Source organism: Crotalus tigris, unplaced genomic scaffold (assembly GCF_016545835.1).
Source record: "Crotalus tigris isolate CLP2741 ecotype Arizona unplaced genomic scaffold, ASM1654583v1 scf7180000017783.2778290, whole genome shotgun sequence".
Taxonomy (NCBI): Eukaryota; Metazoa; Chordata; class Lepidosauria; order Squamata; family Viperidae; genus Crotalus; species Crotalus tigris.
This window is the reverse complement of record NW_024096633.1, coordinates 1330146-1618503: the sequence shown is the minus strand read 5'-3', so window position 1 is coordinate 1618503 and position 288358 is coordinate 1330146. Positions and strand designations below refer to the sequence as shown.

Here is a 288358-nt window from a genome sequence, read left to right as displayed (position 1 = left end):
AAGCAATTGTTTTTTTTTCCCCAAGGTCACTTTTTTTTTTTTAGCAAACTTGAGTTGCCAGAAAATCAATCTACCTCCACTATCATTGTACCTTATACTATACCTCTTTCTTGAAAGTTGAGATAACCTTTGGTGAGGTTCCATAATACATACAGTTCTTATGATAGAGTCTTTCAACTGGAAAATCAGTGATATAAATCACAAAGTAGTCTTTTACTCCACTATAAAATTCTTCTTTACTTTAAACTTTTCAAATCTGCTTCATTCCTGACACTAAAAGCAGAACTCCTCAGGTTACATATGACCATATGACCATTAGTTACTAGAAATATATGCCTGCATATACTTGTACAATTTCACCTCTGCTTTGGGAATGGCATCTATGAACATAATGCCATAAATATCCATTTCATATGTTGACAAGAAAATAACTATTTAGAAATTGTAGAGAATATTCATAGCTCGGGTTAGGCAAAGGTTTGTCCTCCAAGCTTGCTGCTTGGCTCCCGGACAGAAATAACTATATCATGAGCTGATAATTGACTAGGGTACCTTTAATGAAATATTCTAGATAATCATCACTTCAGTCCATCCAAATTTGTATTTAAGTTGAGAAAATAGCAAATATTGTATATGCTTTCGTTAAAAATTATAAGCATGTTCTTCTGAAAAGATGCTGCCTGATTCATCCTCATCTCAAAATAGTGCTGGTTCCTCTGGTTATGTTAGGTCAAAGGGCAGGAAATGCTGTCTCTTCACTTCTTTCTTTGCTATTATTTTGTTTAATGGTGAGCTCAGATATTGCCACTAAGAAACAACTAACCCAATAAAATAAGAGCATGATCTAAAAAAAAAACCACTTCAGAGTTATGGATGAATTTTATCCAAATTCTAAGCTGAATTGCATAGTTGAGGAAAGAAATGGTTGAACCAGAATGGAATCTGAAATTCCTGCAATATTGTGAGCACTCTGGAGATTTGATAAACTACAGGAAAACGCTTTCATTTTCCCATTTATGAAAAAAAATAGATTAAAAAAAAGGAATGAGAAAGCCTAGTTGAGCAATTTCCAGGCAGCTAGTACACTGTTTACTACGGGTCTTTCAAATATGCTTTGGAAAGGAAAAGGGAGAAACAAAAATTGCTCAAGTATGCATATAGTGTCTGTTGATTCAGCCGCCTCTACATAGGTGTATTGGAAGAGCCTTAATAGAGTCTGTACTGGTTAGAGCCATTTTGTAATAGTGGTAAACCAAGTGCCATGAAGGAGGAGGGATTAGGCAGAGATAAAACTATTATGGCATTAACAATGCCTAACTAAAAACTTCCAGTTTTGAAGGCAGGAACTTCAGATGCCACTGGACAATAGCTCTTTATGTGCTGTCTATGGATTTAAACATAACTCTGAAGTTGCTGCTAGTGGCTCCCTGGAGGAAGAGAAGGGGGAAATAATCTTGTCTGAAGTAAGTATTTATGAGGAATTTTCTGATGTGATGCATTTCTGGACCCATCTTCAACTCTGCACAAAATAAACTGTTGCAAGATCCAAAAATTTATCCAATTTATTCATTCATAAAATTAACTGTGTCCATAATGTTCAAATCCTTTACTAAATTCATAATGGTTTTATTTTATAATCTACTGAGTGGTTTGTAGGTTGCATTTCATTGACTGCTTTTGTTTAGCAATGTGCTTTGGCATTTTCTTCATACTATGGAGCTGCTCTACAAAATAGGTGTTTTTACAAATCTGTCCACTGAACAATAGGGGTAAAGATTTTTTGTAGGAACTGTGGATTATTTTATTCTCAGACAAAGGCAATTATGCCTATAAATCAAATTCTGTCAGAACTTTTTTCTGTGTCAGCAGTGGCTAAAGCCAAAATTAGAAAGATGAGCTTTTAGACTGTAGCAGGCTGGTTATCCATGTCATTTTTTTAAAGGTACTGTATGTCTAAAAGATTCTTGAGAAGGATTTGGGGTGGAAATAAATATATATTTTTAAATGTATTCACTCTTAATACATTGTTTTAACATGCCATTCAGATGCATTTTATATCAGACATTAGGCTTTCACTTTGATTTTAGTCACACTGAAATACACTTAGCTTCTTCCCTTCTCTATTCTTTATACTTCTTGGAGATAAATTAAATCTAGTGCTCAAAGTATTGCTCAAGGTCACTTAAAGCAAATGAGTTTAGTATACCAGTGTATGAGTCTAAAGGGTTCATAGCTGGATATGATAAATTTCAAAACAAAGAATAGCTAAAGTTCTCCTCCTGTTTTATTTCCTATCGATTTCCTATTATTTAGGATGAGATATAAAATGTATATCATGTGACCTTGGCTATCATGCTCATTATTCTTTGCTCTCAATTGTATTAGATTGTACATGCACACCTATAATTTCAGGTTGAGGGGAAACCATGGGAAAGAATAGTTAGATTAGCTTCATTAATTGCTCATCCCTCAAACTACATGGATATAATCATTTCATATAAAATCAATATTTTAAATTATATTGTATATACAATAGACCAAAAAAACAAAAACCTCTCCCATGGATGGCTAAAGTTATGGATCTTATGTGTATTTGTCTCTACTTCTGCTGAAAATGGAATTTATTTCTTACAAGAAGAATTTAACATTCAACATTTTCTGCACTGCATATGTCAAAGTCAATTATGTAATATCTCTTTGCATGGAATAAGAATGTGAGACTGTAGTCGTTTTCCTGTAATGGATTATACAGTAGCTATTATTTGCTTCTCAGCAAAAATTGTTCAGATGGGTGGTTTTGTTCAGGAATTCTGTTTAAGGGAAACATAGCTTTATGTTTTTAAAAGGAAAGAATTCAATCCCATACACTGACCTAGACCCCAAAGAATTCAACAGCTCTTGAGGCCAGCTGGATACATTTATGCAGCATCCAGCAGCAAACCAACTTAATTCTCCTGGTTTCATTCTGTTTTGCTTTTGTTATATTTGAAAGCCTAACCCCTTTTCATATATTGTACCTTTGGGGAATTAATTTGCATATTTGAAATTTTGCTGCTTGAAATCTATCCAAGGCATTATTCAAATGAGTCATGTTGCTTTCCTTCCACTCTCACTTGATTAGTCATTTTGTCTATGATGATTTATATTTATGATTTTATTTATTTATGATTTGTCCCAAAGGTGCTTTTTAAAGAGGCTTCTTTCTTTCTTTCTTTCTTTCTTTCTTTCTTTCTTTCTTTCTTTCTTTCTTTCTTTCTTTCTTTCTTTCTTTCTTTTTTGAAGACGCTTCACGTCTCACCCAAGAAGCTTCTTCAGCTCTGACTGGATGGTGGGGAATGGAAGGATTTATATTCCTTACAGAAAACTGATCATTTGCAATATAAATCCTTCCATTCCCCACCATCCAGTCAAAGCTGAAGAAGCTTCTTGGATGAGAAGCGAAACATCTTCAAAGAAAAACAAGAAAGTCCAGTTGTCTCTTGAAAAAACAGCTTTGGGACAACCATGACCTGGGTAACTAAGAATCTTCATAAATATTTATGATTTGCTTATTCATTCATTCATTAAATGTATATGTCACCCATCTCACTGTTGAAGCAAGTATGTGCATGTCCTATAATAGCACAGGGACATTCTGCTGTCTTGTGCATGTCCTATAGTAGCATGGGGAATAAGATGAAGAAAAGAAAATGGTGGAACTGCCTAAACTTGGTGATAGCAATGCCAAACAGAAAGAAGTTGCCCTCAGAAACCTGACAGGGAGTTTCATTGTATCTCTCTAACATTAAATAAAGACCACTCCAAATTTTCCCCCAATAAATAGAAATATATTTAAAATGGCTTTTTGCTTGTTTAATTATTTATTTAATATATTGTCCAATTCAAATTTGGGTGATGTACAAAATTAGAAAAAATAGTCCCATAAAAACAGCTAATTACATTGAATCAACAGACAGATAGACTAGAATGATCTAATAATTTGATTGATAAATAAATAAATAAATAACAAAAAGAGGTATTAAACAATAACAAACATCAACTCCAGGCCTGGGACCAAAGCCAGGTTTTCAAAGCTTTCTGGAATCTTAGGAGAGAAGATGCCATCTTTATATCTTGGGGGGGGGGGAGGATGCTGTTATTGAGTAACAGACCCAAAACACACATCATCTGGGAATCACAGACAGCCTTCTCTCTAAATGCATAACCTCTCTCTCTCTCTCTCTCTCCCTCCCCCCTCTCTCTCATCTATCTTGTGTGTGTGTGTGTCTGCATGTGTCAAACAAAAAAAATGGTTGTGATAGCAGCAAATCAATCCCTTCCTACTTTTCTATGTGCATTGACATCATGTATCAAACCAAGCAAGACAGTTGTGAGATCACACAGAAGTGGAAAGAGGAAAGGCTTTCTTTGTGCTGCTGTGACTGCCATCTTATTTATTTTGATCCCCTGCGGATGTTGCTTTCTCTCTAGGCTATTTTTTTCTCAGCAGAAATTAAGTATAGCTCAAAGTTCTAATAGAAAAACACCACAGAAATGCAGGTAGAAAAATAAAAAATCTCAACTTGGCAAATGCTTTTTTAAAAGGACTGTAACAGTACTGAATTGGTGTGACAGTTTAGGATGGTTTCCCATCTTTAATTCATTTTCACCTGACTCCATCCTTGTTCCTTTAAGATTTATCAGAGATCCACTATTAACTCTGAGGTCCAATACTACTAAATCTACCAAGACACCTGAGGGATATTTTTAGAATTTTCAAGATTACTTTGGTTTTAGAATTTTTATTCAATACTTTTCAAAGTCACTTTTAGTTGAAAAACAAGGCTTTGCTTGGCTAGAAAGATTGTTGTGCTAAGTATTAGTCAGGAAATCTCCAGTGGGTTCTATCCTTTTCTCTAGAGTTAATTCAAAGAAAATAAAAATTCTGGAGCTCAGGAAACTTATCCTTCATATCAGTCAAGATATACATTTTTTAAATATACTGTAAGTACCTGAAGCCTTCTTTTATTGAGCCTGGCTTCAGAAGATATTTAGAAAGCTTACAAGACCTGAATTTTGTTTTTTGTAAAAAGGCTAGTGATCATTCTTTAAATATCCAAGACTAATCAGCACATCAGGAAGGAGAAAAAGAAGATGCTTTTATCTGGCATTGTGCAATAATTTTTAAATTCCATTTTTTTTAAAAAAAATCATAAGTCAGTTAAGTGCTTCATTTCATGCAATCTTTGAAAATTGCAGTAAATGGCATTATACAAGTACTTAGGCTGATGGATCACTTATAAACATGAGAGAAATATCCTTTCATATAGCCAATTCTTTATTTGCATCTGAAAATATGTTTATTTAAAGTTAATCTTTTTTTTTAATTTCAATCCTCAAACAAATTGGATTGATCAGTAACAATAAGGCAACTCTCTTGTTAAGATTATCCCTGTTTGAAAAAAGAATATGTTGGAGAAAATAATAACTTGATAAATTCTGGAATAATTAAAACCATAAAAGTTACTTACAGTATATGCTTCAAATACTATCCTTAAAACTGATGTTATTCTTTTTATAGCTGATACCATTTTTCCCAAAGGATAACCAATAATCATAAATTATTTTACAAAATATTAGAATTAATCAATTAGTAGGATAATCCCTAAATAAAAATTGCCAAAATGTGTTTACAAGTAGTTTCAGGGTGTTGTTATTTTTACTTTTTTGCACTTGTGTCAGAAGCATTGAGGCCCTTCTGGGTTGAAAGGATTAGCTAGGGGTTCCTTTCATATCCCCATCAGGAGTTGGAGTGAAGGACAAGAGCGTAACCCCAACCCACGGCAGTTCTTGGCTCTTGAATGCTGGCTTGCTAACCTCCTGCCAGGGTTCCAATCATTTGAGCCACCGTGCTCCTATTTTTTATTTTAAAAAGGAAGTAATTATTATTAAAACTTCACAGATCTTTGAAGAAATCCTTTGCTTGGATTAAGGCTCAGATGAAACATCATGTTGCTGCATTCCTTTTGACTATTTGGAAGCTTCCTCAACATTTTTAATACCCCAGAATCTTCTCCTGCAGGAAACCTTCCAACTATTGGAAAAGTCAGGTCCTTCAAGACAAATTGTGTCACTCCTTTCCCTCAATGAGAACTGGATATTACAAAGCATTGCATCAAAGCAAATCGAAGAAGTAGCCAGGTTGTTAGAGCAGTGTTGGCTGCATCCATCCCTTTGGGCCATGGGGTCTATAATCTCATATAGAAAAGAAGTAGAGTTTGTACTACAGTACTGCGATGCTACTTGCATCACTCTGATATCCCTTTTCCTCTCCAGACACTGTACCAAGGATGAAACTTTGTCAGCTACGTGCCTCTGCATTTCAACTTATCTTTAGATTAAAGGGGGGAGGTATTATTTTTAAGTGGGTAGATCAGTGGTTCTCAACCTGTGGGTCAGGATCCCATTTGGGGTTGAATGACCATTTCACAGGGGTCGCCAAACAATGCAATCCGCCATTTTTTCCCCTTTTCCTTAGCTGTGCTACTCCCTTTTATTCTATTGGTTTTTGAAAGCCAATAGAATAGACTCTCTTGAATAGAGTCTAATTCTATTGGCTTTCAAAAGCCAATAGGAATTGTCCAGGCTGTCTCTGCCCTGCTGAGACAGCCAAAAGTCCCATTCTGCAAATGGTGCTGCACCAGTTGAGTAGTCCTCGACTTACGATAGGTTGAGGGTCACGGCATTAAAAAGGTTGACAACCACTGGGGTAGATGGAGAAACAAAACTTTTTTGATTAAGCTGCAGACTGTGGGAGCCTGAAGCCTTTTCAAGGACACCAGAACAGGTATGGATTTGAAGCAGGTGATTTCCCCAAACAAAGTGGACTTGTTGATACAGATTAAGTAAGACATTGAGGGTTTACATCTATGAATGAGCCCAGTCCAAATCAGGATCTCTCTGAGAGTTTAAAAAAAAAAGTAATTTTGAGATTTTTAAAAGGCAGACATTGCCTGATTGCCTTATCACCAAAACAGGCCAGAAATCAAGTTTATAGGCAAGAATGGAAGAAGTTACTCTGAATTATCCAATGTAAATGCAATTCTGGAGGCATTTTCCTGCTGAACTTTCAAAGTATTCTCCTCCTTCTTATGTTATCTCACCTTATCTTATCAGTTTTGACTGGTGGGTTTTATTTTCTTAGATGCTAATGCTTTTAGTTCATTGGCTATTTTAGTTCCCCTCAATTACCATGGCTCATATGATTTTATTGAACTCCTTGTACCAGGTAACAGTGCATTGTGATATATGACTAATTCTGTCCAAAATCAAGTTACAACTTTAGACTTTTTCTCATGATGTTTCTAATATTTATGTACTTGCCACAATTATGCGACTTTTGTCAGTTTACAAATTAAATCATCAAAATGATAAAAATCATATATAACTTTTAAAAAATGCCAACGGTGACTAAAATGAAGGCTAGCCAGAAATTGGGGGATGGAGCTCATTCCAGAGAACAAGGCAGAAATATAGAAGCAATAGTCCTGGATCCTGGATCTTTCTAGAAAAGGGATGTCAAACTGCCGGCCCATGGACCAGATGCGTCATGCCAAAACTGCACCCACCCCATTGCCGGCAATGGAAAAAGTCACAATACATCGTGACACATTATGTGACCTTGAGAGTTTGAGACCCCTGCTCTAGAACATAAGGGAGAGGGTTACCAGAACAGGTGCTCTCAGATGTATGTTGAGACCTCTCCAAAAGTGGTTTCACAAGTTAAACCAGGGTCCTGAATTGTATTCAGAAACCCACTGAAAGGCAGTAATAGTGCACTTATTAGCATGGAGAGTGCACTTCAAGGTTCTTTAATTTCTTTGGTGGTAAAGAGAAATCATATTCAATATATTCTATAAAGTGTTTCTTTTTATTATGTATGTACAATATGTATATATGTATGTATTTGCAAGCAGATTGCAGGAGCTGTGTTTTTGCAGCTCGCTTGCAATATGCTGTGAGTCACAGGATTCCATCATGCTTATAGTCACTAATGCCATTTACATGGGCTCTGCATTTGATTGGGCTCATTTTTTAATCATTTCAGACTCACCCCTACTCTCTGGTTTTCTTTAAAGATTGAGAACCTTGACTAATAAGCTGCTTCTTCTTCTTCTTCTTCTTCTTCTTCTTCTTCTTCTTCTTCTTCTTCTTCTTCTTCTTCTTCTTCTTCTTCTTCTTCTTCTTCTTCTTCTTCTTCTTCTTCTTCTTCTTCTTATTCTTCTTCTTCTTCTTCTTCTTCTTATTCTTCTTCTTCTTCTTCTTCTTCTTCTTCTTCTTCTTCTTCTTCTTCTTCTTCTTCTTCTTCTTCTTCTTATTCTTCTTCTTCTTCTTCTTCTTCTTCTTCTTCTTCTTCTTCTTCTTCTTCTTCTTCTTCTTCTTCTTCTTCTTCTTCTTCTTCTTCTTCTTCTTCTCCTCCTCCTCCTCCTTTTGGAATATACAGCAGAAAGATGATTATTTGACTGAGGAAGTTTTGAATGGATTAAGGCCTCAGGTGGACTTGATTTAAGGCTTTGAAGTTTATTGAAAATATCCTCTCTCATGGGAAAATATTCTGTTTATATCCTGAATCTGATAACAAGACTTTGAAGATTAGACACCAGAGGTTATCAGATGGATAGTTTAAAAGAAAATTTTGATTTATGGTGACAGGGTTTTCTCCCCAAATAAGGAGGAAGGAATAAGTTCCATTAAATAAAACTGAAACTAACTAACTGAATTTAACATTTCAGCTTATAACAAGGTGAATAATGTAATGAACTTACAAGTGAAAGATGATGACTTAAAATTGAAAAAAGGAACATAGCAAATGACATAATTGATATGGATTATTTATTTATACTGGATTTACAAGAGGGATTTGCTGGAGTTGCTATGGTGGGAATACAAAGTGGGCTTGAGAAAGCTGAAAACAAGAACTTGAAAAGAAGAGAAGAGAATATGAGAAGGCAGATGTTAGAGTTTTTTTGAGGATTTTAAAAGCTGTTCACAGAAAAAAGAAAGAATCTAAAATTGTTTATTTAGTCAAGGTTAAAATAATGGGTTGTTATTTTGGGGGATGCTTACAGTAACTGTTTTTTTTTTTCAAACCAGGAGTGGATAATAATATTTATGGTAATGTTTAATTGTCTTTTTTAATGGGGCTGAATTTTGATTATTAAAAAATGAGAAGATTTGTTTAAGGGAGAATGATAGATTCAGACTGAGTAACAGATATACAGTACTTGCAATATTTATATTGTTATTTCTGATAACTCTTAATAGATATTTGCTGTCTAATAGGGAGAAATGAGGATTTAGAGATAGGCTTACAGAAACTGGGGTGATATATAGAATGAAAAGATGTTTGCTTATATTTAAGAGATAGCGAAAAGTTGTTAATGTTGATTTTACTTGCTAGAAAATGAAGGGCAGGTTTCTGCTTTTTTCTTTTCTTCCTTTTTTCTTTTTTCTTCTTTCTTTTGTTCTTACTCTATTTTTTAAATGTGTCTATTATGTGTCTTTCTTTTTTAAAATGTATATGTGTACATTTTTTAAAAAAATATTTCTTTGTTTAAGTTTCATTTGTATAATACATTTAATGAAATTATTGGGTAAAGACATGTAAGCTGCTTAGTTTTGAAGAAATTGCAGTTCTTAAGTAATCTTCATGGGTAGCCCAACATAATGCATTGTAGTAATCAAATCTGGAGACAATGGTGTCAGCTGCTGAACTGAAAGCAATTCTTTCCCCTGTATAATGCTTTTAGAGTTCTCTCTAGCAAGCTGCACTAAGATAAAAGGCAGAGGAGTACAAAAATCAGCAAGTAAGCTTTCCATTTGGAATCAATTATCCTATCAGCCTTATGAGGTAGCCCAGAAGAGAAGCCACCTGGAATACCAGCTCTATTTTTATTGTATGGTACATGAATCTTGCAAGTCTAAAAGTACATTCCTCCTCACCTTTACACTTCAAAGCACTAGGGAGAGTTCCTTCTGAGACATTTATCACACATCCCTTCCTTCTTCAGATACAGCTGCCTCTTATCTGACTGTTGCCTAGACTGCAGTTCTTCCTTCTGTCACCCAAGGTCATTCACACAGATTAATACAATATCTCTGTGTACATTATACACTGGGGGCTTCCAAAGTCTCTTTCAGTCATATGATGCCTCAGAATAGAAGTGGCTTTTTTCACTGAGAACAAGGGGATGGGTAGGGAAAATATTGCCCCTAAATGTAGAATTGGGGGAAACAAATTCTATATAGAGATAGAGGTTACTCCTTTCCTGTGTACAACCATTATTTTAAAGGATTGACAATGTTTTCACTCTGTTTTTCCAAATCTGATGAATCATTAAATATTTCAGTCTGACTAACTGGGGAGAACTATGATTTGTATGGATTTTTTCATCAAGATTTTAATTGCATTAATGCTTTTGTATTTTTAATGTTTAAGAAGCCATCTTGATTATAGACGACTACAAAGACATCAGTTAGTCTGTCAATCAGTCGATCAATCACTCAAATAACCTTTTACTATTTGGCCAATTCAAGTGACACCAAAAAGTACATCTGTATCTCACAATTGAAAAATATGCTAGTCATAACTGTGGCCCAGCAATGCTTAAATTATTTAAAACTAAAGTTAGGGTATAATGCTACATGATGCTCAATTGTGTATCTAAAAGAAACTGAAGCTTAGAAGTCATCCAATTGCAATTCTTAAAAAAATTATAACATACTTAGCATATTCTGGCCTTCCTCACCAGCACTTAGCGTGGATAAAATTCTGGCTGAATTACTCCTAGATAATATGCAAATTAATTAATTAAATAATAACAAATATAATTTTTTTTATAATTTAAGTTGTCTTAAATAGTTGGCAAAATAAAAACATATTTATTTTCAGACAAAACAATTTTGGTTAGGTGATGAGTTCCAATCCCTATTTTCCTGATAACATTTTAAATTAGGCTTATTATAGCTTTCAATATTTTATGCAGAGTTGTTGAAATAACTTTGTAAATATTCTGCAATATATCCTACTGGCCCACAGTGCAACAAAATAGCAAGTAATATGATGATATTTATGATCAAATGTAAGTTCCTATTTACTAAGATGTATTATGTATGTGAAACACCTAGACCCATTCTAAAATAATTATAATTACTGAGTTAACTTGTGTTGAAATTGTTCTATTCTTTCCTGAAGCATGCACAAATTAGTTCCTGCCACTATCGTTTATGCCTTACTCATGGGAAAAATATCCTTTTGAAAAACTCTCTTAATGAAATTTTTGACATTATAAACTCTCCTTTTAAACATTATATTATAAACATGTAGGCCCATATTGAAACTTTTCAATAGTAATAACTGTGTTGTGACCTATCCCGTAATCCTTAACAATCCATCTGTGAAAGGTATTTCTTCAGTTAACATTCCCCTGAGAAAACTTGGTTGTTTTAATACAAAGGAAAATATTGCTTTCCTACAGGCCCATTATATATAGCAATAGGCAATTAACACCTTATCTTTGATAACCAAATCTGGCACTAGGTTCTGCCTCGGTTTACCTTCCCAGTAAGCAACCAAGTCAGAAGATTATTTAAAAAGCAGTTTATTAGAGTATCCTGATGAAATGGGATCTCTCTATGAAAAAGGAGAGAGAAAGAAAACCTCAAGCCCCATGTTTCATTCCTTTTTATAGTTAACACAACAACAACAACAAATAGAATAGAATAGAGCTAGAAGGGACCTTGGAGTCTTCTAGTCCAGCCCCCTGCTCAAGCAGGAGAACCTATACCAGTGATGGTGAACCTTTTAGAGACCGAGTGTCCAAACTGCAACCCAAAACCCACTTATGTATCGTCGGGTGCCGGGTGGGCATGGCCCATTGGGTGGGCATGGCTGTGGTGGTAATGGCAGACTGGGTGGGACTAAAAAGTTCAATCAATCAATTCCAACTTTGTGAGATTTTTTTCCCCGCGAGAAGTTGAAATTGATTGATTGATTGAACTTTTTTTTTTTTTTGCACATGGTGGCAGGGGCCTAAAGCAAAAAGGTTTTATAAAACTCAGCTGAAGGCCTAGGACTGGGGCAACAGCATGTGTGCCCATAGAGAGGGCTCTACGTACCACCTGTGGCACGCATGCCATAGGTTTGCCACCATCTCAGACAGGTGAATGTCTCTTCTTAAAAATCTTCAGTGATAGAGTGCCCACAACATCTGAAGGCAAAAGCTGTTCCACTGGTTGATTGTCATCACTGTCAGGAAGTTTCTCCTTAATTCCAGGTTGCTTCTCTCTTTGATCAGTTGCCAACCAGTTTCAAGTGTGAGAGGAAAGTTGATTGGACAGGATAAAAGTAACCTCCCCTTTACATAGGAAATCAGTTACATGTAGTCAAACATGTTACATATTTGCATCCCATAATATCACACATGTTCATTAAAATGAGGTCTGATGTCAGAAGGGATGCAAATTGTAAGAAAAAAGATTGTTTGGAGTTCACAAAAGAGATAAACTAGACCCCAATTTGTACTAAAAATGTTTTCTTATCTGGAGCTAGCTAGCCTCCACCCTGTTTATCAGTTGAGGAATGTTAAAAGCTGATAAACCTGAACATCATTTTAAAAGAGAGAAAATAAATCAAATTAAAATACAAACTGATTATGTTAGTTAGAAATTTACAAAATCCATGTCATGTGCCCTTCATCTTTAAGTTTTTAAAAACCAGAGTCCTGCAACTATCAGTCAAGGGGGCCTTCTTTAGAATCATGTCAAAAATAGGCATGCCAGAAAAGTAACTAAAAAAAATAAAAGTTTAGTTTTAAATAGGTTTTTTTGAGTACACTTGAAATTAGCCAAAAGACTGAGAACCTGTTCTGGGACCATGAGAAAGATTTGATTTCATTTGATGTTTATTGTTTTCAATAGAACATTTTTCCATTTGTTCAGTATTTGGCTCCCTAGACTCTTTGTTGCTAGGACCCATTTTGGTGTAGTAAGTAAGGTGCCAAGCTAGAAGCAGGGAGATAATGAGTTCTAGTCCTGTGTGGGACCAGTCATTCTTTCTCAGTCCTTGGAAACAGACAGTGGCAAACCACTTCTAAAAAAACCTTACAAGAAAGAATTTGAGTTTGCCCGTAAGTGCTCCAGACAACTGTTCTGCATGAGGAGACTGCAAGAAAGCAGTTTCTGGTGGGTTTAGACTTCTTGGAGATAACCATTTTGTTCAAACTGTGGTGGCACTTTTGAAAGGACACTAATTTTTCATACTTCCTTTTCTAATTACTTTTAGAAATTGCTTGTTAATTGCCTTTGGGCTATTAGGAACCTTGAGATTGACACTGGCACTGTGTGAGGTGTAAAAGAAGTTTTAAGTAATAGTTTAATTTTTTTTAAAAAAATTGGAATAAACAGCAAAAAGGTAATTAAAACGTTGACTTTAGAAAGTTACAAATGGATTAAGAATCCACATAAATTTGAAATAAGATTTTAAAATAATTAGTAATAAAGAATCCTTCCTGTGAAAAATACTTTTATTTGGATGTTTTTGTTTTTTTAAAAAAAGCCTAAAACTGTAAGGTAAGATTTTTTAAAATGGGCACTAGAGGGAACTAAAGTTTATTATTAAAGGAAAAGAACATTCAAAGTCAACTCACAATTAGGGAATGAAGCAAAATATTTTAACACTGGACATATTAAACAATATTTTTGAACAATAAACCCAGAAGTTAATTTTAATAGTGTCTGTCTCTATATAAAGCCTGTGCTAAAAAAATGTTGTAGAAAAGGAACAAGTTTTACCTGAAAGACTGAGACTTATTTGAAACTGGATTTAAAAATGATAGTCTACAAGAAGGACATGGAAAAAGATGTTACACTAGACAAGCAAAAGAAACTGGCTAATGTCTGAAAAATTAAAAGGGATCTACAAATAACAAGCCAAGAAAGTGACCTGGATAATTTTCCTATATTGGATTTACAAAAGCAGTTTTGTAAACCTTTGAAAAAATTTGTACAAAGAAAGTACAAAGAAAAAACAAAACAAAACAAGTTCTAGGACATTACTTGAATGGAATAAACATCAAGTTTATTAGATGTCAAAGCAAGGAATATAAAGTTGGTTTATTTGATTAAGGTTAAAATAGATGTTACCTCTGATAACCCTTAATGGATTTAATGGTAATCAGAACTGAAGTTATACTGTTATAGATTTGTTTATAAAGGAATGGGATATGGGAAGAAAAAATCATTTGTTATATTTTAAGAGTAGGTGATAAGTTACTAAAATTTTTATACTTGGGATGAAGTGAAAAGTCATATTTTTATATCTTTTCTTTTTATTTATTATATTCTTATTCTTTTTTTCTTTTTTATATTCTCTATTTTTTCCATTTTTTCCTGAACCTTCTCTATTTTTTTGCATTTTTTCTTTTTCTTTTTTACTTTTTATGAGTTCTTACTGTTGTAATTCTGACCTTAAATAAAATTATTATAAAAAAGAGAGAAATCATTGGAGATATATGGCCATTTTTAATGTGCTCTAAAATAATAAAATAAAACAAAACAGTAGAACAATTGCAAAAATGTTGATACTTCCCCATTTATTGGTGAATGTATATTTTTGTTAAATAAAATTTTGAATAGATTTAAACTGAGTCAGGTGCATTCAAAACTTGAATGGCAAACTCAAATTGAATCATGTCTGTTTCAAAGCATATAATCTACAGTTTGACATGAATCCAGGCCAATTTGCACAGGTCTAAAGAATGGTTCATATCAACACGGTTAAAATAGCATCAGTTCAATAACTAGCAGAAAATCCATAATCCCTGCATTTTATTTTATAAAATCTCAGCAGCATGAAAGATTCCATTGATCAATTTCACTTTTCCCAGGTTAAAAAGCTCCAAACACTAAGTTGACATTTCCGCTTTTTTTTGTGAAGTCCAGTCTGCTGTTTCTCTTTCACTGCTAAAACAAAATGCCCATCAGCTTTAATGACAGATGGAGCACCAACACATCCATCTCACTCCTAAGATGAAGTGAAGTGAAACAATCACTTTAATGTGTTCTGAAGCCTCATTTAGAGAGTGTAATAACTGGAAGAGGTTTCTGATACCCTCTATACATGTGCATATAGTTTTTCCACCTGTCTATAAAACTACAAGAAAAAGGCTATTGGCCATGTGCTGCAAATGTGCAGATACCTTTTCCTGATGCTGCTAGATGAGACTTTGAAGGAAGACAGTGCATTTTGTTAAGGAAAATCAGTCACCCATTCACCTCAGTAAAGGAAATCACATCTTCATAATACACAGTGCTTCACTGAGATAAAGCACAAGCTTATTCCATATCCATTTCAACTGACTACAAAAATGTTTAGTCCAACAATGGTAAGTAGTGTTTTTAAATTATTGAGACAAATCTAAGTCTTGCTGAAAAGGTGACTTTTCAGGGCCAAATGACAAGCCTTGGTATTAAAAGATATCTGCAAAGGAAAATGACCTAGAATATTTCAGTGGCAACAATCTATATGTCACTTTAGCCAAAGCACAATCCTAAAGTGACTCATTTTAGAAAGTAGGTCTTTCGAGATGGGGTGTCTTTCCATAAATCTTCTGATAAGCTTTCATACAAGGAACATAAATAAATTGAGGCTCATTCCCAAAATATCCTGGTATTGTCAAGAACAAGGCAAACAAGACTTTTCCTCAGTAGTTGGTAAGACAACCACTGGGAAAAAAAAACACATAATTTTTCCCAGGAAGTGATGGCTATCTTATCCTTGTATGTCAAACATGAGGTATCACTAAAATGTTCATGGTCCATTTGAAAGATTTAAGGCTATTCCAAAAACTGACATAAGCCTCACTTCCTATTTCAATTAGAGCTGTGAATAGAGAATAGATGCCACTTGCTTTCTTGCCCTTCCAACATAGTCCTCTTACGCATAAACATGAATTCCTAGATTTAACTGAAAAAGAAATTCAGACCTCAGAAGACAAAATGTCCTGATGAATTTAACTGAGATATATTCAATTAAAGATAAGCTGTAGTATTCCGATACATAAGGCAAATTCAATATTCATCAAGTCACAAGTGTTATGTCCCGAGCCTTGCAAACGGCTCGGGCGTTTGCAGGCAGTCCCGGGCAGGTGCAAAGCTGCCCGGGACCAGACAGGCTGTCGCCAGTGCTGTGCGCATGCGCGGGTGCTGGCGTGGGAAAAGTATCGCATTTACCCGGGAAATGTCTATATAAGAAGTTGGGAGGTTTTGGGAGCTGCTGAAGCCATCTACTTGTAAGCTGAACGCAGAATAAAGAAAACTGAGAACTTCAACTGCTTCTCGTGTCTGCTTCCCGCCACGGACTAAACACTGGTGACGAAGGTGGGATTGCCTTACACCGCCTGGAAAGGAAGAAGTGTAAGCTTACCCAAGTGAGTCCTGAGCGGCGGAACGGCGTCGACTCGGCAGCTACCCGCCAATCCAGTGCGCATTCGGGGGTAGGCTGGCTGATAGACCCGTCTCCTGAAGATGGCAAAAATCGGAAGGCTTTCGGAATTCGATGTCTCACATCCAGAGCGGTGGGAGTCATACGTAGCCAGGGTGGAGAACTACTTCAAGGCAAACCAAGTGAGGGAAGAGAGCTTGAAGGCTGCCACCCTGCTTTGTGTTTGCGGCCAAGACGCCTTCGACATCGCAGAAAACCTTGCAGCACCTGTTCCAGTAGAGTCTGTAAGCTACGCAGATCTGAAGAAGCTACTGAAGGAGCACTTCCACCCCAAGATGTCCGTCATCGCATGGCGCCACACCTTCGAGCAGAGGGATCAACGGCCCGGTGAGTCGGCCAAAGAATTCATCGCCGCATTACGGAAGGCCGCCAAACACTGCGAGTTCAAAGACCTCGAAGAACGACTGAGGGACCGATTCGTGTGCGGGTTAAGGCATCGAGATCTACAACAGAGACTTTTCGCTAAAGAAGAATTGTCCTACCAAGATGCCTTAAGGGAAGTCACCGCAGAAGAAGCAGCAGGCGGCGCTGTCAAGAACATGCGGCCGATCAGAAACAGTCCAGAGGTTGCATCCGTGCACCAGGAAGACGTCCAAAGAAACTCCGAGGAGGATCCGGACGAGGAAGTCGACCGTCTCCACCCCACGAAGGAAGAAAAACAGAAGGGAAGCTCTTCAGCTCCGCTCAAGTGCATCGGCTGTGGAGGTCGCCACAGGAGAACCGACTGCAAGTTCCGCTCCGCTACCTGCCGGGCATGCGGCAAACAAGGACACATTGCAGCTGTGTGTCTGGGCCGACGAAAGGTACAACCTCAGGAAGAACCGCGCCTGAAAGGTACCAGATTCCCCAGCCAGAATAGGGTAGGGTTTTGCGCTTCGTGAAGAAGCATCCTTAGGACAGGCACACACAAGCCCATTAAGAAAAAGCTGTCACTCAAGGTGAAGCTACAAGGGGTTCCATTATCTATGGAACTAGACACAGGGTCTGCCTTTTCAATTATCTCCTTGCATACATTTAGGAAGATTTGTTCCGGTAGTGGAACTCAGGCCAAGTTAAGGCCTTCTGACATTGTGTTAACAGATTTTCAAAATTCAAGAGTGTGTGTTAAGGGGGAGGCCACCCTTAACGTGCAATACAAGAGTTTTGAAGGTCCACTAGACTTATTAGTAGTAGGGGGTGAACGAACGAGTCTCATAGGACTCGATTGGTTTGAGGCCCTGGGGATACACGTCACAGGACTCAACAGCTTACAAACACTCGACCTACAGGAAGTCTGCAAAGAATTTGCAGATGTTTTCAGCCCCCAGCTGGGCACATTCAAAGGACCCCCTGTGTCCTTAAAGCTAGACCCCACTGTCACTCCCATTAGAATTAAAGCAAGAAGGGTCCCTTTTGCTTTAAAGAGTAAAATTGACACTGAGTTAGACAAACTGATCCAACAGGGAATCCTAGAACCTGTTGATTCCAGTCCTTGGGAGACCCCCATTGTCACGCCTCTAAAGGCAAATGGGGACATTCGCATTTGTGCTGACTACAAATGCACTCTGAATAAGGCATTGCAGCAACATGCCTATCCTGTTCCTGTGGTCAGTCATATTCTGGCCCCTCAAGGGGGGGCGTGTTTTTGCAAAGCTTGACCTAGCTCAAGCATATCAACAGCTGCCTGTTGATGATGATGCTGCTATAGCTCAGACTATTGTGACCCACAGGGGAGCCTTTAAGGTAAAAAGGCTACAGTTTGGAGTGAATGTCGCTCCTGGGATTTTCCAAAGCGTAATGGAAAACACACTACGGGGCATACCGGGGGTTTGCCCCTACTTTGATGATGTCTTAATTGCAGGAGACTCCACACACATTCTAGCTGAAAGGCTAAGGCTGTTCTGTTAAGATTCAGGAAATCAGGCCTCAAGCTCAAAAAAGACAAATGCATGATTGGGGTGCCTTCTACTGAATTTCTGGGGTTCAAAATTGATGCTGCTGGGATTCACCCTGCTGAATCCAAACTGACTGCTATTTTAGAAGCACCTAGGCCAAAGTCCAAGGCCGAACTTCAGGCCTTCCTGGGCCTCCTGAATTTCTACAATTCTTTTCTTCCACAAAAAGCTAGTGTACCTGAGCCTCTTCACAGGCTACTAGACAAGCAAGCAGTGTGGCAGTGGTCACAAACGCATGAGGGTTGTTTTAACAAAGTCAAGGCTTTGCTCACTTCTAACAGTATATTTGCACATTTCAACAAGTCTCTTCCTGTGTGCATCGCTTGTGATGCGTCCCCTTACGGGGTTGGAGCTGTCCTGAGCCACCTCAGGTCTGATGGAACTCAGGTTCCTGTTGCATATTACTCCAGAACATTGTCTTCTGCTGAGCGCAACTACGCTCAGATAGACAGGGAGGCTCTGGCTATTGTTGCTGGAATTAAAAAATTCCATGACTTTCTATATGGCAGGCACTTCACGGTCTTCACTGACCATAAGCCTCTGCTGGGACTTTTTACCACACGTAAGCACACTCCCCAAATCATTTCCCCTAGAATGCTTAGGTGGTCTATCTTTTTGTCTGCATATGATTTTTCCTTACTCCACAAGCCTGGAAAAGAAATGGGCCATGCTGATGGCCTCAGTAGATTGCCTCTGCCAGTAGTAGAAGCTGACCCTGCGCCAGCTGTCAACATTCTATCAATCCAAGCCTTGCCGGAGCTCCCTCTTAGTACCAGGGATGTTGCCGCTGAATCAGGTACAGATCACACACTTTCACGTGTCCGTTCCTGGGTTTTGTCTGGTTGGCCTGAGCACTGCCCTAGTCCTGAGTTTCAGAGTTTCTGGTCCAAAAGGAACGAGCTGTCCCTTTCTCAGGGTTGTCTGCTTTGGGGAAACAGAGTTGTCATTCCCACCTCAATGAGGACTAGGGTCTTAGAATCCCTCCACGAGGGTCATCCTGGCATTTTTCGTATGAAGGCTCTTGCGCGCAGCCACTTGTGGTGGCCTGGTTTAGATAAAGATATTGAGGCTAAGGTGCATGCATGCCACCTGTGCCAACGATCTCGCCCAGAGATGCCCCAAGCTCCCGTGCATAGATGGGAGGAACCACAGTCCCCATGGTCTAGGGTGCACATTGACTACGCTGGACCCTTTCAGGGCCAGTTCTTCTTGGTCCTTGTTGACAGCCATTCGAAATGGCTTGAGGTTGTACCTGTCTCATCCACCACCACTGCAAAGACTATTCAGGTACTGAGGGGGATTTTTGCTGCACACGGGCTGCAAGATGTCATTGTGTCCGACAACAGCCCTCAATTCACTTCCTCTGAATTCCAAGCTTTCTTACAGGCAAACATGATTCGTCATGCCACGTCTGCACCCTTCCACCCGTCCACCAACGGTATGGCTGAACGTATGGTGCGCATCACAAAGGACGCATTGAAAAGACTCACCTACGGGGACTGGCATCACATGTTGGCTGACTTTCTCCTTTTTTATCGCACTACACCATCCACTTCTACAGGGAGAAGCCCAGCTGAACTTCGTTGGGGGCGTCAACTTACTACTAAACTTGACCGGTTGCATCCGGACAGATTGCCTTCATCTACCTCACATCCTAGGGCACCTAGACAACTACTTGTGGGTGCCCCGGTTTGGGCTCGCAATTACGGGCCTGGTCATACCTGGGTCCCCGCTTCTATTTCCAGGGTCACAGGTCCTCTCTCCTACGAGGTTGCCCTGGACACCGGTCGTGTCCTGCGTCGGCACATCGACCAACTCCGCCCTAGGCGGGACTTTTCAGATGAGACTCCTGGGTCTTTTCCAGGGGGGGAGGGGGACCCTTTGGAGCAAAGGGAAGGGCACGAGCTGCTGCCCATCTCCACTGATGGAGCTACAAACGGCCCATCCCAGGGTTCTGCGAGAGCTCCGAACAAGAATTCTATGAGCCTACCTAATTACCAGGCATCCACGCCTACTCCAGCCAGGGAGTCACCCCGGGGGCATACTCACTTTCCACACACATCACCCAGCACTCCAGTCACGGAGGATACCCGGGGGCATCCCAACAAATCATTCCCCGCAAGAGAGCTGGCACACAATTCCCAAGGTTGGCCTGACCTTACCCCAAATCCTACAGGGGGTCAAACATACAGGGAGGTGGTCGAGGAACCAAGTCCCGACTACAACACCTCTAGCCCAAATCAGGGAGTAACTGAGTTTTGGGAAAGTACAGAAACCCACACAAGCCCGGACACAGAACGGGGTTCAGGGAATGGACAGCCTCCTGACAGGTCTTGGATGGACCTAGGAGGTTCAACAGAGACGCCCAGCAGTGGCTATCACTTCAAGGGGCCCGAGGGTCTACAGCTAGGCAGGTCAACCAGGTCACAAAGTGACAGAAGCCCTGGCCTGACGAGCCCGGTGGGCGAGCAAGCAGGCCAGGCAGCGGGGCACAGTCCTTGGAAGGCACCAAGGCAAAATAAGGAGAACAGGCTCACATCTCCCTCCAGTCAGGGAACTCATGCTAGTAACCCAGAGCTGAGAAGGTCACAGAGAGCAAAGAAGTCTCCTAAATACTTAGAGGATTACATAACATTGCTGGCTAAACAAAAGCCAGGTAACGATAGGAGCACTGAGAAGCAGAACACTGCATAAAATAAATGATTATATGTTGGTAGTAGTTTTAGCCCGGGGGAAAGGGGTGTTATGTCCCGAGCCTTGCAAACGGCTCGGGCGTTTGCAGGCAGTCCCGGGCAGGTGCAAAGCTGCCCGGGACCAGACAGGCTGTCGCCAGCGCTGTGCGCATGCGCGGGTGCTGGCGCGGGAAAAGTATCGCATTTACCCGGGAAATGTCTATATAAGAAGTTGGGAGGTTTTGGGAGCTGCTGAAGCCATCTACTTGTAAGCTGAACGCAGAATAAAGAAAACTGAGAACTTCAACTGCTTCTCGTGTCTGCTTCCCGCCATGGACTCAACAACAAGCATGAGGTCACAAATAAACAATGCATCTGTTATGTGACTCAGCATGTCAGACAAGTGGATTATTTGATTGCTTGGCTATTAACAGTAAGAAATCCTACTAATTTATTTAGTACAGGTAAATAATTTTTGGTAAAAAAAAATGAAATGTAAATTAATAAAATAATGTAACAATCCATTGAAGACATTTCCTAATACAGTATCAAATAACCAATATAAAACACTTCCTAATACTAATATAACTACATCATAAACCTATAACAAAATATGATAAAGAAGTTTCTTCTGGCTTCATAAAGATGATATTTGACCAAATTTTAATGTATGTATTTGATCGTACATTACTTTTTCTCATATTCCATGTCCCAATTCTTGTGATGTTCTTGGTTAAGAAGATATTTTTTTTTTTACTTCTGTCATAGATACTGTTGCTGGTTTGCTCTGGTATCTCCACATAAGCCATACAGCTCCAAACAGAACTCTCATCCGATTGATTAAATTTTCTTGAGATGCTTCCTGCTGTTTCTGTAGTGGTGATAATTTTTACAGGGACAAGTTGCTAGTCCAGAGCCCAAGCCTCTCCCTTTCTCATCTGGGCTTGGGACCAGCAATGGACTCCCCCAATGCCAAATGACCATGAAGATGCCCTTGAAATACATGACAAAGAAAGGAAGACTTAAAGATTTTGTAAGCATTACATGGGAACACTCTGAAATACTGGCCCAAAACCAAAAACCCTGGAGATGCCTTGCAGCTTCATATGCTACGTAGGATCTAATGCTTTAAAAAAAAAAAAAAAAAAAGCTATCTTTTCTAGTCAGGCAAGAATTCAAGGCAAGAACTATAAAATTGTTTTCCCTGCAGTTTTCTTTTCTTTTTTGTTACCTAATAACACCTTTATATATGTAGATTTGGCATTTGGCTTTCTTGGGTTTGGAGGATAATTTCTTATTAAAAACTTCCTCTTTCATTTCAGGGTTGACAAATGTCAGTCAGGTTCTGTATTTGTGGGCAGGAAGATCTTGCTTTTTATTTTCCTAGAATTCATCTGAAAGGAGAAGTACTAAGAAGTACTTCATTCCAAAGGTACGTTTTAAAAAGGCAACTGGACTTTCTTGTTCTTTCCTTGAAGATGTTTCACTTCTCAACCAAGAAGATGCTTCAGATGCAAAACATCTTCAAGGAAAAATCAAGAAAGTCCAGTAGCCTTTTGAAAAAGCACCTTTGGGACAACCATGACCTGGATGACTGGGAATCTCTGTAAACATTTACTGAGACTTAGATATTTGAGCAGACATAACCTAACTAGTTGCAGCCTACAACAATTGTCTTTTAGTGGAAAATTCTTGGACAGAGTTAGGGAAATCGTAAATTTCCTCTCTTGTTTTCTAAATAACCATAGGTCTTTGCTGAGGACCTTATTGTGTCAGTATATGTCCATCTCCATGGAAACTGTCATAAAGCTTTTTGTCAAATTTTGTAGACAGTATCCCTTTCATAACCAGGTGGTTATTCCCCAAGACTTTGAGAAGAAAATGTTTAATTCTCTTTTTACAGAAAATAAGACAAGCTCATGAAAACAGAATCAGCGCAGATGCCCTCTTCAATCCATAATGTCAATATGTTTTAAATTCAAACAGGATTGAAAAATTGATTGTCTGAATTGATCCTTAACCAATCTTTATGGAACTTAATCAATCGTGCAAATATTTAATCCTTTAAACACCAATTAATAAATTACAATCATACCTTGGTTGGTTTTGTTTAGGCAACTGGGCTGATATTTTTTTAATCTAAATAGTACCAACAACACACACACACACACACACACACACACACACACACACAAACACACACACATGAATGTATATGTATATGTAAATATACTAAAAGAATGTATAAAACAAAAGCAATATACAACATGATATATACCTATGTTGATTGTTAACTAGATCTATTGACTGAGTCCATTAGATTTGCTTTGCCTCCAGTGTAACAAATAAGTTGCCTAATCTTTTAATTGCCGAAATAGACTTGTAAAATCAAAAATATGTTGAGCCCACTCACCTTAGAAGCAAAGGTCATTATGTTTTCACTACGTTGTGAACTATGTAGATAAATCACCATGACATGGAGCCCAATAAAAATACTCCAGGTTCAAAAGGTCAAGCCAAAAATGTTAAAGCAGTTGACACAAGAAGAATGAATTCCAAGACAGAGTCCCTCTCTCTAGTAATATAATACTTTCCTTCTTAGCCAGGGTAATAAGAGATTTTTTTCTTTGTTTAAAAATAGACAACTGAAATATCAGTTACTGGATATCAGCATGTTGCAATTTTTTTTTTAAAAAAATGTTCAGATGTGACATCTTAACATTTTTAACATGTTCTGCAAGAATTCTCAATCTTTTTCAAGAATAAAATAATTCAACATTTGTTATTTCTGCCAATGTAGGGGGGGAATCTGTATTTAATTTTAAAGTTAAATACTTTAGAATTAAGTAAAATATATTTTCCATACTTTTATTTAATCAATTAACACTCATATCCAAGCAAAAAAAGAACATAATTTCTAAAAAATTAATCCACTATAACACTGAACAGTCTGGGGTGATTCTTATGAACTTTGCTGAGCATTTCAAATGAGCAGCTGCTTCTTTATAACTACTCAAATGAGCCAGGACTATATATTTAAATAAATCTGCCACAAATATCCACAATTTTCTTTTTTTAATAGTGGGATCTTTATCCCAAAATTCCATAGCAGCATGGAAGACAATACAATAGATGCTAATACATAAACGGCCACAGATGGAATTTGATTTATGGCACTAATGAAGATTAAATCAAATCCATTTAATAGTAAGTAGTCATTTGTGTACCTATTTCATCTTTTGTATTTCCTTGCAATGCTATCCTTAATCTTATTGAAAAATGCGGTTTAATTATTCATTTAATGTATTTAACAAATTTGTAGCTTGTCCATCTCATATAAATGATGGCTAACAGAGTAAAAAACACTAAGTATGTATACTACTTCTGAGCCAATTTACAGTGACTAAAGAACTATAAGAACTAAATAAAAAGGAAATAATTTCTCAGCTTAGAAGCAACATAACATAGATAATTTTAAGAAAGAGTTTCATTTATTTATTTAGCTTGTTTTATTTTCTTCAAGAAGGTTAAAACTTAATTTTATGCATTTCATACTGCAGCTTTAAATTATTGTTGTGTGAATTGATTTACAATGATAGTAATAGAAAATAATCTCTTATTTTCAAGAGACAATGGTTTATTTTTTGTTTGGAAAGAATAGTTTAACATGTCAATATGGGCACAAATAGTTTAATTGCTTTGGAAGTTTTTTATCATCTTCAGTAAAAAATAATAGCATGGTTAGAAAATCTGTATTATATCATTTTGTTAAAGTGAATTTTAAATAAGAAGGTCTCCTTGTATTTCTCTGAATAAATATGTGTTTTTACTAATAAATACCTGTTTTTACTAAAAAAAAGCATTTTGTCTATAAAGAAAATGAGAAATACAAAATTCAATAATTTGTGCTGAAAAATATAGCTGAAATATTAAGGCTGCTAATCTCAAGTAGGATAAAATTGTTCTTCAGTTGCTTCTATTTAGCACTAGAAATGACTTCAGAAAGTTTAAAAAAATACCTATATTTGAACTTGAGGGTTTATATTTTATATCCATTAAGTTTTCCAAATTGTTTATGTATGTGTGTGAGAGAGACAAAAGAAACCAAGAGTAAAGAAATGTATTTCCGTTTTTTCAACATCAATGTTTCATCTAGGATCCTTAGAAGGAAGGGCCAATTCTGTCCTCCAGATCAATCAAATTCTCTTAGCAGACCTAAAACTACCTGCTCTGTATTGATTTATTAAAGCTATGCAACATATTCCCCCCATCTTCTTAGTCATAATAATAATAATAGACCATGCATATCATTTTAGATTTAATACATAACATTTCTATTCGCCATTCCATTAGCTAGCTGGAGAAAGCATCCTCTTTTGATCTGACACTTACATTTTTGGATGATAATGGATAGGAGAAGTTTCATTCAGATGTCAGTTGGCAGCTTCACACTTGATGAGAATAATATCCTGCATGCATGGGTGTCTTCTTGGTTAATTTTGCTGGACAGATAACCCAGGAAATAATAAAACCTATATAGAGAATGATTCATCTAGACAGGGGTGTCAAACTGTCAGCCTGCGGGCCAGTTGCATCATGTGGAGGCTGCTCCCACCCCATCTCCGGCAATGCAAAAAAAAAAAAAAAGTCACGGCGAGTTTGACACCCGTGCTCTAGAACATTGAACTAAATTCTCTCAATTATTTTGCTTCCAGATTGGGTGGATTTCTAAAAGTGGATAAATTATTTGCAGGCAACTATAGACAAGTCTCCAAACCAAATGTGTTACCCTATATTGATTAGTTAATTGTTGATGAAATTCAGCAAAAATCTGAGCTGAAACCATATTGCCAGCTATGGCAGAAGTAGGTCTGAATTATATCTGGGACCTGTTTCCTTTCAACAATTTCTGATTGTGTTCTAAACATATGTAAAGTTTGAGTGGAGTACAGCTTGAATGTTTCCTGACCAGCCCATACTTATGTCGTATGTTTTTTCCCCCCAATCTGTCAGTGGAGTTATAACACCTCTGTACAATATCATAGTGACATTAGAAAACAAATGCATGGGAATGCTAAACATTAATAGATTAAGAAGTAGGGTATATATGGATGAGTTCCTGTTACTTGCCTCAGCTTCTGACCACCTAGTAATTTGAAAGCATGCAAATGCATGTAGATAGTTACCACTTCGGTAAGGTAACAGCGTTCTGTGTGCCTTGGCATATATTCAAGCTGGCCAGATGATCAGGGAACCATCTTTGGACAATTCTAGCTAACTCAATTAAGAAATAGAGATGAGCTTCATCCCTAGAGTCAAATTTGACTGGACAGGGAAAACCTTTAGCTTTATATATCAATGCCATAATGAATTTTACCAGGTGTGTAATGTGAAATGGATTTTTTTTTAAAAAATCAGTTATTCAAAAACATCTAGATAAAAATAATGTTGTTGATGCCTCTCCATAATTAGTCAAAATCTATCTTGTTGATCTGTGCGTCTATCTATCACAAAGCTATCACATAGGTTGTAATATGTGATTTGCATACCTTCACATAATGATGTGGCAGTAATAAGCAAACCACTCTAGTGAACAAAAGATTATTAAATATCTTGAAAGATTAGAGAAGTGGGTGGAAGTTAATATGATGAAATTTCAGTGAGATAAATAAGAAGAAACAAATACGACTTGGTTACAGGTTGAAATGAAGTAGAATTAGTTAAAATTCTTCTGTGTTAGAAATAACAGGAGGTCATTGAAATTAGATGTAATTCCTATTCAGACCAGAATGCTAAGAGTGTTGGTGTAGAATGAAGAGAAATCTCTTCATTTAGCTGCAGTTTTATAAAGTTCTTTTTGTATAAGAGTCCCACATGCCAACTGGTAATGGATATGTGCACATGCACACATGGGCATGCATACACAATACCAAATAAAATATACATTAGACAGAACAAAATGAAATAGTCTAAGCTGATGGCAACATCATCTCCACATAGCTATTCCTTAATACTTACTTATGCTACTTAGCTCCAAAGAATCTTGTTCAAAGTAAAGAATCCAAAATATCTTGTTTATTTGAAAAAAAAATCTTTTCTTTGAAATTATACAGACACACACACACACACACACACACACACACACACATTTTAATCAAGCATGGTGTGGTGGCCCAAATCCTAATCCTAATAGCTAGGTGCTGTGTTATGATAAATAAGCCTGTGTTTGTAATAGCATCTTCTTGGAGGTGATAGGGGCTAGTATGTCCTAATTGTCAACATTAAGATGAGTTAGGTTTATCCATTTGAAATGAACCTGAGCAGCAAATAGTGATGTAATTACAAATTTTACTTAAATATGAAATTCACGTTTTTCATAACAAAGTTCTGACATATGCATCAGCATAAAAAAATAAATGTCACTTATTTCCATGGGAACAAAATAAATATGTTTTTTTAAAGTCCCCATAATAATCTTGCTCAGGGACAAAGATCAATTCAGTTAGAATAGTTAGAAACAACCATTCAGATAGTTGTTTATTTATTTATTAGTTTTAACTGTTCAGTTTAACTGTGTCCAACTCTTGGCGACTTTATAGGCAAGTGCTCTGCATGCTATCCTATCAAACACAGCTTCTTTCAGTTGATGGATGCTCATCTTTGTATCAACCTTTGATGGAATCAAGTGATCAAGTTCATTGCTTGCCCCCTTCTTTTTGATCCACTAATCATTCTAGCATCACTTCATTCTCCAATGACTTTGCATGCATAACATGGCCAAAGTAAATCCAATGAAGTCTAGTGATGTTTCTGGTTTTACACAATTTGTATTTATTGATTTATTAAATTTATGTTAATAAATATAAGTATGTTTACACCTGTTAATAGAGACCATGAATACCATATCAAATATATAAATTGTTGCACAAAGTAATAAGGAATGATGATGTTCCTTAATGCAGCATGCCTGATTATCAATGCATCTATTAGGCTGAAAAGAAGACCATGCAACAAAACCATACTCATCTAATTGCAAGGGTTGCAAGTTTTTAAGGGTACTTGTTAATCACTAGACCCAATAATGTTTATTATCTTAATAATGGTGTGCAAACATTTTTTGGTGCAGTTACTATGGTGATAATGTTCACAAAGCATCAAAGTTCCAAGAAACTGATTGGAACTGAAGGCTCAGAATCAGAGCAGAGTGGATTCAGAGCCATCTGCTTGATTCCAGGCAAATGATAATCTATTCCAAATTATGCCATTGTTGCTCAGGAGCCGAGGTTTGATCAATTAGAAAAATAATTATAGTTAACACCTTAGAAAGAAGTCCAATATACATCCATAACTAGTAGAAATAAGGAAGAGGAACTGTTGCTATCTCTGTAGATCCAAAATATTTTTCATCTTAGAAAGGTAGTCACTGATTTATTCATTTATTTATTTTTTTCTCAGAAGAAGCCTGTATTTGCAGATTCAAAACACAAGTTAAACTAGACTGAAATTAATGGCAATTCACAAGTCTGGCAAACAACACTAGATGTGGTCAAATAAACAAGCAGAAGGCAGCTTTGATACATGTCAAAGAGAGTTTGCTAGGAAGAAGTAATAGAAGGATTAGAATAATTGGATATTTTTCCAGGAACCTCTTTTTTTTGTAAAAATATATATTTTATTAATTTTTTACAATAACAATCTTTAATGCTTCGTGAACAGTGTGTTCTCTGGGTTCATATACTCAAAACTATTAATAACAATTAATTTCTCCAATTAATCAGTATGTTAGTAGGTAATATATTTCTTGATCTTCCTTCTTCCAATAATAATCTCCTTTTGTCTACATTAAACAAATATAATTCTTAATATTTTCAATACATACCAAGTTGAATTTAAATGTTTTTTGTATTTATGCATATGATAACATCAACATATAACATATTTTCTAATCAGTTTCTGTTTCAATTTTATTTATAAAAGTCATCTTAGTAAGTTATTATATGTCCTATTTTCAATTTTTTTATTAAAGCTTATTTTCCCCTCAGTATTCAGACCATTCTTATCAGTCATATTTTTTCAAAATTCATTATCTTTAAGTATCCAAACTTTTCGTTTAAATACAATATCTCAATGTTTTAACATTTCATATATTCTAGAAATATTATACTACTTATATATCTTATTTCTCTTGCTATAGGGCCAGGTATTCTGCATTTGCTTTGGATTTCCTAAGTGAAAATCTTTGTACTTGCCTGCATTCTGTAACCTTCAGCAAATATTTCTATAAACTATTACCAAACTTCATGTAACTAGGCAAGACCAAGGAAGAAAGAATGATACAGATTTCAGAAAAGTATCTTCAATGCAAATTTGACACATATACAGAATCCTGAAAAAGGTAAATTTCCAGCCTTGGTTAAAATGAATTAACCAAGATAAAGTCTTTCTTTCCACTTCTCTTTTACTGGACAAAGTGGCCTCTTCTCAAACGAACAATCAAATGGCTTGTTTCCTACTTTATTACAATCTTTTACCCCCTATGAAATTCATTTTGAATGTCATTTCTGTTTTTCTGTGTAATTTAAAAAAGGTTCTCTCAGGGCAGTTTCTAGGAGTTACAGTAGGACTATATAATTTAGGAGAAAGAATAATCAGGATTTGATATGGATACATGAACATATGCAGAGCTTGAATAAAATTGGTAGAGAAAACTTATTCAGGGGCCATCTAATGAGGTTGAATGGTGGAAGATTTTGGACAGAGAAATGTTTTTCACATAGCACACAGCTGAATTGTGGAACTTAACTGAAAAGAATTGGTGGCATATGCCAGTTTTAGTGATTAAAGAGGAATTAAAGAACTAAGCAGTTTCATACTCTCTGTGATATGAGCCTGATAAATTTCACATGCTGAAGAACTGCAGGCAAGAGCTTCCTACAGCTTCTCATGGATTTGTATTTGGGGATGAAAGGATAAACAACCATGTGCTTCTTCTGGCCTTATATTTTAATAGAGACTAGAGAAAATTGTATGGTTCTTTGAAAAAGATCACAAGTTTAACATAGACCAGCAGGGTGATACAATGAAAGGCTAGGAAAGTTGATTGTGGAGAAGAAAAGTGGCCAGCCATCTGCCCAGATAGTACAACATTCTGACAGATGAAGCACCATGGAAGACTGTGAGGGGATAGTGGTATATAAAACTCTGTTTATATAAGATTTTTTTAAAAAAAAAATAAAGGATTACTTAGTCCACAGTAGGATATGTGTATAATTTAACAAGCTTTGAATTGTAAATTCTTCCACACTCATACTTCAGTTACTTAGCAAGCTTTGCAGATTGCATCATTGTGCTATAAAGCCCTCTCTCTTTTGAGCCTTTTATCTGTATTCCTACTTGTAACAATTAAGATAAAGAGGACAGCATGAACTTCCTAATCTAAAGACTTTCTGCAAACCAGAAATAATATTTCCAATAGAATATACTTAGCAAATGGTGAACTGTTCTGAGTTCCCATGTTATAGACAATTCTTCATTTAAAGTATCATTGGCAGAGGGCCAATTGTATGGGTTGCTAAACTTTTGAAAAGGTATATTACGAGGCTATTCCCAAGCATCATCTGTCTTTCTTAAAAATATCCCTGGCCAGTGGCCTCATATGCTAATAAGTCATCTACAGCAGAGGTCCCCAACTCCCGGTCAGTGGACCGGCACTGGGCCACAACATGCCAGAAACTGGGCCAAGCAAGCAAGCGAAGTCTCATCCATGGGATGCAGGCAGCACACAAAACCACAATCCATGGAAAAACCTCTCCCATCAGTCCCTGGTGTCTAAAGGTTTGGGGGCCTCTGATCTACAGGTATTATTGGTCTGCAGTCCTTGTGTTTTAAAAAAATTAAAATAGGTGGCAGAAAACTTTAGGTATTTTGAATTTCATAAAGACCTATTCTTTGGAGGAAAATAGACAACTGCTGGGTGCAGTAGTGTATCTACTGCTATTAGCTCTAGAAGGTAGACTGAACAGGAACATGAGCAGGAGAGCTAATTCTGCTTTATTGTAAGATTACAATCAAGATAATCTTGCAAATCTGCAAGTACAAATCTTTCCCCCACTCCCATCCTTTTTAAAGTTCTACAACTAGAGAAAGTCTTTTTTGAGTCCCTTGCCGCACCCACATTCCTGCTGCAGGAAAAGCTGTTTTTTATCTGATTGTTGTGTTTCCTTGCCTTTCTCCCAAAGTCATTCCCACATACCATTACATCTGTCATTTTTAGATTTTCTAGCAAGTTAAAAAGAGTATTGGTATACTTTTCTTTTTATATAATCCTCTTAATATTTATTCAATATATAGTTTTATTGAATCCTAAAGAACCAATTGGGTCCTGTCTGGCCAGGGGGATAGACACAACCCTTGTAAGCATGATATATATTAGTATATAAAATAAGAGCAAACCCCACTCCCCATATCACTGATCATGTTACCTAGTTTGGTAATGAAATGTCTATAAGGAAACAACTAAGCTCAGAGAGCACCAAGGATACTGCAGTTCAGTCCAGAGTTACTAGTATTCTCTTCTGTCAGATACACACCTTGATACAAAAGCATATAGATACAAATCTGACAGAAGTTACTTTGATGACCTTGTTTGGAAACGATAGTTAGCTTGCTATTGTTAACCAGTTATGCTACATTCATAACTCAGAATTAGGATTTCTTTTCACATAATTTTTGGTTCAAAAATTGAGTAGTTCTAAATTCTGCGTGTTTACATGCCAAGTATTCATGTTAGATTTTTAACTGTTCACAAAAGTGCATTTCTATACAAATAGTCAAAGTCAATAACTTCCCTATTATTTTGTTCATGTATTTTAACTGATCAGAATCTACTGAGAAATCTTATTTTGGGTTTTAGTCTTTACAAAATCAGATCTTGTAGAAAGCAGGAAAATTGATCACAGCCTTTCTATCCCCATGTCTCTATTAATAACAGCTCTCAAAGGTCCAAAATTAAAAAGATTGGCCAGGATTTCCCAAATTCTTAAGAGACTGTGTGTGTGCTCTTATATGCAAAATAAACAAACCTTTTTTTTTTGTTGTTGAACTGTTGTTCTAGATACTCAGCATCACTGAAAACCTGCACCAATATTTCAATGTTTCAAATGTATAGCTGAATTTAGTTTGCCATAGTGGCAGTAAAATTGCAGTGTTGCTTTCCCACATAAATTAGCCACACATTTACCATGTGAATTCATTAAGCTGAATTCATTAAATTACTGGTAGAATATATCACATAATTATTGAATTAACATTGGGAGTAATTTTGTTAATTGGCAGGCGTCATTTCATACAGAATGAAATGTCTCCTTACCCAAAGCAAAAAGAAAACACAAATAATTCCTTGTCCTGATGTATTAAGCAAGATTTGGGCTGGGGAGAACTTTACTTAAAAGTGTTTTACTCAGCTGATGTCAATTATCTCCAGTAACTTTTAATCTCACAAACTTGGATTCAACCGTTGTGTTATAAATTAACAGCATAGTGGTATCCTCTGGGACAAGGCAACCAGCTTTCTCTATGAGATTAGTGTAGTAACTAAGTTCTGTCACTAAGAGAGATAGAGCAAATTGGCATGTGATTGACATACACATTTGTGGCCTCAGAAACTCTGTAAAACTATCTCAGGGGAAATTAATCTACTTGCTGAATCATTGACTCAACTCTGATTAATGACTTTAGTATCCGTTTGCCAAATATTTATTTTTTCTTTACTGGTATAAACAAATAGGAGACAATTAACAAATCACAGCTATTTTAGCTTGGACATCTTGATCACATATATTGCCTGTGACTTGGTAACAATAAAAACATTTGGTAAAACTGTCTGCTCCAGAATGCATGTTTATGGAGAACCAATTTTCTTCAGTGACTCCAACTTGGGTAAGATTTATATACCATTCAAAAGAGATAATAAGAAAATTAAGAAGGGAAAAGAGCACATAGCAGCAAATGCCCAGATAAGCGAGGATTAATACTAGACAAACAATCAAGCAGAAAATAATAACCTAATCAAGGACCTACCCAGGAGAAAATCACACCCCCACCAAAACTGACAGGGCAAACTACTGTGTATAAACAGGGAAGAAATTTCATGCTCACTAACTCTGATAATGTTACCTAAGTAATGAAACATTTACAAATAAACAACCAATCCCAAAGAACACCAAGTTTAGCTTTATGTTACATAATTTCTTTTCTATTGCGATAAGATTGGATAAGGAAGATCAAGTATCATGCAAAAACAGTTGCTGTAACTCATGTGATATGTTTTAAGTTTTAGCTTCATTGTTTTGCATATTTACTTCCAAGGATGACTTTTTTAAAAGCTAGGAACATCAGTGTTGGAAAGCTCCCAATGGGAATGAGCATTGGTCAACCATAGCTACTCAACCAGATCCTAGGTGTTCCTGTACTTTATTACAGTGCTTCTCAAACTTTTCTTCACCATAGGCCCCCTTTAAATATCTTTTGTGTCCATGGACCAGGGCCACAGACCCCCAAAACTTAACTCAAGATTTAAATCATTACATTTCTTCAAGCCTTCATGGACTTCCTGTGATGACATCATAGTCCCCAGGGATCCACAGTCCACAGGTTGAGAACCATTGCTCTACTATATGCCAATAGCCTTTGACATTTTCACAGTATGTGCCTAATGGGAGAACTGTGTGTAATGTATAACTTGCCAATTTTCAATCAAAGTCTGATAGACAAATTGGATTGTTCTATTATGTAATTCTAAGGAAGCAGCTTCAAATGGTATTGAATTGACAAATCAGCTTTAAGGGTGAAAAAACTGGGAACACATCCAAACAAAATGGAAGTGTTATATGTAAAAAGAAGTACTGACAGTTCTAGTTTTATTTTTATTTTTCTAAAAAGGACTGTTGTTTGACAGTGTGTCATAATCCTTCACTATCTCTGAATTCTCCTGTGGAAACCTTGGTAAGAACTGCATTTGTACCACTTGCTTTAATGTGCTATTTTTTGTTAGCCAGTCTGATTTAGCAATGGGTGGTTCATAGCTTGGTGAACCATAATGGTTGAGTTAATTATGATTTATTTCATTATTTATAAAGTTGTTTATAACTACGTATATCACCATGATATACTAAATTATGTTGAATAAGAAGATCTCAATAATTATGCATACAATAACAAAGAAAACAGGTTTTTTAATATATATATTTACTCTGCTGGTCATTGCCAACTATAGGGAGAGGCATTTCAAGGCCATTGAGCCAGTACTGTCCAAAGACATTTCTGTGGGTCATGTAGCCAGCATTAGGTCATAGAGCACTGTTGCCTTCCCACTGTAGTGATACCTATTTATCTACTTGCATTTGCATGCTTTCAAACTGCTAGGTTGGCAGGAGCTGGGGTGAGGACAGGAGCTCACCCAGTGATGTGATGCACAGGTCTCAAACCTGGGCTGCCAGCTTTCCAGCTGACAAGCCCAGCATCTTAACCAAGTCTTGGTTATTTGGTTATAACCAAATATAATAAATAGAAGGAAGACATTCCTCATTTGGAATGCTTGGAAGCTTCAGTTGGTACAAAATGCAGAAACTATGCTACTAACAAAAGTATTGCATCAATTATACCAAAAGGTCTGTATTAACTGTCATTTGTTTTCTAGATTTAATTAAAAGAGATAGTTTTAATACCTAAAGTCAAAACTTGTCCAGACTTTTTAAGGAACAATTTATGTCATTATTACCTGTCAGATTATTGTGACATACAGAAGGGAAACTTTTGAGAATATAATGACTCACAATAGTCATCTTGTGGGCATTTAAGGTTTTATTTTATTTTTTCCTCTTAAATACTCTTAAATTATGGTATGTATTGCCTCCAGAAATGTAATTGGCACTTACTATTTTTGCTTCAGAAAAGTTAGGACCTTTTTTATCACAGCTTTATAAAGATAGTAATTGTTCTATTGTTTAAAGTTTTGAATTGTTTTTTAATTGTTTCAGTATTTTATTCAAGATATGTTATGTACTACCTTGATGACTTTGATCAAAAAGTTGACATAAAAGTTTAGTAATAAATATATCCTAGAACTGATATATAAATATGATGCTTTCTGCTGGAACATTTCTCTGTTTGGCTATCGGGTTATCTAAGATTTAGTGTGTTTTCTTCAAATAAAGAGGATCCTTTCTGAATTCCTTCTCCATATTATATAGCACATTTTTTGTCCATAGGGCATCTGAGATGTTCAAAAGAGAAAACAAGAAAAATGTGATGTAGAATGTCACTGACTGTTTATGGGTCAAATATGTATTAAAATAGAAGTCAGATTGGATCATGGGCCTTCAGATATTATCCAGGTTTATAGCTAAATATCTGTGAGAGCTAGTGGTTAAAGCACCAGGCTAGGAACTGGGTGACTGTGGGCTCTAGTCCCACTTTAGGCATGAAAGCTGGTTGGATGACTTTGGGCCAGCCACTCTTGTTTCGCCCATGACATTAGGCTCAGGAGACAAGCCGGTCAGTCAATTCCTGTTGCAACCAGTGGATCAACACTTGGTTGATCTAAAAATTATTATTGTCACATTGTACATCATGAGTGTTCCCATTGGTTTGTTTGTATTCTGTCTCTTAAAAAAAAGAAAGAAAGAAAAAAGACTTTGCAGCTATTTTTAATGGGATCACAAGATGATATATTTTATTTTAAGGAAAAGGATAAGAAAATGCATTATGGTAAATTTATCGCAGAGGACATCTGTCCTCAAAAGACATTCTAGTTCAGTTGCTATTAAATAGATGATGGATGGACAAACAGATAGAATAAAATATATTAATAAATATATTTATTGGTCACATATAACAGTAAAGACAGTTAATATGTCTTAGATTTTGTAATGAAATAAAAAGCTTAAATCCCACTTCAAATCTATCAATTTCACACATTCTTTATATCTTACTGATAAATTGGTCATCTGAACATGGGGTCCAGGATAATGTCTGGGTATCCTGGGTATATCTGCCTGCTGATGAACTGACTACTTTTCAGCTAGTTTAGGAACTTTTTAAAATACACTAACCCCAGAAAACTGTTTGATGCCATTCAACAAATGCATACATCTATTTTTTAAAATCACAGTAATTTGATTTTAATTCATCTCTCAGCTCCTACAAATACTATTTAGAAATATGTACAGCTGATCAACATTGCTTTCTCTCTACAATTGTCAGCATTATCAAGTGGACTGGTCAGATAACCTAATTTTACTTGCTTTACAGTACACAAGTACATTTAACAGGATTTTGCAAGTCCACAAGTAAAAGTCCCCCACGATCACCTTTACAACCTGAGCTTCTTTCTCAGCCCACTGTGCAATTGTAGGCTATGTTGTCTCTTATCTGACCATTTCCAAAACAGCATCTCTTGTCCCATCTTTCAAGACTTTTCCCACATATTATCATAATGGTAAATAGAGAGCTTCCTGTCTATTAGCTATATAATTACTAGAAAGAAGTCTTGTCATGCCTTAGTCACAGATTTATTTGTATTATCAGAGTAGCTGAGGAAAAGAGAAAACAAAAGGGATAAAATATCAGACAGAATAGGGCTTCATCAACAAGTCCCTTTTCTTCATTTCTTTTATACTACCAGAATGAATAATGTGTTAGCCCTGACCTTTTATATGTCTCCAAATCTAAATGTTATTATAATTTTACAGCCTTTTCAGAAGGGATAGGTTGGGACAAATTGGCTTTTTCTCTGTCTGGAATGCTACTTCTGGTAACAATTTTTCCATAAGATCATCCTCCATAAGAATAAGCATTTGGCTTTTAATCACATGTTATCCTAACCAGTTTATGCACACCTTTGACGCAATGTCACTGGGCTGCAACAGAATGTTTTCCTGTTCATTCTAACATGACATATTTCATCAAGCCGATCATTAGTCAAGTCTGCAAATGAAGAGATCATTCTGGCATGACTTTTCCATTAAGCTGATTATTACTGTTGTAGCAAACGATCATTTAATGTGTTCAGAATGACTGCTTTCTGCTTAGACACAGACATTTTGTATCTGATCAAGCTCTATATTTTTCCTATATTTTGTTTCATGATTGTTGAGACATCAGCTTATTTTGGCCCCATCCCACTCTCCACAGCTCTCCAAGCACCAATTCAGAACTTTCATCAAATTTCCTTCTCAATCTAAGGTAAGAGTATATTGCTGGATATCCTCAGGTTATTGATGACACCACATCCTAAACTCATGGGAGGTCTTCTCTAGTAGTTTCATCTGGATGGTTAAATAGCATAGGAAAAACCTTGAATAATCAACTTCTGTTTCTTGTTTATCTTCTCCTAATTCCAGCATCTCTCTTCCTACCCACTCCTTAGCTTGTTTCAACTTTCTCTCTCCTTCTCAGCAACAGTAACTTCAGATATGTCTCCAATTGATCTTACTACTTCTAGGGAAGAACTTTGTGTCAAACCAAGTATGCTATACACAGTCATGGCCCATCCTTTATGGCTTTGATGCTTCAGCTGATGCAAGTCTCAATCATTCAAGGATAATCAATAACTTCATATAGTGGGATGGTATTCCTACTCTCTCTCTCTCTCTCTCTCTCTGTCTCTGTCTCAACAGTAGCATACATTTCATGGGTGACGTGTTGGAGTGCTGAGAATTGGACAGACAAAATGACGTACAATTCCACTCTAACCCCAACCTTTGTATGCATCAGGAGCTTCTGTTTCTTTAAGGTTGTCACTTACATATAACTGAATAGAAACGGTTTTAAATATGCCAATTTACATTCCAATAGTTGGTGTTCTCATGCAATCATCTAATTTAGAATTACATTTTTGGAGCAATCTAGAAAGCAGTACCACACTCCATTTAGAAAATAACAGAACATGCAAACATAAATCAACCGGGGTATTTAAATATATTTACCCATAGGTAATAATTATTTTGTTAATTACATTGGTAGTTAAGTAGAGACTTCAAAAATTATGTTCACCAACATTTTGAAACTAACTGTTCATTCTATGGTCCAATTGTAATTGAACCCTATTATGTTAGGAAAAGAGTTATGGAGGATCTTGTCATCTTCACTGGCTTATACTAAATTTGGACAGAAGGAAGAATTTTTGGTGTTGCAGTGCTATTTATCTCATATTTTAGGTAAACATTACAAGTGATTCTTTTTTTTCTGGCAAAATGAAACTTGGCATCATTGCTTGTTAATCCTATAATTAAAATTGTACAGTTGTTAATATTTGCACCAACAATTTATTGGTTTAATTTTCAGTATATAGACCATAAATAGATACCTCATTTATGTCATCTGAACAATATGTTTACCACAAAGTTACAAGTGATGTTCTATTTCAATTTTAACAATTGGCATGAGAGTCTATACGGTGTGTATATATTATGCTCACAATTTATAATTTTTCTCCTTTTTGTTTTCTTCTAAGCACTGCTGCTCCAAGCAATGGAACTATCTATTTCCTATTTTGACAGTCTCAGCTAGAGTTTTCTTTCAAGGTCTATAATTATGCATTTAAAATAGATGTTTAGTTAAAGCCTGCTTGCAACTAGATTCTTGTATCAAATACCAAAATCATGTATGGGTGCTAACTTATCTATTCTTGAAGAAAAAATTGTGACACAATCACATTGTATTGCTGGAGATTAAACACAATGCCTTATTTTGTTTGAACTTTAAAGTGTGACATTTAACTTTCTTTATTAAAACACCAGCCAGCTGTCAGTCATCCAGGAGCAGTTCATATATCATTTTCTTTAAACTGGCATTTTAAAATTGTCATAGTTATCTTAAACCTTCATTAAAATTAGCCTTCTTTATGTCTGAGTTCCAAAAATGAGTTCCTCAAAGGGATGAACAAAAACCTCTGGGAGTGAATGGCAAGAGTTTACACTCTCAACAAGGTTACCCAAGACCTGAAGGTTATCATAGATGCCCAGATAAACCAAGGACATTCTCATATTGGGTAACAGTGATATAGGAAGATCCTGGAAGTTGATCCCTTACTGACATGGTTAAAGTTATCAATGATACTCCACAAAAGAAGACAATAGTAAACCAATGTTGCTGGACTAATAACTTCAAAGGAAAAGCATAATTCATATTGTGTCTATCAGGTTGCCACTCTTGAGAAATTGATGCACATAAAGGTGTTTTCCTATAGCTACATTTTCAGCAGAAGGTGAGAGTAATCATTATATGAGATGAACTTCCTTCATAGCCTTAAGTCAAAAGCCACCTTCAGATCACAGAAGACAGCATAGAGTGATCCCTGATAGAAGTTAGAGGGTTTTTTCCTTTGTCAAGTAGCTGGGCATGAGACACCAGTCAACAGTTGAATAACATGGTTGAAGCCAGCTTATACTATGCCTAAGTCCTTCTCTTGGAGCAGCTATTACCAAGTTTATGATATACATGTTCAGAGTGTAGCTTGCTCATGATGTTTATATCACACTGATAGGAAGGTAATTGGCCAAACTCATACACCTGTGACCTATTGATAGATTGGAATTACTATGGAACAGCACTACTCTTTGGACACACAAGTAGATAGAGATATCAGCATGATAGAACATCATCCAGGTTTTACTTTTAGTAATATTGGGGGGTACTCTGTGGTTACTATTTTCTCTAATTGGGCACTAGCTTTCCCTGAAGTGTTCCTGAGGGACCTGCATTACTCATGGAAGAAGTAAAAAAAAAAATCTCTAGCATGAGAGCTCAGTTAAAGAAGATGAAAAAATCTTTTGTTATCCTAACAAATATGTTCCTTCCTCTTCTGCCAAACAACAAACAAACAAAAGCCAATATGGAATAATGTCTCATGCAGTCATATTTCATTGATGTCATATGCATATGGGGAGCCAGCAGCCATTTCTGGAATTGCAGCTCAAATGGAAAAAAAATACAGAGAAAAAACAGAAATGACAGACGCTTTTTTCTATATACAAACTAGTTACCTCCACATGCCTGCCTATCAAAATAGGAAAGCCTTGCTGGTGCAAAATGGTTTCCACAACAATAAGCAAGCAATGAGAAACCTAATGATTTTTGTTTTGTTTTGAGTGTGTAAAAATAGAAGCACGATGATTTGTTTGACTGATATCTTTGTGACTCAATTCTGCTCACTTTAATTTGAGCAGAGGTGGCCACGTTTGTAATCTTCATTTCTTTGAACTCAATTTATTCAAGCAACCACAATTCTAAACAAAATACAAGCGGGAACAGAATTCTGCTACTTGTGCTTAATTCAATCAATCATAGAATCATTTTTTTTCCAGTAACCAAATAGATTAAAAAAAAAAAAGTAAATTGAGGTCATTGCTGTTGATTTAGAGGGTTTTTTTACGTTTAGAAATCTCATTGTTCTGTTATACATGAAAAGAAGATCTAAATTTGCTGCAATCTTCTCCTGTCCATTTTAAGAAAAGCTTTGTCTCACAGATGGCCTAGTATAAATATCTACAAGTTAGTGACAAATAAAAGCCTACTTCAAAAAATAAATGAAAGCAGCACCCATTTGTAACTATGTACACTCTAATTCACACCTGTCAGTCCACAAAATATATCTAGGCACTATCGATATGCTCTGAAGAGTTGGATAAATTTGTGTAGACGTAAAGGCCACATTCCATTTATTTCTCTTTTCCTTTATGCTATCAAACAAGAAACAATGGCCTGACTGCCAGGTCAATTCTTTGATAGAAAAGAAATTATTTAAATAGAGCCAGATAGATTTCTCAGGATAATCGTGAAAGAATTGAGATGGCCCTTCACTTTATACAGGACGAGTGACTTCAGCATGAAAAACAATTGTAATGAAACTTTTGTTTTAAGCTTTACTTGACAAACTCCAATATCATGTAACAGGATCACATTTCTTTGAAAGGCTTAACACACAAAAAGTATGCAGTTGGGTCTGGGAAATGTGATTCCCTCAGCCTTTAAATGTCATATCAATTAAATTCAATATAGCTAGGAACTTTTAATTTAATATAATTATTTATTTCTTTACCACAATATCGTATCTTGCCTTTTTCACCTCAGAACAGTTTAGAATCCCTGCCAGTTTCTGTACTGGATTGTAGGAAGCTCTCAGTGATAGTTTAAAAATAGGATCACATGACCACACGATGGCTAGGATAGGACTGGTCTTCTTGCTCTCTGGCAGCTGAAGGAGGAGCTGGTTTATACTCAGTTTTAGAGTAGGAAGCAGTTGAAAAATGAAACAGGATGGGCAAGAACTAAGGTATAGTAGCTACTGTATTTGACTGATTCTTCAGAGATCCAGTTTCTCCTTCATCTGCAGCCCACTTGGTGACTTTCAGTCCAACCTACCTTGCAGGTTTGTTATGAAGACATTGTGGGAAGAATCCAGAGAAAGAAATATTTTGGGAAATATTAAAAAGACAGAATATATTTCCCCAAATGATTTTAAAGGCAGAAACCAACACCCCTCCCCAAGTCTCTCTGCCCCAAACAGAAACCAGATCTGCAGAAATGCAGATGTGATAATCTTGTCAGAAAGATTGGAGTCAGGAAATTAAGATTAGGAAAAAAAAGATCCCTAGAATCAACAATTCCCCACACCCAAAAAACCCATCACTTATCAGCCACAACCCCAGGGAAGCAGGATATGAACTTTGGGACATAATAGGATTAATCCACCACCATCAGAATACCAGAAAGGCACACTCAGACTCAGGTCAAAGTTCATGCCACAGTAACAACTTCAAACAAGAGCTCAAGAGGTATAAAACCCACTCCCTAGTACTTGTGCTCTCTCTTTTCTTCCAGAGCCATCTTTCTGTCTGGCTCTCCTCTTCAATAAACTACAACCTTCTTTCTAAAGCAGTTGCCATGTTGTTTATTCTCAGCCTGGACTGGACCCTGATGAAGACTTTTCCTTCAACAACATATAGGAGGATGGAACATCATGCATGTGCCTTGAGCTCCTGAACAAAGAGATTTCATGGGCCAGAGAAAGGGCATGCAAAGCAATAAAAGTATTCAGGCATACCTTCATCCACCTTAAAGTTTGTTCCCACTTTAAAAAACACATGGTGATACAATTCCTTGCTGCTGGATAGGTGAGGGAGCAAGGATTGTGAGACTGGCTGGGAAACTGTCAGATGCTATTCAAAAGCACCATGTGACTGCAGCAGCAGTTCAACCCCAGCAGCAGCCTGAAACACCACAACTTTCCCAAATTTCATTCCCTTGGGCATCATGGATCCTGGATTTTGGACACATTCTGTATATTAGTCCATTTGAAGTACCTTAGTTCTTAATTCAAAAATTGTTGCCCTCTGACACTCTGTTTTGCCCAGTTAATGGTAATGACAACAAGAGCTTTAGCAGTACATAATATTATATTTTTCTGAATGATTTGATCCCTAGAAACATCAACATGTACCCTGTTTTCTTTCTTTGTTATTATATTGTTCTTGGGCACTTTGGCCATAATAAATTGTTAATTCAATTCATTATATAGTTTAAAAAGAGTGTGTTTAGAACATACATGTGCACACAAGCTAAAAATGGCATTGCCTCCTCAAGTTGCACAAGCCTCTTTAAACATTCATTTGAGGTCTAAAGGAATCTGGTAAAAGGCTAGAATCTTCAAATCACAACCTTCCTGGCAATTTAAAATCAATTTGTCCAGTTACTATGATGATTGATTTTTCACTTTGAGATGCAATTTCTTCACATTTTTTAAAAAATGTTAAAAGTTTCCCTGGCTGGTTAGAATTTCCTAAAATGACTAAGTCACTTCTTTATCAGGTAACTTGAAGAAAGAGTCAGCATAACAGTATCACCCTTCCTGAAAGTCAAAATATTACTGTAATGTCTGCTCAAGATTTTTATTCTGCTAAGACCTTTGCTAATACTATTTGCAAGTCTTTTCTTTGTAGATTCAGCTCATTTGATTACTTCCTGAGTCAATGCAGCTGGAAAATAGCTTCCCATATTAATTGACCACGTTTTCTTTTTCAAATCTGTGTGTATATGTGTATAAGTATAATTTCCTGATTTTATATTATTTTTATTTAGGGCAGTAGATGGAGTATTCCTTTAATTCCAGTCTGCAAAGATTGGGAAGCAATGATTCCTTCCATTTTAGATTTGCTTCTCCATGATGACATTCCTTGTCCTCTGGCCATAATGCTACTCACATTCTAATTTCCTCTTTAAGAGATAGTTGGAAATAATGATCATTATTTGTTTTGTGATTGCATCTGGCTGAATCTTGACAAGTTTGTCCTCATAGTAGTCAATTATGACACCAAAGGTAATTATAGTAAGGAAGGAAAACATCTAAAAGGCAGGGAGAATTGGAATAATAATAATAATAATAATAATAATAATAATAATAATAATAATAACAACAACTACAAATACAAATACAAATACTTGGGTATCCTTCAAGCTGACAACATCAAGCACACTGAAGTCAAGAAAAAGATGAGAGGTGAATACATCAAGAGAGTGAAGAAGATCTTAAAGTCCAAACTCAATGGAGGAAATACCATAAAGGCAATCAACACCTGGGCAATCCCAGTCCTTAGGTACACAGCTGGAATAGTGGACTGGACTCAAGCAGAACTAAAAGCAATGGATAGGCAGACCAGAAAAATAATGACAATGAATCATGCCCTTCATCCACGAAGTGACATTGATAGTCTTTATCTACCAAGGCAAATAGGTGGGCGTGGAATGCTACAAGTACATCAGATGGTTGAAGAAGAAAAAATGGCTTTGGAAGAATATCTGAAGAACAATGATGAAGATGCACTGAAATTAGTATATCAGGAAGGCTTACTGACTACTGAGAGACCAAACTGGCCTACAAGAAAGACCAAATGAAGAACAGAATAGAGGCATGGGAAGACAAAGCACTACATGGCCAATACATTAAAAAAATAGCTGGGAAAGCAGATAATAATAAGACCTGGCAATGGCTAAGAGCAGGAAAATTGAAGAAAGAGACTGAGGGACTAATTCTGGCTGCACAAGACCAAGCCTTAAGGACAAATGCATATAAAGTCAAAATTGAGAAGACAGCAACAGACAGTAAGTGCCGCCTATGCAAAGAAGCTGAAGAAACAGTGGACCACCTGATAAGCTGTTGCAAGAAGATTGCACAGACTGACTACAAACAGCGGCATGACAAAGTAGCCACAATGGTGAATTGGAAGATCTGCAAAAAATATCATTTGCCTGTAAGCAAAAACTGGTGGGATCATAAAATAGAGAAAGTCATAGAAAATGATAAAATTAAACTGCTCTGGGACTTCAGAATTCAAACAGATAAACACCTGCAACATAACACCCCAGACTTAACAATTGTCGATAAGAAAGACAAAAAATCTGGATAGTGGACGTGGCAGTGCCTGGAGAAAGCAGAATAGATGAGAAAGAAATGGAGAAGATAACAAAATACAAAGACCTACAAATAGAAATAGAAAGACTGTGGCAAAAGCAAGCAAGGGTAGTACCACTAGTAATAGGCTCCTTGGGTGCAATCCCAAAACAACTGGAACACCACTTGAACACAATTGGCATTGACAAATTCACTATTAGTCAATTGCAAAAGGCAGCCTTACTAGGAACTGCTTCCATCCTGTGATGATATCTGTAATACCATCAAACATCCACATCTGCCTATCCCAGGTCCTGGGTAAGGACTCGATAGATAGACAAAATGCCAAATCCAGTCTGAACATCTGGCTGACTGTGTGATGATCCATAATAATAATAATAAAGTTGGAAGGGACTTTGCAGGTCATCTAGTCCAACCCCCTGCTCAGGCAGGAAACCCTATACCATTTCAGACAAGTGGCTGTCCAGTCTTTTCTTAAAAACTTCCAGTGTTGGAGCATTCAACACTTCTGGAGGCAGGTTGTTCCACTGGTTAATTGTTCTGTCAGAAAATTTCTCCTGTTGCTTCTTGTCCTGCCTTCAGGTGCTTTGGTGAATAGCTTGACTCCCTCTTCTTTGTAGCAGCCCCTGAGATATTGGAACACTGCTATCATGTCCCCCCTCATCCTTCTCTTCATTAAACTAGACATACCCAATTCCAGCAACCGTTCCTTATATGTTTTAGCCTCCAGACCTCTAATCATCTTTGTTGCTCTTCTCTGTACTCTTTCTAGAGTCTCAACATCTTTTTTACATCATGATGACCAAAACTGGATGCAGTATTCCAAGTGTGGCCTTACCAAGACATTGTAAAGTGGTATTAATACTTCACGTGATCTTGGTTTTATCCCTTTGTTAATGCAGCCGAACACTGTGTTAGGCTCATATTTAAGTGATTGTCCACTAGGACTCCAAGATTCCTCTCACAGTTACTACTATTAAACAAGGTACCACCTATTATACCTGTACATTTATTTTTTGTTGCCTAAATGTAGAGCCTTACTTTTTTCACCACTGAATTTCATTTTGTTAGATAGGGCCCAGTGTTCAAGTCTGTCCAGATCCTCCTGTATCTTCTGGAGTGTTGGCTATTCCTGCCAGCTTGGTGTTGTCTGCAAATTTGATGAGTTCCCCATCTATCCCCTCGTCCAAATTGTTGATGAAGATATTGAAGAGCACTGGGCCCAGAACAGAGTCCTGGGGCATCCCACTACACACTTCCTTTCAATTCTCAACCAGAATGTCTTTTAAAAAGGATTGGCATTGTTTAAGTTATACATTAAGAATTCTCTATTGTCCATTGTTTGTTATTCTTGTTTTTTCCAGGTCCAGGTTGCAGTTAATTCAGCTTTTAGCTAAGCTGAATCATCCAATCTTTATCCAATCTCTAGTTTTTACAATTAATATTTTGTTCTTTTTATCTTTCCAATGTCTGCTTCCTCAGAAGACAGAACCTGAATAACTTTTGTCTGTATAATTATCTGGTCTGTTGAATGTAAATGCATATTTTGGAAGAATATCCATGATGTACAATCTCTATGAAGGAATGAATGGATGCCCAATTGCTATAGTGGCCAAAATCCTTATTGTGACCAAAAGTTTCTTCTCCTTCTCTTTCTCTTTCTCCTTTTCCTTCTCCTTCTTCTCTTTACATTCATTTTTTTGTCATCTTTAGATTTGCTGCATATCAATAAGACAAAAGCAAAACTGAAAACATTCCTATTTTTTTCCATTAGCTGGAAACTTGATTATGTACATTTTAGGGTATCACCGAAACAGGATTATTTTCTATACCCATCTGCAAAGATATCCCTAAAACAACCTCATTTATCAGCATCCAAGCTCTTCCTTTTACCAGTTAAAATCTTCTCTCTCCTCTTCTTATTTGGAGTACTTTTTTATGGACCTACATGTTACATTTTCTGTAAAAACTGGATAAAACTTGACAGGTTATTGGGAACAAGAATGTCTTTCTTCCAATCCTGGCAATATTTCAAATGCTACTGAAGCATTACATTTTATCATTCATTTCCTGTTGTGATCCATGATTGTCAGGCTACTCAAACTATAAAGTATTAAAGCCAATTATGAATAGCCTCTTGGATATTTGTTAGTAACTAAGAAGCCTAGTATTGCTGTAGTTATGTAGATCTTTTCATTTTTTTGAGTTATTTTAATTCTGAATAAAAACACAGTTTAAAAAAATTGTTTCCTGTTTGGTATATGCCTGGAGAGTTCTGGGGGATTGAAATCCACAAATCTTAACATTGCTGAAGTTGAGAAACACTCCTTTGTACTCTACTGCTGCTTCTGGTCCCTAGGGTTTAAGGCAGTGTTTCCCAAACTTGACCATTTTAAGGCATGTGGACTTCAATTCCCAGAATTCCACAGCCAGCGTTGCTGGCTGTGGAATTCTGGGAGTTGAAGTCCTCATGCCTTAAAATGGTCAAGTTTGGGAAACACTGGTTAAGGTCATGAAGAGTCTGCATCTCTGAAGACACATTTCCAACAAATTATCCTTCAGGTATTTCAACCTTTCCTGAACACCAATCCATATATGAATTGATTAATTTTTCTTTAAAACTCACCCTTCCCCAAGCCCTACTGATCTAGGGGTTGAATAAATAGATTCTTTGTCACAAAATTGTATGATTTATGTTGGTCAGTATTACTTAATTAAATCTGAACTTCCAAAACTTTGTTATATATCTTAAAATCTAGATTTACACATGTTTTTAGGGCAAGTCATATGTTAAATTTGTTTTGATGGTATTTTAAAAGTAATAATGCAAAATTGGAACTATAACTTATATTTGTATTCTGAAAGTATAAATTACCTTGCTAAGTGAATTTTGATCAAAAGGAAAAAACACACACACACCTTAGGGCAAAGAAATGAAAACCATTGAAAATATATATGAAGATTTAAATTAAAAATGGTTCTGAAATATTTTTTGAATCCATGAAATGAGCTTTAAAATCACGTTCTTCTTATATGTTATGAATCATTCTCTGAAGAAATTTCTTCCGTCTTGGAAATAGACAATCTTTCAAGCAATGTAACAGAGCATCATTTAATTAAGATCTATTATTTTTGCATTGATTTTTAATGATAGAGATGAAAATATTACATGCAGCGATGAGCAAGGCTTTTGCCACACTATCTTCAGTGAATCTAAGCCAGAGGTGTCCAGCCTTCACAAGTTAAGACTTGTGGACTTAAACTCCCAGAATTCCCCAGCCAGCCACAAGTCCATGAGTCTTAAAGTTGAAAAGGTTGGACACTACTGATTTATGCCATATCCACACTGACTTTTAACAATATGCATGTCATGTGAAGCAAATGTTCAGCATTATCAAATTTTTCATGGAGAGAGGCTTGAGTCACCTTGAAAGTGAACCTGGCATAATAATTATTGATTACTGACTGAAAGGACTGAGATTGCATGGTCTCAGGAGAGGATATACCTGCCTGTATGGATTTGTTTTCCTTCTGCAATTTTGCCAATAGAATAGAGGTTTTAAATTCTAACAGAGTCTCTGTTTAAAGACCAGTGTCTGGAAGGTGCATCTAATACTTGTCCTCTGATAGTATCAATCTTCTCACCCCACTCTCCTATCTTTTGTTTTTCATTCCAACAATATTCATTTAGTGGCAATGTCTATCCACTCCAGTTCTAATTGATCCTCATTATTAATACAAGGAATCAGTAGGGGACCATTGTTGGTTTGCTAATCATCCCCAATTTCCTGTCTGAAATAAATGCTTGCAGAGAGAGATAGTATATTTGTGTGTTCTATAGGGAAGATCCTTGGTTTGCTAGATACTTGGTAGTAAAACTTAAATCATTTATCCCTTCATTTAGGACTAAGCCTCAGTGCAGTAGACATGAATGGTATTGTAAGGTGCAAGGTAGCAAATCTATGTGGACTTGTTTTAGTGTTTAACTTGGAATTCAACATGTAGATTCATGCATTTTAAGAGTCCATGTACTTTTTTTGTGTGTGTCGCTACGACTACTTCCTTTTTTGTATGTGCAGTTACATTTCAGGTTATCATTGCAGTTTGAACCTGAACTAATCTGCAGGTAGATTTCTCCCACCTTGTAAACTGAATCAATTTGCAAAATTCCTGGGATATCTTTCCATTCAATTCCCCTGGGCTCTCATAAGTAAAGTAATTAAATCCTAGACCCATTCCTATTCCTGTTTTCTTTCTATTTTCTCTTCTCTTTCTATTTTAAATTAAGTGTACTCATAATATTTTGAATTCAGTGATGATAAAATTACAGAGTTATATGTAGCTACTAAAACTGTTGCATTCAACTATGCACTCAGTACAAAATTAAATTTAAACCAACTGAGACTATGTAACTTCTACCATTTATTTATATATTTATTTATCTATCCATCTATCCATCCATCTATCCATCCATCCATCCCAAAACCATGATTCTGGATGGCATATAGATGATGAAAAACAATGAACCATAATATAGAAGGAATCTAAAGACATCATCCTCTTCATCATCCTAGTAGTACCATAAATAAAACATACATTCCCATCTAAAATATTATGTTTTAATCCATACAGAACATACCAAGTAATCCATCAATCTCGTGGCTCAAGTGTTGATGGAACATCAAAGTCTTCAGTGACTTCCAAAAGGCCAGGAGGATTTAGTTTGCAGTATTTTAATTGTCTTACTTGTTCTTTTGTGAATTATTTCCTGTTTATTTTAATCTTTCTTGAGGTATCATGATGACAATTGGATAAGTAATAGAGGCAGAATTATTTTCTCCCATTTGAAAACTACAGCTCTCTTGATGCAATTTCTAAATTGCCCTTGTCTTTATTTCTCACTATTGCCTCAGATATCACTTATGATCGAACTCCCAACAGGCATTTGATTTCTTTTCCCTACATGAAATTTTTTTTTTGCTCATCTCTAAATTCAGTTCTTTTTTCTTTCCAGTTTTTTTTTTGACAAGTGAGATTATTTTACATTTTATTTTAACTGCTTTGATATTAAATGGCTATCTCATCTGATTTTGTGTCAAATGCAATTCTGATAAATATTTTCTTCCATTATCTCCTCCTCTAAAAATAAAAATATGGAAAAATGCAAGTCCCCCACCTATCAGCATATGAAAATATATACATTGCCAGTAAGTCATTATTTTAATAAGCCTTATACATTTAATACATATTATTCACTGAAAAATGTACCCTTCTTAGTTGTTTCATTTTATACATTTCCTATTTAGAAATGCAAACAGTAAAATTAGTGTTTTCTTTTAAAAAATCTGCTGTTATAATATTTTAAAAAATGATCTTTCTTTTCTTCTTTTCCTTTTTTTTATAAAAATAAGGTGAAAAATATTTTTTCCACATGGAAAAGTCTGGCAGGATGTATACAATGCAGATCTTGTAATTTAGCCATCAGATCTATGAAGATGATGGTCCTATGAATGCTGAGAGAGAGAGAGACAGAGAGAGACAGAGAGAGAGAGCCACTGAATTATTCATTCTTGGCTATAGTCCCTTTGTCCCTTTTATAGGCCAACTTGGAAAAACAATTATGTTAATTTTAAAAATTGATGAAGATCTTTCTTTTAAAAGTAGGAGTAACAACAACAGAATAATGATAGAAAATTCATTCAAAATAATAATTCAAAGTGCAGATTATACAAAGTAAAAAAATAGGTCATATACTCAGATCTTGATCTTCTCAAGAAGCTTACACAAACTTATAAACATGGACATAACATAGTCACAGTGAACAATGATTAGCTGGAATATCTGTAAAAAATAGCAGGTGTCAGTAATGAAAAATTGATGGGGATGTAGAGTTGGAAAACTAATTAAGACTGACCAAGTTAAAATATTGTGATATTTCTGAATACAAACTGGTAAAATCTTGGTGCAAAACACACCAGATTTAACCATGGCTGAAAAGAAGAAAATGTGGATAATTGATATCACAATTCCAGGGCATATTAGAATAATAAAGAATGGAAGATCATAAAGTATCAAGACCTGAAAATTGAAGCTGAAAGATAGACAGTCCCAGGGGTTAATGGCACACTGACTAGGACTTAGAAAATCTGTCTGTGCAGTTACAGCATGTCCATCTGTCTCTTAAGGCACAGTACTTATATATATATATGTATATATATTAAGTCAATACATTATAGCATAGTTATTGGAGAAAAGTTAATGTGAATAAAAACAAATGAGAGATAGAGTACTGGCAAGTGTGATTTCACATTGTTGTGTTGTAATAATGATAATGATAATGATAATAATAATAGTACTTAAGTAACAGTGTCTACATTTCTTTGTTCAGTATGTGGCAGAACATTCCGTGCTAACATCGGTCTTATTAGCCACCTACGGACACATCGTTGATGGCCCATAACCCACAAGATGTCAAGGTCTTCATCGAAATCGATGGACAAACACATAATAATAATAATAATAATAATAATAATAATAATAATAGTAGTAGTAGTAGTAGTAGTAATAGTAGTAGTAGTAGTTAACCAATTCCATATCCTCTGATCAAGAGGCAAATCACTAGTGATAGAAAATTGGCAATAAAGTTCAGTATTTAGAACAATTGACTTTAATTTTAAGCAGAGGTCTTCTCTATATCTAGCCTATTTCTACATGCTATTTGTTGAATGTAAAGAGGTTTCCTTACAAAGCCATGTTGTTGCAAACATAAGGTATTCCAGTGATCAACTGGAAATGTCAAGATATTTGTCTGAAAGCTCTATCCAGAAATTCATAAGTTCTAGATGAGGAAATGTTTGCAATATGAAATCAAATAAATTCAATTTCAGTTGGTCAAAATTTGTACCGTAACAAGAAGCAATCCAGTAGTGCTTGGTTTGACTTTTTTTCATCTTTTTCTGTACATTCTTCAAATTTGTAGCCAGTGATCCATTGTAGAAAAATGTTCACATTACATAAATATTTATGAAGCCTAATAAAAATAAATAAAAAATATGCATACACAGAATGATATGTTTCTGGAAAAGGATGTTGATGGCTGGATTTTTTCCCATTATGAATGCCTGAGTGAAGCCACTTAACATCCATCTTCCTCCTGCTTATTCTTGCAAATGTAATTGTTATAAATGCTTATTCCAAAGAAAGTTCCATTTCAAGGGATTGGAGACACAAGAGCTGCACTAGAGCTGAGCATTGCATTCTAAGTCTCTTTATCAATTCCCACACAGGTCATTGGGGCTCACTCCTAAATAGGTATGAATAGGAAGCCATCATGATGATTGGGTAGACTTCTTGGGGATATGCAGATGCAGATGAACAAATAATATCTGCAATGTGGAACATGAAATGGAGGGGAGAGCTGACAGTGATTTATCTTGCCTAATTGTAATGTTTATTGGAGTTTGGGGACAGGCAAGGAATTTGGTTTTGTGTCTCTGAGTGTTTGCATGCATACATGTCACATGGGGACATATATATAGTTGTCTCCTTGATGGAATACTTCCAGTGCTGGTTATGTAACTATTAAAGTCCCAGTGTGAACAATCCCATTTTGAAGGCTCATTTTGGAGGCAGTTTGATTGAATTTATGAACTGAATCAATATTCTGAATTGAAACAATTATTATGAAGGTCCTTGCTCATGTGCAAAAGCCTTTTCCTCCAAATTTAGAAAACTGAATTGAATCAGCCCAAACCATAGCTGAAACTACAGCTTCAAACTGAATGAGCTTTCCAAATAGTGATGTTTGAATTAGTTGCATTAGTCAAATAAACAATCAATTACTTGAATCTGTTTGGAGCCAATCCAATGTTACAAAATAGGAACAGAATGTCTGAAAGCTTTCAAATCATCTAGAAGTCTTTAGGGAGCAGTGGCTTTAAAAAGCAAAGATGAGGAAAAAGCAAGGAAGTTCAGGTGTTTTAGCCATGGGGGGCCAGCAGTTCAAAGTCACTCTCTGGAGGGAAGTTTTAGACAGAATGGAGTTATAGACAGATTTTCCCCATGCAGATTTGGAAACACAAATGCTCTTAGGCCTTAGTTCCAGAGGAAAATAGCTGCAAATCTGAAATAATTGTGATTCAACAATGAGTCCTGGAGTACTGTGATACAGAGAAAAAGAAAAGCACCAGGAAAAACAAATCTTATAATTGGATACAAAGAAGTCTTCTAGGCTATTTTCTTTTTTGTTTTGTTCTCAAATACTACAGAGGAAGTTCAGCTGATAGCTCTTCAAGTATATCTCTTCTGATATTTCCTTTTAAAGGCATCACAAGAGTACTTGGCTAATGGATCAATTTAATCCTGGAAGAGTCAGCCACACCAAATATTTAAAACTATAAAGAAGAAGGGACAAGTGTTAGAACCTTTTTGTTCACTTGAATTGGAAATCTATTAAATCCCACTGCATTTACAAGTCGAAACCTGGAGAGAACTGGCTATAACATACAAATGCTTGCCTAGAATAAAATACCTTGATAATTTCTCTGCAACTCAGTAAATCCTGGGCATAGACCAATTCATTAATGTCACTCTGAATAATGATTTATGACTGTGTCTTTAGCAGGAAGAGCCTTCTGAAACTGCAAGCTGCTTCTGTGGCGATTGAGCTCTTTCCACCCACCCCCTTTCCCCATTAGTTTGCTGACATGCAGGGTGCTTTCTTCAAGATGGTGCACCATCTGGTTTCCCTAACATGCAAAACAACCATGAAGAAAAAGAAAATTGGCAATGACAAATAGAAGCGAAGCCTCTAATAACAGCAGTAGAGACAGCTGGTGAAACAGGTCACTTCCAAAAAAACCACCAGGAGATGTATTAGAGCAATTGACCTATTAAAAACATATGTAATATGGCAAACAGAACACCACCAATAGCCTAACATATGGAGGGTCAAACACACGTTTATGTATAATTCAATATATTCAAGTAGCCTTAATCTGAAACTATCTAGCATTTTGTTATAGCTGTCTGTATTATGATTGGCTGCATAGTTAGCCAGATGTTTAGGCCAGCTTTGACATTTTTGTCCAGTCCTTCCCAAGGACCTGGGAAAATCAGATGTTTGGTGGTGGTGTTGCAGGATGTAAGCTGTTCAAAATAAAACTGCTTTTTGCAATTGAGTGATGGGGATTTTGTCAATGCCGATGATGTTCAAGTGGAACTCCAAATGTTTTAGAATTGCATTCAAGATGCTGATCTACATTGGAAATATATTTATTTATTTATCTGCCAGAGGCATGCTTACTTGTATTTGCAGGTCTTTGCATTTTATCTAAATATATTGTTGCCTCTAAATTATCAAAGGTTTATGGAGAATTTGACAAATATAATAGTTGCAGACTTGAACACTCTTAACACAGTGCATCCACCCTCTTGATTTGACCCTAATTAAGGAAAGTTGCCATGAATGGGAAGCTGTTTGTATGGACTCTCTTCTCTCCATACTCTCCCTCCCTTGGATATGGAAGATGCTGAGAGTGCCCTTTTCATTCCACTGTGGGAAGGCAATTGCCCAGTCCTATTCATCAGATAGGTAGGTATAATTTCTACTTCTTTGCTTTGATATCAAGTATATGATACAAGACACTATTAATGGTGCCTTTAAGTTATGGCTTCAGATTCTTTTTGAAAATGGGTGAGAATTACTTTAGACCTTCCAATACATTAGTCATGATGTGTTGCCCTTAAAAGCCAAACTCATATAGCAAGATGTCAGATGTAGTAGAAAATGTCTGTGTGCCGAACTGTTTCACCGGCAGGATTATTACAGAAGCATTGCTTTTTTATTGTACTTTCAAAAATGATGTGATGGAGGTTTATAAAAACCTCTTGTGTGCATTCTTTTGAAGACCCTTTCCTTTTAGTTGAGGCAAAGGTCATTTTTGTAAAATTCAGCTATGGCTTTCCTGGCTATTAGCAGTCATTTTCATTCCTTGTTAACTTTTTTTTTTTTTCAACTGCTAGGAAGTATGATTACTTGTCTGATATTTTTCACCAGATTTTTTTTTCTTCAAGTTTTTGACAGTTGTTCTGACCTGGCATAAGAGTTCACAGTTTGCTCCTAGATTACTTTTCTGGATCATCATCCAGGCCAATAATTCACAAGCTTCAGGTTGTTTTTTCCCCCTTTTGTTCCAAATTACCAAATGCCTTTCTAACTCATCCACTCCATCTGAAACTTCTGTAATTTTCTAATTTATTCCAAATGTCACTGATTTCTTATATTGCCTGCATCTAACACTACCAGCAGAAATCTTATCATACATCAATCCTGGCACAATTTTCATATATCCTTATAGCCACATATCACAGTTTTGTTCCATACAGTATTAACCTTGTGAACTCTTAACCTTCCTCTTTCTGCTATGTATTCGAGATGGACAGTGATTAATATTTATATGTATTTATATGTAAGAGTGTAGGTATATACATATGTTGTATATAGCATGATTATATGTGTGTTATGTATGTGTACATGTTTGAGAGCAGGCAACAGAATGTCATTTTTAATGTGTGACAATAAAGGTTGTCTTATCTTATCTCACTCATTTTTGGTCTTCATTATTGTCTCCTTTCAAATCAGTGATTCATATTGGCATGGCCAGCTTGGACTCGGACAAAGAAACCAATATCAAGAAGACAGGTCCAGAGTTGCCAGGTGAACTGCTCTCTGTTGATCTTCAGACAGAGGAGGCTGTGTTGCCAATAACCAGGATCACAGCTGCTACTGGTCTTGGAGGATACAATGCATCTGAGCTGCCACCCCTTCCCAGTGCAAGGGCTGGGAGAGGAGAGCAGAGCAAAGGTGCACTGAGCAAGGTTCTTCACAAGAAAGGAACCTCATCCTTCCAAATGAGCAACATCAGGATTGCCTCTATTTAAGAAGATCAGTGAGCTGAAGACTCTCCATTAATTTACCCAGACTCTATATGCCTTGACTCTAGTGGTGGGATTCAGCCGGTTCACACCACTTTGGCAGACCCGGCAGCTAATTTTTTGTTGCCCAGGCCCAGAATGGACTTCTGAAAGTGGCATCCACACAGAGAATCGGTTGTTCACATATTTGAATCCCACCACTGTTTGACTCCTAACTTGAAATGTTGCAAATGTGACTCTGGACCTGGACCAGCTGATGACCCTGCTATAATATTTGAATCTTTGGATTTTGCTTGACTACTGTTGTGTCTGCTCTTTTAGGGTTAGCTTGATGCACTTTGGGCACTTGATTTTTTTAGTGTGTGTGCATATGTGTTTGCACTTGTATTTCCTTGCCACTTGTTCATTTGCTTCACAAACTTCCAAGTTTAGTTTATAACCATCTCTCTCTTTGTGGATGCCTGGCCTAGGACAGGACACATACCTTTTATAACTGTACTCTCTTTTTGTTCTCATTAAATAATTCCTTTGACAATATTTTACAGCTGCTTCAAATTTCAGCTGGATTTTATTTATTAAGTATCTATGCTAACTATCTCACTGATATAGGGAGGATAGGAAACTACATGTCATCACAATCCAATCTGAATTTCTAATTTCATGAAAAATTGTAGTATGGTTCTGTGATCTGAGTCATTTCCATTATAATTGTTATTCAATCAATGCAATTTGTTTTGAAGATTCAGTTTAGCTTGATAGAAATTAATACGCACATGCAAAAAGGCATTGAATTTACACATCTATTTGAAGGTACCTGATATAGTTCTATGAACTGAGTTAGATTTTGTTCAAAAATTTATTTTGAAGGAAGGTTTAGTGGAATCTCCTTTGAACAAAAGCAGTGGTGGCGAACCTATGGCACGTGTGCCAGAGGTGGCACTCGGAGCCCTCTCTGTGGGCACACGTACCGTTGCACCAGCTCCGCCTCCTCATAGCCCCCTCTTCCCCAGCAGCCTGCCCAGAGAGGCCCCCCGGGCACAGCCCACATGGAGCAGCGCAGCCAAGCACATGGCAGCCAGGCAGCAGGGGCAAGACTCAGCCCTCATGCTCCATCACATGCAGATGATGCTGCGGGGTGTGGGTGGAGGGCGTGGCTGCCACGGTGCTGCAAGGCTGCCTGGGTGATCTGTGGTGAGTGGCCCTGTGGCTGGGCAGAAAAGGGGGCGGGCCAGGGGGGCAGGTTTTTGGGCACTCGGTCTCTAAAAGGTTCGCCATCACTGAACTAAAGCTTTTAACCAAAACTTTATATTTCTCTCTCTGTTGTGTAGAACTCTTTATCAGTTTTACAAAATACAACTGAAGCTGGTATTTCACATATCATGGACCCTGACATATAATGAACTTCACACAAAAAAGATTCTTTCCCTTTTGAAAAGTATAGTATTATAGTTGTTTCATTTAATTCTGATTTTTTTTATTTAATCAGAGTTTCAATTATTTTAGTATTGATGCTTTAATTTGTGTTTCTGTGTTTATGTTTTTATATTTTTATGTTGTTTTAAGAGCAAGTTATCTGGTTTCTTTTGAAGAAAAGACAGCATAAAGATCAAATAAGCAAAACAAATGTTGAGCCAAGTTTTGAATAAATATTTACATTTATGCATATTAACATACCAGACCATTTCTACAATATAATGGTTGATAATATAGCAACTCTTCCAATTATGAATACCATATGTGATAATGAGGTGGGAATAGATTAAGAAAAAACATATTTGGGATTTTAAACAGTATTCTGAAATTAATTTGTTTTGACAATAAAGTAACTGTCTTGTGAATAATTACTTGGTTGAAATTAACTAAAACATCTTTCTTTTCATGAGATCCTGCAATATTTTGTACAACTATGTGAATACTTTATTTGAAGTTTTGATCAAATAAATCCATTAAATTATCAAATTGATTTAAATTGTCTGTCTGAAATAAAGTTTTTTGATTCGGTTTAATAACTGATACAAATTTCCACATGATTTTTAACCAGTTCAATATCTGATATATGTTTCCATATAGCAAACTCACCTTTTTGCTGATACAGACTGAGTTGACAATTTAATCACATGACTTGAATCAATCTGTCTTGCTTTACTAAATCCAACTAGTGATTCAGATTGGTTCAGTTTGCTTCATCATGTAAAATTTGCACCAGATTTTTGAGTCATTTGTTCATTTATAGCATTTTCACATGGAATCTCATGAGGAAATTGATAACCCAAGGGGTTTTCATCAGTCCAGTGAGATGCTAGCTAATACTGGGTCACTGAGCAAGATCTTACATTAGTGCCCAAGAACTAATCTAAAGAAACATGTTCACCTACGATTCTTATTGACATTTTTGGCTTAATTATTTTCTTCCTTAATCAGCATAGCAGAAGCTCCAGTTACAAGCACTGATCTACAGTGCTGAAAAGTCCATTGTAATAATTATCTGAATTCCTATGTGGGCTATTTAAAGCAATATAATAGACAACAAAGTCATCTCACAAAAGGCCATTCCAATTAAAATTGAATCCACAGTCAGTACATTTAATCTGCTTTCATTAGTGGAGTTTTTGTAATTTGTATGTATGAGTGCAAATCTTGATATTAAAATATATTTCCATGCCGCATAATATCAAGGCATGAGTACAATATGATAAAATAAGAAGTCAATGAGTATTCTCTCCAGCCAGATCAAGACAACTACAATGAATATTCTAGAAAAAAAAAATAATTCTAAGGCCTGAGTCATTATTCTGGCTGGATTTGGCATAGATTTACTGGAGAGCCTCATAAATCTTGGTATTGGCTACATGAGTATGCATCTGTTGAACTTGTGTCAGGAATCCAGAAATAAAAGCACAATCTCACTGTATTTCCAGGCCTATTTGACGGGTATCTGAAATGGCAGAAACACAATCCTGCTATATAGTGTGAAAAGGAGGAGACTCCAACAATATTAAAAATAGCTTTAATTCAAAATGATAGTCACATTTTAACTTTCTTAGTTTAAACTTGTAATCTATGTAAATTGAAATAAGAGTTTCTTCAGAAATTCAGTTTTGACACCTTTTTTAAAAAAAGGTGAAGTAGTCTTTGAGGATTTAACTCCACTCGTTGCCAATGACAAGTAAGGGGTGGTGCTCCTCTCCATTTCAAGGCCATTGAGCCATTACTGTCTGAAGACACTTCCATGGTCATGTGGCCAGCATGATGTTGCGGAGCACTGTTACTTGTAAATACTTGTGAAGATTCTCCAAATCTTACTTTTTTAAAAACTAAAGTTCATGCCAGTCCATATTATTGAAGACTACTGTGAAAATTATTAGTGCAAAAACAAGTGTCGTAGGGTAACAATTATTTTGGAAAACTTATTCTTTCTTTTCTCAGGTTTATGAAACATCCACATGGCACTTTCAGAAAATTTGTTGAACCATATTTCATTTCTAACATCTTTTTTAGAGGTGGGACAAGGAGTGCTACAGAGCACTGTTTGAATTATCTGCAATTTCTATTTAATTCATTTCTTCTATGTTTCCTCCCAAAGCCTAAACAAGGTGCCAGGATGTAAAGTGAAGGATAACAATTTGATAATGGAAAAAAGTATTTTTCCTCATTAAATTAAAATGTATAGCAAGTGGGCTAAGTTAATTAAAGAAAATAAATAGTATTAAAAATAGTTATAATATTTGGAAAGCTCAGGCTAGTAGCCTCAGGTTGTAGACTAGATTGGGAAGTAGAAAAAAAAACTCAAAAGAAAGCAAACTATTCCCATAAAGTTGCCAAGATAATTTGTAATTGAAAATATTATGTATTGTATTGCATCCATGAAGGTACTAAAAGTTGAGCTTGATTCAAAGAACTATAGTCAAGATACAAACTTCAAATATTTTGACCATCTATTCACACAGCATGCTTGTAAACAAAACAACACATATAAAACCCAGAAGATGATTGCAATTACAGCTGCCAAAAGTGGCTAGAGTTACCTGAATTGCTGTGACATTTTAGTTAGCACTGGAGAAAAGAGCCATCAGAAGTATCACATATGTGTTCTGAGGGAATGCACATTATGAAAAACTCCAGAACTAAGGCTAAGGGATTTCTTAGTCAATCTGAGAAAGAACATTATTCTCTTTTCATAGCATTTGTTTGCATTTAGTTGTTTGTAGCTAGTTCCCTTGGTATAAAGGTAATATATAATTGCTAAATAGACCTTTGGAGCTGAGGCAAAAATAACTTGTCAAACTCAGGAGAAACTAAATCTCAAAGCTGTTCAGAGAGAGAGAGAAAGATTAAGAGAGGGGAAAAAGGCTTCCCGGAAGCAGAGAAAAGACACTTGGTCATTTGGAGACAGCATAGCATTATTATTATTTTTTATAATTTATTTATTTACAAGACTTAAGTATCTATCTTGCACAATGACTCTAAGCAACTCACAACAATCCATCAAACCATGACTTAAAAAATGTCCCCTTCCGGCAGGTACCATACCAAAGATCCTCCCAGCTCAAACTCCATCTCAGTCCAATGCTGTCATGGGAGGATGGCCAATGTGAGGTCTCAGCTGCAAGTTTATTACCAGCTCATTGTGCAAGATACACCCTAATTTCAGAAGCCAATAATTTTTTTGAAAGCATCTTTTGTCTGAAAACTCATTGAACCTAAGTTTTGTTTGAAAAAGAAGGTTCTACGGTGTAAAGAAAGGACTGCAGAAGCCTTGAACTTGTTTCTCAGACAGTAGAACAGCTGAGACACAGAGGCTATTTCTTGTTACAAAAGATACATCCATAATATACATTACCAGATGAAAATATTTATAAAAACTGACCTTCCTTGCCTTCTTTTTAAGGAGCATAGTTTGTAACCTTCCTAAGAGTAACAGTTTATCAGTCCTTTCTGACAGAGTCAGCATCATTTTCCCATGTCACCAAAGCAGGGCCTTCAGATAAAGCAACAACAGGCGAACTCATCTCAGAGACAGGTTGCTACTGTACTCTATTTCTAAAATGCAGAAAACGTACAGCTTTCTTTCAAATCATGTCATTAGGCTTCTGAATTATTAAGGTGGCTCTTGGTAACTCAGCATCTCCAGTAGGTTCCTGTCCTTCTGTTTCAACTAACTCTTCTGGCCGTTAATAGAGCGCCTTCTACTGATTCCGTAAGTGGCATCCTCCTGACATACCATTATATTTGTGCAATGTTGTCAACCAAGTTATGCTTTGAACCAGTCACAGTTCTATTTTAGAAAACGGCAGCAGTTTCAGAAATTTTCTTTCATCTCTGCTCCACAAAGCATTTGTGGGTTTTGTGCTCTCCTATCGCAGTTGCAGCTTCCCCTCTCCAGGCAATTGCCAGTTTGTTTGTATTTTCCTTTTGCTCGCAGGTATCTTATTTCATCTCTGTCTAAAACTTGCTATTCCTTGGGCAAAAGACAAAAGTGTTTGCTGTTTCCAAATAAATCTGTTTCCTTGACTAGCTCCCCAGAAAGGAGGGCTTTGTTTATTTTATTGCTTAAAACATATCTTTCTTGACTGCATTGCTTTTCTCTCATGTGCACGTTTTTTTCTTTCTATTTAGTGTGGATTTTAACTGCCAGGAACTGTTGCAGGTTCTAATAACTATGGCTTCTCAATGATTTTACTTCATTTGGAAAGATAATTCCTCTTAATAGATAAAAATAATAGGCCCAATCCCATCTTTTCTTTAAATGCACAACCTAAGAGCATTTCTGTGTTTCACAGGAAGGCTTGAAAAAAAGCCCCCATGAGGGTAGGCAACTTGTTGATTGAAGGCTTCTTTCACGTAGTGTGCAGAGCCCCCACTGAGCATTGTGTGGCTGAAAATCAGCATCTGAGTCTCTAAGCCCTTTTAACCAGGAAACATAGGAAAACAGCAGGATGAGTCTGTAAATGGGCTTAAAATAGAATATGACAGTGTTTCTCAACCTGGGCAACTTGAAGATGTGTGGACTTCAATTCCCAGAATTCCCTAGCCAGCCATGCTGGCTGAGGAATTCTGGGATTTGAAGTCCAGAGATCTTCATGGTACACTGGTATATGAAACTAAGCTTCCCCCCCCCCTCTAAAGTCCATGAGAAAAAAATGAATGAACCAATTCTGACTGCTTCCTCCAATGTCAGCCTACCACTTTTACATTAGTGCCCATGGCAAAAAAAAGCTATCTATGTCCCTGAGCATCAACTAGTCTATCCCTCCTCTACACAGGAAAATGCAGATGCAGACTTGTTATCTTTAGAAAGACTTATTCTGGTTTCCCCTTTAATAACTATGTATATCTGCAAAGAAACATTGATTCCAATATCTTGCACCACTCCCTAGAAGCCCAAATAGGTAATGTTCCCCATATTTCAACCCTTCCTTCCTACTTGATTCTCTTTGCATGCTGTTTGATGTTGACCCAGTTTGTCCAAGAACATCAGCCGCATGTCACTCTATGCATTCTCAAACTTTTTCTATTTAACAGACTGATTTACAAGTTAGGGATGCCCAGCAATTTCAGAAAAGACACAAGAAGGTTGTAGCAGAATCCTCAATTCACTGATTTTTTTCTTACATGGAAATAACCCTGGTTGTTTTTTGTTTGTTCACTTTAACTTTGTTTTAAACTAACGTAAAATGATTGCTTCAGCTACTTTAACTTAAGTTGTTGTTGTTTTTTGAGTAAAAGAGAAGTTACATGACATTTTAAGGGGTAAAAGCAGGGCTATGGCAGATCCATCAGCTGCCTTGTATGTTTGATAAAGTAAATGCGACTCAATTTATTTCAAGAATCTTTCTACACTGTATGAAAGAAGCAGGGAATGAATTATTTTGTGAACAGAAAAGAGGGTTCAGGATGGCACTAGTACACAAATCAGTTTCCATCTACTTCTCTATAGCCTTTTGCTGTGAATCTGCTTTAGCTGATGTGCAATCATGAAGGGCTAAACTGCTAATCATATCTAGGCAGCATGATCAAATTAAACTCTCTCTCTCTCTCTCTCTCTCTCTCTCTCTCTCTCTCTCTGTGTGTGTGTGTGTATGTGCTTGTGTGCTTTGCTTTAATGAATTTTAATTATATTTGATTGACTATTTTCATCAAAAAAAATTCTTTGCTGCTGCACTGCAATTTTATTCTGGGGATTTTTATCATGCAATCCAGATGGCATAGATGGGATGGGGGAATTATAATCAGAAAGGAATTACTTGTTCTTTTTTAAAAAAAAAAAATATTTTGGTCATAGAAATTAAAACAAACACCAATGCCTCCCATTCTTTAAAAAAACAAAACAAAAGAAAAAAGAGCCATCAGGAGATACATGCATGAAAAACAGCCTTTCAATATAAATCAAGAACCATTGCCAAATTCCCTTCTCATGGATGCCTGAAGAGCATTCCTCACAAAGTCCTTCTTTTGAAGTTATCTCAATTCTATAAGCAGTTATTTCTCAAGTAAAGGTACTAATAGACCACTTCTGCCATCTGTAAGGACAGTTACTGTGGCATATGTAAGCATAACTAATATTCCATTGCGTGAGATCCTGGGTAATAGCTGATTCTGAAAGTACTTATTTCTTTTTGCCTTTCCCAAGTGGAGAGTTTTAAGGCATGTATTATGAAAGAGAAGTAATCTAAACCCTTATCTTGAGATACATTATAGATTGCACAGATTAAATCAATACTTTTTATATTCTGCAGCATTGCACGTTTCTACAATGTAATAGTGAACCTATTTTTTTAAAGAAATTTGATTGATTTGTGCATATTATTTTCTTTCTTTTTATTACTTGCCAGATGTTTTGTGAGTCTTTGGGGGGGGTTTAGAAAACAATATAAATACTTCTTTAATTATTGTTTTTTTTATAAACCACCCTAATTTCTTGTGTTCCATTGTTGCATTGGAGAATGCCAAAAGGCTTCTCAAAGCAGTCCCATTTTGCTTTAGTTGTGATGTGTCTACATTATTGCAATGAACATAATTGGAGCAAGAACTATAGGGAGCCTGAGATAGCAGGGAGATCCAAAAATTATGTACGTGGGTTGTGGGTCCAGTATACTACTTTTGTCTAGAAGCTAGGTATGTCTACTACTCAAAAGGGCATTAATCATATTTGCACTCTGAGGTCAGTAGCTGGCTGCTGTTTTCTGAACTTATTTGTGAACCCAAACATAGTTACACTGTATACTGCATGTTATTTGCACATTGATGCAGCCAACAACTAAAATTAAGTACATACAAAAATATATACATTAAATAACTAGAAATAGAACCCCAAAAAGACATTCCATGTTTCCAGTTATAGGTAGTCCTATGTAAGTGTCTTCTACCAAGAATCCATATATTTTTCTTTATATGATTTATGAAGAAGTACACATAGTTTCATGTATAATCGTTCCTAACACATGTACATTATATGTTATATCCTTGTTCTTTTATCTGGAATATATGTCTCAAATATTTCTCTGTCTGTCTGTCTGTCTGTCTCAATCATTTCTTTCTCTCTCTCTCTCTCTCTCTCTCTCTCTCTCTCTCTCTCTCTCAGCATCTCTATCTCTGTCTCTATCATCTCTGTCTCTATCATCTCTATCTTATCATCTCTATAGAAATAGATAGATAGATAGAAAGATAAATAGATAGATAGATAGATAGATAGATAGATAGATAGATAGATAGATAGATGGATGACAGCCCCTTTACCTGGCAAAATTGTAAGACAAAGTATGCAATGTTTTACAGCACAGGGCCAATCCCTGCCTCTCACAAAATACCATCAAAGCAGACTGTGTCTACTTTACATATCCCTAACAGTTAAATAATTTTCCCAGATATCACAAGGCAGATATAGTTACATATGTAAATATGTGCACCTTTTCATGAAGCCTATGGAGAAAAAATATATGCAGATGCTTGATGGAATCAGAGTGCATATCAAATAGCATATAAAGAAATACTTATATACACTAAAAATGGAATCTTAAAATAAATGCTTTCTGCTGCAAAAACAGAGTGGAGTAAACCTAAGGCTGGAAAAATGAAAAACTCATATAAATGAAATTTGACAGATTCCTTTGTGCCAATATTCAAGACAGTTTCTTCCATTATAGTCACGATATCAGAGATCACTTCAAAAGCATAGCACAAGGAAGACAATGGAGAGAGCTTGAAGACATTTCAGTTATAGATGTTTATGTTACCTACAAAAAACAAGCACAGTTTCTGAAATTGAAGGAAGGCTCTATTTTTTTCAGCAGGCTTCTTTTAGCTCTTACAAAGAAAACACAACTCATAAATAATTCCTGGCATTTTTTTTTAAATGTAATCTTTGTCAAAACTGGGACAAAATATGAAGGTAAAGATTGAATCATAGAGGTTAAGAATACCTGCCATTTTTGAAGACCTTCCTGTCGCTCACAAACATTTTTGAAAAGTGCTGGGAACAATATTTACATAATGTGCTTCTGAGTTCTGAACAGGCTCTCCTGACCTACCAAGGTTCAAATCACCCAACTGATGCTTACACACCTGTCAAAGTTCCTAAAGTTTCCCCAGAGCTTCTAAAATAGCGATAAGATTTGTGAATCCATGCTATCAGGCTTTATATTGTTCCATGATTTACACGAAGAAAGGTAAAGGTAAAGGTTTTCCCTGTCAGTCATGTCTGACTCTAGGGCACAGTGCTCCACTCAGTTTCTTGGCTGAAGAAGCCACTGTTGTCCGAAGACAATTTCTGTGGTCATGTGTCCAGCATGGCTATATACCAAAGGCACACAGAATGGTGTTACTTTCCCACAAAAATGGTACCTATTAATCTATTTGCATGCTTTCGAACTGCTAGGTGGGCAAGAGTGAGTAACTGGAGCTCACCCTGTTGTGTGGAGCTCAGATCTCAAACTGGATCTCAAAACTCTCCAGCTGACAAGCTCAGTGTCTTTAATCACTGAGCTATCATGCCCCATGATTTACATGAGGATGAGCTTAAATATGCATTTTATATATAAGAAAGGAATCCATTTCACTATAGATACTGCTAGGACCATATAAGAGAGTTTTCCATAGCAGGTCTATGGAAGATGGCAATAGCACTTTACAACCTTCTGTAAGTGGTTTACAGAGTCAACATATTGCCCTCAACAATCTGGGTCCTCATTTTATTGACCTCAGAAGGATGGAAGGCTGAGTCAACCTTTTAGCCAGTGAGACTCAAACTGCCAAACTGCTGGCAGCTGGCAGTCAGCAGAAGTAGCCTGCAGTACTGCATTCTAACCACTGCATTCTAACCACCATGGATGCAAGCATGATCTCTGGTAAATCTAGAGCAAGATGTACATAGCCTGGAAAGATTGTTTTTCCTAGAAGGAGAAAAAAAAGGCTTTCTTTTTAAAAACTGTGAGGTTTTTGTTTCTTTGAACATTAGATTTTTTTGAAGAGTACAACCTCTCCCAGCATGTCTAGGAATTGCTTATGTCTTAAGTCATCATGTTGTATGAACAAATAATTGTAGGAAGTAACAAGTAAAAGCCTTTTCTCTTTAAAGAGTTGCACTGGGTCTTTCTCTTTCCCTCTCCCCCCCCAAAATAAGATAGAAAAAAAATCTCTTGGCCTCTTCCTAATGTTTAAGAAGAAAATGTACCTTTTGTCATGATCTGCTCAGCAAATAATCTGTTTGATATTTTTTAAGATAAAATGCCAGGAAAAAAAATGCCAGACTTTGCCACAATTCAACAGAAACAGTTAAATGGAGCATAGCTGCCCTAATCAATTAATTATATAGATGCATCTATGCGCATAAAAGGTATCATGTGAACAATTATGTGAGTAAATTATAACAACTGCTTAATTGCAATGGCCTTTACTTCTTCCAAGGTGTTTGTGATGGAAAAAAATGAAGCCTTGAAGGGAAAATATCCTAAGAAACTGAGAAAATTATCATGCTGTGGGGCTTTGCAATGCCAGGTGTTCAATTATGCATTTATAAACAGTAGCCAATTCCAAGTGTCTGCTACAGAATATATTATTTTCTTACAAATACAGCTGATCTTGTACAGCAGCTAACTGTAAAGCCGACTTACTTTGTCTAATATAATGAGAACTCAATAAAAGTGACTGTCTTCGTCCTTGGATATACCTGTCCAGCTGGGGATGGACAAATATGCTGTTATCTCACTTCTCTGGGAAAATGTGTCTTATTATCCATCAGAAAACTCTTACTGTATGTCCTATATTCAAGAAATGATACACAAATAATTGGGAGGAAATTGAACTCAAATGCTATGACAATCTTTTCTCACTACAACCTGGGATACTTCTTCAGATGGAGTCCTGAGTACCATCAGTGATAGATGATGGACATAGGCAATAAACTAGTATATTGGTTGGAATATTAGCTCTTACAGTTGTATTTTGAAAAGAGCAATTGGTCAACAGTGGCATGGGGAATAAAGGGGGAAAACATACAATAATTAAAAAGAGATTGACACACCTGTAGTATTTTCCGGCATTGCTTCTATTGAGTGTTATACATCCAAGAAAGCTGGTATTGCAACTAAACATACAATGTTCCTATCAGTCTTCTTTTCATCTACTGAAATAGAATTTGCTATATAAATTATTTTAGTAATAATAGTTTATTGATTGCCATATGGCCACATCAGAATACAAAGTACAGAACAATAATAAGGTGTGTAACAAAATAGCATAGAAGGCAGAAGTAAAAGGGAATACAAATCATATTTTCATATCATCCCTATATAAAGCTCAATTAGATTTACATATACAGTTCTCGGTTGTACAGTTTTTTTTTTTCAGATAAGGAGCTGTGCTATATCAGTTAGGTTCTGACCACACATGAAATATACTCTTTAAATGTATGGATCCCAACAGGCCATTCAGCCAAGTGTCATCCAAGATATTGATCGCTCTCTTTCTTATACAGTTGGCTTACAAATAATATATGAGCTGTGTCCTGTATTTCTTTAGAGATTCTTTTAAATGAGAGAAGTTTTGGAGAAATTCATGTGGGTGATATTTTTGCTCTTATTTAATTACCAGGTTCCCATGTTTTGTTTTGTTTTTTGTAAATTATCATCTAGAGAGAATCTGCAGATTCCCTGATGTCCCCCACTTGAATTCCATTGAAAGGAAAACATGGGGGTATTATTATCACAGCTAGGGAGAGTTCACCTGATTTCTCAATTTAATGAAAATGTCAAAAGGTCCCTTGTGCTAAGCCTGCCAGTTTTGCACTTGATGACACAATATGTCTCAACGTAGTTATTTGCTCTACTTCTAGAAAGCACAAAAATGAGAAAGATCATCTAGGCCTGAACAAAAGCCTAGATGGCTTTGTATGTAATGGTAAGTGAGAATGACTTTGGGAGATGGAGGGAAGAGTTGCAGCCAGGTCAATGTTTGCATAAAAGGCAGCTTACTGGACAGAAGGAATGAGGGCACAGCAAAAAGGACCCTCCCTAATTTCTTGGCCTGAAAAGGCGACAGGAGAGAAATGTACTTTCAAACTTGCAATACTATGTTATTAACCTTACAGCAAAGTAGAATTAGGTCATCCAGATGTGCTTCCTGTCTGGACCAGAGTTAACATTATGCAGAATGCGAACCAAACTGCTATAGCTACCCCTCCATTAAGGTTGTGCAATATTTCATAGAGATACTTCAGTGGAATATTTCCTTGCATCTTCACCAAAGCAAAGCAAATGATCTCTTGATGATCTGCTGAGCTCCCAGTTCTCTCCAGTTCTCCTAAACAGACTGAAGCTCTAACTATGCACTCCTTTATAGATGTGCACATTGTCAATGCATACAGATAAGAAGATCACTACTCATATCTGCCTCCCCTATTGCCTTGGAAATGATCCCCAACCAGCCTGGTTTAGGCACAGGCAAAAAAAGGTCCAATATGGAAATACTTACAATCAGGGTAGGCAGTAAAAACTTATCTCAAAGCTGATTAAACATGTATCATTAGAGATAAGAAAAAAAAATACAAAATGCAGGAATGGCAAGGATAATGAGGAGGGGAAATCCAGATCTTTGCTAATCAGGAATAAGAAATGTTAGCTATAAACGCTGGGTATTTCTTCTCCAGACTTTGGTTTTGCTCTCTCTATGTGAGTATGTGACACAAGAATGGACTATATGCTTTAAAGCAGAGTCAATATGGTTAAACAGCATTAATGGGCTATGGAATACAGGCAGCAGAAAAAAATGCTTAATTAATTCTTATAAAATGTAGGGTAAATCTGTGAGTTTATGGAAATGTAAGGTAACAAGTTAATACACCAAACTGAAGTACCTTCAGTATGTGAAACACCCCTGGCTTACCTCAATAAGGAGGCATTAATAAAGAATTAAAACTGCCATTATTATTTTTTTTAGAAAACTGTAGACTGGGATCTAAGAGGCCTTTCATTTGCTAGAACCAGTTGTTAGTTCCTATAAAAATAATAGTTTCTCAAAAGAGTATTTCATGACAGGAAAGGAAAGATCAAATGTTCTGTTCCACAACACTTCAAAACATTATATGGAAACCATGCAGAGTAGATCCTAGTCATAACATGTTGTCCTAGCTAGATTAATTGTACTAATTCTTTAAATATTATTCTTTCTGTCCTTATTTAGAATTACACATTAGTTACTGTTAGAGATTTATTGCTATTCTCCCTAGATAAAGACTATCTATGCAAATTCTGGTAAATTTGTGCGTCTTTATTTGTCCCTGTTTAAAAACAGCTTAAAACCTATTAACCAGGGACCTGTCAATTAAACTGCATATATAACTGTGGATTGATTTTTTTCACTTTCTGTTTTGGAAATATCTGATTCTCCCATAGGTGTCAGCATTGCATAAATTATTCTTATGAAAACATGTTTATAAAGAGAAAGCTCTTCATCCAGTCTTTCTATTTGCTGCTTGAGAACCTTACCACACATCTCAGACATTCACACACATCTGCCAACCAACCTACTTATGGATTGGGGCTGCAAGATGATATTCACCTATCAGAGATCAAATTTTATCGGTCTCTTTAGAACCGAGAAGGATTCACACACCCTGCTTCCCCAATACAGAAATCGAAGAAGCTTACTATGCTTTTCAGCTTCAATTCAGAACTATTTTCTGACATAAGCCATCTTAAGAAAAGAAGTGGCTTGGGTCATCTCAGAAAATATATCTTGCTGAGCTTTGTTCCATTCTAATAGCAACCCCAGCACCAAAAGACTGCAGTGCCTGGCATAACCTTTCCCTTCCTGTGGCTGCTTGCTGCCTTAGGCAACAACATTGTTCTGGACTTCTGGACTGCTAGACTGCTTTGTTCTTTTCAGGCTAGCAGTTTCTGGTTGAACCTATTATGGCTATTAAATTAATGGATTACCCTTAACTCCAGAAGTTCAGGCACCATTCAACCTTTCCATTTCCCAGTGGACACTCTTTTAATTTTTGTCTATGCTGGAAGAAAGATGTTGCCCTTGCTTTCCACTTTCTGCCCAGAGTTGCAAAACCTCTTGTTCCATCTCCTCTCTTTTCTTTTCTTTTTTTAAAATCATCTTTAAATTTGATTATATAAATGTTACTACTTTGTTTTTATGAAGCTGGACTATCTGTTCTTCCTTACTGCAAAATTTCTATGGACGTACTGAAAAATTTAGGAATAACAGCATAATAACCAATAGCTTTAATTAGTAGAGCAACAAAGCAAGGGAGGAACCATACAGGGGAAAAAAAGTCTCTGTGTCAACGTCAAAGGAAACATCGTGGAAGAGGAAACGGAAGCATCCATGTTGCCAAACATTTGTGAAAACAAAGGCAAGGCAAGGCACAGGAAGTAATGAGGGAAAAGGAAAAGTAGTTATCAATTGACAGCTCACACCAGAGCCAGCTAGTAAGATTTGCCTTCCCTGCATGACTGGAAAGAGCAAGAAGCAGAGGAAGACCATGTCTTGGTGGTCCTAATGTGGACTAAGCACCAGTCCAGCCCTATTATCAACCCACGGAAACTCTAAAGAGGGCTTAAAAGGGGCCTGGGAGCAGCATTCAAGATGTGCAGCTCTGATTTCTGAGTAAATATTGTAAGAATTATATGTTGAAATTCTTTGGTACTTCAGTTAAGCATCCTATTAAGACCCAAAGGTGCTGGACTTTCTTTTTTTTTCTTTGAAGACATTTCGCTTCTCATCCAAGAAGCTTTTTCAGCTCTTGGATGAGAAGCAAAATGTCTTCAAAGAAGAAAAAAGAAAGTCCAGTTGCCTCATGAAAAAGCACCTTGGGACAATCATGATCTGGATGATTGAGAATCTCCATAGACATCCTATTAAGAACTAACTTGGAAGCTCATTTATGAGAGACAGGGAAACTTTCCAAAATAAAGTATATATTTCTCATACATTTCTCACCATTGCATCAGATATGCTAACTGAATCCCAGTGCAAGACATAGTCTACAAAACATCCGAAGTAAGAATGTAGACCTTTTTAGGTTTGGCCCTTTTAAATATTTTTGAATGTCTGGCACTGCCTTGCATAATAACACCTGCTAGGTTAACTTGATTAGATAATTTTTCCAAAACATTTAGATGTCAAATAATAATAAAATTTGACTTTGAAATGACTCAATTTCCTAACTTCTGCTGCTGAGGGAACTTCTCTGTTGTGGCAACATTTCTGTACCCTGATTTGGGAGATGAACTACTCATAGGGCAGATGGCTGTTGAAGTATGCTGCATGGTTCCATAAGTCATTTGGTTGCATTCAACTGGATTTTTCTGCTAACAGATTGGCATATCAATTTCATACAGAATCCAGTTTACCCATTCTCCCCATCAGACTTGAAAATAGTTTCAAATGGGAGGAAGTAAAAAAAGAAAAAAGAAACCTTGTTGCAGCAATAGAAACAGATTGTATGATTATACGATTGGATGTGAGACAGAATAGACTAGCAACTCAAATGCATATCAACTCAACTTGCCATATAAAATATTTACTGTGTGATCTTCCCCTGAAGGAAAAAATTGCCAATATAATTAATTTCCCTATCCCATTATTTTCCCTTCCAGCTCCAACTTGTGGTAAATTTGTTATATTTTTCTTACATAGGAAATTTCCTTACACATTCTTGTCTAGTTTGCAGTTCTGTCAAAATGTCCATAAACATTGTCACATTTCAGAGCACGTACTTTTTTGTCATGCAAATTGTTCAAGACCAGCTAAATATTGATTCTTGAAATCTGGTAGAAATAAGAGCTGAAAGCCAAGAAACTTCCATTTGTAACTGGATTCTAAAATGGTTTGCCTCTTGAATATATTGTCTGTCATGTTTTTCTTTGCAATACATGTTAAGCAGATATCACTAAAATAATAAAAATGGAAATTTCTATAATTTAAATATGTATCACTAAACCTTCCAAACATATCTTAAGTGGGTTCAGTGCAATGAGATAAGATTTAGATGGGAAAAATAGACTTAGATGAGTCTTCTCTTCTACATTTATCATGAGAAGAACCTGAAATAAACTTTAGTATCCAATCATTAAATAGTGATAATTTTGGATATAGCAGCTATATTTATGCTTCATGATTTTCTTTTTGTGAAAATAGAGAAACAAATCTCTACAAATTAACACTAAATCTGTGCTAGTATATAAAATATAAACAAAATGTAAAGTATATATTGTACGTTATGGTTCAAAAACTATATTTGTTTATGGTTCGTGAAATGTATTCTAGCTATATGATTATGGCAATTTAGAAACTTAATTGAAGTATTGGAACATAGATTTTGCTTGAATTACTTTTTAGAAAGAGACTTATTTTAAAATTGCAGGAGTAGACCATGGAAATTCAGCATGGCATTATGGACAATGAATTCATATAGCAGCTATATTAGAAATTAATTAATAGTTTAAATTATGGATTATTATATGAAAGAAACCCTGGATGTGCTCAGATGTTTTCCTTAGCTTATTGTGAAATGAATTTTATATATGGATAATAACTGTACCTTTCTCATTTTCCTCTTTAAAAGAATCACATTATTCCATCACAGCAAACAACAATCAGACTAGGAAGCATGTTTGTTGCATTAAAGATGGGCATTTCAATTTTGCATAATAGAATTGTCTAATGGATTTTTTAAGGGAACTCATGGTATAAGCTGAAATTACTTTTTTAAAATAAGTGTATTGAAGTTTTAGTTGTAATAGTAAAATCAAGTACAAGCTAAACTTGAAGAAAAAGTGACAGAAAGAAAGAATAAAAGGTAAAAGGAAGGAAAAATTGAACAACAAAAAATGAAAAAGAGATATTTAAAAAAGTAACTTTGATCCTCACCACAGCAAGTATAAACAAATTTAATAACTCTTCACACCTTATAAGGTTAAAAATAATTATTTCTCTTTCTTCCATAACCCATCTCTTATACACATGGAAATCCATAAATCGTCAACTTTTCAATTCCGGTGTTAGCAAAAAGTCCATAAAGGATTACCAGAGCCTTACAGAAACATGTCTTATTTTAACCTTGGTCAAAGAAGCCAGTTGTATATATTTTTTTCTCCCAGATATTATTCCTGACATCATAGTTTCTGACTTATGATCCATTCTTCAAAAAGCTACTGAAATATTTCCAATGTCATAATATTTTTTGTTATTTTATAAATTATCATACTAAGCAAAACCAAAAAGCAAGATTTCACTTTTTTCCCCTTTTCCTTTACTACCTAAACTCTACCTTCTACTGTTCAAATTCTAAAATCATAAAGACTCAAATTTCTGTTATGATTTATGGTAGACAAAATAATTTCATATATATGAAAAGCCATGCATGTGTGTGTCTTTGGGTCTCTGTCTGCGTGTATTTCAAAATTTTATAATAAAACTCCTAATATTCCAAACCTATCTGGTCTCTTAATTCCTTTGTAACTTTCTTATTGAGCTTTTTGCCATTTATTTTCAATTATTTAAATTATTAAGCTTACATATTTTTCTTCCTTTAATTCAAGAATGAAGGTAAACTTTATTAAGGTGGCTTTTCAAACATGTCATTTTGAAGATCTCTATTAGCCTTAAGATAGTTTAATAGATAATTTCTGAAAATGTTCATAAAGAGAGGTTAGTAAACTCAGTGGCCTTTAAAAGGCTCCATTACAGTTGAGAACATGATGGCTTTCCTTTTTCTCTTGGTATTCAAACAGGAAAAAAACCACTGTCTTGCAATCTCCTCACAAGGAACAACCATCTGGAACAGTGTTTCTCAACCTTGACAATTTTAATGCATGTGGACTTCAACTCCCAGAATTCCACAGCCAGAACTGCTGGCTGTGGAATTTTGGGAGTTGAAGTCCACATGCCTTAAAATTGTCAAGGTTGAGAAACACTGATCTGGAATATATATGGGTGAAGATAGGACTGATCTATTTGCCAATTTTTTGGTCTTTACTGTAGTCATAATATCCAATCATTTGGATATTTGGAAATGTGCCATTTGCCATTCCTGCCTTGGACGTTTTGACATAAGCTGCTCACAAAGAGCAGCCATCCAGAGCATACATGGGTGATCTCCCATCTTCTCCTTATCCAGAGAAGTTCCACAGGACTGATTTACTCACTGATTTCTCAGGTTTACTGCAATCATAATCTCTGCTCATTTGGAAATATACTAGTTTTCCATTCCTCTCTTGGAAGTCTTGGCATAAGATGCAATTTCCATCATGTTCATAAATAGCTTCAGTCCAGAATAAGCCACTGAGGGTTCTCCTCCTTCTCCTTCTCCTTCTCTTCCTCCTCCTCCTCCAAAATGCAACAACAATAGTCAGCAAACCTGCACAGAAGAAAAGGCATTTATTTTCCCAGAGTCCTTAGCTATTTTAGCTACTGACAAATAATAGATGGCAAATAATAGATAAAATATATCTTTATTAAAATGATAATAAATAATGTCTTCCTTGAAAACCAGGATGTCCTGATACTGTTTTGAAGGAAGGAAATAACCTCAGATTATCAATCTCTTAGGAAAGAGCAGGCAAATGATGGTCCTAGAGGAAACAGAGGGGGCATTGTGTCTACATCTTGCTGTTCTGTTACTTTTTGTAGGTATTGATATGTGAGGAACCAGTACAACTGGATTTGGACCTCCAAAAGCAATTAGACAAAAAATAAGTCCTATAAAAGAGTAGATGCAAAAAAGTAATCCCAGAAGAGGTGATAAACTTTAAATTTCTGAATCCATCTGCATTCATTGTATGAATCTTCCCCACACACTTAGCAATCTGAAATCTCCCACCACCAAACTCACAGACCTTTGCACTATACCAATATTGAACTGAAAGGGGGGAGGCAGGGACAGAATGGGACAACTCCCTGAAGCCAACTCGCCACGGTCAACTCACCATGGCCAACTCGCCGCAAGATAACTCACCATAAGCAGCACAATTCAAGAATTCAAATTAATTATTTAAAATAGTTAAAAAGTTTAATTTTTGTGATTCACATTTTATTTTATCCCTCTTTGGCACCCTTTCTTTACTGATTCTATCCCACTATTTCTTCAATATTAGTGTAACTCAGTGGTGGGATTCAGCGAGTTTGCACCGGTTTGGTAGAACCGGTAGCTAATTTTTGTTGACTTTGATGAACTGGCTGAAGCCCTAGCCCTATTTTGGTGAACTGGCTAAAGCCCTAGCCCTATTTTGCAAGGCCCAGAATGACCTACGGAAGTGTGTGGACACCACTTTTGGAAGTCTGAGCTGGGAAGCCTCCCAGGCCCAGAACGGCCCACTGGAAGTGCATGGATACTATTTCCAGAAGTCTGTTCTGGGCTTCAGAGGCCGAGGCCCAGAACAGATTTCCAGAAGAGCATCTATGCAGAGAACTGGTTGTTCAGGTATTTGAATCTCACCACTAGTATAACTCTTGTCCTGCAGTAAATTGTCCCATGGTGAGTTGGCCATGATGAGTAGTCAAGAAAGTATAGGTTGCTCTTGTCTCCAAGTTAACATGCTGCCTTCCCAATAAAGAACATATTTCTTTCCTCATGTCAGTGAAAGTATTCTCCCAAATGTAATGTGAGGAACACTTATAGAAACTTAAATGTCCAGGGACACATCCCTAATCTTTTCACTGATGTGAGGAGTGAAATATGTACTTTATTGGGAAGGTAACATGAGACAAGAGTAACCTAGACTTTCTTGACAATTAGATAAGGACAATACAACATTGGTTTATGTGCCCAATATCCAACATTTTCTCCCCTTAAGGTCATCAAGCACTTCCTCTTCTCATTAACAATAGCCAGAACTGAAACTTCCACAATCTGGCATTATCTGATCTTTGAAATCGATATATCACAATTGAAATTCTTACCCATGTTTGATCACTGTTTTGATTTTACAACCAGTTTTTTAAAGATAGGAATGAAAAGGAAGTGACACAATATATTATAATGATATCTGAATTTTCTGAACATGGGCTATGTGTCTAAGAATATGTTCAACTATTGTTTTCCAGTTCCTTATAGACCAGTGGTGGCAAACCTATGGCACAGGTGCCAGAGGCAACACTCAGAGCTCCTCTCTGTGGTCACGTGCACTGTCATCCCAGTCCTAGGCCTTCAGCTGGATTTTATAAAACCTTTTTGCTTTAGGGCTTCACCACCATGTGCAAAAAAGAAAAAAAGATTCAATCAATCAGTCAATTTCAACTTCTCGCGCGAAAAAAAATCTTGTAAAGTTGGAATTGATTGATTGAACTTTTTAGTCCCACCCAGTCTGGTGATACCACTGCAGCCATGCCCACCCAAAGGGCCACACCCACCTAATGGGCCACCCACACCCAATGGATCACACCCACCTGGCACCCGACAATGCATAAGTGGGTTTTGGGTTGCAGTTTGGGCACTCAGTATCTAAAAGGTTCGCTATCACTGTTATAGACATTCAACAAAATAATGTTATTTGTCATCTTTCCTATGCAGCCAGTTCATTAGCATAATACTTCATCTCTTCATCAAGCTGAAATTTCTATTAATGTAGAATAAACTAAATGTCAGTAGCTACCAATGATAACAAATGAGAGAAATCAAAGTTTGAAAATAATTTTTAAAATGCTTGTCTTTGCTGCTTCACTGAAAGTATAATACAGCTGTGTATCAATGCCAGCCATCATTCCAGGATAGCAAAGTTGTGAATTATTTGATTCTTCCCAAGCCCACAAGCAATCATAAAAAGTCATTTTAAGATAAGGTTCAAAGGATGCTATAAAAGCTTGTCCTTCTCAGCACCAGGCAAAGTTCTCTTTTCCCTTCCCCAACCTAAAAGTCTAAGCCAGAAAGAGGAGAAGTCCCTTTCAGTTTCTAATTCCTCTGGGAAATAAGAAAGAGCTTCTCTCTTTTCTATCTCTTATTTTGCTACATTCGTCCCAATCATATTGCCTATAAATTGCTGCCTAGGACACATTTACAGCCCACACAACTGAGTATAACTTCAGAAAACTTTACACACATACATTTTCTTTTTTATATTATTGGAATGGACATGCTTGTTTTCACCATGTCAATACTTTTATCCAGTGCTTTTTTTCTAAAAAAAAAAAAAAAAAAAAAAAAAGGTGCCGGAACCCACACACATTATACAACCTGCCTTCCCTACCCTACAAGGTTCCATTAAAAAAAGTTACCGGAACTCCGTTCTGGGAGTTCTATGACAAAAAAAGTCCTGCCTTTACCCATTTGATTCAGAAGAAATTCATCCACTTTTTTGGGGGGAAATTACTGATGAGTTTCTGAATAGTCCACTGAAATATATATTGGCAGACCGGCTCCTGGATGCTCACACATGCGGCAAGACAGAAAAGCAAGGGAATTACGCCAAACGTGCATTCCACTGACAGCCCCACTGGGGAGGAACAGACTTGGCTTGGGATAAAGGTGAGGGGGGAGAGTGAGCGAAAGCACCTGGCACAATTTGACAGCTGGATGCACACACGAGAAAAGGGATTGGGGGGAGAAAAAGGGAAAAGAGAACAGGAACCTTGGAAACTATTAGCATAGCAGCAAACATGTGCCCTTTAAAAGTGAAACAACTAGAGATGATGAATGGACCAATGACCAGATCAAAAAGCCGAATGCAGAGTCGACCGGTGATATAAGAGAACTCCCAGTAACCTTATTTTTATGCTCTGACGATGTCGACAGTGTTGGCCGATGAAAGCTTAGCACTTGTATTAGTTGTTGGTTTAATGATGTTTGAACGTATTTACTTGTGTGTGTGTGTATATACATATATACACTACATGCAAGAACACATGAAGTGATGCCCCTTAAGCAACATATCATACTCAGTTTGGGCTGTTGTTGCTGCTGAATGATTATGTTTTGACAGCATGTAGAAAACTATCAAACTATCAAAATTTGCACAGAAAAAAATGTGTGGGCTAAGGAGAAATAAGGCACTGAAATATTTTTTAAATATTTAAATATTCAAATAAATAAATAAATAAAAGAACTTTCATTTATTGTGAAGAAAGTGCTCCATTTATCTATATAACCATGTTATCTGTAAAAGGTAAATAAGAATGAATGGGACCTAGTCCAAAGAAATAATAGAAGAGAGGAGAGACAGAGACAGAGAGAGACAGAGAGAGATAGAGAGAAAGAAGAGATGGGATGAATGACAAATTAATCAGAACTAGAGAACATGTTCCATCTTCACTTTTCAATCAAGCTTTTTTGTTTGTTTGTTTTGTTTTTTTACAATTTGCTGGTCATTGACCAAATAAGTATTATTGATTGCTTGTATCTTCACTTTTACAACATCCCCATTGAATAAAACCTTACCAAATAAAACACAGATGCATCAGGAATTTCCTTCCTGTTTACCTCAGCATCCAGAAACAGACTGATTTCCAAAATTCCTCAATCCAGTGCCTAATAAAACGAAGGTAGGAAGACATTAGAGTGGAATTAACAAGATTCTGGCTACCATCAAATAAAAAAAAAACTCTTTGAACCCAGTTAAGCTTTTATGAAGATATTGGTGTCCATATACTAATTATCATTAAAGCAATACAAATTAGTAATTAAATTCAGTGAAGCCACCCACAATAAGACAATCAAGTCAGTTCAACTCATTATGAACATATAGATAATTTTTTTCCCACGAGGATCTGTTCCTAATTTAGTCCTTCAGATCTAAAGGTGCAGCCAATGATATACACTGTGTTACCTAGTGGGGGGAAAAAGCTAGCAGTATTGAAGGCTGTATGTGTTGAAACTCACAGAAGAACCCGTACCTAAAATCAAGGAGGCTCTGTGTTTTGCCACTGATTGACCACACATGTTGATTGCCTCCCCTCATCAGAATCTGAATTCAAAATCCTATTGCTGAATCAAAAGTCAAAGTCTATTCAGGGGACTTTCATAGAATTAAGAAGAACCAGGATGTCATCTGAGGGGAGAAAATACTGTATAGTCTGCTTTGAACTGCTGGAGGAAAAGTAGCATATCAATGTCACAAATTATTTAGATGATTGCAGATTGCATTGTTGAACCTCCAACAATACAATGTAAAATGCAAGGTTTTTTTTGAATATAGGGCATAAGATGCATTGTGACTCTTATATACTTTGTTATATTACAATTGATGCCAGGTAAACCAATCAATTCACCCAGCAGAGTACAATAGTCAGTCCAGGAAACTCAAAAGATTAGCATTATGTCTGATGGGCATTATCAGGATACATACGGTGGTCTCACCAAGTACAATGGGGGAAGATGCTGAACTTGTTCCTCAGTAGAAAAAAAATGTTGGGAGGGGGAACCAACAAATACTTCATTCTGTATCTATTAAATTAAGTGCTATCTCCATCACTTTCTCCAAGATGCCTTAAATAATCAGTGCAGTGGAAAAGAGAGACTTATCCTCATATAAATCTCTACCAGTTATAGTTTATTGCTGATTTCATTCTATGTTTGTTGAAATGGGTACAGAAGAAGAATATAATTCTATTTGTAGATTGATGTCCCAAGATTCTGAGCATCTAATGATAGCTAAATTTGAAATTGCTTTTATGAATACTGTCACTGCCTGATGATAGTGTGAATAGCCTGATCATTTAGATAGCTGTTGTGTGAACATTTTTGTACAAAGTTAAAGTGAAAAAGACCTGACAGAAGGAGAGTCCACCTAAATTAAACTACTTCTATCCTTCTGCTAACTACAGGGGCTTTTTTTCCTTCATCTGTTAACCTTTTCAACGTAAATTATGGAGATGCCCCATGTTTCCATCAGGAAAATATGTTCCCAATTCTGTTTCTATTCATTGAGAGACAAATGCCTGCCTTCTTTTTTAAAAAAACAATTTTATTAGTTTTCCATTTTATACCAACAAGGCTTAAGAAACAATGTGGAGATAGGGTTATCAATTAAAAGCAATAACATTATAAATATACAGCTCACACAATATCCCTTGAAATTCCCCTCTCTCTCTATTTAGATAGTATAATCAAATTAATACATTTCTAAAAACAAATTCATACATATAAATTCCGTTAATGAATAAAAAATTTTCAACAACTCATTATGTATCCCATAGAATCCTATTTTACGTTTTATTAGTTTTTCAAATGTTTAAACTTAAACTAACACTCTCTCTTTAAAATATTATATTCCAATTAATGCATTTCTAAAACAAATTCATTCATTAATATATCACTACATATAAATTCCATTAATCAATAAAAAATTTCAACAGCTCATTATCTATCCCATAAGATCCTGTTTTATGCTTTATTAATTTTTCAAACATTTAAACTTAAACGAACACATTTATGTACTATTCAGGTATCCCAAGTTTCTCTTATTTAAACATATTATTTCCATAACTAAATTCTTACATCTCTCAACTATATTCTATTCTTATTCAATAATTATCCAATTATTAATTTCATCTGTTCCATTATTTCAATCTTTTTCTCATTATACTAAAAAAGAAAAAGAAAAAATAACACGAAGGAAAAGAAATATAGATAAACCAAGGAGACAAAACAAAGGAAGAAAAAATAAAGGAACAGAAAAAAAGGAGGGAGAGAGAAATAATCTATCATTCCAAGAAACATATTCTTACTATATTTCAATATTAAATTCTAAATCTTTTCGTAATGACCTCCCTTTTGACAAAATCCACATCCAAATCAGTCCAAGTTGCTATAAATCCTTTACTACCCATCACTGTAATCTTAAATTCAATATTTATATCTTATTCTGGGTTTCTTTCTATTCCAAATGGCTTTCCATAATAGAGTCTCTAGTTCCTCAAATAGATCTCGTTTTATCTCTTGCCATAACATGTACACCAAAAGTGAGTCTCCCTTTATCCATTTTATTAAGCTGATATTAGGAATTGTAGCTGTTCTCAATAACTCTTAGCTGAATGTCATTTCCCATCTTTTTTAAAGTTGCATAAAGTTTCATTGGCATCATTTTCTTGGTAGGTTGTAAATAAGATAATGTGTAATCCTCTTTGATCAAGTATTGCTCTTCTTCTGTTAGTTTTTTCTCTGTCAAAAAATCAGATGATGTCTGCAAGTCAGCTTGTCCTTCTGGGTAAAATCCTCCATTTCCTTATTGTAAATCATTTGCTCATTAGCATCAAGAATCTTTTCCAATATAGGTTGATAATCCGAATGGAAATTTGATTCTTCCATCTCAGTGGGCTGAAGGCAAGGTTGAAAAGGAACCTCTTGGATATAAGCCCCCTCTGTTGTTTCTTGGCTTTCAAAATGCTTACTTACACCTTGTGCTTAAATTTGTCATTGAAGTGAAATCTCTTTTGTGTAAGCAACTATCATCTCAGTGTTTTCCAGGATTTTGTCCAATATATACTTATAAGTGAGATTTAGACAAGTTTCTTCCATTTCTATCATATTTAAAGTCATTGTCCTTTTGTGGGAGACTATATTCAGCAGAAATCAGTCAGTATCTGCCCCACCCAGCTATATGGCTTCTTTATCTTTTTTCTTTATAATAATTTGAAAGCCAAAGTCAGACTTCAAAAGAAAAAAAATAACAATTAGAATGCGTAGTTTCACCAGAAGATGTCCCCCGATGAATAATCAAAGTTATTCAAATATTCAGTTTTTCCAGACACCATAAAAATAAAAAACAGTATTCTCCAAACAATTGATATGTTATATCTCTGTAACAAAATTTCTTGGGGCTCCCAAATGTCCAAAAATAAAATCAACCATTAAAAAAGAAATAAATTTAGTTTCTTTTTTATAAACTTCTCTTCCCCCACCAAAAACGCCACTTTAACAAAATAGGGAAATGATTAAAAAAAAAAAAAAAAAAAACCAACAACTTTTTACAGGAAAAAAAGGGAAAGTAGAAGTAAAAAAATTCTCCCCGAATCTTCCATGGTGGGTCTATTTGCTTAGATGATCTTATGGCTTACGATTGGCGCAGCTAAATGATCGGCCATTTTACTGACCGATTTTTACTCCGTAGGCCCAAAGGAGATACTTGGACTACAGAAGATGCCACCGCCCTTCTGCAGTCAATGGTAGTCGTTCCTCCAGAGCGACTTTTCGACCCACTCAGGGGTCTACCGGCAGAGGAAACCCGGCCTGCGAAGAGACGACTCTTTTTGGATGACCGCACCGCCGCGACCCAGAACCAGAAGCCTCTAGAAACAAATGCCTCCCTTCTAAGGAAATGACATTGTGAGCCAATTGCTTCTGAATGTTTAGGTGTAACTGCATTGTTTCCATTTGGAAAAGAGTCTCCCAATGCTATTTCCATGGAAAAGCAGGTCTGGAAGAACTCTCCCATCTGAATGATTGAGTTACAATACAGTCTATCTTCTCATGGAGAGATGAGGCAGCTCACAACATAGCAATTAAAAATCATAATAAACTAAACAAACATTAGTGAATTTTGCAAGCAGATGTTAACAGCATACTAAACATTAAAATCAACCTAATATTTAAAGATGCTTAGGACTTTTGCCACCTGCTGTCACAATCCCTTGGAGTTTTTTTTTTCCCCTTTGGTTTTTCATTTCTCTCCCTTAGGATGGCAGATTTAGTCAGTCATTATACCCCTTAAAAGTTTATACTGAACACTTCTCAATGGATTTGGAACATTCAACAATAGTGCAGGAAAGGCATAATTGATTTTCAGAACACATTGATTGCTTACCTACCTTTATTGGTTTGGCAAAGGCTTCTGAACAGAGTGAATAGGTTTTAGCAGTCTAATGTTTCCAAACCAAATAAACATTAGGGAGTTGCTTGCCTGAACAAAGGAAAACTGTTGTGTTCATATACACTGAGCAAGACAAAAGCGATTAGTACAATGTTCCCAGAGAATAAGAAAAACAGTATAGATAAGAGAAGTGCTTTTTACTTTCAAAATGACAGACTAATAAAATGTATTTGCTTTTCTTTTATGACTCTCTGGTAGTTCAAAGAAATATATTAAAATCAAGGTCTATATTATCCCTATCAGTTAAATCAAGATTTGCTGAAAAGGGGGCTACTGTAATATTAAAAAGCCCTTTGATGCTTGTGCAACCTTACATGGTTTATATCTGATGTGAACTATCAAAATTACATGCCCCCGCTTTTCATGTCCCAAAAGACGGTCACTGGAGGCAGTAACAGGCAACCTTTTTCTATTGCCTGAAGGGGAACAATCCTGCCAACAACTCAGATACACAAAAAGATGTCTGTGAAAACACACCTGTTCTTCCTCTTCTGTGCAATGCCAGTTTTTCTGACCCACTTGTTTTGTTGTTGTTGTTATTGTTGTTTGAAGGATCATTTATAAAAATAAGTGTCTTGTCTAAGTTACCTTGGAATATTGTCAGTTCAAATCTGTGTAACGAATATTGGAACGACAGCACACTATTTCAATGTCTATATTTTGGACCTTGGGATCCCCTACATAAGGTCTTGGATAAGGGTCCTGCCCACCCTGCCCACCTCAGAAAAATAAACATTTTCTTATTTCAATCTATGAGCCATACCTCTTGTGATAACCATGTTTTAAATATAAAAGTCTCTTTCTCCCTCTTTCATGATAACAGCAATAGCAGTAATACTTAGATGTATATACTGCTTCATAGTGTTTTAGAACCCTCTCTAAGCAATTTACAGAGTCAGCATATTGCCCTCAACAATCTGGGTTCTCATTTTACCGACCTTGGAAGGATGGAAAGCTGAGTCAACCTTGAGCTGGTCAGAATCAAAGTCCTGGCAGTGAGCTGAATTAGCCTGCAATACTGCATTCTAACCAGTGCACCACCACAGTTCCTATAATCATTGGTATGCCCAGGAGGTGCTTTGAAGGACCCAGAAGTCCCACTCACCCAAAACACTGACAACCTAATGGAATCCTCCTCAATTCTGATGAGTGTTGATAGAAAATTTACAGCTGTGAATGTTCTTCTGGATTAGAGATGTTCCCCATTGGTGAATCCCTCAGTAGCATTAGGCCAATATCTCCATCAATTTTCTAGCCTTATCATCTATCAAATGTAGGATTTAGGATTTCTCAAACCACTAAATGGATTGTTGACATATCATACATATAAAGACATTTTTAAATACTAGATACAACATACAAAAGAGCTTTGGGGAGTTCAGGTATTTCATGCTTCATTAAAATTGGTTGCATAACCTGGTGATGAAGAATATATTTCTCAAAATGAGTGAGCTTTTCTAACCATATTACATATAAACTTCTAAGTGCCCAATACTTTTTGATAAAAATCACTAAATAACCTCATGATTCAGCTTGCTCTGCACTGCAATTTCATAATGCTCACTGGGTACCAGCTTCAGCAATAGCATTTTCTATCATTGTTATTTGCAGAAAAACTGTTATGTTCCCTGATAACTAAACTGATAACCCAGTTTAGTTTCATATGCTGTACACTTAAGCATTTTCCTTGATTGCTGTGATAAAAACAAAGGATAAAAATCTTTCATTTGGGGTGATACAAAATACCATCAAGATCTTAGAAAAAACATAGTTTATATCCTTTGTTTAAAATTTGTTATCCTTAGAGAAAGACAAAAAAATCTCTGCCCTGAGATAAATCTGTACTCCTATTAAGCTTTGCTGTTGCTCGGTGCCTACAGGACTCTTCACATGGCAAAAACAGATTCCACATAGCCTTTATTCATAAACCGACTTTTAAGCTTTCTACCTTCAAAGTTAAGAAAATTCAAAGTAATAATTATTTTACTCCCTACTGTATTTAAGAACATACCAAAATGGAATCCATTCCATTTTACTGACCATCATAGTAAGGCAAACCTCTGGCCTGTAATGTTTTTGCTTTGTTTTTAAACATTACCATTCACAAGTTTAGTCAACATGGGAAACTTCAGGGAGTGAAGGGGAGTGATGTGATTATACACAGAGGGGCACGGTGAATAGAGAAGGAAGAGGAGGAGGCCAATGACCCAAGGAAGGTAAGGGAAAATGGAGAGGCTAAGTCTGCAATGGTGAATGATGAAGCTATGTGTTTATGTGATTTGTTTGTTTATTTATTATGTATTTGTTAATGAAATTTCTCAAGGAGAATGGACAAGAATTTCATAACCTCAGGAGGCTACTGCAAAGATAAAAATAGGCTAATGATAAATCAGGAAGATACTTACAGCTGTGAATGATCATAACACCACAGAGCAGGTTTCAGCCTTTCATCTAAGTCATAAGAAAACAAGTAACAGTAGCTGTTCATAGAGACAATGAAAGCACAAACAAGCAGTCTGAATAAAGTCCAATTTCCAGGGGAACTTGATCACAGTCGTTGGATCCAGCCAACAACAGGATCCAACAAATTACATGCTACGTAGCTCTTACAACATATTGTATAAGATACTGCTTTAGGCTTGAGTTGTTGTTGTTGTTAATAATAATAATAAAAATAACAACAACAACAACAACTTTATTGTCATTTTGAATGTACACCAATCGGCGTACATCAAAATGAAATTTTGTTGCATACAGCTCTCAAAGGGCTACCACCTCCAATATATACTCCTTGTTCATGGCCAGCTCAAGTTTCAGAATGTCAACTTTAGTCTCTAGGGAGCAATGATGGCAAACAGGACAGATGGAAACGGAACTCCATGTGGATTAAACCTCAAATTAGCTTGTATTCCTGCATGACAACCTCACCTTCTTTTCTTTTTCTCATCCTGTCTCTTCCACCTTTTCCTTAAAGGGGCTTCGCTCTTTTTCACCCCTGGAGCACGCTGCCACCACCTCCAACTCCTCCAAAAGCCTTTCTCCCTTCTGCCGGGCCTGCCGACAGCCTCATCCAGTTCCTTCGCTCCATAAACCCTGGGACCTCTCCTCCTCTGCCTCTTTTGGAAACAGCCCTGATTTGCAATAGAATCCATCGCTCTGTCAGCAGTCAGATCTTGCTGCCAGCAGAACAATTTCAAACAGTGCAAACAACTTTTAACGGTCTCACCAACAGTTCCGAAATAGCTAAAAACTCACCATACCAGCAAAGATTGTCGATCGTATGTTACCTTAGTCCCACCACGTTGCTCAAACACATTAAAACCTTCCTGACCATGTGGCCTATATCCCTTATATCCCTCCAATGAGAGCCAATGCAGCCGCAGCCAATCCAGGTGCCGCCATCTTAGAACTGTTGTTTTAATGTTGTTTTAATGGCTTCCAAGGGCTGTGCAAAAAGGCCTCTGATCCTTTTGGGGAAACAAGAGGGTTCCCCTCCTTAGAAGATAAGATGCAGAAATTCATCCTAAAGCAGTCGTACCTCTACTGAAGGGAGAGAAGGGAAATTCATGATAGTGCATTTTCACATGCTACCTGCTCCCTCTCAGCTTTCTTTCTCAGAGTTTGTGCTACAGGACAAGGCTGAGAGGAATGTTGAGGGATCTCTCAGATTAGGACTGTGGCACGTCAAGAGAAACCAGACAAGAGATCTCTTGGAGGAGCCTCGAGATCTCATGCCCAGCTGACAGTTCTGACTATAATGCTGGCCAAAGTACTTTCAGGCTGGGTGATACTGAAGGCACTTAACATAAGATCCCTGACCATACCCTGAATCTTGAAAACTAATACTCAACATATCATAAATTTAGAAACTATGTTACTTTTAAAATTATTGCAGTTGAATCAAACAACACTGAGATTTGATGGAGTTACTTCTCTGAGCTGGTATAGATAGGAATGGCACAACAGAGTGATAGAATGATGGAGAGGGGAAAAATTGTTACCTTGATACATCTCAGCTGGGTTCCTTTCTGGACAGCTCATATAGGTAGTCCTCAATTTACAACAGTTTGTTTAATGACCGTTGAAAGTTACAATAGCATTGAAAAACCTGCAACAACTGTTGCAGCATCCCCATGGTCACGTGATCAAAATTCAGACATGTGTCATCTGATATATACATATGATGGTTGCAGTGTCCCCGGGGTCACGTGATCACCTTTTGTGACTTTCTGACAAGCAAAGTCAATGGGGAAGCGAGATTCACTTAACAATCATGTTACTATTTTAACAACTGTGGCTATTTATTTAACAACTGTGGCAAGGAAGGTTGTAAAATGGGGCAAAAGTCACTGTCTTGCTTAGCAACAGAAATTTTGGGCTCAATTGTAACCATCAATCAAGGCCTATCTATATTCTCCAAAGAACCTTGATTCTTGTTTCAGGACATTTGAGATTACTGTACTTCTAGATCCCATTATAGATCCTTCTGTATAGGAATATATAGGAATAGCTTCTGAAGATTTGTCTTTCTCCATGTCTCCCTGTTTAGACATGTTTCCCGCAGCCAAGACCATTCACATAAGTAGAGGCACCACTGCTCTAGGATGAATTTCTGCAATTTACCTTCTAATGCAGGGATCTTAAAACTTGGCCCTTTTATGAGTTGGCTGAGGAATTCTGAGAGTTGAAGTCCACAAGTCATAAAAGGGCAAGTTTGAAGACCCCTCTTCTAATGCTTGGCAAATTCCAAAGTCAAATTTCGGTAAGCAGTTCCCGAAGCAGATTCCTATTTCTGAAAAATGAATGAATAAGTACACTTTTAAGACATGCTTTTGATATCACAGTCTTCCTTAAAATGGCATGTATTTTATTACTGTGTTTTAAAACATAGTTTAAATTGCCAGGAAACACCACCCCTTCTCTGAATATTGAGTAGTTGAGGATGCTCATATTTTTTCATGTTCTGAGAAATTTACACAAATTATCATTTCATAATTCTTGAAATTAAAACATCATTTGTCTAATTGTTCTGTTTAATTAAACACTGTGTACTCCAGCAGATTGTGATGCAATTGTGAATTAACCAGGAATCTGTAATGAAATTTGATTTGCTTATTATGCAGTTGCCAGAGGCTTAATTATTTCTGAAAGATTTTCTTTTTTTAATTTTCACATAGTATAGGATTTCCTTAAAAGTAGTGATTTTCCCTATCTTTTTAAAACTCCCTTAAATTGATAGCTAATTTTGGGCATCTAGTTCTTAATTCTAAAGTGGCATATCTTGAGTAAAAAGTATCCATATCATTAATGCTTTAGGGATGTTAGAATTCAGTTTTCTTCTTGGCAAGTTTCTTGTCAGAGAACTCATAACAGCTCCGTTCTGTTTTGTGCAATGAAGCACAATGTTCTCTGCCTCCTGGAATACTGCATACAATTAAGAAAAGTTTGGCTATTCAAAGAAGAATGACCATTCAGAAAAGAATTGGCCTTGGGATGAGATTTATACATGACAGATAAAAGGTTTCATTCCCTGCACCCTTTAGGTGTTTTGTTTACAGCTGAAGCATCATTTTGACTAACTTCCATCTTCCCTTGCTTCTAATTTTCTACTTTATCTTCTCAGGCTTTAGGAATCTTGGTCTTGGATGTATTTGGATGTACACACATGCACACACACATGTCTCTCTGAGTGTATACATATAGGCATGTTAACATGTCATTGGGGGAAGTGAATTAAATATGATTAAAATAACCATGGGAAAATATGTTGTGGTATATGGTGAAAGTGTGTGTGTGTGTGTGTGTGTGTGTGTGTGTGTGTGTGTGTGTGTAAAAACACATACCAGAATATAGAAGTATTTAAGAACTTGATTCAGTGGCTCATATTATCCTCCAAATATGTTGATGAGGTCCCATTATTCTCAGCCTGACATGTGACCTATTAACTAAGAGCTGTAGCTCAAAATAAAGTGTTTTCCCTTCTTAGAACATAGAATAGAATGTAGAATAATAGAATTGGAAGGGACTTGAGTCCTATCCCCTGCTCCAGCAGGAGACCCTATACCATTTCAGACAAATAATTGTCCAGTCTCTTTTTAAAAGCCTCCAGTGATGGAGCGCCCGCAATTTCTGAAGGCAAGCTATTCCACTGGTTGATTGCCTTCACCGTTAGGAAATTTCTCCTTAGTTCTAGGTTGCTTCTCTCCTTCTTGCATTTAATCATGATAAAAACAAACTCTGGAAGCATTTTTTTTTGTCTTCCATGCTCACATTATCTCATTTCCAGCCCATGAGATGAGAAAGAAAAAGAGATGAGGAAAAGAAGGAGAGGCTGACTGAATTAAGTTACCCTTGGCTATAATCAGGGCTTTTTTTTCTCACAGAATGCCCAGAACGGAGTTCCGGCACCTTTTTTGGATGGAATCTTGTAGGATAGGCAAGGCGGGTTGTATGATGTATGTGAGGGCCGGTACCTTTTTTTTTTTTAAAAAAAAGCACTGGCTATAATGGTTTGAAAGTAGCACTTTACAAATACGATTCAAGGGTAAGTAAATTGGAATATAGGCAGTTAAAGTAGCACTGGGCAAAGAAAAAAAATCATGACCAAGTGACTAGCACTTTAACTTATTCATAGAAAACACCTAAAATCCACTGGCTTCTGTTTATCTCCTCCTTCACTCAAACACACTAATAGACACCCCAAAATGTGTGACTTTCATATAGAGAAATTGGCATATTATATCACCACCAGGTGCCAAATGACTTATCAATTCTAAATGTTAACAAGTAAAACCAACGTATTTATGCAAACCTTATTTTTTAATATATTCATTTTATTTCTGTGCTTCCCAATAAAATATTTGGGTGGATTGCAAAATAAAATTTAGAGCCATAAATTATAAAAAAAAATTGAAAAAAAAACCACTAAAAGAAAAGTAAAGATTAAAAAAACAGTTTTAAAACTGAAAGGATTATTAAAAGCTGAAGAACTGAAATGGCTGAGGAAAATACAATGGCTTTTGCTTAGTGCTGAAAAGACCCCAGTGTAGTCTCAGTGACTGAGATACTTCAGCCAAATGTGATCATATCAAATGTCCTCTCCTTTGCTATAAATATGTCATGTGTTAGTGATTTTATTATTCAGCAAGATTGTGCAATGAAACCTTTACGTTTCTTGACCTGGATGATCTGTACAATTATAATCCAATCTAAAATGTTCCATTTCGGGAAAAAGTAATCAAGAAGGTGTGGCTTTGCAGCTCCAGGCACATTTGGAGTAAACTGATTTTCATCTTCATTCAAATTAGCCATTCAGCAAGTGTATTTTCCTGAAAAATGTGATGCTATTGGAAAAGAACTGATACTGGAAAGTGCATAGGGAGATGCTCTCGTTACTTCAACTGGACTTCCTCATGGCTTTCAGTATCATTGGTGGGATTGGATCTTGGGAGCATCATTTCATGGGTCATCTTCAAAACACATTACTTAAAATCTAAGCTCTTGCAAGACTCCTTAGATCAGGATTTGGCTATAAATCATAATCTTCTGATTTCACAATTTGCAATTAGCCATTTAACTTTGAAATTTAACAATTTAACTGAAAATGTAGTTTGGGTACTTGGAAGTACTCCTTGACCCTCATCTGTCACTAGATTTTCAGGTGACAACTCCGATGAGAAGATTAAGTACATAATTACCCCTAGTGATCTAGTTATGTCTCTTCCTAGCTGGCTGGATTTGAGGAGAGGATCACATTCCATCTTAACTATTGCAATGCATTGTACATATTGCTACCTTAAATGTAGGGAAGTTGTAGTAGTAGATATTTATTTATTTATTTATTTATTTATTTATTTATTTATTTATGAGACTTATATACCGCAATTATATAATTGTTGCTGATTCCTGAAATAAATAATCAACACAAAACATGTTCCCAGTGGTGGGATTTAAATATGTGAACAACTGGTTCTCTTTATGGATGCCACTTCTGGAAGTCCATTCTGGGCCTAGGCAACAAAAAATTAGCTACAGATTCTGCTTAACTGGTGCGAACTGGCTGAACCCCACCACTGCATGTTTCTTAGTTTGCTAGCCAGTTCAAAGTAAGGAATCATATGAAACATCAGCATTGCTTTCAGTTGTTAACATTTCATCTTAGGGACAATAATGTAAGAGTTTGGTTTACTGGGTATTTATGAGAATAAAAGTTAAGGTTATACGAAAAAAAATTCAGCAAGTGATGCACTCATACATAGGCAGACTATGACAACAAAAATCTGTTTTTCCTTCTTGTTCACTCTAAAGGTAGTCCTTGACTTTAAATCATAATTGAGCCCAAAATTACAGTTGAAAGTCATGATGGTCATTAAACAGATCACCACAAGACCATGCTCAATTTTGCAACCTGTTTGCAGCAGGTGTGGAGTGACTGCCATAGTCATTAAGCAAATGCCACAGTTGTGAAGCAAATATTGCAGTTGTTAAATGAGTCTGTTTTCCCCAATGGCTGTTTTTTTTAAAAAATGGAAGTAAATGCTTGAAATAAGCAAAAAAAATGCTAAAAATTGTGCTAAAATTTCATAGGAAACTGCAATATGCAGCCATAAATGCCAGCCAGTTGCCAAGTGCCCAAAATGTTATCGTATGATGACCATCAAAAGTTGTATCTGATCTCTTTCCTCTCAGCATTGAGAAAATCTATAGACATTATCCTCCACCAGCATATAATTCTTAGATTATTATTTATTTCACTGTTAAGGAGCATGAAGAAGTTTTAATGTAATGAACCATTTGGAAGAGGAGGTATATGCGATCCCATTCGCTCATTAAATCAATGAGGATTCATTCACCGTGACATTAGATGCAAATGATGTAGCTATTATACAAATCACAAAAGTGACATAAATGATGTACAATGATACATATACAACATGGATTTCATATCAAATCCATCCACTGAGGACTTCCGCTAAATTAAAATTTTACTATGTTTTAAACATTTTACAGGTAATTTTAGAACAGGGCTGCATAAATAGCAGAGGATCAAGAGCAAGCTGGGGGGAAAAAAAGCCTGTGGACTCAGTGTGACTTATTTGGGACAACGGTTTTCAGATCAGATGTTGCTGTACCTGGCTGCATGACAATCAGATGTCAACAATAGAGACAGTGCTATCTAACCAAAAACTGTGCCTTCCATAGACAAAGGTAGAGAACACTTTGGAATCTTTTTGGATTAATAGAGATTACCTGAAATGCAAGGTCCAGAAAGAAAGGTGGCTTTTCATTTTAACAAACAATTCTCCGAAGAAAAGAGGCACTGGGAGTGAATTTCTTTGAAATCTTCATAAAGAAGTATTGTCAGCTTTTTGCTGCTCTTAAAGTACAGGTAGTCTTCGGCTTACAACCACAACGGAGCCCAACATTTCTGTTGTTAAGTGAGACATTTCTCAAGTGAGTTTTGCCCCATTTTACCACCTTTCTTCTCATAGTTGTTAAACGAATCACTGCAGTTGATAGGTTAGTAACCCGCCTGTTAAGTGACCCTGGATTCCCCATTGACTTTGCTTGTCAGAAGGGCACAAGCAGGGGATCGCATGAATTTGGGACACAGCAAGTATGAACCAGTTGCCAAGCATCTGAATTTTGATCACATGTTCCTGGGGATGCTACCCAGGTCGTAACTATGAAAAATGGTCATAAGTCCCTTTTTTCAGGGCCGTTGTGATTTTGAACAGTCACTCAATGAATTATTGCAAGTTGAGGATTACCTGTATTATTTCACCAATTTGCTGGCTCGGAATACTAGAGAGTAATTTGTGAGCATTTAGAGAAAAAAATGCCACCCATCATTTATTCATTTATTTATTTGTTTGTTTGTGTGACAATTTAGAAGTTAAGAATCTTGAGTTCTTTATCTCCATAATATAAATACAGAAGGAGCACAATTTGTTTCTAATTTTCCCTTCCCTCAGGGGAGTTTGCTTCTTAAAAGTTTATGCAGGCATATGCATTACAGAATACCACCTTATTTTTCATTTATTATTGACTTATAAAAGGGCAGGGGAGAAATATGAATGTATTAAATTGGCAATTATGCATCCATTACTCCAGATATTTTGGTATTATCTCAAGCTCATTGGACTGTTTTATAAGTTGACTCTAGGCTCCGGTTTCACACCTAAATTAGAACGTGTATTCATCTCTTACGAATATCAAAATTATTCTCTTTTTTAGCATTTTATATTTTAAAAAAAAACATTTTAATTGATCTGAAATTATTGTTATCTCGCAGTTTTGGAAATATTATTCAAAGAAGCAAGTTTTTAATACCTGGAATTACAGCATCATGATATGCTTGCCAGTAACAGAGTTCATCTTAATCAATTGGTTTATTACTATTGAATTCAAGAAAGTTTAAATTATGATACTTAACTTATTGGCTCTTTTCTTATAGGCTTATTGTTTCCTTTCTGTGTAGGAACAATGAAATATAAATAATGAGGAATTAGCCTTCAAGGTTTACAATAATTCTACACATTTTATTAACAAGCTAATGTTGCTCTCCTCCCACTTTAGGGGGTTAAACCTCATATGAGAGTATGGAAAATACTCTCTACAAAAACCCAACTGACATGAGTTCCAGCTGCTTGCCTTTACCTGTTAATTTTAAGAGTTATGATGAAAAATTAATTACTTTACCCTACCATGACAGAAAAAGTCTGACTCAAACATTAAATTTCCTTTGAGGCATAGCATCAGATAGAATTCACCTGAAGGAAGTAAGGAAGATGACCTTGCTGGAGATTGGAGACTCCATTGCCAATACAACAAAGGATAAAACACATCTTAACTCCACAACAATCAGATTACATTTGAGAGTGTCCCAAAGATGCTTTTTCAGGAGGCAACTGGACTCTCGTGTTTTTCTTTGAAGCTTCTTGGATGAGAAGCAAAACATTTTCCAAGAAAAACAAGAAAGTGCAGTTGCCTCCTGAAAAAGCACTTTTGGGACAACCATGACCTGGATGACTGAGACTCACCATAGATGTTTGAGAGTGATTCTAGAACAGAGGCTCCAAACCTTTTGGGCACCAGGGACCAGTTCCGTGGAGAGAGGTTTTTTCGCGGACTGGAGTGTGCATGGTTTTGTGTGCTGCCTGCATCCTGCAGATGGGGCTTTGCTTGTTTGTGCGGATCAGTTGCTGGCATGCCGCGGCCCGGTACTGGTCCATGGACCAGGGTTGGGGACCCCTGTTTTAGCAAACATTTACCTAAGTCATTGAAGTCTAAGAAGGAGGAAAAGTTACTACATACAGTTAATCAGACTTCTGTTATTATAGCCAATCTCATAAAAATGAGTTTAGTTTTTCTGTGGAATTGATGTAAAGAAAAAAAGTGAGCAGGAATCTGATTTCAGTACTGGCAAGATATTAAGTATTTCACTTTCCCTAAACACAGTAGGTTACTTTAGAGATTATATAACAAAATATTTTCCACAGAGACTGGAAATGCTAGGGAGGTCAAGGACACTGGCAAAAAGAAGCCACCCTTGTCATCCATCCATCCATCCATCCATCCATCCATCCATCTTCTCATTCATTTCTCTATTCTCTTTTGCACTAGGAACTCAAGACAATATACATGGGGCATCTTCTTTATCCCCCCTCCCTCAGTACTGATATTGGTATGAATTAATGACTGGCCACACTTATTGAATGGGCACCTGAACACATATCTCTTGTTTCATGAGGGTTATGTATGAAAAAAAAAAGATTCAGAATACATAAGAATATTACCATAACATCCCTTTAATATAGTCTGGTATTTTTCTGTCTTTCCTATCTGAAAAAATGCTACTGCATTTATGAGCTATCTTAATAAGATTCATTAAGACATCCTGGTCTTTTTTCAGACTTATGTGGGATCTAACTGCTATGAAGAGATGTTGCGCTTGCACTCTCATGCATTATGGATCATCTCTTTCAAATAATTTTTGAAGCATGCACAACCTTGTTAACTGCTATGCTATAAAGCTGCCATAGGTAACTTTCCTATCAATGTAACTTATCTTGCTGTTTGTAGTCCATAGTTAGGTGGATAAATGTCCCTTGGCTTTTAATATAGGAAAGGTACTGCTAAAGTTTCACTGTTTTTCTTTCATTCTGCTAACTATGGTAGGCTGCCTATCCTAATCCAAGTCAACAGGTTTTCTCTCAAGTGATGGAAAAGAGATTCTACAATGCTGAAGAATCATTCTATGAATCAACATGACTAGTCTGGAGAAACATTCTGATCCTAAATGACACAGTTTTAGTGTGCCTGTGAGTTTAATGTGCAAAGCTTTTGTGCAGTGTCCTTAAGAGATTTTATCAAAATTGTACATCTCTTCCATATAACCAGAATTTAAACGAAAATGGTATTCCTGGCACATCTAATTTAAAAATCACTTAAACGTTCCTTTTTAAAGTGAGCAATAGATGTTCTAGCAAATTGTGAACAATTTTACATTTAACTGTACCTTGCTAAAATGTGGAACAGATAATTCTATATAATATAATTAACCTCTTCCTCATTTTCTTAAAGCAACCAGTATTATTATTCTCTTTTTAAACAAATGAAACCTTTATTTGACTTAACTGAAATATGATCACTACAATTAAACTTTTTATCATGATTCTGCAGCTTTATTTCCTTTAGATATGTCTATTTAACTCTAATTAATGTTAATTGGAGTTGCAGGCATGCATTTGGATATAATCATTAACAATTTTTGCCTTGCCAATGCACATTAAATAACTCAGGTGGAAAAGTTCCCTTTGTCTAAAATAATATTTTAGTCAGTGACTTTAAGGGGAAAAAAAAGTTTTCAGGAAAGGGAGTAATCCATTGATTCATTGGTTAGTCATTCACTACAGTAGTGATGAGTGCATCATTAGAAGACTTGAAAGGCCAGTTAGGAAAGATCGTCAAGGAAGAAACATACCTAGCTGATCTTTAAAAGCTAACAATAACCTAGTGGGACACAATTAATCACATCAATTTATATTTATATATGTGTAATGGGTATTTGTGTATATGTAATAATAATAATAATAATAATAATAATAATAATAATAATAATAATAATTAGGAACTGCTTCCATCCTGCGACGATATCTGTAATACCATCAAACATCCACATCTGCCTATCCCAGGTCCTGGGTAAGGACTCGATAGGTAGACAAAATGCCAAATCCAGTCTGAACATCTGGCTGACTGTGCGATGATCGATATAATAATAATAATAATAATAATAATAATAATAATAATAATAATAATAATAATAAAGTTGGAAGAGACCTTGGAGGTCTTCTAGTCCAACCCTCTGCTCATGCAGGAAACCCTATACCATTTCAAACAAATGGTTGTCTAGTCTCTTCTTAAAAACTTCCAGTGTTAGAGCATTCACAACTTCTGCCGGCAGGTTGTTCCACTGATTAATTGTTCTCACAGTCAGAAAATTTTTCTTAGTTCTAGGTTGCTTCTCTCTTTGATTGGTTCCCATCCATTGCTTCTTGTCCTGCCTTCAGGTACTTTGGAGAATAGCTTGACTCCCTCTTCTTTGTGGCAACCCCTGAGAAATTGGAACACTGCTATCTTGTCACCCCTAGTCCTTCTCATCATTAAACTAGACATACCCAAATCCAGCAACCATTCTTTATATGTTTTAGCCTCCAGTCCCCTAATCATCTTTGTTGCTCCTCTCTGTACTCTTTCTAGAGTCTCAACATCTTTTTTACATCGTGGTGACCAAAACTGGATGCAGTATTCCAAGTGTGACTTTACCAAGGAATTATAAAGTGTTATTAACACTTCACGTGATCTTGATTCTATCCCTCTGTTAATGCAGGCTAGCACTGTGTTGGCTTTTTTGGCAGCTGCTGCACACTGCTGGCTCATATTTAAGTGATTATCCACTAGGACTCCGATATCTCTCTCACAGTTACTACTATTGAATAAGGTACCACCTATACTGTACCTGTGCATTTGGTTTTTCTTGCCTAAATGTACTTTTTTCACCACTGAATTTCATTTTGTTAGATAGTGCTCAATGTTCACGTTTGTCAAGATCCTTCTGTATCTTAAGCTTATCTTCTGGAGTATTGGCTATTCCTGCCAGCTTGGGTTGTCTGAAAATTTTCCCCATCTAGCCCCTCATCCAAATCATTGATGAAGATATTGAAGAGCACTGGACCCAGAACAGTGTCCTGAGGCACCCCACTACACACTTCTTTCCATATAGAGGCAGTTCCATTGAGGACCACATGTTGAGTACGGTCAGTCAGCCAGCTACAAAATCATCTGGTGGTGATGTTGTCGAACCCACTTTTTTCTTTCTTATCAAGCAGTAGGTTGTGGTCTATCAAGTAGTAAGTTGTGGTCTGTCTGTATGTATATAGATAGATAAAGAGAGATAATTAAATTCTAGGCTTAGCATAATGAGTAGGAAAGATATATAAATGTGCTTGCTAGAATTTAATATCATATGACTTACCCTATTGTGCAATTTTATTTAAGTATTAAAAAGATTTTTATGCTAATATTTCTCTGAAGTTTCTAGGAAAGCCACTCGGTATTCATCAATATGTATGCAACTTTCTGGGTTTTGCATTGATGTTAGTAATCTGAGGATGCACATTAATATGTGTAGCCTCCACTTTTACTGCACTATCCTAATTCATATGCATGGGTTTTTTTTGTGGTAATATTCTGAAAATCACATAACTGTGGAATCAAGCACGACAGAGAAACCTAGAGGGGATTTTCTCTCCTGAAAGAAAGAGAGATACACCTTAATTGTAAACAAACTATTTAAGCAGATTAAGGTTTGTGAGGTTACTATGGTAAGACTTCTGCTTCTGCTACTGGCACGTATCTCTTTTCTTAAGACTTTTTCACAAGCTCTCCATTTGTTCGCCTTTTGTGTTAATACTTAAGCCCATTTTTGGGCACCAAAACTGGAAGCTGAATCACTGAAGACAATCATGACTAAAGGCAGTTTCTAAAGGCAGTTTTGCTCCATTGTGATTGCAATAAGAACAACTATACTTCTTTCTCTGAAGCTCTCCTTCACATGGAGTTATACCCAGTGTGATACAACATATTGCATTTACAGTAGCCTGTAGCTCAGTTAAAACTTTATGCTATTGTAATGAAGTTGTTAGATTATAAGTTTGCTTCTCCTGCAAGAGACTATTTTAGTCACCACTTGGAATATTAATTTCTGTATGAATATGGATGGTGAAAAGCATTCTGTAGTCTTGATATGCAAAGACCAGGAATCAAAAGCAATGCAATGTCATTTGCCTGCCCACTTCTCCAGTATGAGCCCACCTTCCTGTTTTCTGGTCTCAGGCTTATTCTAGGCTTTCTTTTCAGTTGTGTGATGGATATACTTCATATCTTCCAACTAGGCTGTGCCTGACTTATTATTTCCTTCAGCCAACACCATCTAATCACAAATTACATCCAAGCAGATCAATAATCCATTCACCTATTGTTAAAGCCTAATGTCTGGAGATAAGATTTCAGTCTTGGACCTCTCAGTAGCTGACCTTTGCTAACTTCTTTTTTATTTCCCACCCAATATAAAAGCAGAGGGTACATTAATTTGTTTAATTCCCTTTTTAACACTAATTTTCACCCAGAAAAGATCCCTTTCTTCCTGGTACACATCTTTAGGATTTCAGCAAAATACAAATTCACTTAGCTGTGCTCTAACAGAGCACAACTCAACAGCCATCATTGAAACCCACACTTTGCTCAGTTTTTATCCCTTGTCTTCAGCCTAGACTCCCTTGACTGCTAGCCTATAAAAGAGAAGAGGGAGCAGGAAAACAAAAGACTCATTGCCTGGCACCTTCTAGTTTTGTTGGTTTGGGAACATTAATCTCACAGTCTAGTACTTAAAGCGCTGCTGTTCCCAGCGCATCTGTTGGACTTAGTGCCACAAAGGTACAGTAAAAGTGAACATGAATGGTATTCCTAAGCAAAGAAGCAAAGTGTCAGCACTGAGAGGAGTGTATGGCTATGTATAGGTGGGGAGGGAGAGAGAGGGAGAGGTTGAAAATTCCCAATGTAGCACATTTTGGCTCTTTTAAATCCATTTCTACTTGCAGAAAGTTGTCAAATTATTTGACCAGCCAACAAAATATGACTGAATAATTTACATTTCTTACATGCTCAGAGAGATCTATACACAAAATTCTATTCAGATCTTATGTCAAACAAGAGTATAGTAATCTTTATAGGAAGCACAGCTAGCGCTGTTTTCCATATCCATGTTCTGACATGAGCCGATCCTGCTCTTGAAGTTCCAGACTTGTTGAAAGAGAAGATTAAAGGAACTGTTCTCTCATATTTGTGTGGATTCGTGAAACATCCATACAACCAGCAATCCTGCTTTATTGAGGTCTCTGATTATGAATTATCAGGATTACCTAATAATTACCTTACCTTATCAGGTAAGGATTATACCTGAAAGCTTCTGTGAATTTCCAGTATCTCAGGAAGTTCAAGAAGACTGAGACAGAATTGGATATGCACTTCCGTCTTTTTTGGGGTCACTCTTATTTCCTACAGTAATTATAGAAAAACTCTTGAAAAACTCTCTCACACACACAAACACATACAAATCTATGTCAGTCTGTCTGTCTATCTGTGTCTGTCTCTTTACCTACCTACCTAGCTACCTACCTACTTACCTACTTACCTACACACAGATATTACTTGACTAAAAGCATAGGACGTTAGCAGGCTTCAGGATATGACATGAATGTGATATCCTAGACATATGAATTATGTGATGGAAATGATATGTTAGGTAATTTTTTTTATTTGAGTGTATTTCCTTCCTAAATTACTCACAAACTGGATGTAACAAAACTCATGCTTTTCAGAATTTTTCAGGGGAATCTTGAAATTCAAAACTCTTCACAAAATACCTATAGCAGGGAAAAGGTATATACAGAAAGTACAGTATAGGGAAATAACTTACTAAAACTTGAATAGTAATAAAAATGTGTCCACAGATATAAAGAAAAAAATAGCATTCACTAATGATGAAAATTTGAATAAAATCAAAATTACAAACTCATCCATCTCTATGGATTTTATAAAAAAAATATTAAGGTTATTACTTTTCAAAAAAAATCAGGTAATGTGGCAATGTCACAGCTATATCACTGACATATCTGATGTTAATTTCATGTAATTTGATTCACTAATTTTTGATATATTCTAAACAATTACACTCAGTAAAATTTACTCTGAAACAAGGTACATAGAATTTCCACTGCAAATAAGTCTGATTTATAAATATGGTATTTTGTTTGTCTAAAATAGTTTAAATATATTTATAAATACATTTGTAAAATACTAAATACTTAGCTGGACAGTGGGGGAAATGGAAAGATTTTCATGCATAACAAAGTTTCAAAAGAAAGAGCAGAATGATTTTTCAGTGTTAACTGTTTTGTTTTTGTTCATCTGGGTATTCCTAAGAGATGTATCAAAGAAAGAAAAGTGTGCATACTTAAAAGTTTCAAATCTAAATCTCTTATTCTGGATTGCTGCAAAACACCTTTTTTAAAAAGCCTTTTAATACTGTTTGGTTGGTTGACTGGTGGTTGAAAATGTAATCTGCTTTGTTTTAATCAGCTAACACCTTCCTAGAAACCTCCAATCACTGAGAAACTCAATAAAATACAAACTCCACAAAAAATTACAGATACTACCAACATGGAATGTGTTATTGAATCTTTGCAAAAGCAAAAACAAAACAAACAAACAAACAAACCATGATCTATACTTTGGTAAAAATCCCTAAACCCCCCCCAAAACTATACTACAAATCTAATTTATCATGATCCTAAGAAACTCCTATGGATATAGTTAAAAGATTAAAACAGCTATATTAAGACTGCAGTTATGCACTTCTGAATGTCAATGTTTTCATCTTCAGTCAATGTCAAGCTTGTTTCAAAAACATATCTAAATATGTTTCAAATAAGCATTTTTAAAGTCCAGGGAAACATAAACTAACATTCATGTCCATTTTATCTAGCATACATGTTACTGCGAACTTGTTTTCCTTGTTTTGCACGGTATTTTAAGAAGACATTTTTTATGTGTGCTTTTATCAAATGTATTGGTTTTTTTTAAAAAATATGAACAATTACAAAATCTGATCAAAAATACTAATTGTAAGAAGTGTAAATTTGCTACATCCATACTGAAATGTGAATTAACCAAATTTCCATCCCTAATGTTGATCATATGAAACATATTTAATAATGAATGAAATTGCATAGCAATGTTGAAAGTCACATTATATATACCTATGTCCAAATCCAGTTTGAAGTGTTACCTATTATTCCTATAGCCTTAAAATTAAGGCTTTGTGCATATCAACATGTTTGCCTCTGAATGTTCTGGATCAGAAGTCTTCTTCTCTTGCCTTCTTTTGAGGGAGGTTTTCTGACCTGGATCCACATTTTTGGAATGTCTTTTCATCTAAGCACCTTCACTGCCAGGTTTTAAAGATCACTATAAGAACAGATACAAAGTTAATTTCACCCACTTATTGTTGAAATGATCATCTGAATAGGATAGATTAATCAGGTCAAATAAATAATAATAATTATGGCCAAAGACCAGTGAAATAGAAACAACTCACATATACAAAAAAGTTAGGCAAATAATTAATATAGGAGGGATTCAATTAATTGATCGATTAATTGATATGTCTTGCAGATATGACTCTCAGTGGCCAGGAACACATTAAAAAAAAGAGAGGAAACAGAATCAATAGATTGAGATGTATTTTAATATTAGTAGCCCGGATTGGTAGTTGGGCTGTTTGTTTGCTCTCCGAGCTTGGCAATTCGGCTGCAAATGTTTCGTCTCCATTTGGGTGGACATCTTATAGAATAGAATCAATAGAAACAGAAATCCCGCAATGGTTGCTGAGTATCAGTCCAGGAAATATTTAACAAAACAACATCTCATGAGCCATGAGATAATCTCCCAATTTAATCTTCAGAATCTGCCATATTCTGGAAGCTGGGTGACAAAATTTTGTGATGTTATAAGTGAAGGTTCTTGTTAATAGACAGAATATTGACTGGTATTATTACTAAAAATATTTCATTTTCACATAAAGCCAAATACTGTAAAATAAATAATATGAAAATGCAGCTATGATTGTTTCAATTTCTTTCATACCACCCAGGCATCCACAGTAACTGATTGCAGTTTTGTGATATCATCGTTGCAATAGTAGACATAATGCTACATTTACACCTTCACTTCTTAAGATAATGCTGTACTTTTCAAATGTACATATTCAGAATTTTAGTCTTTGCTGCAGAAAAGGGAAAAAAGCAAAACATTTTGTTTATAAAGAACACCTGATACTTAAAAAGTCTGAGGTGAATACAAATACAGAAATTAGTTGACTCCCAAATGAGACCTTGAGCTACAATGCTGATTGGTTTGTCATAAACATCTAGTGTAATTTTTGTGTGCATTCACTGAGGGCAAATAATTTTATTTATCTTCATGGAATTAAAAACAATATACATTTATAAACACATTTTTGAACAAAGTCACATATTTTAATTATTCCTATTCTTCTTGTAGATTAAATAAGAAATAAAATAAGCTGTAATGATGTTCATTTACATGTTGAAAAATGAAAATGCATTTCAACATAATGCAAAATGTTTAAAATAACCTCCCAATTATTAAGGCTAAAGATGCATAGAACAACATTAAAGTTAAGGCAAAATTGTTGAATGCATTGGGCAATAACTCCTTGAATCAATTATCTAAAAGTTATGATGTAACACAATATTATGGGCCATTACTTGGGTTGTTTTATTTTGTTAGAAAAATACATAACAAAATGTAGAATATTGTATGTTCTAGAATAGAGATTGCTTATTTGCTCATTTATGAATGTATAAACCACTTGAATTAAGGTGACTCTATAAAGTGTATGGATACAATACATATGGGATGTGTAATTCTAGCAATAAAATATAATAATATATAATAAAATGCAGTATATAACAATATTTTAAAAATAAAATATAGGATTAATTGACATTCCTGGTAATGGAACTCTTCAGTTATTATCAATTTCTTCTAGATAGCCATGAAATAAGATCTACCCTTGCTCTGAGGAACAACCTCTTGCAGAATTGCCCAGGAATGCCAGCTCCCATTGCATCTCTTAATACGTAGGGACCTTCAGAAGGCATTTTCTATGTACTTGGACTAAGTAGATGTAATATAGGGGGTAGATGGTCTCAGAGATACTGATTCCATAAGCTATATAGATCTGTATAGATCAGGGGTAGTCAACCTTGGCTCTTTTATTACTCGTGGACTTCAACTCCCAAAATTCCTGAGCCAGCTTAGCTTAGCTGGCTCAGGAATTCTGGGAATTGAATTCCACAAGTCATAAAAGAGCCAAGGTTGTCTACCCCTGGTATATATAATAAACATCAGCATGATTTGCACTCCCAACCATACTGACAGCCAGTACACTTCACACAGCAGCAGAGTTACAGGCAATGATAAGACAATTCAATTAGCAAACAATCTGTTATATTTTGTACTTAGTGAAATTTCTGGTTCTTTTGAAGGATGTCCCCATATAAATAAAGTCACCTGCACAGATGATGCAAAGGTGGAAGTGACCATCTTCAGAACTACTGGTTTCAGACAAAGCCAGAACTGGCTCAATACCAAAACTCGGCAAAAGTTCTCTTTGCCATGGCTTCCATCTGCTGTTCTAGCAGGTGCCATGAGAACCCCCAGATTCTGAACATTGGGAGGTCTCCATGGGGGAACACCATCCATGAAGGAGTGCCATCTCCAAGAGTCAAAAATGGTAGAATCTCAGGATCAATGGACTTCAGAAAGAAGAGCCACTCTGCCTTTTTTGTAGTGAATCTGAGTCTATTCCTTCCCACTGTAACCCGACACCCTCCAAATATTGGGACAGGCTTCTACTGTGTCTCCTGTTAGGTTCATTTTAGATTCCCAGGAGGCCATGCATACTAAACATCAGGAAAAAAAATAAGCACAAGCCATTCAAGCCTTGCCCATCTCCTGCAAACAGGTTAAACCAAGCAAAGTCATCTCAGGATCTTCTGTGATTATATAATTCAGACATGTAAGCAACTCTTTGCTTATTCTTTGGCTTCTTTCCTTGAATGATGTCCATAGATCCTGATCCCTAGCTGTCTTTCAATTAGCATATATTTCTAAACCCTTCCCTTATCTATGTTTACTTTGATGTTCAACTAAACTTTGTAGATAGCCTGTCTCTCTCTCTCATCTATCTATCTCTTGTCTGCCTGTCTGTTGTCTCTGTCCGTATATCTATCTATCTATCTATCTATCTATCTATTTATCTATCTATCTATCTATCTATCTATCTATCTATCTATCTATCTATCTATCTATCTATCTATCTATCTATCTAATTTGTTGTCATTTTAAGTCTTGCCTACCATCACCTTGCTGATTTCCCTAGCTCAGAGCTAGGAAAGAGCCCAGTAATGCAGGCATGTTAATATACCTTTACAGCAATGATAGAAGGGCGGAATCCACCACTTGACCTTCCCCTGATTGCTGATCCCAGTCTGTGACCTTGATTAGTTCATTTGAGATGCACTCATGCTGATATTGCCAGCAGCCTAAATTTTCTGATTAAGCACTATGAAAGGATAGTATTACTACCATGAAAATGAATAACCTCTAGGGCATTTCCTCTGGCTATGCCCATAATTACTAAATACACCAGTAGACCTGCTACATAATTCTGAACAAAATGTTATATCAATAATGTAATCAATAAAAGTCGAATGATGAAATTCAATACTGCACTAGTCTGTTGCCCAGAGGACAGCATTTTAACAGGAGCTGAATGTACAAATGTTTTCCAGAAGCAAAAGTGTCCTGCAGGATAAATAAGATTATGAAATGGCATTCTCCCTTTAGGTACACCAAAAATATGTTTTCAAGGCAAAAGGCAAGAAACAGTTATGTCTATAGTAAAATTTATTTTAACCTGACAGAGTAAGAAACATCTTCCACAGTATTTACCTTGTAGCCCACAGATTTACCTGGGGAAATTAATGTAAAATCAATGGAAAGCTGGTTGCATTTTCATATATCCCTGTATATAGAATGCTGGTCATGTACATTTACCCTTCAAACCGCAGATGGTGACATGCTATGCTTTTTCATATTCATACTTGGGTTTTCCTATGTCCTGAAGACACATAAATTACCTCTTTCTTTCAATGCTTCTGGTGTTTACCATCTTCAAAAGGCAAGCTGTAAAATAATAGGCTGTTATTATAATATAGTTGTTGAACGTATGGATTCCTGTCCCTTATTCATCCTTCATTTGAATATTCAACTATAGAAGTGAGGACAATCTGACTGCCAGATCTGTGACTTCATTGATTGGCAGGATGTATTCTGCTGATCTGGATGATGTGGTTGGTTTCTTTTTTTTCCTCACTGCTTCTCTGTGTGTCCTCCTGCAGTTGCATCCCCAGTGGAAGAGAGCCATCATCACAGATGGAAGGAATATACAGATCTTCAGCATGATATAATAGCAGCCTTCCTCTGGTAGAACTGCTAGAACTTCCAAGCATCAAACATCTTCTTCTTTGGATGAATAAAGAAAGGAGTACTTTCTCTTTCATCAGCTTACAGAAAGATTTAATAGACTCTACAACCAGATCATTTATGGATTAGATGATGGATTTTCCCAACATATAGAACCCCTTCCGCTTGTACTGTGGGCCACACTGTTTTTGTGTGTACCGACTTCTACTTCTAGAAGAGGGCCACCATATATCAATCTAATAACTCATACATTTTTTTAGACCTGTGATTTGAAAAAAGAAGAGAACAGAAAGAAATCTTGATTGCCCTTTACAATATATGGTATTAGACATAGGTCAATTCTATGTAAACATAGTAAGCCTTTATACTGAAATAAAATCAGAATACAGCATTTTACTTGGAAATGGATTTTGTGATTTTCCTATTCATGCCATGTTCTGCTTTTTAATTTTTTTTAAAAATCCCCATCTGAACATACAGTACTGAAAAATTCTGAGACAAAACACTTGTTTAACTGTTTGCTAAGCAATTAGAAGTAAATGATAACAAGAAAATGATTCATTTTCTTAATGTGATCCTTCAGCTCACTCTGAGCTGGGTCAAGCACTTAATGAAACTGATGTTTCAACTGCAGATCAGTATGCAGAACATTAGTGGTTGATATACTCAGTTAAAATATCTGATACGGCTATTATTTATTTTTAACTAATTCACCTGTCACTTTTAATTATCCGGAATGATTAGTTATTGACCTTGACAATAACTGGATGTGGACAATCCTGTGGGGCCTGGTTATTTTGGTTCCTAATTGAGAGACAGAGAACTGAAGTTGATCAAAACTGATCAGAGAGATGTATCTTCTGCTATAATTTCTGCTTCAAAGACTGTCTCCTTGACTTCTTTAGATAGCTTCAGAATCATTGACCTCTGCATGATTAAAGCTTCTTAGCATTTTCATCATGGGGCTAGATAGCAAGATGTGGTTTTTAGATGTAGAACATAGAATAGTAGGGCTTGAATGGATGTTGGAGCCTTCTAGTCCAATCCCTTGTTCAAGCAGGAGACCCTATAGTATTTCAGAGAAATGGCTGTCTAGTCTTTTCTTGAAAACCTCCAGGGATGAAGCACCCACAAGTTCTGCAGATAAGACATTCCACTGATTAACTGTTCTTACTGTCAGGAAATTTTTCCTTAGTTCTAGATCAGACATGTCAAACTCGCGACATCACGTGATGTCATGCAACGTATCGGAGCTTTTTCGCCATTGCTGGCAATGGGATGGGCATGGTTTCCCGATGATGCATCCGGCCTGCAGGCCGGCAGTTAGATTGTCTGCCAGGTTGAAAAACAGGTTGTCTCTCTCTTCTCTGTGACAGCCCCTCAAATACTAATGCACTTCTATCATACCATCCCAGTCCTTCCTTTTGTTAGACTAGACATAACTAGTTCTCTGTTATATTAAGCCATTTAGCCCTAACTAGCACAGTTAATTGGAAGAAATGATTCATGCTGCAGATCATTGATGGCTAAATGTTGCTAAATCTCTATAGTTTTTGGTATTCTGAACTTTAATCAGTCTCTTTACTTCTTCTTAACCCTTTTTCTGAATTCCCTTATTGTATGTCACCCAACAAGCTATTTCTGGAATCTTGTTAAATATTTTGGTGTATAAGCTGAAATGTTTGTGCTCACTAGTTAAGGCTGTCCATTTTTTCAATGTAAATTATTTTTCTTGAAAATTATTTTAGTCTACACTGAAGACTCTCAACTTTAATTATTTCTTTTTCCTTTAAGGACTTTAAAGGCTGTAAGAAATGCTTTTTCTGGGTAATATAACTTATTTAGTAATCCTAGAACAAATGTAGGATACATTACAACATTTGCCAATTTAAATATCCTTTTGTACAATAACTACATTTTTTTATTGGCATATTGATTTACTTTGCATTGTGAAAGGGGAAAATGAGAGTTGGAAGGCAAATGAATTATTTCAATATCATGTAAGCTATTACAGGGAGATGGCAAAAATAATGGAATTGAAACAATCTTGTCTTGCCCTGTAATATTTTTATGTTAAATATGAATTGTGTTGCTTGCAATAAGCCAGATCATTCACTAGTAGATAGTATCTTTCAAGGAACTACAGATCTTTAGAAACTCATGTTTTGTTCCAAGCTTTGAGATCAGGAGAAGCAATGAATTTTCAATTGTGTTGTCCAAAGATAAGTTCCTGCAGAATGAGAGGTATGCTGAAACTACAGAAAATTCACATGGACAAATCCATTTTTAAATAAATAATATTTTCTAAAATATCTCCCTATCCACAAATATTATATACCCTGGGTTCAACAAATTTGTTTGGTACATTGTTTTGTTTCTAATAAGGAAAGTATTTTCCCCCTCTGTAAATTGCATTCAGTGATGTATTGCTTCTGAACATATATATTATGATCAGTAGCCATTGGCAGGCAAATATACAACTGTTATTGGCAGACACCAAAGTTTTTTGCAGATCTGCCACTTTAGAGTGGAAGATAGGAAATAGGAAGAAACAGCATTTGGTCTCTTCTAATAGTTAGTGAGATAATGGGTTAGTTTATTTATTCATTCATTGCATTTCTATAATGGCAATCTCACCTAAGTGACTATTTTGTTTAGTTTTTTTTAAGATTATGTGGATGTTCAGCTTTCACACTGTTTCTCCCTAACCTACATCATGAATCCATTTAGGGCTTTCTGAGATCAGGACTTTCCAGTCTTGAGATACTTGGTGGAAAAGATGGGTGCACAATGTCAAATTTCTCCAGCATCATCAGAACCCAAGTTCCTACAAAAAACTTGAATGGATTCTATCTTTGGATAAATCTATATGTATTGTTACCTTCCATTGAGATATTTGACATATTTAATTCTTTTGAAAGCCATTATTGGTCTGACTTCTTATTAATGAGAATGTGTATTTTTGTAAAAATACACATTTACAAAAGTGTAAATCAACTTTTGCCTGTTCTCTGCCTGCATATATTGTTAATTAATTTCATCCGAAAGGCTGGCCTTACGAATAACGTGGCCACCTTGGAGAATAAGATTTGCCAGAAATGTGACATTTGAGAATAGTGTCTCTATGGGGAAGATAGCCAGTAGTTGAAAAGTTATTTAACTGATGGGGCGTTCATTTCTGCATCTATATTGCAAATAGTGCTGTGCTCAATCACATCTCTCTCTCTCTCTCTCTCTCTCTCTCTCTCTCTCTCTCTCTCTCTCTCACACACACACACACACACACACACACACACACACACACACACACAAATCCGTGTTCCCTACCTGTCTTCTAAACAAGCTTAAACCTTTAACATTTTCTTGCAGATGAAATCCAGCTCTTTGAATAAGCTTGATTGTGCTTTCCTTCTTGGCTTCTAAGATGTCAAGAGCACAGATTCATAATCTATTAATGGCAGCATAATTGTATTGTCTGAAATGACTGAGCAAATCTTCTGGTTGATCTTTGTGAAACAGATCAAGAACTGAATAATGATTCTGAACGATCCTCCATATCTTGAAATAGGGACAGATCTTCTGAAATAAGACACATGTTTTAAACTGAAAAGCAATATGAAAAGAATATGACATACTCAGCTTCAGGAACTCTGATTACAGAAAGAATGCTTGCAACAGACAAGAATAAAATTTGAGATCACTATAATGCTACTAATAATATGAAGGTAGATTCCTAATAGTTCCCTACAGCATTTGTAGAGTGTGTGCTTTCTCATCTTGTCTGATATGAAGCATTATTTATGCCAGCAGATGAACTGAACAACTCTGCTTCTGCTGGCCAAAATGCTATTATGTTACTTTTATTACTGTTTTTAAACCAAGTAGTAGGCATCCTTCATTCTGTAAGTTTTATAGTCTGTTGTATTGTTGCAGAACAAGCCTTGTGAACCTACCAGAACCATGATTTTATTTTGCCCAGGGCAATTCTGTGACAATTCTTTGGTCAATAGAAAATCTTATTGCTTCCTACAACTGAGCACTGCTTTAAAGTGGCTTTTTAAAAAATCCAGGTTTCTTGATACTTTCAGTAACAGTGATTGCCTGGTATTTCAGAGCTGAAATAAATCCATTTTCAATGAAATGTATAAATGAATTCAGCATGCATTTTTAGACTAATACGCTTTAAAGAAGAATCTGTAAGAGAACAAAAGCGGTGATAAGCATCAGCAGCAGGAAAACACCACTTTACAGAGAAAGAAAAACTATGCAATAATACAGTAAGAACATTAAATTTCATTGTAGGAAAAAAAGGAGAGGGGATATATCTATCTCTAAGGTTAATTGCTGGAAGATTGCAGGCACCTCTTTGCTGGATTCCTCTATGCCCAGGTAGGAGGAAAACTAATTGGGGATATTCATACCACATGAAACCCAAAATGTAACATGGTATTTGAAGTAAAGAGTAGGAAAAAGGATGAAGTACCTATGGGCTAGGCAATCTTTTGCTAGAGAGACAGTTTGATGTTAATGCACCAGACTAGAAACCTGGAGCCCTGAGTGACCCTAGGCTTGGGTCACTATCTCTGAGCCCTAGGAAGGAAGCCATGGTAAGTCAGGAGACAAAAAATCGATTCAAAGACAAAACAAAGAAAAAAAAACCCCACCCTTCTTGCTAACTAGTTAATATGAGCCGAGGTGGCGCAGCAGTTAGAGTGCAGTACTGCAGGCCACTTTAGCTGACTGTGTTCAGCAGGTCAGCGGTTCAAATCTCACCGGCTCAAGGTTGACTCAGCCTTCCATCCTTCTGAGGTAGATAAAATGAGGACCCAGATTGTTGGGGGCAATGTAAATATATATATACATTGCTTACTGGTGTACACCGCTTAGAGAGTGCTTGCACTTAAAGCGGTATATAAGTCTCATAAATAAATAAATAAATATGGAAAACAAGATGACCAAGGTTGCAGTGTGCATGGTAGTGATGCCTTATAACTTTTGGGAAAGCTTCTCTGCTTTTTAAAATTATGCTAAACCTACGCTATTTGATGAGTGCTACTGTTTTGATGTACTTGCTGCATTGACATTTCTATAGGAGAACCTCTCTTCTGTGGTACACAAAGTTTTACAGTTTATGTGCTTTGGGTTTGTTTTTCCCCAAAACCTACTTCTTTATGTTTGCTTTTCCTACCTATTAACGTAGTAGTAAGTTTCAATTTGTTGAAGGCTTAAATAAGTTACCTCTGAGGAAGAGGGATTAATTTAGGAGATACAAAGCTAATTCAGTTCACTTCAAAGTAGGTAGTAAGAACATCTTGGTCACAGATTTACAGCCACAGAACTTTTGACATGTGTTCATAGGTCCTTTGGATAGTATTTCTCCAATTAGTAGAATAAAATGTCTTTCTCATCCTGACATCTTGCAATCAATTCTCCATTTTGTCCTTGTTTTTCCTATTAAGTATCTTTAAATCCAATAACACTTCTCAAGGATGAAGATCTCTTTTCACTATACAACTGTATGAATTTACTTAAGTCTATTTCAAATGCCAAGTTCTTTTGATGAGCTTCTCTGAAACATTGGCAGAGACTTTATGTTAAAATAGTTTAATTGACACATTAACTTTCTTGAAGGAGGAAAGTTGTTCTAACTTATGATGGCAAAAAATCAGGAGTCTGGTAGCAGTTTTTTTTGGGGGGGGGAGGGAGTAACACATTTTATTAAAAGGCACAAAGTCTTATGCCATTTAATAACATTTGTTAGTTAGAAAACTTGCTACCAGACTTCTGATTTTTACATTAACCTTATTTAGAAGCTTATAAAGAAAATGATGTACCATTGGCATACCATGAGATATGCCAATGGGTCAAGTTTATTTAGCAAGAGAGGATCAGTGGAATGATGTGCTGGGATTTGTACTAATTAAAATATGGCATGTTTAAGAGTAGCAAGTGAATGCATTGCCATTCTCAGTGGTGCTCGCAAAAGGAAATATTTGGAGCAAAGTAGCAAAACTGGTCTGCATGTTGTAGCACTTCCCATTCTTGGCTACAGGGAATGGAAGTGAATAATGATGCCTATATTCAGAGTATCCTCATTTAAAACATATATATTGCTTTACTTCTATTTGCATTAAAAGGATTTCTTCTTTGGTTAATAGCTGTCACTATGTATGTCATGTTAAGGGTTTGTTCAGGAAGTGCACAAAACCCATTCAGTTGAAGTAGTGGCAATTCATTCTAAGCTATTCCAATGGCTCAGAAGGAGTTAATGATCAGAGGGCAGTTTTGAAAGAGGAATAAATGGCCCCTATCATTTTTTTAAAAAATCCGTGCTGCTCTGCTATTGTGGTCCCACCCTCAGCCTGTAAAACTATATTCTGAACTGCTTGAAAATATTTTCAGAATTGTACACTTAATATTTTACAAGTGAGAATGCAGTCTTTTTCAATAATTGCCAGTCATTAATCTGAATTTGGGTAATGATGGAGGGGGACATTTACCAGAAAGTGTGATTCTATTTTAAAAATGGCTGTGCATCCATTGTAATGTTCTATTTCCTTTGATTTCAAAGAAAGAATACAGGAAAAAAGAAATTATAATACCTTGGTACTCGCCTGATTGTATGATGTTCTCAAGCTAGAGATAGAAAGAGTCAAATATCAATATAAAATCATTGTATAAAAGATAAAAAAGGAAAAATATGAAAATGCACTGTATATGTGGAAAATAAAAAATAAAAGGGTCAAATAGGACATAGGTTCAGAGCTGTTTATTCACACTATCTTAGCTTCACCCCAAAGAAGTAATGTATTCAATCTTTCCATGCCTCTCCCCAGTTTCTAAGCCTTCAAGCTTGAATATGAACATAGCTGTCAGTGATCTGGAACTCTGCTTGGATCAGGTGAACATCTGGAATCACATTCAGCTACACGTAAGTATAACTTTCCTTTATCTGACTGCATGGATGGAGTTTTAAAAAGGGCTATGTGTATGTTCCAGTTCTTATCCCAGTTTCCCATGAGTCCACATTGAATGTATTCTTAATAAACAGGTTCTTCTCTAGCAGGGATGCATGAATCACCTCATGAGTGAATGCTATTTATCATGTCTGTGTAGAGGCTTGGTGGCTCAGTGGCTTAATGACTCTGGAGATGGTCTCAGCTCCAGCAGTTCGAGCCCAGGCACTGCATGGCAGGATGGGCTCCTGTCACTCACATCTGCTTCTGTCCACCTAACAGTTCAAAAGTATGTTCTATACAAGTAGATAGATAGGTACCACTTCAGTGGGGAGGTGAGCTGTGCTCTGTGCAGATAGTTAGATTACTGACAACTCTGAAACCTCCTGCCCAGTTGTGAGGCAGCTCCAGCAAGGGAGGGGGCATTGGGTGACACTGCAGGATGATCTGCTTGTCTTTCCCTCTGGTGTTAAGCCAGTCTATCCTCTTGTGACAGACCTTGGGAAGTGCGCAAACATGTCCTATAACAGGGTTAGTATTTTGGCAAACCAAACTATTACTCTGCACTAGTATTGAGGTCTCCTGACAACTGTAACAATGTCATTAGCTAATAATAATCATGTCTGTGGACTCAGAATTGGATTTTCTCATTATTTTCTCTGCTGGATACCAAAGAAGGTTTTGCCTTTGTTAAAGAGAGACACACAGATACACAGACACATAGACACACACAGAGAGAGACAGACAGACACACACACACACACACAGGTCTATATATAGAGAGACTACATAAAGAACTTCCAATGTTTTAACATTGGAAATTTAGGAGCTGGAAGACATATTGAAGCAAAGGACTATTTGCTTTTTTCTGTAAAATAGGTCAACACAAGTTCCATGGTAGGAATTTCCTGAAAAATAGGATGAATCGGCAAGGTCAGCCAACCCTTATAAAATGAAGCATTATGTAATTAAACATTTCAATAGGATATGAGCCATAAGGGAGGTCTTCTTGATTGTTCTGTCATAAGTCAACTCAAGAAGCTTGGGAAATTTTGAAAAATGAGATAATAAAAGCACAGTCTAGCACAATACCAACAAAGAGGAAAAATAACAGCTCTCAAAAGAAACCAGCATGGCTGCATAAAGAACTCTCTGACAAATTGAAAGATAAAAAGGACAAGTACAGAAAGTGGAAAGAGGGGAACATAACTAAGTCAGAATATCAGCAAATAGCCCGAGCCTGCAAAGATGAAGTGAAGAAAGCCAAGGCTCAAAATGAACTAAGGCTTGCGACCAAAGTCAAAAATAACAAAAAAAGCTTCTTTCAACATGTAAAAAACAAGAAAAAAGTGAAGGAAATGATTGGTCCATTAGTGGGTGGAAGTGGCAAGAAGGTGACAAGCAACAGGGAGAAAGCAGAACTATTTAACTCATTTTTTGCATCTGTCTTTACACAAAGGGAAAAAACAGACCAACCTATCAAAAATAGTGCCATAAAAAACAAAACAGAAACACAAGTTAAGATAGGCAAGAAAATGGTTAGGGAGCACCTGTCCAGCCTAGATGAGTTCAAATCGCCAGGACCAGATGGATTACACCCCAGAGTTCTCAAGGAACTGGCAGATGTGATATCGGAGCCACTGAACTATATTTTTCAAAGATCCTGGAACACAGGGGAACTACCAGAGGACTGGAAAAGAGCTGATGTAGTTCCCATCCTCAAAAAAGGAAAAAAAATGGATCCAGGAAATTACAGACCTATCAGCCTGACCTCAATACCTGGGAAGATCCTGGAAAAGATAATCAAACAACGAATCAACGAACACCTAGAGGCAAACAAAGTCATTACTAAAAGCCAACATGGGTTTGTCAAAAATAGATCATGCCAGACAAATCTTATTGCATTCTTTGACCAAGTGACAAAATTAGTGGATCAGAGGAATGCTGTGGACATAATTTACTTGGACTTCAGTAAGGCATTTGATAAAGTAGATCACAACCTACTACTTGACAAGATAGAAAAATGTGGGGTAGACAGAACCACCACCAGATGGATCCGTAGCTGGCTGACCGGCCGTACTCAGCGAGTGGTCCTCAATGGAACTGCATCTATATGGAGGGAAGTGTGTAGTGGGGTGCCCCAGGGCTCTGTTCTGGGCCCAGTACTCTTCAACATCTTCATCAACGATTTGGATGAAGGGATAGATGGGGAACTCATCAAATTTGCAGATGACACCAAGCTGGCAGGAATAGCCAACACTCCAGAAGACAGGCTTCAGGTACAGAAGGATCTGGACAGACTTGAACACTGGGCACTAACTAACAAAATGAAATTCAATGGTGAAAAAAGCAAGGTTCTACATTTAGGCAAGAAAAACCAAATGCACAAGTACAGCATAGGTGGCACCATGCTCAATAGTAGTAACTGTGAGAGGGACCTCGGAGTCCTAGTAGACAATCAGTTAAATATGAGCCAGCAGTGTGCTGCAGCTGCCAAAAAGGCCAACACAGTGCTAGGCTGCATTAACAGAGGGATAGAATCAAGATCACGTGAAGTATTAATACCACTCTTCAATGCCTTGGTAAGGCCACACTTGGAATACTGCATCCAGTTTTGGTCACCACGATGTAAAAAAGATGTTGAGACTCTAGAAAGAGTACAGAGAAGAGCAACAAAGATGATTAGGGGACTGGAGGCTAAAACATATAAGGAACGGTTGCGAGAATTGGGTATGTCTAGTTTAATGAAGAGAAGGACAAGGGGGGACATGATAGCAGTATTCCAATATCTCAGGGGCTGCCATAAAGAAGAGGGAATTAAGCTATTTTCCAAAGCACCTGAAGGCAGGACAAGAAGCAACGGGTGGAAACTAATCAAGGAGAGAAGCAACCTAGAACTAAGGAGAAACTTCCTGACAGTGAGAACAATTAATCAGTGGAACAGCTTGCCTCCAGAAGCAGTAAATGCTCCAACACTGGAAGTTTTTAAGAAGAGACTGGACAGCCATTTGTCCGAAATGGTGTAGGGTTTCCTGCCCGAGCAGGGGGTTGGACTAGATGACCTCCAAGGTCCCTTCCAACTTTACTATTATTATTATTATTATTATTATTATTATTATTATTATTATTATTATTAAGTCATGACATTTATTTGATATATGGTAAATATATCAAATTATATGCCACAATTGCAAAGAAACACATAAGTAGATTTCTGTAGAAGCAATACCTACTATAACAATGACATCACCAAAATGGTACATATGACTAACAGCAATCCAGCAGCAGTGGTGGGATTCAAATATGTGAACAACCAGTTCTCTATGTGGATGCCGCTTCCGGAAGTCCATTCTGGGTCTGGGCAACAAAAAATTAGCTATCGGTTCTGCCAAAGTAGTGCAAATCAGCTGAATCCTACCACTGCCCAGCAGGATTTATTCCTCTATAGTTTCCATTCATGTTTCTTTGGTAATGTGTGAACAAGACTCAATTATAGTCCTTCCAAGTAGAAATATTACCATGAAACGCATATTTATATGGAAAATCAATGACATGTCATTGATTCAGGAGGCAGCCTTTTCTGTCATGGTTCCTGCCATCTGGAACTTTTGTAAAGCCTTAGAAAGCTGGTTTTGTTGTCAAGCCTGGGGCTTGGGGTGTGTGGGTGTATTAATTGTTGTTTGTTGTTTGATTTTTTTTAGTATTGGCTTCTGTATATTATTTAGGATTTGGTTGCCTTGTTTTTATCTTGTTAGTAAGCATTATTAACGTGAGACAAGAGTCATGTATTTAGGTAGGCAGCCATATAAATTAAACAAATACTGGTGCTCCTTTCTTAACAACTCTCATTGGGAGCAGCAAATCCATTGCTAAGTGAAATAGTCATGAAGCAAAACATCACCTGACCACACTGACTTATGGTGGCAGCAAAGGCAATCCAGATGTTCTTGTGAAGTGAACCACTGTGGGTCATTAAGGATGACATCAAATGATCACAACTTGTGGTCAACTATTACTACACATGTACTATTTGCAAATCCTTTAAAGTTTTGGGATCTTGTTTACCAAATGTTATTATCACACAAGTTAAGAAATTGGAAGGTCTGGATATCATTTTTCTTGAGTGTCATTAGGATAGTTGAGAATACCTCTTGTTTTTTGATAATACAACTGGAGAAGAAAAAAAAAACTGCAAAATTCTTCGAAGCAAGATTGTTTCCCTGTCTCCCCCCCCCCCTTCTTTCTCTCACTATAGAAGAATCATGAGGGGAAAGGCCATAGTAATGAAATGAAATTAAATGACATAATCATCAACGTCAGTGATTCAGAAAAAAAGAACTGTAGGAAGAACTTTTAATCAGGGAAGAAAAGAAACAGAATTACATTTTGGCAGGGCTGTAGAAAGGAATGTTGAGACCTCCATGGGAACACATTTAATTTAAAAAATTTGAGCAATGAACACAGGAGCATGTTTTAAGTCTTTTTGTTTCTCTCTGGTTCTGTCTCTCTGTAGGTTGCAAATGGAAGTTTACAGTGGTCAAAGTAGGTCAAATATTATTTGCCATTATCAGCTAACCTTCATATTATGGGCCATAGCATATGTGAAAGAGAATTATAATGGTGCACCACAGAGTGCTAGATACACCTGTTTTCTTTCTTTTTTTCCATATATTGTATTTATTTTTTAAAACATAAATCACTTAATAGTTGGTAAACAGTGTGTTTGCTGGGTTTACATTTGTAAAGAAAAGTAATTTCTTCTTTGCAAACCTTGAAATAATATAGTTCTTATTATTTTGATAAATAAGACATATGTGATTTTTTTCTCAATATTCCTAGAAATAATGATCACATCAATATAATATTTCTTTTCTATCTAATCATTCTGGTTGCCTCATCTTATATCTTGTTACAGTCCTTATTTAGAATTGTTTCTGCCATAAAGTTCAAAGTACTCTTGCTGTTTAAGATTTTCTCAATACTTAATTACATTTAAAGATTTTAATCCATTTTTCCCATATAAACCATCTCAACACCTTTACATTTCTTAAAGAATATGTAAAAACAGTAAAGAAAAGGAAAAGAGAACAAGAGTAAAGAAACATAAAAAGTAAAATACTACTTAAAAAATATATTCCTCCTAAGCTAATAGGTATTCATTCCCAAAATTTCTTATTCTTTTAACCATGATTAAAATATATATTTAATCTTTAAATATTCCATTTAATGTGCCTAGTCATCTAATCCTTTAACTCGTATTCAAAACATTTTTCTTCTTTTTTATACATTATAATTTCCCTAAATTCAGACACATTTAATTATCTAAAAAATTTCCTTCATCTAGGCCATTTCAGCAGTATTATATTACTTATATCAAGAAATAAAATAAAAAAGGAGGGGGAAGGCATACAGTATTATTTAAGGAATTCATCTCTCTTAGAATGACATATGTATTCAGAATCTTTTCTATTTCTTTAACTATATTCAAACAAATGTTTCTTTTTTAAATATTCTCTCTGGCAGATTCTATCATCTATTTTCTTAATTTTCACTTTGATCTTTTTCCTTTGACCAGTATCTTTTTTAATCAATGTGTTTTGCTGAATGAAAAAGGTTTTCCATATATTCATGACTGTTGCTGTAGGTATAAGAAGTAAATTGAATAAAGTGTGTTTATGTGAGGCTTTTGCCTTTCCATGTTTCTTGAAAATGTTTTTCTCTTTCTCTCTCTGATGTTTTCAACATCTCTACATTCCATTTTATCCAATCTAATTTTTTTGTCCTCAGATTTATTTTGTAGTCTTAAGGGCTGAGTGTTTTTTTCCATTTCTTATAATTTTTTCCCACTAGGATTAAATCATGTTTTCTTGTTTGTTAAGATTCGTCTTTGAGTCTCTATTATCAATTTTAAGTCCACTTATTTGTTTTGTCTGCTCCTTCTCTGTTGTAGTTTCCTGGAAATTTTTTGTTGTAAAGTTAACTTAGAGATAGATTGATTTGTATTTTCAAAGTTATTTTGAATTTCTTTGTGATTTGAACTCAGTGTTATTTGAATTAATTGCAGTATACTATATATCTCCTCCTGAGAGGTATTTATATTTTCTTGGTGTAGTCTGTCTACATGTCTCTGATCCATGATAGCTAAAAGTTGGAGTTTTCCTTCTTATCTGCAAATAGCTTTAGAGTCCCGGTTAAATAGATATATAAACTCCAAAGAGTTTAAAAAAGATTTTTTTTCTAAAGTTTATAATTCTCTCTTTGTCTGCAGCTCAGATTGTTGTCTTTTTTTGTCACAACTGTTCTTTATTATTAAAGCTTTGAAGGTCACAAACACTGATTAGCTTTTCCCAGGTTTTGGCAAGTTCTCTATGGAATCATAGCTGTCATAATCTTCATCCACCACTAGGTGTCAGCATCTATTTAGTTTTCAATATGAACAATGGTCTTTAAAATGAGATTCTTAACCATTCTCAACAATCTTAAACTTGTCCAAAGTTAAATTTTAACTTTCAAGTTTATAAATTTATTTCACTACCATACATTTTGATCCTCCATAGAAATTTTAATTTGCCGCTTCTGTTAGTATAAAGATGTTTATGTTAGTATAAAGATGGGGTGGAAGTTCCCCTCCTTCACTTTCAGAGGTATTTTGTTTCTTGGGGATCTTTTTCAGGAAATTAGGTGTAGAATAAAAAAGGGAAAATCAGATTCCTCACCCAGTTTTAAGTACGCTGTTTACTGTACTGCTGGTTAGTTCTTTTGGACTCCAGTTGCAAGTAGCTCGGGCTGATTGATGAAATACAGCCTTTCTCCTGTTGGGTTAGAAGGGTTTCCCCAAGATGAATGGAATGACTGCCATCATTCCAGAGTTTCCGGGGCACCCTTTTTCTTCACCACCTTTCTGAGGCAGCTTGGACCCATTAGGGTCTCCAGGTAAGACGAAAGTTGGCCGTGGGTGTGCGGCGGTCCACAAGCCTATACCAGTCACTACTGTGCAGGACCGGAAGTTTCTAGATACACCTGTGTTTTCATATCTATGGCTGAGATTCCATGGATAAAATAGTTACAGTTATGTTTCCCATTGTACTAAAAAGAAAAACTTTCTGGCAGCTATATAAGAAAGACAGATGATTCTATTGATTGATTGTTCATCCAGAGGGAAATCTGGGATCTCTTTCTTTCAAACATTTGTTTGGATTGATCTCTGCCATTTTACAAGAAAAATATTTGCTTACAGTGTCACTCACAATCACTATTTCTGCAGAATAATAATGCATATAATACTAAAATTATGTGAAATATTAAAAATATATAATTCCCTAGTAAATTCTTGCCATGAATTTCAACTTTATCTATTTTTTTATTTGAGCTAACTAATGTGCCCTGGATATTCTTGTGAAAGTGAGGATAACAACTAACTTGTGAAAAATTGGAAATCATTGCTTTCTGATGGCACCATTGTTCAAGAACAACTGCTTCTTGGTTAAACTTTGTTTCCAAGGAAATAGATTTAACATTGGATTTTGGAATGGCAGTTAAAGTTCTGTATTCGTTAATAATGTTGATTAGGGAACTTTGTTATGGATGAACAATAATGGGTAGCAACAATGTTTTGCATAAGATAATGGGAAATGCAGGCCCTTTTCCAGTTAAAGAAATTGTGCAGTGTGATGACCTTTAACAAGCCTATTGGTTGAAGTCAGCCAAATTTGAAGTCTAGCCTATTTAGGATTTAAAACAGTGATGCTTCCATACACATTAACTTTATCCATCTTGTAATGGATTTTTGCTTTTTTTGCTGATGACCAGATGTTTCCTTAATAATAATAATAATAAAGTTGGAAGGGACCTTGGAGGTCTTCTAGTCCAACCCCCTGTTCAGGCAGGAAACCTATACCATTTCAGACAAATGGCTGTCCAGTCTCTTCTCTCCAGATCTCTCCAACAAGCACTGAATATACAGCCAATTCCATCTTTAACTTTGCCTCAAGTTTTGGAGTAAGTTCAGCTGACAGAATGATTGCTCCAGGGTCAGTTACTCAGTGAATGTCTGTGTAGCTGAGTTAATGGGGCACTGAATGTAGTATATTTACATTTACCATTGTTAGAATCTTTGAAACTAAAATAATAACAAGCAGATTGATGGCATTTGAATAGCAACTATAAGTTTTGGGGACATATGGGAGCCACTCAGTTACTGTTCTCCACCATTTTATAAGGAAAATGGTTAAAAGAACATTCCAGCTGATGCAAGGTTATCATATGCTCTTATGTTTATTCATATAAATCAAATTTAACCTTAGTCGGAGAAGCAGGATGGATCCCAGTATACACTTTCTTTAAATAGTGCATTTTATGGGACTGGCCACTCACACACATATTCTGATAAGTCTACTAATACTGTCATAGTATTACAATTTTTTTAATGCTGAACAATCATGAATATTATGCATGCACATACATAAATCAATTTTGTGGCATAATTCACCTGCATACATATTCACCTGCATACATATTCACCTGCATAATTCACCTGCATACATAGATGTTACATGAAATGGATTCATATCTCACAGGTACTCACTTTGGTTAATCTGGCATTTTGCATTCTTCTTCCTTTGTTGTTGTTGTTAGATGTGAAGTCGTGTCAGAATCAATTAAATCTTAGAAATTACATTTGTAAAAAGAAAGATACCATATTTCCATTTGGCAACAGTTCTTAAATAACAACAACTGTACACACACAAACCCTTTCCTTTGAAGAACACCTATGGATGAAACTTGCTTAATATTCTTCACCTTTGTTGTTGATAAAATAATAATATAAACCTCTGTCATAAAGTGATTTACTTTGAAATTATCCTATTAAACGTCCAATTTAGAAACTGTTCTGCGGATTCAGAATACATATCTGGAACAGACTTCATTGATATCTCTGAACATTACTGAGTACATATCCACAATTTAAAGGTAGGCATTTAAACTCTGCAATGTTTATTTCCTTATCATTCTGCTTTACTATCTTTTTAAATGTTAAGTTGTTTTACAGTAAGAGAATCAACCTGTCCTACCTTACCTAATAGCACTTTTTGATGGTTGATTGCAAGATGTTATGGTTCCTCATTAATGGGTTTCATAACCAACTTGGTATTTATATGGTGCTGTATTTATCAAATATTTATGGTTAAGTTTTATTTGGGAAAACTTTCTTTTAAAATGAAAACCAGAAAACCCTATGTCATTTCTTTTCAGCACATTGGCATTTTATCATTCATTATTCTAGTTTAAGCCATTCCAGCTTCCTCTTTTATATTTGTGATTATTTTCTGAGTGTGAGAAATAAATGTCAAGCTTGAGCTTGCATGAATTTCTAAAGTAGCACATTACATGTTTGTGGGATTGCAATTTCTTAGGGCTTTAGCCATTGAGTGTCTCATTAAAGATGCTATCTCAAGGGACTCTCCTAAAGTATTTATTGAAGATCAAAGGTCTTTAGCTGAATGCAAAATTTAATGCATGTATGAAGAGTAAATATTTGACTTCATGGCAACTATTCCTGATATAAAATAGGAACATTCTCTTCTCTTCCTGCAAATAATGTAGCTGCTGAAAGTTAGCTTTAAATGCAGAATGGAGGAAAGGAAGCTTCTGATGGCAACAAATATACAGCTTCATTCTGCTTTCTGCCCTTTTTTTCACTCCATTTCCCCTTTGTATGGCATGACCATAAAGAATTGAGTACAGTCACCATCCAGCAGGAAGGCTGCTCTTGGCACACATGTGCAGGCTGTTCTCTTTATTGTCTGGCTTTCATCACAGACTCACATTTCCTACCTGTCACCACAAGGGGTATCCGGGACGCATCATGAACAGGAAGCTTCAGTAACCAAACTGTACCGGGCAGCCTAGCAGTTTAGCTCTGAGTGATTCTGTAAATTAGAGATCTGTGCAGCAGAATCTTCTCTGGGGATTGCTGCTGTTGGGAGAAAAAGAGCAGATCTTGTGTGCTGTGTGTGTGTGTGTGTGTGTGTGTGTGTGTAAGAAAAGAAGACGCAGAGTGCATCTGGCTGAACCATTTGGCTACTGGGAAGCCCTAAAACACACACAGAGAGAGAAGGGAGAAAGGAAAACAGAGGAAGCTGGAGCACAACTGAAGTACAGAGCAGCTGGGTTTGTCTCCTGGTACTCTTGACACTTTGGGGTGCCTCATTCAACTAGACCATGGATTGTTGTACTGAAATCTTCTTCAGGCTGTTGTTTCTGGTACCTGTCCATCCTTGGAATATACTAGCAGCTGGAGACCTCTGTGAGTATTACAAATGGATATTAAACTTAGACTCGGCTGTTCTGCAAACTTAGGACTTATTGTAATGAAATCTAGACTTTAGAAAGGGAGTTTTCCAAATAAATCAAGGCAGCTGCAGTTGGAACTGCAAATAGATGGGATAAAAAGATTTCAGATGCTGAAAATGTCCTTGTGTTTTTCATTTACTGATTTGACCAGATTCTGATCAAAGCAGTTTAGGGTATGATAGCCTCTAGGGAATTCACATTTCACTGTTAATTGCATGCTGTACTGTATTTCTTTGCCTCCCACCCCCCACCCTCCACTGGACCTATGTTTTATTCTCTCCCCCTCCCCACCTGCGCTTTTAAATGTTTACTATAGAGCAGCACAATGTTTAGCAAGGAGTTCAGTCTTTCCTGCGAGACTGCTGGCATGCTGGCTGGTACCCTCTGCTGCATCAGTTTTGCATTTAGCAATGTGCAGTTTTATGAACAAGGATGCTTTTCTTGAGTGAAGGAAGAGTAACGCTCTATTCTACAACAGCGTAGCAAATGTAGAGGACAAGATTTTATGAGATGTTCATTGATTAGGGAGAGAGTAATGTTCATGTGTGACCAGACAGTAGAAGGTTAGCGGCAGTGTGAAAACGGTGTTCCTCCTTTCTTTTTTCTTTTTGAAAAGGCAATAATTTGTAAAAGAAAGCTCTGTGCATCTCCTGAATTTAAGAAAGTTACTAACTTAGTAATCAGTATTTCTTGTAGATATGGGATAAATAGGTCCCAAACATGACTCAGACATAATTATATGTACAAAGTACATTATAGGCAAATGTATGATAGCACTAATATGATAGCATTTGTACCCACAATTAAATTCCCCACTTAATAAAAAGGCTTAAGTTTGCATTAAAAATTTTAACTGGGGTTCCAGTCCATGTATTCAGATTTGCAGTTCATTGATGGAAGTTTATGTGATGAGGAGACGGGGCGAAGGAAGGAAACAAGGAAGGGGGACTTGAGTTAGAGAAACTGGGAGTAGAACAGATTTATAAATAACATAGTCACAGCATTGAAAAGAAAGCTGCCAAGAACAGTGAAGAAATAAATCAGGAGGAAAGTGGAAGTCGGATGATTTCACTGGATGCCACGCTTTAAAAACTGAAATGTAATCATTAAAAAATCCCATTCTCTGCAGTGGTAAATTGCCTGTGAGTGTGTCTCTCTCTGTATGTGTCTCTCTGTGTGTCTCTGTGTTATTCATTCATATTACTTAATTTGACATTCAAGTGCACGAAACAAGTTTTCCCTGTAAATTCCCTGCTGCAGTGTATCTAAGTGCAGTTTGTAAATTTATCATTGTTCCATTTTTTTTTCATTTCATGATTTCATCCCTTTGTCAGAAGAATATTGAAACTGAATTGCACTATTTGGTAGATGCCTCTTCAATCTATAGTAAAATAGGACTTCAGGAACTATAACGGAGCAGCAAAGCACTAGAGGTCACTCTTACAATTTAGGAAGCAAGGCTGGAAGTAAATTATAGCAAACATCTTTTTGTTCTCCATAGAATTATGATGAACAAAAACATCAAAGATCATTGCAGCAATTACTGCCTTTACCCTATGACACATTTTGGAATTATACATCTCTTAGGTCTTATAAAGGCATTTTTTTTTGTTCCATAGTTAATTTGGTGAGAACCAATAATTAAAATATCTTGGGAATCTACTGATTTCTGTAGCCATTTTGAGTTGTTACAGATGATGAATATAAAACCCAAAGATCCTGCAGAATTTAAAATAGTTTGCAATATTGATATAAACCAATTTATGCATGGTTCCAGCTCTATCCAAAATAGCACAGCATAGGTCATTGCCTTGATTATCTGTTTGATTTTTAATGACATTAGGTTTTATTCAGATTTAGTCACTGTTACCCATTAATATTGATGGGACTTAAGATACTAATTGCTAACTTACCCAACTGACTTCAGTGAGACTGATGCCTATTTAAATTAAACTGGATTCATTTCAAATTTTAAACAATTTTCTTAAAATTGCAATTATGCATTGGTCTTATATAATTAATGTATCATATGATTAAAAGCAGGTTCATCCCATTGGTCAAATTTGTCAGGAAATTTTGTTTTTTTATTAGTGTATCAATATTTTTATCATTTATAGTTAACATTTTGCCTTGAGTGTCTGTATAAGTTCATTTGCTGCCTATATAGTGACATCAGTAGACACTGACAGTATCATTCCAAATGTTTTTATATTTGTATACTCTTATTTCAATCATCTTATGCAGATATAAGCTTCACTGTACTCAGTAATATTTCCTACAGAGTCAACAGGCATAGGGTCTCATAAAATTAGAATATAGTTCTTCTTACCGGTTCTTACAGTTCTTACTTACCTTTTCACATAAATGCATATGTGAGAGTATGTAAATGGTGTCAACTAAATCCTAAAGCTTTCAAGTTCAATCTATTTCCTTAGTTCTTCTTCTTCTTCTTCTTCTTCTTCTTCTTCTTCTTCTTCTTCTTCTTCTTCTTCTTCTTCTTCTTCTTCTTCTTCTTCTTCTTCTTCTTCTTCTTCTTCTTCTTCTTCTTCTTCTTCTTCTTCTTCTTCTTCTTCTTCTTCTTCTTCTTCTTCTTCTTCTTCTTCTTCTTCTTCTTCTTCTTCTTCTTCTTCTTCTTCTTCTATTGGGGATTCTAATGCAAGACCTTAAAGTCCTATTTAACCTTTTCCATGATCTCAATCCCTGCTTGTATCTGTAAGAAATTAGAGTTCTCTCAAGAGCTGACTTATATATTATGCACCAATATAACAGTGTTTTGCTACTTACTCTAAGAAACATATTTACAGAGTTGACTACATGAACCAGAGATAAGAACTTTTAAAGTTCTTATTTAAGTTATTTGAAACAAGCAAGCCTTATCAGATGAACAATTTAGGAGAATTCATACATTATGACTTTTCCTTCCAGATGAATATTGCCACATGGTTTCTCTTTGAAAATTTTCATTCTGAACAGTGCAGACAATTCCGTTCCAAAAGCTGTCTCTTCCTAAAAAAATTCAAATTTCTGAAGCAATTGGAAGATCTATGCAGTCCTAGATATGAAACAATGAAACAGCATCCCAAAGCATTATCCCAATCCTTAAAAGTATACAGATATGTTTTAAGTATAGGTTTTGTTGTTTAAACTTCTTGACTATTTTGAAGAAAGTTCTATGATTAGTAACATTTTCCTAGTCAACTGTCAGGAATGGAGACTTGAAAGTGTTGTCTATATAATAATATCTTTCAAACTTTGTGGGAAAGAGATGCTGCAGAAATCATAATTAAACTTTGTATACAATTCACTACTTTAAAGTAGTAACAGTAATTAATCAAGGTGTGGATAAAGTCCTGCAAACAAGTTCTCAAAACATTTTGTTTCTTTCTTTGTTTCAGCAAAAGAAAACTTAGAATTAAGAACATTTTTAAACTTTAAAATCTAATTGAACAACAAATCTAATTGAAGATAGCTAACTAGCCACCTCTAGTACCATTTCATAGGATAGGTATTTGGACTTGCTGTTAATTGTGGGATGGAGATTTTGAAGAAGAAAATTAATTTAATAGTGGTAAAGTGTAATGTAAATAGGTGTCCAGAAGTAATCCCCATTAAATTCAGTGGGACTGATTCAAGTGGATTTAAGCTTCCTTCTGGACTTTTTATTGTTCCAGTACACCATAAAAAGCCTTGGAACATTTTAGTAGGAGCTAATGGATATGCTGACAACTCAGTTCTATATGCATCTACATAGAAGACAGTTTAATGATTGTTGAGAAACTGAATACAGAATTCCAGCTACATGATAGGAGCAAATCCTATTAAGTTCACTAAGAGTTTAGATTGTATGCTGAAAAGTTTTGTACGCTCAATTCCCTTTAATTCTATAAATATCTATAGAGCTGCAGCAATGAAATTATATGAGTATCAATTCAAGATCTGACAAAGACTAGTATTAAATTTTATGAAGATTCATCATAATCTTTCGTGGAAGTTAGCTTCTACTGGAAGAGAAAGGTCATATAATATTTTCTATCCCTTGACATTTGGTATTTAAAAATAGAATTATCATGATTATGTATCGGTTTACAAACTGCTTTCACTACTCTGACTTTATCTGACATGAAATAATTCTGTCCGTGCAAATAAAATCAACTTAACTTATAACTGATTAAGCAATTATCATGACAGTGTTATTATTATTAATAAATATTAATAATGATTTGTGTGCTTCAGAGCATATAATTAGAATCAAACGAAAAAGCAGGAATTCAAAAAAATCTCTCATCTAAAATCATAAGTCTAAGAGACACTATATGGAAGAAGGGAGAGTTAACCAACAGAGGAAGAGAATGGAGATGGTAAGAAATTAACCTGAATTAACGTGAACTTTAAATTTGTTTTAATTGAAGAAAGAGGTGACAAAACTTTAAATTGAAGTGCTTACAGTGTGTTGGCACTATAGTATACAGGATTCATTGCTAGTGATTTTAGTCCCACTGTATTAGTGGAGTATGTCATATTGAAGAAGGGAATTTAGGGAATGCTTCACAGAAAAAACTGAAAAATAACATCATTATTATTGTCCCACAGGCACTTTTTCAAAGGGCAACTGGACTTTCTGTGTTTGTTTTTTCTTGAAGATGTTTTGCTTCTCATTCAAGAAACATCCTCAGTTCAGAAGATGCTTCTTGGGCAAGAAGTGAAATGTCTTCAAGAGAAAAAAAAACACAAAATGTCTTCAAGAGAAAAAAAACACAAAAAGTCTAGTTGCCTTTTGAAAAAGCACCTTTGGGAAAACCATGACCTGGATGACTGAGAATCTCCATAAACATCATTACTATTGATATTGAAACATACTGTAGGTCAAGAAGATAACGCCAGAGAAAAAGTGTTATTAAAGTTTAGCAATTATACAAGATTTAAAAGAAGGAATAAAGGCTTAGATTAATATAACATGGATTGACTGCTATTATCTCAATCTATAAATCAAGACTGGAATTTACAACTAATGATCCTGTCTATAGAATTGTTTATTTAGAATTTGTGTCTATGGTTATAACACTTACAATCTAGAACCATGTCCTAGTTTTAATTACTATTGTTAATATTCTCACTTCATGAATTATAATCTAGATGCAGAAGTTATGATATTAGAGGTGAAAATCTCACAGGAATCTCATGATCCTAATTACCATGTCCATAGCACTTTTCTCAGTGTGTGTGTTTGTGTGTGTGTGTGTGTGTGTGTGTGTATGTATATTAAGCATTTATCTGTAATCTAGGTATGTTGAAAATGTGAAAACGTATTGTTAGCCATTCTCTTTTCTCTCTCTCTTTTTTTCTCTCTCTCTCCCTCCCTCATTCCTTCTCTCTCTCTCTCTCTCTCTCTCTTCTTTGGAATTATCATAATTTCTTCATAAATTTACATTTTTACAATAATCTTGGATTTGAAAAACACAAAATATTTTTACTTATATTTCCTATTTCTAAACCACCCATCTCCCTCAAATATCTACGATAATAAGAATATTTTCAACAGCAATTCTGTTACTGTTGTTGTTGATTTCATTAATACATCCATTGCTCAATCAGTAATTAATTAGTTACTAGATAATTACATAATATTACCTATGCTTCAGAGCATAGCATCAAGCAATCCTGAAAGAAAAGAAACCCCCAAATAAATAAATTACAATTAGGAAGAATATTTTTGGGTCTCCTATATTTTGCTTCTGTCTACTAATTTGTTTTATATGTTATGGATATGAGTGCATTAACTTCTGTTTGCAGGCATCCTGCAGATTATAGCCAATAAATGAAATTTTGAGAATATAGTATTTATCATGGCTTTTAACAGCCTGTTTCTGGTCTAACATAAGTGGCTCTCCTGGAACTACTATTTGTGATGAGCTGATCAAGTTAATACTCATATGGATAAGAGGATAAGAAAAGCCCAACTAGAAGGCCAAGGGCCCACAGAGTTTAGAACAGAAATATCCAATCTTGGCAACTTTAAGACCTGTGGACTTCAATTCCCAGAATTCCGCAACCAGCAGTCTCCAGATTTTAAAGTTGCTAAGGCTGGACTTTCCTGGTCTAGAACTCTTTATTACCCTGTAGCCAAAACAGACAAGTAGGAATTGTCTGATAACTTATATTGCCCATTCTCAATCTTTTGAAATGTTCTGTAGTGTTAAAAAAAAAATGAGAACAAAATGTGTTTTTGGAAAATATGTTTTGAGAGGAAAATGGGCTTAATATACATATTCAAAATCACAAATTATTGTTAGAATGGGGTGGATTGCAATTATGAACTTATGTATGTGAACTAGAAACCACATTCCATATCAGATAATTGATGTATTTAACAAAGAAAGAAGGAGAGTGAATTTGCAGTTACCAAGAAAATGTGTTCTATAAATAATAATTCTATAGACGCCACTGGAATCTTATTTGCATAAAAGCAAGAGGAGGTTCAAAGGACTATATATTGCCACCAGTGAATTTTCCTTCTCTTCACTAATAAAAAAGAAACATAGACTAAAATGTAAAAATGATACTGTTGATATCCAAGTTAATGAATACCTTCAATGCAATAATTTGAAAGGTGACTGAAACTTATATGGTATGACATTTTAAGTAATCTTAAATTAGTAACTACAGAATTATGAATTAAATGCCATATTTATAATAGTCCAGGCATGAAGGTTATCTGAAGGGTTTAAATCATAAGAGACTAAAAAGAAGTAGTAGTTTATCGACTGGTAAGTGGATCTACAAATTACTTTTTTTTATTAATCATATCTTATTACTCTGTATCACTCAGGAACAAGACATGGTGCATTTCTAACTGTTTAACAGTTTGTTTGTTTATGCAACAAATATTTTCACAGTTAAAAGATTAACATATGTGGTTTTGAGAAATAATTGCAATAGTTTTGTAGGTGAACAGACACTAAAGGTTAGATTAGTAATTAGTATATTCTTACTTTTGAACATGACAATAGATATAGAATTAAGATGATAGATTTATCATCTTTCAATATTGTAATTGTTTTAACTCTTAGTATACAAGTCTCATTGGTTTGTAATTGCCTTGATAAATTTGCTAAAACTGCATTGTAAACAGCATAATTTTCTAAGAGTCCTAAGCTGAATTCTTCAATTTTGCAACACAGTATTTTGGAAAAACAGGCCCATCTTCTCTCAAACCACACCTTATGTTATGGAAAACTAGCAAGAAGAAGATTAGCAAATTAAAAGCATTAAATCATTGAACAGATCTCATTCTGGCAAGGTAAAAAAATAATTGTTTTCAAAAATATTTGAAAAACAATAATTGTTTCTTTAAAATCAGACATCAGTTCAAGCTGTGGTTCACATGTAGCAAGCTTGTAACTCTAATTTCATCAGACCATATTTCCTTGACTTGATTAAGATAAATACTATGTGTTGGTAAGTTTGGAGTCAATAAATGTGAACTATGAAACACATTTCTTTTTATAACAGCATCTACAAAACATACAACCAAGGAATGTAAAAAGTCTTCTAAGTGTATTTCTGTAGGGTATTCATGAGGATCATTAGCATCAAAATAGTGGGCAAGCTTGGGGGAGTGAAATCCCACCTTTCTACATTCAAAAGAGATAAACCTTGGATTGACCATAATTTTGAAGCCAGTGACCATCACCATAGATGCTCCTGTTGTGTAATTATTAACTATCAGCTAGCCTATAGCTCCAGCTAGTCTCTTTCTGTGGGTATAAATAAGAGTGAGAACAGGATAGTTGTCAGAAAGTGAGAACTGAGTATTCCCTTCCACTAGGACAGGGGTGTCAAACTCACACTGTCATGTGACGTATTGTGACTTTTTCCATTGCCGGCAATGGGATGGGTACAGTTTTGGCACGATGCATCCGGCCTGTGGGCCGGCAGTTTGACACTCCTGCACCAGGACATTCTACTGATGACAAGAGGTGGACTTTTTTCTGAGCCACCATTTTACCAAAACAAAGAGCACGTTTAAACTTTTCTAATTATCCTATCATCTCAACAGCCTTTTTATGTCCTTTTACTCTCTCTCTTAGAAAATTAAAATAATTGCAATTACCTGTTTATATATAAGTCTGACCCTTCTTTACTATTTACTGTGCATGGTATAAATTTAGTTTTTGTTTAAGAGCTTAATCAATGCAAAATTGTTTAAGAGCAACTTTATGATGCTGGGGGTTCGTCGGATCTGAAGTGGCATGATTTCTTATATGTTTATGACTACATTTGAAGTCTTGCCATCAATCCCCACCCACCAATGATACTTAGAGGTACTGAAGTTATCTTTTCATATAGTACTTTAATTGTAGTGGTAGGTGTTATATTGCATGTCTCCTTTTGTTAGAGGACTAGTTTAACAATATTTTATTTAACAATAACATTGTATAAACAAATATAGGATACAAGAAGATACATCTGCAACACTATTGCTGCACAATCTATAACACAATCAATGTTTAATTTATTTCAAAGATGAGCAGACTTTCCTTTCCTTTCTTTCCCTGTCCCCTGTCCCCTGTCCCCTGTCCTTCTCTGTCCAAGTGCTACCTTTTTTTCCCTTACTTTTCATATCCCTCCAGCTTCCTTTATAAAGAAATGGCCAAATAGCCTTTAATTGTAATTCTTCTAGAGTAACAGACTCTTATTTCATCACCATTGCCATAAGTTTTCACTTGTTTCATATCACAGGACACCTGACGATAAAACCCATTATAAAATAATGAGCAATATTAAAAAAAAAATCTCCATAATGTTCTCTGTCTCTGTTTATATAACAATTTCAATATGAGTATCAAGAAATGGTCAGTTTGCAATTGTGGTGGCATTCCATATATATTTATGGGAAAATGAAGTCCTGTGGATTGTTAATGTTGTCCACCAAATAAAGGAATAGTTACATTGGACAATTTCTCTAAATTTCTTCATTATGGAAAGGGGAAAAAAATAAACATGTTCCTGAAAGCTGAATTCACTCTAAGCAGTGACAACAAGCACAAGTACTTACAAAGCCCATTAATATGATTTATTTCTAATGTATTTTTCTTAGAATTTTATGGAAATTTTGGGATCTAGGAAGACTGAAGAATGCTGAGTAGAGATCATGCAATAAAGACAGAATAAAGATATCACTTAGATCCATATTTGTTAAAACTTGCAAAACCCCATTCCATCCATAATATTTTGAATTATCTCTTTGAAAGGATCTCCAGACCAAATATTCTTTCATCAGATTGAAAGGGGGGGAGACAGATTTTCCATATCTGGCATTAATATTTAACCTATTGTAAACTTGCACTTCTTTTTTTTCTCTGTTTCATAGGTTATCCTTATGGGTTTAGGCTGAATAAACTGACACATGGCAGATGTATCAATACTTTCTTTTTTCCCTCCAGCTGGGCTGTCCAGAATCAAATGTTTAAGAAAGACAGGATGAAAATGGTCATCTGTGAATTGAAGCATTCTGTTCTGAATCTCTGATAAGGCAGAGATTATCCTGATGCAATTAGGTTTTTTTCTTCCCTAAGACTCCCCCATATTCAGTGCTTAATGGCAGTGTAATAGCAAATATGTCATATGGGTTGAAGTCTTGACATTTTTCCAGCTAGCAAATTGTTACCATCACTTCAGCTTTCTTCAGTTATCTATGGAGGGATTCTATCTAATTTTAAAGAGGAAAACTAAAGCAACAGCAGCTGAGTTCTCTTTAATGTTCTCTCTCTTATGCTCTACACAAGAATTCTCTTTCTTGTGCTTTACAGAAATTTTATGACAGTTACCTTCTTCATAAAATTCACATTCCACCACAACCATGTTGGAAGCTATCAAATTTCAGTTTTGTTAACAGATAAAGATGATGGCCAATCATCTAAATATTGTGTCCATATTTTTGAGGGGACTCCTTTAATCATTGTATATTGTGGTCAACTGGTTATGGCATGATAAAATCTAATAGATCTTCATAGGTAGTTTCTTAAAGAGTTTGTTCTTATTACTTGGTACAATCTTCTTCTTGGAAATAGCCAGTTAAAGAGTAAGACAGGAAATGTTTGTATTGAAGCATTCAAAATAACAGAATAACAGATTTGGAAAGGAACTTGGAGGTCATCTAGACCAACCCCCTGCTCAGGCAGAAAACCCTATACCATTTCAGAGAAATGGTTGTTCAGTCTCTTCTTAAAAACTTCCAGTGTTGGAACATCCACAACTTCTGGAGGCAAGTCATTCCACTGATTAATTGTTCTAACTGTCTCCTTAGTTCTAGGTTGCTTCTCTCTTTGATTAGTTTCCATCCATTGCTTCTTGTTCTGCTTTCAGGTGCTTTGGAGAATAGGTTGACCCCCTCTTTGTGGCAAATATTGGAATACTGCTATCATGCTGCCCCCCCCCCCCCAGTTCTTCTTTTCATTAAACTAGACGTACCCAATTCCTGCAATTATCCTTTATATATTCAAATGTTTAAACATTTGTCTTCTCCTTGGATCACTGATGATTTTATCCATAGTAGATAGACCCTGCTGCCTCACTTAGTTTTTGATGTTTTCCTTGTGTTTTTCTACACTGCAATATTAAGCTACTGGATTCCTGTACATAAACCTGCTAGAAATGAAGCCACCTTAAAAAATTCCTTTCTGCTTTTCAGGTCTTTCCTCCACACTGCCCCTACTGATGGCCTGATGTTTTCTCCAGACTGTTTTCCCCATTGCTCATGATTAGTGGATTCTGTTTCTTCTTTATACTTCCTGGTTGGTAGAAAAGAAAATAACAATAGCATTTGGACTTATTCCAGCCCATAGTGCTTTACCGTCAGGTCCGTGATTTTACTGAAAGCACCACTTACTGCACAGCAAAAGACAAATTGGGAATACAGGCAGGACATTGTGCTTTCCTGACCTTAAGAAATGTCCAGTGACCCATATCTATGCTGGGGTAAGTTATGTAGATGAACCACCTTATCTCCCAAATTCATAGATTTTTGACTATGGGAAAAAGAACTAGATTATGGTATATTAGGGGTTGACTGGCACACCAAACTCAGTTCTAGAAATGGAGCAACTGCCCGACCCCTTAGCCACTTCACTTTCTTAAAGATAGTGTAAATTTTATGCTTTTGGGGAATATTCTCAATACTCTGAATAGCTTGAAATATTCAGTTTGAATTGTGTGAAAAATCTCAAAATCCAAATTAAGTGTCATCAAAATTATGCTGTTTATTTACAGTACGGATGCTGGAGCAGAAGATGGATTATATATGCAAAACTGTAGAAGTACATTATCTATTAACTACATTAACAAAGCATGGGTGATACCTTTGTCATCTTATGCTTGTAAAGTGGCATTCTGGGGAGAATTCCTACATGTGGGTAAATTGTGTAGAAAGAAGTAATCAGCCACATTTTCAAAAGTCATTTTCTGACTATAGGCTGCTGGTAGTCACTCTGCACCTTATAAATGTTCCCTGTTAAAAAAATGATATCTTTGCTTTCTCCTGGTGATGCTAGATGAGATGTTAATTGCATAAAGTAAGCATGCTATTTTAAGGATTTAGCAGCTGCAGGGAAGAATGATTAAATTTGTTTTCTTTCTATAACAGAGCTGATAACATTGTCTTGCAGTGTTCCTACTTTCATTTTTTTGAACAGGCTTCATTAGTACCACAAGCTTATTTATTATATGCAAGGGCTGTGCAAAGCTTTGAATTGGAGATACAATTACGAGGTGATTTGATTGAATCTCTGAATCAGATTGATTTTCCAAGCTTAATCAATGATTTAGAAAGACTTTTCAGCATAGGCAAAAGCTCTCTTGAACCAGTTCAGCAACTTGAATTGAATTAATCTGATTCAATGATTTGAAATCAAACTGATCTCTAAACCAAATTGAATTAAGATTCAATCAACAGTTGAAATTAAATTAGCACCCATCACCCATTATTTGGCATTAATGTGGATTTACCAGCTCACAAGGCTTAAACTGACTTGTGAGAACAGACTAAGAGTGCTAATACATGATAGTTATATGTCTGTTTCATAGATTTTATGGCAGATTCTCAAAATGCTGCTCAAATAAGTGTGAAACCATGAAATTAGCAGCCACTTCTTTTTCTGTAAAGAGTAACTCTTTTGTTTGCAATAGATATATAGAAATGCTGCTTATGTCAATGAAAGCTTAGAGAAACTGATGCAATAGTGTGTTTGCTAGTTTGGATGTCCTCTTGGCTAATTTATTCATTCTTATAGGTAAGTATCTGCAAGTTTCTTCTTCTTCTATATTTGGAACATTATTTAGAAGGTATGGTTACTGCTGAATGCTAAGTTGTACTCTAAATTTTTCAACATTGTTATTATGTATCTGAAATCATGTTAAGCTCAATGAAGAAAAATCAAAAGTCCAGTGAGAATATTAGGTAATTTCATTAGCAAGTGTATCTTTAATTTTGTATACTTCATGTGCAGAAGCCAGTAGATGTCCAAATATATATAGCTCCTAAAAAGTCTGCAGATTTTTGTGAGTAAAATCAATTTGCTGTGTTATCAAGCATTAGGGCATAGCAAGATCTGTGATTTTAAAACTATAGCATGCATATATATATAAAACAATGAAAAAGCTGTAAATATAGTGATCAAACATGTCCGGATTATAGCATCTGTGGAATATTTGAATACTGCCTCAAACTATTTATTCTTTCAAAGCAATTCTATTTATAATTCCATGATTCTGCCTAGAACTAGGGTTGCAAATTCTATGAAAGTTAAACAAAATATCTATTTTTTTAAAAAATCTATTTATAAAAATCCACTGTATATTTAATTAGGGAAGCTCATATAATTTTATTAACTTATTATAATTGGACACACAATCAGACAGACGTTTAGAGTGGATTTCACCTTTTTATTCTCCTATTGAGTCCTTCCTAAGGACCTGGGATAGACAGATGTTTGATGATGTTAAAGGTATTGTTTGGAGGATGTGAGCTGTGCCAAGTAATGCTGCCCTTTACAATTGATTGATGGTGATTTTGTCAATGCTGCTGGTGTTCAAGTGGTGCTTCTTTGGGATTGCCTCCAAGGAATCTGTTATTATTGATACTACTTTGGCTTTCTTTTGCCATAGTTGGTCTTTTTTACTTTATGACTTTTTCCCCCTTCTTGGTCTTCTATTCTGCTGTCTTCAGGTACTACAATGTCCACTATCCAGACTTGTTTTGTCTCTCTATAAACAGCTGTTAAATCTGGGATGTAGCGAGTGCTTATCTCTTTGAGTTCTAAAATGTAAGAACATTTTCTATTACTTTGACTATTTTGTAGTACCCTCAGTTCTTGCTTGCAGGCAAATGGTATTTCAGGAAGATCTTCCAATGTACCATTGTTGCTACTTTGTCATTCTGTTGCTTGTAGTCAGTCTGTGCAATCTTCTTGCAGTTGCTAACTAGGTGGTCCACTGTTTGTTCAGGCACTTGTTGTCTTTTATTTCTACCTTTGTATGCATTTGTTTAAAGGTTGCTGTTGTACAGCTAGAATTAACCTTATCTTTCTTTATCTTTCCTGATCTCAACCATTGCCACATATTTTCATCTGCTTGGCCTGCTAGGGTTTTTTTTTTTTTTAAGTATACTGGCCATGTAACACTTTGTGGTATACTAGTTTCAGTCTTCATCTTCATCTTCTTCATTGTCCTTCAAATATTCTTCCAATGCCCTTTTTTCTTCTTCAACTGTCTGGTATACATGTAATATTCCAAATCCCATCTATTTTCTTTGGTAAATAGGTTGTCAGTGTTGCTGCATGCATGAATGGCATGATTAATTGTCATTATTTTTTCTGGTTGTCCTATCCAGGATTTTTAGTTTTGCTTGAGTCCAGTATTCCAGCTGTGTATCTGTCTAGAATTGCTCAGATGTCAGTGGTGGGATTCTGCTGGTTTGCACCACTTTGGCAGAACCGGTAGCTAATTTTTTGTTGCCCAGGCCCAGAATGGACTTCCACACAGAGAACTGGTTGTTTACATATTTGATATTCATTATCTTGAAGGCTGCCACTGAGTTTGAACTTTAAGTTCTTCACTCTCATGATGTAGTCACCCTTCTTTTTGACTTCCATGCACTTGATGTTGTTTGAATGATGTCCAGGTACCGTATATGCCGGCGTATAAGACGACTTCCAGAAGTGCTAAACTCGGCGCCAAAGACGGGGGTTGTCTTATATGCCGAGTCGTCTTATACGCCGGAAATACTGGTAGTTTCCGGCGTATAAGATGACGTTCTAGGAATGCGGCTCGGTGATAAAGACGGGGATCGTCTTATACGCCGGGTCGCCTAATACGCCGGCATATATGGTATTTGTAATTATCATCATCATCCAGATGCTTTATGTTATTTCCATACGACATCTTCATTCCTTCAGTTTTCACTCTTTTTCCTTTATTGATGGAGAGAGTGGCACATTGTCCAGTCTGAACTCTGTTGCACTATCTTGTTTATTTATATGTACACTATTGAGCAGCGATTCTATTTCAGATAGTGTTTTTCCATGTAGCTTCATCAGATCATCTATGTAAAGGTGGTAGGTTAGCCTGGCACATGTTGCTGATGTTTGATAGTCATGTGCTCACTTGTTCAGTAATGTTATCACAGGAATCAGTGCAATGATAAACAGTATTGGTGATAATGAGTTTCCTTGAAAGCCTCCTGTCTTGGTACTATAATCGTCTCCTGAATCATGCAGAGAGTCCCTCCCAAAGATGTATACTTTATCAAGAGTCTGTTTGGATGTATTTATATTATATTGATTCGTAGACTTACTGCAAAATGTTTTATGATCAGTTTAAATGTTGGCATTTCCAGTGCTCCCCAGAGTAGATAATTTAACTTCAAAGCATTTATCTTAGAATATTTACAGGAAAAGCAACTGTGGATGACATGCTATTTAATAATAGGATATATCTAATTTTGTGCAATAATTAATAGTTATATGGTCATCAAACATGGAGGAGATTAACAGGAGCAAATCAATTGAATTGTGATTGGCAACTACAAAATTAAATAAATAAATACGGAAACCCAGAAAATATAAATGTATTTATACCAGCAGCTGTAGAATAAAATTATTCCAAAGCTGCTGATATTTATCAGGCCATTCCTGAAAAAGAATTCAAATTTTAAAATATGTAATTTGTAAAACTGTATTAATATTCAACTATGATTATTATTTTAGTCTTTCCAGAAACTTCCATATTTGATACTCCTTGCACGTGGAGCTATGAATGGTGGCCCTGTTATATATAAATTTATTATTGTATTTAGGGTGTATGAATGCGGAAATTTTTTACTTTTTATGTATATAAATTGAGTGTGAATGTGTATTGAGTGTTTGGGGTATGAGAATGGTGGAGTCGGGGGTGGAGCCTGGTACCCCCTCTGCTGAATGCAATAGCAAAAGTAGGGGGGGCAGGACTTACCCTTGGGCTTGGTTTGTATGGAAAGCGAGTCCGGTCAGGAAGGGAGAAGGCTGGTGAGGGTGGAGGTATTCCGGGGAGGGGAGAAGGTCGGAGCATCCCGGTCATGACTGGGATGGGCAGATATGGTGGGAGCCGAGGGGCAGGCCATCTTTGGGGAACGAGGACTCGCTATGTTAGAGCGATTCCTTGTTCCGGCCCCTCAAAAGGCTCATCCTGTAGTACTGGTGACAGGGGAGTACAGGGCCCTGATTGCAGGCTGCTGTTGCTTAATGCCAGGTCCGTTGTTAGCAAAGCCCCCCTTGTCCGTGATTTAATATTGGACAGCGGGGCGGACCTGGCATGTATAACCGAAACCTGGCTGGGCCCTGAGGGGGGTGTTTCCCTCTCAGAGATGTGCTCGGACGGGTTTGTGGTGCTTCATCAGCCTCGACAACAGGGCAGGGGTGGGGGAGTGGCAGTCATCGCTTGGAAGTCCTTGAGCCCTCGTGGGATTCCTGCCCCGGAGGTTGTTGGGTGTGAGTCCCTCCTATTGAAGTTGGGTTCACGGGTTCAGTTGGGCTTGCTGCTGACGTACCTACCTCCCAGCTGCGTTGCAACAGCCCTGCCTGCGTTGCTGGAGTCAGTAGCCGGGTTGGCGGTGGAGTTCCCCAGACTTATAGTACTGGGGGACTTTAATCTGCCATCACTCGGCGATTGCTCAGAGGCGGCGCAGGAGTTCATGGCTTCCATGGCACCATGGACCTGACTCCGGTAATTCAGGACCCAACTCATAGGGGTGGTCACACACTCGACCTTGTGTTTCTCTCGGGGCAATGGAGACATGATCTGGAATTAAGGGGAATAGAGATCTCGCCCTTGTCATGGACAGATCATTTCCTATTGAGGCTGGACTTCAGAGCATCACTCCCCCATTGCAGGGAGAGGGAGCCGACTAGGTGGTTCCGCCCCAGGCGCCTAATGGACCCAGATCGATTCCAGGAGGAGCTTGGGGAAATACCTGACTCCCTTGTCCACAACTCGTCCGGGTCCCTGGTTGCGGCCTGGAATGAGGCGGCGTCTGGGGCCCTGGATCGAATTGCACCTTTGCGACCTCTCTGTGGTGGTGGTCCCCGGAAGGCCCCTTGATTTACTGAGGAGCTCCGGAAGATGAAGCGCCACAAGAGACGTCTAGAGCGACGTTGGAGGGCCAGTAACTCTGAATCTGACCGATCACTATTAAGAGCCTATCTTAGGACTTATTTAGTGGTGATAAGGGCGGCAAAGCGTGTTCACTTTTCCGCACTTATTGTGTCCACAGAATCTCGCCCGGCCGCCTTGTTTAGGGTGACCCGCTCCCTTCTTAAAGTGGAGGAGGCGGAGGAACCCTTGCAGGGGAGAGCTGAGGAGTTTGTTCAGTTTCTGTCGGACAAAATCGCTCAGATTCAGAGAGACCTGGACTCCGACTGGGCAGTGCCAGCCGAGTTGCCAGGGGCTGGTCTTAGTCATGTTATCTGGAGCGAGTTTGAGCCTGTGACCCCTGATGAAGTGGACAAGGCCGTGAGGGCAATGAATGCCGCCAACTGTTTATTGGACCCGTGCCCCTCCTGGCTGGTTTCTGCCAGTAGGGAGGTGACACGAGGCTGGCTCCAGGCGATAATCAACGCCTCCTTGATGGAGGGGTCTTTCCCGCAACCTTTAAAGGAAGCGGTGGTGAGGCCCCTCCTCAAGAAGCCTTCCCTGGACCCAGCTGTTTTGAAGAACTTTCGTCCCGTCTCCAACCTCCCCTTTGTGGGGAAGGTTGTAGAGAAGGTGGTGGCGTCTCAACTCTTGCGATCCTTGGAGGAAACCAATTATCTGGACCCTTTTCAATCTGGTTTCAGGCCCGGCTACAGCACTGAGACTGCTTTGGTCGCACTGACCGATGACCTCTGGCGAGCCCGGGATAGGGGTTATTCCTCTATCCTGGTGCTTCTTGACCTCTCAGCGGCTTTCGATACCATCGACCATGGTATCCTTCTGCGTCGTCTCGGAGAGGTGGGGGTGGGCGGCACCGTATTGCGGTGGTTCTCCTCCTACCTCTCTGACAGGTCGCAGTCGGTTTTGGCGGGCGGACAAAGATCGACCCCTAGGCGCCTCGATTATGGGGTGCCTCAGGGCTCAGTCCTGTCTCCCCTCCTTTTTAACATCTACATGAAACCGCTGGGTGAGATCATTCGGTGACACAGGGTGAGGTATCATCAGTATGTGGATGATACCCAATTGTATATCTCCACCCCGTGTCCTTTCAGTGAAGCAGTCGACGTGATGTGCCGGTGCCTGGAAGATGTGAGGGTCTGGATGGGGGTGAACAGGCTTAGACTCAACCCTGACAAGACCGAGTGGCTCTGGGTCTTGCCTCCCAAAGGCCAACTGGATGGTCCATCTTTAGTCCTGGGGGGGGGCAAATTTACCTCCCTCAGTGCAGGCACGCAACTTGGGTGTCCTCCTGGACTCACAGCTAAATTTGGAACAACATCTATCGGCTGTGGCCAGGGGGACCTTTGCACAGGTTCGCCTAGTGCACCAGTTGCGGCCTTATTTGGACCGGGAGGCTTTACTCACAGTCACTCATGCCCTTGTCACCTCAAGACTGGATTACTGTAACGCGCTCTACATGGGGCTACCCTTGAAGGGCGTTCGGAGACTGCAGTTGGTTCAGAATGCAGCTGCGAGAGCAATTGTGGGCGCGCCAAGGTACACCCACGTGTCACCTATCCTCCGCGAGCTGCACTGGCTTCCTGTGGGTCTCCGGATGCAATTCAAGGTGTTGGTTATCACCTTCAAAGCCCTTCATGGCATAGGGCCAGGTTACTTACAGGACCGCATTCTGCCGCACAGCTCCCAGAGACCGGTGAGGTCCCATAGATTGGGCCTCCTTCAGGTCCCGTCGGCCAGACAATGTCGGCTGGCGGGCCCTCGGGGAAGGGCCTTTTCTGTGGTGGCTCCGACCTGGTGGAATCAACTTCCCCCCGAGGTTTGAACTACTCCCACCCTGCCGGCCTTTAAGAAAGCCGTTAAAACTCTCCTGTTCCGGCAGGCCTGGGGCTGATGTCCCTGGGGGGCCGGGATATGATCGGACTCGCGGTATGACTGGATTATTTTATTCTTTTATGACTGTTTTTAACCTTGTACGCCGCCCTGAGTCCTTTGGGATTGGGCGGCATATAAATATTTGTAAATAAATAAATAAATAAATATTGTTGGATCCAAACTTCATAGTAAGAGCTTTTTAATATACTCATATTGTCTGTTTAGAAGAAAATAGCATTGTTTTCATTAGAGTTCACCTATAGAAAAATATACAGTACATTCAGAAAGTGTTCAGACCCTCTTCACTTTTGTCAATTTTGTTATGCTGCAGCGTGATTCTACAGTTGTTGAAAATCATTTTTTTCATTAATCTACATTCAGTAACCCATAATGACAAAGTGAAAACAGAATTTTATAAATGTCTGTAAATTTATGAAAAGGAAAAAAAATGAAATATTACATTGCCGTAACTATTCAGATCCTTCACTTAGTACTTTGTTGAAGCACCTTTGGCAGCAGTTACAGCCTTGAGTCTTTTTGGGTATGGTGTGAGCTTGAGCACCTGGTTTGGGGGATTTTTTGTCATTCTTTCTTGCAAATTCTCTTAAGCTTAGTCAGGTTAGATGGACAGCCATTTTCAGATCCCTCCGAGATGTTCAATAGGATTCAAGTCAGGGCTCTGGCTGGGCCTCTCTAGGACATTCACAGAGTTGTCCCTAAGCCACTCCTGTGTTGTCCTGTGTGCTTAGGATTGTTGGAAAGTGAACCTTTGGCCCAGTCTGAGGTCCTGAGCACTGTGAAACAGGTTTTTATTGAAGATATGCCCGTACTTTGTCCCATTCAGCTTTCCGTCAACCCTGACCAGGATTGCTGCTGAGAAAAATATCCCCACAGCATGGTGCTGCCACTACTGTTGGGGTGATATTGGGCAGGTGATGAGAGGTGCCTAGTTTCCTCCAGATATAATATTTAGAATTGAGGCCAAACAGTTTAATCTTGGTTTCATCAAACAAGAGAATCTTGTTCCTCACAGTCTGAAAGTCCTTCAGGTGCTTTTTTGCAAACTCCAAGGGGGCTTTCATGTGTTTTGCACTGAGGAGAGGCTTCCGTTTAGCCACTCTGCCATAAAGCCCAGATTGGTGGAGGACTGCAGTGATGGAACTAACAAAGCATAACAAAATTGACAAAAGTGAAGGAGGTCTGAATATTTTCTGAATGCACTGTAAATACAACTGCAGCTTTAGTCATTTGCGGCCCAAACAGTGAACTCAAAATTTTATTTTATAATTACTTACTGTTTTGAATTTTAAAGATATTAAAAGGACTCCCTATCCCATGTTTCACAGTTGAATATGCTAGTTCATTTTTTATTGAAAAATAATTTATATACAGCTAAACTGGTGTGGTCACAAACTGCCCTGCACTGAAATTCAGCCATTTTTAAATTATATTTTAATAGTGCAATTGTGGCAGTTGTGGACTAATGTTGAGTTTTTAAGGGTAGTACAAACTTCTCACTTTCATCCCTATCTTTACAAAATAAATAAATAAATAAATCTGTGCCAAAAGTCAACCAATACCTTCTTGTGACATCACCATCGTTCTGGGGATGTGACTTGTGACCTATTGAATAAAACTGTCTTTGTACACGCCTAAAGACATACAATGCAATCATTTAATATTGCTGCAGAGGCAATATTTTTTTCCACATAAGAGTAAAACTCTTTAGGACTAACCTTTGCTTTTATGATGCAAACCTCTGTATGTTCAAGAAGTGAAGCATCTTACAATGATCCATGCTCCCTGTGTCTTACTATATGTCATGTGCTGACTTCTATCGGATGGCATGTTTGATGGCATAGCTTAAGATACTCAGTAAAATGAAGGCTACTATAAGTGGAAGGTTATGTTTTCCTAACAAGTTTCATTTTATTTATTTATTTATTTATATTATTATTGGAAAAAAGACAGTGTCACAAACTTATGCCTATTCAGACCTTGCCTGTGACTCTGATTTACGAAGAACTATGTTAGAGCATGGGAATAACAATATTAATCAATCTGACCATCTCTATCCTCATCTGGAAAATTCAATCAAGTACATGCCTTGTCCCATGTATCATTCTTGGTGATCTGATCTAGATCAGTTAAATGAAGAAAATTCTTCATGCCAGTGGACCTCTCTTCCTAAATAACTGGAAAAGTTACTCAATTTTGTTCAGTAGCAATAGCTGTAAGAAGGGTTGCATCTAATGCTGAACTGTTAACCTGTAATTACTATTTATGCATGATGAGGTATTGTTACACAGGCTATAATAATGTTAGTGTTTGATGCTTATCCTAACTTTGTAATGAGGGAGGGAGAGAGGGAGGGAGAGAGGAAGGAAGGAAGGAAGGAAGGAAGGAAGGAAGGAAGGAAGGAAGGAAGGAAGGAAGGAAGGAATCTGTACTTTCTATGACACACAGACCAATATCAAACATGGAATTTAAAGCGACTCTTGTTTAATCATGTTCATAACACAAATACTGATCAAAATGCTTATTTGCCTTACCTTTGCTTCTATTGAGTTGTAGTTTTGACACAACAATCATTATTGGGAACTGAGATAGCTATGATTCTTATTTGATAAAGGTAAAAGGTAAAGGACTCCCTGTGGCTTATATTCCGCTAATTGTTGCCAATTATTGGGGATGGTGCTCATCTCCATTTCAAGGCCATTGAGCTAGCACTTTCCAATGACATTTTCATGGTCACGTAGCCAGCATGATGTCATGGAGCACTGCTACCTTCTCACCAAAGCGGCACATATTTATCTACTCACATTTGCATGCTTTCGAACTGTTAAGTTGGCAGGAGCTGAGATGAGAATGGGAGTTCACCCCATCAAGTAGCTCTCAGGTCTTGAATATAGTCTGCTGGCTTTTCAGATGAGAAGCTTAGCATTTTAATTGCTGAGCTACTGTGAAGCCTTGTTCAATACACTTTTTAAATGATCACAATTTAAAAATTTCAATTCCAGTATTTCAATTCCAGTATTTTCAATCCATTCTTACGCTTGGGATACATAAAAACATGATTTTGTAACTGCACATCTAGAAATGTATATTTTGAGATGTGTAATTATGATGGCATATGTTGCGAGAAATAGCTTTGAACTATGGATGAATTTGTCCAGTTCAAGCTTTCCATTTTTTTCAATCTTAAGTTTAGTTTCTACTATTTCTTCATCTTTTGAGATGTTGCTTTATGTAGGTATCATAAAAGTTGACTTGAATATATTTTTTCATTTTTGGTATAAGTTTTTTACATGCTTTTTCACTAGAAAATGTTGGCAGGCAACTATAATATGAATACTTGCATATAATTTGTACATTATTTTCACTAATTTCTTATTTTCTTGAGGTTTCCTAAATACCTAGTAAGCAACTCTTCTTATTTTCATTCCATTCTGATCCTAAATGATCTTGCTGCAAGTTTCTAACTGAATCTTCCCACTTATAAATGTTAAATTTGAATCTAGGTTGAACTATACTTATCTTGACTGCATTTCTTTTAACCCTCTCTCAAAATTCATGAGCATGTTACAAATGTCAGTTGCATACAAAACTGAGATGGAAACATCTTATTAAAACATGAAAATTTGCATCACCAGAAATAGGCTGAACATCCTATCTCCATAAGAGAATAAGAATGAAACACGGCTGACATAATACTACCATGCAATCTAGCCATCTGAAAAACATTTTTCAATGATATTTTCATGCTCTACATAATAAAAGCAATTACATAATTTTTAAAGTTGTTTTTTTAAATAAATGGTGTATAGCAGCTTTGCAAACTATATAATTGCTTTTATTTTTCAGCTACTTGCAGAATTAAATTGCTTGAAATTCTTTTATATTTGATTATTATTTTGCATTGGAAGCATAAGCACTTCCTGATGGACAGTTCCAATATTATGGACCGAAAGACAGCAAGGATGGAGAGATAAATGGAGGGGCGGGATAGGATGTGATGTGATGCAATGCAATGGGATATGACAGGATGGAATATGATGGATGGAGATGATGGATGGATGGATGGATGGATGGATGGATGGATGGATAAAGAAGCTACACATGGAATAATTTTCTTCTACCCAAATCCAGCTCTGAGATGGAGAAACTTTAGCAAACTTCTTTGCTAAAATTTAGCAAAGAATTATCATATTGTAATGGGAAAGTTTTCACATTAGTCAGACCTGTAGTAATACTATGAGTGTCTACTGCATGTGTTTGGTAATTACATCAAATAACACTGATTTTGATTAATGGGTAATAGATACAAGTACTGTAGATCAAAAGAAAAAAAGAATTGATAATGTTATGTAAATGGAATGAAATTAAGGCTAAATTGCCTTCACTTGTTATATTTAATACCTATAAAATGCATCACCCAGATCAAAATGGATTTTTACCAGGACGACAAATAAAAAATAACATGAGGATAATACTGAATACTTTAGAATTTTACGAAGTTCATCCTGAAAGACAAGCTACACTGGTTTTTCTTGATGCCCAGAAGGCATTTGATAATTTGAATTGGAATTTTATTATAACACAATTGTACTATATGGATTTTGGGACAAAATTTGAAAGATGGTTGAGAAAATATATACTAAACAAACAGCTAGGTAATTATAAATGAGGAAATGACAGAAAAAAATGATATAACCAAAGGAGTAAGACAAGGATGCCCACTTTCCCCTCTTCTATTTATTTTATCATTAGAAATACTTTTTACAAAAATCAGAGAGGACCAAGAAATAAAGGGTTTAAAAATTAAAAAGGAAGAATATAAGGTCCAGGCCTTTGCTGATGATTTGGTATTTATTTTGGAGGATCCATTAGAAACCAGCTTTAAATTGATTAAAAAAATAGAAGAATTTGGTGAGGTAGCCGGACTTAAGATTAATAAGAATAAATCCAAATCAATAACAAAAAATCTTACAAAGGCACAAGAAAGGGAATTGGAAGATAAAACAAATATAAGTATAACCAAGAAAATAAAATATTTAGGGATCTGGCTTACAGTGAAATGTTCCTCGATTACGGAGGACAATTATGATAAAATACTACACCAGATAAAAAAAGATTTAGAAAATTGGGAAAATTTGCAAATTTCATTTTTAGGAAGGTCAAAATGAATGTATTGCCAAAAATATTATTTCTGTTCCAGGTTATTCCAATAAAATTAGGGAAAACATTCTTTCAAGATTTAAATAAATTGATTACTAAATTTATATGGCAAAGGAAAAAACCCAGGATTAAATTAAAACTCTTGTAAGATACGAAAGATAAAGGGGGATTGGCGTTACCAGAGTGGGAAATATACTACCAAGCATCGAGCTTAACTTGGCTAAAAGATTGGATGAATTTGAAACATACTAGAGTTTTAACAATAGAAGGACATGACTTGCAAGCAGGGTGGCATGCATTCCTATGGGACGAAAAACATAAAATACACAGATATTTTCAAAGACACATAGTTAGGAATGCATTGCTACAGACTTGGGAAAAAATAAAACAAAAACATTATACAAGAATTCCAATGTGGTTATCCCAACAGAAGCTCTGAAATACCCAAACCTATTGGATATAAATAAGATAATTAGATACAAGGAATTAGTAAATGAACAGAGAAATTTGAAAACAAAACAAGAATTGGAACAAGACATTGGCAGAGAGATTGATTGGTGGACATTTACACAAATTCAATCTAAATATACAGAGGACAAAAAATTATATGAAATCCAAAAAGAGTCGCAAGAATTGGATAAATTATACATGGAACAGAAATAAAATTAATTAGCAATTTATACAAATACCTATTGAGATATAAAATGGAAGACGAGGTTGTCAAATACACAATGATTAAATGGGCAAAAAATTTCGGATATTCTATAGAATTGGAGAAATGGGAAAAAATATGGGAAATAAATATAAAATTGACTATGTCGGCGGCATTCAAGGAAAACCAGTTGAAGATGTTTTACAGATGGCATCTTCCACCAGCAAAGCTTGCCAAGATGTTCCATAATAATTTGCCAACATGCTGGAAATGTAAAAAAGTACATGGAACATATTATCATCTATGGTGGACATGCCCAGTTGCAAAAAAATACTGGTCTACAATAAGAAAAAGGATCCAAGAAATAATAGACCAACCCATAGACTGGAAACCAGAGATCTTTTTGTTGGATATTTTAAATAGAAAATATAGTAAAGAAATATAGTACTTAATTTTAATATAATAACGGCGGCAAGAATAGCATATGCACAGTGCTGGAAAAATGAGAATATACCATCAGAGGAAGAAGTAATAAGAAAAATCCTGGACTGTGCTGAGATGGACAAATTAAAAAAAGAGATAAAAGAAAAGGAAGACACAGAGTATTATATAGTATGGAACAAGTTGTATGTCTGGTTGGAGACTAGAAATAATAGAGGAGAATAAATATGAAAAGATCAAAAGTGAAAATATGTGTATAATAATGTATAATAATAATAATATGAATTATTCTTAGTAAGAAGTAGAACATGAAGGAAGAAAAATGTAAATAAGAAATAACGGGGCTAAAGAGAACAAATATTCTAAAGAAGAATAAGGGGGAAATGTAAATATTAGATTACCGTTACGTAATTGCTGTAAAAAAAGGAGGAGTATATATATATTGTGTGTATGTGTGTTATGTTTTGCTTTGTTCTGTTTTGTCTTGTTGGTTAAAAATAAAAAATTAAAAAATATATAAAAAATGCAGCTGTGACAGCAAGGTGCAGTATTAAATGTGAGATCTGGTTCAGGTAGGTGCACCTAATCTCCTTGTGTCCTTAGCTATTATCTGTGTTAGTGCATCATTTCTGAAGGAAAAGCATCAACCTGATAAATGAACACATTAATTGGGATACTTGAAGGCAGCAAAAAAAAAAAAAAAGAAGGAAAGGTTTCAACAGAGCTGTATTATCCACAATTTATCTATTCTTCATGGGACATCACAACTCTGACAATTAAATAGAGAAGTTATGCTCTACTTGGATTTTATTATCTTATTTACAACCTTATAATATAGAGACGTCCATGAAATCATCAGGAACCAGGTTCAAATCTGGTGAAAGTTAATGTTTACTTTAAAGTTTTGAAGTTGTCACTCAGAATTGGTTGTATCATTAGATGATACTTAAATTTATCTGATAATTATAAGGGATCAAATAATTCTATCTATCTATCTATCTATCTATCTATCTATCTATCTATCTATCTATCTATCTATCGGAAGATTAGCATTTATTCCAATCTGATGATTTCTAAATTTTAGAGCTAAAGTAAAGTTTGGATGGGTGTATTATGGACAGTTAAATTTGCATTTTGAACATTGGCCCCATTGTTGTGTATTACCCAGAATAAACAATATTATTATTCATGTTTAATCAGTTTGCATCTGTCTTTCTGCTCAGCCAACCATAAGGTGGCTTATGGTATAAAGCAAAACAAAAACATTAAGATCCAATAAAACTGAAAGGGCTTAGCTAGACAGACAAGCCTTGATTCCTTTTCTGAAAGCATCAGTGATTGATGATCATAAATCACAAGGAACATCTTTCTATAGCTTAAAAAACAGAAGGCTAAATTTATTTCTCTTTATTTTTGTGCAGTAAAATATCATTAGCAATCAAAGTTATTTGGATCTGTTCCATGTTAAGAGGCTTCAAATAATTTTAGAAGAAAAGGTGAGACATTTTTTAAAGGAAAAAAATGGCATGTCATCATCTGTAATCAAAACTACAATAAATAAGTTGACTGTTGATCTATTCATAGAAGGATTCTGTAATTAGGGGTCTCTGCTACTCTAACAACTCTTTAAAAATATTGGTATAGGAAGGTTATAAACATTTCAGTGACTTTCCTTTTGATAGAAAAGTTCTTTGATATACAGTACACTATATGGCAAACTTTTTTTATTTCTTCTATAATGGAAGAGTAGTCCAATTTCATAAGGGGGAAGCTATCTTGATTTACTTTAATATTTGTAGCTGGCTTTACCCTTCCTCATTAGAGTTTTACAAATAAATAATTCCAAAGTAAGGGAAGGTACTTTAGGCTGAAACTAAATTATTTAATGACACACAACTGTCAAGTTTTACTAACTTCAGCAGTTCAGATCTGTTTGATGGGCTGTTTGATTCTCTAGGCCCCCTGCGAAGCAAAAGGGCAAATGAACATACTTTCATTTTTGAGTAGCACAGTGATTCTACTATAATCTGAGACCCCAGGCAAGGGAATCATTTGAAGGTCTATAAAAGAATGAAAGTTTTCAGGATTTAAAAAAAAATCACAGCTTTTCACATGAAGCTGCAATGGAAATACGAATGGGTATATAGAAAAAACCATTACTATGGTTAATTTGTAAAGTGACTCAAATGGAAAATACTACATTATGTTAACTAAGCTCTCAATGTTTAGTGCCCTCAAAGTGGCAGTCTCAAAAGAAACAGAAGCACCTGTGTTGTATAATGGCTAAACTGTTGGACTAGGACTGGGGAGATCTTGTTTCTACTCCACATTCAGCCACTAAAGCTCATTGTTTAACTTTTAATCAGTCAGTTGTTTTCTACTAACCTACCTCACAAAGCTGGTTGCAGAAGGCAGTGCTAGGGACAGCACCTTGAGTGCTTATTTCAAAGGCAGGATAATAAGGAAAAGCATAGAAATAAAATAAATAATTACATGCAAATGAGATGCACCAAAATAACACTGATTCTAACTCCCTATGTAATATTTTTACATTCAAGATGTATTCATTCAGCACCTACTCATTTTTATTCCCATCTCTTCTGAGTTCACCACATATTATTTTTACACAGTCTATTCCAACTCTATTCAACTTTTATGTTTTTCCTGACTTATCTACTGTAGCTCTCACTATTATACAATGAAGGACAGAGAAGCCTGCTTTTATACATAACTATTTTTGCTTCTTTCAGCAGGTGTTCATTCTTTGCAACAGACCATGTGTTATCCATTACATTTTACCAGCATTTGTGTAGCTTCCTCTATCCATTTTCCCATCTTTAGTAAGCTTTGTAGCAATGCATACAGATCCATGATCTTGTTCCATTTGTTTTTGCCCTTTATATATACATGCATGAATGGATACAATTGTTCATTATATTTTCAGCTTCATATGCAACTACTGGGAGGAGGTAGGGGGCTGGGTGGCAGTGGCCCCACCACAACAGTACCTATTTCTCATGTGGCTTTTGAGAAAATTCATTGCCCACCCCTGCTCTACTGCAAATTTCTTTTTCATCCATTTCCAAAACAATGTTTCTTTTTATTAAAATCACTTTCCTTTTTCTCTACCTCTTTTAATCTTAACTGGTCCTTGGTTGCTTTAACTACATTCTCTCTCTCTTTCTCAACATCTATCAACATCTATAACCATTGAATAAAAAAAGTGCTTCTATTGTTATATATTGTCAGCAGAATGCACTTATATACAACAGAAAGTTTGATGTGTCTCTTCAGTTGGTTAAAAGTTGCTATAAGAAAAAAGTTTTATTGTTGTTGTTTGTGAAATAGTAGTGAATATTCGCCAGTGTGCCTTAAGCAGTGCGCTGTGATTGTATTTTGGACCACTGAAGAAGTCCCCCCAAAGGAAAGACACAGTCAAATAGAAGTTGTTTATGATGATTGCATTGACACAAGCATTTCTGGGCACAAGCATTTCTGGGAAGGATAAAATCCTTAAGGATAGAGGAAGATGAGATTATGGTGTCTTTTGACATCACCTCACTCTTCACCTCTATCCTGCAAGAACTGGCGATTACAGTGATAAGAAGCCACCTTCAGCAAGAGGAAGGAATGCACCAGGACTCACTCTGCACTGAGGACTTATACAACTCATGACCCTGTGTCTTAGAACGTATGTTATATTCCAAGGCACCATTTACGTACAAGTCCAAGGCACGCCGATGGGTTCCCCAATTTCAGGGGTTATCGCAGAGGCGGTCTTACAGCAGTTGGAGGCCTAAGTGATGACCAGGTATCACTCCAAGTTTGGGGCTACATATGTGGATGATACCTTTGTGGTCATCAAGAGGCAGGACAATGCCAGGTTTATGAATGAGTTGAATTCAGTCTATCCCAACATCCGTTTTACAGCAGAGGAAGAGACCGATGGCATGCTTGCCTTCCTGGATGTACTGGTTAGCCATCAGCCTCCACACAACTGTTCACCATAAGCCAAAACACACCAATAGGGTTCTGTATTATTGGCTGCATTAGGACACTGTTCAAGCGGATCAATACTCACTGCACTACTGACAGAGCAAACGCCGAGGAGAAGAACCACTTGTATCGTATCTGCAGGCAGAATGGCTATCCAGTGGAATTTAAGAAATACAGCAGACTGTATGAGCCTTTTTTTAATTTTTATTTTTTCCAAACTCTCCCCCATACATATACCATGATATTTATCAGATGTTAAAATACATTCTTTTTACATTCATATATAAGATACTTTTAATAAAATAAAATAAATACATACACATGACTTTTGGTGTTACTTGCCCATTTCCCCTTTCACTGTATCCACACTGCTTCTTCTCTACCTTCTTTCTCCCTTTCTTCTCTTCTCTACTTCCCTCTTCTTCCTCTCCTCTTCTCTTTCCTTCACCACTCTCCTCCCCTTTCTCCTCTTCTCCTCCAACCTTCCTACTTCCTTCTCCCCTCTTTTACTCTTTTCTCTCTCCTCTCCTTTCTTCCCTCTCATCCCTCTTCAGATACAATTCAGGGGCAACTCCTCTCTCCAAATTTCCTTATCTGTATTATATACAATAAGATTAATTTTCTCTTGCATTAATACTTCTATTTATCTAAATTTCTTGATATATACTTCTATAAATATTTATACAACCTCCAGTTATTCAATACTTTGTCGCCTGGGTCTCCCTCCTTATCTGCTCCAGATTGTATGAGACTTGTGGGAACCAACACATAGGCATGCCTACGGCATGGACAACATTGCCATATATCAATGGCGTGTCAGAGGCAACAGTGCAGGTGTTAGCCCCATATAATATTAGCATTGCCCATAAAGCAGACCAAATCCTGCGTACTAAGGTAATGCATCCCAAAGAGCCTCTCTCCAATGAAGAGAAATCCTCAGTGGTATATAGAACAAAGTGCGAGAATTGCCAATTACTTTGGGGAAATGACCAAACATCTCAGGACCAGGATTCAAGAGCATGAGCTGGCCATCAGACAGCAGGAACAATGTTCACAAGTATGGGCACATATGGCCAGCTCCAACCATACGTTTGACCTTGTGGGTGTGGACACCATTGCCCAGGATACCACCAAGAGTGGCTGACTACTTAAGGAAGTCTGGCTACCCAATGGACACTCGATCAATTGCCACATAGACCTATTGCCTGCTTATCAGGCATTAAGGGAGTGGGAGGAACAACGTAACAACTTGCGATGAAGGCAACGAGCTCCGGCCATGCAGGATTGTAATGACTGGCCTATGTGATAAAGAACTATAACTGCCAAAAGGAAGGAATCCCAGTGCATCCTGTCCAAGAACTAAGTGTCAAGCCCCTGGGCTTGCCATGGGCCGGGATATGGGAGCATGTAGCCAGACGCTGCAGGTGCCGTCCTCAGAGGAGACAGAAGCCAGGAACACTCCTCCTACCAGCTGGACAAGGGACTAGATAACCAGGATGAGGGAGGGATTGTACCTTACCTTGGCTGCGTCTCCCTTCCTCCAGCTTCCTCGTTATCAGAACAAATGGCTGGGACGGCAGAGGCTCCGTGGATGTGTCTGGAGGGGGGAAAAGGGTGGTGCACTATGTCTATTATCCATACTGACCGGATGCTGACTTCCTAAGTGGGATGGGGTTGGTGGGTGGAGCACAACTATGTAAAACACTGGGAGCAATTCACTCCCAGTGCTGACTTTCCTTTTGATGAGAGCTGTGTCAGGCTTGCATGTTCCGAGGGGTACCCAGTCGTCTCCAGGACTGGTGCCGGGTTGTTATAGATCTGGACACAGGTCTCCAGGAGTTCTAGGGCAAGGGAGAGGAATCACTCATACCAGGAAGACCACTGGCAAAGCTACGGGAGGAGGGGAGATGGGGTCCGCCCGCAAATGTGGGCTCTTCTGCCCCATCCGCCAGGGTGCCATTCCGCTGTTTCCGGTGTAACCAGCAGGGTCACAGAGCAGTGGACTATCCAGCCCCGAGTCCACAGGCTCCTTCCTCGGTTTCTGGAAAACCCACTCCGAGAGCCAACAAAACCACCATTTTACTCTGATGACGTTGGCAGTTAGCCGACGAAAGCTAAGTGTATTAAAATAGTTTTGTTTGTATGTTATCCTAGTGTTCAATTATCTTCTATATATATAGGATGTAGGTCTTTGGTTATTCGAGTTTTCTCCCGCGTAAAATTGGAAGTGTTTTGGCGACATTTCGACGAAGTCCCATTCGTCATCTTCAGTCTGGTGTTTTTGGCTTCATGCTTCTAGGAGCAATGTGTGATCATAGCTGTTTCTTCCTTTTAACTGACAGTGCAGGTATGAACTGATTGGGTGGGAGATTGGTTGTGTTCTGATTGGGTGGAAGTGTGTTCTGATTTGTTAGGGGCTTGGCTGCGCTCTGATTGGATGGGGGTTGGCTATGCTCTGATTGGATGGGGGGGTGTTCTGTTTGGGTGGGGGTTTTGTTGTGCTTGGGTTAGTCTGAGTTTCAGGGGGATTTGAGATGGTGAGCTGCATTGCTTTTGTTTGGCTTCCCGTTTGTGGTCGTGCCTCATCTTCATGGTGGATGTCAGTTGGCTTCATGTATGGATTGGAGGGGTTTAAAGTGGCTAATGATGCAGCTGTGGTCTGGCTTCTGGTTTGTGGTCGTGCCTCATCATCGGTGTGGGTTTGGGTTTGCTTTAGCGTGGATGTGTGGTGGTGACATCCTGTGTGGTTTTCGTGAGTGTGGGTTTGGTGTCATTCTTTGTGTTAGGGACTCGTTTGTCAATAAGGGCGGGTTTCCAAATGGCTGATAGGCAGGAGGTATCATCTCATTTATTCATGCTGTGTGGGCGTTTTTCTATCTCAATGGCTTCTCTGATTATTCTGTTATTAAAGTGTTCAGTTTTGGTGATAGTTCTGGTCTTTTTAAAGTCAATTTCATGTCCTGTGGCTTTAAGGTGTTGGACCAGGGAAGAAGTTGTTTCCTCTTTTTTGACTGGGTTGTTGTGTTCTTCAATGCGTGCACTTATTCTTCTGTTGGTTTGTCCGATGTATGTGGTGGGGCAAGCGGTGCATGGGATTTCACATATTCCTTGATTTTCTAACTCAATTTTGTCTTTGGGGTTTCTTAGGATGGTGGATATTTTTCTGTTTGTGCAGAATGCTGTCTTGATGTTGAGTTTGTGAAGGATCTTGCTGATTCTGTCTGTGGTGCCTTTTACGTATGGGAGGAGGGCTTTGCTGTTTTCTTCTTCTCTGTCTTGCATTTTAGTGGGGGTTTCTTTCTGGATTAGGTTGGTAATCTTATTTCTTTGGAATCCATTGGATGTTAGTACATTAGTGAGAGTGTGTAGTTTGGTTTTTAGGTATTGTTCGTCAGCTAAGCGGTTTATTCTGGAGATGAGTGTCTGGGCTACGGAGTTGATCTGTGCTGGGTGGTGGTGTGAGAGTGCATGCAGATAGTGGTTTGTGTGTGTTTTCTTCTGGTAAATGGTGTGTCCTAGGGAGCCATTGGATTTCTTGTAGACTAAGACATCCAGGAAGGGAAGTTGGTTATTAGCTTCTGTTTCCATGGTGAACTGTATTTTGGGGTGTAGGCTGTTGAGGTGTGTGAGGAAGTTGTAAGTTTTTCTTTCCCATGTGGCCAGATTATGAAGGTGTCATCTACATATCTGAGCCAGAGTTTGGGTTTGTGATCAGATTCTGGGTTTTGTGATCAGATAGGATCCTCACAAAAGCCGAAACCAATATCCTTTCCAAAGGATTCAACTTTGCAGTCGCTCCCAAACACATCCCCACTGAAACCATTATATGCGGATTTGAAACCAGCCTGACCAAAATCAACCCCGACGACGCTAACAGAATCAGACTCAAAATCACCAACATCCTCTGCACCAGCAAGCCACCCAAAAGCAACTTACCCAAAGAGGAACAGACTGCACTACTTAACCTGAAAGAAGACACCAGCATAATAATCCTACCAGCAGACAAGAGCAATGCCATGGTGGTTATGAACACATCTGACAACCAAACCAAATTAACCAACCTACTCCAAGACTCCACAAACAAACCCCTAAACACAGATCCCACCACCTACCTGGAAAAAAACCACTAGATCCAAAATAAAAGCCTCCCCCATTAGCATAGAGATCCAGCAAAGAATCATTCCTAGAGAGAAATCATCCAGATGCCCTAAGCTCTATGGTCTCTCCAAGATACACAAAGAAGGAACCCCACTTAGACCCATAGTCAGCTCCATAGGCTCACCTCTACAAAACCTAGCCAAATTTCTTGCCACACAACTACAGAATCCATCACCTCACACATAAAAAACTCATTCTAGTTCATAGAAATCATAAAGAAACAAAACGTACAGCCCAGCAACCTACTCGTGAACTTCGATGTCATATCCCTCTTCACCCAAGTGCCAATCAAAGAAGCCTTGACAGCTATCCAAAATAAATATAACCCCCCCAAACACATCCTAGATCTGACCAACCACTGCCTATCCAACACATATTTCATCTATAATGGACAAAAATACAAACAAATAGAAGGAGCACCCATGGGATCACCCCTCTCACCTTTCATTGCAAACCTCTACATGGAACACTTTGAAATCCAAGCTCTAGAAAAATCTGATCACAAACCCAAACTCTGGCTCAGATACGTAGACGACACCTTCATAATCTGGCCACATGGAAAAGAAAAACTGGACAACTTCCTCACACACCTCAACAGCCTACACCCCAAAATACAGTTCACCATGGAAACAGAAGCTAATAACCAACTTCCCTTCCTGGATGTCTTAGTTTATATGTCCAGCTCTGGCCACACTTTCAATCTAGCTAATGCAGAGATTATAGCTCGTGAGACTACTAAGGGTGGCCACCTACTCAAGTAAGCCTGGCTCTCTAATGAAAATTCCATCAACCGACCTTGTGCCAGCCTACCAGACGCTTAGGAGATGGGAACAACAGCACCATGGCCTACTGAGAAGACATTTAACTCTTCCTTGGAAGAATTGGGATGGTAGAATGATGGATGAGACAGGCATGATCTCTAAGGAAGAGGATGATAGCGTTTTACGCAATTGGGACAATGGCTCTATAGATGGGACAACCACAACTCACATGGACCGAGATGATGGACCAAATGGCCCTAAGCCAGGGACAGAAGTGCTGAGGTGATCTGGAAGGAGGGGGAGGAAGGGGGAAGACAGAGAGCAGGAATGCCGGAACAGCTGCTTGTTGCAGGACTGGTAGCGGAGGAATTATGACAACGGCCTTGGGGGTGGGGGAGGATGATGGCCCTGGGAGGGAGGGGGACCGGGCATAGAGAAGGATTGACAGCCACCCTCCAAGTGCTTGCACACACTCAAAAAGAGCACTTGAGGATCGTAAAACAACCAGTGGAGTCAAAGACAGTTTGCCTGATGCGGAACAACTCGGTGCGATAAGGATTAACACAATCAACAGGCCGATGACATGCGCAAGGAGTCAGGCACAGAGGCAGGAGGCTATATGAGTTGCCTTCCCAATCTCCTGCTATTCTAACTCTGATGATGCCGGCAGTTTTTTGGCTGGACGAAAGCTTAGTGACTCTTCTTAAACACAGGCTTGTTTATATTAAACAGGCTGATTTATTATATCCTGGTGTTCATTTTTTCTTTTATTTACCGTAAATGCCGGCGTACAAGGCGACCTGACGTATAAGATGACCCCCATCTTTATAGCTGGGCCGCATTCCTAGAACGTCATCTTATACGCCGGAAACTACCAGTATTTCCAGCGTATAAGACGACTCGGCGTATAAGACGACCCCCATCTTTGGCGCCGATTTCAGCGCTCGCGGAAGTCGCCTTATACGCCGGCATTTACGGTATATATATATTTATTTATATATAAATAAATAAATTTATTTATATATATATTTCAACTTAGAGAACTTCAGTGCAACACTCAAAATTTTAAAACAACATTGAAACTGAGTTTGGAAACCACACAAAAAATAATTTCTTCTGCTACCTGATAATGCTAGGCCTCGCATCTCATGGGCCACCAAAGAAGCACATTTGAAACTGGATTTTGCCATCTTACCCCATCCACCAGATGGTACATACAGACTTTGCACCATGTGTCTCCCATCATTCTCCAAAATTGAGAGAAAGCAAAATCGGAAAGGATGATCAAGACTTGGTTGAAGAGACAAAATAGGAAGCTCTTTCATGAGCAGAATTGTGTAAAAAATGGTGATTGCATGGAGAAATGAATATAGGTAACAGCTCACTTGATAGGACAGGGGAAAAAAGAGATAGAAACAGATGAGTAACTCTTTTTTTGTAAAATTGGCAAATTATATTAAAATATTTGATATATCACAGTGTATCACAAACTCAAATTGGTCCTCTATGAATGCAAGGTATTGTAAGAATACTGCTAATCATGATTTTCTGTTTTAAATTTGTTATGGATGGATATTATAAGTTTGTATTTTGGTTTTTAACTAGTTTTTATTGAATTGCTTTTACCTGTTGCGAGTTGCCCAGAGTACCTTGGATTACACGGATAGGCCTGCAAACTGAAAAATGAAGAATCAAATAAAAATAAATGTTTCAAATACATTACTAATCTGTAAAACTGAAAAGTTAAATAGTGATCCAAGAATTATTGCATCTGCAATAGGTACTTGAAAACTGACCTTTTTTTTAAAAAAGTAAATAATTAGTTTTTACATTGTGTGTATATTGTTTGTTTTCAGAGTAGTAATGTTGCATTAATGAACTACAATGACAGTTGGAGAAAGAAAGTAATGCGATTTTGACCCTATGTTATCTAGAAACAAAGTAAGAGATGTTAAAACTACAGAGGTAAATATTAATCTTTACTAAAGTTTGAATATAGTTGCAGATATTCTAAAATCAGTCTGGATGTGAAATGTTGGTTATGAATGAAAGGAATCCTATTTATTATGGCAGTAATTTTAATGAAGTCAAATTTTGCAAAGTTGATAGCAGTGAATGTTTTGCTGAAAATTATTACTAGATTAACTATCTTCTCCAATGCACAAATACTGCATTGGAGGAAATAGTGTGAAGGACATGTAAGTCCCACTTGTCCTTGTGCTGAGTAGAATTGATTGCCTTTTTTGTTATGTGGCATTGAGTTCAGCTAATTCCACTCTGAGTTTTGCAGGTAATTTTTCATATAAAATATCATCAACTTTCAAATTCTGAATGTTGACATGTCATCAGCACTAAAAAAAAGTAACCAGCTGGAATTATTTAGCTAGTTTATAGTCATTTATTTACTGAGAAACCTGTAGAAACCTTGTGTTACTTTGATGCAATCTAACTTTCCATTTCCCTTGTTGTATATAAGCCTTCTTTAAATGATTAAATTTTCCAGCATTGTAATAGTAATGGCCTATACTTTTAAATAAACATGAGCAGTTAAATGGAATGATTGTTTTATGGAAATTATTTTGGCTCACTTCCAACTTTTAAGGCACTTTATCATTTAAATTAAATAACTTTTAGCTAACAATTATATTAAACAACATAAATATTGCAAAAGGAATTTTATTGAATTAAAGTGGAATTCATTGCCAGTGAATTTCTTTTTTTAAAAAAACTGAGAATCATCTCATACTTGGTCTCATAAGATGTTATTCTGATTTAGAATGCATATTGGTCAATATATTGATCTGTCATCAATATAACCTATCAATATGATATAAGGCCCATTCTTAAGTTAAATGAAGACAGATAACCTGAAATAGCAATATTTCTTGTCCACATCAACAAATCAAGAGATACATGATGAAAATGTATGCCTATTTGGGCAGTTTTATACTATGATAAGCAAGGCAGTAGAAATTGGAAGGAGAAGAGGATATGATAACAAGGAGCTGTGCAGGCTATGCAGGAGAAGAGGAAGTAGGAATCTGGTGCAGACTCCCATTTCTGTCCCATTTTCTGCTCAAGTCTCTGGAGTTGCTGGAGAACTAAGTCTCACATAACTAATGAAACTGCCAGACCTAGAATATGTCTTTTCTATGCAGGATATTGCGGCAGATGATTAGTGTCAAGTGTTGTTCAAATTGAATGTAGCTTTGCTGAAAATCTGCTCCCCCAGGTTCTAAGTCTTATAGCAGGCTAGATACCAGGATTGTGAGAAGATTGCCTGTAATTATTTATGACATTCTGTATGACAATACACCCATACCTATTGTTCCAATGGTTGCTAAAGCTTATGGTTACAAATAAGAGGGCAATTTGGAAATAAACCTCCATTTGGTTATCAATGACAGACACAGATACAGAACTTGTATTATACAAATTAGAAAACTAATAATATAATCGCCATTCAAACTGAGGCACTTGTCATAATATCTTACAAGGTTTGCAAAAAATCTCTTGCCTGGGAATGAAGCCACCGTGAAGCACATTGTCATTGTCGAAGTAGTGCAATGCAAGCCACTGTTTCATTTAAAAAACTGGTTCATTTTCAACTGATATAGCGGATGAGTCAATTTCAACACAACCTTCTCCTTCCACTCCATTTCTGTTTATTTCCAAATTGTCCTCATACATGTTTCAAATCAAATATTACTCCAGTGGTGCCTATGTCTTTATATGAGATGATCTATAGTGACAAGCTAGAATTACTGATAGTATATCATTTAATCTATTGTGAAGATGTAGGTTAGAAACCAGGGTACAGTTCTGCCTTAGGTATGAAAGCCAGCTGGATGACTTTAGTCATTTTATTTCAGACTAACTCACCTACCAGGATTGTTGTGGGAAAAAGAAGAAAATTAGGTGTTTCTCCAGCACTGGAGATGGATAATCCACGCAGTGGGTTGAGACTGTATTCCTGGCCAATCAGATCAGTCAGCCAAAGTTGCCACGCCCTGTCCTGGACCATGATTCCCCAGTCTTGACTGATCTGGCCATACAGAAAGACCTACAACTTTGGCTCCTGGGCAGATATAGTTCCTTTCCATTGGGGGGGATTTCTTCTAGTAGCTGAAATTGCTTAGTTTAAAAGTTAATTAGAGATAATTTAATTCAATTTAATTGATTACTCAAAAATTTCCTGGCTAAATTGTAAGACTCAGGAAGTCAGATTCCCTACAGGGGAAACCACCCCCACTTAAAAGGGGGAAATCCCTAACTCCCCTCCCTAACCCAAACCCCAACCACCTTCCAGCAGCCGGCAGCCGCCTTAAACAAACGGGGAGGCTCGTGCAACCCCTCGCGTTAAAAAGAAAGAAAGAAAGACAGTAAGGCAGGCAATTAGCGAGGGGAGCGGAGGACAAAGGGGACGCATGCTGGGAGGGAGATTGATTAAGGGAAACAGCTGGTGTGCGAAGGAGCAGTCTCTTTCACTCACCAGGCTGCTCAGGATTTTTAAACGAGGCGCCATTGTCTGCACAGCTGGGAGCACGCGCGGCTCTTTGTTACAACCGCACGTGGCACAGGCAGCCTTTTTAGCACAGGCGCAATAATCTCCTGCTCCTTTTAACACATGCGCAGTAGTCTCCTGGCAGCGGCGGCCATATTTTTGTCCAAACAGGGGATCTAAGGCTCCATGTGAAGAATAGGTTCAGCCACTGGAGTGAATTAATAGGCAAGCAGTACTGGGGTACTAAAGCATCTATTATTCATTCAGAGACATTCAAATCAGACACATAGCTGCGGGTTCCAGGACTTGGTGTCTTCAATCTAAAGTAAATAAGAACCTTTCATAGCTAACTGTGTTTAGTTGCCTTTGGCTCCTTCCGGACTTCGGGTCCCCCATTAGTGGCCCGTACGCTTCTGGATTTAGTGGTGGGTTCCAGGCATCCCCAATCGCGTGCCTGTCCTTACCCACCATAGTCAAGCCGGGTTCCAAGCATTCCCATTAGTGTGCCTGTTCTTATCCGTGCACAGTGACTAACTCTGACAATTTTGCAGAGTCTGCTCCTGAGTTCCAGATGCCCCCAGTAGTGCGCCTGTCCTTACTCAAAGTTGGAGCTCTCCTACTACCTGGGTCCCCCCTATCGCGGCCCGGCGTTAGTGGAGAATGGATGAAGCAATCATTCCCTCCACTGGAGCCCCGCCTTCATCCTCTGGAGCACCTGCTTCAGAGGATTCGGAATCCTCTGCAGCCCCTAGAAAGGCTGCAAGGAAGTCATTAAAGAAGGCTGAAAAACAGGCAATCAGAAGACACCAAGCCCTAGAAAAAGAGTTCGACAGAGCCCAGAAAAGGGCCAGAATTGAAAATAGGCAGAATGGGGGGATAGGTCCTGATCTACCGCTGGGTCTCCCTTCATCCCCACAGGCCATTTGGTCATTAGGGAACTCATCACAGTCCCAAACAGAGGGTGGGATAGGTGAATTCTCATCGCTCTCCCGATCCACCTCCCCACGGAAGTTACAGGAAACCCCGAGGACCATGCTAACCACAGCACCTGCAGGGTCGCAGGCAATGGTTACTCCTCCTGCATTGACGGGGGATCTGCTAGCTACCCTAATAGCGCAGGCAGTGGACCGTGCATTTGAGGCCAGGGCTCAAACTTCCAAAGCCAAGCCTCTAGGACTTAGAACGAGGCATCGGGAGGAAACGGAGGACCATCAGGACCTCTCCTCCTTCTCAGACTCATCGGTCTCCGAGGAAGATTACCTGGACCAGCCAGGTATGTCACAAGGGATTCAAATGTCTGAGGAAGAGGAGGACACCTCACCTCAAGGGCCGTCCTTCAGCGGCCTGTTTAACCCTTCTCTTTTTGTTACCATTCTGCGCAAGGCTGAGGCCACAGCCCATCTGGGGCATGGGACACCAGCGGAGCCTGTCACAGTTGACACGGAGGCTGAGCCGACGTTCGCCAAAAAGGTAACCACTCAACACCGCATACCATGCCCGACCATGTTCCTAAACACAATAAGGAAACAGTGGGCAGCGCCAACCTCCCTACCGCTTCCTAGCAATGCGGAGAGGAAGCTATTTAACGTAGCAAGGGAGCTAGAGGGAACATTGGAGGTGCCGGTGGTGGACGAACCCATAGGTCCCCTGATATCGGACATGGCCATATCAGGAGATTTTGCTGAGGCTCTTAAAGCCGAGGACCGAAAGAGTGAGTCCAACTACAGGAGAACGCACCAGGCAATAGCTTGGGCTACCAGGGCGACTACCTCCGCGTCCTTTTTCACCAGAGCCACACTTTGTTGGCTCCGTGAGTTACAGGGCCGGGTTCCCATGGAGGATATACGCACTCACCAGGAACTCAGCAAAATGGTAGCGGCCACGGAATATGCGTCGGACGCGACACTTTTAGCGACCAGGTTTTCAGCCAAGGCAATGGCGGCAAACAACACGAGCAGGTGCATCCTCTGGCTAAAGAACTGGCAGGCGGATACCAAATCCAAGTGGAAATTGGCTTCAGCTCCGTACCAAGGAGCAAAGCTGTTTGGTGAGGCACTAACGCCATACCTGACAGAGAACAAGGACAAGCGCAAGGTCCTTAAACACATGCTTAAAAGGCAGGACAAGAGACCCGGCTCCTGGGGAAGGAAACAATCCTTTTGTACGGAAGCCAGGGTCAACTACTTTCAAAATTCCCAACCTGTCCAAGCTAGACAGGATAGGGAAAGACAGGGGGACAGACAGAACACAAGTCATAGGCAAACGCAGGGAAGACGGCCCTTTCGGGGGAGCAACCGCCCCTTCCGCCATACCAGATGACTCCCACCCAGACCTTCCCATAGGGGGCAGACTAGCAGGGTTTGCTCCCCAGTGGGAAGAGACCACCACGGACGTATGGGTCAGGAACACCATACGTCATGGTCTATCGCTAGAATTTCTCTCAAAGCCCCCGAACCGCTTCCACCCGTGCCCCTGTCCCACAAACCCAACAAAGAGAAGGCTCATGAACGAGGCCGTTCAGCACCTTCTAAACATACGGGCCGTAGAGCCGGTGCCTATGAACCAGAGAGACCAGGGTTTTATTCTATCCTCTTCGTGGTCCCAAAACCCTCGGGGGGTTGGAGAGCCGTTTTGGATTTAAAAAGGCTAAATTTCTACATAAAATACCGCAAATTCAAAATGCAGACACTACGCTCCATCCTTGGAAGCGTAAGGAAAGGGGATTTTCTGGCATCGATCGACCTCACGGAGGCATACTTGCACATCCCTATCTCTCTGGCTCACCGCCGTTTTCTACGGTTTGCCTACAGGGGGCACCATTTTCAATACAGGGCACTTCCATTCGGCCTGTCATCAGCGCCCAGGGTGTTCACCAAGATTCTGGCGGTTCTGGCAGCACACCTAAGAAACGTACCAGTCAGAGTCCAGTGCTACCTGGACGATATTCTAATCCAGTCATCGTCCGCCCAGCAGTCTCGGGCGGACCTAAAGTTAGTGATAAAACTGCTGCAGGACCACGGCTTCTCGGTGAACTTTCCAAAGAGCCATCTAACCCCAACTATGAGAATACTCCATCTGGGAGCGGTCATAGACACAAAGGAGTGCAAGGTGTACCTATCACGGGAACGCCTCAGCAGCATAAAGAAAGCCGTAAAACAGGTAAGCCGCGGTCAGTCAGTGACGCTGGTCTGCCTCTCCCAGCTGCTAGGGAAGATGATATCGACCATAGCAATAGTTCCTTGGGCAAGGCTGCACTCAAGAGAACTGCAGTGGTTCATGCTCCCGTTTCAGAGACAGCAAATCAGTGCATCCCGGAAGAGGGTAGGCATACCTCTGAGAGTACGACACTCCCTCAGGTGGTGGCTATCTCCAGCTCTCCTCAGGGGGTCCCCCTTCAGGGAACCAGACAGAGTAGTAGTCACAACAGATGCGAGCTTATTCGGCTGGGGAGGCCACTTGGGGACCAAGTGGACACAGGGCCGCTGGTCAGCGGTGGATCTCCGACACAACATAAACTGGCTCGAACTACGGGCTATTCACCTAGCGTTAAGGCATTTTCACAGCAGCATAAAAGGCAGGCACGTACTGGTCCTGACGGACAACGTGACAGCCAAGGCCCACATAAACCGTCAGGGGGGCACACACTCTCGCTCGCTCTCGGCCGAGGCCCTCCTACTGGGGGCCTGGGCGGAACAAAATCTGGCCTCCATAAAGGCCGACCACATATCGGGGGAGGCAAACATCCAAGCAGATCTGTTGAGCAGATCAACAATAGATCACTCGGAGTGGCAACTACACCCAAGGATCTTCAGGGAGATCTGTCACCGCTTCGGGCTTCCCCAGGTGGACCTTTTCGCCTCTCCTTCCAATGCCCACCTAACTCGCTTCTTCTCCCGATTCCCATCCAGGGGAGCAGAGCAGATGGACGCGTTACGGAGCCCATGGCCAAGGGAACTCCTGTATGCATTTCCACCCTCACCTCTCCTTCCGGCGGTAGTACGCAAGATTCTGTGGGAAAGGGCCGAGGTAATCCTTGTGGCCCCTTATTGGCCAAGGAGACCTTGGTTCGCAGACTTGAGGAGTCTCTCCCGCACGAATCCATGGCGGATTCCTCCGGAGAGGATCTCCCTCAAGCAGGGGGAGATCTCCCACCCAGAGCCACAATGGCTACAACTAGCCGTCTGGCTCTTGAACGGTCAATTTTAGCCAAGGGGGCTTGCTCACAGGGTGTAATTAGGGTCATACAGGCATCAAGGCGCCCCTCCACGAACCGTATCTACGAGGCCACGTGGAGAAGCTTCCAATCATGGTGCTCTAAACAGGAATTGTTACTCGAAGGGATCACAGTTCCCAAGATCCTAGAATTTTTACTAGATGGCCTAGAGAGGGATCTCTCACCAAACACGCTGCGCAGGCAAATCGCCGCCCTCTCAACTATACTTTCTGCCAGCCCCGGTGAATCCTTGGGCAAGCATCCCTTAATACGATCCTTCCTCAAGGGGGCTGCGAACATCAGACCGCCAACCGTGCACAGGTATCCATCGTGGGAACTACCACGAGTACTACAAGCTCTTACCAGAGCACCCTTCGAACCACTCAAAACATGTGACATTCGCTACCTGACCCATAAGGTAGCATTCTTAGTAGCTATCACATCAGCTCGACGGATATCCGAGTTAGCTTCTCTCTCAACGAGGAAGGACCTGTGTCATTTTCACAGGGACAAGGTAGTCCTAAGAATAGACCCTTCATTCATTCCAAAGGTCAACTCCTTTTTTCACAGAGCACAGGAAATAGTCCTACCAGACTTCTGTCCAAACCCAGCTCATCCCCTGGAGCAACAATGGCACACCTTGGACGTACGAAGGGCACTAAGACATTACTTTTCGCGCACAGCGGAATTCCGACGCTCGGAAGCGCTTTTCATATCCTTCCACCCCGCTAATAGGGGCCGGAAGGTCTCGTCCTCTACCATCGGTAGGTGGATTAGGGCATGCATCACTGGGGCATACCAGGCGGAGTCCTTGCAAGTCCCCAAACATATCACGGCCCACTCCACAAGGAGTGCTGCCACCTCAGCAGCATGGGCCATGCAGGCTTCTATTGAAGAGGTATGCAGGGCAGCCACTTGGGCCTCGCCCTCTCCATTCATTCGCCATTACAAAATCGACAAGTACTCCTCTGCAGAGGCCTCCTTCGGTAGGAGGGTTCTCCAGCAGGTTCTAGACCAAAGTTACACATGGGACCAGTCTATTCCCCAACCCAAGGGACAATAGGCTTTGGTATGTCCCACTGCGTGGATTATCCATCTCCAGTGCTGGAGAAGGGGCGTTGACTTACCTGAACGCCTTTTCTCAGCACGGAGATGGATAATCCACACCCACCCTTATAGACTAGGATAATAGGGTATATTTAGTGGAGCCAAAACGTCTTACTGTCAGTCAATGGCTGCGCTCGAGTCAAGACTGGAGAATCATGGTCCAGGACAGGGCGTGGCAACTTTGGCTGACTGATCTGATTGGCCAGGAATACAGTCTCAACCCACTGCGTGGATTATCCATCTCCGTGCTGAGAAAAGGCGTTCAGGTAAGTCAACGCCCCATTTGACACCTTGAGTTATTGATAAAAATAATAAAGCCAAGATTAAAAAAACCCTTTTAAAAAGCATATACTAACTTCTTTTTGGTATTCTTTGGCTTTTTCAATTGGTTGTTTATCACTGAGATTCAGGATTTCAAATCTATTCCTGATGTCTTCCTTGAAATTGTAGGTATATATTTAAGATCCTATCATGGGCTGAGCTTTCTTCTTCTTTAGCTTAATTTGGAACTTGTACTTGAACAGATTGTGATTGATATCACAGTTAGCATCCGGTTGACTTTGATGCTATAATTGAGTTCCTTGACCTCTTTTTAGCAACAATAGAGTCAATTTGATTTCTATATATGCCATCTGGTTGTTTGCATGCATAGAGGAATTGTTTTGGTAGTTTGAAAGTCAATGCTAGCTATGAAGAAATCAGTGGAATGGCAAAAATTCCAATTTATAAACCATATAATCCAACCACATTCCCCTCTTTCATGTTTCAGTGTTGGCATTCCAATCTCCAATAATGAGCGATACATCTTGTTTGCATGTTCTGTTAATTTCAAATTGATCATTGATCGTAAAACTCACAACATCCTCTTCAGCACTGGTAGCTGAAGCATAGCTTGAATGATTGCTGACCACAAAGTCTAATGATATTATTTAATCATTGATGGCACTGTAATCAGGTACTGTACTTGCCCTACTTTTCCTAACTATAAAAGCAACACTGTTCCTTCTTTGTTTTTCATCTCCTGAAGAATAAACAGTATGATCTTCTGACTGAATGTCCAATCCCTGGTTGGCTTCTGTTAGCTGAGGATGGATAGGAACAAAATGAACACCATAGTGGCTGTTGTAAGCTCCAGGGTGAGCATCTCCTATGCTTTGCTGTAGTGGATATTCAGAATTTGATCAAAGGCTAGATGGCTATGGAATGGTATTAGACCATGGCCTATTCTTAGCAATAGCTCAGCTCCCTTATTTGTCTTAGTTTGGCAATTAAAGTAAGACACATCTATGCAGTAAATTATATATGATAGGATGTTTCAAACCAGAAACATTATCACACAAAGGGTGGAAGAAAAAATGTTTGTCACTTCATAAGAAGACAATACAAGATCAAGTCATCTTAAATTACTGTAAAGTATATTTAGGCTGAATATTAGGGGATAATATTAGGAGGATTTTGACACAATTAACTTGTCAACCACTTCCTTCCTTCCTTCCTTCCTTCCTTCCTTCCTTCCTTCCTTCCTTCCTTCCTTCCTTCCTTCCTTCCTTCCTTCCTTCCTTCCTTCCCTTATAAAAGAAACATCATTCTGTATCAAAAACAAAACAGACTTCTTAGTTGGAGAGGTGACATATAATTATAGGTCCTCCATGAGATAATTAGTGCTGTGGCAAAAACAAACAGATCCTGGCTGACAAGTCTCCTTTGTGTAAGTGAGAGGAGCTCATTTGCAGCAAAAGCCCAAATGAATACAGAGAGCAATGACTAGCCACAAAAGAGTGTTTGTCCCCAGTATGCTTAAATGAGTCAATGGAAACTGGAAAGATCACTGCCTTTACTGCAGCATCACCAGCAATCTATCTAGAGTGTCCTAGAATGTCAGTCTTAATGTCAGGAGAAATGTGAACAACTAAAGCTGATTTTAGGGTCCTTCAGCAGTGGATTAAAATAAATGTTTGAGGTATCTTTAGTTTGTGGTAAGCAGAAAACAAGGATGAGCTGTAAGCCGCTCTGTAAAATAAGGAGACGTTCTGGAATTTGGAGATACAATAATAATAAAAAACCCACCCTATTTTTGTACCCATACCCATCTAATATCCCAAAAGAAGGACACTTATAAGTGCTTTGGAAATGATGTTAGATTTTGTGGGCAACTTTTAATTTGTTGGGGAGATGGTGGTCTAAATGTGTTACATTTAACTCATCAAAAGCTGTATTAATGGCACTAGGGATGTGCAAGGGGGAGTGAGTGAACCTCTCCCTTTCTGCCATAAGGATCTATGAATATGGATGGGGAATGTCTCAATCAGCCTTTGATCTATTGCTTTATGCAAATGGGCTATTCTTTTTTAGACATCCATGCTCAAAATGTTGACATTAGGAAGCAAGGGATGTGAAGGGCAGGCTTCGTTAACTCAAAGAAAACCTGACAGTGTATAAAAGATGAAAGACGGCCATGCTAGGTGGTTGGAAGAATTGCTCCTGGACAAAAAGAAACACTTGGTGGGTAGTCTCTGGCCTTTAGATGCTGTTATACTACAGCTCATAGCAGCCACAATCCGTGTGGCCAGTTGTGAAGGATATTGGGAGGATATTAAAATTCATCAAAAGCTGCAGGGCCACAAGCATCACACAGAGGCTTCACAGGGATAGAACTCAATCAGCAGGAGGCATCTTCAGCATTGCATAATCTTTCTAAAATTGAGAACTAGTTCAAAGTTTATAGCCCTTTTGTGCATGCTGATGAAAAACTCTTCTACATGATGGCACTTATGTGAAAGCCAGAATAAAAAGCAAGGACCTTTCAAAGGCACAGAAAATTTATTGCTCTGCACATTGCAACTGATTTTTTTTCCCCTTGTGGCTGATTGTTTAGGCTTTTCTTTGAGAGAACAGAAACTTCTTTTCCTCCTCGTCTTCCAATTAATTTTATTTTGATATGGTGTGAAAGATAGTTATTCTTTCCTTTCTCAAAAAGCAACACAGAGTTAGCTACTCTTGAGGAAATATTTTAATGCAGCAAGCAATGGAAAATAAATTATTCTGTGTGTACTGTTAAGATCCCCTGTGCATCTGTTTTCGAATTTAATGTCTTGTGGATTTCTCTCACCCCCCCTGAAATTAATCCATGGCTTTGTAAATCATATATCGTGAAATAATATGGTGTCATTTCACACCATATTATTTCACGATATATGATAACCGTCGTAGTGACATAACAGAGCTTTAGGTTAATGAGTCAAGAAGTAGTATCTCTATTTTGGTCCCCAAGAACAACTCAATTCTTATCACACAAAGGTACAATCTGTATTAACAAGTAGCTGTAGATGGTAACTACACAAGTGCAACTCTGCAGTTTGCATAATTATAATACCCCCTGCCTTTTTGCTGAATTATAATTCTCCTAATTTGTAATTGAGAAGCAGTGTGAGTAGCAGAGTGACATGATAAGACTGTAGGAGTCCAGGATCAAATAATTTTTCAGCCCTGGAGCTCCCTTGTGAACTTGGTTAAAAACTGGAGAGAGGAAAATCACAATGAACATCTTGCTGGAAATAGGTTTTAAATATGCAAAAGAATGCATGTATTCAGCATTTTCACAATGTATCAGCAAAATCATTGCCCCATAGAAGCCTGAAACTGATTTCATGGGAGGGATGAGTTTACAGACTGGCTCTTTTATAGAGGCACATTATTGCATCGAAATGAATTTACAGAAATCTAATAAAATTCCTTAATATGAGAAATTATAGTAGATATGCATTGCTTTTTCTTAAAACAACAACAACAAAAACTGCATGGCCATGTGTTCGCTGTGTTGGGTTCTGTTTCCAACTGACACCATTAGCCATAGTTACATAGATTTTTGTAAAAGCATGGATCAATTCTGTAACATATTTTTGCTTGATATTTCTTCATTAAGACTAATTGAAAATGAACTGTTTTCAGTTCCTCTAGGCACTGTATATAATGTTGGTGTGTGTTTGTGTGTGTGTTACATATAACTTCATAGGATGCTTATATTAATATGCTTGTATGTACATGTATGCAACATAAACACACAAACATACACATATTTAGAATATTTATGCCTTTCTGGTTTCATGGCTATTTAAAACACATGATTCCGGCCCAATGATTTATTCATCTGGTTTGGCTGCTTTGGCCAATTAATTATACTGGAAAATTGCAGGACCCAGGGGACATGGAAAATATTGACTTGCATTTGTTCCTTTATACTTGTTTCATATACAATTTGATTTTTAAATAAATAAATAAATAAATAAATAAAAGCTTATCTGGATTTTAGTTGAAAGTATTACACTGTTGTGAATAAGTTGGAAAGACCTTTTTTTCCCCAGAGTTTTTTCCTCCTACAGCAGCCTGCCAGATATCATAAAATGCTGACAAGAACACCATCACATTTATTCTTTTGCGGTTCAGTATCAGCAGAAAACAGAGTTCGGAAAATGCTGGAGACTATCTGAGGGGAAAATCATTTCACATTTACCAAGTGGGTTCTTGTTTTATTTATTTATTCCTTCTACCTTTAGGAAAAATTCTAGGCAGCTGGAGGAATAATAAGAGGAAGCTCAGCACTCAGTTCTATTTTCATACTGTGCAGTTGATGCATGTATTTGTGACAAAATAATTCTTGGCACTGCCATGACAGTGTGAATCCAATTGTAGGGGGGCTGGGCCTAGTTTGACAGGGGTTCTTCTTCTGTCTTTGTGGCCAATTTTAGTCAGTGTTGATGTGGTAGAATAGGTCACGCATGCTATCCCTGATTTAAGCAGTGCCTCGGGGCTTGCTGATCTTATTTAACATGCAGCAATTGTGGAAAATCATATGTTGGTTTGGGACCAGATGTCGGTTTGGGGCTAATGATGCTCAACATCTTGTGTTGATCAAGTGATGTTGTTATACAATATTCCCCAGTGCCTGGAGCCTGTTGGAGTTTACGTGGGGAGGAACAGGCTCAGGATTAACTCTAGTAAAACCAAGTGGCTATGGCTGCTTGGTCCTCCCAATTCTGGGGACTTTTCTCCCCTGGTCCTGTATGGGGTTGCATAGTCCTGTTCAGGCCTTGTGCACAATCAGAGGATCTTCCTAGACTATTAATTCCTGCTTGAGGAGCAGGTCACAGCTTATGCTCAGGAAGGCTTTTGTGATGATTTAGCTTATGTACCAGCTGCCCCGACTCCTGGATTAAGAGATCCTCTTCATGATCACTTACTGGTGGACTATTGCAATGTACTGTGTATAGTGATCTCCTTCAAAATGACTTGGAAGCTCTAGCTGGTCCAGAATGTGGCAATATTAACAGCATATAAAAACCTTACAGCATGAGATGCGCTAGTTGCCAGTTGGCTTCTAGGTACAGTTCAGGGAATTGGTCTTCATCTATAAAGTCATATTTTTGCAGTCACCTGTCTCTTATAAAGTCTACCTAACCTGTTCCCTTCACCAGGGCCAGTTTGCTTTGGGTCAGATGACTGCAGTGTTTTTACATAATGTAATGTGTTCATGTTTTATATAATGTTCTTGTTTGTGAAGCAGCCTGAAGTTGTTGAGAAATTTAGCAAATAAATGTATAAAACAGGGAGGCCAATATAGTGCTTCAGATTCAAAGTCATAAGTCATAAAAATGCTTCAGAGCACATGAGGACATGCTTATAGAATGAAGTTTGTGTCTCCATGCACAAATGGGTCCTGGGATCATGCTCTACATGCAGAGGATAACTATATGATGTTTTAAGAAGTTTTAGACAATCATTACAATCATTAGCCGTGATGGCACAGTCATCAGAATACAGTATTGCAGGCTAATTCTGCTAACTGCCGACTGACTCAAGGTTGACTCAGCCTTCCATCCTTCCAAGATCAGTAAAATGAGGACCCAGAGTTTTGGAGGCAATGTGCTGACTCTGTAAACGGCTTTGAGAGGGCTGTAAAGCACTAGGACACAACATATAAGTCTAAGTGCTATTCTATTGCTATTGCTATTAGACAATCATACAGGAACAGGCTTATGCACATCTAGAGTAGCTTTCTGCCTTTGAATGTAATAGTGCTGCATAATATAAAAAAACAGTCTGTGTGATTTATGCAAAAGGTATAGGCAACGGTGTATAACAGGCCTAGGGGAGCTCCCAGCACATCAGGATTCACAAAGTTATGTAGCAAAATTGATAAACAACAAAACAAAATTGTACCAGATGAGAAAAATGACTTTTACCCCCTCTATCATTTTGAAATGTAGATTGACAATAACCACACCACCCATTCCATATACCTGAATAAAAATAATAATAAAAAGATTTATAGAAGGATGGCACAATTTATGCATAGATATCAGTCCTTTGAGGTAGACAAGGTCAAGAGACAGGCATGGTAGAGTTACAGGAATGCTATTTATTTATTTATTTATTTTGTAAGTTAGGTCTTGAAAGCCTCTCAAAGTTTCTCTCTGCCCCATCTTCTACTTAACAAAATCAAGGCAGAGTTACTTTGAATTTCTTTCTCATGCTTCCCACTTTCTCAGAACTGTGTATTTTTTTTTCTGAATGTCCCCTCTTAATGGGGTATTTATTTTTTCTTTATTCCAAAATCTAAATTCCTTCAAAATAGGTCAGAAGGTCTGTATTCTTGCACAGCTCTTTTTATAAATTGAACACTTGTGCTCTGCATTTTTTTTTTAAGTTGGGTACTATACATAGGGCTACAAAATCTGGATATTAAAACTCCAGATGATTACTAGACAGTAGGAAAGACAGATAGAAAACTGATTTTTTTGTAGCCAAGATGTGTAGATCTAACTATAAGCAATTAAACAAGTCATCTTCAAGAAAAATGAACAAGGATGAACATGGGAAGGAATCTTGCTTTTTCCCAGTATCTTTAGTATTTTTTTTTCTCAAAGATTCTTTCCTAATAACTTTTAAACCACTTGGAAGAATCAATAATATTGTAGAAATGTATACACACAGAGTCCACTGGGTGTAGTTTTTTTTACTTGCCTTCATATTTTGTTTCTTAAATTTATTTATTTATGAAATCAATTTATATGGCTGCCCATCTTGCAGATGCAACCCTGAGTGGCTCACAATGCTTCAGAATCAATAAAAATGAAACTTCAAGAATTTACATTGGATGCTGAGAATCATCCCAAAACAATAAGAAGAATTACCTCTTTACCTCATGGTCTGGAGCCATCTAGTTCTCCACTGCTTTGTGAAAGGCAAAAGTTCTACTAGAATTTTTTTCCCATAAGACAATGCAGATTAGCTGGTTGTATGTGATTCAGATGTGGGCAAATAAGATTGACAACTGATCTGTATAGGAGAACTCTCATTGATCAAGAGGGATGAAGCATTTAAACAGTATTTTTGTTGCATTTTGGGTATTACATTATTGGTCTGTGTTTAATTCAAAATATTCAAGGGTGGTTAAGGAAATCAAATACAGCAAGAAATCAACAGCCAATTTTATAATGAAGGTGTATACAGTATATATGAAGCAGACATGCTCAGGATTATCTGCACAGAGACTTCCATCAAAATGACATAAGCAGCAATCCATTCTATTGCCTCAGTGAACTCCACCACTGTTATGTGTTGTGCAATGCCCTACTGTCTATAAAAAAAAGGGTAGAATTTGTGTGGTGGCAATGTGTTGGTGGTTTTGTTGTTTGTTCACCTGGCAGCCCCTGTGGATACCATTGGATACTCGCTGTCTCTGTTTGCATTTGTTCTGGTCTGCAAAGAATCTAGGGAAAGCTGTCCGCTTGATCAACAAACTCAGGATAAAGGAAGAGGCTACTCCCTTTGTCATTCTGCTTTCAGGAGATAGTTTGAATGAAACAGTAGTCTGAATGGATTTTGCATTCGTACAGATGTCCCTCTAGCTTGTAGAAAAAAATGCAAACCCTTGCTTTGTTTATGTGTCTTAGCAACAAAGATTTTTTTTTTTTAGAAGGCATTCACTGGGAGAGAAAGGGGGCACATGAACATGCCAACTTAATAAATTTGATAATGTACCAATATTCAACAAATTCAGTGCAGTAGTTATAATAGAGTTAAAATTTAGGTAGCCATCAGCAAACCCTGGACATTCTTTTGTTAGCACACACCCTTCTTTTTTATGAGTTCATAAAAACAAGTGTTGATTTCTTTCCATATTCTCATAACTTGATAATTTAATCATGTGTCCACATTAAATTTAGATAACTGAAAATGTCTTAAGAAGACAAAAAACAGATAGTCTGCTTTGTTTGTTTGTTTTTACAAATCACTTCCGCCACTCTTTTCCACAGCGTTTAAATGACCTCACTGCAGACTTAGGCAAGATACAGTAGCAAATGCAAGTGGTGTTAGGAGTTAGTCAGAGATTCCTGAAAATCTACAGGTTGTCCAATGTATATATTTCAGTGTGAAAATATATTTAAATTTTTGTAACAAGAGAAATTAAAAGCAACATGTCTGATTTGTCTTCTCAGTAAACAAAATGAGATCCCAGAAAACAAGATAGAGACTTATTTTATTGTCTTTCTACTAAACTATTTGATTGATATCACTAAAAGTCAGATCCTGTTCTTGGACAATACCTTTACTTCTCAATGGTAATAAATTTAGAACTATCCCAAAGTTATATTTGTAGTTCCCTTCAAAACTCTGGAAAAGGTAAAAACAATTTTGGATTCTGATCCTTTGTCTCACCTCCCAGTCCTCCACTGTTTGTTTTTTAAACATAAGGAAAATCAATAGACAGAATGAGAAAATAGTTTTATAGAATTAAAGATTTAATTATAGATGGTGATTCTACAATGTCTGAATATATTTTGCTAAAGAAATAGTTTCCAATAAGTCAAATTAAGTAATTCCTTAAGTGATATTAATACTATTTTGAGAAGACTCTAAATATTTAATTCACTGAATTAGATATCTGATATATTACTGATATCTCATCAGTAATATAGAAAGCTGTTTGAGTGAATATAGCATTTTTTCTTGAAAGTTTAAAAAGCTTTGAGAAGATTCTTTAGATTTTCAATAGAACTGTGCAGAACTTTGAAAGAGTGACTTGATTTGTTGAAGCTTCAATCTAATCACCCATTTGAAGTAGATTGTGCAAACTGAAATAAGGGACTTCTTAAAAAAATCAGATCAACTTTGAAATATTTTGTAGTCTTTGTAAGTGCTTTGCAGATTCAGTGGCTTTGCCATTTCTGTAGGGATTGTTAGAAAACAACTCATATTGAAAAGCCATTTCCTTATATAGAGATTGGAGTGTAGGACTAATACTATTATGAACATCTAGTCAAGGAGTTAGCCAACTCATTAAAACTTTCTGCTGATCAGAGTGATTTTTTTTTTTACTAAGGCTACTGTTGACTGATTTATTATATGCTGTTGACTCTTAGTAAATACATAAATAAGCTTCTGCAGGATGTGTTGTTCCTAATCTGGCTCATCAGGTCTCCCAACAATGCACCTATTGCTATTGTAACAAAATATATCCATATATGCTGCTGACTACCCTCTTATCGTTCTTTTACCTTCCCCAAGGGTTTCCCAAGGGAGCTAAATTTTTGCACAATATGCTCAAACCATGATAATTTGATCAGAAGGTTTGGCAGTTTAATACCCAATACCACATGACAGAGTGAACTCCCATTCCTGCCCCAGCTCCAGCCAACCTAGCAGCTCAAAAGCATGGAAATACAAGTAGATAAATAGGTACCATTTCAGTGGAAAATTAACAGTGTTCCACTTCAGCATATACTCATGCCAGCCACGTGACCATGGAAGTATCTTTGAACAACACTGACTCCCTCAGCAAGGAAAGGATGAAGCCAGTGGTGGGAGTCAGCTGGCTTTCACCAGGTCAGCAAAACCGGTAGCTAATTTTTTGTTGCCCAGGCCCAGAATGGACTTCCAGAAGCGGCATCCACACAGAGAACCGATTGTTCACATATTTGAATCCAACCACTGGGTGAAGACACTGCCTCCTAGGGCCAGACACATCTGGACAGGGGAAACCTTTACCTTTATTTGTATCTTGAATGATATTTCTCAACTAATATGTTCTATGACATATTTGCTTATCTTCTTGGCTGTCCATGGTATTCTCAAGACCCTTATTGTATACCACAATTCAAAATGTCAATATTAGTTCTATACTGCTTCTCCAAAGTCCAACTTTCACTTCCATAGAGTGTCACTGAGGAAAAATAACTGCCTGTACAATTCCAATTAACATTGGATTATATAAATATTGCTTTAATATAACTTTATATATAGATAGATAAATCCTGACATCTTAATATCTTTTCCAAAGCCTTCATTGCTACTCTAGCAAGAATTCATCTGTGGTATATTTCTAGACGCTGTTAGTAGTTGATCCTAAAAGGCAGAAGTTATCCATCATTTCTGTGTCTTCATTGTCAGTTCTAAGGCTGGCTGCCGTACCTATTGTCCTTAGTTTAATTTCCTTTATATTTAATCATAGTCCTATTTTGTCACCATGTTGCTTGACTTTCATTACTATAACTTGCAGATCATTTGCATTTCATATATCAGGGTTGTGTTATCAGCATAGCACAGGTTACTGGTTTTTCTTCCTGCAATTTTAAAGCCACATTCATTTTTTCTAATCCAACATCCTTAGGTGGGGGTGAAAAGGAAATATTGCTAGGTTTTCAAGATAATTGCGTATTAGTTTTTTTTCTGATGCTGGTTTAGTCCTGCCTTAGACATAAAACCATCAGGTGACTGAGAAGTGCTCTGGGAAGAAAGCAACGGAAAAGCACTCCCAAAAATGACACAAAAGTAACCATGGTTGGAAGTCATAAAGTTAATTGAATTATGATGGGTGGTTACAGGTATCCTTGGCTACCATAGTATATTACTTATCCTTATTTGTGTTAATTTTTAATCCATTGATTTAAAATCCAGAATTATGTTTCTGAGCAAATTGAATAAATAAAATAAATAAATAATGTAGTTGCTAGGAGTGAAGATTGAATAACAAAACAACAGAGTTGAAAGGGACCATGGAGTCCTCTAGTCCAACAGCCTGCTATACCATTTCAGACAAATGGTTTTCCAGTCTCTTCCTAAAAACTTCCAGTGTTGGGGCACCTACAACTTCTGGAGGCAAGTCATTCTACTGATTAATTGTTCTATTAGGAAATTTCTTCTTACAGTTACAGTAAGGAAATTAATAAAGCAGCAGAATGTTTAGCATTATATAGAGCATGAATAAATTTGAATCTTTTATTTTTATTGGCTAATTGGCTTTTAAATTAATTGCATATATCTTTCTTTGAACTAGGGAAAATGGCTGGAAAGAAAAATGATACTATACATTTCACAGCAGGACCCATTTAAAAGATGGAGGAGGTTTAATATCAGAGTAGACGCCTTTTCTAAGATAATGCTGGGCATTGAAATTTTTAATGTTATATTATATAAAGAATCATTTATTACTCTGGAGATGTGTTTCTTAACCTCAGTAGCTTTAAGATATGTGGATTTCAACCCCAGAATTCTCCATCCAGCATTCTGACTGAGTAATTCTGGGAGTTAAAACCCACATGCTGTATCTTAGCGTTGTTAAGGTGTGGAAACACTGCTCTCAACTTTGGTTTTGGTATCCGATAATGTTTTTGTTTCATTAATCTAACAAATTTTTTTTTTACATTTTGTAGCCTTAATTAATTCATATGCTTACACTGAATGATTCTTATCATCAGTCATGACATATGTTTACTGTAGAACTGTATAAACATTGTAAGTGAGAGCAGAAACTGTCATTAGCTTGAAATGGAGAATGTTCCTGTGAAAGGAAACAAGCAGGAATTTGAAAGCATTCAAATGGCTATTCCTAACTGATTGAAAGTGGGGAAAAATCCATTATTCTGAGTAGAGTTTATAATAAATATATCTACCTATCAGAGCTACATCAATTCATCCTAACTCTATTATACATTCCAGTCCAAGACTTTGGGCAGTTCACATACAAAATCCTATGATTGCTATAATCAACAGTACCTCTGCAGTTCTTATGTAAAGAAAAAATAGGATTTTCATCACAAACACATCAAAATTTTATATAAAATAAATTGGTATATTTTCTTTTATTGATGTATTTAATTTACACAAACATTTTGTCCAACTTTTCTAACCTAGCTGCATCCTTCAGGATGGCTTTTATATTTTTTATAGATTTTTTTAATATATATTTTTATATTCTTTGCTTAAAGATAGATTAGGAGTACACAGGGTATTAATTCCAAATGTTTCTAAACTTTTCAAAGAAGCATGGCCAATGCCTACCTATCCTTGAAAGACAATTATGATTTATGGTAAATAATAGATGTATGATAAAAAAAACTTCACAATTCCATTATCTTTTTGTTTTCTGTTAGATATTCTGAAATTACTTTTCAGATGCATTGTGCAGGGTTGTTTTTTTTTTACAGCAGCTAACCCAGTGGCAAAATGTATAATACATAAATCATAAAAGGTTGTGGACTCCCCACAATTCATTTAAGGATATTATAATGAGCCAAAACACTATTTTTCCTTCTCAAGGCTATAATTATTTAGAGTTTTTGTTAAATTTAGAGGGTTTCTTTGCAAGATATATAATATCGATAAATTTAATATGAAATGCTCATAAATTTTGGGAACATATTATTAAACCATACGGTTTTCTTGAAATGAAAAACAGCAATGAAAACTAGTGTAGCCAATGAAATCTAGAGCATTCTCTCACTGCCTCCAAAACATATTGAATTCAATTCTGTTCATGTAGCTCAAGTTTCATTTAAATAGACATTTTTTTCCCAAGTGAAAGTAAAATCTAATGGTGCTTGCCAGGTTTATATGTGAAGTATGATTGTCCTTATTACCTTGAAGAAACATTTAAAATTTTAATCTGTAATGTGCCTCAAGTACCAATCTATGACAAAGTTAAAGCATGCTTTACATTACATTATATTAGCAGAAATGAAATATAATTTGACAAAATTGCTGGAGCATATTCATAGCAAGAAATAAATTTTCAATATTGGTTCTAATCCGGTTGCCTAGGGATACTAAGAGAAAAAAAATATTAAAATGGTTTTGGATTTGCTTTGGAAGCATAAGCAAAAGATTAAAATAGTTTTCATAAGGATATTGCAACTTCTTCAAAAAAATTTCAAATTGTTATTCTGAACACGTCAAAGCCCAGATAGTACTGTATACACATCTTTCCATGGTAAAGTGTTTGAAATGTTAACTTTAATAATGAAAATCTCTTTTCTACCAGAAAAAGAAGAATAATGACTCATAAAAGCTCATGTGTCATGATTTAACTTTCCATCATCTTATGTTCTCAGTGTCATTCACATTGCATCTCATGCATTGTCACTTCCTAACTATATTCTGGAGAAGAGAGTAGCCATATTTCAGCTTATAAGAGAAAGTGAAGGTTTATCAGATCAAATAATTGAAGCATCACAAATGAAACTGACAGGTCTCTCAAAGACTACCAGCATTCCTTCCTATTAATTTACATGGATTGTAATACTAAAAGCAGCTACAGTGATGTCACCATGGACTAAGAAAGAACTTCAGGATTGAGCAAATGTTCCTATCTATTGTTCTTGTCTATGTCATAGATGCAAAGAAAAATGCCTCAAATGAATAATTGCCTTTGCATCAAGGAAGCTATTTGATTTCTGTGAACATTGTCTGAGTCATCAAACTGACAAAATGCTAATATAAGATGGGTTGCACCTCTCAAGGATCGAATCAAATGTTTTTGGTAGTCCTTTCTCTTTCTTGCACTTTTAGCTCTCTCTCTCCCTCCTTCTCTCTCTCTATCATTTCTTTCTTTTATTTTTTTCTTCCTTATCCTATATTAGTTCATATCAGCTTTGTCTTTTAAATTTCTAATAAAATTATATTGTTTTTTTTTTTTTAATGTCTTTAGCAGCAGGTCCTCCAAAGATGCATGAAGCGACTGAAAATTTTATACAGGGCAATCCACAACTTACAACGGTTCATTTAGTGACCGTTCAAAGTTATCATTGCACTGAAAAAAAGTGATTTATGACAGTTTTTCACACTTATGACAGTTGCGGCATCCTCATGGACATGTGCTCAGAATTTGGCTGCTTAGCAACTGGTTCATACTTTTGACAGTTTCACTATTCTGGAGTCATGTGATCACCATTTGCGACCTCTGACAAACAAAGTCAATGGGCTTGCCAGATTCACTTCACAACCTGTTGCTAACTTAACAATTGTTGATTCACTTAACAACTGTGGCAAGAAATATTGTAAAATGGGGCACAACTCACTTAACAAATGTTTCACTTAGCAACATAAATTTTGGGCTTAAGTCAAGGATAATGTGTTTATCCAACTATTTTTTTGAAAATTCTACCAGGCTTAGCTCTTCCAGGAAATTCCAGATTTCCTTGCTGATAGATATTCAGAAGCAGAAGAAAATTTGATTTATTATTGTAAGCCACCCAGAGTCAGCCTATCAGTAAGAGGGGTAGCATATACACTTAAAGGATAAATAAATAAAAATAAAGCAGCAATTTTGGATTTGGTACTGACCAGCAGGAAGGACATAGTTAAGGAGATAGTAGAAATGGGGGAATAAGGAACCTATGAAATAACATTAGAATATTTGATTTTTAAGGAAAATCAAACCTAAGCTAAATCAAATATGTGCATTTGATCTTAAGAAATACTATCTTAATAAGTCAAATGAATAATAAAAGGATTTCATAGGAGGAGAAGTTAATGGGGAAAAAAGCTCAAGATGGACTGAAATTAAAAGCACACTTGCAAACAATTCTAATGAGGAAAAAAAGCATCCAGCAGCAGAAGAAACCAATGTATCTGCACGAGAAATGTTAGTGAATATTTGAAAAATACAAATAAAAAATGGATCTGTTCAAAGAATTGATCAGACAGCTAGACAGGAAATGGTACTGTAAAAGGATCATCAATAAGATGAGGTCAGTCAAAGATGCTAAGAATAACGTGAAGAGATAGATACATTCAAAATTATTTATCAAAGTTATTTGCTGCCCATCTCACAGTTCAGGTGCTTAGTTGGCTAGCTCCCATCATTTAGGATGCAGTTGCAGTGGTGAGCCAAGATAAATGACAGTTGGGTGGAAATCAGCAACAGAGCAGAGAAGGCAGGAAGCCATTGAAAGCATGCTGACTGGGATGCCATTTCCCCCCTCTTTTCTAGTGCCCAGGCAAGAGACAAATAACGGCAGCTAGTTGTAGGAAGTAGGTTCAACACCAGGAATACCAATACACAGAGCTGCAGTCTTTCAGGTGTATGAGTTCCAGGGAGGAGGCTACATGTGGTCATGAATAATAATAATAAAACAAGGATGGGGCGTAGCTATGCATACAGTCTACCCACATTATTGGTCAGCATTTTCTTCTTATCTCACAGACTTATTTACTTCTGGAAGATGAAAGGTAAAAATGTGCTGAGCCTCTACTAGAATTTTAATAATAATAAAAAGGAAGGTTACAAATAATGAAAAACAATCCATTTAAAATGCCCCCACTCTACTCAGACTATCAGGCAGAAAGAACCTAAAAATGTTTGTTCTTTTTTTAGCTTATGGTAAGCTGTGACAGCAAAGAAAAAAAATCATCAGTGAAAAAGATTTTGAGACTCTAGAACAGAGCCCCCCCCCAATCTTTTGGGCACCAGGGACCAAGTTCTGTGGAGAGAGGTCTTTCCACGGACCGGAGGAGGCATGGTTTCACATCCTGCCTGCATTTCATGAATGGGGCTTCACTTGTTTGTGTGGCCAGGTTTCTGGCATGCTATAGCCTGGTGCCGGTCCACAGACCAGGATTGGGGACCCCTGCTCTAGAAAGAATGAAGAGAAAAGCAACAAAGATGATTAAGGGGCAGGAGGCTGAAACATATGAAGAAAGGTTGCTGGAATTGGGTATGCTGGTCTAGTGAAAAAGAAGGACTAGGGGTGAGATGATAGCAGTGTTCCAATATTTGAGGGGTTGCCAAAAAGAAGATCAGGGGGTCAACCTATTTTCCAAAGCACCAAAAGTCAGGACAAGAAGCAATGGATAGAAGCTAATCAGGAGAAAAGCAATCTAGAACTAAAGAGAATTTTTCTGACATTGCAACTATTAATCAGTGAACAACTTGCCTCCAGAAGTTGTAGGTGCTCCAACATGGAGGTTTTTAAGAAGAGATTGGGTAATCATTTTTCTGAAATGGTATAGGATTTTCTGAGCTGGGGGTTGGACTAGAAGACCTCCAAGGTCCCTTCCAATTCTATTATTGTGTTATTCTGAATTCAAAGTTACCATATTTATAGTAGAATGATTGAAACCAAAGGTATTTAATCTAGGCTTTATATTGTGACTATGAATCCAGTGTTGTTTTAAACAAAATATTGTAATCTTAAATTATTCGTTACATTGCAGATTTCTATTATTCTTTTTTTGATATGGGTTTCCTAGGAGAAGGAAAATCTCTGTTTTTGTTGGCCCACTTAAGCTTTTCATTTCTAAAAGAGGCATATTCAGTAGATTTTTCTTAATCCTCTGCTTTTCTTTGTAGGGGAAAAATCTGTTCCTCAGTGTTTCATATATATCTAATTTTCAAATGTATTTCCAATATGCAGCTGAAGATTAGAAAATGTAAGCACCAAAGCTTGCTTAAACACACAGACACACACACACACACACACACACACACCACATAGAGTCAGAAAACCTCTTCAACTGCATAATTATTACAGCAAATTCTTTTCCTGAGGAAAAGAAGAGTTTCAAACCACAAGGAAGGTTTTTTTTATAAAAGGATAATTTCATGATTATCTAGTGTTTTTGAATGAGCCCTATTCAATTCAGTAGAGATTCCTGGGGGACAGGGCCATTCAGCATTACCCATTTGTAAAAATAAGGCTTCTTGCTGTGATTATAAAGGATGAGTTAATTTCAAAGCTGGAAAATGAATAGCTGCCAAAAACACACCACTGTTTGCCACAGAATCTGAGAATGTGGAGTCACTAATCAGAAATTAGATATGTCGCAGAGTTCTTGGAGAGGCAAATGACTTTCATATTGTTAATTCCTTGTCTGATATCACCATCATCATTACTGACCACTAGTTTTTTACCCAGAGACATCTATAGGATAGGCACAGGCACCTATAGGATGTTGATACTAGACAGTGATGTTTATGAAGGTCATATTTGAAGTCAAGAACATTGCCCATTCGTATGATGTGATCAAGATGATCTTCATCACAATACCCATGGATCTTTCTTCTTACGCTTATTTATTTATTTACTTTTCCTTTAATTGCAAATTGGTACCATGAAATGCCATAATTTTATGTAGCTTTCCACAAATTTCAGTGCCATAATGTACCATACTATGTGATGATGCAGTGGTTAGAATGCAGTATTGCAGGCTAATTCTGCCAACTGCCAGAAGTTTGATTCTCACTGGCTCAAAGTTGACAGGCTTTCATCCTTCCTGTAAGCTCGTCCTGACTATAGGCACGGAACCCAAGAATCAGGAACGATGCAGGATTCAACAAAGTTTCAGGATTTATTATGTTACTAAGTTGAAAAGAAAGTCAGCCCTGAGGAACCTCCCATTCCAGCGTATTAAATAAGCCCCGCCACCACACCTCAATTACCAATCACCGCTCCACCCTCGCCACACCCTCATGTTCGTTAGATTGTCAGACCCAGCATCCCAGTTAAAGGAAAACAGCAGATTAATTCAACTCAAGTCCCTTCAGACGCGCGTCGCAGGCAGAGCGTCATTAGCTGATCGTCAGCAGCCCATTGGAATTAACACCATCTGATTCGCGGCAGCCCAAATCAGTCCCTAGACGCGCGTCGCAGGCAGGACGTCATCAGCTGAGCGTCGGTATCTCTAGCGCCGCCTATCTGACTTGCAGCATCGCCGAGGCCTCTCAGCAGCGTCTCAGCCCGCTTATTCAAGATGTTTTACGCTGGGTCTGACATTCGGCCCCCCCTCACCACGGGATCCCCTGGAATAGAATGTTACAGGTTAATGCATCGTTTGGTTAACGGTATCTATATATTATATAACCCCCCCCCCCCATTCGGTTTCGGCTTATTTGGCCATATTTTATGGTATCTTCGGAGCAGCTCCGGAGCGAACACCTTTTCACTCTGCACCCATGAGGCATCGGATAGGGGATATCCTTTCCATAATATTAGGTAGTATACTTTGCCCCCCCGCCATCGTGAGTCCATGATATCCTGTATCTCATACTGTCCCGGAGCTATAGGTCCAGGAGGATCTGTATGAGTGTCCCTTTCTATCGGCTTCAACAGACTCACGTGGAAAACCGGATGTATTCTACCAAGGAAGACCGGCAGTTGGAGTTGTACCGTAACAGGATTAATGATGCGTATTATGCGAAATGGACCCACATATTTCGCCGCCAGCTTCTTGCAGGGTACCTGTAACTTAAGATATTTGGTCGAGAGATATACCTGGTCACCTACTCGGAATTGGGTTGACATTCTACGACTTTTATCTGCCTGTTCCTTGGCTAGTTGCCCCGCCTGTATCAGTGCTTTCTTTACTGTATGCCACACTTGGTTAGCGCGGGACATCCAGTCCCCTGGATTTGTGGCCAGGGACGCCAGTGGTTCACAACCCGGTAAGGGATTTAGATCGTAGCCATATACCACTTGAAAGGGGGTTAACCCGGTACTCTTATGCACTGCATTGTTGTAAGCTAGCTCGGCAAAGGGTATATAATCCATCCAATCCGTCTGTTGGTGAGAGACATAGCAACGTAGGTACCGTGACACGGCCGCATTGGCTCGTTCCGCTGCTCCGTTGGTACATGGATGGTATGCAGAGCTCAATCCTTGAGTGGTTCCGATACAGGCCAGAAATTGACGCCAGAATCGAGCTGTGAATTGAACCCCGCAGTCTGATATAATCCGTCGGGGAGCTCCATGTAGGCGATAAATGTGCTGTACAAATAGCTTCGCTAATTGCACTGCAGACGGCAGCCCTTTGCAGGGTATAAAATGAGCCTGCTTCGAAAATAAGTCTATTACCGTCCATATGACCGTGTAACCTTTTACATTTGGTAACTCCACCAGGAAGTCCATGCCAATATCTTGCCATGGCCGTATCGGATCAGACACTGACTGTAACAACCCCATTGGCTTCTTAGGTATTACCTTTGCCTGTGCACAAACCCTACATTCTTTTACGTATGTTTCAATGTCTTTCCTTAAGCTTGGCCACCAATATTGCCTTCTTGCTAGATGTAATGATTTTACAAAACCAAAGTGACCTGCTACTTTGGAGTCATGACATTGATGGTATACCCGGCTGCGCACTTCCTGAGGTATATACAATTTATCGCCATACCAGGCCAAACCATTACGATAGGTCAATATCCCTGGATTCGCTGATAGCCAAGAATCAGTTACTAAAGCTGTTTTTATTTCTTCTTCAAAAGTTGCTAGCTTTGTACAAACCTCTGCCTTTTCGGGCTCCCCATTACACTGGGGTATGACAGCCTGGATCACCTGTTCCCGTTTGCTGTCATACTGGGGCATTCGGGAGAGTGCGTCCACTAGAAAGTTCTTTCCTCCCGGAACAACCTTTAAACAGAACTTGAAACGTTGAAAATACTGTGCCCATCGGACGTGTTTAGGCGCTAGTTTTCTTGGTGTTTGAAGCACTGTTAGATTTTGATGATCTGTCCAGACTTCGAAGGGATGTTGAGCCCCTTCCAACAGATGGCGCCAAGTGGACAATGCCCATTTCACTGCAAATGCTTCTTTTTCCCACACTGCCCAACGTCGTTCTGTTTCAGTGAATTTTTTGGATGTGTAGGCACATGGTTGTAGCATCTTTTTCTCATTACGCTGCAATAGAATAGCGCCAATGGCTACATCGCTAGCGTCCACCTGTACAATAAAGGGCTTGTCCGGGTCAGGATGTGCCAATAACGGTTCCTGTGCAAACAGGCTTTTTAACTTTTCAAAGGCCTGTTGGCATGCCATGGTCCATTCCAGCGGTTGTTTTGGCTGGGGTCTACCAGTGTTGTGTTTGGTACGTAACAACTGAGTCAATGGTAGGGCCACATCAGCGAAGGACGGTATGAATTGGCGATAAAAATTAGCGAACCCCAGAAACCGCTGTAATTGGCAACGAGTCCTTGGGGCTTGCCATTCCAATACACTGCGTATCTTATTGGGATCCATCTCTATTCCCATCGCAGAAACCCGGAATCCTAAGTAATCAATACGGTCTTTGTGGAATTCGCATTTTGATACTTTACAGTAGAGTTTGGAATCCAGTAATTTTTGCAACACCGTTCGAACTAATTGTATGTGGTCGTCCAGTGTACTCGAGTATATAAGTATATCATCTAAGTATACAAGTACACCCCTATAAAGATGGTCATGCAGCACTTCGTTTATTAACTGCATGAATACAGCCGGGGCTCCCTGTAGACCGAAAGGCATCACCTTGAACTGATAACTCCCTAAGGGACAGTTAAAAGTGGTCTTCCACTCATCCCCTTCCTTTATCCATATTCTATAATATGCCTCCCGAAGATCTAATTTTGTGAAAATCTTGCCAGTGGCCAAATGGGCAAGGAGGTCTTTCATGAGAGGTAGCGGATAAATGGGTTCTACGCATACCGCGTTCAGTCCTCTGAAATCTACACATAACCGTAGTCCTCCGTCCTTTTTTTCATGAAATATTACGGGAGCTGCTATTTTAGAGTGCGCCGGCTCTATAAAGCCCCTAGCCAGGTTTTTATCTATATACTCCCTCATTTCCTTTAGCTCAACGAATGTCATGGGGTACATTCTGGGCTTAGGCAACTTTGCTCCAGGAATAAGTTCGATAGCACAATCTGTTGTCCTATGGGGTGGCAGAGTGTCGCAATTATGCTCACTAAATACTGCTGCCAAGTCGTTGTAGACTGACGGGTATCCGGGTCCGTCCCCTTCCGGTATTGGGTCTACAGCACCTAGCCCTTTATCTCCATTATGATCAGGTGTGAGTAGTGGCTGAGGACCCACGGGTAATCGCAACCGTCGAGACCCATCCTCCTACCAGATGATCGGCGTCCATTTATCCAGCCAGGCCAATCCAAGAATGAGAGGTTCGGTCATGGAAGGGACCACGATGAATCTGATAACCTCCCAATGACCACCTACATCCATCCTGACTGGTTCGGTCACCAACGTGGTTGGAGCCCCCCCTAGCAGAGAACCATCCACCTGCTCGAATCGAATTGGGGATTTTAGCCGAGTTACCCTAATCCCCATCTGGTGTGCTACCCCCCTATTAATTAAACACCGGGTGCATCCGGTATCAAGCAATGCCTGAAAAGACCTCGCTTCCCCAGTATTTGGGCTTGTAAGAGTTACTGGAATGGTGAATGGGACGATTGGTTCACTCACCATTGAATCTTCTACAGGACCGTCCTCCTCGTATTCCTGCAACATGGGGGGATGATCACCGGAAGCTGGCTGTATCGGTGTCTGCCCCGTTTGGTGGGCTACCTGTGACTTCTCCGTTGTTTTCTGCGGTGTAGAGCCTGGTTTGCCGATCGCCGTTGGTGTCCCTGGTATTGCCGGTAGTCCGCACTCTGCTGCTCGGTGCCCTGGTCGGTTACATCGGAAACACCTAAAGGTTGTCCTTGGGTGCGTTGCTTCCGGTGTGGCCTGGACCATACGGCCTGTGGGCGGGTCCTGGCCCCGGCGGGGTTGTAGTCTGTTCTCACGCCCACTGGTATGCTCTCTCAACCCGATATCCAGTTCCATTGCGGCTTTAAACCAATCGGACAGACGTCCCCCTATCCCTCTCACTATACATGCCCAGCGTATCTCGTTATCCAAGCCATTACGAAAGTGGTGAACCAGTAAACGATCCGGCCACGATCGCAGTCTCCCCGCTAATTTCTGGAACTCACGGATGTAATCTTTTGCTGGTCTCCCTCTTTGCCGCAGGCCCACCAGTTGGGCCTCCGCCCATTGTAAGCGTGTTGGGTCTTCGAATCTAGTTCTTAACGCATCCAGGAAGAGCCCCACATCAGCCAGCTTTCTGGCTTGGTCACTATAGAGATCAGCTGCCCATGCAGCTGCCTCTCCCTGTAGACTCGATGTGACTGCGACTACCATCGACCAATTGGATGAATACAGGGTGGAGTAGCGATCTAGATGGTTCAGCACATGACTAAGAAAGACTGCTAAGCGATCTGGGTCCCCGTCAAATGTAAGCGTTATAGGGGGAGGGTTCCACACCATATTCTGAGGCCATGGAGGTGGCACCTGTTCTCCATACCGACCAGCCTCCAGAGATGGTCTAGGACGAGTCCCTGCTCCTCCCCCCGTGGGTCCTGCGCCCATGTCATCAGGGTCTGCCGGCCTATTCCCCAGTCCTCTCACCCCCATTCCATAACGTGGACGATCCGTCCCCACCTGCCTTGTGGTAGGGTCCCGCAGCGTGAATTGGTCATCCGGGTGCAGGTTAAGCTCTGTACCGGAAAACCGGAACTGGGAGGTGTAAGGTCGGCTATCCTTGCTAGGGCTATGTATAGTAGTGGGGTATATACGTTCCCCAAACTGGTCTCTGAGCACATCCAGCGTGTACTGCCCCGGGGCTGTGGAGCAGCTCCATTCCTCTTCATGGTCTCCAGTGACCCGGCGTTCCCTCCAACCGGTAAAGCTTGGCACCAACCGTCGTCCACGACCATCCTCAGGGAGCCCCAGCGTTGGGCTAAACCACCATTCGCCCCCCGTATCCACCGGACATTGCTGTCGGGTTTTTGGACCCTCAACTATGGGAGCACATATTCTTTCCCTCTGTCGAACCACCGTTGGCTCCTCCCCTGTGCTGCCCGCTGCCAGGCCCTCCAGCTGTTCACCGGACTCCTCCGAGTCTTCAGCCATGACAGGATCCTCTCCCTGCGTTCCCTCTGCCATGCTCCTCGTTCCTAGCGAGCGCCGGGTATTGGAACAACTGATGTGAGTGAGGGCTGACTTAATGTAAGCTCGTCCTGACTATAGGCACGGAACCCAAGAATCAGGAACGATGCAGGATTCAACAAAGTTTCAGGATTTATTATGTTACTAAGTTGAAAAGAAAGTCAGCCCTGAGGAACCTCCCATTCCAGCGTATTAAATAAGCCCCGCCACCACACCTCAATTACCAATCACCGCTCCACCCTCGCCACACCCTCATGTTCGTTAGATTGTCAGACCCAGCATCCCAGTTAAAGGAAAACAGCAGATTAATTCAACTCAAGTCCCTTCAGACGCGCGTCGCAGGCAGAGCGTCATTAGCTGATCGTCAGCAGCCCATTGGAATTAACACCATCTGATTCGCGGCAGCCCAAATCAGTCCCTAGACGCGCGTCGCAGGCAGGACGTCATCAGCTGAGCGTCGGTATCTCTAGCGCCGCCTCTCTGACTTGCAGCATCGCCGAGGCCTCTCAGCAGCGTCTCAGCCCGCTTATTCAAGATGTTTTACGCTGGGTCTGACACTTCCAAGGTCTGTAAAATGAGGAGCCAGATTGTTGAGGGCAATATTCTGATGCTGCAAACTGCTTAGAAAGGGGTGCAATGCACTGTAAAGTGGTATATAAGTCTAAGTGCTATTGCTGTTGCTATAATTGGTGCCATAATGCCATTGCTGTCAAATTTTCCAATTTATATGTATCTCAGTACAAATACATATATGTCATGTTTAATTTTAACAATACACTACAAAGGTAGAGAAACTGTAATATTCTCTAGCTCTGCTATATACTGTATAGTAGGAGACATAAAGCAAGTAGTATTCATAAGTGGAAAGAATAAGGGACAAACACAAACTTATGTTTATGTGCTACAATCTATATATTCAGAATAATTCAAACAGAAAAGTCCTGCTAGGTAGGTCAATATTATTACTAATCAAATAAGTAGATGAAACATCCTAAACTACACATCCTCTTCATGACCTGTTTTCCTTGTTACCTTCTGGGAGGAGACTTCGTGGTATCCATAGCAGAACATCCAGATTCAGCCATAGTTTCATTCTGTGAACTCTCAAGCTTCCTCCTTCCGTTATATATTCAAGACGGATAGTGTTTAATATTATCTGCTACGTATATGTAGGGGTGTGGGTCTATACATATGTTAATCATAGTATGTTTAGGTGTGTGTCATGTATGTGTTTCACTTTGAGAGCGGGCAACTAAATTTCATTTTTGATGTGGGCCATTGTGCCCACAGTAAAAAAAAATGGCAATAAAGGTAATCTTATCTTATCTTATCCTAGATATAGAACACTGCATCCTAATAACCTTACTGCTAGTGAGGCCAGCATTTCTTTAGCAGCTAGTAAGATTTCCCCATGCAGATTCTTGTACATGATATGTTGCAAAAAGCTTTAGAAATCTCTGCCTTTCTCTCTCCCCCCCCCCAGTATGCATGGTGCATGTGCTGGGGCTATACAGATGTATAGAGGACATGGACATCCAAAACAAAAAAACAAAAAACCACAGCCCAGAATGACAGCTACAGCCACTCTAGCCCTTTTTCATATTTCTTTTATGTATGTAAAAAAAGGAGCACAGATTTAATAGTGTGATCATGGCCAGCATGTCTACTTTTTGACTTGCCCTGCAGAAAAGATGCTTCTGCCAAATGATGCTTTACATGCCAAAGCACCATCATCCTAAAATCCTTTGAAATTAGGAGAGATTGAGATCACATCAACATAATCTCCCCATATATCCCCCCTAAATAGAAGTTGCTTTTGGCTGTTTCAAGACCTCTTCCACCTCATCAGCTACTGGAATAGGAGGTCTGATAAAAGACAAAATGCTTTAGCAAAATATAGTGCTATCTCCAAGCCTTGATGAGCAAATGACTTTGATTCATACAACCCACTAAGTCTAAAGCACAGAGAGACGTGACAGTAAACATTTGCCGTCAATAATATGTTTGTTTTATTTGGGGAACAGCACAAATACAGTTTGCTTGAATCCTGGACAGTTGGAGAAAGCAGTTAATGGAAATATATATGATTGAATTTACATAGATGATGGATGAATAAAATATGATCTTGTGTGTGGATGGATGGATAGAATGATACAAGCTGTGCAGAATTCTGTCACTGATAATCCACTTGATTTGGGAAGAAGCTTGAAAGCCTGTGAAATACATCCTGTGTTTCTATCCACTTTGTCTCCACCATCAGCAGTTCAATATGACATTGAGTGTATAAAGAGCATTTCCAGACTCTTTCCACTGTCAAAGTTAGCTAATAGCTGAGCATTGAAACTGCTCACTGCAAATCACTATTTACTCCCCTGCCAGAATTTCACCAAGGGACCACTTTAGCAAGCTTTGTGAGCTGTTTTAGCCCAGCAAATCTTGTAAACAACACAGTGATACTTTTTCCCCCATCAAGCTGAAATTTGAAACGGAGGTGGGAAGGGGGGGTAGTTCAGCAGATACCCACAAACACAGGATGACTTCACTTTTCTGCTTCTGAATCAGGAGGGAAAAAATCACTCTAACTATAGGAAGAGAACAAAGGAGCAGATTTTTTTTTACAGGTGCTTATCATTGGAGTATATTAGTTACCCCTGCAAGAAAATATTACAAATCCGATGTACAAGAATGAAAAAAGGCAATGAATGGGGCAATGCCATGATTGAGATAAAAAATTGGAAAAAGAATAAATTAAAGGAGCCACCCTGTTGAAGATAAACAATTTCTAGTCTGTAGTGAAAATGAGTAATTAAAAAAAAAAGGTAGCAGAAAGTTTGTTCAGTTTTGTTTTGATGATGTGAATTTGCATATAATGCAGTAGAAGGAGGGATCTTGAACACCACAAGAAAGCAATGGGAATCATTCTTTTTTTCTTAACATTTTACTGTGGTCTTTCTGCATTAGATTATTGTGGTTCTTCGCTCATTCAGCCAGATTTTCAGACTGGATTTGGCATTTTCTGTCTGCCTATTGAGTCCTTTCCAAAGACCTGGAATAGGCAGATGTGGATGTTTGATAGTGTTAGAAGTATCAATGCAGGATGTAAGCTATTCCAAGTAAAGCTACCTTTTGTAATTGACTGATGATGAATTTGTCAATGCCAATAGTATTCAACTGGTGCTCCCATTGTTCTGGGATTGCACCCAAGATGCCTATGACTATTAGTACTGCCTTTGCTTTCTGTTATTATTTAGATATATATGCTGCCTGCAGAATTTCAGAATGTTTTTGGGTTTAGTGTCTATGAAGATTCTCTGTCATCCAGGTTGCAATTGTATCAAAAGTTTTTTTTTATTCTTGAAAAGGCAACTGGACTGATTTTTTGAAGAGGAGGAGGAGGAGGAGGAAGTTTCACTTCCTATCCTGGAAGCTTCATTAGTTGTACTGGATGGTGTGGGAGATGGGAAGGACAGTTATTGATGTGGGAGATGGGAAGGACAGTTATTGACCGTTGAGATTAGTTGTTGGTGGCGGTAGTGGGAAATGGACAGATTGTGTTTTCTTCAAAGTCAACTGGTCTTAACACTTTCTGAGAGCCATTGTGGTTACTTGGGGTTTTATATGTGACCTCGGGATAACCAGAATCAGAGGTGTGGAATCATCTTGGAACAACCAAAAGGAATGCATTGTAAATTGAGGATAGGTGTTATCTTATCCCTCCTCCTCTGTTGAGAGGGAGCTGCTTATTAACATAAATTGGTTTGAAAGAAGCTTTTACATCTCTTTCAAACAAATAGTCCTCTCTATCCCAAATGTGGACTTTGCTGTCTTCAAAAGAGTGACCCTTATTTTTCAAATGTAGATGGCCTGGATTTAGCCAAATTCTCCACAAATATTGGTGCATATTTTGTTTGTCACTTCTTTAATAGTCATTTATTTATGTAACTTTTTTTAGTTTATGGACCACTTCATAAAATTCTGGGAAGTATGGCCTTCTATTACCTCTATTATGTTGCTATGTTTGTAAACCCTAATAGTCCTATTTTTGGATTGTATTTTTTTAAAAAAACAAATCTAATGGATTCAATTTCTCATGTCAAAAGAATCTAACACATTTATGAAAGTGATTTCCTGTGCCAACCTCAATCTAAATCTCAGTTGAAATGGGTCCAGAGAAGCCTTTTTATCTATTCACTTTGTGTGTAAGTGATGGATAATACTGATAGTAAAATAGGCAGTAGATAAAATCCCATTTTGAGCATCTGTGATTATGTCTTTACAATTATTTGAATTTTTAGATGAAAGGGCTGTTTCAAATTTCAGGAATAGTTTAATCATTTAGTCTGCTCTCTCTGTTTATCAGATGGAAATAATAATAATGGCTAAGCGCATGGAAATTTAAAAAAGAGACAGAGGGACTAATTCAGGCTGCATAAGACCAAGCCTTAAGAACAAATGCAAACAAAGCCAGAATTGAGAAGACAGAAATAGACAGCAAATGCCATCCTTGCAAAGAAGCCAAAGAAACAGTGGACCACCTATTTAGCTGCTGCAAGAAGATTGCACAAACTGACTACAAATAATGGCATGACAAAGTAGCAACAATGGTGCTTTGGAATATCTGCAAGAAATACAATTTGCCTTTGAGCAAGAACTGATGGGACCACCAACTAGACAAAGTAATAGAAAATGAAGGAGTCAATGTGCTCTGGGATTTTAGAATTTAAAGAGAGAAACACCTGCCAAACAACAACACAAGATTTACAAATAGTCTATAAGAAAGACAGAAAAAAATCTGGACAATAGATGCAGCAATACCTGGAAGTAGAAGAATGGAAGAGAAATAACTCTTGCAAATAGCAGTAGAATAATTGTGGCAAAAGAAAGGAAAGATAGTGCCAATAATAATAGGCATCTTGGGTGCAATCCCAAAGCAAATGGAGCACCATTTGAACATTATCAGTATTGATAAAAAAAAAAGAGCAGCTTTACACCCTGCAATGTCATCTTTAACTCCATGAAACAACAACAGCTGCCTGTTCTAGGTTCTTGAGAAGGACTTGATAGGTGGATCAGAATGGCAAATTCAGTCTAAATATAATGTCTGTCTGTGCAATGAGCTATAATTGAATTTATCAGACCCGAACCCTCTAATTTTACACAAAAAAGCACCCTCCCTGGAATTTCCTATATTTTTAGATGCTACTTTAATCATTCTTAGGGCCTTTGTTAGGACATAACAACAACAACAACAACAATGATGATAATGATGTTGTAAGGGACCTTGGATGTCATCTAGTCCAACCCCTACTCAGGCAGGAAAACCTATACCATTTCAGACAAATGGCTGTCCAGTCTCTTCTTAAAAACTTCCGTGCTGGAGCATTTATAGCTTCTGGAGGCAGGTTGTTCAACTGATTAATTGTTCTAACTATAGGAAATTTCTCTTTAGTTCTAGGTTGCTTCTCTCTTTGGTTAGTTTCCACCCGTTGCTTCATAACTTGAATTATTAAGTTTCCAGACTTCAACTATGACTCTAACTGTAGATTATCCATACATAAAGCAATTGGGTGCAAACAAAGTACTTTGAAGCAGGCACATCCTCCAGAGGATTGTCATAGATGCTTTGGGTGATTACCAAACCTACAAAACTTGGGAAGAGATTTTAATAGCCAGGAATTAACAGAACTATTTTCAAGCAACATTTACCATTGCGATTAAAGTGAACTTTAATATTGTGTCTTTAAATAACTGCTTAAATAGGCCTTACACTTGCCATTTATGTTCAGCTTTACAAGGAACAAACACTGAGAAAATTGTTTCCTTTTGGAATGTGTAGAAAGTTAAACCCTTCTGACACTTTGTCAATAGATATCATGCTATAAAGTTGGTCTTGCAACACATTTTTACATTTATCTACAAATAAATATTGCATTGTAACCTTTTGCTCAGAAGTGCATTTTCTCTATGAATCACTGATTAAGCCTGAAACTTTGGGTGTTTTTTCTGAATAAGGCAGGATTAGTTGGCTAAAAGAATTTAAATGGTGGCAATAAGAAAAATAAAATAAAATGACAGAGACCTTTTGACTTTGGGGGAAAAGGATTGAATATTCTCATAAGAATCAGAGGAAGGTAACATTAAATTATTTTCTTCATAAATTTTGAGGTAACAATGTTGCTTATTAACTTAGATTAATAATGATTTGTATCAACTATGTTGTTCTCTAAGCTACTTACTCATTTTACATTCCTGAAATGCATATTTGATACAATGTAAAAAAGTGAGTTTGCAAATAAACCCAGATTTCTATAATTCAGTTCATATGCTTGACCTTTTTTAGAGAAACTGCTTTGCAGTAGCATCACATAAAAGTGTCTGAGATGAAACATTTCAGATGTTTTATTACCTCTCCATCTGTACATATTTCTCTTCTTTCCTTTAAAATGGAGAGGGAGTATCTTATTAGCAGACTCAGGGGAAGGAAGAGGAGTAATCTCTAATAGTTTGCACCCAGCCATTATGGCTATAAACTGTGATGTATGACTTAAATATGATATGTGAAAGCAGTAAATTATAGCTTAATCAATAGACCATGATTAAGCAATCCATGTCTGTGCAATCCAGTTCAGGGTGAAACTATACATCTAGAGGCTGACAAACAATAAGGCAAAATATTTGCACTGTTGATTTGCCATTTATATACAACTTCAAAAATCATAAATCAGCTCTTCTGGGAAATGACACCACTTGAATTGTGGTATCACATCTGATCCAATAAACTAATAAACCAATAAACCATACAAGCATATCCACTTATCATAAAGTTGATAAGCATTGAGAACACTGCTTTAATGCAATAATCAATATGTAATGAGAATTGCTTTGTTCTAGTCAACAATCAAAAGTTTAATTTGTCATACTATATTCTTTGTTCATTAATAGCATATCACAAGATTTCCATCTGGGGAAAAACAACATTGCCCTTTTTCTGTGAGCATCCATAACAAAAGGGAGAGAAAAGCCTTATTAAGTGTTAACATTCCTTTGCTGTGCTTATTTTTTTTTTAAGAAAAAGAAAAATATACCATGAGCTTTGCCATTATAAACTTTATGATTCTGCTGTATTCACTATTCTCTGAATGTAGTAATTTGCATTTGAGAAGAATTTCAGATGTTAAAAGAAAAATTCTTCCAAGTTAAGTGTGCATGGAATTGCTGGCTCTGCTCTTCAGAGATGAATGGGATTATTCTGGAGTACATCAAGTGCTAAGAATGTGCTTATGATTGAGGCTTTATAGCATGGCTCGGAATCCACCATTGGGAAAAGAATAGAATTCTGGGTGTAAATAGACTTCATTTTATTTGAAAGCTACATATGCCAAGATCTCTCAGCCATCATCATCCTTTTGTATTCCAGAAGAGGAAAAGAGCTAAACCTCTTTCATTTTTTTTTTTTTCATGTGCATCCTTTGCTGCCATGCTTTTGGAAAAATATATTCTTTCTCTTTTTTACATCTGCACTGCAGTTACAAGGTATTATACAATATGGGGTTTAGATAAATTCTATAGGCTCTAATGTGGTGATGGGCCAATATTTATGTATAGGTTGATCCACTCCTTCCTGTGCTTGTATTTTATCTCTCCTTGACCTTTCATTTTAATTGAATTTCTGCCTCCCCCTCTTCTCCTCCCCTGCTAGACAATGTTCTCTCTCCATTTTTCTATTTTGGCTTACTCTGCTCATTTTCAGACATATGGTTTTTAAGCTGCTACTATTATAAGTAAAGTCAATATACATCAGCCTCTGGCTCCACTGGTACCATGAATAAATGCCTGTGTCTCTCATGGGCTCCTTCATTTTTCCTTCCTTCCTTCTTTTTTCTCCTTCTCCCTGAAGACTGTTTGAGTTAACCCTCCAACCTTCTTCAGACTTTCAGCCTGCAGTCTGAAAAATTTCAAAATCTACTTCAGTTTTCCCACTAGGTCTTGCAGATTAACATCCTAGTAATTTTGTGAAATACATATGGGCTTTTTCCCTGAGTCTTATAGAGTGCTGTTACGTGCTTGCAGATAATGTTAGCACTATCTTTAGAAGGAGCTGACAAAGAAATCTGAAGTGCAACAAGAAATCTAACTGGTTGGTGCTGATCAATTACTGATCAATCTAGTTTACTTGTCGGGCCCTCAGCACTAAGCAACTCTCATCTTAACCTACTTTTCCACCTCCTGCCTTGCCTGAATACTCAATAGTCTGAAAAAACATGCAGCAACATATGATAGGAATAATGAGCTTTGAAGGGATAAAATTGCAGTTGAGAATTATTATTATTATGGATCATCGCACAGTCAGCCAGATGTTCAGACTGGATTTGGCATTTTGTCTACCTATCGAGTCCTTACCCAGGACCTGGGATAGGCAGATGTGGATGTTTAATGGTATTACAGATATCGTCGCAGGATGGAAGCAGTTCCTAATAAGGCCGCCTTTTGCAGTTGACTAATAGTTATTATTATTATTATTATTATTATGGATCATCGCACAGTCAGCCAGATGTTCAGACTGGATTTGGCATTTTGTCTATCTATCGAGTCCTTACCCAGGACCTGGGATAGGCAGATGTGGATGTTTGATGGTATTACAGATATCTCGCAGGATGGAAGCAGTTCCTAATAAGGCCGCCTTTTGCAATTGACTAATGGCGAATTTGTCAATGCCAATGGTGTTCAAGAGGTGCTCCAGTTGTTTTGGGATTGCACCCAAGGCACCTATTACTATTGGTACTACCCTTGCTTGCTTTTGCCACAGTCTTTCTATTTCTATTTGTAGGTCTTTGTATTTTGTTATCTTCTCCAGTTCTTTCTCGTCTATTCTGCTGTCTCCAGGCACTGCCACGTCCACTATCCAGACTTTTTTGTCTTTCTTATCGACAATTGTTAAGTCTGGGGTGTTATGTTGCAGGTGCTTGTCTGTTTGAATTCTGAAGTCCCAGAGCAGTTTAATTTTATCATTTTCTATGACTTTCTCTATTTTATGATCCCACCAGTTCTTGCTTACAGGCAAATGATATTTCTTGCAGATCTTCCAGTGCACCATATTATTATTATTATTATTATTATTATTATTATCGATCATCGCACAGTCAGCCAGATGTTCAGACTGGATTTGGCATTTTGTCTACCTATCGAGTCCTTACCCATGATCTGGGATAGGCAGATGTGGATGTTTGATGGTATTACAGATATCGTCGCAGGATGGAAGCAGTTCCTAATAAGGCCGCCTTTTGCAATTGACTAATAGCGAATTTGTCAATGCCAATGGTGTTCAAGTGGTGCTCCAGTTGTTTTGGGATTGCACCCAAGGAGCCTATGACTATTGGTACTACCCTTGCTTGCTTTTGCCACAGTCTTTCTATTTCTATTTGTAGGTCTTTGTATTTTGTTATCTTCTCCAGTTCTTTCTCTTCTATTCTGCTATCTCCAGGCACTGCCACGTCCACTATCCAGACTTTTTTGTCTTTCTTATCGACAATTGTTAAGTCTGGGGTGTTATGTTGCAGGTGCTTGTCTGTTTGAATTCTGAAGTCCCAGAGCAGTTTAATTTTATCATTTTCTATGACTTTCTCTATTTTATGATCCCACCAGTTTTTGCTTACAGGCAAATGATATTTTTTGCAGATCTTCCAATGCACCATTGTTGCTACTTTGTCATGCCGCTGCTTGTAATCAGTTTGTGCAATCTTCTTGCAACAGCTTACCAAGTGGTCCACTGTTTCTTCAGCTTCTTTGCATAGGCGGCACTTACTGTCTGTTGCTGTCTTCTCAATTTTGACTTTGTATGCATTTGTCCTTAAGGCTTGGTCTTGTGCAGCCAGAATTAGTCCCTCGGTCTCTTTCTTCAATTTTCCTGCTCTTAGCCATTGCCAGGTTTTATTGTTATCTGCTTTCCCAGCTATTTTTTTCATGTATTGGCCATGTAGTGCTTTGTCTTCCCATGCCTCTATTCTGTTCTTCATTTGGTCTTTCTTGTAGGCCAGTTTGGTCTCTCCAGTAGTTAGTAAGCCTTCCTGATATACTAATTTCAGTGCATCTTCATCATTGTTCTTCAGATATTCTTCCAAAGCCATTTTTTCTTCTTCAACCATCTGATGTACTTGTAGCATTCCACGCCCACCTATTTGCCTTGGTAGATAAAGTCTATCAATGTCACTGCGTGGATGAAGGGCATGATTCATTGTCATTATTTTTCTGGTCTGCCTATCCATTGCTTTTAGTTCTGCTTGAGTCCAGTCCACTATTCCAGCTGTGTACCTAATGACTGGGATTGCCCAGGTGTTGATTGCCTTTATGGTATTTCCTCCATTGAGTTTGGATTTTAAGATCTTCTTCACTCTCTTGATGTATTCACCTCTAATCTTTTTCTTGACTTCAGTGTGCTTGATGTTGTCAGCTTGAAGGATACCCAAGTATTTGTAGTATCTTCCTCATCCAGACTCTTAATGTTATTTTCGTGGGGCATCTTGATTCCTTCAGTTTTCACTATTTTTCCTTGTTTGATAGTAAGTGTGGCACATTTGTCCAAGCCAAACTCCATTACAATATCTTGGCTATATATACGGACAGTGTTGAGCAGCGATTCTATTTCAGATGATGTTTTTCCATACAGCTTCAGATCATCCATATAAAGGAGGTGGGATAGTCTGGCAGATGTTTTTGATGTTTGATAGCCATGTCCTGAGTTATTCAGTATTGTTGACAGAGGAAACAGTGCAATAACAAATAGTAATGGTGATAATGAATCTCCTTGAAATATTCCTCTCTTGATATTAACCTCTCCCAGCTTCTCACCATTGATCTGCAACTGTGTCTTCCATTGTGCCATCGATCTTTGCACAAATTTTCTGATGTTTCTACTGACTCCTGTTATTTCTAGGCACTTTATTATCCAATCATGTGGCAGAGAGTCAAATGCCTTTTTGTAGTCAATCCATGCCACATTCAGGTTGGTCTTCCTTCTCTTGCAGTTTTCCAAGATCATTTTGTCTATTAGGAGTTGATCTTTTGTTCCTCTGCTATTGGGGCGGTTTCCTTTCTGCTCAGGTGGAAAGAGATTGTTTTCAACTAGATGCTGTTGTACTGCATCAGCTACTACACCAGTTAGTAATTTGAAAGTTGTTGGTAAGCAGGTAATTTGGCCTGTAGTTACCTGGTGTTGCCCCTTTTGCTGGATTTTTCATTATTAGGTAGGTTTTCCCAGTTGTTAGCCACTTTTCAATTTCTCCTCCTTGTAGTATATTGTTGAACTGTTTGGCAATGAGTGGGTGTATAACAGTTAGATGTTTCAACCAAAACCCATGCAGTTCATCTTCACCTGGTGCTGACCAATTTTTGATTTTCTTTGCTCTTTTTTCTACCATTTTTGTTGTTATTACTAGTTCTTTCATTTCAACTTCTGTTTTATTTGCATCCACCTCTTTTAACCAAGCCGCATCCTTGTTGTATTTCTTTGGGTTATCCCATATCTGCTTCCAGAACTGCACTGTTTCTTCCTTGTCAGGTACTGACTGATTCATTGCAGTTTCTCCATTGATGGATTGGTAGAAACGTTTCTGATTGGATTGAAATTGGAGGTTCTGCCTATAGTTTGCAATTCGAGCTTCATATCTACTGATTTTCCTGGCTATAGCTGTTATTTGTTGCTTTATTATTTCCAGTGCTTCCTTGATCTTCCTTGTTTCTAAGTGGTATTTCTTGATTAGGTATTCTTTGGTCTTCTTGTTCTTCAGCTTCTTTTCTTTCATCTGTTCTAGCTTGCTTGCATGTGATCTTAACTTGCTGATCTTATTTTCTAGTCTAACCTTCCATTTTTCTGGTGCACTGTTTGTTTGTTTTTCTTCTTTGTTGATTTTGCATCCCAGGTATTCTGTTATAACTGCAGCTGTGCTGTACATTAGTTGGTTTGTTTCTTGCAGTGAATTGGTGCTTATACTTGATATTGCAGTATTTGCATCTTTTAATGCTTGTGCTAGCTGTTTCTTTGGAACAAGCTTCAATGCAGGTAGCCTTATTCTGTTGTTTTTGTGCTGTTCTAGATGCTCAGTTATTCTTTGTTTCAATTCTTTTATTTCTTTAGTTAGAGGGTTTTGTTCTTCCTGAGGTAGAGGTGCCTGGTTTCCAAATGAGAACAGTTGTATATCTCTGCTAGATTCCTTCACTGCCAACTCCCCCTGGTTTGCCTCTACATTCTGAATTACTTCTGGTAAGGCTTTGATTTCTTTGCCCTGGGTAAACCTTTGCAGTTCGTCCAATTCTGTTTCTGTGAATATTTTGTTTCGTGTTATAAATCGGCGTTGATCTGCTAGTCTCTGTTCTGTTATTTCTGATTCTGGATGTTGTTCTTTCCAGAACTGGTGCATTCGTTTTAGATATCCTCTTCTTGTTGGACTTGATCTGTAGTAACAGATCATTATTTCTTTGTTTTCCATCACTGTGTATCTGCGACGGGTAAACACCTTTTCTTCCAGTAGTTCTGCAGCTGCTGGCCCTGGTTGCTCAGCCAACAGTCCTGAGTCCTGTAACCCATTTTTCACCAGATATCCAGGAACTCCAATATCTAGCGCGGACCTTGTTAACCCGGGCGACGTCCGAGTTTTTATTATTATTATTATTATTATTATTATTATTATTATTATTATTATTATTATTATAAAGTTGGAAGGCACCTTGGAGGTCATCTAGTCCAACCCCCTGCTCAGGCAGGAAACACTATACCATTTCAGACAAATGGCTGTCCAGTCTCTTCTTAAAAACTTCCAATGTTGCAGCAGTCACAGCTTCTGGAGGCAGCTTGTTCCACTGATTAATTGTTCTAACAGTCAGAAAATTTCTTCTTAGTTCTAGGTTGCTTCTCTCCTTGATTAGTTTCCATCCTTTGCTTCTTGTCCTGCCTTCAGGCGCTTTGGAGAATAGCTTGATTTCCTCTTTGTGTCAGCCCCTGAGATCTTGGAACATTGCTATTATGTCCCCCCTCATCCTTCTCTTCATGAGACTAGACATACCAATTCCTGCAACCATTCCTTATATGTTGTAGTCTCCGTCCCCTGATCATCTTTGTTGTTCTTCTCTGTACTCTTTCTAGAGCCTCAACATCTTTTTTACATCGTGGTGACCAAAACTGGATGCAGTATTCAAAGTGTGGCCTCACTAAGGCATTGTAAAGTGGTATTAACACTTCAAGTGATCTTGATTATATTCCTCTATTAATGCAGCCTAGCACTGTGTTGGCTTTTTTGGCAGGTGCAGCACACTGCTGGTTCATATTTAAGTGATTGTCCATTAGGACTCCATGATTCCTCTCACAGTTACTACTATTAAGCAAGGTACCACTTATACTGTACCTGTGCATTTGGTTCTTCTTGCCTAAATGTAGAACTTATGTATGTATGCATGAATCTATGAACACAGTGTAACTTCTGAATTGCCCCAAGTACATGACTCTAATCAGGGAACAAGATCAATAAAATAATAAAAAATGGCCATCCTCCTCCTCATCTAGTTTTTAAAAGCAGCAAAGGCTGGATAAAAAGGCAGGATTTTTCGAAAGCTCCCTAAAAGCTGGATGGGAAAGCCCAACCACATATATAGGGTTAACATGTTTCAGAGAGTTGGGGCCCTAGATCTGATCTATGCCCCTCACTCCTGGGAAGCATACAGATCAAGGCCTATTAACTCATTGCCTCTGTTTTTTAAGAGTTTGATAGTTTTCTTATTACTTAAAATGAATTTTCCCCAGGGAACCATTGAAAAATAATGTTCCCATGATAAAATCCTAAACAACATGCAAGTTACTATTTTTTTCCCTTTTTTATCTTAAATCCAGCATTTTCCATTTCAGAAATATCCAGAGATGCATTTTGCAAATTATACAAATGTTTATATGTGTGTTTGCTTAATTTATATATACATAATCAATCTCCCTTTATATCATACTTTTTAATGTTATTTTCAGGAAACAATTTAATTTCTAACAGAAAGGATGATATTAATAAAGCAATAAAGGAAGTCTGGTGGTAATTATAAGAGTAAAATAAATCATTACTATATAAGTTTTTGTGGATCATAGTCCACCTTCTCAAATGCATGGAATGTAATCATGTGGGGAGAATATTATATACAAATTGAAGGGCGATAAGTAGTAAAGGATAAAAGTTGATCCTCCTGACAGAAAAACTGCATAGTAAAATTTGAAAATTGCAAAGGACAACTGTTGTCGTTTATCTAACTGTTATCCTTTATCTAATTGTTTAGATAATTTCACATTAAAATGTGAATTTTGGAGATCAATCTCCATCTGCATTCTAAACTGATACAAACATTCTATCATTTCTATCCAAACATCTTTTTCATGGGTTAAAAAAAAAAGAGGGGGGGGCTTATTTGCAACAGAACAAGCTAGTTGAAACCTGAAATGGTAAAGCTGTATATCTTTAGACCAGACATGTCAAACTCGTGACGTTATGTGATGTCGCACAACATATCGGACGGTTTTACCATTGCTGGCAATGGGGTGGGTGCGGTTTCCGGATGATGCATCTGACCCGGCAGTTTGACACCCCAGCTTTAGACATATGATGAGTTACTTGATTGTTCATCCAAAAGAGTGCACATGATGAGAGTGCATTAGTGTACTATATGCAGAGTTATATCTTTGGTAAATTGTGAAATCTTGGCGTACTAAGAGCTTACTCCTGGTTAGTATCTAGGCTTTCTGTTTTACTACTGCCTTTACAGCTACAATTCTTCTAGAAGGCATACATATGACTTATTAATGCTGTTCATTCTAATCTGAAAATTATTGGGTAATACTGGAGGCTACAGTAGGGTCTATGGCTATTAATTGCCAATTCTTATATTCATACTTCATGCCCATAGAAGAATATGCCAGTAGTCTCTTATCCTTGGCAAAATAATCCTAAAGTAAAACTTTAGATGTTAGTCAGTTTCTATGGACATAATCATCATTGAGAAGGGGTAATATATATTTGAAACTTCATTCAGGTATTGACACTAATGCTTCTTGTTATAATTATAATTTGGTTTCTATAAATGATACAGTGACCCAATAATTAATTTATCATTTTAAAATAGATGCAATATTGCAATCACTTCTAGCTTCTTGTAATATATCTGCATAAAAGGAAATACATTCTTCTACTCATCATCATTGGATTATCCCCTGCTCTTGAATCTACTGGTAATTGTTATAAATGATGATGTTTCCACATATTTGTCTTTGTTAAACAGAACAAAAATGTGTGCAATATTTTCATTTCCTCCCCTTTTTGTTACTTCGTTATTTCATTCAATCTATTTTTTTTCATCCAAAACCACAGCAGGTATTGATTTGCCAGGATTATTTTTTGGGGGCAAATATATATATATATATATATATATATATATATATATATATATATATATATATATATATATACACATACATACATACATACATACATACACACACACACACACACACACACACACATACACAGAAGGAATCTGGAGAAAGATTTAATATCATGCATTGACTGAAATCTGCTTATGTGTGTCTGTGATTGTGAAGTACTACAAAATCCATTTTTGTGAAATACCATTGCTTCTTTGCATTAAAAAAATCTGGAATTTACCTATTAGTAATTATTCAGTAATGATTTCATGTCTGTTTTATATCTCAAGCAAGCCAAAAAACATGGCCAGAACAAACAAGGCCCACTTAGTTATTGTGTCTATTTTTAATGTAGTCATCTTTTTGTCAAAACAATCACCTAGAACAGGGGTGTCAAACTGCTGGCCTGCGGACTGGATGCGTCACCAGGAAACTGCGCCCACCCCATTGCCGGCAATGGCAGAAAAGTTCAGATATGTCACACGATATCACATGACGTCACGAGTTTGACATGTCTGACCTAGAACAACACCAAATACACTGCATTTTATACTCACATGCAAATAATATATGTGTAGTGATTGATTGATTATGTGCTATCAAGTCAGTGTTAACTCTTAGCAGCCATATAGATAGATTTTCTTCAGGTTAGCTTGTTCCTTTTCAAGTCTTTTAACACAGTGGTTCTCAACCTTTTTAACGCTGCAACCCCTAACCGGTTGTAAGTCGAGGACTATTCAACCGGTCATGAATCGAGGACTACTCAACTGGTGCAGCACCGTTTGCAGAATGGGACTTTTGGTGGGCTCAGCAGGGCAGAGACAGCCTGGACAATTCCTATTGGCTTTTGAAAGCCAATAGAATTAGATTCTATTCAAGAGAGTCTATTCTATTGGCTTTCAAAAGCCAATAGAATAAAAGGAGTAGCACAGCTAAGGAAAAGGGGAAAAAATGGCGGACTGTGTTGTTTGGTGACCCCTGTGAAATGGTCGTTCGACCCCGAATGGGGTCCCGATCCACAGGTTGAGAACCACTGTTTTAACAGCATACCCATTGCCACTATAACTGAGTCCATCAGCCTTGTTGCTGGCCATCTTGTTCTTTTTCCTTCTATCTTTCCCAGCAGTAAAGTCTTCTACAGAGAACTAAATCTTCAAATAATATACCTAAAGGGGAATAATTTGACCCAGGTCATTTGTGATAACTCAAGTGATAATTCATGGCTGGTTTGTTCAATGATTTACAGTATTTGTTTTGCAGGATCCAATTTGTTTTGGTTCCTGGAACCAGAGGTTTAAGCCTTTCAAGCTTTTGGACTCATGCTGGAGCCCATCCTCAGGGAACTTCTTTTCACCAGAATGTGTTCTGATGAGAGAGAAGTCATATTCTGGTGAGAGAAAAGTTCCCTGAGAATGGGTTCCAGCATGAGTCCAAAAGCTCAAAAGACTAAACCTCTGGTCCTGGTGACCAACCCAGATTGGATCCTGCAACATTATCCGGGGGGCACATATATTTGTCTTCCTTCATGAATATTTGTTCAACTTGGATGATTCTATGTGTATGTTTGTGCGTGTTGATATGTTTGTGTGTGTATATATAAGCTAAAACTTTATGGGCAGATAATTGTTATTCTGGCAGATAATTGTTGCTAGTAAACTCTCATTTATGAAAGCTTTCTTCAAAGTTAGTTTAGAAAAAGGAGCATAGGAAGAGTCAGAAAATCCAATAAACTGCACCATGGTAATCTAATGTAACTGACAAATAAAAAACTCCAGCTCAGTAATGGCAATTATAATAGACTCAAAACAAACAATGTGAGACGTGATCAGAGAAAGATAAATTCAATTCTGGTGTTTGGAATATTCTGTTTTACTTATTGTTTTAGAAGTCCTTATTTTAAATGTAGAAGCCTGAAGCATGATGTTTTTTCCCAACAGATCATTGTGATGATCAGCTAGTGTCAGCCTTGTCTCAGTCATCATTCAGCAGTTCATCAGAACTGTCCAGTAGTCACAATCCAGGATTTGCAAGACTTAATCGAAGAGATGGTAAGTGTTCCCTTGGTTATTCTTCTTAACTTCATAAAGTTTACAAAAGAGATTTATGACATTGTATGTTAAATTAAAATGCCAAAATAGAAGCAAGCCTTTATCAGTATTCTGATATATTTGGTGGAGTTTAAATGCCCTCAGAAGCCGTGACTATTTCGTCTAAACACAGATAGAAGATAATCTGCATTCCCTATTTCACTTTTTACTGGAAATGTTTCCTTATCACAGATTTGAGTGTCAATTTGCAGTCAATGTTATCCAATCTGATTTATTGGGCTGTGGTCCTATTTTACAGGCACAGCAGTGGGAGGCAGTGGTAAAAGGCAAAATGTTTTTGCTCTGACAAATGAGCACCAGAAAAAAGGAAACCAGGGGAACAAGTGGTTTATGAAGGACACTGATATGAGAGTGGGAAAAGGCAGGCTGTTTGAGTATCTCTCAGATTATTTCAAGGAGATATTTCTGCAAGGCATCTTCTTTTCTATCAATTACAAGGATTTCCTGACCACTCAACCTTTTAAGATGTTTGTTAATACATGTAATTTGTGGTGCACACACATTAAATTGCAATGAAGTCTGTTAAATATCGCTAGCTGACAATCCCTGGTAGTTCTCTAGCCAATCAGAATGGAAACCTCAAGCAGTCAGCAGGAAGGCTGCCCTTGAAGCTGAGTTGAAGCTACCAGTGGTTCAAAATGCAGCACCTGTTTGCTGATGGATGAGAGCTGTCATAGCAGGAGAACAGTATGCTAAGGAGGCTGTGTTGACTGTGGATCCACCTAGCAGATATGCCTTCCGGCCTATTTGGCCCACTAATTAGAATAACATAGGGTACTTTGTGAAATGCTTTGCTGAACTTATGTTCCCATAATCTTTTCAGAAAATTATTCAGTCAAAAAAAGAAATGAGGTTAGTCTGAGTAATTTCTCTCAGATTTCAGTTTGGCTCCTTCATTCTGCTTTTGACAACTGTTGGTGGGACACCTAGCCGCTTCTCAGAGAAGACTTGAGCCGATAAGAGCTTTGCTGATATTTTATGTAAGTGTCGCTCTCAGCAAAAAAAAATTAAAAAAATAAAAAAAAATAAAAATTGATTTCATTTAAAATGGTAGTTTTGCTATTCAGATGGCTGGTCAACAACAGGCTTAGATTTAATAGGCTTTTAAATTAATCTGCAAGATAGGGGAAAAAATCTTGAACAAGCAAAATTGATGCTTTTTTTTTTTTTTACAAATCAAAGACCTTTGCAAATTCTCTCATGTACTATGACAGGTATGGCATACTTTTGAGAACTGGGAAGATTTATAATATATCTGGCTAGTTAGAATAGTGTCAATGTGTGTGTGTGTGGGGGAGGAAGCTGATAAGGTAAAGCAGAGGCAGGCATTGAATTTCAAAGACTCCCAAAAGAGAGAAAAAAGGTTTCAAAAAATACTGAGAACTGGGAGACCATAAAATGAAAGCAACTCATTCCTAATTTTTAACTCATTAGAAGAGTGTCCAATTCCGTACATCCAGCCATTGATATCATTTTCAAATTATGGTAAGCAATTATTCTACATTATTCTAAATTGATCAGGTCACATGCAGACAAGCCAATGTAGGTGATCTGGGGTCTAGAAATGAGGGCTAGGAATAGAAGTTAAAATTGTTGGGTTTTGTCTTCAGAAAAGATGACTAAACCAATTGTGGGAGACCTCTTTACATTGCTGGAAAGATGTCACACAGAAGAAAATCAAGATATGCTATATATTATCCTTGAAATTAGAACACATGAAAATGGTCATATATCTCAGAAAATCAGGTTCTGATTGAATGTTTGTGGGTGAAGGTGGTGGACTTCCTTAAAATAGAACCAGCTACAAAGGAAAGCGTTTACTGTAACTCCCTTTCAGTGTTGGATGTGTTCAAGCAAAGACTGGGCACTTTTCTGTTAAGGATCTTTTAATTTGGATTTCTGAGCAGGCGTTTGGATCCAAGGGCTCCTTCCAGTTATATGATACAATTCAATTATTTTACACAAACAAGAATTCATGGAAATGGATCCTAATAGTTTGTTTCTAAGATAAGCCCATTCACCATGGGAAAAACCATACAGTTCAACACAAATCTTCATTGGGGACTGTTTCTTTGTATCCTGACATGAATCTCTCTCCTGATATGGATAATCAGTCACTCTTGTGCACCATGTTTATTATTAATATTTATAAATATATTTGCATATTCTATATTTAAGGTTAAGTTTTATATTGATAAAATTTTACTAGAATTGTGTATTTGTGATTGGATAGTTTCTGACAGCTCTAATTATTCCTATTTATTCATCCTGTTCTATGTGTACTGAGCAAGTAAATAGTATAATTATCTAAGGATCCTTCCCCACTTGCATTGAATCATAGTACAAATACACCCTGGTAACCATTTTTTCCTGCCCTATCCCCATCTTTATCTTGTCCTCATCCTGTACAAGCAATTAAACTTCTCCTTAGTAGTTTTGGCACTAACATACTCATCCGTCATCAAACTGCAATGGTTTATCATGTATGCAGTTTGACACTTTACACCTATCATTCTGACAGTAGTTTTATCAGGGGACTGTCCACTTTAGGCTGGTGTGATTCCACTTCCTCAATAATGTCTTCCAATGTAAGAGCTAGTTTTCAAATTGATGCAAGATTCAGAGGTCTTGAACCATACACAGACTTCCCTGTTATCAATGAAGAGAACTGTCTCCTTCCCAGTGCACAATAAAACTCAGAAGATGTCTGCCCTTAGCTAGATTGAGATGCATTGGATTTAAAGGGAAAACAATTTGCTTGTTGGAATTTTTCTATCATACATATTTAGTCTTAATTAAGTGATTGCTAAAAAGAACTCTATTTGGGAAGTCATGACTAGAGAAAGAATAACTTTGGGTTCAGGCAGATTCAAATGATTTGGTAGTTATTCTGATTGGGGAGTGGGAAAGTCTGGTTCTTTCAAACTGGGGTCTATCCCCATACTCAAAATCAAGATATAAAGAATAATTCCCATTCTGCTTGGACATATAGTAATATTTATAATCAATGGCGGAAACTAGTAATGTATGAAATCATGGCTTATTTTGCCTAAATTCTACATGTTTTCCCAAAACTAGAGGATTTCACTAGTATGTCAGCACATAAACCCACAATCTCCATCCAGAACTGAATATTGTTGGAAATATCAATGTGTTGGTATTAGTTATGAAATAATTTTTATACTATTCCAGATGGCATGCTGATATTCCTACCAATTGTGAGGAACAGGTTTTGGAGGGTGATTTTACAAAGGGGCTATACTGAACCCATAGCTCAGCAAAATAGGATTCTGAGTAGAGCTGAACTTTGATGTGAGAAGAAAAAAAAAGAATATTTTATCAAACCTTCATGATCAAGATGTTTGTGATGTTATTCTATAAAATTTGTTTCATTCGATGTATAGTAGTTGTTAAAACTTGACTCAGGGTTAAAAGAATAAAAGCTTATGTCAATAGATCAAAAAGCAGATGCTGGTATTCCATTTAATTTAAGTCTAGACAAATCTATCAGTTTTATTGCAAATGTTACTGGCTATCCAGATAATCTACTCTGATAATATAATATAAAATAAATGAAAGGATGATAGAAAGATAGAACATAGTATCTAATACACAAATTATTTAGGTGAGTTGTTAGGACAAAGCAATTTGTCATGTTAATGAAATTTAACATAAGATTTAAAACCATGAATAAATTCCAGATTTTTTCTTTATTATTAGTTGTAGTTTAACAATTGAAATATTTGGTTTTAATTTTGTATGTTTTGAAAATGTACCCATGAAAAAAGAAAAAAAAAACTACAAAGTAGAAAAATCACAGGCTGGATCTAGGCTCACTAATTCTTGGATGTAAGAAAATTGCTACTGAGCCTTTAAGTACTATCTACAAAAACTACCCTATACTTACTGTAACTTATTGATTCTTTTACTTCTTCAAAGTTTCAAGTAGGAAACAAACGACTTTCATTTCTGACCAACTCTTTGAGCAGGTGAGCTTTAAAGCCAAAGCATAGTGAAAAGGTCGTAAAGAAAAATAATGTGCTATTAAGTGAAAACTGGATCTATTTTGTCTATACCCAAGTCAATAACTGTTTTCTTAACTTTGGTCAGAGAAAAGAAATATTGAAAAAGGTGTTGAGAAGTCCCAGAAAGAGAGAGTTCTATAAGAGAAATTAATTTATTGGATAAAGTTTACTGAGCCATAAACTCTCCCCAAAGTTTGTCTCAATCAAACTTGCAGGCAAGTTTCTCAAGTTCTACAGAGGTATATTCAGCATACAACAGGAAATTGCAGTGTTTTCATTAAAAGACTGAAGTAGAATAATAGATGAGTCCACTGGAGGAAGATGGCAAATAAATTTAAATCAATAAATAAATAATCCTAAAGTCATAAAATTGCAGACCTAACCAAAACCTCAGAACTGAACTGTCTCTGTTGTAAACCAGTTCAAGCATCAATTTAGTACATGGGTATACAGAGAAAGCAGTGTGCAATATCTCAGTTACAATGTCTAAGCAGCCCAAATCACAAAAAAATCTGTCTGACGTTCAAATATAATTTTAAACAGAAATAGTTAATCTTCATTTGGGGAAAATATTTTTTCAGTAAGAGCTGAGGTGGCGCAGCAGTTAGAGTGCAGTACTGCAGGCCACTTTAGGTGACTGTGTTCAGCAGGTCAGCGGTTCAAATCTCACCGGCTCAAGGTTGACTCAGCCTTCCATCCTTCCGGGGTAGGTAAAATGAGGACCCAGATTGTTGGGGGCAATGTAAATATATATATGCATTGCTTACTGGTGTACACCGCTTAGAGAGTGCTTGCACTTAAAGCGGTATATAAGTCTCATAAATAAATAAATAAATCCAGTTGTTCTCCAAAGTATTTTATATGAGAGTATACAGGAAAGCAGAATCATTGCTTGCAAATTTTGAATAAGCCCAAGAATCAATAAAGTAACACACACATACAGAGAGTGTTTGTCTGTATGTACACTGTCAACACTACAAATGAATTTGGCTAAAGCCATTTTCCCTTTGTTTTTGGTTGCCAAAGAATTGGGAGGGGGAATGAGTATTTTTTAGCTTAGTCAAAACAATAAATTGTTGACTTCCAGTTTTGGGTTGCAGTGGGTGCAGGCACATGAAGAGACTCTCTCTCTTTGTTACCTGCTTTTTCTCTGCCGATAGACCTTTAATCGGGTCAAAAAGTCACCCTGGAGGGGTGACTACTGATGAGGAGGACTCTCGTTGATTATGGGGGGAGGAGGCAGCTCCTTCCACGGTCCGAGGCAGCTCCTCAGAGCCGACGGAGAAAAGATCGGCCAGTAACATGGCCAATCATTTAGCTGTTCCAGCCGAAAGTCAAAAGAACATCTAAGCATTAAGAAACCATCATGGATGATCCTGGTGAGACTTTTCCCTCTCTCTCTTTGCCTAACTACTCTCCTGTTAAAAGCCTTTTGTAATTACTTCCCTGCTTTGAAAGAGCTGCCTTTGTTTATCTGGGGAAAAGAGCTTTCCATAACAAAGGAAAAAAAACTTCTTATTGACTATTTTTATTTTTGATTACTTGGGGGCCCTGGAAAAATCCTTATCATAAAACTTTATGATTATATCTTCTAAGCTGGAGAATACTGTTTTCCTATGTCTTGGACTTATTTTTTTAAAGGGATAAATCTTTATTGTTTGAAAACAACAACAACAACAACTGTATGAGAAGCCGGAAAAGAGATTCCATAGCTATTTGACATGGCTAATCTCATTCTTGGTGTCTGGAAGAGACTTTCATAGTTTACTGAGGACATCTTGTGGAGAAATTTAAAGCTGCAACCATTTCTTGTTTGTATTGGTCCAACAGCTGTTATTGGTGGGGGTGGATACTGACTAAATGTTTTGGAATATAGCCTCCACTAAAAGATAACATGATTGGATTTAGTTACTAATGAAATGGAGAAACCATATTCACAACTCAACTGTAAACTCATACTGGAAAAAAAATATAGAAGCCACTGAGGAAATATGTTCCCAAATAAGAGAGGGAACTGCAGAAATAATAAACAGAAATTCTACTGTGAACTTATAAACTGACCTTCAGACTCTATTTGATCATTCTACAGACCAAAAAGCAATAGAAGAGGAATTAATTTACATACAACCTATGGAGACTTTGGATGACCAAAAAATGATTGTAACTAAACTATCTACAATTGCAAATCTAACAAAAATGGACTTGAAATTACAACTGTTGGAGAATTATGACAACTTTGATAATCAACTACTAATTATAAAATTGGACATGATCAAGTGTTTTATCCAGCAGACCGAGTCAGGCATCAAAAACAGAGGATGGGAGATCTTTTACTGACCCAAATGACATTACAAGCAATAATGGGAGATCTATTTGTTGAAATAGAGGCTTTGTTATGGAAACCTGTTTGGCATAAAAAGAAAGCCAGAATAAGACTAAAAAGAGAAATTTAAAATTATATGTAATGGATTAAAAAGGTTTTGAGAAATATGGATTGATTTAAGGACTAAGATTTAGAGTTGAAAATTTCTGATTATTAGAATATATATGTTAAACAGAATAAGAATGTATTTTGGAGCTTCCGGTACGAGGCGACGGCGATGGCGGCTATCTTCTAGCCGTCCAGCTGGGGAAGTGTCAGAGCCGCGGAGCACAGCGTGCATCAGCTGGCCCGCGGCTCGGAATTCCCTTCCCGGGCAAAGGGAAGGGACAGAGAGCGCAGGAATAGAGGTAGAACCCCTAAACCCCCTCTGGATTTATTTCTAGAGGGGGTGAAAGGAGTGTTCCCTCGGAGCTCCTGCTGATCTCCGCCTCCCAGCTGTTTTTGCTTCCTAGGAAGCAAAAGAAACCGCCGCTTCTATCTCCGTGTTTATAGTATTTTGGTGAGTAATTTTTAAACGGACAGAGCAGTTTAAAGGATTTTTGTTATATAATTTAGGTGTTTATTTTTTTTATTATTTGATTTTGATTATTTTTCCTCCTTTTCTTTGTTATATTAGTGAAAGGATTTAAGATGGCGTTTTGAAAGTGTCGGAGTTTTTTTTCCTTTCCCTTTTGTTTTACTTTCCCTTTTTAAGGATTGGATTTTGCTTTTGCTTTTGGTATAGAAAATTTTTTTTTTTGTTGTTGAATTGTTTGCTCTTTTATCTTTTATTCTTTGGATTTTCTCTGGATTTTCAAGGACTATAGTTTGTCTCTTTTTAAATTCTTTTTCTTTCCTCCTCCCTTTTTGTGTGGAGGGGAAAGGGAAGTGAGAACTGTGCTTTTTAAAATGGCTTCAAAGAGGCAGCAGCCTTCTTCAATACCCAAGGTTGTTTCTTCTCCTATAACTTCTACTGCACAATTACAACAACAATCTAAACATGTACCACCGGCTCAGCCACCACCCTCCCCCCCCTTTGCCTGGACTTTCAGCACAAGAGGTTAGAGGCATAATGGGAGAGATTGTAGTTCAAATGAGAGAGGAAATGAAGCAATTTGCCTCACAGATTAAATCAGAAATTAAATCTGATCTTAAAGAAGAGATAACGGGGATAAAGACTAAATTGGAAGAAAATAATAATGATTTGCGACAAGACATACTTGCAGCAGTTTCAGGTTTGGCTACTGTGGTGGTTAAGCTCGATGCAAGGCTTGAGGAAGTGGAAAACAAAGTTGATTCTTTTGATGATAAAATTCAAGATGTGGAAAGGAAGGTGGAGTCCTCACAAGAAGATATCTTGATGTTTCAGTACAGACAGATGGAGTATGCCCTGAGGATTAGAGGCCTCAAGGAAGATATGAATCAAGATTTGGTGGAGGTGGTCCTTACTGATCTGGCGGTGGCCTTGGATATGGATAAAGGAGAATTACATAGAGAAGTGGAAAAAATTTATAGACTCAATTCTTGGATTGCTAAGCAGAAGAATTTGCCTAGAGATGTGGTGATTTATTTTACAAAGAAGTCCCTGCGGAATGAGATTATACAAGCCTTTTACAACAAAAGATTTCAGATTGCTGCCCAAGATGTTATCATTCTAAAGGAAATCCCATCCAAAATTTTAAGAAGCAGGAAAGACTTCGCTTTTTTAACCAATGAGCTTAAAGCCAGATTGATGCCATTTAGATGGGAAATTCCGATGGGTATTGTCTTGAGCCATGCGGGGACACGCTACAGATTGAATACAGTTGACAAAGCTAGAGAGTTTTATACTTCGGTCCTGGGTGCAGGCTCAATTCCATCTGGTTAGAAATCTCCGAGTGGCAAGGAAGTCGAGCAGCAATCTGAGGCATTAGGTTTGGTTTCCGCTGGAATGATACAAGCTGAAAGGCAACGCCAGATGGAGGTTAAAGAGCAGAGGATGACTCGTGCAGTTTATAAGTGTAAAGAGAAGGAGCAACGTAAAAAAGAGCCCAAAGAGAATTCTTCTGGAAATGCATCACCGCCGGTGGGAGGAGCAAGACCCAAGAGTTATGCAACACATGCAGCTCTTTCAGATCTTGATGGTGTCTTCTCCAGGCTGCGTGCCAAGGGAGATGGCAAAGTTTTTGACCTGGAATGTTAATGGATTGAATTCTCCTCAGAAACGGAAAAAAATCTTTTATTATTTGAAGCAACATACCAATGACGTTATTTGCTTACAGGAAACTCACATCTTACTTAAAGATCAGAAATATTTAGTCAATGCTCATTTGGGATCTCATTTTATATCTTCTGCTCCTGGGAAGAAAGGGGGAGTTGTTATATATGTTAAACAAAACCTACCAGCTTGTCTGGTAGAATCAGATCCCCAGGGGAGATATGTGATGATTGAACTTGGTATATATGGTAAGAAAGTACTCATAGTGGGACTTTATGCTCCAAATCAACAACAGGAACAATTTTATAAGCAGTTACATCAAAAAATAACATTGCTTGACTATAGATCAGTGGTATTAATGGGTGATTGGAATGGTGTCTTAGATATACAAAGGGACAAGAAAGGTTCCTCTCCTTTTCTTAAACAAGCAAGGTTACCTAAAGCTTTTTTTGATATGAAGGAAGACTGGGAATTAAGGGATTATTGGCAGGAATGTAATCAAGAGGAGAGAGATTTCACTTTTTTTTCTGATAGACACCAATCTTTTTCAAGAATTGACTTTTTTTTTTATTACTACGGATTTGTATAATAAAGTAAAGAATGTAAAGATTTTTCCTAGATCACTGACGGACCATAGCCCAGTTTGGATGGAACTGACTCAAGAGAAAGAGGAAAGGAGATCCTGGAGAGCTAATGAAAATTTGTTTAGACAAGAGAAGAATGTTCAAAAGTTAAAGGAGTGTTTAAAGGACTATTTTGTTTTGAATATGTATAAGGGGACTTCAATGTCAATGGTATGGGATGCAGGTAAAGCATTTATGCGTGGTGTCTTGATAAAAATGAATAATTGTCATAAGCGGAAGCAGATTCAGAAACGTAGAGAACTTGAAGACGAAATTAAATCAAAAGAAAGGGTCTTGATTCTAAATCCTTCTGATGAAAGTATTAAAGAATCTGTAAAGTTATTAAGGTCACAATTTAATATGTTGATAGCAGATCAAGCTGCAACTAATTTATTGTTTATGAAACAAAATACATTTTGTAATGCTAATAAGCCTGGGAGATGGTTGGCTTATCAATTAAGAAAGAAACAGAGACAGAGAATAATAGAGAAAATAAATTACAAGGGTAAATTAGTTTTTCAGAAGGAATTGATCAAAAAATCTTTTTTGGATTATTATCAAAAGTTATACAAATCTACTAATGTGCAACTGCTAGATATAAATAAATATCTAGCTGAGGCAAGTTTCCCCAAACTGACTGAGGATCAGAAACATGAAATTAATGGCTTAATTACTAAGGAGGAAATTGCCTCAGCAATTCAACAATTGAAACTAGGGAAAGCACCGGGTACGGATGGGTTAACAGCTGTTTATTATAAAGCTTTAATGGAGGAGATGATCCAACCATTAAATGATCTTTTTAATGGTATCTTACAGGGTTTAGAGATTCCTCCTTCATGGCGTAGTGCTTTTATATCATTGATTCCAAAGGAGGATCAAGATCTTACTTTACCAAAAAATTATAGGCCTATATCTCTTTTAAACGTGGATTATAAGATATTTGTAAAAATTTTGGTAAATAGGCTTATGAGGGTGGTGCATCATCTTGTGCATAAAGATCAATCAGGGTTTATAACTGGAAGGTATATGAAAAATAATGTTAGACAAATTATTAATCTATTAGAATATTTAGACAAGAACAACCAAGTTTCTGCAGGGCTCATATTTTTAGATGCTGAAAAAGCATTTGATCAATTGAATTGGCATTTTATGCTAAGAGTAATGGAAGAAATGAATTTTGGCGAAAAGATATTACAAGCCCTCATGGTAATATATCAAAAACAAATGGCACAACTTATTGTTAATGGAGGTTTGTCGGAGGTTTTTACAATAGAGAAAGGTACTAGACAGGGGTGTCCTTTATCGCCATTGTTGTTTGTTTTAACATTGGAAATATTATTGATTAAAATTAGAGAGTCTCAGGAAATTAAAGGAATAGAAGTTAACAAAAAAGAATATAAGTTGAGAGCTTTTGCGGATGACTTGGTTGTTACTTTGTCGCAACCTGATCGCTCTGTAGTAAACTTATTACAGTTGATTCATTATTATGGTTTGGTTTCGGGTTTCAAAATTAATGTAAATAAGAGACTTCCGGTGGTTAAAGCGGTGGAGATGGCGGCTACTTTGTAGCCGTCCTCCTGAGACGGTGTCAGATCCGCGGAGCACAGCGTTCATCAGCTGGCCCGCGGCTCGCAATCCCCTTCCCGGGCGAAGGGAAGGGGTAGAGATCGCATGAATAGAGGTAGAACCTCTTAACCCTCCCTGGATTTTTATTTTAGGGGGGTAGAAAGAGTGCTCCCTCGGAGTTCATTGCCTTCTCCGCCTCTCAGCTGTCTTTGTTTCTTCGGAAACAAAGCGAAACGCCGCTACCATCTCCGTATTTAAAGTAACCGTGAGTAATCTTAAACCGGACAGAACTGTTTAAAGGATTTTATTTATAGTTTAGTTTTATTTTATTTTTTTTTAGTTTATTTAGTTTATTTAGCATGTGTTGATTTTTTCTTATTTTTTGAGCTTTCTCTTTTTTTTTTCCGGGCGGAAAAGTGAGAGTGAAAGTAAAATGGCGTTTTGAAAGTTTTTTTTTCTTTTGAAAGACGGACTGGCTAAACTGTTGTTTAATACTGCTTTTCTTTTTAAGTTTTTCTTTATCTTTTGGGAGCTTTTAAATTGATTCCATTTTATCCTATTTTACCTTATTTCTAACTTTTGGACTATTTATTTTTTTATTGGTATTTTTATGAAGAAAGAAAGATAAATTGAAATGGCTTCAAAACGACAACCAGCTACTACAGCTCCTAAGGTAACTTCTTCTCCTGCCACTTCTACTGTGCAACAACAACTTAAAATAATACCCTCAGTGCAGCAACCTAAAATTACTCCACCCTCACCTCCCCCATCTGGCACATCAGCACAAGACATTAAAGAAATAATGGTAAGTGCTGTGTCACAGTTTAGGGAGGAAATGAAGCAACTTTTGGAACAGAATAAATCTGAAAGCAAGGAAGAAATGAAGAAAGAGATGAAGGAGCTTTTAGAACAGAATAATACTATATTGAGGGATGATATACTTCTAGCTTTATCTGGAGTGGCCTCAGTGGTTGTGAAGCTGGACTCTAGAGTGGAGGAAATTGAAGAAACAGTAGAACTTTTGGACTATAAATTCAAGATATGGAGAAAAAAGTGGAAACTTCACAAGATGATATTCTTATGTTCCAGTATAGACAGATGGAATATGCTTTGAGAATAAGGGGCCTGAAAGAAGATAAAACTCAAGATCTGATGGAAATGGTGATTAATGACTTGGCTGTTATTTTGAATATAGACAAAGATGAGTTACGTGGGGAAGTGGAAAGAATTTATAGAGTTAATTCTTGGATTGCAAAACAGAGGAATCTGCCTAGAGATGTGGTGATATATTTTGCTAAGAAGTCCTTGCGAAATCAGATTCTGCAAATTTTTTACAATAAAAGATTCCAGATTGCTGCTCAAGATATTATTATTTTAAAGGAAATTCCACCTAAAATTTTAAGAAGCAGAAAAGATTTTTCTTTTCTAGTAAATGAACTTAAAGCAAGACAAATGCCATTTAGATGGGAGATTCCGATGGGCATTGTTTTGAGCCATGCGGGGACACGTTATAGACTTAACACAGTTGCTAAAGCTAAGGAATTTTATAAAACGGTCCTGGGTGCAGGCTCACCTTTGCCCATGATGCACAAAGTTTTGAGTGATAAAGAGATGGAACAGAAATCTGAAGATACAGGTGCGATGACTGCTGGACAGGTGGTATGGATGTCTCAAGTAGAGGTTAAAGAACAGAGAATGACCCGTGCAGCACACAAACGTAAAGAAAAAGAACAACAGAAAAAAGAAAAAGAAATCAAAGAATCTACTCAGCAAATTGTTTCAGTGCCGGTGGGAGGAGCAAGACCCAAAAGCTCTGCAACATATTCTTCAGTAGCAGAATTTGAGGGGATCTTCTCCAGGCTTAAGGCCAAGGGAGATGGCAAAGCTCCTGACCTGGAATGTTAATGGATTAAATATTCCTCAAAAGAGAAAAAAAATCTACCATTATTTGAAACAACACAACAATGATGTTATCTGTTTGCAAGAAACTCATATTACATCTAAAGACCAAAAATACTTAAACAATCCTCGTTTGGGATCTCATTTTGTATCTCCCACCCCTGGGAAAAAAGGGGGTGTGGTAATTTATGTTAAACAGAACTTATCTGCTACCCTGTTAGAATCAGATCCTCATGGAAGATATGTTATGCTTGAACTTGGTTTATATGGCAAGAAAATTCTTATTGTGGGGTTGTATGCACCAAACCAGCAACAGGAGCAATTCTATAGGTTGCTACATCAGAAAATAACTTTGTTGGACTATAGATCTGTGATTTTAATGGGAGACTGGAATGGTGTCTTAGACATACAAAAGGACAAAAAAGGCTCTTCTACCTTTTTTAAACAGGCTAAACTACCTAAAGCCTTTTTTGACATGAAAGAAGATTGGGAATTGAGGGACTATTGGCGTGAACGCAACCTAGAAGAAAGGGATTTTACCTTCTTCTCAGATAGACACCAATCTTTTTCAAGAATTGATTTCTTTTTGATTACAACAGACTTATATAACAGGGTGAAGAATGTAAAAATTTTTCCTAGGACATTGTCTGACCATAGTCCAGTATGGATGGAACTGTTTGCTGAGAAAGAAGACAGGAGATCCTCGAGGGTGAATGAGAATTTATTCAAACAAGAAAAAAATGTTCATAAATTAAAGGAATGTTTAAAGGAATATTTTGCTTTAAATATGAATAAGGGAACATCAATGTCAATGGTGTGGGATGCAAGTAAAGCTTTTATGCGTGGTATTTTGATAAAAATGAATAACCTGCATAGACAGAAACAGACTCAGAAATGTAAAGACTTAGAAGAGGAGATTAAATTAAAAGAGAAACTTTTAATTTCAAATCCTTCAGATGAAAAGGTGAAAGGAGCTTTAAAACTGTTAAAAACACAATTTAACATGTTGATGGCTGATCAAGCTGCAACCAATTTATTATTTATGAAACAAAATACATTTTGTAATGCTAATAAACCAGGGAGATGGTTGGTTTATCAGTTAAGAAAGAAACAGAAACAGAGGAATATAGATAAAATAAATTATAATGGTAAATTGGTTTATCAGAAAGAATTGATTAAGAAATCCTTTTTAGAATACTATCAAAAATTATACAAGAGTGCCAATATTCAAACTACAGATATAAACAATTATTTAGGTAAAGTTAACTTTCCTAAATTAACAGAAGATCAGGAAAAAGAGATTAATGGCTTAATTACTAAAGAAGAAATTGTTACAGCTATTAAACAATTGAAATTGGGCAAAGCGCCGGGTACGGATGGGTTGACATCTATCTATTACAAAACTTTAGTAGAAGAGATGACTCAACCATTGTGTGAATTGTTTAATAATTTATTACAGGGTTTAGAGATCCCTCCATCTTGGCGTAATGCATTTATATCATTGATTCCAAAAGATAATCAAGATCTTACATTGCCTAAAAATTATAGGCCTATATCTCTTTTAAACGTGGATTATAAAATTTTTGCAAAAATTTTAGCTAATAGGTTTATGGGGATCTTGCAGAAGTTGATACATAAGGATCAATCGGGTTTTATAACTGGAAGGTATATGAAAAATAATGTTAGACAAATTATTAACTTATTAGAGTATCTAGAAAAGAATAACCAAGTCTCTGCAGGCCTGATATTTTTGGATGCTGAAAAAGCCTTTGACCAAGTGAATTGGCAGTTTATGTTATGTTTAATTAAGGAGATGAATTTTGGACAAAATATATTACAAGTATTATCTAATATATATCAAAAACAGACTGCTCAACTTATTGTAAATGGGGGTTTGTCAGAGGCTTTTGTAATAGAAAAAGGAACAAGACAGGGATGCCCGTTATCTCCGTTATTGTTTGTTTTAACATTGGAAATTTTGTTGATTAAAATTCGGGAGTCTCAAGAAATAAAAGGAATAGAAATTAATAAAAAAGAATATAAATTAAGAGCCTTCGCAGATGACTTGGTTGTTACTTTGTCTCAACCTACCAGTTCGGTGGTAAAATTATTACAATTGATTCAACAATATGGATGTGTTTCTGGTTTTAAAATTAATAATAATAAGACCAAAATATTAGCTAAAAATATGACTAATGGTGATAAACAGGTTTTAGTTAACTTAACAGATTTTGAAATTGTTGATAAGGTAAAATATTTGGGGGTCACATTATCTGCTTCTAATGCAAAACTGTATAAAAATAATTATGAAAAGCTGTGGATGGAGGTACAGAAGGATTTAAAAAACTGGAACAATCTACAGTTATCCCTTATGGGTAGAATTGCAGTTATCAAAATGAATGTCCTGCCAAAGTTTATTTTTTTGTTTCAAATGTTACCTATTTTAAAGAATGAACGTAATTTAGATGAATGGCAAAAAGGTATTAATAAATTTGTTTGGGCAGGGAAAAAACCAAGGGTGAAACTTAAAATAATGCAAGATTTTCGTGAGAGAGGAGGACTCAAGGTACCAAATATGAAATTGTATTATGATGCTGTAGTATTAACATTGATCAGCGACTGGGTGAATTTAACAAATATAGAAATACTTCATTTGGAAGGTTGGGACTTACTTTTTGGATGGCATGCCTATTTAATATTTAATAAAAAAGTGGATTGGGTTTTCAAGTCTCATATTATAAGAATTTCTTTGCTTAGAGTGTGGAGAAAGTATTATAAAAGTGACTTCAAAATACCATTATGGGCTATACCTCGGCATGCCATAGAAGGCATAAGGAAAGGGGTTAATATGGATATGGTCTCTTATGCACAGTTACTTAGATGGGATGGCCAAGATTGGCAGTTAAAATCTTTGGAAGAATTAACGCATGAAAATTTAACTTATTCATGGTTCCAATACAGACAAATAGTGGACAGATGGAAGATGGATTGTAAAATGGGCTGGCTTAGAGAAGATGAAGCTCTTTTAAAACAAGTAAGAGATCAAAGGCCAACCCATATTAAGAGAGTTTATGGGGTTTTAGTGGAATTGGACTCAGAACCTGAATTAGTTAAAGATTGTATGATTAAATGGGCACAGAATATTGGTGAAACGATTTCAATGGATACCTGGGAACTTATTTGGATAAGAAATGTTAAATTCACACAAGCGCAAAATTTAAGAGAGAATTTTTATAAGATGTTTTATAGATGGCACCTTGATCCAAAGAAAATGTCCATTATGTACCCTAATCTGCAGCCGAAATGCTGGAGATGTGGACATTTGGATGCTACCTATTATCATACTTGGTGGACGTGTAAGCATATAAAAGCTTTTTGGATTAAGATATGGTGGAATATCCAAAGAATTTTTAAACGGAGGGTAAAATTTACTCCGCAATTATTTTTACTAGGTATTGTTACTGATTGTGATGCTAAGGAGGTTATATTGATGTTAAATTTGATTACAGCCGCTAGGCTGTTAATAGGGCAATATTGGAAGAAGGAATCCTTGCCTACTTTGCAAGAGTGGTTTCACAAAGTTTCGTATCTGGCAGAAATGGCAAAGATTTCGGCTTTTTTAAAGGAGCAATCTCAAGAGAAATTCTTTGCAGTATGGGAAAAATGGATAAATTTCATACAATATAATTTGGATATGGAAAAATATCATTTAGCTTTTTTATAACTTGTAATGATTGTTTTTTCCTTCTTTCTTTCTTCCTTTTTTCTTTACGTATTATTACTTATATATTTTTTTTATATATATATGTTCTATTTTTCGTCTACTTTTTTCTTTCTCTCTCTCTTTTCTTTTTCCTTTTTTTTTCTCTCTTTTCTTAGTATATATTATTCATTTTAAAGCTTATGTTATGCATATTATTATTATATATATTATTATATATATTATTATTATGATCTTTATTATTTTTATTAATTATCTTATAAATTGTAAACGTTATTTTTTAAAATTTGTTAAATAATCCTATATTCAGTTCTGGGAAGTCGGGGGGGGAGGGTGGGGTGGTTTGGGAGGGGGGGGATGTTTATTTGTAAAATTTTGAAAAATTTCAATAAAAAAAAATTAATGTAAATAAGACTAAAATTTTACCTAAAAATTTGTCTAGTCAGCAGAAGCAGATTTTGGCTAACTTGACGGGTTTTGAGATTGTTAATAAGGTAAAATATTTGGGGGTGATGTTGTCTGTTTCTAATGTAAAATTATTTAAAAATAACTATGAAAGGTTGTGGGTCAGGGTACAGAAGGACTTGAAGAATTGGGAGAAGTTGCAATTATCCCTCATGGGAAGAATTGCAGTGATAAAAATGAATATTCTACCCAAGTTTCTTTTTTTGTTTCAAATGTTACCGATTTTGAAAAATGAGATTAACTTAAGTGAGTGGCAGAAGGGTCTTAATAAATTTATTTGGGCAGGGAAAAAGCCAAGGGTTAAGTTTAAAATTATGCAAGACTTCCGTGAGAGGGGTGGACTCAAGGTACCAAATTTGAAATTATATTACGATGCGGTGGTTTTAACACTAATTAGTGATTGGGTAAATTTGACAAATCCTGAGATACTTCATATAGAGGGATGGGATTTACTTTATGGGTGGCATGCCTATTTAATATTTAATAAAAAAATGGATTGGGTCTTTAAATCTCATATTTTAAGAATCTCTTTACTTAGGACTTGGAGAAAATATTATAAAAGTGATTTTAAAGTTCCATTATGGGCCATACCTTGGCATGCGATAGAAGGAATAAAAAGAGGTGTAAAAATGGATATGGTGTCTTATAGTCAGTTACTTAGATGGGATGGGCAAAACTGGCAGTTAAGATTACGGGAAGATTTAGCGCAAGAAAATATTATTTATTCTTGGTTCCAATATAGGCAACTAGTAGATAAATGGAAGGTGGATTGTAAATTGGGTTTTCTTAGAGAAGATGGAAATCTTATTAAGCAAGTCAAGGATCAAAGACAAACCCATATCAAGAGAATCTATGGGGTATTAGTTGAAATGGACTCAGAAACGGAATTAATTAAAGACTGCATGATTAGATGGGCGCAGAATTTTGGTGTCCCAGTCTCATTGGATATCTGGGAAACCATTTGGGTGAGAAATGTCAAATTTACACAAGCACAGAACCTTAGGGAGAATTTTTATAAAATGTTTTATAGATGGCACCTTGATCCACAAAAAATGTCTCTTATGTACCCTGACGTACAACCCAAATGTTGGAGATGTGGTTATACGGATGCTTCTTATTATCATATTTGGTGGTCATGCAGAGAGATAAAAGCATTTTGGATCAAAATATGGTGGAATATCCAGAGAATTTTTAGAAGGAGGGTAAAATTTACTCCGCAATTATTTTTGTTGGGCATTGTTACAGATTGTGATACAAAGGAGGTTGTATTGATGTTAAATTTGATTACAGCCGCCAGGCTGTTAGTAGGACAATACTGGAAGAAGGAATCTTTGCCTACATTGCAGGAATGGTTTCTTAAAGTAGCTTATCTGGCGGAAATGGCAAAGATTTCGGCTTTCTTAAAGCAACAAACGCAAGAGAAGTTTCTTGCCGTTTGGGATAAATGGATAAAATTTATACAATTTAGATTGGGTATTAAAAAATATCACATAGCTTTTTCATAAGTTTTATTTTCATATATAGAGAATGTTATATATAGATACTTTTTTTTATATATATAAATATAAATCTTTTAATTTAATTTTTTATTTTTATTTGTTAATTTTTAACTAAGCCTATATTCTGCTCTGGGAAGCTCAGGGGGGGGGGAAGGGAGGGTGTTTGTGAGGGGTGGGGGATGGGGGGGGTTATATTTGATGTTTAGTTTTTTTTTGTATATGTTGTTTTTTGTTTTGTATTATTTTTGTCTTTTTGTAAAATTTATAAAACTTTCAATAAAAAAAAAAGAATGTATTTTGGAATAATATGTGTATTTGTATGAAAATTATTTTGTAATGGAATGAGAATAAGAATATGAAAGAGGTTTTTAGAAATTTGGATTGCTTTAACAACTAAGTTAATAAGATGATGTTTTGTGTAATAATAGGTATGTTCTTTTTTTTTAGACATGATAATTATTTGAATGAGATTTAAATGCTACCTGAAGAAATAAGAGAGATTTGTGATAAAATCAATGCTTTATGAGATTATGAATTAGAATATATCTGGATTAGTATTTTAGAAGGGATACCTGAAGTGATAATACATTTATCTAAGATTAAATTGGACTATGGTAACTGTAAATTAATAAAGTTCAAAACAGGATTAGGATTTATAGATATGTAATGTAGAAATGGATTATGTTAAATAGGTTATATTATTTGAGGGAAATAGAGGGAACATTTAATGTATTTACTTGAGCTATTATATGATTTTGTTTCTGGATGATTGATCACCTAACCATCATGGTGTGTCTTGAGTATTCTGTTGTAAAAGTTAAAAAACCAATAAAATTTGTTATTAAAAAAAACAATAAATTGTTCCGTGGGAACCAAGGTCATTGGTGATTGCATTTTGGTGGGCTAAAGCTTCCATTAGAAAGCCCACTCAAGTAGTTAATTGGGGAATGTGATTTATGACATATTACTAGGGTGGAAATTCAGCTTTGTAACATTGTAACCTTTGGGATGGAACTTCAGTCTTGGTTTCACTTTTGATCATGCTGATACTATGTAGCCAAATAAATATGTTCTTTAAGGAAACTTTTTTGCCTTGGAGTTCTCTTTACTGGTTTCATCTATTCGAACCATGACATACACATTTAGATTTTCATTTTAGATTTTCATTTTTCTCTTTAAAGTTATATCAGAAATTTCCTTTTTCCTCTTTTCCATCAGCTACCCTTTCTAATCTTCAAACCTATAAATCACAAATTCATTTTTCTCTTTTTTTTCAGCAAAAAGTCCATTAGGGGTTTCCAGTTACTAAAAACTGTAATTGTTGACCTTTCTCTATCAAACAATTTAATTTTTCTATCTCTGCTACTCCTGTCATTTTTACCAACCAATCCTCCATTGTGGGTATTTCAGAGTCTTCCCATTTTTTACTCATATGATAGTCCAGTATTTTTCAGCCTTGGCAACTTGAAGATGTCCAGACTTCAAGTCCCAGAATTGCCCAACCAGCTCAGCTGGCTGGGGAATTTGGGTGTTGAAGTCCAGATATTTTCAAGTTGCCAGGGTTAAGAAACACTGTAATAGTACATTAATAGTAATCTTCCACGTCTCTTTTCTGAAATCATACAGCAATGGTTCATTGTTTTAAAAAAATTATCTTTAAAGTTATAAGGTAATGTAGATTTCAATTCTTTTAACCCTATATTTTCCCATTGTTCCATCAATGTGTTATGTCCAAAGTTCTTAGCTCATTGTATCAGTCTTTCAATTGTTCTTCAATTTCAAATCTCAATAAAATTGTATTCAGCAAGATAGGGTCATAATTTCTACATAGTTTAACTTCAAAATTATGTCTTCTACCATTCAATTCAATTCTAAATGTCTTATTATCCACATTAAATCTTTCACTTAATTGTGCATATGAAAACCCTTAAAAAGTAAATCCCTCTGCAGCTGGTTGCTCTCTTGAGTTCATCTTACATTCTCCATATTCCTGTTTCATCAACACTCAGTCATGTAAACATTTTTCTTACAGTTTCATTCCATTAAAATGCTTCTTGTGCTGAGATCCATAAAAGCATTTTGGGCACAGTTTGGGTTTATATCTATTCCCAGTATGTCACTTTTAATATAATGATTCTTAAAATCTATATTAACTTAATTTTATTGTACCATTGAAAACCAAGCCACCCAAGCCTCAGATCATGCTTTTCTAATTCTAAAATTCTTTTCCAGCAACCATTTAGTTTAATCATAAAATATTATGTACTAAAGAAACAGAGGGATCATAGAGAAAAAAAAAGAAACATCAGAAAGAATTGTTAAAAATACAGTACTTTGCTTGTAGTTATGGTTTTAATATAAAGCTTCTGAGAACTGTTCTGCACTGAAAAGTTATTTTTCCATTAGGTCCTTCACCTCTTAAAGCAGTCAGACAGTATTTGATTCCCAAATTGTAGTAGAGAAAAGAATGGAAAAAAACAAAGGAAGCACATGCCACAGCCTTGCCCAGCACTATAATATCCTTATGCAGAGGTTCTAAATTTGGGTTCTTAGCTAATTCAGCTGGTAAAAATATCACTGATATAAAAAGTCCCCATGAAATGTCACTGAGAGATCCATGACTAGGTTTTATGGTTATGTTTTTCATTTTTCAACTGTTAATAGCTGTCAGGAAACTAGCAATATAGGATTAGGAAAAGGGTAGATTCAGCAACCTATTTGGGGCTTAGTCATATTTAAATCTCTACAATCCTATGTAAATATGTTTTCCTTCAAAATATGGAGTTTCAAGTATGGGCACTTGGAAGAGTTTAGAATGTTAGTGAGATATTTCTGTGGCTTTAATTTGCACTGACAGATTCTAATTTTTCAAAAAGAACTCATGGGGCTATGAAGGACTGCCCCATTTTCATAGCTCAGTAGAGAATTTAAGCATATTTCAATGGAAAAGAGTTCAAAAAGCTTATTCCTATGTATAGTGTACAGTGTTAAACTGCATATGAGTATAAGGAGATTAATCATATTTACACAGAGAATTTTTTCTCCTTCTATGCGTAAGAATGGAGTCCTACATATTTATGTGTGAGTAATGTAGAGACTGAGTTGCATGCAATGTCTTTACATTAATTGTCTCTGACTGTAGAATGAATAGTTGTCTTGAATGTTTTTGAGGTAAACAAATCTCACATTAAAGTTAGGTAGAAATATATAGAACAAAAAGGATTTTCAGAGATATACAGGCAGTTTGTAACCCTTTGAACTTCTGTGGAATGAGAACATTTCAGAATTTGATCATATTTTCTGGCAAGCTTTGAGATTGGTCAGTTTATGTTAATTTTGTGGGAGGCTTCCGTATGACAAAAATGGAAATCAGGAAAATATTTACCTATTATCTAGGCACTGAATATTTAGTTCCTTCCCAAACAAAGGCCAAGTTCTCTCATTTGAAACTAGGTAAAGAAGAAACATACTATGAATTTTAAGTACAGGGTATCTGAGGATCCATCTCTCCCCAATGGGAGAAGAACCATCCCACTTGTGCCAATGGCAGAGGCCTGCTATGGATCCCATCTGCTAAAATATTGAAGCAGGCAAGATCAAGAAGAAGAGCCTGTTCTTCTGTGGCCTCATCCCTGTGAAACATTCTTTCACTGGGGGTAAGAACTTCCTTTTTGGACTTCTGGAAAGCCAATATGTGAACAACTGGTTCTTTGTGTGGATGCTACTTCCGGAAGTCCATTCTGGGCCTGGGCAACAAAAAATTAGCTACCATTCTGCTGAATTGGTGCAAACTGGCTAAATTCCACCACTACTGGAAGGGTATCAAACCTGGCTGTGCCAGTTGGCCTGGGCCCTGAGGGGGGCACTCATCGCTGGAGGTGGCTGACAGGGGAAGCAGATCTCATTCCCATCCCATCCATCTCTTGGCTCTTGTAGGCATGGTTTTAGCACATAATATTTTAATGTCAGTTCATTTTAATTATTTTTCACTTTTCTATAATTTGTAGGCCACCACAGTTACCTTGTAGAGGAGATGGGTGACAGAGAAAATAAATAAATAGATAAATAAATTTAGTACTGTTTGGATCCTGTTGCTTTAGCAATTGTATTATTTGAAGAACAAAGTGTTCTATCCCAACCTATAGCCATCTTTGTTAAAGCACAAGGACCAAACCCCTGTTGATAAAATAGGCTAGAGACTTTAAAACAAAACAAACCCCTTTTAATATGAGTGACAAACCTGCCAAATAGTCCAAAACATAAACAGCAAAACTCAATCGAAGGAAATAGTCCATAGGAAACACGATGCAAACAGAAGAGTGGTCACAAGCAAGACGAACAGACCAGGATTCAAAGAAGTACTTTGCAAACGGTTGCCTTCAGCAACCAGCACCACCCACACTTCCTCTTTTTATACAGCAGTCCCAAGGCGTGCCTCTCAGTGCCTTCTCCTTTTACCCTGGAGTTGCTGTATTGACTGCTGCTGATTTACTCTTGCTTATTGACGACATGTGCATGCATCAATTAGCATGTCCATCAGGTGTGAGTCCTCTGAGTTGTTCTCCTCACACAGCTGAGCTTCATCAGGAACACAACTGGGGGGGCCCAGGCTCTGCATCAAATCGTGAGTCTGTAATTCATCAGAGCCTCCCTCTGCCCCTGATGGCCCTTGAAATGCCTCCTCTACCTCCTCCTCAGATTCCTCAGATTCAGCTGTTGGGAATCACACACAAAGGTATATTGATCAAGAAACAAAGATAATGGATGGCTATCAAATTCATCATAATCAAGCTGCCTCATATATTTCCTTTCGTTATAGATGTAATTGTTATGATTATTCACAGAAGCTATTTCTCTTAGTTAGACTTAGAATTTTTATTATTAATAATAATATAGTTTGCCCTGTTTAAAGTGCTGGGGACACGAACACTGAACCTTTAATAATATAAGCCCTATGCCAGTTGACTGATCAACTCTGTGATGATTTATTGTACTGTCTCATTACAAGATAGCAGCTGCTGCTATTGCTTTGATATTAAGCCTTAAGGAAATATTAGGTTGTGGCAATTTCATAAACTTGAAGTGCACGTTGTACTTCTGAGATGAAATAGTCAGAAGCCTTAGGAACACTTCAACATTGCTCTTTAAATCTGACCTTGAAAAAAGAGGCAGTCTTGAGATAATACAGTAGTGGCCAAAATTGTGGAAACCTTTTGGGAAAAGTGTACATTTGAGATTTGATGTATGGTACTACTTTTTTAAGGGTAGTACCATAAAATTATATGTCAATGGAAAGATAATTTAATCAAGAATGTAATGCAACAAAGTTTGTTCAGTTCTGTATTCTATGAAAAGTTATAGCCAAATAATCAGAAAAAGGAAGCATAACTTGTTTAGGTTGATATCAGGTAGCTTTCCTTCATCTGATTGTAGCCAATGAGCATGGGTGTTTATAGAGCCAATCAGGTGTCATCTTGTTTTTGCAATGAGCCAATCAGATCACAGTAGGATTCAGTTACTGATGTCATGTATTGAAGCTGAGAGGAGGACATGTGTCAGTGTGTTATGTGATTGCTATCAAGTTGGTTTACAAGCTTGTAAAATGTAATAAAATTAAAGTAATGGTGCAAAGAATTGACTGGTTGCCCAGAAAGTGATGTAAAATAGTATTATTAAGTGAACAAGGCTACAGTTATAAAGAAATTAGAAGAAAAATTGATGGAAACTTAACCAAAGGTGGCATTTCTAAGTTTTTGAAGAGGTATAAGGAGACTCAGTCCTACAAAATCACACTGGTAAAGGCAGGAAAAGGTGCACAACAGCAAGTAATGATAGAAGAATTAAAAGACTGTGCCTACGTGACAGAGAAAATCATCTGGGTTTATACAAGATGAAATGACACATTGCAATGTGAAGTTGAGTGCAAGGACTGTTCAGTGCAAACTGCAGGAATTTGGCCTAAAATCTAGAATTCCACAAAAAAAGCCACTTTTATCTCTCAAACAAAGGTTGAAAAGACTAAACTGGGCTAAAACCATGTTACCTGGACAGAGGAACATTGAGACAGTGTTATTTGGAGTGATGAGATCAAGAACTCTCTGTTTGGTAGTGATGGCATAAAATACATAAGAAGAATCAGAGAAGATTTGCATCCTGATTGCATTATATGTACCGTGAAACACCCAGTCAGTGTTATGATCTGGGATTGTATGACATCAAAAGGTGTGGGTAGAATTTGTGTGATTAATGGGAATATAAATGGCCAAAAATACATTAATGAAATACTTGAGCCCAAACTGAAGCCTTCTGCACATGATCTTTTCCAAGACAATGAAGCATTTATATTTCAACAGGATTCAGCTCCATGTCATGTTGCTGCTGTGTGCAAAAAAAGTGGTTTCAAGATAATCATATTCCACTGCTGGAATTGCCTGGGAATAGCCCAGACCTTAACCCAATTGAAAATCTATGGAGCCAACTAAAGAAACTTGTTAGTCAGAAGCGACCCAGCAATAAAACCCAGTTAATAGAAGCAATCATTCAATCTTGGTTTTACATTATAAGAGCTGCAGTATTATCTGACATGGTGATAGTTTTTGTATGTCTCATTTTTTCTATGGTGATAATTTTTGTATATCTTGTTTTTTCTACGTGTTTGACTTTTCTTCTTTAAAACTGCTATTCTAATAGCAAATCCTTCATAAAGGTTATTGCATCACATTCTTGATTAAATTATCTTTCCATTGATATATAATTTTATGGTACTACTCCAAAAGAAAATGGTGTTATTAGCCATCAAACCTCAAATGTACACTTTTCCCAAAAGTTTTCCACAATTTTGGCCACTACTGTAAATGTATAAAAGAAATTTAAGAAGATCTGAGTAAATACATGATAAAGTGATTGCTTCTTTTCATGACTCTGTTTACTATTCTTTTAAAAATGAGGGCAGTTTTGTTTCTAGGAGGAGAGTATTTGTGATAAACAAATTCCCTGAAACAATTTGACAGAGAATCATGGGAAGTGTAGTAGGAACTATGTAAACTCCTAGATTAGGAAGGGCTCATAAAATAAACATTAATGTTTATTTGTTTTTGAACTATATAGTTGCCTCTTCCTTTAGGACATAATATGGATAATCTTGAGTTTTTCAGTTCAGTTGTCTACCGCATTGTTTCAGCCTTGTATTTTCCATGCACTGATTTTAATTATGCTCTCTACAACCATGCAAGTTTATAGTAGTACTATTGCAACTCAGACTGAACATATTTTGAACATATTACCTACCTCATGATATGGTTTCATGTTGTGTCCATCAGATGACTTTTTGATGTGGTCAAGCTGTAACAGTGATTCAAGCTAAAACAATTCAATTATAAAGAGCAGGATACTGAATCTTTTTATATAATTTTTGGTAGAATTCAGTTTTTTTTCTTTTTGGTAAATGAGATCTGCAGAAATATGAACATGCAGTAAATATTATGATTTTTTAACAGTATGTTTTGCAATTTCAGTCATGCTAAGCGCTGTCCACTAAAATATCTGCTTAAACTAAGGGGCTATAATGATTTGTGAAAAATTATCTAAATATACAGTACATAAGGTTATGGTTTTCAAATGTAAAACAATTAAACATAGTTTGATTGTTAGCATTAAAACTAATGATACATAATACAGATATAGATCCTAAAAATACAAATCTAATTTGGTTTTTAAGTTGGCGGATTTAACTTCATATACATGATACTTTGAGAAATTATAAATAGGAGGTTGTATGATTAATCTGCAATATGAGAAAGCATTTTATTGGGGGCTAGGAGGGGGAAAAGATAGTTTTGTGTGGAAGAAACAATGCCATTTTATTTTCTGTTTCTTTATGTGTTTTTTTTTACTATTTGTGGAAAGTTCAGGGAGATATTGGGGAATAAAGAAAAAACATTTTTCTTATGTGAAAAATATAACTCCTCAAAATAGAAATCTTCCTGACCAGGGAAATCAAGATAATTGTGACCATGCTTATAAGCACCAATCTTACATAGGTTTGGCACAATTGCATTTTCTGTTATACTTTTAATATGATCCATCAACACAGTGACTCCAACAAAATTCACATTATTGCCAGTGGCAATTTAAAATTGGTTGTCCAGAAGTACATTCCATTTATCCCATTTCTCATCTCTTGAGTTTCTTGCTTTAGTATCTTTCCTTAGCCAGGAGGGTCTCTTTATTAATACCATTCTAATGTGCTCTATCAACTGGAATCCATGAATCCTGATCCATGGGGCATCAAAAAAGGTTGAAGTTCCCCTGGGTTTGAAGGAAAATTTATGATCTATGTTAAAACTTAGTGGCACTAATGGGAATTTTAAAATATGTCATTGCTCATGCCCAAAATATACAATGTAGAGACAGAGATATCTTCATTTACGAGGAAGCTTTCCACATGTATAAGATAATTCCAAATGATCATATCTGAATATAGCCTAAAATGAAATAAAGTCTAAATATTTTGATGATTTTACAGGGAGGATGAGTTATCAGTGGAATTGTACACAAGCAGTTCCTTATTATGAGCTGATATATTTGATTTTCCTGGCAGTACAAGAGGAGTTGTGTACAGGTAGCCCTATAACTCATTTAGTGATCGGTCAAAGTTACGATGGCACTGAACGTATGATTGTTTTGCACACTTATGACCATGGTTACGTGATCAGAATTCAGACACTTGGCAACTGACCCATATTTATGGCAATTGCAGTGTTTCAGAATCATGTGATCACCTTTTGTGACCTTCTGACAAGCAAATTGTCAGACAGACTTGAACACTGATCACTATCTAACAAAATGAAGTTCAATGGTGAAAAAAATAAGGTTCTACATTTAGGCAAGAAAAACCAAATGCACAGGTATAGTACAGGTGGTGCCTTGTTCAACAGTAGTAACTGTGAGAGGGATGTTGGAGTCCTAATGGACAATCACTTAAATATGAGTCAGCAGTATGCTGCAGCTGCCAAAAAAAGTGCTAGGCTGCATTAACAGTGCTAGGCTGCATTAACAGAGGGGTAGAATCAAGATCATGTGAAGTGTTAATACCACTCCATAATGCCTTGGTAAGGCCACACTTGGAATACTGCATCCAGTTTTGGTCACCATGATGTAAAAAAGATGTTGAGACTCTAGAAAGAGTACAGAGAAGAGCAATAAAGATGATCAGGGGACTGGAGGCTAAAACATATAAGGAACGGTTGCTGGATTTGGGTATGTCTAGTTTAATGAAATGAAGGACAAGGGGTGACATGATAGCAGTGTTCCAATATCTCAGGGGTTGCCACAAAGAAGAGGGAGTCAAGCTATTCTCCAAAGCACCTGAAGGCAGGACAAGAAGCAATGGATGGAAACTAACCAAAGAGAGAAGAAATTTCCTGACAGTTAGAACAATTAATCAGTGGAACAACCTGCCTCCAGAAGCTGTGAATGCTGCAACACTGGAAGTTTTTAAGAAGAGACTAGATAGCCATTTGTCTGAAATGGTATAGGGTTTCCTGCCTGAGCAGAGGGTTGGATTAGATGACCTCCAGGGTGCCTCCCAACTTTATTATTATTATTATTATTATTATTATTATTATTATTATTATTATTATTATTATTATTACTACTACTACTACTACTACTACTACTACTACTACTACTATTATTACTATTATAAATCAATGGGGAAATCCGATTTACTTAACAACTTTGTTACTAATTTAGCAACTGCAGTGATTCAATGAGTGGGGCAAGAAGGATCTTAAAATGGGGCAAAATTCACTTAACAACTATCTCACTTAGCCATAAAAATTTGGGGCTCATTTGTGATTGTAAGCTGAGGACTACCTGTAATTATCACATACTTATCGTATTTATCAATGTGTTTTATGTGACTCAGATCAAGCTGTGCTATGAGCTCATAGTAACCAAAAAAAATCTTATATTTGATCTTTCTTTGCTGCTGCTACTCATTTGAGTAAATAAACACATATTTTCAGCTATCAAATTCCAATTAAGTTTCTGTTTTGAAATTACAGTTCTGGAAACATTAGTTTTACATAAAAATAATAAAATAGCATTATATGGTGGCTTTGGTATGATTCCTAACTCGCCACTCAATGTTGAACAAGGCAAATATATATATTGTCAATATATGAAAGATTGGGGATGGTAGTGTTAAACATTTCATAGCATTTATATTTAAACAAATAGGAGCTCCATGAAACATTCCATTATGATAATGGATGTTTCATGGTAATGTTATCATCTGGAAATATTAGTCAATTCCATCTGGATACTGGCATCCATAGAGCTATGATACACACAGCCAAATACTGAAACAGTAAAAAAAAAAAAAAAACGACTGTATTCTATCAGAATCATACCTAGAATTTGGAAATATTATTGTTCTCTTTTTAATCTTTCTCTAAATTTGGAATGAAATGTGTTTAATCATAATATATATATTTCATCCTCACCACAAAGAAAAAACAAAGAAAAATAAAAGACAGATATATAAACAAAGAAAAATAAAGGGCAGATAAAAACAAAGGGCAGATAAAAATAACAGCAAGTATTCACCAGCAGTAAACATGGGATCTACAATATAATGGTGATTACAGTTTTATAAAACATTAATTACTTATGAATTATATTGTATTGCTTTTTTAAAAGAAAAACTGAATTGCTATTGAGGTCTAGACAAAAAAATACGTATTAGCAACCATGGTCAACATTATATTAATCACTGTCTAAATTTATAATGTATAATAAATTGAATCAATACTTTGAATCTATTATAAGTGGAATATCCCATGAAGTTAAAATATACTATAGTAAGAAAAATTCAAAGTTTGGATGGTATACACATCCATGTTGAGTTATAATGAAAAAAATGTTTCTAGCTGGAACTGAATTCTACACCAGATTTACTTTTAAGATACAAAGTTTGGATATTAAAATATAATATTCCTATAACTTAGTCATTCTATCAAAGAAGGTTTCAAAAATTTGGTCAGAGAAATTCCACATAGAATTGATGTCAGTGTTCAAACCTTGAGATAATAGATTATGGTAGTCAGTTCCTTTTCTTAATGAAAAAGGATTACATTCTTCTCACCAGATGGTATATGTTACTGCCAAAGCCATGCTTAAGCCATCCATTCTGCAGCAGAAGACAATTTCAGCAGCAGAGTGAAATATGAATAGGGTTCCTTCAGCTCTTTTTCAATCAGAATGCTCAGCTCCCAATTCATTCTATTTATTGTGCTCTTCTGATAGAAAACCTGCCCAATTCACAATAGTTTTTATTGCCTCTGTAATGTTTCCAGAGTTCTGCTCTTTTTATACACTCTGTCAGCCATTGTTTCATATAGATCCCACTACAATATAGTTACACAATTCTTGTTTGAGTGGGAAACTTTCAGGAGTTAAAGAAGAAGAAGAAGAAGAAGAAGAAGAAGAAGAAGAAGAAGAAGAAGAAGAAGAAGAAGAAGAAGAAGAAGAAGAAGAAGAAGAAGAAGAAGAAGAAGAAGAAGAAGAAGAAGAAGAAGAAGAAGAAGAAGAAGAAGAAGCAGCTTTATTACTGTATCAATTATTCTGCGCACACAAGTAGAACAAGTGTTCATGTATTGGGTCAGGCATGTATAGGTTACATTTTTATTACTTTGACTATTAAAATGAAGCAAACAGTGTGGTGTTTTTGAATTGGATGAAGGTTATTCAATAATGCTCTTCCAGATATGGAAATATGATATTTAAAGAAGGTTAGATCTGACTTTGTGATATATTGTCTTCAAATTATGACACCAAATCTGGATATAACAAGATTGCACTGTTTGATATTCTAAATATACTCAAATTCCATCATAAGCACAATTGGAATCTTTATGCAAAAACAAAAAAACAAAACAAAACAAAAAAACTCTGAAATAACATGAAGCTAAAGTTCTCCAAACTTTGGGCAAACTTCAGTAACCAATACAGGTAGTCCTCAGCTTACGACCACAACTGAGCCCAGAATTTATGTTGCTAAGTGAATTTTGCCCTATTTTATGACCTTTATTGCCACAGTTGTTAAGTGAATCATTGAAGTTATTAAGTGAATCTGGCTTGCCCATTGACTTTGTTTGTCAGAAGGTTGCAAAAGGTGATCACATGATCCCAAGACACTGCAACTGTCATAAATATGAGTCCCTTGCCAACTGAATTTTGATCACATCACCATGGGGATGCTGTAATGGTCATATGTGTGAAAAACAGTCATAAGTCACTTTTGTCAGTGATGTTGTAACTTTGAACAGTCACTAAATGATCTGGTGTAAGTTGAGGACTACTTTTATGGCCACAAATCAAGATTTAAATTCTGCAATATGTAACAAGAAATCATTTTTTTAAAATCTGTATAATATCACTCTTCTAACAAAGTAATTGTTAGAATATACAAAGAATTTCCAACATGTCAGCAACCCACTCAGCTTAGTACTATCAAATAATCAAGTAATCAGTGGATCTTTGATGTATAGTCTTCATTCAGGTTGTCAATATTGAAAGCACAAATGCAGATTCAGTGGTTGTTACTTTTCCTGATAAGCTGTCTCACTTTCAGCTCTTGCGTTCTATTTAGATTTGTGCAACCAACTGGTCAATTACAACTCAAAATACTTGTATGAACAATGCTAACTATTGCAACTAATATTTTCAGCGTTAGTCACAATAGTCACAAATAGTCATTTTATGCAGATGTTTTGAGTTTAACCAATCAAATGGCTATTAAAGAACCACACATCCCAGTTGGGAAAATCCTGTGCTTAAGGTCAGAGTGAGATGCTGGTAGTTAGAGGAAAGGGAAAGTAACCATGGGACCATCTGGGGAGTATGATCAATGCAAGCAATAGAAAAGCTTGCAGAATGTGAAATGTACCAGAATTCTAAATCAAGTAAGGCAGTATTTTTCAACCTTGGCAACTGAAGATGTGTGGACTTCCAACTCCCAGATTTTTCCAGCCAGCATGGGGGTTGAAGTCCACACATTTTCAACTTGTCAAAGTTGAGAAACACTGAAGTAAGGTCTTAAAAATAATAATAATCAGAGAACAGGGGGGAAAAAAACATCTGGGAATGAAAACCAGAGTTCAGCAGTTTAAAGTGTCTTGAGACAGAATTAGTAGATTGTAGAATCAAAATTAAGAATTGTTGATATGGAATTATATTTACTCTTTAGAGACCAATAAATAATTCTTCCCTCCAACTCTGGAGATGTAAAGACTTAGCCTGTGCAGGATTCTGTCTATAATTCAGAAATGCTTTGGAACATACGGGAATGCAAGTGCAGCATATGTCTGTTGCATCTAGTTTTGATTAAAATGAGTTGCTCAAATGAGTCAAAACTAGATGCTTCATTTGTGCTTCTATACATTTTTGAAACATTTGATTCAGCCCCATTGAATCAAAACTGAAATAAACACCGCTTTACTTAGCTCGATCAATGTTCTGACAAGATATTATTAGCAGAAATAAAATTATGCTTATTGGATATGGATGCACACAATCTAGCCAAATAGCAAACTGATCTTCTCACAGATTTATTAAAATCTTGAAGGTATTAACATTTTTACCATTCAGAATTTTAAAAAAATCTGATGAGAAGATCAGTTATATGTTTGCCACTTGGTTAAGTTGTCTATAGATCCAAACATTTTAATCTGGAAGATAAGAATTTTAAGAATGGAGAAGAATGATAATTAAAGAAGAACTATTGTCCTGAGTTCTGGATGAGTTAAGGAACTTCGAGTTAGACATCATGCCAAATAAACATTTAAAATATCTTTCCCCACATAATTAAGTCAATATGTGGTGCCTATTGTGACAAATTATATAGATTAAGCAAGATTTCTGGAAATTGTGGCTTGGGCAATTACAGCAATTTGAAACTCTGTTATCAAAACCTTCACAGATTTAATTGCATCATACTTTGCAGTTCTGATTTTTACTATTCCAATATTTCAGCATTTAGAAAAGATGGAATGTTTGATATGAATATCAACAGTTTCATTTATGTATGTGTGTATGTTTGTTTGTGTGTCTGTTTGTGTGTGAGTGTGTGTGAAAAACATCCATATCCAGCAATAGACAAGATAAAAATCTGTATTAGGTACACATGCTGTTACATGCAATTTGATTGTGGTCTGCATGTGAATATGTTGATTGAATGCTCCAACACTTTTTAAGAAGAAACTGGACAGCCATTTGTCCGAAATGGTATAGGGTTTCCTGCCTGACCAGGGGGTTGGACTTGATGACCTCCAAGGTCCCTTCCAACTTTACTACTACTACTACTACTACTACTACTACTACTACTACTACTACTACTACTACTATTATTATTATTATTATTATTATTATTATTATTATTATTATTATTATTATGGATCATTGGACAGTCAGCCAGATGTTCAGACTGGATTTGGCATTTTGTCTATCTATTGAGTCCTTACCCAGGACCTGGGATAGGCAGATGTGGATGTTTGATGGTATTACAGATATCGTCGCAGGATGGAAGCAGTTCCTAGTAAGGCTGCCTTTTGCAATTGACTAATAGCAAATTTGTCAATGCCAATGGTGTTCAAGTGGTGCTCCAGTTGTTTTGGAATTGCACCCAAGGAGCCTATCACTATTGGTACTACCCTTGCTTGCTTTTGCCACAGCCTTTCTATTTCTATTTGTAGGTCTTGTATTTTGTTATCTTCCCAGTTCTTTCTCTTCTATTCTGCTGTCTCCAGGCACTGCCACATCCACTATCCAGACTTTTTTGTCTTTCTTATTGACAATTGTTAAGTCTGGGGTATTATGTTGCAGGTGCTTGTCTGTTTGAATTCTGAAGTCCCAGAGCAGTTTAATTTTATCATTTTCTATGACTTTCTCTATTTTATGATCCCACCAGTTTTTGCTTACAGGCAATTAGTATTAGTATTAGTATTAGTATTATTTTGTTGCAAGATTCTGTCAAATATTTACAGACTTTTTCTGATACCAGGATTGAAAAGTTGACGCTTTATGGATTTGCTTATAGATAAGTGATGAGACATGTCTTTTACCTTATAGGGGTGAGGAGTTATTAAATTTGTTTACCCTTGTTCTAATCAAGATTAGAAGTTACTTCTTTCTTTATTTTTTCTTTATTATTTTCTTTTTCTTCTTTCTTCCTCTTTTTTCTTGCACATTTTATTATTTCTTTCCATTCTTTAGTTTAGTTTGTATTAGTTTTTATTATTGCAATTAAATTCTTAATTAAAATTATATTTGAAAAAATATGTTTAGTCTAATTTATTGAGTTATTTATTGAGGTTTATTTAGGAAAATAAAGAAAAGAAAGAAATCAACACTACCACACTCATTATACACACATCTAATCATAAATACAGATAATTATCACCACCACACCCAATCAAATAAGTATTGGTGCAAATAATTATCAAGCAGATATTTTAGTTTAATTGGGAGTCAAAATATTGACTAATTTATGTAAGCATACATCTTGTAGGAATCTCTACTATAGAATTAGAAAGTCCTTGAAAAATTATGCCATGTCTCTATTCTCCTTACAGGTCCTCTAGAGGTTAGTTTAGTTTAATATTCTAAAATTTATAATTTACTTCTATCAATGATCAGCAGCATGGTGTACAAAAACATTATGATAAGGTGCACATTGTGAAAACCTACAAAACTGAGGGAAAAGTACAGGAATGCCCATGCAGAATTATAGAAATGTTTGTATGTATTTTTTAAAATCAGATGTAGAAACTGACTGAGTGCAAATGTAGGAAGTGATTATTACAAATTAAATACTATTACAAATACTAAATACTAAGTAAAATGGACACTGAGCAAAACCATAATTGACTAATGTGCTCATTCATAACATATGAATATAGATAATACTCTCTACCTTCCCATTCTGCCCTTGGAAAGACAGATATTGGAAAACGGTGTCTTCCTATTTCTTACAATTATTGAAGGTATAATTAAGTCCTGTAGGTAATGGCCAAAGCATCTGATCCCTTGAAATCAACTGATCAATCAATCAATTATAACATTCGAGCTGATATTTCTTCCGAATTATAAAAATATTTTTCTTGCTATTTGGAAAAAATAGTGAGTATAACATGACAAGCCAAATTCCCCAATGTATATTTTCTTCTACTTTAAGCAAGTCTTTCTCATTTTTGTTTATTCTGTGGTATTATTATTGTTCATATTGACATAATGAGCTTTATAAAAAAATTTCCCATGTAGAAATTTATTTTTTTGTTGTCTAATCTTGCACAAGACATTGGGCTCAGTATGATAGCTTTAGATCACTCTTTCATTCTCAACCTAAAACATAGGTTGTTTGTGGGGGGGGGGAGAGAACAAATGAGTCTGTGATTCCTGAATTTAACTTGAAGGAAGAATAAGGTAAAAATCTCACAAACATTTACATTACATAGTGTAATTTCATTTTTGCAAGTTACTTATCGAAGCTGAACAACTTTCATGTCATTTATAAACATCTGGCTTGGAGCTGTATTGATTGTTATATGAAAGCTATTCATTGTTTAGACTGTGTTTATTGACTAAACAATTATTTAAGTATCCACACATGTTTTATTAATTTTTGTAGAGCTAAATCACTGATTCCACCACTATTGTCTGAAAGGTTGCCTGCTCTGAAAGGTGAATGAACATCTGGTATTACTTCAGCCTATCTACTTACGGATTTTGTAGTTTTTTCATAAAATCATAGACTTATAAGAAACTGTTTATGCCATATTGTCCAATGCCCTTATTCACGCAAGAATCCCAATTAAAATATCCGCAATAGATGCTCCAATATTTTCAGCAATGCTGATCTCACCTCTGAGTAGCTAATTTTGCTGTCAAACTAGACTTCATGTTTTTTTTTTCCCAAACATTCAAACAGAATTTTACATTACAGTCTTCCAGTAATTCTAATCTACAGTTTCAGGTTTTGTGTTAATTTATAGATTATCAAATGTATAATATAAATATTTATTTTTGATATATGTACAATGTACACAGAAGTGCAAATGGTATGAACAAATGGTATATATAGCACAAATTGTATATATAAGTTTTTGGTAACATAAAAAGCTTTTCAGGCACACAAACAAAATGGTCAGGCAGCTGCAGTAAAATCAGCAAAGAGATTGTGGCTCCTTAAATATTTTTCTCTCTCTCCCCCTCTCCCTCTGTGTGTATGGGGGTATACACACAGAGGGAGAGGGGGAGAGAGAGAAAAATATTTAAGGAGCCACAATCTCTTTGCTGATTTTACTGCAGCTGCCTGACCATTTTGTGGGAAATGTCAGAAAATGGGTGGTTCTATGAATTATATCAAAAAGATATAAGATGCTACAATATATTTGTTTAAGACTGCAATCCTTCACAACTTGTAATAAATCATAATAAAATCTTAAGATTTATACTACCTTCTGAGTGACCAATCTGCAACTTGAATTAGGGATGTTTTTTATTTGTTTGCATACTACTTAAATATGTTTTCCAATATTTACTGGGTTCCTCTATGTTCTTATTCTATAATGTAAATCAGGGGTGTCAAACTCGCAACATCAGGTGACGTGTTGTGATGTATCGTGACTCCATTGCTGGAGCAGGGGTGGGCGTGGTTTTGGCATGACGCAGTTTGACACTCAGGAAATTTGTTATATGGGTAATTAAGTAAGACTGCTTAATATATGAGCTAGATAAGGCCAAGGAAACAATTAATTGGCAATATTCCACTTCAAAATGAACTGAGTAAACCATAGAGCATCAACCATTTAGAGGACCCAACAATTCATTCTGACAAAAGAATTATTTTCTCTTGCATAGTATATTTATTGATGAACCTTCTCTAGAGTTTGTTTTAATGCTTTCTCCCTGGCAATTCTGAAAGGCAGGTTTAATAACATTCCATTGTCACAGAAGTTAACCATACATAAGCCAGGTGAAACTGAATCAATGGCACATGTTTTTCAGTCCAACACAAATGTTTGCTGTTTTTTTTTTAAAATGTGCCCAATAGAAAAGAGAATTTTATGTAAGTTAGCAGATACAGATTTCAGTGACACCTATTTAATTGCCAATTTTTGTTACTTTGCCATAAGGAAATGATCTTACCATTATAGGACAAAGTGATTAAACTGTATATATTGATAGTTTTTGAAGTATATATAAGGAAAATAATATTTCAAGCTTTATGTATATTTTTATTTGATTCTGGTTCATGATTGTAATGAAGTTTGAACCTAGAAAGAGCTTCCTTGTACACCAACTTGAGCTCCATAAAAAAGTTAGAATAAAAACAAAATAACAGATAGTTTCATTTTTACTGGCCTAATGGGAACACCATTTTTGTGTTTATTTTGAATAACAGAATAACAGAGTTGGAAGGGATCTTGGTGGTCTTCTAGTCCAGGGCTTTTCAACCTTTTCACCCATTGTACCACTTTTAGGATATGGCAACATCTGAGTACCACCAGTCGCCTAGCAAGGTGTCAAAAACTTGATGACCCAAAAAAAGGAAAAAAGTGATAAAGTACAGGTAATCCTTGACTTACAACAGTTCGTTTAGTGACTGTTCAAAGTTACAATGGCATTGAAAAAAGTGCCCCCCAAGCCACAGCAGAGCAAGACACCTGCCTGTCCGCCTGGCCGCACTCTTCCTCCTGTCCGAGGTTTTCACTGTGTTGAGCATTTCTGTTGAGGATTGGCAGCAGGGGTGGGGAGTGTTTGGTTTTTATTTCCCCCATCTGCTGGGTGGTTGCAGCAGGTTTTGGTCACTTCACATGACCCTGGGACACTGTGACCGTCATAAATATGAATCAGTTGCCAAGCATCTGAATGTAAATCACAAAACCCTGGAGATGCTGCAACATTCCAGCTGATTGGCGCTTCTTCAGGGCTCAGCAGAAGCACCAGGATCAGCACCGATCTCCAACTGGAGCCTGGAGCTGATCCTAGAACGTCCACTGAGCCCTGACAGCCCTGCAGCTCCAGCCATCTCTCGTTCAGGCTTGTGCGGTGCTGCCACCAGTTCAGCTCATTCCTCTCCCCCACTACCACTTTTCTAGGATGGTCGTGTACCATCTGCCAGGTGCCAATGTACCACAGGTGGTATCCGTACCATTGGTTGAAAAGCCCTGTTCTAGTCCAACCCCCTGCTCAGGCAGGAAACTCTATACCATTTCAGGCAAATGGCTGTCCAGTCTCTTCTTTAAAACTTCCAGTCTTGGAGCATTCACAGCTTCTGGAGGCAAGTTGCTCCATTGGTTTGTTGTTCTAACTGTCAGGAAGTTTCTCTTTAGTTCTAGGTTTCTTCTCTCTTTGGTTAGTTTCCATCCATTGCTTCTTGTCCTGCCTTCAGGTGCTTTGAAAAATAGCTTGACTCCTTTTTCTTTGTGGCAACCCCTGAGAGAGTCAAGCTATTGAATCTATTGCCTTTATTTCTTTTTCAGTTAACATTTTCATATTTGTGTGAAAGTGAGTGAAATGCATTTTCCAGAAATTTATGTATGGGTCAGCTACAATGTCATGGACTTTTGTTTTGATGTTGTTGCTCACATCTCCATGCTTTTGCTGTAAACTGATTCATCTTTTTGTTTTCTCTTATTTTTACCATTAAAGGTGCTGGTGGTTGGACTCCACTTGTATCAAATAAGTACCAATGGCTCCAAATCGATCTTGGTGAAAGGACTGAAATTACTGCTGTTGCTACACAAGGTGGATATGGGAGCTCAAACTGGGTAACCAGTTACCTCCTAATGTTTAGTGATAGTGGAAGGAACTGGAAGCAATATCGGCAGGAGGAAAGCATTTGGGTATGTTTATCTAATGGTCATTTTTTTTCAGTCAACCAAAATTACTGTTGGATGCATTTCTAGAATATATTTGATTAGGGAAAGAAAATGATTCTGTGTGGTCAGTTTTAGGTTTAGACACAAATATAGATATTATTAAACACAACCTAGCATTACACAAAACTTGATGCATGTAACACTCACTTCTGAAAAAAAAAAATCCTGATAGTACCAGAGAAATAGATTGTAGTACATAAAAGTAATAATATAGACATTGTATAAAAATAAAGAGGAAAATTCTAATTTTTCCTTGAATCTGAATTGTTATCAATATTTACAATATGACTCTAATTCTAAATATCAGGATCCTTAACATAGCGAGATAACTTTTATCTGTTATACACAGTGCTCATCTTAGTAGTTTTTAATCTGTGTTTGTTTACCGTGTATTTTAAATCCCTTGCTGCTGTAGAAAACAGCATATGATTTGAAAGATATTGTATGTATTTGTTTTTCTCCTTGCTCTTTTTAGGAACCTTGGTTTCATCTTATTGGAAGATTTTTGGTTATACTTTATCCATTGACTTTATTGTAACAGTTTTAATTGTCTGTGTGAAAGTTGGGAACTTTTAAATAGTCTGGATTGAATTTGGAGTTTGTCACAACTATCCTGCTCCATTAGTTTCAAGTGACTAAAACTGAATTCACTGCAGTGTATTAGTATATAATTTAATTTTATTAAAAAAAATAACCTTAAAGATAACTGTTCAATGATTGAATAATTTAGCGTAACAATTTACTACAGTGATATTTTTCAATTAGCTTCATTTGAAATTCTGAACAAAATACAGTAGCCCTGAAGACTTGAATAATATATTTCTTATATAAGCTATTGAGGGTAATTAATAGCTGATAATGTAATGTCTAAACCCCTTAAAGATGTATGCATTCACTCACTGAATAGAACATTTTTTTAATTGAATAAGATATTATTACATAATTTAACTATTGAAATTGCAACCAATTTTCAGAAGAAGCTTAAGAGTAACCTTTTGTTATTTGGATAATGGATCCAAAATGTTAAAAGAATTACTGTATAAAACAGCAAGTTAAAGTTATTACAAAGGAAACTTAAATGCAACTAAACGGTATTGCAGAGATAGAAGAATATGAATCCTTAGAAAAGGATTAGCTAATCAATTATTTTAATATCTTTTTGTGGCCAAAACAGGATACCTGCAGATAAGAGTGACATTGTCAAATCTTTTAATATGTTTTTATTGGGAAGTTACATCTATAGCTGTTGACTGTTTTCTCCTGCATGTATAGTTTCTCCCCAGTGACACATTGGGGATAATGAAAGCAATGAAGCTGCTTCTAATCTTCTTTCCAAAAGCTATAAAGGTAGTCCTCGACTTACGACCAAACTTTTTGTTGTTATATGAGACATTTGTTAAGTAGTTTTGGCCCATTTTATGACCTTTCTCACCACAGTTGTTAAGTGAATCCCGGCAGTTGATAAGTTAGTAACCTGATTGTTAAGTGAATCTGGCTTCCCCATTGACTTTGCTTGTCAGAAGGTCGCAAATTGGATTTACATGACATTGGACACAGCAACAGTTATAAATATGAACCAGTTATCAAGCATTTGAATTTTGATCATGTGACAATGGGGCTGCTGCAAAGGTAATAACTGTGAAAAACGATCATAAGTCCCCTTTTTCAGGGCTATTGTAACTTTGAACGGTCACTAAATGAACTGTTGTAAAAGCAAGGACTACTTGTATATGCAGTCAATTTTCATTAATCCCTTCTTCTCTGTGCAGCCCTCCAAAACACTTTTGCAAGAATAAAGGGAGGGGGGGGGAAATAAATATCACTTTAACCTTCCTTCAGCAGGAGTTTTCTCTGAAGATGAGGCTTGTCACAAACTCAGACAAGGTGACCCAAACCAGCATATGCTTTAATAACAAACACTAACTACTTCTTAAACAACTTTCAGAGAATTTATAGCTGGTGGTTAAAAAGGATCTGAGATTATTTAAACCAATTCCTTTCCTTAATGCGGAAATCTACTAAGCTATCATATCCAGGATCCACTTTATAATCCTTAGCAAGAAGATGACATTATTTTAATATTCTCCTTCTAATTTCACGCTGTCTTGCCCCTTGTTTCAACAGAGCACAGAATTACTCTGTTTTGTGTGTTTTGTGTACTTTTAGATGTTCTTAGGTTGTGACACTGAGAATTTTGTAATTTGGGGCAGGATCATTTCTACATGTTATTGCTGTCTGAACAAGGTGAAGGCATGATTGCATGAATCCATACTTTGCTATCATGTAGGAAAAGGAGCTTGAAATAGCTATGTGAATCAGATTGTGCAAGTAATTAAAAGGAGTACTTTGTCATATTCTGTATGGACACTGTATGGGTTATAAATAAGGTAATTTATATTCATGTGAGCATTATTAACATGAAATTATTATTCTTTGTGTGGACTTTATTAAAAAGGGGAAATATTTGTACCCAATATTGATTTAAACTTTCTAATAAATTCTAGACTTCACTACCTTTTCTTAATTGATTTTCTGAGATATTTAGAGATAAAAATAAACAATTTGGGACTGTTCTCTGTAACTTTTTATTTTAGAACACTTTTGATTATGCAACAGTTTTCTGATGAAGCAGCTGTGGTTACTGATAAAATACATTTTTTGAGGAAACATCTTGGCCTTTCCAAAGATAATTGCTTTTATATTTGATTAAATTCAGATCAAATCAAATGCACATATTCTTTTATTTAATTTCTTTCAAGTGGTATTGGCTTAAAAGTTGAGATTAATATCCCTTGGAATTCAAAGCCCTGTACTATTAGCAGTTATGCTCTAGTAGCATCTTAGGAGTCTCAGTGCCAGAATGGGAGCAATATTTCTTGATCTTCTCTACTTTTCCTTGGGCTGAGCACTAATGTATAAGTGGCTATACTCATACTTCTTGGTAGCAAGCCCTGTCCTGAAATTTCATATAAGGCATCCCAAAAATTGAGGAGAGAAGCAGCATCAACCATGGGGTCACTTTCTCCCCTCAAAACCAAGGAGGAACCCTAGGGACAGATGTTGGATTCTTTGCAAGTAATTGGAAACAGTTTGTCCAAGGAATGTAAATCCAGAAAAGTGTCGTTAAATATATGCAAATATAAATAGCTCAGATTGATGATATTTATTAGAAGGACAGAGAAGTTTGCCACACTGACATTCCAGCAAGTGGTCTATTTTCAAATGAGAAAGCTATGAAGTTTTAGGAAGGCAAAACTCTATGCAATGTGTGGGCAACCCCTTTACATCTCGTCACTGTTTTGATAATTATGACACCCTTTTAGTAGTATAAGAAGTAACTCTCACAGAGAAAGTATGATGCCTGATGAAATCATTGTCCTTCCATCACTCTCTTCACTCTATGGAAGGGACGTGATAGGCTGGCGTTTTGAAAATCTGTACAATTACCTGCTTTTCTACCTTGCCGCAGAAGAGTGTAATTGCTGATTAGTAGGCAAATTGAACAGGTTTGCTCATCTCTGGCAGCTATTAAATAGTATCAAATGCTTTTGATAAAAGTATCATTATTATAAAGAGGACAACTTCCTTCATTCTCCCAAATGAATTTGGCCTTCATTTTCCCTTGTTTATGCATCTCATATTGATAGTTGTTCATTCATATGACAGTATTTCTCTAGTCTAGTGTATTTGTGTGCTTGTGTGTGAGAGACAGAGAGATTTATAGACACATACACACACACACACACACACACACACACACACACAGAGAGAGAGAGAGAGAGAGAGAGAGAGAGAGAGAGAGACCAGTTAATATGTATGTTTTTTTTTAAAAAAGGTTATTTTATTCATTATATCCATTATTTTGTTTACAAATTTATTCATAGAAATTTTGATCTACTAAGTATTATAAATTAGTGTGGGCTTTCCTCTTTCAGAGAGACATCTACTCACAGAAGTAAGTTAACTGAAAAAGTTAATTTTGAATAGCAATGTAAATGTCTACTAGAGTAAGGGAAAAAAAGTTGTTAAGAATCAGGCAGGATAATATTTGATTCTATTTTTTCAAAGCATCTTCTTTCCACTGAGGTTTTAATAGAATTTCTTTTCCCATTCAAGTCAACTAATGTTATATGGAATAGAGAGGAGAAAATAATAATTGATAATAAATATGAGTGAGGGATACCTAAACCATCTATCACTGAAATGGAATCCCCCACTTCAACAGGAATGTTTTATTAGTACCCATAAAAGCTGCAATTCTTACAAAAGTAGCTTAAAGAGAAAGGCTAAAACTTGAGGGAAAACTTTACATTTTCATTATAAGGAATATAACTGAGTACATTGATCTCAGATACTATTTCTGCAACTGGTCACTTTGTTCTATAATTATTTTTCTTTTTTAAAAAATGCAGTAGAAAGTAAGCCTAAACAATATGACTAATTCTATATTTTTAGAAAAATCTAGTAATTTTAGTAGCTGCAAAAAAGTTTACATGGCTCATTTTTCAAACAATGTTTTCTACACAGAAACACGGAAGTTGTACGTTCATTTTATAATGGAATAAAGACTGTTATCATTTATAATTGGGGAAAGTAGTTTCAGTTAGGGAATTACAATTTTAACAACAAAGGTTACAATATGAATCTAAATCTATCTTCTTCCAGAGTTTATGGAACCAGATGCTTTACAGGAATTAAAAGTTCACAGATCAAACATATTAGATCAAACTAGGGCTTTTTTTTCTCATAGAACGCCCACAACAGAGTTCCGGCACCTTTTTTGGATAGAATCTTGTAGGGTAGGCAAGGCGGGTTGTATGATGTGTGTGAGTTCCGACACCTTTTTTTTTTTTAACAAAAAAAGCACTGGATCAAACATATATTTTTCCCCCCCTGGCCACAGTTACATAGCTGCCAAACTGATAAAGAATATTGGGAATGAAATCCACCTCTTGATGAATGGCAAGGTCAGTGAACCAATTTATTGTTTATGAAACAAAATACATTCTGTAATGCTAACAAGCCAGGGAGATGGCTGGCTTATCAATTGAGAAAGAAACAGAGACAGAGAACAATAGATAAAATAAATTACAAGGGTAAATTAGTTTCTCAGAAGGAACTGATTAAGAAATCTTTTTTGGATTATTATCAAAAATTATATAAATCTACTAATGTGCAAATTTTAGAGATAAATAAATATCTAAGCGAGGTTAGTTTCCCTAAATTGACAGAGGATCAGAAACATGAAGTTAATGGTTTAATTACTAAGGAGGAAATTTCGCTAGCAATTCAACAATTGAAACCAGGGAAAGCACCGGGTACGGATGGGTTAACAGCTGTTTATTATAAAGCTTTATTGGAGGAGATGATTCAACCATTAGGTGATCTTTTCAATGGCATTTTACAGGGTCAAGAGATTCCTCCCTCATGGCGTACTGCTTTTATATCATTGATTCCAAAGGAAGATCAAGATCTTACTTTACCAAAGAATTATAGGCCTATATCTCTTTTAAATGTGGATTATAAGATATTTGTAAAAATCTTAGTAAATAGGCTTATGAGGGTGGTGCACCACCTTGTGCATAAAGATCAATCTGGGTTCATAACTGGAAGGTACATGAAAAATAATGTCAGACAAATTATTAATTTATTAGAATATTTAGATAAAAAGAACCAAGTTCCTGCAGGGCTGATATTTTTAGATGCTGAAAAAGCCTTTGATCAATTGAATTGGCATTTTATGTTAAGAGTAATGGAAGAGATGAATTTTGGTCAAAAGATATTGCAAGCTCTTATGGTAATATATCAAAAACAAACGGCACAACTTATCGTTAATGGAGGCTTGTCAGAGGTTTTTACAATAGAGAAAGGTACTAGACAGGGTTGTTCATTATCACCGTTGCTGTTTGTCTTAACACTGGAAATACTGTTGATCAAAATTCGAGAGTCGCAGGAAATTAAAGGAATAGAAGTTAATAAAAAAGAGTATAAGTTAAGAGCTTTTGCGGATGACTTGGTTATCACTTTGTCGCAACCTACTTATTCTGTAGTAAAATTATTACAGTTGATTCATAATTATGGTTTGGTTTCGGGTTTTAAGATTAATGTTAATAAGACTAAAATTTTACCTAAAAATATGACTAGTAGGGAGAAGCAGACTTTGGTTAATTTGACGGGTTTTGAAATTGTTAATAAGGTAAAATATTTGGGGGTGATGCTATCTGTTTCTAATGCAAAATTATTTAAAAATAATTATGAAAGGTTGTGGGTTAGGGTAAAGAGAGACTTGAAGAATTGGGAAAAGTTGCAATTATCCCTCATGGGAAGAATTGCAGTGATAAAAATGAATATTCTACCCAAGTTTCTCTTTTTGTTCCAAATGATACCGATTTTGAAGAATGAGATCAATTTAACTGAGTGGCAGAAAGGCCTAAATAAATTTATTTGGGCAGGGAAAAAGCCAAGGGTTAAGTTTAAAATTATGCAAGATTTCCGTGAGAGGGGAGGACTCAAGGTACCGAATTTGAAATTATATTATGACGCGGTGGTTTTAACATTAGTTAGTGACTGGGTAAATTTGACAAATTCTGATATACTTCACTTAGAGGGATGGAATTTACTTTTTGGGTGGCATGCCTATTTAATATTTAATAAAAAAATGGATTGGGCTTTTAAATCTCATATCTTAAGAATTTCTTTACTTAGGGTTTGGAGAAAATATTATAAAAGTGATTTCAAAGTACCATTATGGACTATACCTTGGCATGCAATAGAAGGAATAAAAAGAGGGGTTAAAATGGATATGGTGTCCTATAGACAGTTACTTAAATGGGATGGACAAAACTGGCAGTTAAAATCACGGGAAGAGTTAGCACAAGAAAATATTATTTATTCTTGGTTCCAATACAGGCAATTATTAGACAGATGGAAGATGGACTGTAAGGTGGGTTTTCTCAGAGAAGATGAAAATCTTATTAAGCAAGTGAAGGATCAAAGACAAACCCACATTAAGAGGATTTATGGGGTTTTAGTTGAATTGGATTCAGAAACGGAACTAATTAAAGATTGTATGATTAGATGGGCACAGAATTTTGGTGAGCCAGTTCCATTGGACACCTGGGAAACTATTTGGGTGAGAAATGTCAAATTTACACAAGCACAGAACTTAAGGGAGAATTTTTATAAAATGTTTTATAGATGGCACCTTGATCCACAAAAAATGTCTTTTATGTACCCTGACTTACAACCTAAATGTTGGAGATGTGGTTGTATGGACGCTACTTATTATCATATTTGGTGGTCGTGCAGAGAGATAAAAGCATTCTGGATTAAGATATGGTGGAATATCCAGAGAATTTTTAAAAGGAGGGTAAAATTTACTCCACAATTATTTTTGTTAGGTATAGTTATTGATTGTGATACAAAGGAGGTTATATTGATGTTAAATTTGATTACAGCTGCGAGGCTGTTAGTAGGACAATATTGGAAGAAGGAATCTTTGCCTACATTGCAGGAATGGTTTCTTAAAGTGTCTCATTTGGCGGAAATGCAAAGATTTCGGCTTTCTTAAAGGGTCAAACGCAAGAGAAAGTTCTTGCTGTTTGGGATAAATGGATAAAATTCATACAATTTAAATTTGATATAAAAAAATGCTATATAGTTTTTTCATAATTTTTAACTTTATATATATATATATTTTCTATTTTATATTCTTTTTTTATATAAATATAAATTTTTTTAACTTTTTTTAATTAAGCCTATATTCTGCTCTGGGAGGCCCTGGGGGGGGAAGGGGGGGGTTGGGTAGGGGTGGGGGAAGGGGGGTTTTGTTGGGTAATGTTTGTTTTTATTTGTATATGTTGTTTTTTGTTTTTGTATTGTTTTTTATTTTCTGTAAAATTTATAAAACTTTTTAATAAAAAAAAAAAGAAAAAGAAATAGTTGAGAATATTGCCTATTTTGGAAATAAGCTTAAAGGTTGCAATCCAAAGCTATATGGGAGATGTCTCTACAAGGATTTATTTTCCTGCTCATTTAATCATGATTTTGTGGATAATTCATCACTGTACCATAGGAATAATTGCAATGTGCAAATATGTTCCAAAGGTGCTTTTTTCAAGAGTCAACTGGACTTTCTTTGTTTGTCCTTGAAGACATTTTGCTTGAAGAAAGGCTACCAGAACTGAAGAAGCTTCTTGGATGGATATAATTTACTTGGACTTCAGTAAGGCATTTGATAAAGTAGATCACAACCTACTACTTGATAAAATAGAAAAATGTGGGTTAGACAGCATCACCACCAGATAGATCCGTAGCTGGCTAACTGGCTGTACTCAGCATGTGGTCCTCAATGGAACCGCATCTACATGGAGGGAAGTGTGTAGTAGGGTGCCCCAGGGCTCTGTTCTGGGCCCAGTGTCTTCAACATCTTCATCAATGATTTGGACAAGGGGATAGATGGGGAAATCATCAAATTTGCAGATGACACCAAGCTGGCGGGAATAGCCAACATTCCAGAAGACAGGCTTAGGATACAGGAGAGACAGACTTGAACACTGGGCGCTATCTAACAAAATGAAATTCAATGGTGAAAAAAGTAAGGTTCTACATTTAGGCAAAAAACCCAAATGTACAGGTATAGTATAGGGGGCACCTTGCTCAATAGTAGTAACTGTGAAAGGGACCTCGGAGTCCTAGTGGACAGTCACTTGAATATGAACCTGCAGTGTGCTGCAGCTGCCAAAAAGGCCAACACAGTGCTGGGCTGCATTAATAGAGGGATAGAATCAAGATCCCGTGAAGTATTAATACCACTTTACAATGCCTTGGTAAGGCCACACTTGGAATACTGCATCCACTTTTGGTCACCACGATGTAAAAAAGAAGTTGAGACTGTAGAAAGAGTACAGAGAAGAGCAACAAAGATGATTAGGGGACTGGAGGCTAAAGCATATAAGGAATGGCTGCTGGAATTGGGTATGTCTAGTTTAACAAAGAGAAGAACGAGGGGCGACATGATAGCAGTATTCCAATATCTCAGGGGCTGCCACAAAGAAGAGGGAGTCAAGCTATTTTCCAAGGCTCCTGAAGGCAGGACAAGAAGCAATGGATGGGAACTAATCAAGGAGAGAAGCAACCTAGAACTAAGGAGAAACTTCCTGACAGTTAGAACAATTAACCAGTGGAACAACCTGCCTCCAGAAGTGGTGAATGCTCCAACAATGGAAGTTTTTAAGAAGAGACTGGACAGCCATTTGTCTGAAATGGTATAGGGTTTCCTGCCTGAGCAGGGGGTTGGACTAGGTGACCTCCAAGGTCCCTTCTAACTTTATTATTACTATTATTATTATTATTATTATTATTATTATTATTATTATTAAAACATCTTCAAGGAAAAACAAAGAAAGTCCAGTTAACTCTTGAAAAAAGCACCTTTGTGACAACCATGACCTGGGTGACTGAGAATCTCCATAGATATGCAAGATATTGCTTATACTCCCAGCACCCAAATATTTACTAATATTCTCTTTGAATCTTTGTATTCTGAAACATAATTGAAACTCACTAATAATAGCCTTGCTCTAGTATATTACTGCAAATCATGATGTAGCATTTTAATCTGAGACAGATTCCTCTAAGAAGGACTGAAGGACCATTGTGAGCCAGAGTATTGTACTAAATAGATTAGTGGGCAGAAGTGAGTCTTTTTCAGACACTGACTGATACATTGGGAGCTTCAAACTGGGCATAGCAGAACTGACCAATGTTGTAATCTCACAAAAAAATTACTTATCTTGTGAGATTTTACCCATTTTAAATAGTATTATTGCTGGAGAGGGGTGGGTGGGGTTGGCATAAAAATTGCATGGGGCCTAGCATCTGAAAACAGTTGCCCATTTAGTTGGACATCTTGAAACATTTAGAGAACTGCCCTTAAGTTAAAGAAATAGAAATACTACTTTACTTAAAACCTCTAGCTGAATGCATGGAGCTCAAGGATCAAGCAGCAAACAGAAAGGTATCTGTGTATCTGGATTTCATCCAGTTTAAACCTGTTCAGATATTGAGCTACAGTAGGTGCTTGAAGAGAGCTCCTTTAGAAAGTAATGTATATCTATATTTTCCTATAGATGAAACAATTTATCTCTGAGTAGTAGTAAAAAAAATATCAATAGATATGTTGATATTGGCATTTTACACAAATTATCTCAGTACCCCAAACAGCAGTATAAAGAGAGTTGAATCCATAGTCTGTTTTTCCCAGTTGTACTCATTGATGTGAGAATTCCTTCCTTCTTATACTGTATAATGAGCTTGCTGTTTATCTCCAAAAAGCAGATCCCTGAACTGTGAGGACTTGTGCCTGGGAATCTTCCTCTGTCATCAATTAGCAACAAAGTAGTTGCAAATTTCTAATCTGACAGCTAAGAATCTTAACTATGCTTTCTCCTCTTTGCAGTTGCTGCTGGTATTTTAGAAGACTGGCCATTCTTCATAACTGTATTTACAAGAAAAGATTTAAAGAATCTCTGAACTGTCAGTGATAAACTCATCAAAATTGATGACTTCAGAATGTTCTAGTAAGGCTGGAGAAATTGTAGCTTTCCAGATCATGCTGTGCAACATAGTCAGCATGTTAAAAGATATTTTTTGAGTAATAATATGAGATGGCGTGAATTTCTCATTGCTGGGCAAATGAAAGATTTAAATCTTAATCCTCACAAGTATAAAACTCTTGCTGATCTTAGCTCATTATCTTAAGCCATTGTTGTCAAGCATTGCCATAATATTTTTTTTTCAGGTATAAACCAGAAAAGGAGTAGAACCATGAATAATATTTACATGATATAAGTACCAATGAATCCAACATTTAATTGATGATATTTTGACACAGAAAAAGTCTGAGTTCTAATTTCTAGTTATATAATTTTTTTGAGGCAAATATGGCAAACATGTTGCCATTAATACACCATTGAAAACCAATTCATTCATACTGAGCAAGGTCTATGGTGATAGATGAGTAGGATTTCAGCCTTCATAAATTGACCATCCCTCTTCTCTGGCATGCTGAATTCCAACTTCTTGGATTACTAGTATCTGCTTATGCACCTGCTATTTTGTTGGTGTGGTTAGGGAAAAAGTACTTTGAAATGTATTACATTGGGACATGAATACTATCAACCATAGGTGTGGGAGACCATCATTAGAATCTGTGATAGTCTGCTAAGTGCACCCACAAGTTTGAAAAGATTACCTAACAATGAAATAGGAGGACTCCCACCTTTTTAGCCTTATGGAAGAGCTTTAAAACCTGGCTTTGCCTGTTGGCCTAGAATCCTTATAGGGGAGCTATACATGGGGGATGGTCCCATTCCTGTGCTGCACGACCTCTTAGATTTTTGTTTGTATTTAATACTTGTCAATTTTAATTGTTTTCATATTTAACTTTTTATCCTTTTGTAAACCACAAAGAAATACTTCAATAAAGATATGGGCAGCATTTGAATTTAATAAATAAATAAAGACACATTCCCCCCTGAGAAGCAATGCTGTATCATGTAGAATATACTGAAGTAGTATGATTTGTATAAGATTACATTCTGGGTTCGTGTTTTTCTTAAACATTCATTTTGTAACTTAGACTATGGGAATCCCAAAATGATCTGACATTTTTAAAGTACAGTTTGGCCAAATAACCTTTAGACATGGCTTAATTCTGCTTTGTTTCAATTTTTTGCGTAGTAATTAGCAGCACTTTAATTAAGGGAAGAAAGTAATTTTATTTCCTTTCAACATTTACCATAGTTTGCCTTAAGGCCTGTGACCTTGGGATTATGCATATTGCATACTGATCAATTTTCATCATCTTCTACAAAATATGCAACAAGAAAGATCTTTTCCTTGCAGTTCTAGTGAACACAAGTGATAGCTCTGTATTTATTACAGTAGTCTGGAATGGAGGAGTCAAATTGTGTTACTTCTATCTTTGCTGTGACATTTGTTTTCACTGTTCTGCAATTGCTGCCTCCTATTTCTGAAAATCCTAAACCAATTGTCTCTGTGGTTATGGGGACTGAATCTTCTGTAACTTCCATTTGATATCCTGCAGATAATCCAGGATTGGCATTATGCCTCGCTACACAAGTTTAATACCCCTCAATAATATTTTCAGGTGGTATTGATCTGTTTACAATCCATCCTAAAACTAGACAATCCATCCTAAAACTAATTCATCTGAATTATAGTTTGGGGGAAAATAAGATACTTGCAACTTTAGCATTTGAGATTAGATACAACATATTGTTAATGATCAAGACCGGTTTAATTGAGAGTCATTCTTTTAAAGTCTGTGAATCGCCATAAAACATGTAGCATGCAGCATAATTAGTTATACCTGGTTTTTTTTAGCCTTATAACGTTTTGTGATTTTGTGATTAAAGGTTCAAAGGAAGTGCAAATGCTGTATAATTTAGTACTTTTGTCTATAGTAGATATTCTGTTTCTCTATGTAGAGAAATGAATTGACATGCAGTCCATGTACAGCATTCTGAACACAAATTATATATTTGTCAGAGAATATGTGTATATTGTTATAATCCATCTGCTATATAAATCTACTGTAAAGATGACTGAGAAAGACAGAGAGAGAATTAGCATATTAATGATTTTTATCTTCTTGGTATTCATCGAGTGATATCAGAAATCATTTTCCTGTAATCCAATAGAAAACAGATTTGAAGCTGATCCCCTTTTTCTCTTGTTCTTTCTGGGCTAATGTGAGACTGTACAAATGACTTTTGGAGGGCATAAGTGGTGGTAAGGAAGCAGAATCTAATTAACAAAACTCAGAATAATTTAGAGTGAGTGATTCAAGCGAATTAATGAATGAATCCTGTGCAATAAAGAAAAAAAATAGCCGTAGAAAACTGCAAATATTAGTTGAGTTCTGAGTTGTTATAGATTTTCATTTGCACTGAAGCAGATGACTTGTATTTCTTACAAGTCATATTTATTTCAAATGATTTTTGAGGTCCAATACTTTCTGTTTTCCTTACCATCTTTATTTCAATGTATTATAAAGTAATTGCAGATCCTATGCTCAGGGGAATCATTTTGTCATTTGATTTTTTTTTTCATTTTTAAAATGTTTATTTAAAAAAGGATGGAAACCACTGGATAATTATGAATAAATGATATTACAGCCTGTTGGTTCAACAACAACAACAACAAAAAACTGTTTTCTGGAACATATCCCACATTTATTTTTCCCAGTAACATTAAATGTTAATATCTGAAACTCAATTTACACATTCTCACTAAAGCATAGAATCATTACTTCTTAATAAACAAACAGAATTCCCAGATGTTCTTGAAGCTTACCATAAGTACTTGCATATAATTTTAACTGCGGATAAGCTGACACTCAAATCTTTAACCAAAATACCTTGAAAAATATGCCACCCATGGATAAGCCGACCTTCAAAAATGTCTTGTGTTTTAATTTTCATAGTTGGGCTCATCCATGGCTTATCCATTTTTCACAGCATTTTTGATAAAAATTCAAGAGTCAGCTTATCTGTAAGTGACCTTATATCCATGTATATATGAGATATATGGGACTTTTTAAAAAGGACTACCATATCTACTCATGGATATATCCACAGATAGGCTGAACTCAATATTTTGGGTGTGTTTTAGCACATTCATAAGTATATATAGTAATAAGAGACTCATTTCCCCCCATGACTTATATGGCAAATATAATGTCATTATATCAAAGCCCTACCTGGAAGCCCTTTGGATTGTCACCCATGGTTTGCTCAATATATTTATGGGTTTTTGAACTGCACAGTATATGAAGCTGCTCTTGAAAACCACTTGGAAAGTGGAAATGGTCCATATTGTAGCAACAAGGGCAATTAATATTCCAGTTGAACATCTATTCACATGTAGCTCCATCTATTATTAATTTAATTAATAATTTATTAATACCCCCCTACCCTTTATTTCAAATTACTTCCAAGAGATCTAAGTTGGTAGAGATATATTTCAGGAGTGCAAATGAAAGATTGACTGAGACTCGTTTAATCCTTAACAAATCAAACTGTAAATAAAATAGAGTAAAATTTTGCACTCAACCTTTTCAACTGAGCAGAGGGAAATAATAAGTTTATTTAAACACCTTCTGCATTTCTTATCCCCTTCTCAGTATCTAGTCAGGGAAAGAATAGTTGCCTTTGGTTGACAGCTATATGGACAGCGGGCTGAGCCCAAAATGAATAAAACAGGACATGAAATCTATGCAAATCTCTTCCCTTTTCTTCATTTTTCTGCAATTATGAAGGGGATTTATTATATGAAGGGTGAATTGAATCCAACACAGTAGGCCTTTTAACCTATAAAAGATTCATCAATAGAAAGTTATAATAATAATAGTAATGTTGGAAGGTACCTTGGAGGTCACCTAGTTCAACCCCCTGCTTAGGCAGGAAACCCTATACAAATGGCTGTCCAGTCTCTTCTTAAAACTTCCAGTGTTGGAGCACTCAGTGCTTCTGGAGGCAGGTTGTTTCACTGGTTAATTGTTCTAATTGTCAGGAAGTTTCTCCTTAGTTCTAGGTTGCTTCTCTCCTTGCTTAGTTTCCACCCGTTGCTTCTTGTCCTGCCTTCAGGCGCCTTGGAAAATAGCTTGACTCCCTCTGAGATATCGGAACACTGCCATCATGTTCACCCTCGTCCTTTTCTTCATTAAACTAGACATACCCAATTCCAGCAGCCATTCCTTATATGCTTTAGCCTCCAGTCCCCTAATCATCTTTGTTGCTCTTCTCTGTACTCTTTCTACAGTCTCAACATCTTTTTTACATTGCAGTGACCAAAACTGGATGCAGTATTCCAAGTGTGGCCTTACCAAGGCATTGTAAAGTGGTATTAACACTTCACGTGATCTTGATTTTATCCCTCTGTTAATGTCTAGCACTGTGTTGGGCTTTTTGGCAGCTGCAGTACACTGCAGGCTCATATTTAGGTAATTGTCCACTAGGACTCCGAGGTCCCTCTCACAGTTACTACTATTGAGCAAGGTACCCCCTATAGTTGTTGTTAATTGCGAAATCGTGTCTGACCCATCATGACCCCATGGACAACGTTCCTCCAGGTCTTCCTGACCTCTACCATCTTCTGGAGTCCATTTAAGTTCACACCTACTGTTTCAGTGACTCCATCCAGCTATCTCATTCTCTGTCGTCCTCTTCTTCTATTGCCCTCAATTTTTCCCTGCATTAGGCCCTTCTCCAGTGAGTCCTTCCTTCTCATTAGGTGGCCAAAGTATTTGAGTTTCAACTTCAGGATCTGGCCTTCTAAAGAGCAGTCGGGGTTGATCTCTTCTAAGACTTATAGGACCCCTATAGCATACCTGTGCATTTGGTTTTTCTTGCCTAAATATAGAACCTTGCTTTTTTCACCATTGAATTTCATTTTGTTAGATAGTGCCCAGTGTTCAAGTCTGTCCAGATCCTTCTGTACCTTAAGCCTGTCTTCTGGAGTGTTGGCTATTCCTGCCAGCTTGGTGTCGCCTGCATATTTGATGAGTTCCCCATTTATCCCCTCATCCAAATTGTTGATGAAGATGTTGAAGAGCACTGGGCCCAGAACAGAGCCCTGGGGCATCCCATTACATACTTCCCTCCATGTAGATGCAGTTCCATTGAGGACCACATGCTGAGTATGACCGGTCAGCCAGCTACGGATTCATCTGGTGGTGATGCTATCTACCCCACATTTTTCTATCTTGTCAAGTAGTAGGTTGTGATCTACTTTATCAAATGCCTTACTGAAGTCCAAGTATAATCAAGTACTTCTTCCTCCAGCTGCTGGCAATATATCTTCATTCAAGCATACTGATTAAATGGATTCTTCCAAAAGACAGACTGATTAGCCCCTTGTCTTATGGCAGATAGCAGTATGTCACAATAATAATAATAATAAAAATCTTCAAACAGCTCTAATCCTGTAAAATGTTTTCTTGAAATGAGAGCCAATGTGACTTGGGATGTGATTCAGGATCCACTGCTCCCCAATCACATTTTGAAGTGTTGGATGGCAATGTATTTTTCCTTTATATTAAATGTAAATTGGCATTAAAAAAGACATGGGTTTTTTTATGTGAGTTTGTTGTATTTCCCTCTCCCTGATGCTTCTGCTGTAATGTCTGAAGTGGAACTCAAGTGTCTCCCCATGGAGACATGTGCAAGTCATCTGCACATCTGGAGCTCATGTTTCTTATACCATGGGGAAGATGCAGTTCTGCTTCAGTGATACGTGAAATGGAAGAGATTTGTACTACTTTTAAGAAGAACCTAAACTATTTGTGCTGAACTTCTAATCTAAAGTTGCTTTGAAATGAGATCAAATAAATTCCTAAATTACATGTCTAATTCCTATTGGTCACAATATTTACTAATTAGAAATTTATCTCTACCAAGTTATAAAATATTAAATTTATATTTAATGTAATGTAAATATTTAATCTAGATACTACTAAAACTAATTGTGTTTATCCTTAAATTAGCCCAAATTTTACCACATTTATCTAAAATCTGCCAACTTAAAGAATGGGTAAAAAATTCAGGACCACATTACTCCTGTGAAATTCAGATTTCCACAACATTTAGACCAATTTTATTTGTAAAGTTGTGGCTGTAGAAGCATCCCTATGATCTGATGATCATGATTTGAGAAGCTTCCTGCAAGCTTCCCACAGGAAGGTGTTACTCCTGCACGCCTGCTTTTTTGCTTGTCTTTCAGTGTACTGTATGTCAACATTGAGTTGACCCTTCCAGGGGAAAAGAGTCGCCTCTTCCAGCTTGGTATCATTATTGGGATGCTAGTGATAAAAGTTGACATATTATCTGATTAAGCTCAGCATGAGCACAAATTTGAACTTATATTTTTGGTGATCAGGGTGGCAAAGCACACCAATTTCTTTCTTGGGAGGCGGAAACAGGCCCACTGTTTGTGACCAATTAGCACAGCATTTTGCTAATAAGATTGCTCAAATTTATCAAAGTTTTGACTTTTCATGGCCTGATCCATTGTGATACTTGAGTGACTGTAACAAGGGCCTTGAGGAAAACAGAAAATATACCTTGGGCTTGATCCTTTTGTCTCCTTAAGGGGGCTGGTGAGGGCATGACAGACTGGATACACAAAGTGATCAGTGTTCTTCTTCAAAGAGAGCAGTACTGGCACATTGGACCCATATCTTTTTAACAACTGTCACATATTGTTGTAAGGAATTTCACACGTACTTAGTATTTGGCTAAGGAGATTCTCAATTATCTAGGTCATAGTTGTCCCAAAAGCATTTTTTTAAAGAGTCAACTGGACTTTCTTTGTTTTTCCTTGAAGATGCTTTGTTTCTCATCCAAGAAGCTTCTTCAGTTCTGATAGCCTTTCTTCAGTTCTGAAGAAGCTTCTTGGATGAGAAGCAAAATGTCTTCAAGTCAAAGAAAGTCCAGTTGACTCTTGAAAAAAGCACTGTACCCAAAACAATAACTCATTTTTGGGACTTAGTATTTGGGTTCTTCAGATTTCAATAGAGCAGTAGTGAGGTATAGAGCAGATTTTATGCAGATGTTTTGTCCCATATATAATAATTCTAATAATTCTAAGTGGGGGTTGTCTTACAATATTTATAGTCTGTGAGCTTGAGGTGGGGGGAAAACTGGAGATTTTCTGAGTCAATTAATTGGTGGCTGCAAAAGTATCTCAATTTTGATGGATGTTTCTTGTAGGCCTGCTGTGTGGTAGATCATATCCAGCTCCATTGATCTGTTGATGGCTCATTTATTTGAATAGGCTCCTAAAAGTAGTCTGGCACTCTTGCTGTTTGTGTGATCTCTTATTTCTGTGTTCTCCTAATTAAATCTAAGATTTGCATCGAGAGCCTAGATGGCTGGCAAGTGTTTATAATCTGTGTCCTTTACTGAAATTAAATATTGCTCAGTCCTATATAATACAAGTTGCAGTCCCAGCTGTTAGTTTTGTAGACAGTGTTAATTCTGTCATGTGATGTGTGCAGGCTTTGGGTTTACCAAAATTATTTATAGAGTTTTTGTAGGTTTGCAAACAACTATAATGCCTAGTGGTTGGAGTAGTCTGATGGTGTATTTGAATTGATATCTTTCTTGTATACTGTAGTGGTTCTTGGAGTGTCTTTCTGTTCTTTTTTTAAAAAAATATAATCTACACCTCATAACACGATCCAGGTGTACTCAGCAACAATTGTCCTCAGAAAGTCTTGCTATTATGTGGGGTAAAAATGTCTACATAAACCCTTATTAATACACTTCCTAAAGCTTAGACAATGTGACTACTATATATTTACAATAAACCCGGGCTAAATCCAGTCCAAAAAATCTAAAGCAATTTTATATATTTCTAATATACTATATTATAATATTCTAATAAAACATTTATGTAAATAATGTTGACTATATAACTCTACTGAAAATTCAGAAATATGATTTTTAAAGGATAGTTGGGGAATTCTGAAATTCACACATGTTAAACTTGCCAAGTTTGAAAACTACTGATCTATAATATAACTATTACAGAATTTTCCAGACCCACTGAGAACAATACTGTGGATGCTTAGCATAGACAGTCCCCTGGGGAGTAGTCTTTGGTTGTTCTAGCTTTAACCCTTTTATGTATATAATAGCAGCAGAATCGGGGACTAGGTGACCCCTCCTGTATTCTTCACCATGAAGAAAGCCATTTGGTGGACAGAGATGATGCCAGGAAAGCCACATTCCAACTAATTATTGATTTTCTGCAAGCTGTACAGTCTCACAGAACAGAACAACCCATGCATCTCAATAATTTTAGCAATTAGACCAAGCTACTGAAAACCTGTTTCAGAATGCAGAGAAGAGCAACAAGGATGATTAGGGGGATGGAAGCTAAAGCCTATGAAGAATGGTTGCAGGAATTGGGTATGTCTAGTCTAGTGAAAAGAAGGACTAGGGGAGATATGATAGCAGTGTTCTAATATTTGAGGGCCTGCCACAAAGATGAGGAGGGCAAACTATTTTCCCAAGCATTAGAAGGCAAGACAAGAAACAATGGATAGAAACTAATCAAGAAGAGAAGCAACCTAGAACTAAGGAGAAATTTCCTAATGGTGAGGACAATTAACCAGTGGAATGCCTTGCCATCAGAAGATATGAGTGCCCCATTGCTGGAGGCTTTTAAGAAGAGGCTGGACAGCCACTTGTCTGAAATGGTATAGAGTTTCCTGTTTGAGCAATGGGTTGAACCAGAAGACCTCCAAGGTCCTTTCCAACTCTGCTATTCTATGTTCTAGGTTATTCTATGTTCAAATGTTCAATTGTTCAAGTGATACAAAATTGCCCTGTTTGGAAGTGCCTTCAATTTATATTTTTATACAAAAGGGCAAAATGAGTTAAATTTACATAGAAACATAAAGTTTATCTCTTATCCCTAAAGGATAACAGTATACTTTGGCAGAAGAGGTGCAAGCTCTCAAGGCCAGATCCTTCAACTCAGCTACATTTTAATGCAAGATGCCAGATACTGAATCTGGGAACTGCTCTATGCTTCTGAACTTTTGACGCCTCCCTTCTCATGATTCTCATTCACTTTAAAATTAACTGCAGTAACTTTTTAATTAAAAGAAAAGTTTGGTAAGCAGTTGGGCTAAAGCAATTTGCTATATTTTCCACTTTTGAAACCGTTCATTTACTTGATATTCACTGTGACAACTGGGAGCTGTATTTTAATTTCATGTTAACAATTTTGAGAATAAAATTAACTTCCTCCAGATTAATTAATCCCTCTTCTCTCAAAATTAAAGAATACAATCCAGCTAGATAACCTGATATATACAGATGTTTGAAGCACAACCTCGAGAATCTGCTGCTGTTGTTGAAGTCCTGTAATATTTATGGAAATTGCCATTCAAAACATCTATCTTACCCTGAACTCTAGTGTTACTCCAAGCTCCATCTGCAAACCAGCTTTTATAACTAAAACAACCAGTTTGAAAAAATTCAGACAATCTGTACATTTCACTTTGATTAATTCTATTGAATTTGGTAAGAATATTTTTACTCTACAGAATCAGTTGCTCACGCTGATTGAATACATACATTAGGATTAAGCCTACAATTCACACAAATTAAATAAACAAATTAGGACATTTATTAAGAAGAGGAGCAATTTTCATGATTAATTCTACCTGAGGACCCATTTTTATAGGTTATAGGGAAATGACTCTTAACTCCTTATTTTTTTAAAAAAATTGCAATGTATTGTTTAGGTGGCTAGCAATATTTTCTAATTTTAATGCAAAATTCAGATAAGAATCATGCCAAATGAATGTGTTTTGCTGAGAATTCTCATCAGGCATAAGTCTAATTAAGTTAAATGGGACTTATTCTAACACAAGTAGCATAACATTGCACTTTAAATTCTGCTTTCTGGTTGGAAGATAACAGAGAATAAATTATGCTTGCATTAAAATTCATTAGCAAAAACTAGAAAATATATATAATATCTAGCTTCCAATATAACATTACACCTGTATTATATAGTTCAGGTTATCTGAGATTCAGACAAAGCATAACAGGAATGGTGCTTTCTTAGCTAACAGTTGTGCCTTGTATTCAGTTCAAATTAAATGTGATATGAAAAGTCCCAGATGTAAACTTCAAATTAGAAGTAATTTTAGAAGAGAATTGTCCTAGGCTGCCTACCTCTAACATGGTCTGGAACTCAGATTTTAAATCTACATTGTCAAAATCCATTACTCAGTTATAGCAAAACAGAAGAGAAACTGTTAAAAATAAACTATAATTGCAGGGTAATAGACCCATATCTTGACCCACGATGATCATTTTATGGCTTATATTTAAATGTTTATCCAGCTGGAGATGACTATGAAATATAAACTATTGAAGCTTAAAAATAAGAAAAAAAAACAAGATTCATTTATTGCTAAAATCAACAATGAGGTACTGAATACAGTAGCTTTTGGGGAAAATGTTATTCCATTCAAATAGACTTTCTAAAACAAAAATAAAAACTTGTCATTATTACATCTAGCATTTTATACAATATTAAATCAACATTAACCATTAGGAGAACACCCACACACACACACTTGGAATTGGCAGATCACTTTAGTTAGCTACTAATTCTATGTCTTACCAAGCTTTGATTTTTATTTTTTTATTAAGCTTGTATGCCACTCATCTTATTGTAGGCAACTCTAGGCAGTTTATAGACACTCAGTTCAAATGCACTGTGGAACATTAAAAAATAAATACATTCAATTAGAACTAACCAGGATGGAGAGGGAGGAAGCAAAGTGCACACAGGAGGGAAGTGGGATGTTATCTACTCCATTTGCTACCTCCAAAGTGCCACATGTCCATTGGGGCACCAAATTAGGTGGCACAGCCTTATCTTCAAGATCTTTTGGAAGGCCAAAAGATGGGTGCAGATGTCACTTTGTTTTGTTTTGTTTATTTTGTTTTGCTTTTATTTATTTTTTAAAATGCAATGCAATCAACTCTTATTTCAGTGATGAAATATGGTTTGATATAATGGTGTTCCTTGAGTGAAAGAAGTGTTATTAATGGTTGCAATTTAGATCTAAGTGAGTCTTTAATTCACACAAGGAAGATTGGGACCATGATATTCACCAAACCTATCTTCAGTAGAGCATTGTTTTTCAAATGCATGCAAGCTGGGGAATTCTAGATGTTTAATACCAGACATCTTAAAGTCGCCAAGTTTGAAAAATACTGAATTAAAAAATATCCTATCTTCCAATGTATATTTTCAATTACATAGTGCTGAATGTAAAAATGTCTGCTTTATCCAGGCCATTTTCAACAATGAAATTCCAGTTTATAGCTCATTCTTGTAATGGGTTGAAAAAAAAAACTATAAATCTGGAAAGTGGGGCACATTTTTTTCTCTTTCAGATGCTGCCATGTAGCATTGTCAAAAAAACAACAACACAACATTCAAATTCAGTTCCCCATAATGACTGCAGTGTTTCTAGATCTGCCAAGAATGCTTTTTAGAAAGTACAGTCAAGATTAAAACTGGTCCAGATGTGCACTTTTATATTTCTTTGCAGGTGACAAAAAAGTATTGAATTTCTTTTGAAGAAAAGTTCTTACACTTAAACTTTCTATAAATAAATGTAAAATTGGAGATTGGGATGTGTTTTTGATTCTAGGCTACAGGAACAGAGAGGCATACTTAAAGTTAACTTGTCTTTTTACATAACAGAACTAGCATCATTGTTATTGAAAGAGTCCCACTATTCATTTTACTAGTTTCCACCTCCATCATAACATAAGAAATGGTACTTTCGAACAGTTTTATAATAATGCTAAAACTGAAAGATTATTCAAAAGAGCATCCAAGAACAAGAACAAATTTACTTATCTGTCTCTCTGCAGAAGCAATATTATAAACCCATTAAATAAATATTGTCTTTAGAACAAATCATACAGTTTTGTTTCCATCGGTACACTGAAACCCGAAAGCAAATTGCAGATTGGAAATGAAAGGTTCAGTTCAAAATATCCCCTGGATAAATGGAAGGTTCTTTTTACCTGGGAATATGTGTGAGAAGGAGAAAGCAAGACCATTTTTCTAACTTTAATGTGATACCTAATTATTAATATCTGAAAAATAGCTTCCCTAACCAAATTCTCAAGAATTTTTTGTGCTGAAAAATGAAAATGTAAAATCCACCTGAATTCTGCTACACTATAGGCTGGAAAAAAATAGATTTATCATAATAATGAATTTGCTAACTACAAATTAGTTGCCAGTTGAAACATTCCACCATAAAGCAATTATCTCTGGTTTGGTTATTATTCCATTAGGTTAAATATAGTTACTTGATCTAAGATAAATTTCATCAGGAATTAAAAGTCAGTCATGCCTTGGTCACATCATGACTTGAGTAACAGTAATATGTTCTTTATCAGGCTGCCCTTGAAGACCACCCACAAGCTTCAGCTGGTCCAGACTATAGCAGTGCAAGTAGTGACGGACATGTCTCAATATGCCCATGTACCACCTCTGCTTTGCAAATGCACTGGCTACCAGTTTGCTTCCAGGTGTGATTCAAGATGCTTGTCTCTACCTATAAATCCGTACTTGACTTGATGCCTTTGGCAGGGTTGCAATGCATGAACCAAGACATTATTTGTTTGCATTTCAAAATCCTACAATATTTTAAGCTGCTCATTCTTAACTATTTTTTTTTTCAATTATATGTTGCTACCAATTCTTCATTACTGGCACATGATAATTTTACAGATGTTCCAGTGAATCATTTTAGTAATTATGTTGTCGTTGTTTATAAACAGTTTGTGCAATCTTTCTGTCTCAATTTACATAATATCTACTGTTTCTTCTGCTTCTTTGTGCAACATGCACTTTGAATCATTTGATGGGTTTTTTTTCCCCAATTCTGGCCTTGTTTGCATTAATTCAGATAGCTTGTGCTTGAGCTGCCAAAATCAACCCTTCAGATTCTTTTTTTAAAATGTTGCACTTGTAAGCCATTGTCAGGTGTTATCTTTACTCATTTCCTTCTGATCTTTTTTAGAAGTTGACTAGGTGATGCTTTTCCTTGCCATTGTTCTATTGGTGTTTTACTACATTATTTCAATGTACCAATTTTGTTTCTATGGATTCAGTAAGTTTTTAACTTGCATTAATGCTCCTTCTTCACTGTCTTTCACATAATTATCCTAATGGCACTTTGCTTCATTGGCAGTTTGACTTGAAGTAAACCTCTACCTCCATTTTTGAGGGGCAGATATCATCTGTCACTATTGCTACAGGGATGTAATGCATAGTGAATAGTCATGAGTGTTCTTGTTTTTCGATTCAGTTCAGCTTGTGTCCAGTTAATAATTCCAGCAATATATTGTATCACAGGTACGCCTTAGGTATTGATGGCTTTCATGGCATTTCCAATTTCTGTTGAGCAGTTTTCTCACTCTTATTATTATTATTATGGTTGGTCACAATCATTCAGATATTTACACTGTATTTGGCATTTTTATCCACCTATCATGTCCTTCCCAAGGAGCTGGGATAGGCAAATGTTGTCTAATGGTGTTAAAGGTATGGCTATAGGATGTAAACTGCACGATGTAACATAAGAGCTAAAATATGCATTTTTAAAAATGTCTTATTTGGAGAAAAGCTGTTCTATTTATGGCCAAAGTATTTCTTTTAGTTTAGTACAGACTTTTACTTAGAGTTCTACAGGCTTAGAGAGAACAATATCGACATAGGGATTATGCTTTTTTTGTAAAAGTTTTACCTTGCATTCCAACATGTCTTTCTTAGCACAATGATTCAGAAGTGAAGATTATTTTTTCAGGATTCATAGTCTATGTGGAATTTGACTTTTGTGAGTCAAAAGTTGGGGATTGAATGCTTCTATAGAATATCAGTTGACAGGTGGCTGGGAATGGTGTTAACTTTATTCTGATTGGTCCACACTGTCAATTTGTTCTGCATGGCTTGAGTCAAGAGTTAGAGTGGGTAGTAATGGTAATCCTCAATTTACGACCACAACTGAGCCTAAAAATTTATGTTGCTAAGTGAGACATTTCTTAAATGAGTTTTGTCCCATTTTATGGCCTTTCTTGTCACAGTTGTTAAATGAACCACTGCAGTTGTTAAGTTAGTCACACGGTTGTTACGTGAATCTGGCTTCCCCATTGACTTTGCTTGACAGAAGGGTCACACAAGGGGATCACATGATTCTGGGCCACTGCAACCGTCATAAACATGAGACAGTTGCCAATCTGCTGAATTTTGATCATGTGACCATCGGGATGCTGCAATGCTCATAAGAGTGAAAAACGGCTTTAAGTCACTTTTTTTCAGTACCATTGTAACTTTGAATTGTCACTAAAAGAACTGTTGTAAGTCATGGATTACCTTTAGATTGATGACATTAGGTTCTTAATAGTGATTACCCTAAGCTTGGAAAATGCCAAGTAAGTGTATGTATGTATTCCATTTATTTATATTTTACATTTTTAATCACCCTCAGAGAGAGATGTTGAGGGGTGTTCAAAAATGTATAATGAACTTGGACTATCATTGTCCCAAGTAATCCTTATTTTGCCTCATTTTTAATGTGTTAATACTTAGACACATTGACAGCTTCTTGAAAGTAATCCTAACTGATAAAGGGTCCTTTCAATCAAGCTCGTCTCCTAATGACTTCATGACATTGCAATTGTCCTGGTAATAATACAAACATTGTTTTCTTCTCAATTTCTAAGTCTAGCTCATAGGTTTGGCAGACTCCCATCTAAATATTAACTAGGCATAACTGCTCTGCCTTTCAAACACCACAAAAGTTGACTAGGTCTGCCACTCATCTAGATGAGTATAATGTGGAAGCAAAGTAAAATTTTCATGTTGACCTTCTCAAGCTGTTACATTTCACTGATTGCAAATGCAATAAGACAAATGACTTTACTTCATTTGATGTCAAAAGCTTTCAGAAATAATTGGTAATAGAAAGGAAAGTTATAATACTTCTTATGATAATTGTAGAGTTTAACTTTATGTTTTTTTCTTAATTCCCTTTGGGGAAAAATAACACAGTGAGCACTACATTTTTTTCAAGTATTTTGAAAAAAGATTTTTCATTTATATGTAAATGTGACTTATTGATACTGAGCTTCCATCTCTCTTTCTATATTATTAATTAATGATACAGATGTCATTCAAAACTCTGTAATCACTGAGCAGCACATATTTTTAGACAAGAAAAGCAACACACTGTACTTGTAGCTGGTAAAATTTTAAGCGTTTTTTTTTAAAAAAGAGAAGGCAACTATTTGCTTTATATTGCATTGTAACGTAGTCATTAAGAGCCAGCTTAAGTCATTAACATTAGAGCCAGTTTGATCTAGTGCAGAGGTCCCCAACCTTTTGGGCACCAGGGACCGGTTATGTGGAGAAAGATTTTTCTGCAGACTGGAGAGGGCGTGGGTTTGTGTGCTGCCTGCATCCCGTGAATGGGGCTCTACTTGTTTGTGCAGCCTGGTTGCTGGCATGCTGCAGCCCAGTACCGATCCACAGACTAGGGGTTGGGGACCCTTGATCTGGTAATCTGATTAAGGCATCAGGTTATAAAGCAGGGGACCATGAGTTTTAGTCCCAGCTTAGCCATGAAATCCAGATGGGTAACTTTGGGCCAGCCACAGGGTTGTGGGGAAAATAGGAGAAGAAAAGTGGGTTGGACATGTTCACTGTCTTGCATTATTTGTAAAACTAATAAAGGCAAGATATAAATAAAATAATAAAAAGTCCAAAAATAACACAGAAAAATCCAGTCAAGTTCAATCCTTTATTTCCTTGTTTCTAATGGACATAATTGTGTAAAACATTAGGCATAACCTAATAGGCATACCCTGAGGGATTCTAAGGTGTTGTTACCCTTAACCTCTTCGTCCCTCCCCCATCTAGCTCAGTCTCCACAATCTGGGCCCTCTCTGATGGGATTTTGTGCCTCCTCCCTGGGAAAACTCTATGTGGCCAAAACCCATCTCTATGAATTCTCCAATGGCACCGTCCATCACACAATGGAGGCTATATGGCTGTATGGTATACTTTCCAGTCAGTGTTGACTCCTAGTAATTTTTTGAATGAGTCCCTGCAGTTTTCTTGGCAAAGTTTGTTGGGAATAGTTTCCTTTTTTCCAGGCTGATGGAGAGAGCTGGCTTCATGCCAAGGTGGAACTAGACTTCACAGCTTCGAAGTTTCTAGTTCAGTGTTTTAACCACTACTGGTTCTCTGTGATAAACATGATTGAGTAGTAAAAAACTAATTCTTTCCTGTCCTGGATACTGTGGCCCTACTAAATTTTAAACCCTGTACTTATTTCTATGTAAAAAAAGAGAAAAGGGAGATTTTATATTAGCAGCACTAGAAACATATTTTCTGGGTATAAGGTGTGCCACCACCTGGAAGACCTGGCAAGAAAGATAATCTCTTTGCAAATTTGCATTAAAAACACGGTATAAAGCAAAAGGCACACTGTATATATGGATATATTCAAGAGCATATTTCAATACATTTTGAGAGTTGTTAAAAACATTATCAGATTAATGCAAGTACTGGAATGCAACAGAATTCTTAAGTGAGTCATATTTCTGTTCTTCACACTTCCATTGCAATTCTTACAATAAAAAGAGTACAATTCTACCAGAGCTCCCCCCTCCCCCTTTCTTTTATGGTGGGCTAATGAGAAATAGACTGGTTCATTAGGCAGTGATTGATTTGGGCTAAAAGAATAAACTGTTTATCTGGTTGCAGAGATGCTGTTAAGATTTCTTGCAAAAAATTATAATTTTGAATAGATTCTAACACAATGTTAAGATAGAAAGGAAGCTAATTAAGAGTGAAGAAGAACTTAAAGTCCAAACTAAATGGAGGAAATACCATAAAGGCAATCAACACCTGGGCAATTCCAGTCATTAGGTACAAAGCTGGAACAGTGGACTGGACTCAAGCAGAACTAAAAGCAATGGATAGGAAGACCAGAAAAATAATGACAATGAATCATGCCCTTCATCCACGCAGTGACATTGATAGACTTTATCTACAAGGCAAATAGGTGGGCGTGGAATGCTACAAGTACATCAGATGGTTGAAGAAGAAAAAATGGCTTTGGAAGAATATCTGAAGAACAATGATGAAGATGCACTGAAATTAGTATATCAGGAAGGCTTACTGACTACTGGAGAGACCAAACTGGCCTACAAGAAAGACCAAATGAAGAACAGAATAGAGGCATGGGAAGACAAAGCATTACATGGCCAATACTTTAAAAAAATAGCTGGGAAAGCAGATAATAACAAGACCTGGCAATAGCTAAGAGCAGGAAAATTGAATGATAAAATTAAACTGCTCTGGGACTTCAGAATTCAAACAGACAAGCACCTGCAACATAACACCCCAGACTCAACAATTGTCGATAAGAAAGACAAAAAAGTCTGGATAGTGGACGTGGCAGTGCCTGCAGACAGCAGAATAGACGAGAAAGAACTGGAGAAGAAAACAAAATACAAAGACCTACAAATAGAAATAGAAAGACTGTGGCAAAAGCAAGCAAGGGTAGTACCAATAGTAATAGGCTCCTTGGGTGCAATCCCAAAACAACTGGAGCACCACTTGAACACCATTGGCATTGACAAATTCGCTATTAGTCAATTGCAAAAGGCGGCCTTACTAGGAACTGCTTCCATCCTGCGACGATATCTGTAATACCATCAAAAATCCACATCTGCCTATCCCAGGTCCTGGGTAAGGACTCGATAGGTAGACAAAATGCCAAATCCAGTCTGAACATCTGGCTGACTGTGCGATGATCAATAATAATAATAATAAAGTTGGAAGGGATCTTTGAGGTCATCTAGTCCAGGGCTTTTCAACTTTTTCACCCATTGTACCACTTTTAGGATATGGCAATATCCAAGTACCACCAGTAGCCTAGCAAGGTATCAAAAACTTAATGACCAAAAAAAAAAAGGAAAAAAGTGATAAAATACAGGTAGTCCTCGACTGACAACAGTTTGCTTAGTGACTGTTCAAAGTTACAACACCACTGAAAAAAGTGCCTTCCAAGCCACAGCCAAGCAAGACACCTGCCTGCTCATCCGGCGGCACTCTTCCTCCTGTCCGAGGTTTTCATTGTTGTGAGCATTTCTGTTGAGGATTGGCAGTGGGGGTGGGGTGGGGAGGTGTTTGGTTTTTATTTCCTCTGCCTGCTGGGTGGTTGCAGCAGGTTTTGGTCACTTCACATGATCCTAGGACACTGTGACCGTCATAAATATGAATCAGTTGCCAAGAATCTAAATCACAAGACCCTGGAAATGCTGCAACATTCCAGCTGATTGGTGCTTCTTCTGGGCTCAGCAGGAGCACCAGGATCAGTGCTGCTTTCCAGCTGATTGGTGCTTCTTCAGGGCTCAGCAGAAGTACCAGGATCAGCTTTAAGCTCCAGCTGGAGCCTGGGGCCAATCCTGGCACTTCCGCTGAACCCTGACAGTCCTGAAGAAGTACCGATCAGCTGGAAAGCAGCATTGATCCTGGTGCTTCCACTGAGCCCTGACAGCCTTGCAGCTCCAGCCATCTCTTGCTCAGGTTTGTGTGGTGCTACCACTGGTTCAGCTCATTCCCTTCCCCTGCTACCACTTTTCTAGGATGGCCGTGTATCACCTGCCAGGTGCCAATGTACCACAGGTGGTACCTGTACCACTGGTTGAAAAGCCCTGATCTACTCCAACCCCCTGCTCAGGCAGGAAACCCTATACCATTTCGGACAAATGGCTGTCCAGTCTCTTCTTAAACACTTCCAGTGTTGGAGAATTCACTGCTTCTGGAGGCAGGTTGTTCCACTGGTTAAATGTTCTAACTGTCAGGAAATTTCTCCTTAGTTCTAGGTTGCTTCTCTCCTTGATTAGTTTCCATCTGTTGCTTTTATCCTATTATGGTGGAGTCCTTCTAAAATCTATAAACCAGTCAATTTATGAAAACTAAACTAAAGTATGTGGTGTAGAAAATATATATTAATAAAGTTCATGAAATATTTTCTTTAAAAATAAGGAGACATTAAATAAAAGTATTGTGGGTCTAGTGGGGGGTTTAAAGAACTTAAATATCTTTTAAGTACACCTTTTGTTTTTCATAATGCATAATATAGTACAATAATTAGGAATGGAATGTATGAACTTGCATCCATATTTCTAGTGAGATTTCTCAAAGAAAGTTTTTGAATTGGTGAAATATTAAGATTCTTGTTTAGCATCCACAGGATTGTCTGAGATGATGCACATCCTCTTCATGGACTGTTTTCCTTGTTGCCTTCGGGGAAGAAGCTTCGTGGTGTCCGAAGCAGATCATTCAGATTCAGTCACGTTTTTGTTTCATATAGCATCAACCTTGTGAACTCTCATGGTTCCTCTTTCCGCTATGTATTCAAAATGGATAGTGATTAATATTTATATGTATATATATGTATGGGCATAGGCACATGTATGCATTTATGCATGTATATAGCATATATATATGTGTGTTATGTATGTGTATGGGTAGATATATACTTTCTTTTGAGAGCAGGCAACGTAATTTCATTTTTAATATGTGCCAGTGTGCCCACAGTAAAAAAATAACAATAAAGGTTATCTTATCTTTACATCTTATATATTTTATATCTTATATATTCTCTTATCTTGATTGATTGTAATGAATGTTGAAGATCTTCATTTGGAATGGTTGGCTGTCTGGAGAGTTGACACATATAAAAAAGGGGCTCTACCATTTTCCTGTTTTGACGCTGGACCTACCTTTTGGATGTTCCCTCCATTTTTTTGAGAAAGTGTTTCATGTTCATTGATATAGGTAGTCCTTGCTTACTGACCATTCACTTAGCAACCACTGGAAAAGAGAATTTATTACCTCAGGGAAATAAAAATATAATACTGCAATTCCAAGAATTCCCATCCAGAACATATCTCTGAGCATTTTGGGAATTGAAGTTCCTGCATCTAAGCATAATGCAAATTTGGGGATGCTATTCAATAGAAATAGATAGTCTGGAGTTTATTGTTTATCAACCTTGGCAATTTTAAGATGCCTGGACTTCAGTTCCTAGAATTTGCCAGCCAGCATGCTGGGACCTGGTCTGGAGGTAGGAGGAGGACATAATTATTATAGTTAAAATATAGGTAGATGACAGTATCAAAGAGCATTACAGTTCTTAACTGAAACAGTTACAAAAATATCCTTCTCTTGTCTCCATTTTTGTCATATCCTGAATATGACAAAAAAGATCATTCAATGCAATGGAATGGCCTTTAAAAAAATAAATTAGTACATAAAATATATGTCTAACCTGCCTTGAGAAATATAGCAGGAGATTTACAATGTTTTTTAAAATACAAAATAATGCAAAAAAAATCTATATTAAGTAAAATAAATATTAAATCAGCAACATCAACATCACATTCATTTTGAAGAGTGCTTCCCTTAACATAAGAATATGAACTTCCTCCCTGCCCTTTATATATGAAATAAATTAATTTCTTTTGTTTCCTAATGAAAGAAGGTTTGCTTCAACTCAATGCAGATGACAAAGTATCTGTGAGCTACCATAAGGGAAACAACACCATAATTTATGGCAGAGGAAATATGGCATAAATAATAATTTATTTTTTTCATCTGACATGCCAATATATATCACCACTGGCATTGTTTGCTGTCATAATTGCACTAATTAAAATAAGTATAAACTATTTCCACTTCAAAACTTTCAGTGGAGCTCAAGGAGAACAGCAAAAGCCAATGCAAATAACATATAAAAACAATGCTATATAATCAATCTGATTAAGTACATTGTGATATAATAATAGTTCCATTTCTGACTTCCAGAAGAATCAAGTTCTAAAGAAGGCATGGACCAGCAAGTATTCCCCAGGTTTCTGAAAAGCCCTGAGGATGGGAGCTATTTTGTCTTTCCAGTTTTAAACTTTATAACATGGGCATCTTCTCCTTACATTAATGGAAAATGTAAATTATTAGATTTAATTCTTCTTGCTGTGTTACAAAAAAGGGATAAATTTCAGTATAAATACATATGGCATTCTATTGAAAATGATCTGCAAAAGCTCAGTTCCATGAAACCATTTCAATCCTCAAAAGATATTCATTATAAGTGAATGGCACTGAAATAAGAAAGGCATATGGAAGTTTTGCCACAAGCAACTTTTCACTCCTCTGGAGTATTATGAGCTACTAAAATTTCTTTTTGATCAGATTAACTTTTAAGTTGTATTTATTACTTTTATTGCAGCCTCAAGTCAAGCAGGCCAGAGAACGCCATATTTCTACGCTTACATCCTCACATAAACCAAGTCCAATATTATTAAATTTTGAAACTCACCACCGGAAAGGGGGAGGGAAGAAAAAGAAAACTAGAACAGAAGATATTTCAAAATGAAGGATGTGGGCAAGTATTACAAGTGGTGAATTACACTGCTGCATCACATCCTCGAATCAGTTTCTGCCAGTGGCTGTCTCTGCTAAGAAACAGTGCTGATTTATTTATATGACCCAAGACACTGAGCAAGTACTCATGCTTGGTTTTGTGATCCATTTTTCCATCTGCCCTCTGCACTTCTCCTCACTGCACGTAAACAATTTAAGAAGTTACCTTATGCTGAGTCAGACATTTGCCTTCTCTAGTGTAATACTGACTGGCTGATACTAACTGGCAGCTGCTATTCGAGATGTATCGTACAGCAGTGTTTCTCAACCTTGACAATTTTAAGGCATGTGGACTTCAATTCCCAGAATTCCACAGCCAGCAATGCTGGCTGTGGAATTCTGGGAGTTGAAGTCCACATGCCTTAAAATTGTCAAGGTTGAGAAATACTGTCATACAGGAATGTTTGTAACCTTACTTGGAAATGCTAGAGTTTGCAAAATATGCGCATCCTTACAAAACTCCCTAAATTAGAACAGCTGAATTTGGATGACATACTGCTAGAACAATTGGAAGACAACATTACTGTTCCTATATATGACTTCATCTTCTTTTTTGGTTCACTGACATATTTAATGTACCCAACTTTCAGAATGTTTGAATCATGTGGCATCCGTAGAGATGAAAATGATTATGTCCAACATTTATGGTGAAATTCCTTCATCACCCAAATGCTGCTACTTACCTATACAGGTCTCCCTTACATGGATTTAGATATGACTTAATATACTTGTCTTGTGTTTATCATTGTAAGATTTACATGAGGTTAATGAGATTACACCATACCAGCTGTCAACCCTTGTAACCAGGCTCAGCTGTGCATCAGCACTGAGGTATGCTGCAAGGATAATTTGAATATATCCAGCCCATATTCAAATTTTTTTTTTTTGTGTGTGTGTGTGTGTGTCTTATTGAAGACAAAGGATTAGTTTCAGTATGAAATGGGTTTTCCACTGTTATTGGGATTTTTAAAAAAACTTTTGTCCCTTGCCAATGTTTTGGTGGCACCCATAGTTATTGCCAGACATCTTATAAAGGCACTCTAGAATAGTTAACTGTTCTTAAACATTTTGCTGTGAACCATCTAACAGGGCTGAAAAATGTTGTGGAGACATTGAGTAATTATAATATGATTTAAGAAGGTAGTGTTGTCTAGCTGACTTTCTCTGAGCTTAGAAATATGAGTGTTTATATTGCTGGCATTAAAGAAGAAGGCTTTTACCTATAATATATAAATGCATTATTTTTCTTATCATCACAGACCATTGCAAGACAGAATAAAATCTATGATCTTTGCTATTGCTTTTGCTTAATAAAAACAGAACAAAACCTTGAAGCTGTTTTATCCTTACATCACTGCTTTATTTAAAATCATAACCTGCGTATGTGTATTGGACCAGTAATTATATATGAGTAATAAACCAACTTGGCCAATTACCATTCTTATTAGATTTACAATGTATTATAACATATTTCATAAACATACAGTTGAACTCAACTATGTTCCTCCCAACCCAATATCTCCTTTCTGTATGTCAGGATTGCATTGACCAGTATTTCTAGCCAGGATGGCATTCTGCTGGCTGAGAACAAGCCGTATATCTAATATAAAAGAGTTCAGATTGGGAAGGTTGGATTAGGTAATATTTAGGTAATCATCTTGTCTGTTCATCTGTCTCTTGCAAAGATGTGCTTCCTTGTCTGAGATAAGCGAATAAGGATTTAAATTTAGGTCTGTTTGGCATATATACATATACATACACACACACACACACACACACACACACACACACACATATGTTGAGAAAAGTAGTCAAGCACCGGGATAAACATAAAAACAACTGTTTATTAAAATCTAACAACTGTTAGTTTATTAAACAGTTGTTTTTATATTTATCCCGGTGTTCAGCTACTTTTCTCAACATGAATATACCCAGGATTCACATTTTTAGAATAATTACACACACACACACACACACACACACACACTCTTACATCTCAGGATTCCTTCCAAGAATCTCTTGTGATTTTACTTAATTTGTCTTAATTGTTTCACTTGAAATCAATACAACATGCTGAGTACTACTTCCCATTTTCAACAATTCCAGTACAAGTGGAATGTGAATATTACAAGATATCACAGCAGTGGCTCCATTTTGTATGATGATTTTATTGTAGTCCTCCATTCAGTAATCACAATATTTTGGTAAGGAGTTCTATTAGAGTGAGGTAGTGAATACTGAAATAAAAATTCATAGACAAAAACTTCACATTAGCTAAAGAAAGGAATCTGGCACATTTATTATCATCTTTGAGAAAGAATAACCTTAAAAGTATTTGACTTTCCAAGAAAATGTTGTGATTTTAATTTTGAAATAATTTGCATACTTAAATAAAGAAATGTCATGTTCAGACATTTAGTAAAGATTTTGATTGCCCATCTTAACAGGAGTGTCCACAATGGGAATAAAAAAAGTCAAGATAGCATCTATGTCTGTGCAATCAAAGGGACTTTTTTATCAGTAAGCTTGAGTTTGTGTGTACAGTAACCATATAATAATAATAATAATAATAATAATAATAATAATAATAATAATAATAATAATAATAATAATAAAGTTGGAAGGGACCTTGGAGGTCATCTAGTCCAACCCCTTGCTCAGGCAGGAAACCCTATACCATTTCGGACGAATGGCTGTCCACTCTCTTCTTAAAAACTTCCAGTGTTGGAGCATTTACCACTTCTGGAGGCAGGTTTTTCCACTGATTAATTGTTCTCACTGCCAGGAAGTTTCTCCTTAGTTCTAGGTTGCTTCTCTCCTTGATTAGTTTCCACCCATTGCTTCTTGTCCTTCCTTCAGGAGCCTTGGAGAATAGCTTGATTTCCTCTTTGTGTCAACCCCTGAGATCTTGGAACATTGCTATCATGTCCCCTCGTCCTTCTCTTCGTTAAACTAGACATACCCAATTCCAGCAACTGTTCCTTATATGTTTTAGCCTCCAGTCCCCTAATCATCTTTGTTGCTCTTCTCTGTATTCCTTCTAGAGTCTCAACATCTTTTTTACATCGTGGTGACCAAAAGTGGATGCAGTATTCCAAATGTGGCCTTACCAAGGCATTGTAAAGTGGTATTAACACTTCACATGATCTTGATTCTATCCCTCTGTTAATGCAGGCTAGCACTGTGTTGGCCTTTTTGGCAGCTGCAGCACACTGCTGGCTCATATTTAGGTGATTGTCTACTAGGACTCCGAGGTCCCTCTCACAGTTACTATTATTGAGCAAGGTGCTTACCCTACAAGGTTCCATTCAAAAAAGGTGCCAGAACTCTATTCTGGGCGTTCTATGACAAAAAAAAAGCCCTGATAATAACAATAAACATTTACATAAATTGCAATATCAAGGAGGCTTCTGGGAAATAAATAGTGAACAGAAGATTATTGCTGTGGAATGAAGAGCCAATAAGTACACTGGATCTTTATAATTTCTCTTTGGATAAGGAGAAGTCCTGAGATTGCCCACAAATATTTTATATAATTTCTTCTCATGAGGAGACTGCAAGACAGCAGACTCCAGCAGATTTAAAGTTATTGTAGACAAGGGAAGAGACATCTTGTATACTGATTTGCATATATCCTTTTCTAATCACTTTTGGAATTTGTAAATTGCTTTTTAACTATTAGGAATCTTTTGGGTTGACAAATTTTTATGGCATTGTATGAGTTTCTTTGAATCCTTAGCAAAAGAAGTTTTAAATAAGGATTTTTTTAAAAAAACAAAAACAAAAAACCAAACATATTTTGGAATAAGCAATAAAACATTTTTGCTGAAAAGTTTTGAAAGTTCAGATGTATTTGAAATAAAATTTTGGAATTAAGCATAAGAATTTTTCTTGTGCTTTTCTTTGTGCGTTTTCAAATGCTTTTGTTTTGAATTTTTTTTAAAAAAATGATACTGAGTTTGAAGAAACCAGAAGGATTTAAAAATTAGAATTAATAAGATAATTTCATTTAATAATACAGAATGAAGCAAAATATTTTAACATTGCACATATTGCAGGATATTTTTGAACAATGGACTCAGAAGTTCATTTTAAAAATGTGAGCCTCTATAGTTAAACTGTATTTAAAAGATGTTACTGAGGAGGAACAAATTGTACTTGACAAGATTGAAACTGATCTGAAAGTAGATTTAAAAATGAAAGGCTACAAGGGGCAAAAAAAAGGAAAACAAATAAAGTTTTAGGACATTATTTGAAAGAATAGAATAGAATAGAATAGAATAGAATAGAATAGAATAGAATAGAATAGAATAGAATAGAATAGAATAGAGCTGGAAGGGACCTTGGATGTCTTCTAGTCCAGCCCCCTGCTCAAGCAGGAGAACCTGTACTATCTCAGACAAGATTAAGAGTATTAAAAGGAAGGAATAAAAAATTAGCTTATTTGATCAAGTTTAAAACAGATAATCTAATGGACTTTTGCTGATCAGGTCTAAAACAATGAAGCTTTAAGGGTTTACAAATCAGAGATGACATATGGGAGGAAGAGATTATTTTTTGTATTTTAGTAGAAGATGATAAATTATTAAATTAATATGATGTACAATTTTAATAATTTATCACATCTTAACATTTGTTATGAAGGGGGAGGTTATTTTAAAATATTTCTTATCTTTTCCTTTATCATATTCTTATTTATTAAATAATAACTTTGTTTTCTATTTTTTCTTTCTCTGTTTTGTTTTCTGCTTTTTCTTTTTTTAGTTTATTATGTTTGACTTTTTTGTTGTAAGTTTTAATAAAATCACTATGAACAAATAAATTTGCAATATCAAAATATTTAAACTCGCTCTGCATTACTTTCTTATGTGTAAACTGGAATCTGAAAAAGCCTCTGAATAAGGACATGGATTCCACTCAGGAGCGTGAAAAATTTTAAGTTAGAAGAAACATAGATGAAAAACAAAGCAATATTAGCATTTTTTTTCTGAAATACTCTTCAAGCAGTATAGCAGCAGTACATAAATAAAATAGAAAAATCCAGATCAAAAAGCAAACTGTCTCTTCCTGGTTTCTTTGCAACATCAATAAAGAATTTTACATAAGTAGGTCAGCCACTTTGGTGGCTTTTGCTATTATGTACTTTTAAGCCTTCGAGGAAAAAGTTCTTAGCTCCTTCAAATTTAATTTTCTGCCATCGTTATCCAGACAGCTAGCAATGCTGGAAATCCAGATTCTGATGCTAAGTTCTTACATTAAGTGATTATAGTACATTCATTTAAAAAAAAGAAGAAAAGAACAGGTGAACTTTATTGCAGGTGCTCTAACATGATAATGGACTTGACTGCATTTTTTTAAAAAAAATTAATGGTTTACTTTCATTTTCTCTGACATTGCTTCACCAGAATATGTGTATTATTTATATATATTAAAAAAGAAGACATATATTCTGTGGGCTTTCGGTGTTACTATGGTCAGGATGTCAATTTTCTTGTAAAAAACTGAAATTAAGATAGGCAGTACTTCAGTCATTAAATAAATATTTGCTGGAATAATTTGCGTAACAGAATCCTGAATTCAATTAATTTTCAATTTTCCATTAAATATTACGCTACAGTAGTGAAATTAATTTGACCTGGTGAATTTTGAATTAAAGGATGGATTAAGAGTTATATCTTTATAATATCTAGCATACTCTGATATTTATATATACAAATGAAATGGAATTTTAGTTGGTTCTACGCATTTTTTTCCTATTGGTTCTATACATTTTTTCCCCATTTTCTGCCTTAGAGAAACTGTCTTTCACTTTGAGAGAAGAAGAGCAATAGATGTGCAGTTTATGGACTGCATGTTTTTGCATACATACAAGAGAAACACTCTTAAGAATGGCCCAATGCAGATTTCTGCATGAGGCAATGAATAAAATATTCCCTTTTGCCCTTGTCATTGAAGATTTATGAGACGCATGGTGGAATACAAAACAGTCACAGGGCAGTTCTCAAATACCTCATGGCTACACTCTCTGCCACAACCTGAAGTAACTACTTCACTCTTTCTAATGGCATGTCTAGCCATTAAGAAAAGAATGGCAGAAAATATTTGTATTGTTTTCAGGGGAGTTAAAAAGCAAAATTTTTATTATGCAATTATGCTACAATAAAAATACATAACCTATAATTATTAATATTTTTTTTAAAAATAGATAAAATGCAGTAGGATTACACAAAATCACTAAAGTATTAGCAATAACACAGATAACGGTGCAATCACATAATTCTGTACAAATCTTCAGATGTAGATAAGATGGATAGAAAAAAAATGTCCCCAAATCTGGTGTCAGGGGATTCAAAATAATTCAAAATGGTGGCTATGTTCATGTATAGCAGGGATGTCAAACTGCCGGCCTATGGGCCGGTTTCATTATAACGAAGCCGCACCCACCCCATTCCCGGCAATGCAAAAAGAGTCGTGATATGTCATGACACGTCACATGACGTGCCGAGTTTTACATTCATGATGTATAGGTAGCCCTTAGTTAGCAGCATCAATTGGGACCAGCAACTCTATCACTAAATGTCATGGTTGCTAAGCAGAAAAATCACATGACAGTTAAAACAGCATTTCCCATTTGGTCATTAAGTGAATCACCTGGAAACTTCATGTGAATGCATCTTTCAGTTTTGCTTCCACATTCTCCATTAACTCTGCTTGTTGGCCATCACATGACGTGGGACACTGTGATAGTTATAAATGTGAAGATTGGTTACAGAACTGGGGTTGTTTACACTGTTGTAACTTTGAATGGTCATTAAATGAGGCTGTTGATAAATGTGGAGTAGCTGTAATCAAAACTCTTTCTCTTTTTATAGGTGTTGTGTGATATACAGAAAAAGATTTGGGGCTTTAATTGTGTGATTACTATTGCCATCTTGACTTTTTTGACCATCTTCTCCACAGGCCCATGATTGTTCCCAAGCAATTGACTTGGATGTGTTACCAGGAAGTTACCAGGAGTTTTGCTTGATTCAAAGAAGTTTTGAACTTTGTATTAAAACTTCTTTACAGTTCAGTTCTGGTGGGCCTAATATTTGTGAAACTGAAAAGCACAGAAATAGGACTATGTAATTTTAGAAGCTTCTAAACTATTAACAGAAAAACAAGTGAGAATAGCATGCTGTTTTCTTCCTTCTGTTGTTATTTTTTTTCCGCTGAGGTTGGATGCCTTCCTTCAACTTATAGTTTTAGCTATCACATCTGATGGTTCCCATAAAATAGCATGAAAATGATGATGAGTGTTGCTCCTTGGCGGAAAACAGACACGAGAAGCAGCTGGAGTTCTCAGGTTCTTTTATTCAGCGTTCAGCTTACAGGAAGATGGCTTCAGCTCAGCCCAAACGCCTCACAGCCTCTTATATAGGCAACTCCCGGGTAAATGGGTTACTTTTCCCGCGCCAGCACCCGCGCATGCGCACGGCGCTGGCGACAGCCTGTCTGGTCCCGGGCAGCTTTGCAACTGCCCGGGACTGCCTGCAAACGCCCGAGCCGTTTGCAAAGGCTCGGGACATAACACCCCTTTCCCCCGGGCTAAAACTACTACCAACATACAACATTTATTTTATATGACATTTTGCTCCCCAGGGCTCCCACTGATTACTGGCTTTTGCTTGCAAAGCAAGTTATTAGTCTTTCTAGGTACTGGGAGATTTCTTGGCTCTCTGTGGACCTTCTTTAGCTCTGAACTACTGGCATAATTCCCCTGACTGGAGGGAGGCCGGGAGCCTGTTCTTCTCTATTGTGGCCCTGGTTTGTTTCCAAGGACTGTCGCCCCGATGCCTGGCCATGCTTGCTTGGCCCCACAGGCTCGTCAGCGCCAGGGCTTTCTGTTACGTGGTGACTGGTTGACCTACCTAGCTGGAGACCTCAGGCCCCTTGAAGTGATAGCCGCCTGCTGGGCCGTCTCTGTAGAACCTCCTAGGTCAGTCCAAGACCTGTCAGGAGGCTGTCCATTCCCTGAACCCCATTCTGTGTTCGGGCTCGTGTGGGTTTCTGTTCTTTCCCAAAACTCAGGTGTTCCCTGATTTGTGCTAGGGTTGTTGTAGTCGGGACTTGGTTCCTCGACTAACTCTGTGTATGTTTGACCCCCTGTAGGATTTGGGGTAAGGTCAGGCCAAACTTGGGAATTGTGTGCCAGTTCTCTTGCGGGGAATGATTTGTTGGGATGCCCCCGGGTATCCTCCGTTGCTGGAGTGCTGTGTGATGTGTGTGGAAAGTGAGTATGCCCCCGGGGTGACTCCGGGCTGGGAGTAGGCGTGAGTGCCTGTTGTGTGGGTAAGCTCCCAGGACTTTTTTTCGGAGCAATTGCAGAAAACCTTGGGACGCGCCGTTTTTGTGGCTCCCTCAGTGGAGATGGCAGTTAGCTCCTTGGCCCGTCCCTTGCTCCAAAGGGTCCCCCTCCCCCCCTGGAAAAGACCCAGGAGTCTCAGCAGAAAAGTCTCGCCTAGAGCGAAGTTGGTCGATGTGCCGACGCAGGACACGACCGTTGTCCAGGGCAACCTCGTAGGAGAGAGGACCTGTGATCCGGGACACAGAAGCGGGGACCCATGTATGACCAGGCCCGTAATTGCGAGCCCAAACCGGGGCACCCACAAGTAGTTGTCTAGGTGCCCTAGGATGTGATGTAGATGAAGGCAGTCTGTCCGGATGCAACCGGTCAAGTCTAGTAGTAAGTTGGCACCCCCAACGAAGTTCAGCTGGACTTCTCCCTGTAGAAGTGGAAGGTTGTTGGTTGCGATAAGAAAGGAGAAAGTCAGCCAACCTGTGATGCCAGTCCCCGTAGGTGAGTCCCTTCAAGGCGTCCTTTGCGATGCACACCATGCGTTCAGCCATACCGTTGGTGGACGGGTGAAAAGGCGCAGACGTGGCATGACGAATCAGGTTTGCCTGTAAGAAAGCTTGGAATTCGGAGGAGGTGAATTGAGGGCCGTTGTCGGACACAATGACATCTGGCAGCCCGTGTGCAGCAAAAATCCCCTCAGTACCTGAATAGTCTTTGCATGCGTGCGTGGATTGAGACAGCACAACCTCAAGGCCATTTTGAATGGCTGTCAACAAGGAACCAGAAGAACTGGCCTGAAAGAGGCCAGCGTAGTCACTGTGCACCCTAGACCATGGGGACTGTGTTTCCTCCCATTTATGCACAGGAGCTTGGTGCATCTCTGGGCGAGATCGTTGGCACATGTGGCATGCGTGTACCTTAGCCTCAATATCTTTATCTAAAGCAGGCCACCACAAGTGGCTGCGTGCAAGAGCCTTCATACGAACACTGCCAGGATGACCCTCGTGGAGGGATTCTAAGACCCTAGTCCTCATTGAGGTGGGAATGACAACTCTGTTTCCCAAAGCAGACAACCCTGAGAAAGGGACAGTTCGTTCCTTTTGGACCAGAAACTCTGAAACTCAGGACTAGGGCAGTGCTCAGGCCACCCGGACAGGACCCAGGAGCGGACACGTGAAAGTGTGTGCTCTGTACCTGTTTCAGCGGTAACATCCCTGGCACTAAGAGGGAGCTCGGGCAAGGCTTGGATTGATAGAATGTTGACAGCTGGCGCGGGGTCAGCTTCTACTACTGGCAGAGGCAATCTACTGAGGCCATCAGCATGGCCCATTTCTTTCCCAGGCTTGTGGAGTAATGAAAAATCATATGCAGACAAGAAAATAGACCACATAAGCATTCTAGGGGAAATGATGTGGGGAGTCTGCTTACGTGTGGTAAACAGTCCCAGCAGAGGCTTATGGTCAGTGAAGACCGTGAAATGCCTGCCATATAGAAAATCGTGGAATTTTTTAATTCCAGCAACAACAGCCAGAGCCTCCCTGTCTATCTGAGCGTAGTTGCGCTCGGCAGAAGACAATGTTCTGGAGTAGTATGCAATAGGAACCTGAGTTCCATCAGACCTGAGGTGACTCAGGACAGCTCCAACCCCGTAGGGGGACGCATCACAAGCGATGCACACAGGGAGAGACTCGTTGAAATGTGCAAGAACACTGTTAGAAGTGAGCAAGGCCTTGACTTCTTTAAAGCAAGCCTCATGCGCTTGTGACCACAGCCACACAGCCTGTTTGTCTAGTAGCCTGTGAAGAGGCTCAGCTACACTAGCTTTATGTGGAAGAAAAGAATTGTAGAAATTCAGGAGGCCTAGAAAGGCCTGAAGTTCGGCCTTAGACTTGGCCTGGGTGCATCTAAAATAGCAGTTAGTTTGGATTCAGCAGGATGAATCCCAGCAGCATCAATTTTGAATCCCAGAAATTCAGTAGAAGGCACCCCAATCTGGCATTTGTCTTTTCTGAGCTTGAGGCCTGATTTCCTGAATCTTAACAGGACAGCCCTAAGCCTTTCAGCTAGAATGTGTGTGGAGTCTCCTGCAATCAAGACATCGTCAAAGTAGGGGCAGACCCCTGGTATACCTCGTAGTGTGTTTTCCATTACGCTTTGGAAAATCCCAGGAGCGACATTCACTCCAAACTGTAGCCTTTTTACTTAAAGGCTCCCCTGTGGGTCACAATGGTCTGAGCTATGGCAGCATCATCATCAACAGGCAGCTGTTGATATGCTTGAGCTAGGTCAAGCTTTGCAAAAACACGCCCCCCCTTGAGAGAGGCCAGGATGTGACTGACCACAGGAACAGGATAGGCATGTTGCTGCAATGCCTTATTGAGTGTGCATTTGTAATCAGCACAAATGCGAATGTCCCCATTTGCCTTTAGAGGCGTGACAATGGGGGTCTCCCATGGGCTGGAATCAACAGGTTCTAGGATTCCTTGTTGGATTAGTTTGTCTAATTCAGTGTCAATCTTACTTTTTAAAGCAAAAGGGACCCTTCTTGCTTTAATCCTAATGGGAGTGACAGT

General features: G+C 36.9%; 1 protein-coding gene across 1 annotated transcript; it reads left to right on the top strand.

Annotated features, from left to right (window-relative positions):
- Positions 1-122444: 122444 nt before the first annotated feature.
- LOC120307456 (contactin-associated protein-like 4) lies at positions 122445-245843 on the top strand. Its single transcript, XM_039342270.1, has 4 exons — positions 122445-122813; positions 206832-206942; positions 245076-245269; positions 245781-245843. Exons 1-4 carry the CDS (start codon positions 122729-122731, stop codon positions 245841-245843), a joined length of 453 nt encoding a protein of 150 aa, XP_039198204.1. The 5' UTR covers positions 122445-122728.
- The last annotated feature ends 42515 nt before the right edge of the window (positions 245844-288358 follow it).

Coding starts and splice junctions, on each gene's coding strand:
- LOC120307456 (XM_039342270.1), top strand. CDS start 122,729: ATGGATTGTTGTACTGAAATCTTCTTCAGGCTGTTGTTTCTGGTACCT. Junction 206,943..245,075: donor AAGACTTAATCGAAGAGATG/GTAAGTGTTCCC, acceptor TTACCATTAAAG/GTGCTGGTGGTTGGACTCCA. Junction 245,270..245,780: donor GGCAGGAGGAAAGCATTTGG/GTATGTTTATCT, acceptor TGCTCTTTTTAG/GAACCTTGGTTTCATCTTAT.